The following is a 288,358-nucleotide window of genomic DNA, read 5'->3' as shown; positions in this document are numbered from 1 at the left end:
TTACATCTCTCCTGAGTGTGAATTTTTCACATCCCTGAGCAATGCAACTAGGTTGACTTAAATTTTACTTGTAGACAAGGCCAAAGTGTATGTCTACCCTCTGAAGACCCATAGTATCAGTCAACATAGATGGAAGGGGTTTTTCTGTTGGTGTAGGAACACTGCCTCCCCAAAGGACAACAATTACCTTGATGGAAGCATTCTTCCATCAGTTTAGCTGTGTCTACATTGGGGATTAGGTAGGCATAGTTACATTGGTCAAAGGTGTGGATTTTTCATGCCCCTGGGTAATGTAACTACATCTAGCTAACCTTTAAATGTAGCCCAGGCTTATGTAGAGTGGCCCTGAAGTTAAAACAATTGCAGTGCCTTCTCTCCATTCAGCCTGTCTCCTGAGCGCTTACTAAATCTACACTACTGTATGTGGATGATGGGTAGAGGACTTCCCTACCCATCTCTTTTAAGAGGGGACAGAATTCTCCAATAACATCACCTTCTCTGGTATGGGGAAGATGCTGTATGTCTCCAAAGAATATAATAATTTTTAAGACCAGCTGCACCTTGTAACTCTGCAAGGTGGTCAATGAAACTAAGGCTGCAGTAATTCATGTGCACTGTGCCTTGCCAGCAAAAGAAAGAAAATTAAAGATCTGACCAGGATAGGGAGCTGTGATTCACAAAGTAGGAATCAGAGTAGCAGCCGTGTTAGTTTGTATTCGCAAAAAGAAAAGGAGTACTAGTGGCACCTTAGAGACTAACCAATTTATTTGAGCATAAGCTTTCGTGAGCTACAGCTCACTTCATCGGATGCATTCAGTGGAAAATACAGTGAGGAGATTTATATACACACAGAACATGAAAAAATGGGTGTTATCATACACACTCTAAGGAGAGTGATCACTTAAGATGAGCTATTACCAGCAAGGGGGCGGGGGGGAATAAAACCTTTTGTAGTGATAATCAAGGTGGGTCATTTCCAGCAGTTAACAGGAATGTCTGAGGAACGGGGGAGGGGGGGAGTAAACATGGGGAAATAATTTTACTTTGTGTAATGACCCATCCACTCCCAGTCTCTATTCAGGCCTAAATTAATTGTATCCAGTTTGCAAATTAATTCCAATTCAGCAGTCTCTCGGAGTCTGTTTTTGAAGTCTTTTTGTTGTAATATTGCGACCTTTAGGTCTGTAATCGAGTGACCAGAGAGATTGCCATCTTAAGTGATCATCCCCTTACAGTGTGTATGATAACACCCATTTTTTCATGTTCTGTGTGTATATAAATCTCCTCACTGTATTTTCCACTGAATGCATCCGATGAAGTGAGCTGTAGCTCATGAAAGCTTATGTTCAAATAAATTGGTTAGTCTCTAAAGTGCCACTAGTACTCCTTTTCTTTTTACAAAGCAGGAAATTCATTTACAGAAGTTCCCAGCCTCCTTGAGCATCTTGAACTCTTTAGAATGGAGCTATTTTTCCCCCCTCAAGTTTTGAAAGCCTGAAAGGCCATGTATAATTTTGGCTGGATAGAGCTCTTAGATTTCCTCCTAAGTGCCAGGCATTGAAATAAATTCAGTAATTCTTATGGGTAGGTAGGGAATCCTTAGGTGACTTAGACTGTCAATGGCCACAGCATCAAAGGAAGGGAGCAGACGACAACTTTGGTTAATGAAGTTCACATATTCTTAGAATATGATTTAAAACTGGTTTAAAAATTTTTCAAGATAGTGTATAGAGCTGTGTATGCAACATAATTCATTTGATTTCTGCTATGAGTAATAGAAGACATTGCATTTTACAGGAGAAAATGACAACTTTTTAACTAAAGAGTATTGTCAAAGTTTAAAGTATTCTTCAGATTCAAGCCATCAAAAGTACGAACAAGTTAGACATTTCTGTGAGCCTAATTTCTCTCACACACAGGAATAATTCCATCATTGAAGTCAATGTATAAAACTGGAAAGAGATCAGAATCTGGTCCTACATATTTTTTCTGAGTTTTTATTTTATCTTTCTAAAACAAATGAAAAACATACCATAGCATAATGGAGGAACAATCAGCTATCAGCTGGGATGTGTTCTTGTTTCAGTTTGACAAGGTTAAATTATTTAAAACCAAAACATTTTTTAAACTATGTTGTCTTGTGAGCAGAGACTAAGGATAATATGGTTGAATTATCTGATCCCTCACAGGAACTTACTGTTTGTTTTACGTGGCTTATGTGATGGTTTCTGCTATGTAAGTTCTGCAGAAAATGCAGAAGTAAGCAGTTGGAACTGGTTTAGCTAAATAAACTTGTCCTGGACTGGATTTAGCTGTGGATCATGTGGCCATGTCTACATTTACAAGCTTACAGCAGCACCAATACAGCTGTGCCGCTCTAAGAGTGCTGGGGTAGTCGCGTTATGCTGATGGGAGAGAGCTCTCCCTTTGTGATGCTCTGGACCTCGGGGGAACACCCAGCACCCCCATGTTCATCTCTATAATACGATTATGTGGTATCTAATGCAAAGTTTGTCACGTTGGGTGTCTTCGGAAGGCTTGTGATGCACTGAGCATTGATTCATAGATTCATAGATATTTAGGCCAGAAGGGACCATTATGATCATCTAGTCTGACCTCCTGCACAATGCAGGCCACAGAATTTCACCCACCACTCCTAAAAAAGACCTCACACCTATATCTGTGCTATTGAAGTCCTCAAATTGTAGTTTGAAGACCTCAAGGAGCAGAGAATCCTCCAGCAAGTGACCCGTGCCCCATGCTACAGAGGAAGGCGAAAAACCTCCAGGGCCTTCCAATCTGCCCTGGAGGAAAATTCCTTCCCGACCCCAAATATGGCGATCAGCTAAACCCTGAGCATATGGGCAAGATTCATCAGCCAGATACTACAGAAAATTCTTTCCCGGGTAACTTGGATCTTACCCCATCTAAAAACCCATCACAGGCCATTGGGCCTATTTACCATGAATATTTAATTACCAAAACCATGTTATCCCATCATACCATCTCCTCCATAAACTTATCGAGTTTAATCTTAAAGCAAGATAGATCTTTTGCCCCCACTACTTCCCTCGGAAGGCTATTCCAAAACTTCACTCCTCTGATGGTTAGAAACCTTCGTCTAATTTCTAATCTAAATTTCCTAGTGGCCAGTTTATATCCATTTGTTCTTGTGTCCACATTGGTATTGAGTTTAAATAATTCCTCTCCCTCTCTGGTATTTATCCCTCTGATATATTTATAGAGAGCAATCATATCTCCCCTCAACCTTCTTTTAGTTAGGCTAAACAAGCCAAGCTCCCTGAGTCTCCTTTCATAAGACAAGTTTTCCATTCCTCGGATCATCCTAGTAGCCCTTCTCTGTACCTGTTCCAGTTTGAATTCATCCTTCTTAAACATGGGAGACCAGAACTGCACACAGTATTCCAGGTGAGGTCTCACCAGTGCCTTATATAACGGTACTAAAACCTCCTTATCCCTACTGGAAATACCTCTCCTGATGCATCCCAAGACGACATTAGCTTTTTTCACAGCCATATCAGCCATATCACATTGGCAGCTCATAGTCATCCTATGATCAACCAATACTCCAAGGTCCTTTTCCTCCTCCGTTGATGTTATAGTAATTGTTGTTATAGTAATGTTATAGGTTATAATTTCATGTACATAGTTATGAGGCTGAAAATGTATCCTCATGGCTTAAAATAAGACCAGGAAAAAACTCTCCTAGAGAAGAGAGGCAGTTCACACCTCATCATGGCATTGATGGGATAAACCCAGCCCAGACTCACAGGAACAAAGGACGCTGGCCTAGGCAGCAACAAAAGAACGTGTTAGACTCTTGAGTGAGTCATCTCCCTTCCTTTGGTCAGTTTGGGACTGCAATGAGGTAATGCTCACCTGACTCTGAAGGAGGGCGGCAAAGCCAAGAGGGAAGAAAGAACATGATAAAAGGGAGAGACATTTTGCCATGTTCTTTTTCTCTCCCACCTACATCTACAGACATCACCACCAAGCGACTGAAGTGCTGATCAAAGGGGAGAGCCTGGCTGAAGGGCAACCAGCCAGCCTGTGGTGAGAAGCATCTAAGTTTGTAAGGGCATTGAAAGTGTTACGATCAACTTAGAATGCATTTTGCTTTTATTTCATTTGACCAAATCTGACTTGTTATGCTTTGATTTATAATCACTTAAAATTTATCTTTGAAGTTAATAAATCTGTTTATTTATTCTACCTGAAACAGTGTATTGGTTTGAAGTGTGTCAGAGATTCCCCTTGGCATAACAAGCCTGGTACATATCAATTTCTTTGTTAAATTGATGAACTCATATAAGCTTGCAGCGTTCAGCGGGCATAATTGGGCACTTTACGACAGAGGTTCCTAGGATTGTGTCTGGGACCAGAGATATTGGCTAGTGTCATTCGATTGCACAATCCAAGGAGCAGCTTACATGCCAGAGGCTGTGCATGAACAGCCCCAAAGTGGGGGTTCTCACAGCAGAGCAGGGTAAGGCTGGCTCCCAGAGTCAAGGATTGGAGTGACCTAGCAGATCACTGGTCCAGATAACACCAGTCGGGAACACCACACTGGTCAACATAATAAAACCAGCTCAACGAGAGACAGTAGCAATGACAGCAGGAGAGCATGTCTTGCCGACGTTGCGCTGTGCACACTTGTGCTTATGCCGGCAAAACTTATGTCTCTCAGGGTGTGTGTTGTTTTTTTCACACCACTGAGTGACAAAGGTTTTGCCAGCATAAGTGTCCTAGTGTAGACATGGCCTATGCAAAAGAGTTCCTGTGGCTATAGTTAAAGTAGCGAGTGCCTCCTTGGAAGCCACCTGTGTTCCATCCTTGTTCCAACGGTAACCCCTAATGAAGTCCAGCACAGGAACAGCTCATACATATATACAGCCATCAGCTTAGCAGCACTTCATAGGCCTAAGTTTCTCTTCTCTCTTTCTTAAGTCAGGCCTGGTCTACACTACACAGTTAGATGTAAGCTGCCTTTCCTCGACCTAATTATGTCAGCCTATATGCTACATGCCCTACTACACCAACATACTAACTCCACCTCCATGAGAGGCGTTGGGCTTATGTTGGTGTAGTTATGGTGATACATCAGTTTTTAGCTGTCTTGTCAATTTCATGTCTTCAGTCGTGAAATTGACAAGAAAGCCTGGCTTCTGGCTCTCCAGCCAGACTGCTGCCCGGTCTCCGCTACAAGCCGGTCTGCCACCCAGGCTCCCAGCTTGGGATGCCGCCTGGGCTCCCCACTTCCTGCAGAGAGCCCTGTGGGTCCCCCTCCCCTGGCTCTCAGCTCCCTGGACAGCTTCTGGGAGCAGGGAGGCTAGAAGTCCAGAGAGCAGCTGGGCTCCTGACAGGGAATTGCACGGAGCTGAGAGCCCAAGCTCTCAGCCGCCCACACTGCCCCTCTTCAGTCAGTGGAAGTGCCCTGGTGAGGACATGCACCACCAACAGAAGGAGGGTAGTGTAGACATCAGCTACTGCAGTAATTACTAATCACTGTGGTGGCTGTAAGTCGACCTAACATAGGTTGATTTAAGATTGTAGTGTAGACATGCCCACGGATTCATAGATTTTATGGCTAGAAGGAATCATTGTGAGCATCCTGCATAACACATGCCATAGAATTTCAAACAATGATTCCTGCATCAAGCCAATTGTCACAGTATAGGGCAACTGCACCTCTAGTTCCCCTCATAGTTCATTAAAAGCATCCACATTTAGGTACCTCAGCCATCAGCTCTCTTGGTTAGAAACCCACGTCTCTCTCCTTCTTTACTGCAGGTTTTCCAGGCTACAGAGTTCCCTGCCTGTACTGCTTATACTAACCAGGCCACTGTTTACTTTCTCTCTGAAGGCTATGAACAGCTGGAATTTCCAGCAGTTGTAAGTGAACACACAATCCTTTCTAAGCAAACACATGTATTCTTAAGGTGAAAGCATTACAGGGAACGTATTAAAAATAATAAAAGTACCTATATGCATGTCACCAGTTTACCAGATATCACCCATCAGTCTTATGGGGCCCCACTAGATCAAGTCCTTCCAACCCGTCTGCAAAGATTGGCCTTTCCTTGGAATGAAGGTCCTGTCCATTTACTGGGTCAGAAAGAAAGCCCTGAGTCTGTTTAAACTCAGGCTATTCATTCAAAAGACCTTTCTTTGTCTGTTGGTCTCTGGAGAATCTAGTTTGAACTAGTTTGCGTGACCCTCCCCAGGAGGTGGTACTTCTTTGCTGGTGGGGTGGGAGGTTACAACCTTGCTGATTTGCCTTAATCACCACCCAGTGTTTTTAATTCTTGGAGTAGCTGTGGTGCCCTGCCACTGGAGTAGAACACAATCATACATAAACCATTCATTTTAAACAGTGGGCCCCAAAGGGATTGCGTGGGGTTGTGGTATTTGTCACATCTTTTTCATAAAGAAGTTACATACAATCCCATTTCACAATAATATATAAACATAATACCATAATGTTTTTCAAGAATATTGCAAGAAATTGCCATATCTGTCACACCCGTAACTTCTGTTTGAGCTATAGAATCCAGTTTGGATTTCAAACCAGAAACTAGAATTGGTTAGACATTCTTTTGCAATGATACTACCAGTTTCTAAAGTGCTTTGAAATTCTTTGGGTTGAAAGGTTTATTTATATATGAATGATTTATCTAGCTTGATTTTTCATAATATAAAAGCAGTGTGACATTAAATGATAGCATACAATAATCAAAATTTCCTGGTGACCAATAATATATTCCTATAGCAACTAAAATATCAATAATATAGTAAATACAGTTTCTTTTAATATTGGCACTTCCTGTAAAGTTTAGTTTTTCTGGACAACTACATTTTAGATGATGGAAAGTCCATTTCAAACTGTAGCTCAGTAGTCTGGGCTTTGTTTTACTTTGGTTTTAAATTCCATGATGAAGTGTGATGCAAGTGAAATCAAGGCAAAACTTGCAGTTGTGGTGAGAAGGCAAACGGAGTGTCACTAGCGCCATTCATATTTTACAGTTAAAAACCTAGATAGGAATTTGCTAAATTGACAGCTGGGGGATTTTTTTCAAGGGGGACAGTGGAGGTGGGGGTTGTAGCTTTGAATGTAGAAGGAACATAATAATTTAATTTGCACCAGAGTCCCTACTGATGAGCAAATCACTATTAGGAAATGGAATAAACTCCATCCTGTTTGCTCATTGTTTTCACTAAGCCTTCCAACACCGATCTCCATTCTGCCTGCCAGACTCTGCTCTGTTAAGCTACTACACTTTAAAAGTTTCTTCCACATGGAGTAAAATTACAGGTCTTGGAAAAGTGCTTGTAGCCTGGTTTTGATGGCCAATGAGCTAATCCCTGGTGCTGTTGTTTTTTTGTCTGTGAAATAAGAATTCATCACTGTAATGTAAGAGATAGTCTGTAACATCATGTGTGTGCACGTGAGCATGCACATGCATCTGCCCTCTAGTGGCTGGACCATGTAAAGAGGTTTGAGTGTGCTGCTATCTCCAAGTTAATAGATGTCCTTTAGCTCAAGCAACAGCGACTCATGCTTTTAAATGCAGTTCTGGGGTTCAGTTCCTGTTGATTCATAGATACTAAGGTCAGAAGGGACCATTATGATCATCTAGTCTGACCTCCTGCACAACGCAGGCCGCAGAATCTCACCCACCCACTCCTGCAATAAACCTCTCACCTATGTCTGAGCTATTGAAGTCCTCAAATCGTGGTTTAAAGACTTCAAGGAGCAGAGAATCCTCCAGCAAGTGACCTGTTCCCCATGCTACAGAGGAAGGCAAAAAACCTCCAGGGCCTCTTCCAATCTGCCCTGGAGGAAAATTCCTTCCCAACCTCAAATATGGCGATCATATCTAGCCATGGTCATTGTTGAATTGTTTCAGGGTAGAGTGGAGGAAATAGAGGTTTCCTGTCATATATGCCTAATGAAGAAGTTTAAAAACATTTGTTGGGTGTTAAAAGTTGCTACAGCTAGAGCAGGATGAATAACTGATTTTTCAGTTCAGTAGCCAAAAAAATTAGTTTTGGATTGATCAGAAAATTTTCAAAATTTCAAATTACTTGGCAGAATGAAAAAGTCACAATATTTTAGCTGAATGTACTGTAGAGAAATATATATAGTATATATCTTGGGGTGTGTCAGCCTCCATATATCTTTTAAAACAAGTTCATTCATTAATAATGAGGGTTGGCCCACTGTGCTTTCAGAGCAGAGCCTCATGTAATTGGGTTTGTCTGGATGTCTATCTAGCATAGTATTCCAGTCGTCTCCCAGTTTTATAGGAATGGGTTTTTTTTTTAATTAGAAAGAATATCTGTTACTGTAAGGGCTGAATGCATAAAGTATACCTCCCAAAAGAAGAGAGAGAGACTCAAGTTATAAGAGACTCTCTGGTCAAGGAAATAGATGGGTTGCAGAGAATGCACAAGACTGACCCAAATAATGAAAACTCCCTAGGTTCTCTAATCAACACCAAATATAAATATAATGAATGCTTATCCTGCCAAGTTGAATTTACACTTATCAGGGTCAAACAAAGATACTATGAATGGGGAGCTAAAGCAGGTAGACTACTTGCCAGCAGACTTAAGATAGAACTAGAAAACAATAGTTCTTCCTTATTACAAGAAGAAAGGAGTGCCATCCTTGAACCAATAGATATAAATAATCAATTTAAGAAATTCTATCAGCTTTCTGTAAATCAGACAACCCATTTGCCTCTAATAAATTTTATCATTTTGTTGAAAGCCTACCTTTTAATACCCTAACTTCAGAACAAGTGTTTGTTTATGGACAAAGCTTTCACAACACAAGTGATGAAACAGGCTATAAAAATATGAATTCTGGGTGGCCCCTGCAATGGATGGCTTTCCGGCAAATTTATAGAAAACATTTTTAAATGAGCTATCCTCTATTTTTTCAAAGGTCTTCACTGAAACATTCCAAAAAGAAACCATGACTCATGGCATGAAAACTGCTTTAATTACTTTAATATTAAAGAAGAACAAAGATGGTTGCAACTGTGGTGACTTCTTCCCCATAATCTCTATGTTATGTTTATAAGAAGCACATGGAATTTTTTTAAAAAGAGGATACGGCAATATTCTGTGTTTATTGAGAGTACAATTTAAGCATTAAAATTAGCATATGCTTTTATATTTTCATATATATGCTTTATATATAAAGGTTTTGCAGATAGATTTTATAGTTATTAGTTTTTAGTGTTGCTTGGTTATTTTCAGTGGCCAGCTGAAACTGCATATAAGGGAGGGGAGCTAGGCCTTTGTAGAACACTTCTGAGGCTTTGATGTTGATGCAGAATGAACCTAAAGTTTTATGGCAATTTTTTTTATAGTAATACATTGTTATATAAGTTTTTGGATTTTGTTGTGTTATATTGGAGCTGTTAATTACTAAGTAGTTAAGGTTGCTTTGATTAGCATTATTTGGGTTGTTATTGGGAGTTATTTGCAGCTGGTTTGTTTGTTTTTTTAAATTTTGTTTTTGGGGTGTATGTTTTTGCTTTAGGGTTGTTAATTTGCTATTTGGGAGATTAACAATAAAGTTGGTTCCTCTTGATTCCTCCACTCCCCTCTTGACCATTCGGCCCAGCTGTTTTTTCTCAGTTAATTACCATACATTCTTCACTTATATAGCAAACAGTAAATAAGGCAATAATTACAGCCATAACACTTCTGTTCTTCTAAGAACAATCATTAATACAATCAGCAAAGAATAAACTCAGAACAATTTCTTCTTACTAATTTAAAGCTAGCAAAATGGAGTATAAAGCAAAATAAGCAAAATGGAGTACAATTTACTTGAGACAATTTTTCCAGTTAGGCTTTTGGCCTACATTATCCCCCTTTTGACCCTTTAATATTAATATATTAATACACAGAATGTGACCCGTTTAATATAATTGCTTTAAGGCAATGTATTGCAAAGCAATTTGGGCGTGTGGTTTTAATTTGAGGTACATTTTTTTATTTAGCAGTACATAAAACACATTATGACAAACATTATTTTAATGAGTACAAAAAAAAACCAAATTCTGGGATGAATTATAATATTTAAAACTGATGTCCATGAGGGGGACCAGCCTTTAAAAATGTTATACCAGTGGTGCACTATTATTTGTTGAGCTTGTGTGGATACTTTTCGAATTTTAGTTTTTTGGTGCAAAATAGCTAGACTTTGTGTTAGTATTTTTGTTTGGGTAGTGCAGGTGTGTATGCATGCACCTCATGCGTGCAAAATTTGATTTTTTTAAATAGCTCTGTCCATCGGGGCTCTGCATGCACCCTGTGCCTCTTTGTGCTCCTCTACAAGGGCATAAAGGGCAGCTGCAACCCTCCCTCAATTCCCTTGTAATTGGAGGCCCATGGTAGCTGAGGACTCCTATGATTAGAGATGGAGGGTGGGTTGTAGGATTCACACTGACTACAACATCTAGAAGAACCATGGTTTTAAAACAAAACAAAACAAAACTCCCGCCTACTATTAAAACAAGACACTCCACTGCATGCACTTACCCTTTTGGGGAGATGATGAGAGAATAACTTGTCACTGCCTTGCTGATCTTTGAAATTAGTACATGTGTGAAGCAGGCAGAAGACTTCACTTGAGCTTTAGAGTGAGCCTTTATGTTCAGTGGGAGAGGTACATTAACCAACTGGTAACTCAGAGGGATGCATTGTGTGATTCATTTCACTCTACTTTTAGATAAGATAGCTTGGCCTTTTGAATACTTGGCTACAGCAAGAAATAGAAGGGTGACAGTCTGAATGGTTTAGTCCTGTCAATGTAATAGAGTCCTGGATATGTCTAGAGTGTGCAGTTTCTTTTCTCCCGGCACCAAATGCAGTTTTGGGAAGAAGGCTAGTGAGTTTGGGCCACTCATCCTTTGACTTGCAAGTCCTAGATGAGAATGATTTGCTCACAGTGTGGTGTTTAGGGAGCACTCAGTGCTTAAGGAACTTGCAAGAGACCATTTATTCTGTGTCCGGTTCCAATTCCCTGAACATAATACCAACAAAAGCTTCAGAGTGCCTGACCCAGACTCTCTATCTGGGATGCTCAGCCCTTAAAGGCACAGTCCCCCAATGACACACACACTGCACATTTATTTGGGATGTGATTGTCTGCCAAATAGAAAAGACATTGTCTATGCCAGGGGTTCTCAAACTTCATTGCACCACAACCCCCTTCTGACAACAAAAATTATTGCATGATCCCAGGAGAGAGGACTGAAGCCTGAGCCCAGCTGCCCCAGGTGGCAGAGCCAAAGCCTTAGCTCTACCGTCTCGGGTGTGGGGGCCAAAGCCCAAAGGCTTTAAGCCCCAGTCAAGGAGCCTATAACCTGAGCCCTGCCACCCAGGGCTGAAGCTCTTTGGCTTTGGCCCCAGGTGGGGGGGCTGGGGCTTGGGCTTTGGCTCCAGCCCAAGGCCCCAACAAGTCTGAGCCAGCCCCAGCGATCCCATTAAAATGGGGTCACAACCCACAGTTTGGGAACCGCTGGTCTATGCCCATCAACAAGAGGAATGAGGTTATCGCAGGTCGGACTTAAATCCAGAAGTTTAAATCCAGAAGCCTTGGAGTCTACCACAACAGTTGGCATGAAGCACCATGCCCCACTGTACAGGGGCGGTCTCCCCCAGATTTTTCTTCTTTACTTTTTTTGGAATTAAAAAACGAGGAAGTGAAGAAGGATTTCTTCCCAGAAACAAACTAATCTGGAATGCATTTAAAGCTCACGGAAGAGTAACAGGTCAGATACTTGCCAGATCAGGTGGTAAGAGGCAGCTGAAGGAGGGTTGCAGCTGCCATGCCCTTTTTAAGCCCTTGAATAGGAGCATGAGGAGGACAGGGTGCATGCGCGGCCCCTATGGACATTGTTGTTTTAAAGAATCCAAACTTGTCTGCACGAGACAGTAGGATCCACATTGACACATTGAAACACATTGGAGTTTCAGCTAGCAAGGGCTGTTAAGAGTAACAAGAAGGGTTTCTTCAGAAATGTTAGCAACAAGAAGAAAGTCAAGGAAATTGTGGGCCCCTTACTGAATGAGGGACGCAACCTAGTGACAGAGGATGTGGAAAAAACTAATGTACTCAGTGCTTTTTTTGACTCTGTCTTCATGAACAAGGTCAACTCCCAGACTACTGCACTGGGCAGCACAGTATGGGGAGGAGGTGACCAGCCCTGTCAGGGTTCCCTCCCCACTCTGAACTCTAGGGTACAGATGTGGGGACCCACATGAAAGACCCCCTAAGCTTATTTCTACTAGCTTAGGTTACAACTTCCCCAAGGCACAAATTCTTTGCCCTTGGACGGTACACTGCCACTACCAAGTGATTTAACAAAGAATCAGGAAAAGGACCACTTGGAGTTCCTATTCCCCAAAAATATCCCCCCAAGCTCTTACACCCTCTTTACTGGGGAGGCTTGAGAATAATATCCTAACCAATTGGTTACGAAGTGATCACAGACTCAAACCCTTGGGTCTTAGGACAATAGAGAAATCAGTCAGGTTCTTAAAAGAAGGATTTTATTTAAAAAAAAGGTAAAAATCACCTCTGTAAAATCAGGATGGAAAATAACTTTACAGGGTAACAAAAGATTCAGAAACACAACAGAACTTCCTCTAGGCTTAGTTTCAAAGTTACAAAAAACAGGAATAAACCTCCCTCCAGCAAAGGAAAAATTCACAAGCAAAACAAAAGATAATCTAACACACCTTGCCTGGCTTTTACTTACAATTTTTGTAATATCAGAGACTTTTAGGATGGTTTATAGGAGAAGAAGTTTTCTGACCTGATGCTTCTCTGCTTCCCAAGAGAACACACACAACAAAGCCTTCCCCCCAACCCCAAGATTTGAAAGTATCTTCTTTGGTATCCATTGGTCCTTTTGGTCAGGTGCCAACCAGGTTATTTGAGCTTCTTAACCCCTTACAGGTAAGGAGGAATTCTAGGCTAGCCTTAGCTGTATGGTTATGACAAGCCCTCTGTGGAGAAAGAAGTGGTTCAGGACTATTCAGAAAAGCTGGATAAGCACAAGTCCATGGGGCCGGATGCGCTGCCTCCGAAGGTGCTAAAGGAGTTGGCTGATGTGATTGCAGAGCCATTGGCCATTATCTTTGAAATCTCATGGTGCTCGGGGGAGGTCCCGGATGACTGGAAAAAGACTAATGTAGTACCCATCTTTAAAAAAGGGAAGAAGGAGAAATCCAGGGAACTACAGGCCAGTCAGCCTCACCTCAGTCCCTGGAAAAATCATGGAGCAGTCCTCAAGGAATCAATTCTGAAGCCCTTAGAGGAGAGGAAAGTGATGAGGAACAGTCAGCATGGATTCACCAAGGGCAAGTCATGCCTGAATAACCTAATTGCCTTCTATAAGGAGATACCTGACTCTGTGGATGAGGGGAAAGCAGTGGCTGTGTTATTCCTTGACTTTAGCAAAGCTTTTGATACGGTCTCAAACAGTATTCTTGCCAGCAAGTTAAAGAAGTATGGGCTGGATGAATGGACTATAAGGTGGATAGAAAGCTGGCTAGATCATCAGGCTCAATGGGTAGTGATCAGAGGCTCCATGTCTAATTGGCAGCCGGTATCACGCGGAGTGCCCCAAGGGTCGGTCCTGGGGCCGTTTTTGTTCAATATCTTCATTAACGATCTGGAGGATGGCATGGATTGCACCCTCAGCAAGTTTGCAAATGACATTAAACTGAGAGGAGTGGTAGATACACTGGAAGGTAGGGATAGGATACAGAGCGACCTAGACAAATTAGAGGATTAGGCCAAAAGAAATCTGATGAGGTTCAACAAGGACAAGTGCAGAGTCCTGCAGTTAGGACGGAAGAATCCCATGCACTGCTACAAACTAGGGACTGAATGGCTAGGCAGCAGTTCTGCAGAAAAGGACCTAGGGGTTACAGTGTGCCCTTGTTGCCAAGAAAGCTAACAGCAAGTTAGTAGGAGCATTGTTAGCAGATTGAGGGACGTGATCATTCCCCTCTATCAGGCATTGGTGAGGCCTCATCTGGAGTACTGTGTCCAGTTTTGGGCCCCACACTACAAGAAGGATGTGGAAAAATTGGAAAGAGTCCAGCAAAGGGCACCAAAAATGATTAGGGGACTGGAGCACATGACTTATGAGGAGAGGCTAAGGGAACTGGGGTTATTTAGTCTGCAGAAGAGAAGAATGAGGGGGGATTTGATAGCTGCTTTCAACTACCTGAAAGGGGGTTCCAAACAGGATGGATCTAGACTGTTCTCTGTGGTACTAGATGACAGAACGAGGAGTAATGGTCTGAAGTTGCAGTGGGGGAGGTTTAGGTTGGATATTAGGAAAAACTTTTTCACTAGGAGGGTGGTGAAGCACTGGAATGGGTTACCTAGGGAGGTGGTGGAATCTCCTTCCTTAGAGGTTTTTAAGGTCAGACTTGACAAAGTCCTGGCTGGGATGATTTAGTTGGGGATTGGTCCTGCTTTGAGCAAGGGGTTGGACTATATGACCTCCTGAGGTCCCTTCCAACCCTGATATTCTATGATTCTGTGACACATACTTAAGGAAGACGTATAATTTCATTAGTAGAGAGTTTTAACATTTCAGCATTAGATGTAAAACTGAAAAATTTTTGAACATTAAATAAGTTGCTGCAATAGATCTTCTAATAATCAGGAAAAAGAGAGCTAATTTAAAATTTCCTTTCCTAGTCTCTCAGTGCTTATAGTCTAAATTTAACCATGCTACACAGCTGATGACTATTTTATCAATGGTCTAACATAGTGTTATTTGCTACAGTGCAATTTGTTTTAGTAGAGCATGACAATTTGTCATGTGATAAGATTAAAACAAAGTCTCATTTAAAATAACTAAAAATCATTCAAGGCACAGTACAAATAGGATTGGGAGGAGCAGTTTGAATAGCACCATAAAAGTGGTCATTACTAGAGTTAAATCAGAATACTATACAGATTATAACTCCATTTAAAGTAAGAAAAATTGTGGACCACATTTTTCAGACAGTTATGCCTCCTGCAATCCCAGTGAAGTCAGGGGGCCTTATCAGGAGGTCTAATCACTCTAAATATTTGTTGTTAAAAAAAATGTGTATGATATTCCAAGGGAAGCAGTGGGGGCAAAAGACCTATCTGGCTTTAAGATTAAACTCAATAAGTTTGAAGGAGATGGTATGATGGGATAACATGATTTTGGCAATTAATTGATCTTTAAATATTCATGGTAAATAGGCCCAATGGCCTGCGATGGGATGTTAGATGGGGTGGGATCTGAGTTACTACAGAGAATTCTTTCCTGGGTATCTGGCTGTTGAATCTTGCCCATATGCTCAGGGTTTAGCTGATTGCCATATTTGGGGTCGGGAAGGAATTTTCCTCCAGGGCAGATTGGAAGAGGCCCTGGAGATTTTTCGCCTTCCTCTGTAGCATGGGGCATGGGTCACTTGCTGCAGGATTCTCTGCTTCTTGAAGTCTTTAAACCATGATTTGAGGACTTCAATAGCTCAGACATAGGTGAGAGGTTTATTGCAGGAGTGGGTAGGTGAGATTCTGTGGCCTGCATTGTGCAGGAGGTCAGACTAGATGATCATAATGGTCCCTTCAGACCTTAATATCTATGAATCTATGAAAATACTTGCATATCTATTATTTTATTTGAATAATTATAACTCCTGTGGATCTCAGTGCTAATTATGGCCCTGCTCCTGCTCCCACTAAAGACTCTCATTGACTTTAATACTGTGTGTCTCTTTGTGCTTGTGACAAGAGGAGAGGAGACATCATAGAAAGTTCTAATACAAGAGTTTTGGATTCGACTGGCTTATGGTCATTCATGTGGGAGTCTTCCGGGAAATGGGACACAATCAACTCACATTGCCTTTATTGACCTTTAAGACATGCTGGAAGGCCCATCTTTCCCCCAGTTGGCTGAAGAGGTTGGGGTCTAATGGTGATGGATGATTGTGGGGAATGGCGGTTTGGTGGGAAAGTCCCACCAACTGGTGATGTTGGGGGGTTGAGTTTTGCTGGAATTTTCCCTAGGGTCTTGCTGCTGTTGTGTTGTTGCTTTGAATAATATGAAAAGGCACCCAGCATAGAAAATGTGTGCTTTTATTTATTATGATTTATAACACATAAAGACATACTATTTTAAATATAGATTCTAAATCAGTGGTTCTCAAACTTTTGTACTGGTGCCCCCTTTTACATAGCAAGCCTCAGAGTGCGACCCCCCCTTATAAATTAAAAACAAATTTTTATATATTTAACACCATTATAAATGCTGGAGGAAAAGCGGGGTTTGGGGTGGAGGCTGACAGCTCACGACCTCCCATGTAATAACCTTGCGACACCTTGAGGGGTTCCGATTCCCAGTTTGAGCACCCCTGTTCTAAATGAATGTATATTGAGAATCCGTGTCCCATAAACAGTCTGTCTATAGGTTTAGTTTTGCTCTGAAATTTTAACTTCCAAGGTATATGCTTTGAAGATGCTTGTAAATGTTAGCCTGGGCTGCCCTGAGCTGCTTCCCTAGCAGGGCTACTCTGCCCTGAGCTGCTCCCCATGCAGGGGTTCCCAGGAGGCCTAGAGATGTCCCTGGGAAAGCTATGGTGGACAGAGCACTTCAGGCTGAAACAAACCCGGAACTCCTGTGAGTCTAAGGACTGTCACTCTTTTCCCCTCTCCCCACAAATCCTTTGTGTCTGCACTACCCCACTTTTAAATTGGCAGTGGTAATGCTAGTGAAAAAATTGTGTTAAACTCCCTTTTCCGAAGCTTGTAAGGTTCATATGACAGGGCATTTTGGTGGTATCTAGCCTATTTTAAAAATCCCAACAGCAAAGGAAGCTCTTTTAAAAAAAATGATTACAAGAATATTATAGTTTCAATTACAATTCCAAAGACAGGAAACATCAAAGTGAATGTGGTACATTCAAGCTTAACTCTTCCCCCTTGTGCGTATGCATTTGAAACATTCTTTAATTAAAATAATCCGTCTTTTTCCCCCCCTGCAGCCCCAGATTCCGATGTAGTAGCATTTAGTAGTAATGTGCATTCCAGACAAACATGGAAGTCATTTCCATGCACAATCCGCAGTGAATGAAGCAAGAAGTGGAACACTTGCCTCTTTCACCAGCATGTTACAAGAAGCACTTTTCGAAGTTGTCAGAAAAAAATAAAAACTAATTTCCCCCATGCTAATTTCCCCCTACTGTTACTCACACCTTCTTGTCAACTGTTTGAAATGGACCACCCTGATTACCAATACAAAAGTGATTTTTCCTCCTGTTGATAATAGCCCACTTCCACTTTAATTGAATTGTCTTGTTAGAACTGACCCCCCACTTGGTAAGTCAACTCCCATCTTTTCATGTACTATGTATTCTGCCTACTGTATTTTCCACTCTATGCATCTGATGAAGTGGGTTTTAGCCCACGAAAGTTTATGCCAAATAAATTTGTTCGTCTCTAAGGTGCCACATAGACTCCTCGTTGTTTTTGCTGATACAGACTAATACAGCTACCACTCTGAAACCTGTCAATAAAATTTGAATGGTTTTGCGACTTTATTCAACTACATATGGTTTGTTTAATTATATAATCTGATCTAATCCAGGTTTTTAAAACTATAATTTGAAAAATATGGATTTTGGCATGTTCAGACAGCCTTAGATTTTAGTGAAGAGAATGGGCCTGTTTCGAACTGCATAATTGCGCAGTGTTTGGTTGAATCTCTGTGTCAGATATAAGCTGTTTTCCAAGTTGGCATTATTAGATTTCTCTTAGTTGTCACAGAAATCATTGCTGAAAACCCAGACTCACAGAGCTATCTGGAAGCAGCACTTTCATCACAGAGTTATTCCTATTCTCCTTTAACAGAAATTCAGAATTCCTGGTTTGTTAGATTTGCAAACTTGGTCTTCAGCGTGAGATCACTTGACATTTCTGAGACTTCCTTGGAATGGAGTCAACTGTTACCAAGACTGGGTTTCAAATCCAATTAGTATCTGGAGCTTCATAGTCAATTCCAGGAAAATATTCATCAAAATGGGAATATAATTGTAACTGCGCCCAAGTGGGTCACAACTGAGAATACCAAATTCAGGACAAACTGCTTAGAAATAGGGCAGATACACCCCCAAACTGGAGGTTATTCTCCCATGAGATATACCAAACCAGCAACAAAAGTAAACTTCTGTTTCATCACACTGGCTAACAAGAAGTCAGAACAGCAGTTTCCTTAGGTATTCCAGTATTGTATCACCACCAAAAACACTAGACTTACAGATGAGTGGTTCTTTAAAACCAATTTCATCAAATAACAGGTTCTTCTGATTCCAAAGGACCAGCCACAAACCCAGGTTAATATACAACTCAGGTCTTACCCCAAAATCACGCTGTTGCCAATCCTTTGGTATCTAAAATCTAAAGGTTTATTTACAAAAAGAAAAAGAAAGAAAGAAAGAAAGAAAGAAAGATGAGAGTCAAAATTGGTTAAAGGAATTAAATACATAGAACAATGGCAAAGTTCTTGGTTCGGGCTTGTAGCAGTGATGGAACAAACTGCTGGCTTAAGTCAAATCTCTGTTTGCTTCCAAATTGTTGGAAGGACCTCAGTCCCTTGGTTAGAATGCTCCCATTAGTATAAATCCATACTCCAGAGGTTTGAGCATGAAAGAGGCTGGAGCAGGATAGAGGCAAAATGGAGGTGTTTCCAGGTCCTTTTATAGCTTCTGCCATGTGGCAGGAAATCCATTGTTTCAAACAAAGCCCTCAGCACAGCTAGTGCAAAATTACAGGTAAAAGATGGGAGTTTGGAGTCACATGAGCAAGTCACAGTCCCTGCATAATTTTGCTTAGTCATAGAGGGAAAGTCCATTATCTGTAGATAAGCATCTCCCATGGTCCATTGTGAGTTAAGTGTCCCTTGATGAACTACTTAATTTGAATAGTTCCTTCAAGATGTGCAGGCTGAATACCTTGTGGGTATTACCCCAGGAACAAACATTTGAAATCCAGGTATAGAAACAATACTCATAGCTTCAAATACAAAAATGATACATGCATACAAATAGCATAATCATATTCAGCAAATCATAACCTTTCCATAGACACCTTACTTGGCAACCTTTGTACAAGATTTGTTGCAAATATATAACAGTGGTTGCAACAATGATCTATATGGTCATATTTTAATCAGATAACATCACAACGATATAGACAAATGAGTTAATATTTGGTCTTTAATAGTGTTTTGATCATTTTTACTCTATTCTTTTTATAAGACTGAAAACATATTGGTCCTTTTCAATGTGTCATCTCCAAAGACAAAGCTTCTTCATGAATTCCTCTGATTTTCTTTTTCACATCTAGTATATGTATAGTCCTACCTTGAAGTGTTATGTTCAGTGCATTCAATTTGTCAATCACATCCACCAGGTAAGCTAACATAGTCAAGAAGTAAATGTGACAAATGTAATCTGCAAGGACTGTGTTCCCAATTCCTCAAGAGGAAAATTCTGATTTTTGTTATGCAATTTGAAGAAACGTTGTAACACTTTCCCATGTTACAAGCAGCTAACTTCACTGTGAAACAGAAGCTGTGTGTCGTCAGAGCCCATCTCTTCATACAGCATACTAAACGGAGTATGTTGACTGCCCAGGTTTTTATATCATTAACTCTTTTAATAACAATGTTGAGAGCCTTTTGTACTTCAGGTTGGAACTTCTTCCATGACAAAGTTTGGTGATGAGTCATGCCGTGTGTCCAAAGGGCTGCTGGTGCCACTTTACTCCTGCTGCAATCTCACTATTCTGCTCAGGCATGGCTGCTGTCAGTGCACAGCCCCACACACATTGTCCAGTTAAGACCTCAATCCACTATGAATTTGTCAAGGATATGGAATGTTTCCTGACCAGTTGTACGGGTTGGGATTTCTTTACAAAATAAAAGTTTTCAACTGTTTTATTTGCTTTGACAGATCTCACAGAACACAGAAATTGAGCCATGTTGGCGACATCTGTGGATTCATCAAGCTGCAGTGTATAATATGGACTCTTCTTAACTTGTTCTAACAACCGAACTGGCCCTGCATGTTTTCTGCAAGGTCATCAGTGCCTCTAGGGATGCTATTATTTGACATAGGAATGGTGTTTTCAGTACCCTGGCTGCTTGTTTCCAAGTCATAACTGTATACACATGGCTATCAGTGCTGGAAGTAGAAGGGTCTCACCAAAGGTGTGTGCTTATTTGCATTTTAACAACAAGGAGACTGGTGGCACCTTAAAGATGAACAAATTTATTTGGGCATAAGCTTTCGTGAGTAAAAACCACTTCTTCAGATGCATGGAGTGAAAATTACAGATGCAGACATGTGTCAGGATAATAATGCCTGCATCTGTAATTTTCACTCCATGCATCTGAAGAAGTGTTTTTTACCCACAAAAGCTTATGCCCAAATAAATCTGTTAGTCTTTAAGGTGCTACCGGACTCCTTGTTGTTTCTGTGGATATAGACTAACACGGCTACCCCCTGATATTTGCATTTTGCAATTCACATAGCCACAACATAAGATGCTTCGAAGGCTTTTTTAAGAACAGTTTGCTTCTTCAGACCCAACCCTTTTTTTTCCTGCTTTACATCTTCTTGTTTCTGAAGGGAATAATCACTGTTCTTGTTTATGGATTCTGGCTTTTGGTTTCTAAATGTCCCTGTAGCTTCCACAACCTTCTGCTTTCATTTACTAACACTTGAAACCAAGTGACACATTGTGGCTCTGGACTTTCTGCAGTAATATTGTGACCCAAAAATCCAAACATAATGTCATATCATATTGACTACTTTTCTTCATTTTCTGTTAAAATATCTTCTTTGCTACGTGTAGGCTTAGCACCTGGTAAAAATCATTTCATTACAGAAGTTAGACATGGCTGTCTCTCCCTCAGCCCCCTTCCTCTATCTGCTAGTGGGAGCCTCTCTTTGCCCTCCACTGCAGCAGGGGGTTTCCAGCTGAGAAACTTCCTGCTGAATGCCCCCCTGTAGGAGCAGAGAAAACAGAGGCTCCCGGCCCCAGGGGCAGCATAAGATGCAGACCCACAGATACTTGTTTGAGGAACCAGGCCCATGCTTCAGTCGTAAGTTTTTTGTACTAGAAAAATTAAAATGGACCCAAGTGACATGCATACTTTACGGTAAAGGAAACTTCGTTATGCCTCATATTGTGAAGGTATTATCCAAGAATTATGGCTTCTGTCCAGGGACAGATCACTGGTCAAAATCTCTGCAGCTGTGCTTCTCACCAGGAATTTTCCTCTTAGGCCCAGAGGTGCTGGAACAATTTTTGTAATGGGGGTGCTGAGCGCCATTGAACCAAACTGTAAACCCTGTGTATGATGAAAACCATTTCAAACCAGGGGGTGCAGCAGCACCCACAGCACCGCTAGTTCCAGCACCTATGTTTAGACTTCACTGGTGGGCCCCTTTCCCGTGCGTGCGCATATACACGCTCAGGGCCGCCGACAGCAATTCCGGGCCCTAGGGCAAAGCAGTCAATGGACCCCCATGCATGCACAAGCCGCGCCCGCGGTCCACCTGACATTTGGGCGGTGCTGCACTTGCGCTGGCTGGGGCCCAGCGAGCTGCCAGCTGCACACCTGGGCATGCTCTTCTGACACAGCCAGGGCTTCCACATGCCTGCCCGGTAGGGTTGCCAACTCTCTAATTGTGCAAACGCAAAGATCCCCCCCAGCCCAGCCTTCCCTGAGGCCACGCCCCTGTCCTGCCCATTCTCTGAGGCCCCACCCCCTGCTCACTCCATCCCCCCTCCATCTGTTGCTTGCTCTCCCCCACCCCCATTCACTTTCACCAGGCTGGGGCATGGGGTTGGGATGTGGGAGAGGGTCCGGGGTGCAGGCTCTGGGAGGGAGTTTGGGTACAGGAGGGGGTGCAGGGTCAGGCACTGGGAGGGAGTTTGGGTGTGGGAGGGGGTGCAGGCTCCATGAGGGAGTGCGGGGTCAGGCACTGGGAGGGAGTTTGGGTGCGGGAGAGGGTGAGGGTCAAGCTCTGGGAGGCAGTTTGGGTGCAGGTTCTAGGCTGGGGCAGGGTTTGGGGGGGCAGGATAGGGCCAGGGGGTCAGCACTGACCTCGGGCAGCTCCCAAAGCGACCAGCACACCCCTTTGGCAGCAGCTCCGAGGAGGGGGGACCAGAGGGTCTCCATGCACCAATGCCTGCAGGCACCACCCCCTGCAGCTCCCATTGGCCATAGTGCCTGACCAATGAGAGCTGTGGAGTCAGAGCTCAGGACAGGGGCAGCACCTGGAGACCCTCTGCCCCCCCCTCACCCTCCCCGCAGGATGTAGGGCCGTTCCAACCGCTTCTGGGAGTGGTGCAGAACAAAGGCAGGCAGGAAGCCTGCCTTAGCTCTACTGCACTGCTGGCAGCGGTGGCAGCTGGGGGCCCCTGGGCCCTTTTAAATCACCCAGGCCCCTAGGCAATTGCCCCCTTTCCCCCCCCCATCAGTGGGCCTGTGCACACCCTCATCTTTCATAACTACTTTTAGTTCTCTGGCTAGTGGGGGGTCTGTTGAATTTTTCAAGCCCTATGTTTAATGCTAAGATCCTGAATTTCTACAAGTAAGGAGCAAATATGAATTAACGTTCTGTCTGTTGGTGCCAAAGTGTTAATTGCTTGACCGTCTTTCAGTAGCTGTATTAACTGAAATATAGCCACTCTGAACAGGACATCTAAAGAGTTAAGGCTAAAATGTACAGTAGTTACCAAGCAACTTTCTTCCTGTAACATACAACACTGTGTTATCAATATGCTACTCAGCGATAGGAATGTATGACACTGAAGTGGACCAGAAGTGCAATCTGCTTTGTTTCCCCTACTAATGAGTGCTGTACTGATCTGTTTGTTTCAATGAATAGCTGCAAACCATCGGACACCCATATATAAAAGCATATTTTGAGTTTTAAAAATCCAATTGACTTGTAGACTTTGTTGACTAAATTATCTGTGGCTGTAGAATTCATGACAGGAAGGTTAGGAATTTCAGACTGTCCATAGATGCAAATCCTGTAGTTCCAAGGGAATGTGATTTGGCTACAGTAACCTCTCATAAAAATGACCTCTTGCCAATCCTGGATTCATACAGTAGTGGAAGCTTTTATAGTATATTACTTACTGCATTTTTTACATGAAATAAGAACAACATACACTTACAGTGACTTTCACCTGAAAGGAGCGCACAGTATTGTTGACTCCAGGCTACAGAGAAAACATGGTCCAGGGTCTAATGCACTGGCTTGGGAAGTGGAGAAACTTGAGTTCTATTACTATCTCTACTATGTGGCCCTGAGCAAGTCACGTCACTGCTGTGTGCCTCAGTTTCCCTTTCTGTAAAGTGGGGTTAAAGATACTTATCTTTCTTTGTAAAGTGCTTTGATATCTACAGCTGATCACTATATATGCATGAGGTAGATTGTACAGGAATGATTTCAGCCACCCTCTGGGGTGGCGGCATTATTGTAATTTAGATGGGTTATATGGACCCAAAGAGTCAAAGGTGTTAACGAGACTGTCACTGTTCAATATTAAACAGTGTGAAATAAGGTTTGGTATACAGAGAGCGCAACCTGCTTAGTACAATGGCAAACACACAGTTAAAAATCCTTTTAACCTTTTATTAACAATACAGGAAAGAAGGAAAAACCAGTTAAAGCATCTGAAATGTAAAGTATTCATAGAATATCAGGGTTGGAAGGGACCTCAGGAGGTCATCTAGCCCAACCCCCTGCTCAAAGCAGGACCAATCCCCAACTATTAAGTGAGGCCTTCCTTTTAACCACATCTCTTATTCCCTTTCCCTTTAGCTGGACAGAGTTTTAGAAGGAAAAAAACTAGGGCTATTGATTCATCACAGTTAACTCACACGATTAACTAAAAAAAAATTGCGATTAATCATACTGTTAAACAATATAATACCAATTGAAATTTATTACATATTTTGGATGTTTTTCTACATTTTCATATATATTGTGTTCTGTGTAATTGAAATCAAAGTGTATATTATTTTTGATGACAAATATTTGCACAGTAAAAGTGATAAACAAAATAAATAGTATTTTTCAATTCACCTGATACAAGTACTGTAGTGCACTCTCTTTATCATGAAAGTGCACTTTACAAATGTAGATTTTTTTTGTTACATAACTGCACTCAAAGACAAAACAGTGTAAAACTTTAGAATCTACAAGTCCACTCAGTCCTACTTCTTTTTCAGCCAATAGGTAAGACAAACAAGTGTGTTTACATTTACAGGAGAATGCTGCCCTCTTCTTATTTACAATGTCACCAGTAAGAACAGGCATTTGCAGGGCACTTTTGTAGTTGGAATTGCAAGGTATTTATGTGCCAGATATGCTAAACATTCATATGCCCCTTCATGCTTTGGCCACCATTCCAGGGGACATGCTTCCATGCTGACTATGCTTGATAAAAAAAATAATGTGTTAATTAAATTTGTGACTGAACTTCTGGGGGAAGAATTGTATGTCCCCTGCTCTGTTTTACCCACATTCTGCCATATATTTCATGTTATAGCAGTGTGAGAATATTTCTACTCTACAATGGCCACATTTTGAACTCCCACTGCTGTCATCACTGAAGAGAGATAGAAAGAATATAAATGAACAGAAAATACTATATGTTTAGCAATCAGCAGCCTTCTTGATCATTTCACTTGGTAAGTGACCAACAGAACAGGATGGCTCAGGGAAGTCGTAATGGAATATACACTCATCTCTAGCTCCCTGGTATGAATCTAGCCCAGGTCACTAGTGACTGAAAGTTCTGACCATCTGATGGCTGTTTGGAGCACTTTCTGAATGAGTGAGCAGTCTCAGTCTTCTCCTACTGTGCGTATGTTCACACAACAAAAACCACCACCAGAGTGAAAAGGGTAAGCACTGAAGGGGCATAGAAACTGAATTCCCTTTTCGCTCCTCAGTTAAATTGTCTCACTAGAACACAGTTGACGGCACTTTGGTTGGGGAAGTTTGTACCGTTGATCCTATGCTTTATCTGTTCTACTGAGAAATGGAGGACTTCAATGTCTAGCATTGTCAGTCTGACACTTCTCATCAATGCTAAACAAAACTTGAGAAAGAAATGCCAAACACAAAGAAGGAGCAAAAATACTTTCAATGCATTGTTATGAAATAACTATTCTAAATCATTGGGAAAATATCAGTTTTCTTGGCACTATGTCACATGAACAGGGTCATCAGAGATTCACACCCCAAAAAAAGATGTGGCAGAAATATGAAGTTAGCTTATATTTTTCCAATAGGTGTTGTGAAATCTATCAAAACAACTGCTGAGATGCTCACCGATGCTTTCAAAGCAATGCTAGCAAGTTAGATATCAGCATGTTTGATCTGAGAATTGCATTTCCATAAAAGACCAGAAATAAAGCACCTGTTGTATTTTGCTTTATTTTGAGGGGATCAGGGGGAAAAATACTCTCCAGTGGGGTAAAAATAGGATCCTTGTGCAGCCTTTACAGCTTGTATACTGATATCATACTGCTTATAATTCACTTCCTCCTGTTTTCATAACAAAGATTACTACTACAGTTATTGACACTACCCTGTTGCAGGCTTTAAAATAAATGTTTAAATCACTGACAGATAGTGGAAGCACATCCTGAATCAACTTCCAGCTGCCTGCCCTGTCATTCTAGCAAAGACTGACTTGACTTAGAAATACAAATTACCACTGACTTTCCTTGCTTTTGTGACAGACTTTAAACATGATTCTTGCTAACCTCAGAATAGACTTTTAGATGGAGCAAGTTCTCTCTTACTTGCCTAAGATGAATAGTTAGCGTTTAAACAAACCACGATCCCTATAATTTTGTATGAAACATAAATGCTCCCTTTTTTCTAAAAAACTGATATTTTATCAGTTTATCACATTTTCCCATATACAATATGAAAGTAATAAAACAAAAATTTAAATTTCTTTCTGCCTAAAAAGCCTGGACATAGAGGGGCACATTCTCTGGCCTGATCCACTGTCTTAGCACTGCTCAGAAATTGCAAAGGGAGCGGAAAACACCCTGAATTCCCTTGCTGTAGATACCCCTGCCATGAGGCAGTCCTTAGCAGATATACAGCCATCAGAGGGCACCTACACCTCCCTCCCTGCAGCTTCCTGGCAGAGGCGGGCAGGGAGGGGCATATTAGGGGCACTCCAGCCATTCCTACTTGATTGTGGCCTAGGTAGAGAAGCAGGAGGTTATAAAATGACAGCCTCCCCCCCTCCAATTCCCTCTGCCGCTCTGCTGCACTCAGCATCTCCTTAATGTAACCTGCCCCATAGCCTTTCAAGATTTACTATTCCAGTTTATTGAAGAATAGATTTGATACCCCTAAATCTGCTTGATTTTAAAAAATGGAAAAATTGGAGGCTGCACCATTTATTTGCCAAAATTTGTATTATCAAAACCAAAATGTTTTTAAAGTTCTGATCGATTCAGATAGTTTTATGCTGTATCAGTCTGATATGAAATGGTTTGAAGAGACAAAAAGTCTTTATGATGTAAAGGTAGTGTGCGTGATTCTCCTCTCACATGCATGAGACACATGGCTGTGTATTTGAAAGCCCAGGTTTTACATCTTTTACAGTTTAAATTTCCTTATATAACAAATGACAGAAATCCAGATAATCACTTAGTTATGTGACATGGGAATAGGAAGAAACAGGAATACTTTAGAGAAAGAGTAGAGCCTTTTTTCCCCCTATAAATTATCTAAACCAATTGACTTCTTACCAAAAATACACCAATTAGGGATGCTCTTTTACAGTGAGCATCAAAATAAATATATAAACTTATAATGAATGCAACTTGTGCTGTTATTGTCTTGGAAGTGCATTATGAATAGAGATGGGCAATTTTTTTTCCATTTTTTTTTTTGGCTGAAAACGCAGTTTTGGTTCAACCAAAACTGTTCACAAATTTAAACTGAATTCGGCAAATAGTTTTAAGCTGGAAAAAATGGGAAGAAGTCTAAACATTTCATTTTGACATTTTCAAAAAAATGTTTTGACTTTTCATTTCAAAATATTTCATTTCTAAATGTAGCTAGATGTAACTTTAAAACACACACACACACGCGTAAAAAACCATCCAAAATCAAAAATAAATATTTCATTTCAGATTAAATTATGTTTCATTTAACACCAAAAGGAATCTTTTTCATTTTGGTGAGAAAAAACAAGAGAGGGGTCATTTCAACTCAGCCCGAAACAAATTATTTCCAACATGGAAACAGAGGGTACACTCTTGCATCAACTTTAACTCAGTGAACGAATTTACTGTATGTGCACCTGAGCCAAAAAGTCTGGAGGGTCTTTTCATTGACTTCTACGAGCCCTCAAACTGGCCTTGGTTCAAGCCCCAAACTGCATTCTTTAAAAGAACGTGACGCTACTTTCAAAACTGATGGAAGATGCCTTCAAACGGTTTTGTTTTCTGCTTTTAAAATTTCTACCTTGACACTTTACACCAGTAGTAAGCTACTGGATGATTCTGAACACTAATAACTTCTATTTGCTGGAGACTAGAACACTATTGTAAATACAATCAATTCTATTTAGGAGCTACCATGTCCATCACCAAAGATGTGTGTGAGCTGCACTCTTACATACTTAGAATGCAAACAACAATTTTACCTAACATACGAATTTCTACATGCTTATCTTCGAACTCAGAATGGACTGGCTCCTGTTCCCCTCAGACTATTACAGGCTGCAGCAATATCCTGCTAGTCCCTCCTTTCATGAGCTGCTAACCCCATCTGAGACTTCCAAAGCAGAGCACTATAATAGCCTTAAACATAGTCTGTATACTGTTTATAGTTTGAGGCTAGTCATCTGCCTCTATAGGGACATTTTCTGCCACAACCACATGTCCTGGAATTTACCCTACTTACACTTATACTGGGTCACAGATGTTAGAGATAGAAAAGTCCCTTATCTCACCAAGACTATCCCTTAGCAAGAGCAGTCTCTAGTTTCCCCAGTACAGAATGTATTAGCTATCAAGTTCATGATCCCTCATGGAAATACTTATGAAGATGCCTTACATAGCAATGAGTGGGGAAGGGGCAGGTTTTATGATCAATCTGTGTTTAGCGCAAAATGGCACATATATATACATATATAGGAGCCAAAACAGGCTCTATTGGGTTTGCTGAACTTGACTCCTGCCTATTTTAAAAAAAGCCAACCCCTCTCCCAGGATGAGAGAACAAACAGAAAACCCCACAAGTATAAACTTGTCAGGTTTCCTGTGAAGTTTCCCCCTTCCTGCGGATTTGGAAGGTAATATTTGTCCTAAAATGTTGATTCTCTCAGTTCCTCTAAGGGAAGAGAATTCTCAACACTGACTACCAAGTGAGGAAAGAGTCCTCTTGGATACTTACCTAAATTCTGTCTGGTTTGCTTTTAATGTTCATGATCAGCCACATGTTCTTCCATTAGAATCATAGAATATCAAGGTTGGAAGGGACCTCAGGAGATCATCTAGTCCAACCCCCTGCTCAAAGCAGGGCCAATCCCCAGTTTTTGCCCTGATCCCTAAATGGCCCCCTCAAGAATTGAACTCACAACCCTGGGTTTAGCAAGCCAATGCTCAAACCACTGAGCTATCCCTCCCCATGCTAACTGTTCTTCTAGGTTCATCCCATAGTTCCAAACGACATGGTCATAACATGCTTCTGTTAGACTGATCTTTCCGTTGCTGTGCTAAACTTTATACATTTAAGGCATGATAAAATTCCATCATAATTTGGATGGGATGTAGACATGTTTTGGTATTATTGTGTTAACTCAGTAATAACAGTCATATAGATCAAGTCTGAAATCACTGAAAAAAGTTCTTATAGCACATAGTTGCGTTCCTTTCTTGTTGACCTTAGTTTCCCTCCTCTTCCAGCACAGCAGTGAGAGAGTATTTCTGCACTACAATGGCCACATTTTGAACTCACACTGCTGTCATCACTGAAGAGAGACAGAAAGCATGTAAGTGAACAGAAAATACTGTATGTTTAGCAATCAGCAGCCTTCTTGATCATTTCACTTACACTTTTCACAATGCTTTGTTTTCTGTCACTTAAGTACAGTACAGAATATTACTCTGTGCACTTGCCAGGTGCTCACAGACTGAAATTCTGACAAAGATGAACCAAGACCCCAGATCCACAACCACACATGTAATAAAGGTGTAATGCACAGGAGTGCTGTGAACTGTATTGCTTGGCCCCAGTCACCTGAGCTGGATGAGGAAAATAAAGGTCAATATGCCCATCACATGACAGGGATCAGTACTCCAGTATCCGCCATGACAGCCTGAATTTCAGCTCAGGCCCGTCTCTACATTCCTAGTGTTACCCTAGAGTTTAATGAGCTAGAATTTCATATACAACACCAAAGCTGAAAATTCTGTGGCAATGTCTCTTGATCTTACTTCTGTATGCAGCAAACTTTGTAAATATATTTTAAAGCATATTTTAGTTATAGTCACTATAACTTTAGTAGAGGTTCACTTTTATTAATTATGATGATGATGATGACAGGAAGGATGCTCTTGTGGTTAAGGTGTTAAGGCACTGGACTGGGACATAGGCTCAATTCCCAGCTCTACCACAGACTTCCTGTGTGACCTCAGGCAAGTCACTTGGTCTCTCTGTGTCTCAGTCCCCATCTGTAAAATGGGGATAACCATATTTTCTCTCTCTCTTTCTCTCACCCAGAGGTGAAAGTAAGCCGGTACAGGCCAGTACAACATACTGGTAAGAAAGTGGCCGAAGCTGCGCAAGTAAACCTGTACGCCATACCAGCAAGCTATTTGTAGCCGGTACAGAGTACCGAAAAGACACTGCTACCCCCAGCCCCTCCATGAACTGCCTCTCAGGAGAACAGGGGCTGGGAGTGGTACGGGACGGCAGCCGGAGGAGCTGCCAGCGTTCTGCTCCTTTCCCCACATGCTGCTGCCCCTCCCAGCACAGAAAGGAGCAGAACCCTCAGCCCTGTCCTCCTGTAGGGCTGCCGCTGTAGACAGCCAGAGGAGACGCAGCTCCGTGGAAGCGTAGGAGGTGGGGCTGGGGGTTCTGCTCCTTTCCCCACTGGGAGGGGCAGCAGGGAAAGGAGCAGAAAACACCGGCAGCTCCTCTGGCTGTTGTACCGACCTCAGCCCTCCCTCCCCCCAGGTGACATGGGATGAGGAGGCGAGGGGAAGAGCGTATGGGGCCCATGTGGGGCGGAGCCACATGGCCCTTCCCGTACAGGGAAGAAATTAATTTTACTTTCACCACTGCTCTCACCCTCTATCTGTCTTGTATACTTAGACTGTAAGCTCCTTGAGAATGAGACTTTTACTATGTGTTTGTATGCTGGCAAGTATAATGTGACCTTGATCTTGGTAGGAGCAGCTAAGCACTAATTTAACACTAACAAACCATATTGTCCTCCGCCAAGTGGTAGCAGCTGTTGGGGCCTTTCAGATCAGCTTCCCATTGGAGGAGAAATTCTTAGTATAACTTTTTTCTTAAAAAAAAAAACATCAGTCCTGGAACAGTGGTGGTCACAAACAGCCTAAAGGGAAGCCCCTTTTTGGGGATCTCAGCCCAAAAACCAGTTCCCTGGGAGTAGCTCTGCCTCAGGAATACACTCTAAGTTAGCAAGATTAACTCAGATTTCCTACTGCTTCCCATGGCTCTCCCGAAAGATCCTGCAACAACAAAATTAACAATACAGCTTTTCTTCAGACACTAAAAACTTGCCCACCCACTGGGAAAAAGAACTTGTAAGATGATGTATAATAGCAGTCTCTCTCAATTCCTTCGATAACCATATTAATTGTTAAGTAGGAGAAGGTGCTCATATAACCCTCCCTCCCCATCCTGCTGCCCAAAATTGGACATGGAAGAAACCTATACAATCTACAGCAAGACTGTTCACCAGACCACATGCTAATGGTATGCAATACCAGTTTTAAATTTTCCAGGTTATAGAACTTTCAACACTTCCTTAAACAAACTATTCAACAGTCTATTACAACTCCATGTCAGGAGGATTTATGCAACTACTTAGCCTAAATCAATGTATTTCATGTGACAATAATAATTTAACACAATACAATCTAGTGAAAAATATACTAAAATTCTTATTAGGACAATAGAACACAATACAGTGTGAAGGTCCTCCCAGATTTCTGACCAGGTCTTTGGAACAAATGAAGAGACCATGCTGAGAGAACATAGCCCAAGTTTTACAATGGGCCTACCACATGAAGGACAGGGCTGCATCAGTTTAGTGCTGTGAAGAAACTCTCTAAGCAAGAATATGTTGAAAAATGTTGAAAGTGCATTAGCCTGGTACCAAAAAGTGTCAGAGGCTGGGACTTTATATATATATATATACACACACATATATAACTGTTCTCTGATAATCCCAACTTTGTTTTTCCTCATTCTTCTCAAGGGATGCTTTTGATTTCTTCAGTTATGACTTTTTCTTTCTTTCTTTCTGCAGTCTCAAATATCTCACTTTCCAGGTTTCACTCCTAACCAACTGCTCTTTTTGGTGACTGGCATCACCAGACTTTTCCCTTAGGGTGTCTCCTTGTAGAGCTGGTCTTTGCAGAGCTAAAAAGCCCTTCCCATGTGATTCTCTCTAATATAAAAGATCATGAAATGCAAAAAGAGAATCTCAACTTTCAGTTTTATAAAGTAGATCTCTCTCTCTTTTCCTTATGAAGATAGCCTTGAATGGAGATTCCTCACTGGGGTTGAAAGTTTGCTGCTGTTCCTCACAGCCACCCCGGCCAGGCCTTTGGGGTTCAGAAAACTGTAGCCATAGGTCCCTTGAGTTTTTCAAAGATCCCAGGTTAGTTCATAGTTGTAGGGGGCAGCACTAGCTAGGCTACTGCTGTTGGAACTGGGGCTGTTGCAGGTTGCCTGGGGCAGAGCCAACTCTACTGCTGAGTTGATGCCATGACCTCTACTGCAGTTTACTAGCACAAGAGACCACATGGTGTAGGGAACTAAATCCGTGGTTTTCAACCTTTTCTCATTTGTGGACCCCGAAAAAATTTCGAATGGAGGTGCAGGTACCTTTGTAAATCTCAGCCATAATCTGCGGTTCACGGACCACAGGTTAAAAACCACTGAACTAAACAAAGAACTGTGAGCAAGGGATTAATGCCAGGTTTAGAACCAAATCCTTTTGTGACCTTTATTTAGTCACATGGTCTGACTATATATTTGGAAAGTGGCTGCCACATTGTGGGTGCCATCATATGTAAATATTTTGTCCATTTTTCCACTGAAAAAGGTGAGGGGGTTTAAAGGAGGGAGAAGATGGCAAGGGGAGTGTTCCTTTACACGTTTAATGGAAAAAATATTTAGGGGGAAAACAATTTGTCATTAAAATTTTCATTTTTCAGAAAAGGCTATTTTATGAAGAAAAATAATTGTTAAAAAACCCAATTATTGTACTTTTAATGAGCTATATACATGCTACGTCCTCTTCCCTTTCACTGCGGCAGTTCTGTTTCACAGGGATGACAGTCCATAGGGTGAAGCCAGTGGTGAGCTGGAGCCAGTTTGCACCGGTTCGCTACAACCGGTTCTTAAATATAGAAGCCCTTTTAGAACCGGTTGTTCCGCAAGGGACAACCGGTTCTAAAAGGGCTTCTAAATTTAACCAGCCAAAAGTGGCGCCTTAGGCACCAACTCCATGGGTGCTCCAGCCCTGGAGCGCCCAAGGGGAAAATTTGGTGGGTGCAGAGCACCCACCGGCAGCTCCCTGCCCCACCCCCGGCCCCAGCTCACCTCTGCTCTGCCTCCTCCCCTGAACGCGCCGCCCCGCTCTGCTTCTCGTCCCCCTAGGCTTCCTCCGAATCAGCTGTTCGCGCGGGAAGCTGGGGCAGGCTGAGAAGCAGGCCACGGCTTCCCGCTGAGGCCCAAGGAGGCGGAGGTGAGCTGGGGCGGGGAGGGGGAGGGAGGAGGGCTGCCCACGCCGCAGCAGGTAACCCGGGGCGGGCCGCGCAGGGGAACCGCTCCCTGCCCCACCTCACCTCCGCCACCCTCGGCCTGAATGCGAAGCTGCGGCCTGCATCTCAGCCCTCCCAGGCTTCCCGCCGAACAGCTGATTTGCAGGAAGCCGGGGCGGGGGGCACAGAGAAGCAGAGCGGGGTGGGGCCTTCAGGGGAGGAGGCAGAACGGAGGTGAGCTGGGGCCAGGGGCAGGGCGGGGAGCTGCCGGTGGGTGCTCTGCACCCACAAAATTTTCCCCGTGGGTGCTCCAGCCCTGGAGCACCCAGGGAGTCAGTGCCTAAGGCACCACTTTTGATACAATCAGTGGGGGAGCGGCCGCTCCCCCTGCTCCCACCCTAACTACGCCCCCCCCGCCCCTAGGAGCCAGAGGGACCTGCCGGATGCTTCCTGGGAGCTGCCCCAGGTAAGCACCTCCAGGACTCCCCATCTCGCCCCCCGGCAGGTACCTCTGGCTCTGGGTACTAAGACACAATGCAAGACTCCTCTCTGCAGAGACTGGTCCCAAATAATGGAGCTACCAAAGGACCTGGGAAAATTGTCCTGGAATATGATCACCAGGGTAACTCTGTGCAGGTTGACAGCTAATATAAAGGATGGGCTGAAGTGATTTAGTCCTACATTTACACAAATTCTGTGTCTATTATTGCAAGAGATGATGGTGATAGGCATTAGAAAAGATATAGGCTGAATTGCTACAACAGGCCATGTTACAGGTAATAAATCAGACAGCATACACTAAACCACTTATATTAAGATATTTTAAGCGGAAACAATACAGGTGCAAGTGTTTCTGCAAACACAAAAAATCCCAAAGTGTTTGCCAAGAGTCCAAATGCAAAAGATTATGCAGCACCGTGTGGCCTTAAGACCCATTTGTGAGTTAGTCTAAAAGATGTCACTCTCAGGATATTTTCCTTGAAAACCAATCAATTATTCTTTTCTTAATTTTATCCAGTTATTGTCCCAACACCTATCTTTATGCCACCATACATGGTTCCTCAATTCAGTTTAAGTACAGTCTGAATTCACTTTCTTTTCTGCTCATCTCTACAAAAATCATGATTACAATCAAAGACAAACACACTTTGGCAAGACCCTCAGCGGCTTGGTTACAGCAGTTTAGAAATATACTTAAAATAAAAATAGGATTTGAAATGTACATCTATTATATTAATTTCTGATGTCATCTTAGAATGGTATATTTCTGCTCTTATTAGATAATTGTAGCCATGTATGTACCAGATTAAGTTCTCAATTCTGCCAAAAATTTCAGGATCAAGGTTATCATCATCATTATTCTAATTAGTTTAATTAAAACTGATCTAACAATGCATATATTTCATAAGTATGTTTATTTTTTGCCCAAATTGCTGCTACATTCTTTGACTTGTTTGTATGGGTATTTGTGTGACATTTGTCATATAAGTTATTATAACATCAAATGTTTCAAAGTCATGGAATTACATATTCTGTGTATTTTATTAAATATTCATATCTCATTCCTCTGGTTCTGCCTACAGAATTAGGCCCTGACCTTGAAAAGACTTAAGCACATTTTACTCACATGTGTAAAATTATGCATGTGCTTTAAGTCTTTGAAAGATCAATGCCTTAGAAAAATATCTCCCACTTTAAATCAGCAATATGAAGTCAATGTGTATTTGAACTCTGTCACCATTATCGGTCTAACATTTGACTAAAAGAAAGACTGAAGCCACTTCTTTCTCCCAGTTCACATTCATCACTAGGCTTCTGTACCACTGAAGTCTGTGAATTTTGCCATTGACTTAATTGGTGCATGATCAGGCCCTAAAGACCCAATCCTGCAATCTGTCGTTTGTGGACAGACTTGTGCATCCATGTGGTGCCCCATGGACGCTAATGAGTCTGCATTTGAGTGTGGATTTGCCTATGTACAACAAGTTGTAGTTTAGTCACCAAGTTTTAAGATGGCTGTTTAACTTCGCTAAGGCAATCTTATCCATATGGCTGGATCCTTACCGCTAAGCAAAGTCCATTTGAAATCAGTGGTGTAGTGCATGGAGGGACCAGAACCCAGATTTTATACCACATTGTGGTATCTGAGTAACTCCATTGTATCGGCCTGCCGCACTGTGTGTTTTCCCCCCAACCCCACACATTTCCGAGTATCTCAGCACATAGTCAATATTTTGAAACATACCAAAATCTTGTAATGTGTTTGAATCTTCATCTGATCTTCTAGCTGAAGATGTCAGACAGCAAAGGGTTAATGCATTATCCAAGTGCAGAGAGCAAATGCTGTAGCTTAGATATTAATAGCTAAGCAGCAATTAAAAATAATTTAAAACAAAAAAATTAACTATGGTTGGTGCCTTGTGCTTTTAATTCACACCAATATTGAACCTTGGAGTTCAATAGTTAAAATAAATTAAATGATTATTTTGATCGTAATAACGCAGTTCAGTTTTCACTTCTCCCTACTGAGACCAAATATTTCGATCCATACACAGTGCGAGAATTGTAAAGAATACTGAATCTATAACCTACTGTAAAGAAATGAAACACTAGTGCTAAAATGAAACTCACTGAAAATACTTGCAATTATTTTAACTTTGTTTTTTCCTTGTCTAAAGTGATCATGCTGTACTTGCTTAAACGAGAACATTTAAAAACATTTAAATGTTAAAAGAACATTTAAAAATGCAGTTGTCATCCATTCTATTCCTCCTGTAGCTGGACACTTTGTTGTTTTATAATAAATGGTGACATTAGTTCATATCATGTGATTAAAAAGGATTCATCACACATTAGAGCCCATAATCGCAGCCTATAGTCTCATTTTCACGTTTCTCACTGGCATATCCTACTTGACCCTGCTTACTGAAGCACTTCTATTATACTGACTAAAAGGACAAGGGATTGAACAGAAACAAAAAATGCGGGAGTGAAAATTGCTTTCACACTCACAGCTGTGTGTTCAGTACTGTTATAGCTCTAGATGAATAGAAAAAATCTGGAGTCTGGCCAACACCACTTGATAGAAATCTCCATCTTCCAAAAAAACTTTCTGATGTGTATAAAATGAATTGAAACAACCGACCCAGGGAAAATATATACTTTTTCAGAGATAAAGGACATCTACTCAAGACAACCTGATTTAATATAATATCAACTACATATACCATTACTGCTTACTATGGTTAATTCTCTTTTTGCCATATAAGCAGTTTATGGTGCTGACTAGTATCAAAGGATTGATGTGTTGACAATATTAAAAACCTACAATATGGTGTTGACTTACAATTTGGGGAAGAAAGCAATCTACAAAAGAAAGCACTTTTACAGTTTGTGCATTTACTTTTTCCCAACAGCTGGAAAAGCAAGCTATCAGTTATAAGGACTGTTCAGTAATAGCCAATGGTGGATTCATTTAAATACAGACTGGTTCATTTGAAAACTAAATCTTCTCCAAAACTTGGGGGAAGGCTGTGTACAAATAAATCAGAACCTTCACAGTTCAGGTCCAACTAGCACAAACAGAAAACGATGCCCTAGGAAAAAAAGCTTTTGTGTTTCTGCAGAGTGGCACCTAAAACAAAAACAGACACACACACACACACCCCTTTTTTTTTTTTAATTAAAGAGAACCACATGACAAAATAGCGTATGAGAAAGTAATAGGGAGTGACCCAAATCTGGCATTACCATGAACAAATCAGAAGCAAGGGTTGCTTGAGCTCAGATCCTGATAGGTTCGTTTCTCTGGAGCTGTGATGTAAGCTGACAAGCCGAATCAGTTGCCCCATGGATCACTGACAAAACTTCAGTTCTATGGCATGGACAACTGTGAGCATAAAACTTTTAATAAGAGCCTACAACGATGACAAAAATAATTTTAAAAGTCCTATACTTAATAGAATCCTCAAATGTTAGTGATGGAAATCCATTTGAGCTTATCTAGAGTATCACTCTGCTAATGCAACAATGTCCCCCTACAGTATATTACAACTGAACCAGTGGATTTTGCTCAGATTTTCAAAGTAGCCCTTACCCGCTTTTTATCAATTAATTATTTTTACTGGATTTTTTTCCACATTTTTAATATTTTTCTTGTTGAAAATAGTTTTAAGACTAAATGAAAAAACAAAACTCAGGCCTTCCTCGCCCTCCACTCTTTTCAGTATTAGTGACTACTCTCTGCCCCTTGATATCATGTCCTCCCTTGGCTTTAATGCTACAGTTCTATCTCCTCCTACTTCTGTGCCTGCTGCTGCAGAGTTCTCCTCAGGATCCCCTGGCTAGATCCACTTTTGCTCTGTGAAGGGGTCTTGCAGGGCTCTTTCCCTGGCCCTTACTGCGTTTTCCTCCACACACTATCATTTTTATGCTGACAATTCACAAATCTGTTTGTGCACTCCTGACCTGTCTCTGTTAGTCCACTCCTGAATTTTGAGTGGTCTTTCTGACATTTCTTCCTGGATGTCAAGCTGTTTTGCAGCCAGAGCTGAGCACCATATTTTACTTTCTAAGCCCTTTCCACTTCCCCCTTTCCCTGTTACTATTACTCTTGACCACTGTTCCCTCTAAGCTGTGCGTGCATACACAGATCCTAAACCCCGCGCACACAGCGAAACACTGCACGCACAAAAATTTGCACAGAAGCACAACAATTTGCACAGAAGAAATTTTTTGCACACACGGCCTGTCAAAAATTACCCCAACTTCCCAGGTGCACAGGCTCATAACCTCTCTGCTCCTCTCCCCACATATACAGGCCATGTCCAATCTTGCTGTTTCTTCCTCTCCAACATTTCAGAGACCCAGTCTTTCCTCTCTGTCACCACTGCTACAACTCCTGTCCATGCTCCATTGTCTTCTATCTTGACTAATCAGCCTCTCCCTCCCTCCTGTCTGACTTCCCCGATACTACATTGCATCCCTGCAGTCCATTCAAAATACCACTACTGAGATTATTTTCCTATGCTTATATGACCATCCATCATCCATTCTTCTACTTCATCCCCCTTTCCTACCATATCAAGTTTGAACACCTTATCCTCACCTTCAAAGTCCCACATATCTCTGCTTCTGCCTACATATCTGACCTAGGCTCATACTGCACCACCTCTCACTCCCTTCTCCCTATCAATTATACCAGCCTCAGTGCCCTGTGTGTCTGCTATTCCCATGACTATCTCCAAGCATTTTTCCATACCAACCTCTAGGCATGACATAGCCTCCCAGTTCCAGTCCACCCAGCCGCTGTTCTCTCACTCCTACTTGTTTTTCAGTGCCCATGAGAAGCATCCCATATAATACATTTTAAAAAGGGGTGTGTGTGTGTGTGTGTGTCCACCATCACTTAAATAGAGGTAAGGCACACGTTAGTTCAGCTGAACATCAGATTAAAGCTCTTTGAATACATTAAGCACCTAACAGGCAAGGTAAGAGCAAATTAAGTTTGAAAATAGAATTGCTGTTTTCCCCACTCTTTCTTAAACAAATGGATTTTAAAGACTTGTTTGTTGACATCAACATCTAAGAACTCATGCATTACATTTTACTTTAATTTGAAACTCTCTGAAACCTGCTTTGCTTAATGTTCCTGAGTTTTCATGCAGTTCACAAAAATGTGGTTACATCAACCTTTCATTGTATGTGGTGTCAATTATGTGACTGTAGTCTTTGTTATATATTGACTGTAAGCTTGGTCACATGACTGTCTGAGACATGTAACAATGGAATAGAGAGACTCCCTTCTCGTCAGCATCACCAAATTTGTTGGAAAAAAAAAAGATTTTAAACAATTACCTTTCATTAGAGAAGACTATCTTAATAGAAACACCTCTGATAGTTCATTTATCTTTTTCATGCCCCTGAAAAAATGTTAATTTAGGTGCTTACAGCACTAGCTTCTGTTTAGAGAGTTGACTTTAATCATATGAGGTTTGCATTTAAAATGAATTCATTGCAGACAAACACTCCTATAATCCTGAAAATCTTCCCCTTTGTTGTTTGTAATACATTTTCAGCTATCTAAGAAATATGTAAAAAGTGCACTGTATTCTGTGTTAATGAATTCACAAGCTGTTTTCTCTGCTCAAAATAAAAATAAAACCCAGACACCCATCTGGTAAGAATTTTTTTAAACACTTGTGAGATTAAACAGTTTCAAATACTGTTGACCAATGCATACAAAGTATGCAGTAGTATTATGGGTATTCAACTGACATGTTTGTCTGTTTATAGTGAGACAGGTTTGTTTTTTCTGCATACGTGGTAGCTGAACTCTGTTTGAACCAGAACCTATGCGAGACAAATCCAGCAGAGACAATAGCAATAGATATAGAAAATGCCAATTGTGCTTGTGATGTACAGCAAAAAACTATCCAATTTAGGATCTTATTACAGTAGAGGAACATAATCACAACAATATGTGCATAGAGCCTGATCCAAAGCCCACTAAAGTCAAAGGGAGTCTTTCCACCAACTTCAATAGGCGTTGAAACAGGCTCATATCAACTGCATTAAGATCAGCTATTATAATATGCACTTTTAACATAAGTGAAATAGCATATATTACGTTTATATTATGCAGGTAATTTGTATATTAGAAAAAGGATGTAAATAATTAAAATATTTACTAGTTTTAAAGTGTGCTTTCTATTAAAAGGAATTAGTAATACATCACACACAAGGAATTATAGAAATGTAGTACTGGAAGGGACCTTGAGAGGTCGTCTAGTCCAGTTCCCTGCACGGAGGCACATGCACACCTCGAGTGGAATACACATAGGGACCATCACAAGGTAACTTACTGCAACTGGAAGTTCTTTGAGATGTGTGGTCCCTATCTGGATTCCAAATGTGGATGCACATGTGCGCTATGTACCCAGGCCAGAATGTTCATAGTACTGTCCGTTGACCTGCGTGTGCATCATTAGTTGTCCATAGATCAACGGCATAGATTGGAAGGCATAGCGTAGGCCAGGGGTCCAAGGAACGAGGAGGATGTCGCCCTGGGAGCTTAGGCCAAGGGCTTCTTTGGAGCAGTAGAGAAGTTTGTGATTGACCAGCATGTCGAAGAGGTCCCAAGTCGGTGTGCCCCACAAGGGGAAGAGGAACTGAAGAGTGGGGTCATGAAGTTCCTATTTGTGATTGTCATGGAAGGAGCAGCTAAACATATCTGCCAGGGAGTCGCTGGTGACGGGAAGATGAACTGCCTGTAGCATGATGTCGTGCCACAGGCACCAGTTCCATAAGAGGATGGTCTCTGTGCAAAGGGTGGGGTCTCAGGCTCCACCCTGCTGGTTGATGTAAACAACAGCAGTCATGTTATTCGATAACAGCTGCACGCGACAAGATCGAAGGAGAGATAGGAAGGCTTGGCAGGCAAGGCAGACGGCTAGCAGCTCTAAGATGTTGATGTGCATCTGCGCTTCCCTCTCAGCCACGCGGTCATCCAGATGAGGATCCCAGCCGACGAGTGAAGCATCCATTGTGTGGGAGGTGAGAAAGGAACACTGCTCAAAACTGTGGCAGGGTTGTGCCCCGAAGTGAGAGAGGCCAGAACTGAGGAGGGAATTTGTTCCTATTTGTTGAAATAATTGGACTGTGGATTGTAGATGGATTGGAGCCACAGCTGGAGGCAGCACATGTGGAGATGGACATATGGGACAACAGAGGTGCAGGCTGCCATATGGCCCAGAAGGGATGTGCTGGGAGAGGCAATGACTGAGGCGGGTATGCAGGCAGCCACAGAGCTGCATGATGAGGGCAGTGAGAGTGGTGAAGCAATCTGAAGGGAGGAAGGTGCGGGTCATGACAGAGTCCAAGAGAGTGCCAATAAAGGTGAGGGAACAGGTAGGGGTGAGGATAGACTTGTCTTTGTTGATGCAAACCCCTAGGGTATCAAAGAAGGCACACAGGGTTCAGGTAGTGGTGAGGAGATGAAACGGGATGACACCATGAGGAGCCAATTGTCCTGATATGGGAACAGAGAATGACCCAGGTGGCACATATGAGGTGCCAAGATGGCGAAGACCTTTATGAAGATGGGGTGGGGGTGGTAGTGATTCCAAAGGGCAGGACTGGGAACTGCTAATGGGAGTGTTCAACTGTGAAGTGGAAGAACTTGTGATAGGCAGAGTGAATGTCAATATGGAAATAAGTATCCTTCATATCGAGAACCGCAAACCAGGCTCCAAGGGGAAGGGAAGGGATAATGAGGGGAAGGGTGACCATCCAGAAACAGAACTTGTGAATAAACTTGTTCAGAAGGCAGAGGTCCAAGGTAGGGCGGAGGCCACCCCTTTTCTTCAGCCTGAGGAAATAGGGGGAATAGAAGCCCTAGCCATGGTAGTGCCATGGAATGAGTTCTATAGTGCCACTCCGGAGGAGGGTATTTGCTTCCTCACAGAGGAGATGAGAGTGTGATTACATGGCAGGGCACCTTGGGGTGGGCAGTGAGGTGGGAAGGAGAGAAATTCAATAAGGTACCCTTAGCGAACAATGTCCAGCACCCAGCAGTCAGTCGTAATCTTTCCCCAGTTGTGAGCGTAGAGAGCAAGGCAACCCCCGAAAACTAAGTGCAAAGTGGCGAGAGAGGGGTGGTAAGGTTCACGGATCTCAGAAGAGGAGTCAAAAGGGCTGTCTGGAGGAACGTTGAGAAGGATTAGAGGTGGATGAGGAAGCTGTGGCAGGGCAGTGAGGTCACTGGGTGCCCAGGCAGCACCAAAAAGAATCCTGTGAGCGCTGGGAGAAGGGCTGTTGGTAAGGTTGGTATGCGGCCCATTACCAGAGTTGGAAGGAGGGCCGTTGTTGGTGATGAGCAGGGTTTGGGGTATACAAGTCCCAGAGAATGGAGAGTGGCATGTGAGTCCTTGAGGGAATGTAAGGACCGTTGGTTTTGTCTCTGAATAACTTATGGTTGTCCAAGGGGAGGTCCTCAGGAGTGGTTTGAACCTCTTTAGGGAAGCCACTGGATTGAAGCCCGGAGTCCCAGCAAAGTATAAGCCCAGAAGCTAGTGAACAGGATGTAATTATGGCAGCTTTGACCGCAGTCTAGAGGGCAACCTTGGCCACCAGCTTGCCCTCATCCAGTTGACACTGGAAATCTAGTTGCTTGTTTGGGGGAAGGAAGGTCTGGAAGTCTGCTAGCCTGGAGTATGACAGGAAGTCATACTTGGCCAAGATGGCCTGGAAGCTGTGATGTGGAACTGAAGGCCAGCAGATAACTTTACAACCCAGGAGATCCAATTTTTTAGCTGCTCGATTGGAGTGCGGGGACCTCAGATGTTGCTGGCGAATGTGCCTGTTGGCAGTTTAAATTACCAAGGAGTTAAGTGGTGTGGGTGAGTGAAAAGAAAGTCTGTGCTTTTGAAGGGAATGAAGTAACGGCGTTCTGCCTGCTTTAGTGTCTGAGCACAGGAGGCTGGGGTGTGCCAGACATTTGGGCTAGTTGCAGAAGGGTGTAGTGGATAGGAAGGGCGGCATGGGAGGGTCCCAGAGATTGCAGGATATCCAAGAATTGAGCCTGCGGGTCTTAGACATCTTCAACAGGCAAAGTGAGGGCAGCGGCCATATGCCAAAGTAAGTTCTGGTACTGCACTAGGTCAACAGGAGTTGAGAGTATAGGGGGAATGATGGCATCATTCGGAGACAAGGAAGCGCCCGTAGGTACGGGGGTTGCTGAAGGCGCCGTTGGTACTGCCAGTGCTGCCAGAACGGGGTTGGCCTGAGGTCTTTGAAGACAGAAGGAGGGGCCATTTGCATCAGAGACGGCCAATGCTGCAAGTGAGGTGGTATGCTGTGCTCAGAGTGGGGCTTCCAAGTGGCCCAATATGGCCAGGCATAAGGGTCGCCAGGCGGCAGTGGTGCCAAGGTGTAGCGATACCACGGATCAGCCGATGGAGCATATACTGAAGGGTACGGATGGGGCCGAGAGTCCGGGCTGTAGGGCTGTATAAGCCACTGTTTCCACCCCACAGAGTTGGAGTCACCACTACTTTAAAGATGGGCAGAAAAACAGATTAAAATAATAATAATCACAAAACAACTATCCAGGCTGTTTCCTTCCTGGGAGGCAAGTAATCTCTCAATTTTTAGTTTGTCCATTTAGATAAACAAATGGTAAGGGAAGAAGGTTACCTATTTCAGCATGGTGCCCACATAGTCCTGGTTCTTCCCTGGTTTGCAGGGTCGAAAAAATGAGAGCACTTGTCCCCTTTCCAATACTGATCATCCCCTCTCTGTCTAGAATTTACACTCTTCCTTCCCAGGAACATGCTCTTCTCCTGCAAGCGTGTATGTGTGTGTGTGTGTGTGTCTCTCTGTCTGTGTGTGTGTGTGTGTGTGTGTCTCTGTCTGTCTGTCTCTCTTCTACCACATCATGAGGCATGGCCGTCAACTCCACCTTTCAAAAGCCTTAGTAGTGGACCACAGCTGTCATCTCCTTTCTCCAGGCCTGACACCTCAGGCAGTCTCTATAGTCTAAGTGCAGTGAATGGGGTTAGCCTCTTCCTGATTCAGCCAAGGATTGCATACATAATAGCCCATCACAAATAATTTAATTGGTCAAAGCTTACTGAAATTATTACTGCCAAGGAGCCAGTACTGTGTGAACAGTATCTTTTGTTACTGCGTTTCTGAGTTTTATCCTTTGGCTTTTGTAAGATAGGTGTGTGATCTTGATGCTCTAACAGATTTGTTTCTCAGTTTGTTTTGATGGCATATCTGATGCCATGTCTGTATCTGCAGGACAGCTGCACTGTTCTGTTAGTGAAAATAGCGATATACTGATTGAATATTAAATGTAACCAATTTATAAGCACATAAAAGCAACTATGCTTAAAATTATAAAATAGCATAGAATGTCAAAGTTGGAAGGGATCTGAGGAGGTCATCTAGGCCAACCCCCTGCTCAAAGCAGGACCAATCCCCAATTAAATCATCCCAGCCAGGGATTTGTCAAGCCTGACCTTAAAAACTTTGAAGGAAGGAGATTCCACCACCTGCCTAGGTAACCCATTCCAGTGCCTCACCACCCTCCTAGTGAAAAAGTTTTTCCTAATATCCAACCTAAACCTCCTCCACTGTAACTTGGGACCATCACTCCCTGTTCTGTCATCTGGTACTACTGAGAACAGTCTAGATCCATCCTGTTTGGAACCCCCTTTCAGGTAGTTGAAAGCAGCTATCAAATCCCCCCCCCCCTCATTCTTCTCTTCCGCAGACTAAACAATCCCAGTTCTTTCAGCCGCTCCTCGTAAGTCATGTGTTCCAGTCCCCTAATCATTTTTGTTGCCCTCCGCTGGATGCTTTCCAATTTTTTTACATGCTTCTTGTAGTGTGGGGCCCAAAACTGGACACAATACTCCAGATGAGGCCTCACCAATGTCGAATAGAGGGGAAGAATCACATCCCTTGATCTGCTGGCAATGCCCCTACTTATACAGCCCAAAATGCCATTAGCCTTTTTGGCAACAAGGGTACACTGTTGACTCATATCCAGCTTCTCATCCACTGTAACCCCTAGGTCCTTTTCTGCAGAACTGCTGCCTAGTCATTCGGTCCCTAGTCTGTAGCCGTGCATGGGATTCTTTCGTCCTAACTGCAGGACTCTGCACTTGTTCTTGTTGAACCTCAGATTTCTTTTGGCCCAATCCTCTAATTTGTCTAGGTCCCTCTGTATCCTACCCCTACCCTCCAGCATATCTACCTCTCCTTCCAGTTTAGTGCCATCTGCAAACTTGCTCAGGGTGCAGTCCACGCCATCCTCCAGATCATTAATGAAGATATTGAACAAAACCAGCCCCAGGACCGACCCTTGGGGCGCTCTGCTTGATACCGGCGGTCAACTAGACATGGAGCCATTGATCACTACCCATTGAGCCAGACGATCTAGCCAGCTTTCTATCCACCTTCTAGTCCATTCATCCAGCCCAGACTTCTTTATCTTACTGTCAAGAATACTGTGGGAGACCGTATCTAAAGCTTTGCTAAAGTCAAGGAATAACACACCACTGCTTTCCCCTCATCCACAGAGCCAGTTATCTCTGGATTAAGGAAATTAGAAGGAAATTAGATTAGTCAGCAATGACTTGTCCTTGGTGAATCCATGCTGACTGTTCCTCATCACTTTCCTCTCCTCTAAGGGCTTCAGAATTGATTCCTTGAGGACCTGCTCCATGATTTTTCCAGGGACTGAGGTGAGGCTGACTGGCCTATAGTTCCCCAGATGCTCCTCCTTCCATTTTTTAAGGATGGGCACTACATTAGCCTTTTTCCAGTCGTCCAGGACTTCCCCCAATTGCCATGAGTTTTCAAAGATAATGGCCAATGACTCTGCAATCACATCTGCCAACTCCTTTAGCACTCTCGGATGCAACGCATCCGGGCCCATGGACTTGTGCTCGTCCAGCTTTTCTAAATAGTCCCGAACCACTTCTTTCTCCACAGAGGGCTGGTCACCTCCTCCCCATGCTGTGCTGCCCTGTGCAGTAATCTGGGAGCTGCCCTTCTTCATGAAGACAGGAAAAAAAAGCATTGAGTACATTAGCTTTTTCCACATCCTCTGTCACTACGTTGTCTCCCTCATTCAGTAAGGGGCCCACATTTTCCTTGACTTTCCTCTTGTTGCTAACATACCTGAAGAAACCCTTCTTGTTACTCTTAACATCTCTTGCTAGCTGCAACTCCAATTGTGGTTTGGCCTTCCTGATTTCACTCCTGCATGCCTGAACAATATTTTTATACTCTTCCCTGGTCATTTGTCCAATCTTCCACTTCTTGTAAGCTTCTTTATTGTGTTTAAGATCAGCAAGGATTTCACTGTTAAGCCAAGCTGGTCGCCTGCCATATTTACTATTCTTTCTACACATCGGGATGGTTTGTTCCTGTAACCTCAGTAAGGATTCTTTAAAATACAGCCAGCTCTCCTGGACTCCTTTTCCCGTCATGTTATTCTCCCAGGGGATCCTGCCCATCAGTTCCCGGAGGGAGTCAAAGTCTGCTTTTCTGAAGTCCAGGGTCCGTATTCTGCTGCTCTCCTTTCTTCCTTGTGTCAGAATCCTAAACTGGACCATCTCATGGTCACTGCCTCCCAGGTTCCCTTCCATTTTTGCTTCCCCTAATAATTCTTCCTGGTTTGTGAGCAGCAGGGAAAGAAGAGCTCTGCCCCTATTTGGTTCCTCCACCACTTGCACCAGGAAATTGTCCCCTACCCTTTCCAAAAATTCCTGAATTGTCTGTGCACTGCTGTATTGCTCCCCAGCAGATATCAGGGTGATTGAAGTCTCCCATGAGAACCAGGGCCTGCGATCTAGTAACTTCCGTGAGTTGCTGGAAGAAAGCCTTGTCCACCTCATCCGCCTGGTCTGGTGGTCTATAGCAGACTCCCACCACGACATCACCCTTGTTGCTCACGCATCTGAACTTAATCCAGAGACTTTCAGGTTTTTCTGCAGTTTCATACCAGAGCTCTGAGCAGTCATACTGATCTCTTACATACAAAGCAACTCCCCTACCTTTTCTGCCCTGCCTGTCCTTCATGAAAATGTCCTTTCTTCTTGAAAATATCAGTCAAAAATGTTATTTTATTCTCCTATATTCATTTTTATTAAAACAAATGTGTCTAAAGCTGGAAGAAAAAATAAATATTTTATTCACCATCATCCCCCATCAGAATGTTCACCTGTGTTGCTGAAGAGTTGCTGCTTTCTGTTTTTGGATAAATTTTACTTCCTGTAAGTTTGGGCCCAGGCCTGTCAGACTATTGTGAGCAACATTATGATTTTAGTACATTCAAAATTATCCTGCATAAGTGTTTGTTCATAAAACAAAAGTATATTCCATTTTAATTAATATCTTTAGCGAGAGTATATTCTACAGGAAAACCACACATACAACACTTTACTATAAAGACTCCAGAACAGTTATTGATTCTAAACCAAAAAATTTTTTTGACAAACACAAAACACATAAGGACCTTTCAGTTTTAAAAACTAATAGTTTGTATTTCCCACCCATCACAGATTTTATAAACATTTACCATGTGGTGGGAGAGAATTAATGGGACTACAGGGAGCTGGAGAATTAATGAATGAATGGATTCAATTCCAAGGCCAGAAGGGAGTACTGTGATCTAACCACATCTAACACATGCCATGGGACTTCCCTGAACTGATTCCTGTTTGAATTACAGCATATTTTTTAGAAAAAAAAATCCCATCTGATCTGGGGGAGGTGGAAAAAATAATGGTGGGGAATGAAGGAAAATGGTGTGTGTGGGGGGGAGTTTGCTGGATTTGGGGGATCTGTGTAGGCAGGTGTGCCCCTTAGCATGCTGGGTCCCAACATCCTGCCTCCTGGCACCTCCCCACATTCCTTTATCCCCAAAGAATCACTACTTTCCCATTCTACCTACTTTATTGCATTCCCATGCTCTTCTCAGCCTCCTGTTCTGCCACCCCATATATTCCCCTTCCCTTAATCTCATTCCCATCTCCTCACTTTCTGCAATCTCAGGCACCTATGGTGAATAGCAGGTAGCCTTCGCACTGCAGAATATTTTGGCTTCAGTCCCTTTTGGAAATAATGGCAGATAGCAGGCAATTTTTCTAGATGCAGCCTCACCATCACCTACAAAGGATGAAGAAAAATGGCAGCCACTTTGGGTAAGGACAGCCTGGCTTCAGTCTCATTGAAAACAATGGAAGACAAACCATTTTGGTAAGGGCAAAAGATCACAAGGAAGTCTTCAGCTTTTCCTGGTAGCTTTAAGAGAACCTAAAATTGCAAAATTCGTGAGAATTGGCAACTCTAGTAAAGTACATTTATTGATCCTGCACAAATTAGATGTGAAATTTAAACTGTATGGATGTAAAATCTGGCAGGGAGTTCCCATTAATTTGTATTTGTATTTTTTGGAAGGAGAAGGCGTTAGGATAAATACCAAAAAGGCAGAAAGGGCATAAGTATTCAATAAATGTTTCTGCTCTGTATATGGGGGGAAAAAACAAATGTAGTTATATATAAGGAAACACTTTCTATTCCAATAGTAACTCAGGAGGATGTTTAACAGCAGCTGCTATAACATTTTTAAATCAGCAAGTTCAGATAACTTGCACCCAAGAGATTTAAAAGTCCTGGCCAAGAAGCTCACTCGATCATTAATGTCAATTTTCAATAACTCTTGAAAAAGTGGGGAAATTCCAGAAGACTGGAAGAAAACTAATGTTGTGCCCATACATAAACATAGTAAAGGGGATGAGCCAAGTATTTTTAGGCCTGTGATCCAAAATAATGGAGTGGCTCATACAGGACTCAGATAATAAAGAATTAAAGAAGTGTAATACAATTAAGGCCAATAATAATATATTAAAGAAGTGTAATATAATAAGTTAGATCCTGTCTAACTTTCTTTTTTTGATGAGACTACTGGTTTTATTGATAAAGGTAACAGAGCTGATTTAATATATTTAAGCTTCTGTAAGGCATTTGACTTGGTACCACACATTTTGATTAAAAAACTAGAAAGATATAAAATTAATATACCACATATTACATAGATTAAAAACTGGCTGATAGGTCTCAAAATGAGAACGTTACTCACCTTGCAGTAACTGAGGTTCTTCGAGACATGTTTCCCTGTGGGTGCTCCACTCCAGGTGATGGTGCGTCATGGCACCGTTGATCGGAGATCTTTGGTAGCAGTGTCTGGTCGGGACGCATGCGCTCAGCTGCTGTCTCGCGGTCTCGTTAGAGTATGCCTGAACGCGAGCATCCCACACCCCCCTCAGTTCCTTCTCTACTCTGGAGATGTCAGAATAGTACTCCAAATAGAGGGGCGGAGGGTGAGGAGTGGAGCACCCACAGGGACACACATCTCAAAGAACCTCAGTTACTGCAAGGTGAGTAACCTTCTCTTCTTCGAGTGCTGTCCCTGTAGGTGCTCCACTCCAGGTGAATGTGAAGCAGTACCCATTATGGCTGGTGGGACTCTGGAGTTGCGGAAGTGACGACTGTAGACAGTACTGTGTGGCCTACTATGGTGTCTGCTGTGGTATCCTGTGTGATAGCATAATGTTTGGCAAATGTGTGGTCAGATGTCCACGTGGCTGCCTTGCAAATATCAGTAATAGGTACATTATGGAGGAAGGCAACGGATGTTGACATCACCAGAGTAGTGAGTTCTGATGCCCTCGGGTGGTTGGGCATTCTGAGTTCCACTTGGAAAGTCATCTGAGAGCTGTCCTGTTGGTTCTCTGGCGAAGGCAGGGATGTTGCTGCCACTGATGGTACCAGTGCCTGTGGAGGGACAAAGGACGCCGACGCCATCAACGCCAATCGAGACATCGATCTCTGGCTCTGTCCCTGGCTCTGATGGTAAGCCTAGGGCATCCAAAAAGGCCACTGCATTGGGGGTTGCCATTGGGCTGGCCACGGCACCAGATAGGGCTGGCGGTCACACCAGGACCTGGACCTTCTGCTCCTTGTCCTATCAGGATGGTAGGATTCCGCCTCTGAGGTGGAAGACCATGGAGGAGAGGTGCTCCATGGTGCCGGCGAATGGTGCCAAGGAGTGGCGTGCTCCACCCGGGTGGACTGTGTCAAGGAGTGGCATGCCATCATTGCTGGCTTGTCCCTTGATGGGATCAGAGGTAGTACCGTCACCAGTGACTTCTCTCTTCTCTGCAGGGAGGACAGCACAGTGAAGCATATAAGGTCCTGGGCTGCCTCCAACGCCTCTGGCATGGAGGGGAACTGAAGCTCTCAGACGTGCTGGTCCAGAAAGCAGTGAGTGCCCAGACTTGACTGGACCCCCAACGGGGCAGGAGTCGACGAGACCTTGGGAGGCAGGGGGGCTGAGGTGGTGTGGCCTGGTTCGGGTTTCCCTGCTGCAGGTTGGGGGACGGGGGCACTGGGGATTGAGACCAGTGCCTCACAGAATGTTGTCTATGGCCAGAGCCGAGTTTCCTGCACTGATGAGATGCTGGGCATGGGCTTTGCTGGAGTGCAGCCTCCATGAGGAGGATCTTGAGCCTTTGCTCCCGGCCTTTTAAAGTCCTGGGCCTAAACCCCTTATACATCCTGCACCTTCTTTTGGTGACTCTCCCTGAGACACTTCAAGCACAAAGTGTGCGGGTTGCTCCTGGGCATAGATTTGTCACAGTCCTCACAGAGTTTAAACCCCAGGGACCGAGGCATGCCCTGGTCCCTCAGGAGTGTTGCGGGGGCAGAATGGAGAGACCCCCCCAAGGAAATTTATGAACTAACTATATACACCAAAAAACTGACACTGCCAAAAAAGTGCTTGCCGAGGCAAGAGCAACAGAGTGTCCCAGCTAGCCATCACTAGTGATAAGAAGGAACTGAGGGGGTGGTGGGTCGGCAGGGCCGTATATCAAGTGCCATGAAGGCACAACTCCAGGGGGGATACTCCAAGGGAAAAATCTTCCAGCTGTCACGCATGCAGCCTGTGCACACCTAATTGTAATGGACATGAGCAATCACTCGAAGAATATTTAACAAAATCATCATTGATCAAGTTTGCATATGACACAAAGTTTGGGGGAAGTGACAAATAATGAAGAGGACTGATTGCTGATTCAGAGCAATGCAGATAAGCTGCCACAAGTACTCCTGTTCTTTTTGAGGTTACAGATATTTACTCTCATTAGTATATGGTCATGCTGTTCTCTTAAGTCTTGCTCACTGTTTATACAGTGCATTCATATTTTGAATACTTGTCTTCACTATGACTATAGAGTTTACTACAACAAAAAAACAACCTGAAAATTTGGAAGGAATGCTCTAAGTACTGGTTTCCCCCTAAAGGAACTAAAATGTCCAGCTTGTATGTATGCTGTCCCAGGTCAGAGTGTCTTACACATCTTTGCTGTTGAGCATTACATCTTTAAGCTCATGAGGCGGCCATAGTTCAAGTGTATCCTATTATCAAACAAGAAAGCTGTTTGGTTTTGTTCTTTGTAGGCCTCTCAAATACAAACTCCGATCCTTGTGGTTTGCATTCGTGCTGGTGTGTTTTTAAATAAAAACTTTCCCCCTGCACCATATACATAACTAGCAGAGCATGAGCAGGGACATAAATTTTTGAAATGTTTGTCCTTATGAGAAAAATGTTACATTGCTATTTTCACATTTAACCTTGTGTCAAAATCCTTTCATTTTCATACTTTGGATAGGAAGAAAGAGATGACAGTGATGAGAGGTATGGAATAAATATTTAAGCTTGGGAATGAAGTCTGGGGAGGTTCTTGACACTGATATCATTGTGGAAGATGCAGTAGGGTTCTTGTTCCTATTTCATCTCCAAGCCCAGAAACACAAGGAGCAATGAGACTTGAAAAAGACAAAGCAACACCTCTCCAAGAAATTCATATGGTGCAAAAAATAGATTGTGTCACGCTCAGTTCTAAGTTTGACAATTTGGTGAATTAGAAATTCCTTTTGTATCTGTTTTTCATGTTCATAAAGTCAAGTTTCAGACCTGTCCCTGGTTGTGAAAGGTTGTCATTACTACAGAATAGCGGTTTTCAATCACTGCAATTAAACAGACAAATTTTGGTTCAGGAAGAAGTTGCAGACTCCCCGCTTTTCCCAGTGAGTTTATCCAAAACAAAGTCTGTTTCCCTGCAGACTATTGGCAGAGTCTGATACTAGCAGCGGTGAAGTATTGTAGGCACAAAACTATGCTGACAGCTCTCATGATAGGTCTGCCCACTGAAGACCCCAAAGAGCTCAAATCGTATCTTTTTAGGAGACCTTTTTCTCCCTTTCATTTTGAGAGCTGAGAACTAGGAAACTCAGTTGCAAATAGAAGTATACTTAATTAGACAAACTAGTTGAAATACTCTCCAGACTCATGGACAGTTAGAGATCTAACTGCATCCCAACCAGCTAGAACTGTGCATGTAGAAGCACACCATTGTTACTATGTCAGTGACTTTACTGAATGGAGATACATAACAAATCTGGAGTCCAAGAAACAAAAATATTCCCTTGACAGATGACTTTTTGCTATTCATTTGTTTGGAAGCACAGATACATTGATGTGAATCTTGAAAACTAAAATTTTTTAACTGGCCTGACAGTTCTTTTGAACAACTGACACTACTAATGGATATTTTAGCTAATTCCAATTCCAGTGATTGCATACGAGGTAAATGGTTAAAATTATTTTGCCTGTGACATACAGGAGGTCAGACTAAATGCTCTAAGGGTTCCTTCTGACTATAGAATTGGTTAATGAATTCTGCCGTCCTAAATTCTAGCTTTTCAAAATGTATAGAATCTTCTCTGACTGATCTCCTTTCGCATTTACCCCTCTGCCCATCAGTGTCACCAGCCTCAATACCTAGTTTGCATCCCTAAACCTGTTTGCCACACCAGCTAGCCTCATTCAAATCCCTCCTAAAAATTCTGCCATTTTATCCAATAGAACTAAAAGGAGGGAGGGAGTGTATATACAAAAGGTACAGCAAGATGTAATGATAGCTCACTGAGGGCTTGTCTTCACTACCGGGGAGATCGACACTGCTGTAATTGATGCAGTGGGTGTCAATTTAGTGGGTCTAGTGAAGACGAGCTAAATTGATGGCAGAGCACTCTCCGGTTGACCCCCGTACTCCACCTCTCCGAGAAAAGTAAGGTAAGTCAGCTGGAGAGCATCTTCTGTTGACACAGCACAGTGAAGACACCAGGGTAAGTCGACCTAAGCTACATGGACTCCAGTCTTGTTATTCACATGGCTGGAGTAGCGTAACTTAAGTTGACTTACCCCAGTAGCAAAGACTGGCCCTGAGTTAAGAAACAGATGAGATTATCACCCTGATCCTTCCTGTCGCCATCTGCCCCTTTTTGTCTGTTGATGAATCTCAGCTGTATCGTTACATTTTTACTTTTCTGGGCATGGACCACGAGCTAAAATCTTTGCTGTGGCCAGGAGCTGTTCAGCACAACGAAGAGGAAGGCACATCATGGAAATTGTTACAATGCCCAGATTTTCTGCCCAGCTGCTGAAGTAAGTTAGAGCAGCCTGAAGTTGTCTAATATTTTTATAACACTACATACAGTTCAGGACATGTTATTTTTCAAGCTCCAAACTTGTGTTCAGCACCTCACAAAAACAAAACTGAAGACAGAGCCTTCAAACTGCTCTAATCTATCCTCAACTGGCAAGGACCCCATGGACTCTTCACAAATAGAGGATACCTGGTGTACAGCATGCCCCAGCCATTGCCTTTTATACAGAATAGGGGGTGCTGTATACCCACTGGGGATACCCTGACCTGGAATCTCCAAGAGAGTTTCAATTCTCTTTCTGCCACCCAAGCAGTACAAAAAAGCAGAGCAAAGCTGAAAATCTAACCCCCACATTTCCACTTGATTTTGTGAGGTGCCTAACATACTTCTGGGTGCTCAGAAAGAATAAATATTAATCTCTGTCAAGCAGTTTGTAGTATTATGCACTGTTAGATACTTGCCACATTTCACCCCAAGATTGGGTGCATTGGAGCAGTGGATTAAGGGATTCTTGGTATAATCTGCATACCATGCAAGGTCTTTCAAGCAGAGGCCTTTCAGGCAAATTTGGCAAATTAAGAACTGCCAGACTGGATCAGACTTGAGGTCCATTTAGTCTCGTATGCTGTCTTCAACAGTGGCGAGTTCCAGAAGCTTCAACGGGACGTGCAAAAAAACCCCCTGCAGCATGGCAGATCTGAGATCCTCTACCTCGATGAAGGGCTCATCCTAAACCATAATAGTTAGATATTGTTTTAAAGTTTTAAGAATGACATTTAATATCCCTTCCAAAATTTTGTTAGTATTAGTTTTAACTCTGGATAGTCTTGTTTTCCATATAAATTTCCTATCCCTCTTTGAATCTTACTAATCTTCGCCTCCATGACAATTTAGATTTGGGAATTCACTGACATAATTATGTGTTGTGTGGAAAGAGTATTTTATCAGTTTTAAATTTGCTACTGTATAATTCATTGCTACTGTGTAATTCACTTATGTTACAAGTGGGAGAACAGCAGCTCCCAATCTACATTCTCTATAAGATTTGTTGTTTTGGAATAAAATTTATTAAAGAGGTCTGAAATTTTATTTTTGTCTATTTAATAGATATTAGGCCAAAATTAATAAAAAACAATAGGCAAAAGTAGTTAATAAGCTAAATTTTAAAATATATACAGAAAAAATGGAACTAAGATGTGTGTCAAGCATCATTTTGCTTGTATGTTATCTTTCTTCCTCGCCATACACGTTTTTGTCTGTGTCCTTTTTCTAGAATGCAAACTCTTTGGGGGCAGGAATCATGGTGTTTTTTTTTTTAATATATATTTATACAGCATACCTAGCATAATGGAGCCCCCAAGAATTACAGTAACACAAATAAATTATTGCATTCTAGATTTATGTTTTTCGTCTTTTAAAAATCTCTCTCAATTGATATGTTAAATATTGAGGTTATCTACGCAACTACTTTTTGCCCAATTAAAAGTTAACTCTCACAAATCTTCATTGTGCTTTCTATCATAAGCCAATAATCGCAAAAGCCTGGGTTTACTTATATAACATACATTTTCTTTCCATGCCCAGAATGCCACTGTATAGCAATCATCATTTTAATAGAAAAACAAATATTACTACCTACAATTTTCAAAAAGGAACTTTTCCTTTGTATAAAATTTTCACTATTAATTGTATTTGCATTGCATTGCATCTTGCCTAGTGTTGCCACTCTAATTCTCTCAAGGTCTTCAAGCTGCCATCTTTGTTTTAATAATTATTAAAAATACAGGTTTCTTGGGAGATTCGGTTCTCTAGATAAAACTTTTTCTTCATGCAGAAAAGGAGACATTTAGCACATGCTGACAGATTTTGGGAAGTGGCAGAAAAATTATGTATTTAAGCTAGCACATGCTACCAGTACCCCGGGGAGGGGGCGGGGAGGAGAAGGGGTGTCACAGAGACAACCGACTGTACAGCAGACTAGTTACCAAGTTATATTTCTAACTAGGGTGACCAGACAGTAAGTGTTAAAAATCGGGACGGGGTGAGGGGTGGGGGGTAATAGATGCCTATATAAGAAAAAGTCCCAAAAATAGGGATTGTCCCTGTAAAATTGGGATATCTGGTCACCCTATTTCTAACTAAGATGAGCGGTACCATAATTAACACCAATGGCCAAGAAAGCCAAGGTACCTCTTCTCACTTCCCTCTTTACTCTGCACAAGATGGAGGAGGGGAGGGGGGTTGTCGAGCAAATTTTTGATGCATGCCATTAACCTAGACACCCGGTATGAAACAAGACGGCTATACACTCCTACACATTAATTTATTTCTTCATGTTGTTCTTTGGAACCAAGGTAGTCAAGAACTGGACTAGCAACAGTCTTTAAAAAGAAAAAAGTATTAGCCCTCAACTCCTAATTATTACAAAATTACATTTATTAATTTTTTTAAAGCTAAGGCCGTTTATTGCATTTTGCATCACCATTAAAATTTAGAAATTATGTAATAACATGTATACATTGAGGCATGATGTGTACTTGACTACAGTATCTCAACAATTTACTTTTGTTCTAAACACACTAAACACTTGAATAAACATTATTGCTAATGATGGAATAGCTCCATCTTCTGGAATAAGTTATTTTCACGTCAACCATCTTTGTATTACCAACTTGGATCTATACGTAAAAACTTCTATTTTAAAGCCTGCCTAAATTATGGTTGTTTTTTTGTTGGGGAGTGGAACTGGGGTAGAGAATGGGAGAAATTTAGGGCAATAATTTGATTTTCAATAGACTTAAGTCATCACTTCCTTATGAAATAGAAAACAATGTAGGTTAGTCTCCAGTATGTCATATTAACAAGAGTCCCTATTTACTCAAAGGATATCCATAATCTAATTTTGAGGACACCAGGTTAGCTTCTGCTTCAGGCAAAACATACCAGCATATACTTAATTTAAACACAAAGTCAAACATTAAGTGCTTTCTTGAATCAGTGCTGAAGTATTGTCCTCAACAGGGATGGACATAAGCACATGCTTATGGACCTTCCTGAAACTGGGTCTCTTACTGGTTTTAGAAAAGCACATAAGCACATAACTAGTTAAACATTTATAGTTTAAATTTAAGTATCTCTCAAAGTTAAGCATATACTTAAGTGCTTTGCTGACCTGAGGTTTCAAACACATGCTTAACTTTAAGCAGGTTAGTAATATTGTAGTCTCACTGAACTCAATAGGACTATTCATTTGCTTACAGTTAAGTTTGTACTTAAGTACTTCACTAAATTGGAAACTCAGATCCCAAAACATAGAAATATTAAAACTGTGATTATAATGCTTGAAATTTATTTTACAATCAAGTTAACTTTTCTATCTCAAGAATATTTTTATACTGCTGTTGCTTGAAAAAACAGGCATTAAGTAATGTTTTAGTTACTGAAGTTGCGCCATGGCCTGGAAAATCAGGAAACATTTCACAGCAACAGTCAACAGATTACTGAGCATTATAGGTTAGATAATCTATTGACTATTGCTGTAAAACGTTGCCCGATTTTCCAGGCAATGGAACAACTGCAATTCTTTTGGGGGACCTGGTGCCAATTCAGCCAATCAAAATAAAGAAATTAAAAATGTATATATTCATCTGCTTTTCTATTAGTAGTATATCTAAAATTAATACACACTCATGGTCAGAAGAGAGTAGCAGAAATTTAAATAAATTTCTTTATCAAAACAAAGCACTAGCAGCAAGCATCCCTATATCCATTCTTCTATAATAAAGGAAAATGAAAAAGTTGTGCATCTTTGCAGGAAATGAATCTCATGGCGATCAGATCTATAAAAACCATTTTCTTTCTCTCATCTCAGCAATAATTGATTCTTATCACTAGATTCTTAAATCATTAGGAATACCATACCAATTACCTACTTTATAGTAGAATGCTGTACTATGATTTCTTGAGTACCACAGGAAATATCATTGCACAAACCACCATATTGCCTGCATTAGTCAAACAAGAGCAGGGAACAAACAAAACTTCAGAGGCTAAACATATACATCTGGAAATCAGATTCCTTATGCAGAATAAATATATTGAACAGACATAGAACAAAGGACAGCAGATGTTTTAAAAATTATCTTTTGACTTTCTGCCACTTCATGTGTCTTCTGTTTTTTTAATGGAGACATTAGTTAAAAGAACTCTGACAACCCAATCAAATGTTAGTTGTATTTAAGTACAGCATAGCAATGACAAATGAAAAAAGTTTAAAAATGTAGTACACTGTATTACTTTTTGTAATACTGCATTAAAGTCCCTTTTGCTAAGGCTATGAAGGACTGATGTACAGAAATACGGGGTACCAGCATTTATGTTTGGCAAAATAAAAATGGAAAAGAAAATTACAGCATTGCCATCAGACATTTTTACAAAATAAATGTCTAGATGATCACATGCCTTACGCTTATCTCATTTTTAATATATATTTTATTTGAAGGGGCAATTCAGAGAGTCACAAATAAGGAAAGGACACTAAGGTTTTTAATAAGGGCAACAAAAAAGTTGTTTTCACCAATATAGATTCACATTACAGTACACCAATATTGACAGCATTCTCTTTTGTCTATTTTTGGTACATAAGATGGAATCTCTCTACATAACCTTATAAGGCTTCAGTAACTAAAAAGTAAAAAACCTAATAGTTTACAATTTATTTAAAAATTCTGAAAGACACAGCAAGTTCTAAACTTTAGTAGTGCTACCCATACACAACCATCTGGTTGAAGAACCCAGTAAAAGAGCCTCCTTTCAAGGAAGCTTGCAACAGTAGAGCTGTGCAATATGGATGTTTCTTACTACAAGAAAAAAAATTACACATGGCACATTCTCATTCATATTTTGCAATGTAAAAAGTTACAAACATACCTAATCAAATAAATAATAATAAAAAAAAAAAGAATTTGAATGTGTTTGTTAAGTATCCTAAAACCACTACGTAGGATAATGGCAACTTTCACTCACGGATTATTTACATGGTAATACCCAGGTCAGGGTACACTGCTACAAAACTCATAAAACGAAGAGTAAACTTGAAATGGTTTCCATAATAAAGATCTAGCAGCATGACTATCTAATGCTGTTTTGTTTTTCCTGACAGCTTTTGGAAGTTTGTTTTAATCTATATCTTCATCCAGTTCATAATTGTCTTTATCATAAATATCTTTTACTAAAAGAACCCGTACGAGCATGTGTTCCAAAGTGTTGCGGTCCAGTGAAGTGGAAGTATACCAGACAGGGCTATCTGAGGAAACGGAGCATTCCGGTTGTAAATAGAACACATCCATTCTCTGATTAAGATTCTGTGGGCTAAAAGGAAAAAAAATGGTCAAAAGAGTCAGTTTCACATGACAAATCTATACAAGTTTTGATTTTTAACATCTTGTGTGTACAACTATAACTATGCATATACATATTAGGAGTTGAGGATTATGTGGAAAAATACTGCCTTCTGGTTTGAAAATGGGACCTTATGGTGGCATAAATGGCTTGAACCATTCTTGTCCAACTGAGGTTGCTTTTCGATCTAAGGTGCTGTAGTTCCCTATACACTAAAAACTATTATATATTTCCTTAAAATTAAGAAGGTTAATGCATTGTCAACCTGTGGAACTTTTTGCCAGAGGATGTTGCGAAGTCCAAGACTATAACAAAGTTCAAAAAAGAACTAGATAAATTCATGGAGGATAGGTTCATCAATGGCTATTAGCCAGGATGGGCAGGGATGATGCCCCTTGCGTATGTTTGCCAGAAGCTGGGAATGGGGGACCAGGAATGGATCACTTGATGATTACCTGTTCTGTTCATTCCCTCTGGGGCACCTGGCATTGGCCACTGTAAGACGACAGGATATTGGGCTAGATTGGACCTATGGTCTGATCCAGTATGGCCGGTCTTAGGAGAGAAAAAACTCAAAAACCCATTTCCTGCCTTTTCTCTCCAAGGTTTGGCTGTTTGGCATAGGCCTTACTATCTTGCTCCCTTTGCTCCTGGGTCCCTATTATATGGGTCCTCTTGTTTTTCCTATGAAGCTGCTTTGCAGTTTCCTAGTGAGCCATGCAAATCTGGTGAACTTGGTGCTGTTGTGGCTCAGATGCATCTCAGCATTCTTTAAGCCAGTGGAGAGGATTCTTAAGGAAATTCTCAACACAAAGCTGCCCAGAGAAAGTCAACAATTTTATTATTATATTTTTAAATTATTCTCCTCCCCCTTAAATACTACAGATTTTAAGAGCCCATAGTACTGGGACATGCTTTTTGGCTTGAAGTATTTAGCTGGCTTTTCCGGACTGGCACTTGCAGATTGCAGACATTGAGATCTCAGGGAAAATCTACACTACAGCCAAGATTGACGCGCTGAGATTGATCAACCGGCGGTCGATTTAGTGGGTCTAGAAAAGACCTGCCAAATCAACAGCAGATTGCTCTCCAGTCAACCCCTGTACTCTACCACTGATGAGAAGAGTAAGGTAAGTTGATGGGAGAGTTTCTCCCGTCGACCCCCCGCGGTGTAGACCCCGCTGTAACTCGACCTAAGGTACATAGCATAGGTCGACTTACTGCAGTAGCGTAGACATAGCCTCACTCAGCTGGAAAACCAGTTACTTTCCTACTTTGATAGAAACAGACATAATTGTTGGAAGTTGTTTGGATTTGAAATATTACATTTAAACATTTTAATCTCCTCAACTGATTCTCAACAATCAGATCTGTTTCTGTTGAAGCAGTCTACGAAATGATGCCAGCAGCTGAAAGTGAGAGGTGACACTTTAAAATTTCAGCTGCAGGTTGTCAGCTGATTCTCAGGTACCAATTTCAAAACCCACTTACTTGAAAATTGAGAGAACAGTTTTAATTAAATATTGTTTCAAAAGATATATTTACAAAATAATTTCAAGAGTGCAGGAAACCTCTCCTCCATTGGGTCAGGGTATTAACAAGGTGTGGCAGCAAACAAGACCAGGATAGAGAGCCTGCAATTGCAATAGGGAGAATAACCGAGACCCATTCTAAGATATTGTACTTTAAAATTGTGACATCATTAGGAACAGAAGAGCTATTTTGGAAGCTTCTAAAACTGTTTGCTTTTCTCTCTCCTTTCACTCTTTTCAAGTTAGTTTCTTGAAAGTGTTTTGTATACTCCATCTACTGGCTACATTGCAGTAGTTAACAAAAATCTACCTCTACAATATGCAATTACATACTATCCTCCCAAGGTGTGTGATTCTAGTGTCTAAGCAAACAAATTTTAGCAGGGCAAGGACTATTTAATGGGAACTGGTTTTCAAATTTTTAATAGACCACTGAAAACCACAGTGAGAAACTAAAGAGGTAAATTCTATACTTGGACTTTGTTTCTGCCATACATTTCAAATTGTATCTTCACTTTTTAAGGATAAAGTGCAGTATGCTAAAACATTTTGTCCTTTATATTATACTTTGTGAAATTTCTATGGAACTTCTTAGATTATTAAAAAGTTGTAAAATGTTTCCCATTTTAAGTCCTTCAGTTTTCTACCACATATACATTTCCAAAACATTCAACTTTTGAAATGAAATTTTCTAAGTTTTGTTGGCCTGAAGCTTTTTTTAAAAAAAAAAATTAGCTTTTTGAAAAACCATTCATCCATTTCTAAGTGATAAGCTAGTGAAAAAATTGCCCTTTCTCATTGTGAAAAAATTCTAAGCATGTATTCTGCCTGGGCTACAACAAAACCATCCGAACTTGAAATCTACCATATAAGCAGCAGTCTTCAAATGAGAATAAAATGGAGTAATTTTTTAAAAAAAATTACTCCATAATATTTACCTACATAATAGAACTTTTCATCAAATTGTAACTAATGTGCAATTTATTTTCAGTGGGATTTTTGCCTGACTGAGAATTACAGAATTGGGCCCTTAACACCAATTCATCAATTTACAAGCAATATAAAGAATGTAGGGGAAGTGGGAATGATCATGTTTGCTCAAACTAATATTTATTTCATTCTGAAGAAACCAAAAGAATACTAGTATGCAGCTGGCGTCTGTTAAGAGCAGAATTACAGCTGTTTGAGAGTCTTTCAATCAGTAACAGAAAAAAATTAAAATACTTGTCTTTATAAAAATAGAGAATATTTGCTTGGAATAACCACCTATTATCACCACAAATAAAAGGCACTACCTTGGGGTTGAGTATTTGAATCTCTCCAAGTTTAAATACCTTGTGGTTTTCTTTTATACCATTCACATTCTTATTTAACGTCTAAACAGAGGGAATCAAAGGATAATGGAGCTTTATAGGCCTAGGTTACCAAATCCAGAAATCAGTAGTAACTGAAAGTTGTTGCCATCCTGAAGGCCTATATAAAATAAGACGGTTTTGCAGTCCAATTAGTGAACATATATGCACACCACAAGACACATCATCAATATCTGAACCAGCTGGGTCTCCTGTTGGCAAGTCTGAGATTCTCATGATTTAATAGATATAGAAACCAAACCATACTCTGACCCCTAGAGTGTCTTTCTGCAGAACAGAAGGGGGAAGTTTGTGCTGCAAATTTCAGTGCTTTCAATCTGCCACTTTCTCCAAGCACTACATTCACTTTATTATTATTTCACATTGCACCATAATAGTCTCTCCTTCTGCAACTCCCTCACAACTCTAAAAAACATACCTATACTAGTCCATGAAACACTTACCTCTTAGATAGATAGCACTCAAACATTTTCACAGGACATCTAGCAGGATTTGATGTGTTTTCAATTTGTTCAAACACTGGCTCATCATCTTCATGTTTCCTTTTTCCAGTAGTAATTTTATCTTTAAAAAGGAAAAAACCCACCTAAGCTCAAACTTGAAAACATTAGGTAATTTCATCTGTATATTTAACATAATAGATTAGGGTGAACAAAAGTACAACCCAGAATACTGCAATGCAGTCACTTGCATCTCTAAACTAGAGATGTAGCCCATAGACAAGGTTCCAGCATTTGACACGGAGGCTACTTGGATCAAGATGCAATATTTAATGCAGGGATCTTGTAGTCTCTGCAGAGCACAAATTCATATTAAAGATCCAGTAGCTACAATCTGCTCAGTTTTATGCAAATGAGGCAGTGTCCCTTCAGGCTCCTGGCAAGGTGCCAGAGTCGCCCTCATTTGGGCAAAATTTGGATGCCCCTGCAATACTTATTTTGAAACAGTCAATAATACCTTCACTATCAGCTCCACAAAGGGAAGAAACTTGATATCGAAGACAAGCTTTGCTGTCCATTGTTCGAGGATTCTTTTTCCACTGTCTAAAAACAGTGCCAAAGGAAAGTCTTAAGTGCTGCTCCACTGTTTTCAGGCCAAAATATTTAGTGTTAAAGTAGAACAGTGTATTCAGAAGAGCAAATGGAGAGTGTGATCCTAGCTGTTTTATCCTCCAAAGATAATCTTCTTCAACTCGAGAGAATATTGACCCTTCCAGGAAAAAAAAAAATGTATTAGAGAAAATACAATGAAGCAAACAACCCACATTTAAAAGAATCAGTAACTTCTATCAACTGCAAAAATCAAACAAAATGTTCAATTCTCAATGGAAAACTCTGCCCACATCCCTAAGAGGAAAAACTGAAACTCACTGATTCAGGAAGAGAAAAAGGCAATTTCCACATAAGCAAGACACATACGCAACACTTTTTTGTTAAACTATTTCAACAGGATACTTAAATTGTCACTCTCATAATGATGTCACTTCATAAAAAAGTGAAGGTTAGAGAAAGTGACCAACCTCAGTCCTTTCATAAGAAAACACTCATGTTTTTGGGTTGGGTTTTTAAGTTTTTTGGCACATGTAAGGGCCCCTGACTGACCCTCTCAATTTTCTGATTGCAGATAAAAGCCTCATCCAGAAAGGACTCCTGTATCACTTTAGCTGGAGGAGTCAGCTAGGCCAGCAGTTGCTACCCAAAGAGGCTACAGCAGATCCAAGATAACTGGAGGAAAGGGAGAAAAGAAAGGTGCACCTCCCTCCTCCTCATGGGTTTACGGTAGAAAAATTCTAGGGTAACTTGACAGCCTACAATCCCAAGAGGGAAGAAACGAGAGGGGCTGAGAAATAGCACTTTTACCCCTTCCTCTATTCCCCAGAAACCTGCAGTAATTTGAGAGATAGGGAGAGAAACAACCCTATACTCCAGAAATGGGGGAGACATTGGAATTGGACCTCCCCCCAGAAATTGGGAAGGTCTGGGACAGAAAAATTGTGACTGCCCCATCCCACTGGAGCAGGAGCAACCCTGAAAATAAGACTGTAAACAGCCCCCTCCAAAGAGAGATGGGAAAGAGTGCTGTGGGAGTGTGGGGTACAGCAGGGAACACAAGAATTACAGAACCTGGTCTTGTGTGCTCAGCTCCCTGAGTGATGCTGTTAGCTGGACCACTAAGCTCATCTTTCCTGGCAGCATTCTGATCTACTGGGAGAGAGGGCAGAGGAGACTAGAAATTAGTTCCTCTCCTACCTCACAGACACACACCCCACTCCCCCCGCAACTCATCACAGGAGATCTGCCCACTCCAGCTGAGGCTGAGAGGTTATGCGGGTGGGTGCATGTGTGGGACTCACCAGGTACTTAAATGATTCCCTGTCACCTCAAAGTGCCTAACTTCCCAGCCCCACTGAGCACCCTACAATGCTCTTCACACATACTAAACTCTCTCCCATCTTTTTTTCAGAAGTGGGTTGTTTGTCCTCTTATTCTCAGGACTGCTCCAGCTTCAAAGAGGGAGTGATGGCCACAGCCCCCCAGAGTTACCTCTCCCATTCTTGGGGTGGTGAATGATGGGGTTTATTTCACCCCCCATATTCTGAAAAGGACCCAGATTCCTTTTGGAAGAGAGGAGGCAGCACAAGTGATGCCGCCCAGGCCTTCTGTTCTCTCCTCTGTTGGGTGTGCATGGCTAGTGTGGGTGTTCCTCCCCTAAACTGTACCAGATGTCTTACAGGAGTGAAGGGATACAGGTTCACCTTTCCCTGCCACTTCCTAAGTAGTCTTAGTGCTGACGCATCTTCTTTGAAGGGCTGCTGACCTCATCCCCTGCAATGATGGGGGGGGGGGGGGGAAGGGGGTGGGTCGTGGGGGGCAGGCAGGCAAGGTGAATGACACACAACAATTTTATTTATTTGTTTCGATGTTACCAATCACCATCACAAGGCACAAAATATTTGTGTATATGTGCATGCTTAAGAGTGCACAACTGTTAACAGAAGACTGTACATGACAAAAAAGAAAATTACCATCTGGAAGTATGCTTGGTTGCCAACTTTTAAGGATTTTATTTAATTCCTGCTCAAATGTCTGGTAGCTTGGATTAACAAATATATTGTCTTTTCGATTGCTTCCATACAAGTACTAAAAACAAGAAGAACAAAGAATATTTACTGTGTTGGGAGAATTAGTGACAAAACAATGTGTTATGAGCCAGCATTTCTTCTCAGAAAACAATGAAATTTTTTAATAGTATAGCAGTTGTAGGCTGGCTATAAAACGAAGTAGTGTAGCATTTAAGTCACATAACATCTAATATTGGGTACAACAAAATTAAAGATAAAAATATTGGAGAAAATATTAAAGATAAAAATATTGGTTTAATTAGAAGCGTAATTCACATCAATGAACAGGATTTTTTTAAAATCTCTAAAAACCAAAGTATTTAGATATGGCACCAACACTTATTTTTCATTTCCAGCTAAGTCTTCAGAGTAGATACATTTTTAGCAGGACGACATTTTAAATGTAAAATGTGATTACTGACAACAATACAAATGACAGAATTACAGTTACTTCTAACACAGAGCAAAGAAAAATATTTACTCATGGTAATGATATGCAGCATTACAAGAAAACTGGTAGACTGTGCAAGGCGCCTGAATATTCAGCAGTCTAATGTCTAATTATCTTAATCCTCTTGATCTTGCAGACAGAAGTGGTTGCTCTTTTGAACATTGACGAAGAATTAATTATGAGGGCTATACTAGTATTTGACATTATCCTCTCTGGAGACATTTCTAAGAAATGGAGTATTGGCTTCTTAAAACTTCCACTTCAGTATTATCGTAGTGAAAACAAGCCTGTTGCTAGTGAATACAATAAAAGTGATAGACTGAAAAACATGTTCTCACTTCTGGAAATGGCATCTTTTTCTGTACACATCCTTGAAATAACATTAAAACACAGCACGTATATGTATTAAGCAGAAGTTCAGCATATCTGGACTACCTTATCTTTGCAATTAGTCTTACAATAAGGAAAAATGAATCCGTACACTTTCTTTGAAGTCTTAAGTCTCTGAATACATAGTTCAGAGAATTGATCTGTAATGGATACATTTACAAAAATGCTTTCTTGAAAACTTAAAACCCTTACAAATATTTTCAATACTGCAGATATGCAATTTTGAATTTATCACAGTTCTAAATCAGATATCGCAACAAGTCTGTATAAGGAATCTCAAGAGGATCCCTCTACTTATTTTTTATCCTTATTTTAGTTAACACATTTACCTGGTCCTGAACATACTGATGCTTTTTTCCAAGTGTCCCATTTAAAAATATATTCTTATGTGCTTTCAAAATATATCAAAGTCAGAAAAACTAATACAAGTAAGGTTTCTACACAACCCCCATTATGCTCAAAGCCTATACCTAACAGAGAATAAGGCTCATCTGTGCTACACTATCTAGTCCCAAAACTATGGTAATTCTACTGGGGGGAAGAAATGTTCTCTGTCCTTTCCTCTGCGTTCCCCAACAACCTGTTGGACAGTATTAGTACAAGTTCCAATACTAAGTTACTAAAACATGCTGATTAGATTTAGAGCCATGGGAATTTCCACTGTATCTGAGTGAAGGCTTAATATTGTTCTCAATTCATTAGGGGTTTTTTTTTGCCTGCCTTGATAATTTCTCAGCTTTCTTCCTCAATATAAATGTTACTCCTTTGATCTGAAAAGAGCATACACTTTTCTTCTGGTAAAATTTGTTGCAATCATAATTTCCCCTAATGTACTGATCTCTCAATTTAGTTTTCCTCCATAGAGTAGTCATCTGGTTTATTTGAATATACAAGTCTGAGGGTTTTTTTTCATATTAATTTTGTTTTATTACTAGCAAAATCCTTTAACAACTAATATCTGACATAAGCCTTCCTAACTTACTAAAGCCCCTTCTGCTTAAGTCCTTTAACAGTTTTCCTGGAAGTTATACTTATTCTCCATTCCACGGATTTCAGTCTAGGGTTGTCAGCTAGGAGGAAGGGATGTAATGACCTAAGAATTGAGTTGTGTTTTATTCCACATAGGGACAATGGGATCAAATTTAGTACAATGTAAGTTAAAAATATTCTCATTGCTAGGCCCCAGGAGAAAGTCTGAACCTGCTTCTGCTTGCAGAGAAGGGAGAAAGGCACCTGAGGATACCTTCCTTAAAATGCACAAAATCTGGCATTAACAAGTGTACTTGCTGTCACCTTGACTGCTCGTGTGTGTATATCCTCTAATCCCCAATTCATTTTTGTCTTTGTGGACTGTAAGATCTTTAGTGCAGAGACCATTTCTTCCTATGTGTTTGAACAGCATCTAGCACAACTGAGCCCTAAACCCCATTGGGACCTATGGGCACTATCCCAATTAAAATATGAAACACAAATACAAACAACAGTTGCAATGGCATGATCAATAAAGAATGCTACTCCAGTGTCACAATATATTATTTTTGTATTAGGATTCCTGATATTCATGTCCATGCAAGACAAAGCACTTACTATAAACTTAAAATTAAATATATGCAACAGAAAAATAATATTTGCAACAGAAAAATAGGCAAGACAGAGGAGATAAAAGGGCAATTTGGAGAGAGTACAACTATTGGGAGAGCACTATTTTATAAGCAGATGGCTTATTTTTTCAGTACTGTATATCTGATTTTTTAAAAAATGTAATAAAAAGTTCTGATGTCAGAGTGATAGAAGATCATGCAAGGACAGTGGTGGAAAGCTACCTGAGATTAAACTACATTTTCTTAAACATGTTGTATATTTTGCCAAATAAAGAATGTTGTCTTTTCTTTGTGGTAGATATTTGGAAGTTATTGACTAGCTCCCACTAGAAACTAAATAGTTGGAGAAGAATTTCTTAAAATATTTTTGATTGTTTAAGGGATTCATTATTTGATTCCAGTCCCTTCCCTTAACAATAAGAAAGTTTAGCTACGGTGAGAGCTGGTTAAAGAAGAGCTGGTGCTCTATATGAAGACACATATATAAATGAGGTTTGGACTGATTGAAATTTTCAGCCTTACTGTTTTCAGCTTCGAATTTAGAATGTTTAATCTACAGACTGCTTTGTGCACCACAAAGAGAAAATAAAAGTGAGATGCCCCTCTACGTCAAAGATAGAAGTTACGGAACACATTCTTTATCTAAGAATCTAATGGTCTTTTACTGTGTTTATCTGCAATGGAATTATAGTGGCTCTTTTCTGATCTGAAGTATGACAGAATTTTAAATCACTTTGTGTAACTATTAAACCTTTTTACATTCCACAAAATAAGACAGGCTAACAATAGTGCTCAGTATTAGCAAAGGCAGCTCTGCCCAATAAGCATTCCACCACACAGCTGTCCCCTCCATCGACTAATGAAAAATTAGTCATCATTATCGTGATCAATGGTACTACCACAGTTTGTGAAAATTCTCATTTTCTGTGTAGATACAGTTAACTATTTCATTCTGCTTTATCATTAGATCATCTTAGGCAATCCACACAAATTTCAACACTTGAAAAATTGTTTTTGTCAGACACAAGTGAATGTAAGGCAACTCATTCCTTACCTTCATTTAGCACAAGGTTTAAAAGCATCATGTTGCACCACCTTTCTTTCAAATTTCCAGATGTGTTTGTAGTTCATCATCAAAACACACACCTTTCCATTATGTAATTTATATCATCTCTCTGCATTCCAAATTAACACAGCTCCTATGTTCATAATGTCTCCTAGCCATTATCAACGAATAAATCCACATTTTCTTATCCCCATTCTTTCATTAAAGCATAACACAGAGTCAAATCATCAGCTCCATAGTATACTGGATCTTCTTGATTACTAACCTCCTGAATCCCAAGACACAGATAATAGATGCTGTCAGGTGTATAGTTCTCTCCATTTGGTCTTCGAATTTCATTGACAAAACGTGCCAAGCCATAGTTTAGCTCAGCTACAGTATGCAATAGCAGATCTTCCTTTAATTTCACAGACTTTGCTGTAAAATAAAGATAAAACAAATATAACATTACACAACAACATTAACATTACTTGCTATGGGAGGGAAATGGTTTAGATTAGAGGGTCTCAACCTTTTTCTTTCTGAGGACCCCCAACATGCTATAAAAAACTCCAAGGCCCACCTGTGCCACAATAACTGGCATATAAAAGCCAGGGCTGACGTTAGCGGGTGGCAAGCAGGGCAACTGCCTGGTGCCCCAAGCCACAGGGGCCCCCACAAATTACATTGCTCAGGCTTCAGCCCTGGGTGGCAGGGCTCAGGGACCTGGGCTTCAGCCCTATACGGTGGGGCTTCAGCTTTTCGCCCTGGGCCCCAGTGAGTCTAATGCTGGCCCTGGTTGGAGGCCCCCCTGAAACCTGCTCGAGGCCCCCTAGGGGGCCCCAGACCTCTGGTTGAGAACTACTGGTTTAGATATTCTCTGCGCAGACTAATAAGTGAGTTCCAGTGTTGTACCTGGTATATTTGACCTAAATTCCGCAGCAAAGCCACCAGATTCAAGGCGATGTTAATTGACAACACTGCACTGTGCCATGATGGGAAGAATATCACCCATTATGGAGAATTTACTGTCATGCCAGGCTGAGGAAAAGGTGGAGTAAGACAATAGTCCAAGGTATTAATTCAAATACAGGGAGTGCGGGAGGGAGGTTTCAGAAAGAATGGCTGCATTTCTGGTGTGTATATGCCTGTGCTAAGGCACATGAGAGACTAGCAGAAGAGGAGAGTAGTGGCCCCAGGGACCAAGGTAAATGCGGATACCAGAAGAGCTTTGCAGGAAGGGCACCTGCATTCCATAGCTCCGAAGCCTGCTTGAGCAGAGCCCCACATTCAGGTAGGGGTTAGAAGCTGTACACTGCCAACTCCGTTCCCAGCTGAAGACCTCTTAAGGTGTGAACTCTGGGGCTGGCTAAACGATAAGGAGAATGAGTGGGCTGCTAGAAAACCAAGGGGCCACAATAAATGCTGACAGCTAGGGTGGTCCATCCTGTTTCACACCAGGAGCACAAGACCCAGGATTCAGAATCTAGTGCAGAAAGTATCTTTAGGAAAAAGCCATGTTTGTGGGAACTTGGAAAAAGAGTTAAGCAGCCATTTTCAGAAATAAATAATCCTGTTGTACACAGGATTTGATTAAAACTTGAAAACACTAGTTAATGTTTTATATTAAGAATTAGTTTACAAAAGGTGACGAGTTCATGAAAATATAAAAGTTCTTATAAAAAATAAAAATTAATTACAAATATGTGGGCAATACTTACTTGATTTCAGTTCCTCTAATACTGGCAGATCTTCATCTAGACTCCTAGTTTTTACCCAGTGTTTCCACGCATTTACACCATATGCATATTTGAAAGGAAAACTACACTCTGAATTCTCAGAGCTATCATCATGAGACTGGTATTCTGACACTGCTTTTCTCTTCACTCCCTGTCATTGAAATAAATCTGTAAATATTACTGCTTATTAAACTGTTCTAACTTTTAGTCAGTAATATTACCCTTATCTGAAAACAGAGAAACTAAGCAAACTATAACAAACTGCCAGCCAGATTTTGAATTATAAAACTGAAGTTGCAATATTTGTTTCATTCAGCTAGAGTCAGTAGGTGGGTCCTTATACTAAAGACACTTCCAAGAACAGTTCTACTTGTGCTGACTCAAGTACTTCTAAGACACCTAACAAAGTGGTATCTAAGATTAGATGAAGTTAGATGGGCTTTTTTTATGATAAAGAAGCTGTTGCATTAGAAATACTAAGAAACACACACACACCACAGTTCACAGAGTTAAGATTATAGGATTAATTTTCAAGTCCTCATTTTGTAAGTATGCAAATCAGGAAGGCAGAGGTGCAACTAAAAGCTGAGTCCATCGTTCATTTTGCAAACCACACCCAAAAACAGGGAGGCTGAACCTGACCCCTTCTGAAAATATACTCAATACCGAAAGAACAATTCCAGCTTGTGGAGGCCTCACATTTAAATTTAGTAAGCAAAATATAAAGAAGGCTTAAGAAACCCTAATATTAATAGAATTTTCTTCATCATTTAAAAAAAATGCTATGAAACAGTTTGCTAGACTACAGTTCTTGTAATCCAAACACTGCACATTTGTGCTGGTGCCCGTGTGCCACAATGGGAAACTGACTGGAAACAGACTATGAACAAAAGAATCTGGCCAATCTATTTTCAGTACCTAAACTGAGTGAAGTGCAAAAATGGATATGAAGAGCATAAACAACGAAAGCCAACACTTTAATGATCAGGATGTTACTAGTAGCATACATGTAAAGACATTTCTTTAGGAGTATTTATTAATATTATACACTCTGTTTCAGTTATTTTGCACACTAAGAGTAGGATTGTCAGATAAAGTAGTGCATCTTCACTAAAAACTTATGGCCTTAGAGAAAAGGATGCCAAATCTTACACAGTTAGAAGTCTGAGGATTTTCCTTCTACAGTCTGGCGATATTTGGTATATATGACATCTTTCCCAATAAAAGGAAGCTGGTGCTATTTCTTTAGTAATGTTTTTGCTATATTCTTCCAAATCTCTCCCTCCAAAAAGTGGATATAATGCTCATAATGCATTTCCCTATTTCCCCCCAAATGTCCCATTTTATAGCTTTTCGATATTGACAGGTATAGGCATGGGACAATTCTGAGGTACCATCCCAAAATCTCTAGGACAGGAGTTAAAACATGTGACAGTGCATCTATAGGGCAGGCTCAAAGAACAGCATCAACAACAGTGACTATTTGCCTGGCAAAGCGTCAAAGTGTGTGCCATATATAAGGCTGCTCAGAAAAGAGGAAGTCACTCACCTTGTGCAGGAACAATTGTTCTTCGAGATGCGTCCCCCTCTGGGTGCTCCATTGTAGGTGCACTTGAGTCCCTGTGCTGCCGATTGGAGAACTCTGATAATGTCCATTCGGCCGGCACATATGCTGTCCCTCGCCTCATGCTCTGCTACGAGGCTAACCAGCATGCATGAGCGAACCCCCCCTCTGTTCCTTCTCTATTGCTGAGTCCCTGACTAGAAGTCCGAAATACAGGGGAGGAGGGTGGGTAGTGGAGCACCCATAGGGACACCCCCTCGAAGAACCATCATTAGTTATTGCACAAGGGGAGTAACCTCCTCTTCTTCTCTGAGTAGTGTTCCTAGGAATGCTCCACTGTAGGTGACTCCCAAGGAGTATCTCCAATGGGAGGCTGGGGCTACGGAGTCGAGTCTGTTATGGATGACAATACTGCGGAGCTGAAGACAGCATCAGAAGCAAAGTCCCCAGTAATTGCACAGTGTTCTGCGAAGGTATGTGCAGATGCCCAGGTTGCTGCTCTACAGATTTCCAAGACATGTACGTTCTTGAGTAAGGCGACAGAAGAGAAAATGGATGTGGGGAGTGTGTGGGGATTCCGGATGGAGGTATTACATTGAGAACCTCATAGTAGTGTTTGATACAGTTTGAAGCCCATTTGGAGAATCTCTGGACCGATATTGCTGCACCTTTAGACCTTCGCAATGAAAAGGAAGAGCTTAAGAGACTTCCTAAAGGCCTTTATCCTGTCCAGGTAAAAGGTCAGGGATCTCCTAATGTTTAGCGTGTGCAGAATAGGCTCCCTGTTATCACGGTGAGGTTTAGGGGAAACAGTCAGGTAGTGAATCAGTTTATGTGAAAAGACAAGGTCACCTTGGGAATGAACCTGGGTCACGGTATTGCCAAGGTGACTGCCACCAGAAAGGCCGTCTTCATCTACGGATATGTGAGCAAACAAGTAGCTATGGGGGTCAAAGGGCGGTCTACTTAGGCTCTTTAGTACTAGGTGTAGGTCCCATGTTGGGGTAGGATGTTTGGGTTGGGGGAAAAGGTTTACTATACCCCAAGGAATCATTTTACGACTATGGCCGCTAGGTGAACTTTGAAATGAGAATTGTCCTGATTTCTTGGGAGTCAGTATATAATTTAAGACCACTGGAAGATTAGCAGATGTCTGGGAAATTTACCTGGAATCACACCAGACCTGAAACCTGGTCCACTTTTGCAGGTAAGTATGACGGGTAGTCCATTTTCTACTGTGTAACAGCACTTCCTAACCTCCTCAGAGCAGGATCTTTCTATGTGCTAGAACCATGACGGAGCAAGGCCTTGAGTCGGAATATCTGCAGATTGGGATGAAGTATGTGTCCTTTGTTCTGTGACAGGAACCATGGAGTGGGTTGGAGAGAGATCAGAGGGCATGTCGCCAGTTATGACAGGTAAGGGTATAAACATGTGTCTTGGCCAGATGGGAGCAATCAGTATGATGTTTGCTCTCTCTCTTTTTATTTTTCAACAGGACTTACAACAGTAAGGGGAATGGGGGAAAAGATGTAGAGAAGGTCCCTGTTCCACAGAAGGAGGAAAGCATCCCCCAAGGAGTGTCCTATTCCTGCCCTAGAGCAGTAGTGTGGACACTGTTCAGCTAAGTGGTGAACAGGTCTGTAGTCGGTCCCCCCCACCTCCTGAACAGTATGTGCAGTACTGCTGAGTTTATCTCCCATTTGTGGTCACGTGGGAACTTGCGACTGAGACGGTCTGCTATCGAGTTTTGTACTCCTGGAAGGTACGCCTCTGACAGTATGAGTATAAAGCTGTGGGAAATGGACCGGTTCCATAGCTTTAGTGCTTCCTTGCAAATGAAGGATGATCTGGCACCTCCATGTCGATTTATGTGGTACATACAAGTGGTGTTGTCTGTCAAGACTCGTGTGTGTGTGTACCCTTGATTAGTGGAAGGAAGTGGCTGCCGGCATTCCTGACCACTCTAAGTTCAAGGAGGTTGATGTGAAGAGACATTTCCATGGATGACCACTTGCCCTGTCTCGTAAGATCGTTGAGATGTGTGCCCCATCCTGTGAGGGATGCGTTGGTGGTAAGGAGTAACGAGGGGAGTTTGTGAGAAAGGGATCCCTGTGCAGACATTTGCTGGGTCCCTTCCACCAGTCCAGAGAGTGTTTGACTTTGGTGGGCAGTGATAAAGGTTCATCTAGTCTATCTTTGTTTGGCGTGTAGCAGAGCTGAACCACATCTGGAGGCACCTCATGTGAATTTTGACATGAGGTATCTTGGATGCGCCTGCCACCCTATATCCCAGAAGGTGGAGGCAGCGTCTGACTGATATTTGAGGGCTGATCTGCACTGTCTCTATGAGCGTGACCAGTGTGTGGAACCGGTGCTGTGGTAGGAGCGCCCTCGCCTGCAACGAGTCAAGATTCGCTCTTATGAACTCTGAGTGCTATACAGGGGATGAACACTGATTTTTGGACATTGTTCTGGAGACCAAGTTCTGTGAACAAGTCTACAGCAGTTTGGGTAACCTGGTGGGCCTTGTTGAAGGAGCAGGCTCTGAGGAGACAATCGTCCAGGTAGGGGTAGACCATAATCCGCTGAAAGCGTAGGTGAGCCACCACTATGGAGAAGACCTTGGAGAACACTCTCGAAGCCGATGAGGGGCTAAAGGAGAGTACTCTGTACTGATCTCCCGTGTACCTGCTCTATGCTCTCCTGGCCCACTGTAAGGCTCTGTCTACATTAGCACTTTTATTGTTACAACTTATGTCGCTCAGGGGTATGGTTTAATTATGTCGATGGGAGAGCATAGAGCAGGTACACGGGAGATCTTATAGTGGTGCAGCTACATGGGTACAGCTGTGCCACTGTAAGCTCTCTAGTATAGACATAGCCTAAACCTGAGAAATCATCTGTGGGAAGGTAGGATCGATATGTGGTAATAGGCATCCTGCAGGTTGAGAGCTGAAAACCAATCTCCCTGTTCCAAAGATGGAATAATCGCTGCTAGTGTGACCATCCTGAATTTTTGAGCTTTGACAAATTTATTCAGTGCTCTGAGGCCCAGTATGGGTCTTCCACCTCCCTTCTTCTTGGGTATCAGGGAATAACAAGAGTAGAAACCTTTTCCTTGTAGACCTAGAGGTACAGGTTCTATGGCTCCTAGATGGAGTAGGAGATCTATTTCTCATCGTAATAAACTCTTGCAAGAAGGGTCCCTGAAGAGGGACAGGGAAGGGTGCTGGGGGAAGGTGACATGGATAGAGTACCCATTGTGGAGGATTTACAGGATCCTCTGGTCAGATGTTATTCATTCCCAATTGTTGTGGAATGAAGCAAGGTGGTACCCAGATGCGTGCAACAGGTTGGTCAGTTGGTGTTGAGGGGAATGGTCTGTCAGTGCCCCAACCAAGATGTCAAAACTAATGTTTTGAGGTGGATGTTTGTGACAAGGAAGACTGGGACCCGATGGTTTACATTTGGAAAATCTGGATTTTTCATTTGAGGCTCATGATAGCGTTGAGTTGGAAAATGTGGAGTGCGAGATTTATGCCTGAGGCTGCAGATTAAATGACCGGAGGGTGGCCCTGGAGACTAAAGTGTATGGAGGAACATGTCAGTCTTCTCGGCAAACAATCTGGTGCCTTTGAAGGGAAGGTTTCAGAGTAACAGCCATGTTAGTCTGTATTCGCAAAAAGAAAAGGAGTACTTGTGGCACCTTAGAGACTAACCAATTTATTTGAGCATAAGCTTTCGTGAGCTACAGCTCACTTCATCGGATGCAAAGCTTATGCTCAAATAAATTGGTTAGTCTCTGAAGTGCCACAAGTACTTTTCTTTTTGAAGGGAAGGTCCTCTACAGTAATCTGCACTTCTTTAGGGAAGTCAGATAGGTGCAACCAGGGTGCTAGCTGCATAATCCCTGCTGTAGAGATGAACCAGGCTGCTGTGTTGGTTGCATCAAATGCTGATTGGAACATTGTCTTGGCCACCAGTTGTCCCTCACTAACAATGGCCCGAAAACTGTTCATGGTGCAACTCTGGGAGCTGATCAATAAAAGCGTTAAGCTTGGTATAATTGACATAGGCGTATTTTTGCTCTCAGAGGTTGATAGGTTGCAATTCTGAATTGCAGTGTGGTGGAGGAATAGGCCTTTCTCCCAAATAGGTTGAAGCGCTTCCAATCCCTATCACAGAAGGTCAACCTCACTTGGTGTTGGAGACCCCAGGAGTCTACTGCGTCCACAACAATAGAATTGGGGAAGGAGGGGGAATGGGAAAAAAGAAATTCCGTATCCCTAGCTGGGATGTAATATTTTTTTTTAACAGCTCATTTGCAGGTGCACATGATCAATGCTGGAATTTTCCACATAAGCTTGGCTGAGTCCAGAAGGGCCTCGCTGATGGGGAGGGTTATTCTGGAAGAAGAGCTTATAATAGGTGTCTTTTACCTCAAGAGGTATCTGCAGTGTGTCTGCCACCCTTTTAGCTAGATCTTGAAATACCTTAACTCGTCGGCTAGAGATGGTGGAAGGGCCATCACTGCCTCGTCTGGGGAGGAGGAAGAGATGTTGGTCTGTGGTGTGACTTCCTCCTCAAATCCACCCCCCTAACTGTTCCTCCATGATCTCGGAGGCTCTGGATGCCATGGCTCAGGGAAAGCGCCTAAAAGGCTCACAGTGGGTCATGCTGTATGCTTGGAAGGCATGTAGTCTGTACGCTAGCCAAGGATCCCAGTAGAGCCACTGGTGCAGAGAAAAAGGTCTTGGTGGTTATGGTATGGCTAGCCATGGGCACCATGGTTGAGGAGCAGGTGGAGGGTATGACTGAGGGGGCCCAGGTTGATAGTGAGCACTATAAGGGTGAGAGACAACCTCCTCCTACACACTATCTAATTCATCACAGGAGACTGGAGGTGCATGACACAGTGCTAGTGAAGATTCCGGTGCCCAAAGTAAACTTGGTATCAGAGCCCTGGTACCAAACAAGGGAGACTCTGGTATGTCAGATACCATGAATTCTCTAGAGTGTCTAAATTCCTGTGGTTCAGACCTAATCAGTGCCAACGGCAGTTGTCGGGGGGCCGGCGGCACAGAGTATTGGGGATCTTGGCCATACTGAGTGCTCCAAGGCTGGATGGCTCACTGTTGATGGTGCTGATGGTACTGCTCATACTGGCAGTGTCTTCTTAGTGGTGGCACAGTCTCTGTCCTTGCCCTTATCCATTGGTACCGTTGCTTCATCGCCTATGCCCATCAGGTCTTTAGGCACATCAGTGGTACCTGCCACTTCAGACCCTCGAGCGCTATGGGTACCGTCTGGACTATCTCTGTACTGATGATACCAAATGTGCCAGTGATCTTTTTCTCAGGGCTCACAGCTCTCTTTTTTAAAGCCTTAAGTGAGGGGGTTCATGGTTGTTTTCTTTGCCCCATAGTCCTTAGATGTTAAGAAAGAGAAACTAAAGAAAGCTCTAGAACTAAGAGAAAAGTATTAACTAACTACTGAAGTGCTAAGAGAGAGAATCTGAAAAATGGACTGTTAGCAGCTTCATCTCTAGCCGGGGGTGTTGAGAAGGAACTGTGAGGAGTTCGCCCGTGGGTGCTGCTTAGCCTCGTGGCAGAGCATGGGGAGTGGGGACAGTGCATGTGCGGGCCAAATGGACACTGCTACTAAAGTTCTCCGATCGGCAGTGCAGGGACACAAGCATACCTGAAGTGGAGCACCCATAGGGATACTACTCTAAGAAGGAGGCTAGGAAAAGAGCAACCCAAACACTGCACCTTCTTAAAAAGAGAGCAAACAAACAATCTCAATGGCCCCATATGATTTACAAGATACACAGGGACTTTTACTAAATTCTTCTCCCATGCACACATGGACAGAGCAGTCTTAGTTTTGCACTTTATGAGTTTAGCCAAAAAAAAAAAAAAAAATCTGCAAACCATACTGTGCATCTGCTAAGAACAATTTTTGACAAATCTTAACTGCTAATCAAAACCAATGTTCACCAGAACACTCAAAGGCACTTCTCAGTGAGTGTTTTTTCGATCCAAATTTCAGCTTTTCTGTACCCAATCATTGTCTTTAGAACTGTTAAATGCAGCAGCATTTTTTAAAAAACATATCTTACTTTCAAAAAATATGGAGGGAAAATATTTCCCCCCGACTCTCACTCAAAATTGTCACAACTGTTTTTGCTCAGATTTTCAACAACCAAAAATCAAACTTGGTCAGCCCTCAAACCTGGAAAATTTCAGAATGGAAACAAAGTCTGGGAAAATTTTGAGCGATTGAAAAATACTTATAATTGTTACTTATAGCGGCTGCTCTAGTAAGCTAATACATTTATATAATTGGCTGAGCAAAGTAAAGCTCTACGCTCAATGGAATTTCTTGGAGGGTCAATAAGTTTGGCCACCACTGATTTAGTATTTCCACTTTACAAATAGGGGAACTGAGGCAGCAGTAAACAAGGCTATGCAAATCAGTGGCAAAGATGGGATTAAACCCCAGAAATTAACTGGCAACCACTCTCTTACTCACTCTGCCCGATGACAAGTCTGGAGTAAGTATTACACTGAATTAATTTCATGGCACTGAATTAATTTTACTATTTGAACAAGTGCACTATTTCATTCCAAAGCAATTAAACATATTAATATTTTAATTAGCAATAACTTAAGTTTTCACAGTGATCTAAAATTTAGTCAACCTGCAGTGTACAAAGTTTTTTTGTATTTGAATCACATGATCTATTACCTTCTTTTTAGGTCGAGGTCTTGGCTGTTCCTCATATTCTTCCCCAAAGACAAGAGGCAGCAAAAATTCATTTTCTGTATCAAGCTCTTCAGCCGCTGCAAATATATTAGAAACTTAAGTTTCATAAAACTTCTGAGAGATTACTTGGTCCAAGATTATGAATTACATAAATCTGCACTAATACAAGGAGTCTATTAGAGTACACAGATTATAATGTTCTGCTAACATTTGTTGCAGGACCAAATGTGGAATTTCAGAAGAGGCAATTCATTCTGTTTTGGTATTTTATATGAAATACCAATTTCAAAAGCAATTTAATGATCAAGAAAAATTTTCAAGTGGTCTGTTACATGGTGAAAGCCCACCAACTGTGATATGTAACCTATCACATAAATCTATCTCTGTATCAGATGACTGGCGGATAGCTAATGTAACGCCAATTGTTTAAAACTGCTCCAGAGGTGATCCTGGCAATTACAAGCCAGTAAGTCTAACTTTAAAACAAGGCAAACTGATAGTAAAAAAAGATTTATCAGACCCACAGATGAACACACTACGTTGGGAAAGAGTCAACACTGCTTTTGTAAAGGGAAATCATGCCTCGCTAATCCGTTAGAACTCTTTGAGGGTATCAACAAACATGTGGACATGGCTGATCCGGTGGATATTGTGTACTTGGACTTTCAGAAAGCCTTTGACAATGTCCTTCACCAAAGGCTCTTACATACAGTAGGCAGTCATGGGATAAAAGGGAAATTCATGGATCAGTAACTAGTTAAAAGACAGGAAACCAAGGGCAGGAATAAAAGGTCAGTTTTCATAGAAGAAAGGTAAACAGCAAGGTTCCCCAAGAATCTGTACTGGAACAAGTACTGTTCCACAATTACTCTTTCAATAACACAAGAACCAGAGTTCACCTGCTGAAATTAATAGGCAACAGGTTTAAAACAAACACAAGGAAGTACTTCTTCACAAAACCCAATCAATCTGTGGAATTCATTGCTAGAGGATGTTGTGAAGGCCAAAAGTGTAACACAGTTCAGAAAAGAATTAGATATGTTCATGGAGGAAAATGCCATCAATAGCTGTTAGCCAAGACGGTCAGGGATGCAACCCTATGCTCTGGACACCCCTAAAATCTCAGATTGCCAGAAGCTGGGATTGGACGATGGGGTATGGATCACTTGATAAACTGCCGTTTCATTCATTACCTCTGAAGCAACTGGCACCGGCCCGTTGGAAGAGAGGATACTGGGGTAAGTGGACCATTGGTCTGACCCAGTATGGCCATTCTTATGTTTTATTAAGAGAGGCGCCTAACACATCACTTTGCAGTTTTTCTTTCACGTATGCAAACTTTGGATCAGACCTGTGATCCCACTGTGTGAATTAACAAATAATGGTATTTCTACACAGCAACTAGACACCTGCAGGTGGCCTGCGCCAGCCAACTCAGGTTCACAGGGCTCGAGCTGTGGAGTATCTAACGGCTGTGTAGACATACCCTTAGAGAATAAACAGTAGAAAAAAAAACAAATTAGGGTTACATTACAAAATGTACTTTGTTCACTTATTTTTGTTTATAACAAAATGTAAAGTTAACATTACTAAGTCTTCGATTGCCTTTTGGAGCAGGCACAGTCTTTTTGTTCTGTGTTTGTCAAGCACCTAACACAATGGGATCTGGTCTGTAACTAGGGCTTCTAGTAGCGATGGTAATACAAATTAGTCATTATAAGGTAAGGCCCCCCAATACTGCATCTCTGATTAACCCCTGAGAGGTGGAAAGAAGCCACCAATTTTTGATCAGGACACACAGCAAAACGAAGACAGACTGGATTTAAAGCTGCAGGCTGTAATTTTATTGACTTTTAATATTAAAGGGGAAGTCAGCCTTCCTTTAACTACTAAGCACTGACTGAGTTCAGAGTGGGGCTGAACGGCATTATGCCACACATCCAAGGAAAGGATTACTCAGCCGTTCAGTCACTAATATTCTTCAAGATGTGCAGTCCATATCATATTCCACAGCTTGCGATTGCAGGGGCCGTACCTGTGCCAGAAAACTTTCTAGTCTGAAGCATCTGTGTGGCAGTGCATGAACCCTTACACTCTAAAGCATTCCAGTGAGGGTATAAAGGCAGGAACCTCCTCATCACCCTCAGTTCCTTCACCACCTTCAGAGCTCAGGGCTTGGAGAATTCCCAAGTAGTAGTAACAGTGGGTGGGTTGTGGAATATATATACAGACTACACATCTCAAAGAAAATCAGTTACTGTACAGGTAAGTAACCTTTTTTATTCTGAGCGATAGTCCGTTATATTCCACAGCAGGTGACTTCCAAACAGTAGTCCTTACAGTCCTGTCAAACCTAGCCTCATCCCTGGTCACCTACACCAGTGTGTAATGCTTCATAAATGTGTGGCAGATGTCCCTGATGGAAAGGCACACCAAAGAAGCCACTGATAGAGACAGTATATGGAGGAATGCACTAACACTTTGTATGGAAGTAGCAACCCTGCAAGTCAAAATCATGGTGTGATGCTCCAGACAGATTGTCTCTGGGTGGGTACTGCTTGACCCATAATCCTTTCCCTATAAGCAAAAGAGGAGCCTAGGTGATTTCTGGAAGGGCTTGACCCTGTCCAATAATATAGCAGCGCCCTTTGCACATCCAGCGTGTGCAAACTCTGTTTCACTCAACCTTCAGGAAGAACACAGGTAGGTTGATGGTCTCACTGATGTGGAATTCCAATGCTACTTTTGGCAGGAATCTTGGACAGGGCTTCATTGTCCCCTCATCCTTGTATATAATGGTATCTGGAGAGTCCCACCATTAATGCCTGAGTCTCTCCATCCCTCCTGGCTGATGTGATTGCCAACTTTTATGGTGAGATTGAGCCATTGGCAACAGGCTCGTTGCCCTGAAGGGCTTCCACTAGCCCAGAGAGGACCAGATTAAGGTCCCATGCTGGGTCTGGGTCCTTAAGTGGTGGAAAGAGTCTAGAGATGCCTTTCAGGAACCTCTTTGCCATTGGCTGTAAGAATACAAAGGAATGGTCAATCAACAGATGGATGGCCAGCTGATATGGCCACTAGGTGCACTGCCAGGGGCCTTAGGAAACACTCACTTGCTTTAACTGACATAGGTACTCCAGTGTATCATCCTGGCTGCTTCCCTGAACAGGAGGAATATGGCACCCGTTGGCCCAGCCGGAGAATCTCATCCATTTCAAAATATAAGTTGTCCTTGTTAACTCCTACATGCTGTTTATCATACCTCCTGCACCTCCAGCGAGCAGGACCTCTCTGCTTGAGTCAACCAGAAAGCATCCACATGGTTAGACAGAGTGGAGGTTTGGTTGCAGCATCTCACCTCCATTCTAAGCCAGAAGTTCTGAGACTACTGGAAGCATGAATGGAGGTGCTATGGAGAGGTTGAGCAGGTCTGAGTACAAGGTGCGTCTTCTGGGTCATGCATCCGACGATATAGAGGATGTTTCATTTTCGTCTTCCACAATGTGAGCCAGGGTGTGTCCAGAGTCCCTGAGGCAACCTTAAGAATGCTTTCCCCAGTCCACTCTCAAGGCCAAATGGTACCTACCTCCTTTCGTCTAAGACCCGCTCCTTCCAGGAGCCATGCTATAGTGCTCTATTTGGAAAAGTTTCTTTCAAAGGATGAGGAACTCACTCATATACCCTCAGTCTGCCGAAGCTAAAAGAAGTGGTTTGGGACTATTTAGAAAAACTGGACGAGCACAAGTCCATGGGGCTGGATGGGATGCATCCAAGAATGCTAAAGGAGTTGGCGGATGTGATTGCAGAGCCATTGGCCATTATCTTTGAAAACTCATGGCGATCCGGGGAGGTCCCGGACGACTGGAAAAAGGCTAATGTAGTGTTTATATTTAAAAAAGGGAAGGAGGAGGATCCGGGGAACTACACGAGAATCAGCCTCACCTCAGTCCCTGGAAAAATCATGGAGCAGGACCTCAAGGAATCAATTCTGAAGCACTTAGAGGAGAGGAAAGTGATGAGGAACAGTCTGTATGGATTCACCAAGGGCAAGTCATGCCTGACTAATCTAATTGCCTTCTATGACGAGGTAACTCGCTCTGCGGATGAGGGGAAAACAGCGGACGTGTTATTCCTTGACTTTAGCAAAGCTTTTGACACGGTATCCCACAGTATTCTTGCCAGCAAGTTAAAAAGTCTGGGGTGGATGAATGGACTATAAGGTGGATAGAAAGCTGGCTAGATTGTCGGGCTCAATGGGTAGTGATCAATGGCTCCATGTCTAGTTGCCAGCCGGTATCAAGCGGAGTGCCCCATGGGGGATTGTTCAATATCTTCGTTAATGATCTGGAGGATGGCGTGGATTGCACCCTCAGCAAGTTTGCAGATGACACTAAACTGGGAGGAGAGGTAGATACTCTGGAGAGTAGGGATAGGATACAGACGGACCTACACAAATTAGAGGATTGGGCCAAAAGAAATCTGATGAAGTTCAACAAAGACAAGTGCAGAGTCCTGCACTTAGGACGGAAGAATCCCATGCACCACTACAGACTAGGGACTGAATGGGTAGGCAGCAGTTCTGCAGAAAAGGACCTAGGGGTTACGGTGGATGAGAAGCTGGATATGAGTCAACAGTGTGCCCTTGTTGCCAAGAAGGCCAATGGCATTTTGGGCTGTATAAGTAGGGGCATTGCCAGCAGATCGAGGGACGTGATCATTCCCCTCTATTCGACATTGGTGAGGCCTCATCTGGAGTACTGTGTCCAGTTTTGGGCCCCACACTACAAGAAGGATGTGGAAAAATTGGAAAGTGTCCAGCGGAGGGCAACAAAAATGATTAGGGGACTAGAATACATGTCTTATGAGGAGAGGCTGAGGGAACTGGGATTGTTTAGTCTGTGGAAGAGAAGAATGAGGGGGGATTTGATAGCTGCTTTCAACTACCTAAAAGGGGGTTTCCAAAGACGATGGATCTAGACTGTTCTCAGTGGTAGCAGATGACAGAACAAGGAGCAATGGTCTCAAGTTGCGGTGGGGGAGGTTTAGGTTAGATATTAGGAAAAACTTTTTCACTAGGAGGGTGGTGAAGCACGGGAATGCGTTACCTAGGTAGGTGGTGGAATCTCCTTCCTTAGAAGTTTTTAAGGTCAGGCTTGACAAAGCCCGGGCTGGGATGATTTAGTTGGGGATTGGTCCTGCTTTGAGCAGGTGGTTGGACTAGATGACCTCCTGAGGTCCCTTCCAACCCTGATATTCTATGAATCAACCACCCAAAGAAGGAAGACAGTAAAATGTAAAGGGATGACATACAAAATGATGGGGTCTAAATTAGCTATTATCACTCAAGAAAGAGAAGTTGGTATTTGTGGATAGTTCTCTGAAAACATCTGCTCAATGTGCAACGGCCGTCAAAAAAGTTAACAGAATGTTAAAAGCCATTAAGAAAGGGATAGATAATAAAACGGAGATCATCACCATGCCACTATATAAAGCCATTGTATGCCTGCATTTTGAATATCAAGTGTAGTTCTGGTCACCCCATCTCAAAAGATATTTTAGAACTGGAAAAGGTAGAACAAAGAAATGATTAGGGGAATGGAACAGCTTTCATACGAGGAGAGATTAAAAATCTGGAACTGTTCAGTTTAGAAAAGAGATGACTAAAGGGGGAAATGAGGTTACTTATCTGTAACTGGAGGTTCTTTGAGATGCATGGTTCCTATCTGTATTCCACTGAGGATTACGTGCATGCGTCATGGGCCCAGAGCCAGAGCTTTTCAAAAGAGTGGAATCCGTGGGTCCTCCACCAAAAAATTGACCAGATCCGCAGCAGAGGGGAAGGAGGGCGGGATTGGAATACAGCTAGGGACCACACATCTCAAAGAACCTCCAGTTACAGGTAAGTAACCTCCCCTTCTTCGAGTGATGGTCCCTACTGTATTCCACTGAGAGTGATTAACAAGCAGTACCTAGATAGGAGGAGGTTACGATGAGGAAGACAGAACAGTGGAACAGAGGACCGCCACACCAAACAAAGCCCCTGGCACAGAATGACTAGAGCATAATAAGAAAAGGTATGTACTAAACTCCACGTGGCCACCTTACCTATGTCCATAGGGGCCACTTCATGGAGCATGGCCACAGTTGATGACTTCACTCTCGTGGAATGGGCCCGTATCCCGCTTGGTTAGGACTGCCCTAACATCTGATAGAGTGTAATGCACCCTGAGACCCACTTTGAGATTCTCTGACTGGAGACTGCCTGCCCCTGAATTCTCTCTGCTATGGCAACAAATAGTCTATGAGATTTCTGGAATGACCTCGTCCTTTGTAGGTAAAAGGCCAGGGCCCCTACGTGCATCAAGAGAATGAAGCTGCCATTCCTCCTTTGAGGCGAGTGGTTTGGAAAAGAAGGTAGGCAGACGTATGGGCTGGTTGAGGAGGAAGCAGGAAACAACTTCTGGTTGCAATTTGGGGTGCAAGCACAGGGAGACTTTGTCCTTATGGAATGTGACAAAGGGGGATTTGCCATCTTGGCCTGTAGTTCACCAACCCTTCTTGCAGAGGTAATAGCAACAAGGAAAGCGAGAGAAAGTAAGCAGGAGGCCAGAGGTTCAACGGGTGAGTTCATCAATGCCGTCAGGACTAGACTGAGGTCCAACCGAGGAGAGACAGGCTGACTGGGAGAGTATTTGTGTACAAGGCCCTACCAGAATCTGGGAGTCACAGGCTAAGTGAAAACTGAATTCCCATCCACAGGAGGGTGGAAATCTCTGATAACCACTACATGCACTTTAATACAGCTGAGAGCGAACCCTGAGACCCAGAGAGGGAAATAGATTAAGAGCATTGGGATGCCCTTGGCCTCAGTGGAAAGACCCTTCTGGTGGGCCCTGGAAGTGAAATGTATCCATTTAACTTGGTAGGATCACCTCATGGAGTCCTTCCTGCTACTGGAGAGGACATCTTGCACTGCCAAAGAAAATTCCCACGCTAGCGGAGGTGTCCATCCAAAAACCGAGCTCTCACATAAAGCATCTGTGGATTGGGCTGCCTGAGCCTGCCGCTGTGTTGTGTGAGCAGTACTGGGAACCTCAGAAGCAAGAGTGGAGGAAACCAGAACTGGCAATCAGGATGGCTGTTGCCCTCTCACGTGGGAGTCTGTGAGGACACAGGGCAGGAGCAGTAGGGGAGGGAAGGTGTAATTGATTCGGTTTGACCAGTCGATGCCCAAGGTGTCACCCTATGAATGGGCACTGAACCCTCCCCTGGAACAGTACTGGATGTACTTGGTGTTGGCATGAAAGGTAGTCACCAACCAAAAAAGAAAAGGAGTACTTGTGGCACCGTAGAGACTAACAAATTTATTTGAGCATAAGCTTTCGTGAGCTCATGAAAGCTTATGATCAAATAAATTTGTTAGTCTCTACAGTGACACAAGTACTCCTTTTCTTTTTCCAGATACAGACTAACATGGCTGCTACTCTGAAACCAATCACCAACCATGTTGTGCAACTCCCATTTGCAGTTGGTCACAAAGTTCCTGCTGAGAGCATTGGCAATCACATTCTGAGTCCCCAACAGTAGGATAAAGTATGCAATGCACCACTTCCAGAGGTGTGTCGTTTCTGCACACAGCGTTGGGAACCTTGTGCCTCCTCACTTGTTTATGTAGCAAATCACAGTGTTGTCATCTGACATGACGAGAACATGACAAGATTAGATGGAAGGTAAAAATACGTGGCATGCCCTACGTACTGCCCGAAATTCCAGGACGTTGATATGCATCCTGGCTTCCCAAGTGTTCCAAGCTCCTTGCATCATGTGATAGCCCACGTGGGTGCCCCAGCAATCGAACGATGCATCCATCATCACCATACTCGGACAGGATGGAAGGAAGGCCATTCCACAGCAAACCTGGAGAGAATCTGTTCACCATCGAAGGGAGGAGATTACTTCTAGCGGACCAGTGAGAACGGTGTTAATGGGTTGGCTCACAGGGGAGCATACTCCCTGCAATCATAGTTATAGACAGCAGAAGCACAGGTGAGCAAAGGCCATGACATACATGCATGCTGTCATGTGAACGAGGAGGGAGAGAAGTTCTGGCTGAGACCGGGGGTTTGGATGTCACTGAAGCAATCAGGTCCAGTTGTGTCTGGAACCTGACCTTCGGCAAATAAGCACGTGCGGAGGTTGCATCAGTGTGTGCCAATGAACTCCAGGGACTGTATATAGGGTGCAAAGTTGATTTTTCACTCACCCCTAGGGAGAAGAGGAGTAGAAGGAGCTGGGACGTCAATTCTCGAGCTTCCCTTCCGGGCCATGCCACCAGCAGCCAGTCATCCAGGTTGGGGAAGACAAGGACTCCCTGTCATCTGAGATGAGCCGCTAACACGGAGAAAACCTTCGTGGAGCAGTGGTAAGTGCAAATGGGAGAACCCTGTATTGGAAGTGCTGAGGACCCATATGAACCTCCGGAACTGTCTGTGGGTTGTGTGGATGTCGACGTGGAAGTAAGCATCCTGCATATCAAGAGCTGTAAACGACATGCCTTTTTCTAGAGAGGAAATGATGGCCGCACGCATGACCATGCAGAACTTTGGCTTGCGAATAGAACGCTTGAGGCATTAGAGATACAGACTTGGTCTACATCCCCCCTTCTTTTGGGGCACCAGGAAATAACTGGAATAGAACTCTGTGCCCTGAAAGGTTGTGGGCACTGGCTCTCCTGCTCCTCTCTGCAAAAGGGAGTTCACCTTAGGGCAAGGATACTGTCGTGAGAGTGGTCCCTGAGACAGGACTGGGGCAGAGAATGTGGAGGAGGTAGCATCAAACTCAATCACATAGCCATGTCGAGTGACATCCAGGACCCACTTGTCCACTGTTATTGCGCTCCATGCTGGAAGAGAGTTTGAGACTGCCCCGAAAGGGGGTGGCTGGCAAGAGTGCTAGTGTGCAAAGTGGCCAACGGTTCTCTAAACGCACTCAAATATTGTTTAAAAGAAGATTGAGTATATTGTGCACAGGACTGTCCCCACGGATGGGATCTTTGTACCTTTGGGCGCTTCTGTGGAGTCTCAAAGACTCGCTGGTGGTAGAACTGGGGAGCTCTGTAGCGTTGTATAGATGGCAGGCAATAAAATTTGGGCACTGGTGTATAAATGCCTAGTGATCACAGGGTGGCTCTAGAGTCTTTGAATGAGTGTAAGCAATCATCCATCTTCTGATGGAAAAGGTGAGAGTCATCAAAAGGGAGGTCCTCAGTTGTGCTATGTACCTCCCTAAGGAAACCTGAGGAGTGTAACCAGCATTCCCTCCTCATGACAATTCCAGTTGCCATTGTACACGAGGACATGTCTGCGGAATCAATCACAGCCTGAAGTACAGTTCTAGTGACCAACTTGCGCTCCTCCAAAACAGCTTGAAAGCGGGCACAATCTTGCTGCAGTAGCTTGTTAACAAAGTCCACCATCTGGCCAAAGCTGCGTCCCAAAGTCCTTAATCATAAGAAATTACTACAAAATCAGTAAAATCCTATATACAAGAATAAAAACAGTTTTTCTGTAAAGTTTAGAAAGTACATCACGAAGGATGAGAGAATAGCAGAAGCTCCAACTCAAACCATGCAGCAGTGAGAAAGAACTGAAGTCATGGTTGGTCCACCCCACCCTTTATCGCCTCAGGCGAAATCATGAGACAATACAAGGGCACATGCGTGGACCAATGGATGCTATTACTTTAAAAACCTCTGGCCTCGTGTACCTGGTGCATAACTCTTAGTGGAATACAATAGGGACCATCACTCTAAGATGATGACAGAGGTCTATAAATTCATGAGTAGTGTGGAGGAAGTGAATAAGGAAGTATTATTTATCCTCTTCACATTACACAAGAACCCATGAAATTAATAGGCAGCACGTTTAAAACAAACAAGGAAGTACTTCTTCACACAACACACAATTAACCTGTGAACTCATTGTAGGGGATGTTGTGAAGGCCAAAAGTATAACACAATCAAAAGAGATTTAGATAAGTTTATGGAGGATAGTCCATCAACGGTTATTAGTCAAGATGGTCAGGGATTCAACCCCATGCTCCTGGTGTCCCTAAACTTCCCGCTGGCAGAAGCTGGGACTGAATGACAGGGGATGAATCACTTGAGATTATCCGGTTCTGTTCATTCCCTCTGAAATATCTGACACTGGCCACTGTCAGAGACAGGATACTGGGCCAGATGGACAATATGGGTGTTCTTATGTTATAAGAGTGTATATCACAACCAAAGAGACTACGAAGCCAGGCCATAAAGACTATTTCATTCTGAACATTTGTTGAAAAAATAGCAGAAATACCTCTTGGAAAATCAATTTCAATATCGAGGTCTGGTTCATACGGAATATCAGGCAAGCTTGTCTGCATCTTTGTATCAGAGTTTATCAAGTCTGTTTCAATTATTACACCTGTAATTAAATAAAATAAAATAAATTACCATTTAACAGTTAATTTTCATTTTGTGGCTCTGCCAAGACAGCGCAGATACTGAATTCCTCCTCATGTACTCACTGCCAGGTAGGATGACGGCAAATCACCAGCCCAGATTTTCCAATTCTGGAGCTCTCTATTCTGCTTCTTCAGTATGATTCCTTCCCAGCTAGAAAGATATCTGTTAGCCTACTCTGCCCTGCTTAATTATGGAGAATTTCTTGTTGAAGTCCAAGTTTGCAAAGCTCAGGACTGGGTAATCTAGGCTGTCTCAACCAGCCACAGAAAGCAAATTAGCATAAAGTGGGAATATAATTGGTCTTTCTGCGGCTTTGCCTGCAACAGTACAGATCCTGGACTTCTTTATAGCAGGCCTTATCGAAAACAAGAGGATAAACCAGAAAAGGGAGGGGAGATGAAAGAAAACAGGAATCTTTGACCTCTTTCCCAACTTCTGTCAGAGGTACACCTTATATGAGCACACACAAGCTCTCCACAGTCAAACGCAGAGCACACAAGCTCTCCACTATCAAAGGGCTCTGTCTGCAGACATTTGTATGTTCTGTCAACAGTATCTAGTGAAAGAGCAAAGGGAACTTGAGGTGGCAATCTTGCAAAGCTTGTCCAGTAACACCTTCAACTCTCCAGCTGAGGTGGTGGCCCTGGTTTTGTGAACGCTAAATTTTAATGGACATGGAAGTTCTGTAGCCTTGTAAGCCTCCTGTATCCCAGACATAAAACATTTGTCCATATCGTCTCTGGATAGTTTGAGGAAACAGCTGAAAAAGTCTAGGAAAAAAGCTTCTGGAGACCTCTCAAAAGCTTTTTAGGTTCCTGTTTGAAGGAGAGGTTTTTTCTGGTAAAATTTAGAAGCTACATAAACATATGATATGTGGGGAGAAAAAAAGTGTGCATGGCAGGAAAGTTTGCAGAAATTCTCTCCTAGTGAAAGTCTTGAAGCATCTCATCCTCAGAATCTGAGGATGCCTCAGTGAGAGTTTCTCTCCCCCTTCAGGTGAGATGGCAGGGGGTACGGGAAGAAGGTGGGAAAGCAGTTTCACTGTCACAGCCCCAGAAATTGCATCAACTGCTTCCTTGTTCTGCTTCAGGGAGAGACTCTGCTCTTGCAGGTTTTCATAGATTCTAAGACCAGAAGAGACCATTTTTGATCATCTAGCCTGACACCCTCTATAGCACAAGCCATAGAACTTCCTCCAAATAATTCCTAGAGAGTGTATGAAAAACATGCAATCTTGATTTAAAAATTTGGAATCCACCACAAACCTTAGTAAACCATTAAACTGTCACCGTTAAAAATGTACCCCTTATAACGAGTCTTTAGGCACCCTGAGAGGCTGATTTTGTTCGTCACAATTGCAAAAACTGTTTCAGCCATTGCCTTGCTCGACTGAGATGGTGGATTTTTCCCTCAGCTAATAAATAACTTAAGGTGTCTACAGGAAAGAGCTACTGCAAGAACAACAATTAATTTGTTCTTTCTTTAGCCTCCTTTGGTTGATAGATAAACGGTGGTTGGACCCAGCCGCAGAAGTCACTTTCCTGCGTTTGTGGTTTTTTTAAATGAAGCAGCCGTCAAACTAGAGATGTAAAGGAAGGAGCCCTACAGAGTGAGAAAATCCTGGGTGACAATTTGTCATCCTCCTGGCTCTAAGAGCAAATGAGGAGGAGGATTCCAGCATCTACGTGGCTGCCAGCAAAGCCACAGAACAGATTTCTAGAAGTTACCTGCATCTCAAATACGATGAAATATTCTAGAAATTTGTTTAAACAGGTAAAGTTTCCAATTAATTTTAAAATTCACAAATAGCAATTTTGTATTTAATTACTGTAATATAAGAACACTATAGATATATATACACACAGAAGTAAAAACACATGGATCCAAAGGCCACAGCAATAAAACATACTGTTCAAATCTGTAGACTCTGTTTTTCCATCATCTTCAGGCATCATCTCAGCTATAGTCAGTAGCTCAGCCTCCAGAGGATTTGAAGGAACTTTACCCCTCAGCTCTTCTATTGCTGCAAGGATCTTCTCATTGCTATCCAGAGTGGTGGGCAGAAAAACTGGAACTGGCACCTAAGCAGATAGGAATGAATAACTCTTTAAAAATTTCATTGTTAACAAATGATTACCAATTATGTAAGAGTTAAATGCAGAAGCTTTACATCTATCTTTTAAAAGAATTAATAGTCCAGGGCTTAGGAAGCGGCGCCCTCATTAGGGTCTAGCAGAAAAGCCAACAATTGATAAGACCATTGAAAAACCATGAATACAGATGACCAGAGTGAAGAAAAGAGGGACAGAAATGCTATGAGAAGTAATGTAGTACAATTTTGTGGTGAGAATAAAGAACAGTGCCAGGAGACTCCCAACTCCTAATCCCAGGTCTGACTCCATCTACCTACTCTTTGTGGCCCTGGACAAGTCATTACCCTCTTTTGGTGGCCTCAATTTCCCCATCTGTAAAATGTGGGAAATTCTTTTTACCTTCCTAGTCAAAGGAGTGTTGTAAGGATTATCATTTGAGTAAATCATGTAGAAGATGTAGAATGCTATGTAAATTGTAAGTATTAAAAAGCTTAATTTGCTAGAAATTTTGAAATCCAAATCTTATCTTGGCTTCCATTGCAACCCTGTCATTCCCTCTTTGCTTCTACTCCCTCCTGCTAGTCTCACCCTGCCATCCCCAATGCAATCTTTCTCTTCCCCATCTTCGACCATCCAGCAGAGATGCACCAGTCAAAACTGCTACTGGAGCCAAACAGCACTGTAAGAGCTTACGTGCGTGCCAGCGGGCAGGCTGCTTACTGAAGATTGGTGAGGGAACTGAAGTGTCACTGGGAAAAGTACTGTTCTACCTGGAAAAAAAAGGTGCTGCAGCATGGTCCTAATGACGAACATGCAAATTAATAAATAATACAAATTATTCTCTGAGCTAAAGTTGAATGAAGTTCAGCTTGAAAATAAGGCATGACTTACTGGGACAGGAACCATTGTTGGAACAGGAACATTTTGACTATACATGTGCATGGGCACCGGGACATAAACAGGTACAGGAACAGGCACCGGGACATATTCTTTCTTCCAATCATCTTCTATAAAAACAAGCCAAAATACTGATAGGCCCTTAAAAGTGTCTTACAATAATAGCGTGGAAAAGTTAAACTTTCTGTAGCATATTCCAAGCCAATAAAATTCAAACACATGAAATGAATGAACTGGTACTTCTACTAATATTCACTAGTTACCTGTCTGACAACATTTTGTCTGCATGTGAGGTTTACAGTATGTGGCTTTTGTCATTGTCAAAGGTTTGCAAAGAATTGCCTTGTTCTTCATCTCCTTGTTAACTGTGGGAGAAGGGGGTGGCGCTGAACCCTGGAGACAAGCAAACAATTGCATCATTATTGATTTGTTACAGATTTTGATTTCAGATGCCAGTCAATATTTGTGTTCTAAACATATATAAGTACTGGAAAAGAAAGCAAAACACAGCAGCATTGGTGACTGCTCTTCAGTTAAAAGTTGTTTTGTATTTCCAAATGAGCTCCTTCAGTCAGAAGCATAATACAACTGTAATTTTATTTGTTCTGGGCTAATACTTTCAGAATAACTGCCTATTCCAGAATTATTTTTTAAATTTTAGTTTAAACTACAACATTGACTTCACTGCTGTTACGTTATAAAAGCATAAAGAAATTGACTTGTTGGTTTACAACTTTCAAAAGCTCTAGCTTTAAACTACTTCATTAAAAACAACACAATTGAAAGGCTCGAGGCTCAAAATTTGACCCTCTTTAGAGGTGTAATAATCCATAATGAAAAGTCTTGAATTCTAATTTTTATTTTTAATTTCAGCATTCCACTGCTGGTTTTTTTATCCTAAAAATATGCGATCTGGGCTCTATAGCAGTAATCCAACTCTATTTCTAGAAAAGCACTAAAAGTGATGATAAATAAATCAAAGTGGTTTTGCATGACAGAACACTACATACATTTCAATTGCTGTTAAAAATAATCCCACTGATGAACAGAGTTCTCTTCAAAAGAGATTTTTCACCTATACATGGCAGTGTGAACTAAAATCAGTAGAGGAAATACTTAAGACTTACAAACGGATATTATAAAATAGTAAAATATTTTTAAAAAAATACTACAATAGATGACAATGTACTTCCTAAAAAGTAAAGGTTAAGTCATGAGGGCTTTTAAGATGCTTTTTATTTTAAAACTGTGGACCGAATCAGTGTGTCTAGAAGCAGTTTTCTATGTAGTCACTCAGAAATTTTAATCAAGATGGCTTATGGTTGACAACCCCAATTACTACAGAAATCCCAAAAAGTTTAACACATACACATTTAGACAAATTAAATATAAATTAAGATACTGTATTATATATGTCTAACTTTTAGCTCTATACAAGCTTAAATATATTTTTCTATAGCAGCAGGGAATCTGAAGGAGCCCATCTATTCTAGTCTGAAAATAAGCATCCCGAAGGTCTCAACAAAAGAGAGAAAAATAAATTAGTGTGAAATTAAAACAAGGTAACCTGGAGGAAGAGACCATTATTAAAACCCCTTTTTGTGACAATCTGATACAACCTAGTAAAATTAAAACTTGAGGTTACTCCATGCTCCACTCATGCTGTGCCTTGCTCTCCGCTACACAGTCCTGCAAAAAGTTACTCAATTATTCCCACATGCAGTCTCAATGTAGTCAATGGGACTCTGTACTGCAGTGACTGTACTTCTGACAGTAACTATTTGCATAATCAGAGGCCTTAATTTGGGACTTTCTGCCATTCCAAAATGGGTCATAACCTTAAAATGCTCATTAATCAGTGTTTTTTTTCCCTTGTACATGTATTATATACACCTACTCATTCGGAACACAAAACATACAAAACCTATATTTTCTTGTGAATTATCTTTAAAGGGATACGCTCACATAATTCAGCAATAAAATACACAGTAGTTTGTTTTAGTGCAAGTAGTTTAAAAAGACATATGAATACAATTTTTTAAAAAAATTTTATAACTTAAGCCAATTTAGTTTCACTGATCATGATGACAAAAAACAGCAAAAGCCCCAAAACTGAATTAATGTTTTCTATTTTAATAATTTAAAAATGTTACTTATTTTGTTGGTGTTTCTTTAAGAGTTCAAGATGTAATTTTAATATATCTAATTATATTTTATATACTTACTGTCATTTTTGTTCGGGAAATTTGACAACCCTGATCTAAAATATAAAGAGATTCAAAATTAACAGTGTTTATTTTATCAGTTTATATAAAAAGTGCATAAAATAAATTTTCAACAAAAAAAATTAAGACGGTTACTATGATCCTGGTAGCACCATAGCAGAACTGCTGATTGCTGCTTTATCACAATATTACCAGACAAGCACAGCCAACTGTCTATGACAGTTGTGTTCAGTCCTAGACACAGTCTACACACAGACATTACACCCTTTTAACTACATGAGTTTCCAAATCCACTGAGTTAAATCAGTGCATACCCATGTGAATATACTCTTGATCTGGTTTAAGACTGCCTTATATCAGCTTATCTTAAATTGAGCTTAATTAATAGTGACCACTCAGGTTTAAAAGTGTACACACAAAGATGATGCACCGATCTGAATGAATTGCTTTAAAAACTGATTTAACTAAACTGGTGTCATTTCTGTGTGCGGACAACCCCTAAGTATCACTATGATCTCCACATGCACATAAGCGTCCTGCTCTTTCAAAGGATCTAGCTGCCTCCTTGTATTAAAGCAAGAGGGCATTGTGCAATTCAAAAAGATGTTGCAAGTTAAGTTCCCAAGTGGGAAAAAAATGTTTTTAATGTTTTCACCTCTAATCCCTGGTATCCCCCTTCTCCCCATGATCTAAGGACACTTGGAAAGGAAAAGACCCCAAAGTACAAGCAAAGACAAACTGGGAGTGAGGGAGGAAGAGAGGGTTCCCTGCTCCCTATCCACCATATTAAATGCAAAATTACACTAGAGCTGAAGAGAACCTAATATGAGTAAGTGTGTTCTACTATCCCCTATCATCTTGAGATTACTTGGTTTCTTTAACCAGTGTTTGGACTCAGAGCTAAACTTCAAACTGTGACTCTTGTAGTACAAGTAAGTTTTCTATATGAACAAACAAACAGCAAAGGGCAATTATTTAGCATGATTCACTGGGAACTAGTCTCTTTTTTCTTTAAGATCAAACAAATTGTGTGTTTAATTCTACCCATGCAATGTACTGAATACATGTCCACAGAATCAGAATATTAATTGACAAGTTACAGAATTTTTCACTCTAAAAACTGGCAATAAAACAAAAAGCTAACATTAAAAATCCAATACAAATAGCACAAGCAAATTTCTAACAGCAAAACAAATGTTTGGACACTCTCTAGCACAATGGGGCTGGTGCCTCTAGGATTTATCGCAAGAAAAAAATATATAATTTCATCAATTTCTGATTTCTCCTTTAACAGAAGTTTCTCCTTTGTATATACAAGTTTATATTGCTTGTAGATGTCATCTGAGTGAAAAATATTGATCCACAATTGAAATTTGTAAATTAAAAAAAAATGTCTTTTCAGAATAATGAATGTATAGTTCCTCTCGCTATTTATGATCTATAAAACATCACATACCATAATGCAAATTTTCAGGTCCTTTTTGTGTTGCCATATTAGGTTCATTTTGTTGACAGTAGAAACGTAGTAAGCAGTGCTGATCACAGAAATGTTTCATTTCTCCACGCCACTGTACTTTTTCTTTGAGAGTTCCTTGAGACTTACAACAGTCACACCTGGCAGCCTTAACATAAAGGGAGATTTTGACATTTTTCAGAGAAAGAAACCTCAGAAAAAGAACTAAACATTTTACATTTTAAAAGGATACTTAATGATGAGGCTATTTATAATTGATTCTAGAGTACTTTTAAACAGTTAAGTTTCATTTTCAATTGAGACAGCTTCTTTGCCACTTCCAGAACATTTGTGTTACCTTCTGATCTGTGAATATAGACACATTAGTCATTTGGTTTTCAACTATATAAAACTGAAAGAGGGATCAACACGATTCATTTGTTTACATGTTTTTAAGTCCATAAAACTAGCTCATCTCTGCATATTCAGCAAGATATCTATATGTCATGGAACCATTTTTAACAGGGTCCACTAAAACATTCTGCAAAACAAGAGAGGAGGACAGAGATTGAGACCTCCATAAGGTTTCTTTCCAACGGACAATGAAATAGTAATTAAGCAACAATATTGTTGTCCAGTGTTTTGTATTTGAATTATATTGTGAGCTCCTTGGTGCAGGGACCTTGTGTCTTTATCTACTTTGTGCTGTAGCAGTAGTAAAATTGTTATAAATAAATAATATGATTAAGTTTTGCCAGTTTTAGAGCAATACAAATATATATTTTGCAAATCTAACAGGAAGCTCAAGTTGTCATTTCAATGTTTCTGGTCAGGAACCCAAGGATTAGCACATAACTAAAGCTCCTCAATGGAAAAGGTCTCCTCCACACTTGGCCTTGCATTATATTATGTCTACATCAGATAGCATGACAACTTTACTTGGGCATCTACGCCAACCAAAGATAGGTTTCCTTCCTAATAAATCAAGCTTCCATTGAAGTGAATCAGTCACACTAAGTTATAATATGAATGTTGATGGTGCCAGCTGCAGTCCCTCAGGAAGCAAGCAAATCCTCATAACCACAGTGCTCTTCACATCTGTTAACACCTACATGCCAAATGATACCAAAAACGGGAGGGGAGGGGAGTGAATACAAGGTTTAAGGGTACTTGGGAATACCAGATAGAACTGTTGAATGATACACCCTGGAAAACCCATTTAAAGCAGCACATGGTGCAACAGATATGATAATTTGTCAAAAGACATGTAGCACTGAAGTTACATATGAGGATCTGATTGCTGAGGAATTGACATTTGCACCATCAGTGTTCACAAGGTAACCAGAAAATGATACCAGGCTAATTAGTTCAAGCACAAAAGAGACTAAGTGGTGTGCTTTTATGTATATAGTGTGTATGTGTATCAGGCGAGGTATTTAGTCTCTTCTGCTTGAATTAGTGGCTTGGTGTCATTCTCTAGTGACCCTGTGAGAATTTCTGCAGAATATAAAATTTGAGCCAAGATTTTGAAATATTAAGGTGTCTATGTGTGGACTTAGGAATTGAATTTTCAGCACCTGTTTTTGAAAATACTTGCATTAAAAGTGTTTCTAACCCTTCTAGATGTGACTCAATTCAAGCACTCTCTTCCAGAGTCAACAGAAAGATTGAAACATTAGTTCTGAGAGTTGCAAACTGCTCCATTTCTCTTCAACAGGTGTTAATTCGTATGCCTCTTAATGCTAATATTACACTAACTTCTCAGCTGACCAGCTTAGTAGAAAGATCCATCTACTTTGGACTTGTAGATGGAGCTTGATGATAGCAGCATAACTCTTTCCCTAATCCGATTCCTCATGGAAAATATAAGGAACCAGATCTTGCAAAATACAGTGGAAGTGTTCTTTCTGCTGATAAGTTATTTCTCCCTCCTTGCTCTTCTCCCCCTCAGTGAAATCTTTGACATATGGACCATTCTACCCTTTAGGACTGCCCCATATTTACTTTATGCAGAGACATGTGTTTCTGCTTCTACCTATCTAACTGTGTGGTCTCTGGCAGTAGCTCCAGCTTTGTCCCAAGATGCCTTTCTCCATACTGTTCCTCAAAGTTCAATTTTTATCTCCATGATTTTCTACTCTTTAGAATGATATCCAAACCATTGCTTTTTTATCAATAGATGTAATTACACTGATATATTAGCATAAAGGGATGCAATAGTTTAGGGAGTTGGCCTCAGGATACAGAATCCTTCACTTTCAGATCACCTTTTTCGGATTAGATAGTATCCATATTGCAAGAGCTATCACTACATTTGGCACCGATAAGCTCGTAGGTCTCTCAGCAAAGAATGACAAGGGCTGAACTACTCTTACCCTTCGAACCTCCAGATCTGGGTTGACTCGTGATAGAGTTGGACAGGGTGGGGACCTTGACATACAGCTGCTTTTGCCATACTTGCTATCTGAAGAGAGGATTTCATCCTCCACAGTTGCTACTCTGAGGCCTCTCATGAGCATTAATTTCATGTAAAAATGAAGAGGCCCCCATACCTGCTAATTACAATACACATGAGAATTTTTTCCAGTTTAAAAAAGTAGACAACAAAGAAAATGGAAACAAACTCTTGTTTAATGAACATAACGCTGGTATTAAACATTATTAGGCCATTACTACTTATTTTACTAACTAAATATATTTAAATTTCTTGAAACTCCAGTATAACATTGGACATTCCATAAGTGAGACTAACAACTCAAGCGTAAGTAACTCCTTTTAACTTTTTTTAAAGACAAAACAGCAAATGAAGTACAAATCAGGGGCAGGGCGGGGGGGCAGCATCAACATCTGTCCACTCTTTCTTCCTACATTTTAAAATGATCTTTAGCTACCTGTACTTAGGAAAGGATAGTAACTAACACTTAAAACGTATATAATGTAACTGTAGAATGCAAAAAAAGCAAAAGAGATACATGCAGTGGCCTTTTTTTTTTAATTAAAAAAAGGCATTTGGCAAGTGTAGGCAGAGAGACTTTTAGCAAGATGCACAAATTTCCAAAAACCTGTGAATGTATGCATGTCTTCCCCACTGAAAAAAACCCAAACTTTATAACCATAACTGAATTAGGAAAAGGCACTAAGTAGCATCAAACAATGCAACTGCAACAATTAACAATTCAACAGTGTCACATAACACTAATTTTCACTCAGAAGTGTAAGATCCCAAAATATAAAAATATCTGTCAAAATTTAAGACCAACAATACTATCAAAAGCATCTTCAAGGTTGCTTAAATTACATTGCCTTTGCCACACCATGGTACCAAGGCAAAGCCACTGTAATGTAAATTTCAGTTCCTTGTACCACAGTAAGTACAGCAATTCTTTTAAGCAGACTTATTGGCCCATCTGAGGCATATCCTTATCACACAAACAGAAGTGCATTTGAAGTAATAGTTTAAGTAATTCCCAAACCCAAATCAGAATCCCATCTCCGTGGAAGTTTGGATATTTTAAGCCAGTCAGGTGAACGCCCAACCAAGAGACTGGTTCAAGTATAGCAGGGCTGCAATAGATTTTCATATCAGTAGGCACTTGTTATATAAGGGATAGATTTCAATTCCTTACTCTGAGTTTAAAAACTTATTCATCCAATTAAGATAATGTATGAAAGAATGTTTGTAGTAACTTTTTTTAAAACCTGAAGCCAGTTTTTAGCCTCAACCTTTTACATGAGAGAGCAAAGAAAAAACAACAACACTGTAGTCTGCAGTGGTATTCTTTTAGGGATTCCTAACTGGACCCTATATACACATTATGCTAAATAAAGACTGTACAACATTTTGCTGTAAAACCTCTGGAAACTGCCATTCAAAAATATCAAATATTTCTTCAGATTTGGTTCTTTTTGGAAGGCTTTATCATCTTGGATAACTGGACTGTACCTGGACCTCTAATATTTCATGCTTTTTATGGTCTTACTTCCAGGCTGTGTAGGCAGTTTTGGAAAGATGATGAATTTTGTAATCCTTCGGTTTTTGCAATTGCATCCACAAGTGTAGCTCTTGTTTTGGTATATCAAAGTAGTTTTCCAGGCTGTTCACACTAGAGATCAAATATTTTATCCAGATACCAATGGCAGGTTAAACCCAGTCCAATTTCACTTTAACTTCTTTCCCAAAAGCTCTTAAGGCGTAATCTTGGCTGGTTGTGAGTAACAAATTAGTTAAATGTCCAGAGAATTAAAAAAAAAGAAGTCACCACATTTGCTTTACACTTTTATAAGAAATCCATTTGGTCTCATTTTTCCACTTTGGCATCCTTTGCACTGGGCAATACTGAACAATTAAAGCCTATGAAGTTCACAAACAGGAGGAAAAGGGGACAGGCAAAAACAGGAACAAAGAGAAAGAACTCCGTTAACCTAATCTATTCTCATTCTATTTGAGGTACCAGCCAGCTACTATTAATGGGTTTTTCACCAACATTTTGAATACAAATTAAAATAATTTCTGATTGGCAAAAGTATTTCTATTAATTGAGGCTGAAGCAGCTTTTTTGGCAACTGCAATGTGGGCAGTTCTTTTATTAGTTTGTTTAGTAAACCACTTGGCAAGGGAAACTTGGGTTACAGACAAGTAGAAATGCTGCTCTAAGTTATGTGAAATCTGAAATGATGGAAAAAACATTTGGTTATTGTGTTGCAAATGCTGTGCTGAAGTAAGCCATATTTGCTAGACAGTCCTTGAACATATCCTCAAGTGCATTTTGTCTTTTTACACTGTGGAGCTCTTGTCAAAAATTCTAAGTTACTTGCCTTGAAGTACCAGTCTTGAAATTTTTTACAGCACTCTTCACTGCAGAAATCTCTTATTACACCATCTAGTTCCTTAGTAGCTCCCTTTTTACAGAGCTGTGAGCAGTAATTACAAGTAACACATCTCAGTCCTAACCGTCTTGCAAAATCTTGTTTATATAGCAGCTTGCATCCTGGAAAAAAGTTTTAAAAGTTAAAACAATGCTTAGGAACAGTCATTTTTATAGAATTTTTTTTTTTTTTTTAGGAATCAGTTGAAGTTACAAGACATATTCAAATTGAAACAGCAGTAATAGCAAAAAAGTTGGTGCTCCAGACAAATTCAGATTACACTGTAAGCTATTATCTAAACTATCAAACTTACCTGAATATATCCCCTGCACAACTTTAAGGTTATACATAATTCTTTGTATTTTTATCTCACAATATGTAGTACCGCGGCTGCTTAACAGCATTTAAAAACACAAATACCACAAGTAACCATGGAGTTGTATTTAGTTTTTGTCTTTTACATAAGCTCCCACAAAAATCCTTGGCTATGGGTATGTCTAGACCATGATAAAAGACTCACAAGAAGGCCCATGTCAGCTAGCTCAGGCTCATGGGATTTGGACTGTGGGGCTATAAAATTGCAGTATAGATGTTGAAGGCTCAGGTTGGAGCCCAGTGAGGGGACAGGATCTCAGAGTCCAAGTTCCAACCTAAGTCTGAATGTCTACATTGCAATTTTATGCTCTGCAGCGCAAGCCCCACAATCCAGAGTCAGCTGACCCAGGCTCTGAGACTCAGTGCTGCAGGTTTATCACCACAGTGTGGACATATCCTTACAGTTACTATTGTTCAGGTGCATTTCCTTAGAACACAAACAATAAAAACAAAGCACAGACTAAAACAATATTCACACCTTATACAATATAGTGATCTTCAAGCATCAGCTTGTTATCATCACTACACTCACCCACATTAACAGTCCAGTAATCTACATAACCCGTTCATTCTCAGTTTAACAATACTGTCACTCAACACACAGAACCGAGAACTGAAAATCACATTGCAATACATAATCTGAACTCAAATCTGGCAACTGGTTATTTTGTCATACAATTATCAGTATACACACGAAACTATGAATATATGAATTTTAACAAAAATTTTATATGGTTTTATTATGTTATAGTATAGATTTTTTTTTTTTAATAATATAGCCCCAGCTCCAAGTACTCTAACAGCATGCTGGACCTGGATTCTTCAATCACCTGCTGCAACAGACTAGAAAATTCTTTCTTCATTTCAATTAAAAGGAGGCTTTTAATGCTTTAAATATGAAAAATATTAAGACAACAGCCATTATGTTGTTTATTTTTATATTAAATTCTACCTTTTATGCTGTCCCCATATTTTCAGTTTTCAATATGCCACAGATTTCTGTCCTGACAAGGAATAAATGCATCATAAAAGTTGTCATGGGAAGCTGGAGGTTTTGACAGCTGAGTAGGGGACATTTGGGTTTTTGGCACCTGGGGAAGCAAAGGTGGCAGTTTGGGATTGCTGGATAAATGCATTAACTGCATGTAACTGCTAAAATGATCAACATTAAAATAGTTAATGTTAACAATGAAATGGTCATCTTCAGACTCCAAAGTTAACAATCCACTGAGATGACTGAAAAGTCACATCTATCACATTGTTCAGGTGATTTGCAGACTCAGGAAAAACAACATTGCATTGTTCTACAGCCAGTTCACATTTTTCAGGTTACTTTTCAATAGCATGAGGGCACTGCTCTGTGGCAAAAATTAACCAAGAGATGGAGTCAATGGCTGAGGAATACATTTGTTACCTAGTTTTTTTCATCAGTTGATCTCAAGCACTTTTACAAGGCCAGTATCATTAACCTCATTTTGCTTATAGTAAGTCAAGAAATTTTGAATATGTAATAAAATGTGTTTTCTCTCTGGTGCATAATGTGGAAATGCTATTATAACTTAATTATTAAACAGTATTACATTGGATGACTGAGTTAAGGTTGTCTCTCTTAGAGCCTTGATTTTGAAGTCATTAAGAGGTAAATAGGGGCCCCACAATTCCATTTTTATAGTCAGTTTACAAAGTACAACCACATTTTATGGCACTTCCACCAACTTTGATACATTACCATTTATCATTATCTTTTATTTAATGAGTCATTAAATGCATTTCTACACTGCAATAAAAGACTCATGGCTGGCCCAGGTCAGATGACTTGGGCTCAAGCTCTGGGGCTATTAAACTGCAGCGTAGACATTTGGGCTCAGGCTGGAGCCTGGAATCTGAGAACCCGCAACTAAGGACTGTGCTGGAGCCTGGGCTTCAGCCCAAGCCCAGATGTCTACTATGCAATTTTATAACCCTGAAGTCTGAGCCCTGTGAGCCCAAGTCAGCTGACCTGGGCCAGCTGCATCTGTGCTGTGGGTCTTTTATCCCACTTGCCTGTGTCCCTGTTCCCCCCCCTTAGCAAACATTACTCCAATTTCCCTTCCCTACACTTCATGTTTGACCCCAGTTTATAAAGTAATATTCTCAGCTATACCTTAACTAATCATTTTACTAGTTAATTTAACTAACCAATCCTAACATATTGTAACATAATTCTCTAACCAATTATATCCCACTACCCTAATTAACTTATACCTAGCAAAATTAATTATACAGCAGACAGAAACAATTAGAGAATCAGATAGATTAACAATTGAAAAGTGGGGGCCCTCAACAGAAATGAGGGTTTCACAACCACTGGTAAGTGATTTCTCACCAGACAGGATGCTATCAAATTAAGTTTTCTTTAACCATCTTAAGATCTCTTTCCTTGTCTGGTGTTGATGAGCACTATCAGGACAGGATCGTCTTCCTAACAGCCCAATACCACCTTATTTCAATGTAACTGGTTTGAAATCTGAGGATGTGACCATACACTTCCCAGCTTATGGCTGCCCCTGCTGCTTAGCCAAAGGCCTTAGTCTAAGAACAAGGCCTCAGACTATCCTAGTGAGAGAAGGCCCATACACAGGCAGACGTGTGATTTTGATTCTTAGCTAGTTATAGAGGTATAAAACAAAGTGATAAAAATACACCTAAGTTCTTAAAGTATAGGCCTTTATAGGCAGGCCTGAATATCTATATTCTAACATATCAAATGCTTCACTGAAAGGCAAATATGCTGTATAGACACTGAATGCCAAATACAGTACAGATACATAATCATTTTATTTATTCTAACTAAAACGCAATCAAGTTAATCTGAGATGGATTATAGAAAATCTTGGGAGTTTAAGGACACAGGCAAACAGCAATAAAAAGATTTAGTTTCTATTAGCACATGTAATATGCTGTTGGCATGATTTTTAGAAGTGCTGAGCACAAATAAATCTCACTGAAGTCAATGGAACTGCAGGTGTTCAGCACCTTGGGGAAAAAAATTAAATAATCACGGAATTCTAATACCCAGCAAAATATAAAACAGAGAGCTTGCTTAGGAAACAGTTATGCAATGAAGAATTTAGCATACTGCTTGCAAATAAATTAGACATCATCTTGAAGTGACGCTGTCGCCAAAAATACTATATACAGGGGGTATCACTAAAAGTATTGGAGGTAGTAACTGCCTTCTACGCAGATCCGTTAAAGCTATGTTTGTGTTAAAAGGATTAGAGAGCAGAACCTATAGACGAGATTATGGAAATATGACATGGATAATTTAGAGACAATGTAACAATAATTATAAATACTTGAGTTACTAAATAAACAATTCCTCTTCCTTAAAAATGGGACACGTCACTTTTAAGTAGTTTGGTTTAGAAAATAAACTCTTCAAAAGAAATAAATCCAATGTAATACCCCTGAAGATGTCAGTGTTTATATTCATAATTTACTAATCAACTGTTCGGTCGTGGAAAGCTTCTTACCTGATTATTTCTTTTTTGCTAGCAGTGTCTCCTACAAATCTGACATGTGGGGCTGTTCCCCTCCCGCCTGCAATTCCAGAGGTGGTTCAGCATTGCAGCATAGACTGTGGATCACAACATGCAGCACCTTTATTCTGAAGGAGGCCTCTGACAGAGCACCATGTTGCTGCCCTACAGACTTCCACAACTGAAACAGGTGGTTTTGTATTTTCCACACACACACACAGATTCAGCGATTTCAAATTCTGAAGGGACCATAGTGATCATCTAGTCTGACCTCCTGTATAAACACAGGCCACAGAAATTCCCCAGTTCCTAGAGCAAATCTTTTAGATAAGCATCCAACCTTGATTTTAAAATTGTAAGTGATGAAGAATCAATCCATCATGACCCTTGGCAAACTGTTCCAATGATTAAGCACCCTCACTGTTAAAAATTTACATTTTATTTCCAGCCTGAATTAATCTAGCTTCAGCTTCCAGCAACTGGGTCGTGCTATACCTTTCTCTGCTAGACTGAAGAACCCATTATTAAATATTTGTTTCTTCTGTAGATACTAACAGACTATAATCAAATCAGCCCCTAACCTCCTCTTTGTTAAGATCAATAGATTGAGCCCCTTCAGTCTATCACTGTGAGGCTTTCTAATCCTTTAATCATTCTCATGACTCTTCTCTGAACTCTCTCAATTTATTAGCATCCTTCACAAATTACGGACACAGGAATTGGACACAGTACTCCAGTATCAGTCATACCAGTGACAAATACGGAGGTAAAACAACCTCTCTCCTCCTACGCCCGCAGTTCACGCATCCAAGGATCACACACATTAATTAGCCTTTTTGGCCACAGCATTGCACTGGGAGATCATGTTCAGCTGATTATCCACCCATGTCCCCCAAGTCTTCCAGAGTCACTGCTTCCCAGGATAGAGTCCCCCATTATGCAAGTATGGCCTACATTCTTTATTCCCTATGGAATGTAAGGTTGTTTTGGAGTGTTTTAGAGTATGCGATCAAGTAATTTGCATTAAAAAGGTTAGACTCAAAGGGAAGATCCTAGATGGTATTCTGGACCTCTCAGGGGAATCCCAAAGATTGTGACCATGACATACGCCTCATGACTGTAGCTATAGCAATGGCTCTAGAGGCAATATCAGATGTGTCAACTGCCACTTGAAGTGATGTTCTGGCCACTTGCAGACCTTTTTCAATGAAAGCTTGGAACTTGGCCCAGTCTTCCTGCCCAAGTTTGTTTTTAAACTCCGTAAATTTGGTGTAATTAAAGAAATCATATTTTGCTAACAACGTCTGGTAGTTAGCAACTCTGAATTGGAGACTAGCCAATTAGAATACTTTCCTATCCAAAAGGCTGGGACGTTTAGCAACTTATCAGTTTGTGTAGTCATGGAGTATTGTACCCAGGATCTTTCTGTAGCCACTTGCACCACTAAGGAGTTGGGCGCCAGATGGTTCAATAAGAACTCAGCCCCTTTAGCTAGTATGAAATACCTTATGTCAGCTATTTTTCATGTAGGGACACAAGAGGCATGGGTTGCCACCGATCTGGTAGGTTCCAGGTTGGCTTGACTAACTAGAAAGGCCACCCTCAAAGGACAGAGAGCTGGAGGATGTCCAATAGCCCGTTATGTGTCTTTGACCTCTTTGAGAGGTATGTGCAGCCACCTCTGCAACAACAGGTACACTTTGTGGTCAACGGGTGAACAGGATTATGAAGGAGCAACTGCCTCATCTGGAGAGGACAACAATATGCCAGTCAGAACCGACTCAATCTCTTCCTTCTCTGCAAATTCTGATGGAACTGGCTAGTATTGACTAGGAGAGGAGTATCAATGCGATTCCCTCATGGATCCTAGGCTTCTACTGTATAGATTAGTGATTCTCAATCTATTTACCATTGTGGGCCAAATATGCAGCTCTCTCTGCATTATGTGGGCTGCAGCCACACAATATATGTACACTACCTGTATGGCCCTGAGGATGTCACATGGGCCACAGCTGTGTAACGACTGGGCCACCAGTTGAGAACCACTAGTATAGATCCTACATACCCCAGTAAAACCAGCAGGGATTGATTGAAAGAGGATGACCTCAGGACATTACCTATAAGCAATTCCCTGCATAACCATATTTGGAAATACCGTCTGCCATTATCTTATCCAGTTTCTCTACAAGTAGGAGAGAGATCCTGTGAACTAGGAAAAGCACAGGACATGTTTACAATGGGGTGTAGCCATATGTGGTGCACTTCGATGTTGAACTAGATGCCATAGCTCTGGCTGAGAATCTCCGTGTGTCCATTAAGGTGTCTATGGTAAAAGTTGTTGCTAAAGTTACTTTTAAGGGTTAACGTGAAGCTAGGATGGTGCCTGTCATTCAGAGCCTTTAGGTCATCCAGTCGGAACACTGTAGCTCTTGCAAAGCATGCAGTGGTCAAGGATGCTCTGACAGTGGCTGAGGAAGCCTCAAAATTGCTCCAAAGAGTGTTGTGCCTTTTGGCAAGAAATCCCTATTTGATCGTATCATCATATCCTTCACTAAGGATGCCACCGAAGAATATGCTGTTGGTATTTTGTGAGGGTATTTTTTTGGTTGTTGCATTTTGTACTTATTTAAATGCTTGTCCACTTAAATGCTTCCTCCCCATCAGAGGATTGCCATTCACATCAAAGAAAGAGTAAAGGGGAATTGCTGTCTCAAACTGGGATTTGGCTAGTGCATATTTGCCTTAAACTGGCAAAGGAATCAATCAGTATCAAAACAAACCATGACTACCTGCTGCATAGGGGCTACTCTGCAAAGCTAAACTGCCTCTATAACGGCAGAAAAGGGAACAGCGCCATGCACCACAGAATTGTGGAAGAAGCTAGGCTACAACGCAAAATGTCCAGAAGCTTAGAGCAACTTAGAAAGGAAAAGAGTTAAGAAAGAATTACAATAGGGTCTTTCATTATATAAACAAGACACAAACATGACATACTGTTTGGCAAACACCATACACACAGGAATGGCCTTTTATCTATCACTACATTTTATATTACATATATAGCTTGTGACATTTAACAAAGGATAAAAGAGCAAAAGAGAATTAAAGTTGCTATAGAAATTAAAATGCTAAACATCTTTATTTGTGTGATTAAAGCGTAACCTTAACATTGCAGGAGCAGTTTTCTGCATATCACCAAGGATTCTGCATGGCATTTATATTCTTTTAAAAAGGTACATTATTGGCATTAAAAACACCGACATAATCCCTTTTAAGGTGGCTATGGGACATACAAACAAGGAAAAATTAACTGAAACAAAAAGCAAAAAAAATTTGATTTGAACTTTTTCTAAAGTCTGACAATAATGAGATCTAGAAGACAAGGCAATAATGTATACAAGCCAGGCAGTTGTCTTCATTCCTATAATTTACAATTTTATAGTCAACGACGAGCAACAGCATGCACTCAAAACAAACAAAAAAAAGACAGCATACGAACTTTTCCTCAGTACAGTTCTCCATCTAGTGGTCAAACAAAAAACAAAACAAGGAAAAAAAATCCACAAGCAGAATCATTTGCTATATCATTTTATTTAAGCTGTGATATTTTTAACAAAGTTAATGACAAAAAATTATTCCAGCGTCAATAAGATAGCAAGCATTTTGTAATGAGACACTGAATTTTCCACAAAGTGTTGACACCCTCTCTTGTGAATAATTAAAATACAGAGATTTAAGGTCTTTCCAATATTTTCATTTTCATAGATTCATAGATATTTAGGTCAGAAGGGACCATTATGATCATCTAGTCTGACCTCCTGCACAATGCAGGCCACAGAATTTCACCCACCACTCCTAAAAAAGACCTCACACCTATATCTGTGCTATTGAAGTCCTCAAATTGTAGTTTGAAGACCTCAAGGAGCAGAGAATCCTCCAGCAAGTGACCCGTGCCCCATGCTACAGAGGAAGGCGAAAAACCTCCAGGGCCTTCCAATCTGCCCTGGAGGAAAATTCCTTCCCGACCCCAAATATGGCGATCAGCTAAACCCTGAGCATATGGGCAAGATTCATCAGCCAGATACTACAGAAAATTCTTTCCCGGGTAACTTGGATCTTACCCCATCTAAAAACCCATCACAGGCCATTGGGCCTATTTACCATGAATATTTAATTACCAAAACCATGTTATCCCATCATACCATCTCCTCCATAAACTTATCGAGTTTAATCTTAAAGCAAGATAGATCTTTTGCCCCCACTACTTCCCTCGGAAGGCTATTCCAAAACTTCACTCCTCTGATGGTTAGAAACCTTCGTCTAATTTCTAATCTAAATTTCCTAGTGGCCAGTTTATATCCATTTGTTCTTGTGTCCACATTGGTATTGAGTTTAAATAATTCCTCTCCCTCTCTGGTATTTATCCCTCTGATATATTTATAGAGAGCAATCATATCTCCCCTCAACCTTCTTTTAGTTAGGCTAAACAAGCCAAGCTCCCTGAGTCTCCTTTCATAAGACAAGTTTTCCATTCCTCGGATCATCCTAGTAGCCCTTCTCTGTACCTGTTCCAGTTTGAATTCATCCTTCTTAAACATGGGAGACCAGAACTGCACACAGTATTCCAGGTGAGGTCTCACCAGTGCCTTATATAACGGTACTAAAACCTCCTTATCCCTACTGGAAATACCTCTCCTGATGCATCCCAAGACGACATTAGCTTTTTTCACAGCCATATCACATTGGCAGCTCATAGTCAACCTATGATCAACCAATACTCCAAGGTCCTTTTCCTCCTCCGTTACTTCTAGTTGATGCGTCCCTAGCTTATAACTAAAATTCTTGTTATTAATCCCTAAATGCATGACCTTACACTTCTCACTATTAAATTTCATCCTATTCCTATTACTCCAGTTTACAAGGTCATCCAGATCCTCCTGTAGGGTATCCCTGTCCTTCTCTAAATTAGCAATACCTCCCAGCTTTGTATCATCTGCAAACTTTATTAGCACACTCCCACTTTTTGTGCCCAGGTCAGTAATAAAAAGATTAAATAAGATTGGTCCCAAAACTGATCCTTGAGGAACTCCACTGGTAACCTCCCTCCAACTTGACAGTTCACCTTTCAGTAGGACCCGTTGTAGTCTCCCCTTTAACCAATTCCCTATCCACCTTTCAATTTTCCTATTGATGCCCATCTTATCCAATTTAACTAATAATTCCCCATGTGGCACAGTATCAAACGCCTTACTAAAATCTAAATAAATTAGATCCACTGCGTTTCCTTTATCTAAAAAATCTGTTACTCTCTCAAAGAAGGAAATCAGGTTGGTTTGGCACGATCTACCTTTTGTAAAACCATGTTGTATTTTGTCCCATTTACCATTGACTTCAATGTCCTTAACTACCTTCTCCTTCAAAATTTTTTCCAAGACCTTGCATACTACAGATGTCAAACTAACAGGCCTATAATTACTTGGATCACTTTTTTTCCCTTTCTTAAAAATAGGAACTATGTTAGCAATTCTCCAATCATATGGTACAACCCCTGAATTTACAGATTCATTAAAAATTCTTGCTAATGGGCTTGCAATTTCTTGTGCCAATTCTTTTAATATTCTTGGATGAAGATTATCTGGGCCCCCCGATTTAGCCCCATTAAGCTGTTTGAGTTTCGCTTCTACCTCAGATATGGTGATGGCTACCTCCATATCCTCATTCCCATTTATCATGCTACCATTATCCCTAAGATCCTCTTTAGTCTTATTAAAGACTGAGGCAAAGTATTTGTTTAGATATTGGGCCATGCCTAGATTATCCTTGACCTCCACTCCATCCTCAGTTTTTAGCGGTCCCACTTCTTCTTTCTTTGTTTTCTTCCTATTTATATGACTATAGAACCTTTTACTATTGGTTTTAATTCCCTTTGCAAGGTCCAACTCTACTTGACTTCTAGCCTGTCTCACTTTATCCCTACATATTCTGACCTCAATAAGGTAGCTTTCCTTACTGATCCCTCCCTTCTTCCACTCCCTATATGCTTTCTGCTTTTTTATTTTTAATTTATATAATCTAAGATTTCTTATATAAAAGACAAAAGACTATACAGTCACAACTCAAAACATTTTTTAATGCATTGTACTAAAACTTCAGGGTCTAGATTATTAGAAAATATAATATCTGAATGATCTTACACTTAAATCTGATTTATGGTTAGAAACAAGTGTTAAAACTGCAGTATGTTACTCAATGAATGTGCAGCCAGTAGGCAATCAGTGTCAAAGCCACTTAGTTTTCTGAGAAAGTTTATATTATTGTTTGCCCTGAAAAACCAACACAATATTGTTACAGTAAACTGGATTCTGTTTGGCTGAAGGCACTTACAGAAACATCACATTAAGTGCCTATTTGCATAATTTTTATAACTTAGTGATTTTGGGGGAAGTAGCGGTGAAGCATTATTTCTTCAGCATTCTGATGCTTAGACCCCTAATATACAGGAATCTTAAAAGCGTGTATCCTCTTCTTCCTTAGCAACTTGAACTCAGGCATATGCTTTGACCCTACAAAGGCCTTAGAAAGAGAGAGGAAACATCCCTTGCTCAGAAACCTTACCCAGAGACAACAGCTACCAAAGCAGTACACACTCTAAACTTAACAGGATTATTAATTTGAAACAGCCTCCAAATTAAACTTCAGAGAATTAAACTATTTTAACCTCATCCAGCTTTTTCCTTTTAGGATGGGTCAGACATGAAGTTGCTTAAAAAGAAAATTCCCAGATAAGAATATAGCTTTCCTTCTTCTAGATGGTTAAGATATGGAACAGTGTGATGTTAATAGCAGTGAGTACCATATCCAAAAGAAAGAAACATTAACTATATACAGATTTTGGGCTTATCTACACAGTTAGTTAGCTTGCAGCAAGCCAGGCCTGCCACACAGTAATTGACTATGTGAATCCCGTTGCCACGCACTACGGAACTTCTGACACACAGCAAAACAGGACTGACGTAGTCAGTTACCCTCTGACAGTCTTGCACGCTGCACATTCACTGCCCAGCTTACTGTGCACTAACTAGCTATTTAGACACGGCCTGTGAGTCCATAAGGAAAGAAGCTACTGAGTCACAGCTTGTAGCAATCTGTTCACGACTGGATGTGTTCATAGAATCCTAGAATATCAGGGTTGGAAGGGACCTCAGGAGGTCATCCAATCCAACCCCCGCTCAAACCAGGACCAATCCCCAACTAAATCATCCCAGCCAGAGCTTTGTCAAGCCTGACCTTAAAAACTTCTAAGGAAGGAGATTCCACCACCTCCCTAGGTAATGCATTCCAGTATTTCACTACCCTCCTAGTGAAAAAGTTTTTCCTAATATCCAACCTAAACCTCCCCCACTGCAACTTGAAACCATTGCTCCTTGTTCTGTCATCTGCTACCACTGAGAACAGTCTAGATCCATCCTCTTTGGAACACCCTTTCAGGTAGTTGAAAGTAGCTATCAAATCCCCCCTCATTCTTCTCTTCTGCAGACTAAACAATCCCAGTTCGCTCAGCCTCTCCTCATAACTCATGTGTTCCAAGGCCCTAATCATTTTTGTTGCCCTCTGCTAGATGCTTTCCAATTTTTCCACATCGTTCTTGTAGTGTGGGGCCCAAAACTGGACACAGTATTCCAGATGAGGCCTCACCAATGTCGAATAGAGGGGAACGATCTCGTCCCTCGATCTGCTGGCAATGCTCCTACTTATACATCCCAAAATGCCACTGGCCTTCTTGGCAACAACGGCACACTGACTCATATCTAGCTTCTCGTCCACCGTAACCCCTAGGTCCTTTTCTGCAGAACTGCTGCCTAGCCATTCAGTCCCTAGTCTATAGCGGTGCATGGGATTCTTCCGTCCTAAGTGCAGGACTCTACACTTCTTTGTTGAACCTCATCAGATTTCTTTTGGCCCAATCCTCTAATTTGTCTAGGTCCTTCTATATCCTATCTTCCTCTCCTCCCAGTTTAGTGTCATCTGCAAACTTGCTGAGGGTGCAATCCACACCATCCTACAGATCATTTATGAAGATATTGAACAAAACCGGCCTGAGGACTGACCCTTGAGGCACTCCACTTGATACTGGCTCCTAACTAGACATGGAGCCATTGATCTCTACCCATTGAGCCCGACGATCTAGCCAATTTTCTATCCACCTTCTAGTCCATTCATCCAGCTCATACTTCTTTAACTTGCTGGCAAGAATACTGTGGGAGACCGTATCAAAAGCTTTGCTAAAGTCAAAGAACACCACGTCCACTGCTTTCCTCTCATCCACAGAGCCAGTTATCTCGTCATAGAATGCAATTAGGTTAGTCAGGCATGACTTGCCCTTGGTGAATCCATGCTGACTGTTCCTCATCACTTTCCTCTCCCATAAGTGCTTCAGAATTGATTCCTTGAGGACCTGCTCCATGATTTTTCCAGGGACTGAGGTGAGGCTGACTGGCCCATAAGTTCCCAGGATCCTCCTTCTTCCATTTTTTAAAGATGGGCACTACATTAGCCTTTTTCCAGTCGTCCGGGACTTCCCCCGATTGCCATGAGTTTTCAGAGATAATGACCAATGGCTCTGCAATCACATCCGCCAACTCCTTTAGCACTCTCGGATGCAACGCATCCGGGCCCATGGACTTGTGCTCATCCAGCTTTTCTAAATAGTCCCGAACCACTTCTTTCTCCACAGAGGGCTGGTCACCTCCTCTCCATGCTGTGCTGCTCAGTGCAGTAGTCTGGGAGCTAACCTTGTTAATGAAGACAGAGGCAAAAAAAGCATTGAGTACATTAGCTTTTTCCACATCCTCTGTCACTAGGTTGCCTCCCTCATTCAGTAAGGGGCCCACACTTTCCTTGACTTCCTTCTTGTTGCCAACATACCTGAAGAAACCCTTCTTGTTACTCTTAACATCTCTTGCTAGCTGCAACTCCAATTGTGGTTTGGCCTTCCTGATTTCACTCCTGCGTATCCGAGCAATATTTTTATACTCTTCCCTGGTCATTTGTCCAATCTTCCACTTCTTGTAAACTTCTTTTTTGTGTTTAAGATCAGCAAGGATTTCACTGTTCAGCCAAGCTGGTCGCCAGCCATATTTACTGTTCTTTCTACACATCGGGATGGTTTGTCCCTGTAACCTCAATAAGGATTCTTTTAAAATACAGCCAGCTCTCCTGGACTCCTTTCCCTGTCATGTTATTCTCCCAGGGGATCCTGCCCATCAGTTCCCTGAGGGAGTCAGAGTCTGCTTTTCTGAAGTCCAGGGTCCGTATTCTGCTGCTCTCCTTTCTTCCCTGTGTCAAGATCCTGAACTCGACCATCTCATGGTCACTGCTTCCCAGGTTCCCATCCACTTTTGCTTCCCCTACTAATTCTTCCCAGTTTGTGAGCAGCAGGTCAAGAAGAGCTCTGCCCCTAGTTGGTTCCTCCACCACTTGCACCAGGAAATTGTCCCCTACATTTTCCAAAAACTTCCTGGATTGTCTGTGCACCGCAGTATTGCTCTCCCAGCAGATATCACGGTGATTGAAGTCTCCCATGAGAACCAGGGTCTGCGATCTAGTAACTTCCGTGAGATGCTGGAAGAAAGCCTCATCCACCTCCTCTCCCTGGTCCGGTGGTCTATAGCAGACTCCCACCACGACATCACCCTTGTTGCTCACACTTCTAAACTTAATCCAGAGACTCTCAGGTTTTTCTGCAGTTTCATACTTGAGCTCTGAGCAGTCATACATACAATGCAACTCCCCCACCTTTTCTGCCCTGCCTGTCCTTTCTGAACAGTTTATATCCATCCACGATAGTACTCCATTCATGTAAGTTATCCCACTAAGTCTCTGTTATTCCAGTCACGTCATAATTCCTTGACTGTGCCAGGACTTCCAGTTCTCCCTGCCTGTTTCCCAGGCTTCTTGCCTCTCAGGGCACTTCAAAGAAAACGTACTGATGGCCAAGTTACCGTTCTGCAAATTTCCTCATTCTGTCTTCGATGTTGCCACCTATCTGACTGAGAGCACAGGAATATACATGACTGGGTCTGCTCCTCTTGCTTCAGCCTTTGCAATGCTCACCTTTTCACTGAGGTGTTTAAGCTTTTTTTTTCCTGGAATGCAAAGTGGCAATGCACTATGAGGTCACTTTAATTTCCACCAGTCATTGGTAGACTGATTTTCATGACTCCTCTACTGGTCAATTCATGCTGTTCAACTTCCCTGGAGTGCTTGGGATTTGGACAGAGGTCTGAGGACGACCTTATCCAGGTAGAAGGTTTGGGTATTCTCATTTCATGGATACTGCATATATTTCCAAATCTCTCCTAGTCGAAGAAGATTTGGAAGTAAAAGTACAGAGAGACTTATCCCAGCAGCATGAATGGGTATCTCAGTGCCTTAAAAAAATAACTAAGGCTCCAAAGAATATGAACAACAAAGATGCTGCCCTCAGGAATGTGGTATCATGTCAATAGCTAGCACAGCCAGTCAAGTTTTTTTGTTTGTTTGTTTCGTAGCTGATCAAGTGCATAATAGACAAAGTATGTTTCTTGACAGCACTTGCTTTGAAACCCACAGATTCGCAGCCTTGCAAAAATTCCAACGTGTGTTTAACTTCTGTTGACTTTGCTTAGAAGTCTTTCATAATACCAATATCTGAACTTTGTCCATATTTTCTCTTTCAATGAGTTTAATTTATTTCAGGAAGCTAGGAATGTGTCAATATCTTTGTGACTATCCAAGGGAGCATCAGTTCATCCCTCACAAACTCTCAGTTTATCGTAGCATGTTAGAATTTAGTGGATGATCCACCCACCCACTCCACATGTCAGAAGACTTGTATTGGACCAGATTACTGGAGGATGATGTGCATTGGGATTATGTCCAAGAACCATTGCCTCCACGCCCTTTGGGGCCAATCAGCATCATTACAACTTGTTCCACTGCAATCTTTTTATGGTCATTCCCAGGAAAGACGTACAGCTATACCAAAGGTGATGTTTAGAAGAGAAGAAGATCTACCACTGTCACGGGATCTCTCTACTTGTTAAGCAAAAAAAATTTGAGTCTGTTTGGAGTCCTGACTTGACCCGTTCACCTGACTTGACCCATTTACCTGTACAACAATGCTGGCTCCCAATCCCGCAATGACATCACCAATGAAGATAGTCCTATCCTTGGTATACAGGACTCAAACTGATTTTATGTGGCCTCTGCCCAGCTCAACAGTTTATTATCCTTATTATGCAGCATGGACAACTTTGATCATACGTACCATCACCTTAGTGTTGTCAACTATGACTAGCGTGTGTGCGCGGTACAGATATATCTATAATTTAAGCACAAATTGGATTGCCCCAAGTTACAACCAGTTAATGTTCCTTTTTTGATTCTTGGTCTGCCTGTGTAATTTGGTAGTTCAGATTATCTCTACGGGGAGGCATGCATCCATTGTTAGCATTGCTCTAATGGTACCACGGATGCGTGCCACCTCAGTAGAAATAATCTGAACTATCAGCAACAGTCTGACACTGACAAGTTAGGCTGATTTAATATTTTTTGGGTGGCTCCTCCTATTTATTGTGGGCCCATTAAGTTGGGGGCCCTCCACTTTGTACTTAAGGCTGGAATATGAGCGGCTCTGCAACTCTACAGCTTTCTCTTAGGGAAGCACACCAAGTGAAGAGATAATAGCATGCCCTGAGCCTGCCTTAGAAATCTTATTTGTACCAGCTGTGCAGCTGACAGTGTGTACGTCTATACTTCACACTCCTTACAGCAGCATGCTGAGTATATATGCTGCATGCCCCCCCTAGCAGGGGCATAGATAATACAAAAGACAGTAAAGCACTGCTTAGGCACATAAAGACGCACATGAATCCTTTGGGTACATACCCTAGATAGCTCTCTACATACCCAAGCAATTCCTCTCCTGTAGGCACTGCTATGTTTAAGAATGTAGTATCCTACTGCCTCCCCACTGCCTGAGTCTTTCGCCACCACAGGGAAAGAAGTTGGGAGTGACTTGGATTAGATTATGGATGCTTGACCTGCAACTCTGAGGGACAACAAATTTGTCTTTTAGTGTCTTATGTTCCACTGAGTGTCCTCCCTCAAAACTCTTGATTACCCATGTGTTTGAGTTAGCCTTTCCTCATGCATGAGCAAATTTCTGACACCACCTTCCGAAGAAATGTATCTGAGTTTTGTTGTTTGGTACAGGAGACTAGTCTGTTCCCCGCTTCCCCTTGTTCCAGCAGCCCCTGCTGGGAACACAGCTGCACCTGTGTACTCTAGATGAGCAATGGTCATAAAAGGACTGCTTCTCTGAAGAAGACTACTTAAATTCCTTCTGTGATGCCTTATGGAAGGCAGGCAACATCTTATACATATCCATCACCTCCATGACAGCTCTGACTTTTACTTCCCCGTGCAGTTTTTTGCTTGCATATTTAGAGGCAGTTTAATTATGCCTTCCAAAATCTAAGCCAACAATGTCTCCTCACCCAATATACTGGACACCACGGACGAGAGCAAGCAGCATGAGCCCCAGAATTCATCCGCTGTAAAGGAGGCATCCAAAGATATGTTTGGAAGAACTGACTTTAATTTCTACCTGTTGGTTGAACAGTCTTCCAGTTCATGAGTCAGGCCAGTATAGCTTGAGAACAGAATGAAGTTGTAGAGGCTTGTAGTAAAGATCCTTTAGAGTCAATCTCTCAAGGATGGCCTCCTATCCACAATCATCCTGTCCAGGGACTCCTTGAGTAAGAATTCCCTCTCTAAGGATTCAGTTGTGTCTTGGGGTATGTCTATAATGCACATTAAGCCCGGGCTCTGACTCAGGTTTGAGCCCAAGCCCTGCTTCCATCCACATACAAATCAGTCTGACTCTGTTCCACAAGCACTCAAGACCTGGGTTGCAGGAACCTGTGAGAGGGGTGAGTCAGAGTCCATGTCCCACTAGGACTTGGGTCTAGGCCCTGTCGTTTTGCAACGTGGATGCAGTTCAAGCCGCGGACCCAAGTCAGAAGATCTAAGTAGTGCAGTATTAGCATGGCTGTGAACCTGGGTCCAGCAATTGTATACCTAGGTTTAAAAAGCAGTGTGAGCGCTCAAGTGTGGGCTTGGAAACACTGAGAACCACAAGCCCAGGTCCCACAGAACCACGTTTATAGTGCAGAGTAGACATACCCTCAATTGAACAGCAATAGCTGCGTCTAACTTCACCAAAGGTACATTGACCTTTTTATTCTTTAGGAGCAAACAGGACTTCTGAAGTGATCTGATCGTTCTACTTGGGTATTCACACTGTCTTTATAATATACATGTTGGATGCTGGGATACTGGGACATTATCCAGGTACAATCTGGACTACTGAACAGCTGTGTCCCTTCAATTCTCCAATCTGGGGAACCTTTTACATTGCTTCACTGTGAGAGCAACCACCCCTGGCCTGTTCACACACAGCCTCTAGCATGTAAATTACTCCCAACTACACTGCATGAGTGCTTAGCTAGCCACTCATGAATTACATTGCAGAGTGACAAGCAAATCCCCAGTCCCAGACTTGTCCCCAGAAATGTGTGTCTTGTACTGTCCAGTTCTTTCCTTCTGGACAATACAAGCTCATAGGAAGTCCATATCATTTTCCCAAACACTTCAATCCAAATACACTGGTTTAGACAAAACAAGTTTATTAACTACAGAAAGACAGATTTTAAATGATTACAAGTAATGAGGCATAAAAGGAGAACTGGTTACAAAGAAATAAAAGATAAAATACAAACTAATACCTACTTTAACAAGTTAAGTGAACAAAGCAAAAGGTTCGGTCTCTCTCACCACATGTTCTCTTGTAGTCTTACGGGCTGGATCTTTCATGAATTCCTCCCCAGTCCAATGATGCTTCCTTTGTCTTTCGAGTGTTGTAGGTGCCATGAGTAGAGATGAAAGGAGAGATAATTTGTAGCTTGTGGCGGGTCTGCCATGAGTAATCACAGTTCACTGACTTTTCTGGATGATGTTATGGCGAGTAGGAACGTAACTTTCAGTGAAAGATGGGACACAGAACATCAGGCTAAAGGTTTGAAGGGAGGTCTGGTGAGAGAGCAAAGAACAAAAATGAGGTCCCACTGGGATGAGAGTTTCACCAACAGTGGGAAGGATCGAAAAAGCCCCTTCGAAAATCTAGCTGTTGCAGGATGAGAAAATATAGCGTAGTTGTCAACAGGAGAATGAACTCTGACTGCTACCAAATGAACCCAGAGGGAACCTAAAGAAAGACCAAAAGTTTTAAAGATAAGTAGATATGCCAGAATATAAGGGGTCCCAGCAGATTCTGGAGATACCAGTTATCGGTGACCCCAACAGGAAAAACGTTTCCATTTATCTGAACATCTGCTGGTAGAATCTTTCCTACTTTGATTGAGAATAGACTGCACCACTCTGGAACATGAACACACTACAACCGATGCCCATCCAAGCACCAAGCCCTGAGTTGCAACAGTTCCAGGTTAGGGTGCCTGAAGATGTCTTTGTGTTATGTCAGAAGGTCCAGAAATGTACAGATTCTTATGGGCGGACAAGATGAGAGTTTCGGTATATCCGTGAACCAGAACTATTTTGGCAAGTTGGATGCAATAAGGAAGACTCAATCTCTGTCATGACAAATTTTCCATAGAATCTATGGTAGTAATGGGATTGGAGGTAACATCTGAGGTGATCCCTCTATGGTAGCAGAAGGGCAACTCCCTTTGAGCCCTTGCCTAGAGCAACTCTGGAGCAGTACAGAGAGAGCTTCCTAGTCATCTGAGAGGTGAAAAGTTCCCACAATGGCATTCCGCACTGGTGAAGACCTCATCAGGAACCGAATCATGAATCTCCCATTTCTGGTCCACAGAAAAATGGCAAATATGCTTCTGAAAGGATTATTTGATGGCTGGTGGACCAAAGATTAAATGACTCCACACAAGGAGGGAGGGGGATCTCGTTCCCCTCTGATTGTTTGTGTAGAAGACAGTTGTCACATTGTCCAACATTATTTGGATATGCTGGGATCAGATGAATGGGAAAGAAGGAATTGCAGGCCCAACACACAGCTCTCAGTTCTAGTAAATTGACATGCATCTTGGACTACCTAGGGGTATGATCATCTATATGAACTCCCCAACCTGAGAGGGAGGCATCAGTAACAATGGTTGTCTTCGGTGTCCATGTGAGGAAAGGGATCCCCGCTCAAACTTTCTTCGACTTTATCCACTGGACAAAAGCGTCTGGAACCTTAAACAGAGTGGTCATTTTGGCATTAACGTTGCCTCGCTATGGTGAGTACACAGACAGAAACCAGGTTTTCAGACAACAAAGATGAAGACTGAAAAATGGTTTCACATGTGTGCATGAGGCCACAAGGCCAAGGAGGGACAGGCATGTTCTGACTTATGTCCAGGGCCTGAAGGTGACCTGGTTTATGAGAGCACCCAGGGAATGGAATCTCTCGATAGAAAGGCTCTTGTTGCCATTTCTATGGATGTTTGCGGTGCTAGTAGGGGTCAACGTGGACTTCTCATAGCTGACACGAACTTCTAGAGAAGGACATAGGTGGAACAGGAATCAGGCTGACAACCAGACTTCCTCATATGATCTGCTCATTAGGAGCCAGTCATACAGGTATGGGAAGATGGTGAACTCATTCCTTCTCATCCAAGCTGCCACCACTGAAAAAAAATTTGTAAAGACTCTGCACGCTGTAGCTAATACAAATGGAAGAACCCAGAATTGGTAATGGTCTTGACCAAAGGGGAACACGAGGAACCTGAGGAACCTTCAGTGGGATGGGCAAATGTCTATGTGAAAGTATGCCAAGATAAGGCGGGTTTTATTGGACTAACTTCTACTGGTGAAAGAGAACAGCCTTCAAGCTGCACAAAGTATGCATCTTTCATGTCAAAAGCCACCAACCGTGTGCCCTCTTCCAGGCAGTGAATTATTGATGCCAATGTGATCATGCAGAATTTTAATTTTTGGATGTATATATTTAGTCAGTGTAGGCTTAAAATAGGCCTGCATCTCCTATTCTTTCCGAGAACTAAGAAGTATGGGGAGTAGAATCCTTCACCCTGATGTTGAGGTGGAACTTCTTCTTTCTCCACTGGGGAGCCATAGGAGTCCACTTCTTGAAAGAGAATTTCCTCATAAGACTGATTCCTGAAAAGGAACTAGGAAGGGGGTTTGTGGGTAGGAGTTGACAGAAACACAATCAGATAGCCACAATGAATCATTTCCAGTACTCATCTATTGGTTGCTAGGATCCTCCACGTGCAGGCAAATTTGGTAAGGCAGCATCAAAAAACTGAGAGGGGAGGATGATGTGGCATCAATAAAGAGACACGGTCTCAGCAGTCTCGTCAAAATAAATTCTTTGTTTGAGGGTTAGAATGAGGTGCGGCAGTGGATGTCACAGGACTTGTGTGTCTGGGCCTGTGCATGCTCTGTCACTTATGTGGTGATTCCTGAGGGCGCTGGTAGTAAAAAAATTGAAGGGGTTGTCTCACTCTGTATCCTTGCAATGCTGTCTCATAGAGGCAAGGGTATAAATGCCCAGAGAGTGAAAAGTTTTTTCTTGAGTCCTTGAGGGAGTGGAGAGGTTCATCCGTCTTCTCTTGGAACAAATTAACTGCATCTAAAGGCCGATCCTGAATGGTGCTCTGTACCTCCCCTGGGAAATCTGAGGATTGTAACCAGGAAGGTCATAGCCATCCCTCTGACCACAACTTCTGCAGCAGATACTGCAGCTTGGAGGGAAGTCTTGACCACCAAATTTGCCCTCATCAATTAAGGAGTGGAAGTGGGCTCTAACTTCCTAAAGCAGCTTGTCTTTAAAATCTAAAAACTTCACATAATTGTTAAAAATCATATTTAGCTAGATGAGCCTTGAAATTCAAAATCCTGAACTGGAGAGAGATGGAGAAAGAGATCTTTCTTCCCAGGAGATTCAGCCATTTGGCACCCTTTTTTGAGGGAACCATTTTTGGGCGTTGCAGCCTGGATCTCTCAGTGGCTGCTTGTACCACCAAGGAGTTAGACAGTGGGTACAAGAACAGAAACTCTCTCCCCTTGGATGGAACAAAATAGTGCTTCTCGGCCCTCTTTAGGGTGGGAGCACAAGAAGCAGGAGCGTGCCACATCATTTTTGCTGGATCCACGATGACCTCATTGATCAGGCGGGCACTCGACTGGGGCCTAAGTACTGTAAAATGCCTCACAATCTATTCTGGAGCTCCTGAACTTCAAGTTGTATCTGCAGCTTGGACACCACCCTGTGCAGGAGGAGTTCCTGATATTGCCTGAATTCATCAGCCAGAGACCATGAAGATGGGGTAACTGCCTCATCAGGGGAGGATGATGAAATTGCTCCCAGAACCACTAGGTCCGGATCACCTTTGTCCTCCGAATACTCCAACTGGACTGCTTAGGGTTGGCCAGTAGATTGTAATTAAAGTTCATGTACCAATCTGGGATGCCCCACTAGTACCAGTATGAGGGATTAAATGGCACAAGAAACAGGAGGACGAAACAGCAAGATTTTTTTGGTTTGGTTTAAAGATTTTAGATTAAACGGGTTCTACTACAAAATGAAATCTGAATCCTACTGTTTGCTCTACTTGGAGGAAGAGAATTCTAGGCAGGGTTTGCAAGATTAGGGTTAAATCTGATCACTGGATCAAAGGACCAATATGCCTCTAAATCCCAATGATCTAGTCTATGTCTCACAACCATATAGAAGCGCTGTAGCATGACTCCTGACAGACATTTAGTTTAGTAAAAAGAAAAGGAGTACTTGTGGCACCTTAGAGACTAACCAATTTATTTGAGCATAAGCTTTCGTGAGTTACAACTCACTTCATCGGATGCATACTGTGGAAAGTGTAGAAGATCTTTTTATATACACACAAAGCATAAAAAGATCTTCTACACTTTCCACAGTATGCATCCGATGAAGTGAGCTGTAGCTCACGAAAGCTTATGCTCAAATAAATTGGTTAGTCTCTAAGGTGCCACAAGTACTCCTTTTCTTTTTGCGAATACAGACTAACACAGCTGTTACTCTAAAACCTGTCATTTAGTTTATAGTGTTTATTTTGATACCCTATTGTTCCATAGGTGGTGTGACATCATTCCAAATGCAGAGCTGCCCTTGGCTATCCAATGGGTAATCTCATCAATTTTGGCATTCTGTGACTCCCTAGGTAGCAAAACTTCTTCATAGACTTGAGAGGAGCACTGCAGATTTTAATTGGGTAGACATGTCCATTCCCCAGCATAGGCTGGTGCTATACTTCAGTTTTCTTTAGGCTGATTGTGAAACTAAAATGATTGATTGCACAAGTGAAGTGATCAGTTATAAACTGAACATCCTCAAGCAAGCAACCAGTGGACAGATTCTGGGTCGCCTCCCCGGGGCAATGCCATCCACCACTGAATGATAATGAATACCTATCAAGACAGCAAACTATAGCTTGAAAGGGACTTTCATAATCTATTTATGTGTAAAAATGATTTCCTGGTGACTTCTTTTTTCTTTGCAGGGCTGTTGTAACCCAGGTTGGTCCCAGGAGATGAGAGAGATAAGGTAGGTGAGTAATACCTTTTACTGGATTAACTTCTGTTCATGGAAGAGGTACGAGCTTTCGAGCTTCATAGGGAAGAAAAGGAAGAACACTCTGAAGTTCAATGGCTTATACCTTCTGCCAATAGAAGTTGGTCCAGTCAAAGATATTACCTCACCTACGTTCTTTCAGAAGGCTGAACAACAGAGTGGATTGCTTCTTTTTGCTAACCAGAAGGATACACTATATTCTATATACATTTAAACAATTATGCATCTTAACTTACATTTATTCAGTTCTTAATTTTTATATATTTCTTATGTTAGATAATGGTGAATTATGCATTTAGCATTCACTAACTGATTATTAATTTTTTACTTATGATTTGTGTCAAGCTTTATTTGGACGGAAATTCAAATTCAACTAAAAATGCACAAAAACAGCATTTAAATTTTTTTAAATGATTATTAAATAAAACTACAATACCTTAAATGTGTGAGATACATAAGAAAAAAAAGTTTATCAAAACACGTTTTGCAAAACAGGCTGCACTGCGGGGACAGGACGACGGTGAAGAAATTTGGCAGCATGTGACCTCCAGAAGAAGAAAGGGGAGCGTCCATGTACCAGCAACGCAGATACGGGTAAGTAACCATTTTCATGTTCTCTCCACAGGTACCAATGCGAAGAGTGGACTAGATGATACATTGAGGGAAGGGAACAAAAGGAGACTCCGCCGATTGGAAGGCATGAGATGCACTGTCCTAGGGTTGGTGGTTCCATGACAACCGCTCCCAAGAGAACGAAGTGGGTGATGGTGGTCGGGGACTCTCTCCTCAGGGGGACTGGGTCACGTATCTGCCGCCCCGACCGGGAAAACCGAGAAGTCTGCTGCTTGCCAGGAGCAAGGATTCACGATGTGACGGAGAGACTGCCGAGACTCATCAAGCCCTCAGATCGCTACCCCTTCCTGCTTCTCCACGTGGGCACCAATGATACTGTCAAGAATGACCTTGAGCAGATCATTGCAGACTACGTGGCTCTGGGAAGAAGGATAAAGGAGTTTGACGTGCAAGTGGTGTTCTCGTCCATCCTCCCCGTGGAAGGAAAAGGCCTGGGATGAGACCGTTGAACCGTGGAAGTCAATGAATGGCTACTCAGGTTTGGGCTTTGATCATGGGATGGTGTTCCAAGAAGGAGGAGTGCTAGGCAGAGACAGGCTCCACCTAATGAAGAGAGGGAAGAGCATCTTCGCAAGCAGGCTGGCTAACCTAGTGAGGAGGGATTTAAACTTAAGTTCAACGGGGGAAGGAGACCAAAGCCCTGAGGTAAGTGGGGAAGTGGGATACTGGGAGGAAGCACGAGCAGGAGCATATGAGGGGGAGGGCGCCTGCCTTAAACTGAGAAAGAGGGACGATCAGCGAGTTATCTCAAGTGCCTATACACAAATGCAAGAAGCCTGGGAAACAAGCAGGGAGAACTGGAAGTCCTGGCACAGTCAAGGAATTATGACGTGACTGGAATAACAGAGACTTAGTGGGATAACTTACATGAATGGAGTACTATCGTGGATGGATATAAACTGTTCAGAAAGGACAGGCAGGGCAGAAAAGGTGGGGGAGTTGCATTGTATGTATGACTGCTCAGAGCTCAAGTATGAAACTGCAGAAAAACCTGAGAGTCTCTGGATTAAGTTTAGAAGTGTGAGCAACAAGGGTGATGTCGTGGTGGGAGTCTGCTATAGACCACCGGACCAGGGAGAGGAGGTGGACGAGGCTTTCTTCCGGCATCTCACGGAAGTTACTAGATCGCAGGCCCTGGTTCTCATGGGAGACTTCAATCACCGTGATATCTGCTGGGAGAGCAATACTGCGGTGCACAGACAATCCAGGAAGTTTTTGGAAAATGTAGGGGACAATTTCCTGGTGCAAGTGGTGGAGGAACCAACTAGGGGCAGAGCTCTTCTTGACCTGCTGCTCACAAACTGGGAAGAATTAGTAGGGGAAGCAAAAGTGGATGGGAACCTGGGAAGCAGTGACCATGAGATGGTCGAGTTCAGGATCTTGACACAGGGAAGAAAGGAGAGCAGCAGAATACGGACCCTGGACTTCAGAAAAGCAGACTCTGACTCCCTCAGGGAACTGATGGGCAGGATCCCCTGGGAGAATAACATGACAGGGAAAGGAGTCCAGGAGAGCTGGCTGTATTTTAAAAGAATCCTTATTGAGGTTACAGGGACAAACCATCCCGATGTGTAGAATCAACAGTAAATATGGCTGGCGACCAGCTTGACTGAACAGTGAAATCCTTGCTGATCTTAAACACAAAAAAGAAGTTTACAAGAAGTGGAAGATTGGACAAATGACCAGGGAAGAGTATAAAAATATTGCTCGGATACGCAGGAGTGAAATCAGGAAGGCCAAACCACAATTGGAGTTGCAGCTAGCAAGAGATGTTAAGAGTAACAAGAAGGGTTTCTTCAGGTATGTTGGCAACAAGAAGGAAGTCAAGGAAAGTGTGGGCCCCTTACTGAATGAGGGAGGCAACCTAGTGACAGAGGATGTGGAAAAAGCTAATGTACTCAATGCTTTTTTTGCCTCTGTGTTCACGAACAAGGTCAGCTCCCAGACTACTGCACTGAGCAGCACAGCATGGAGAGGAGGTGACCAGCCCTCTGTGGAGAAAGAAGTGGTTCGGGACTATTTAGAAAAGCTGGATGAGCACAAGTCCATGGGCCCGGATGCGTTGCATCCGAGAGTGCTAAAGGAGTTGGCGGATGTGATTGCAGAGCCATTGGTCATTATCTCTGAAAACTCATGGCAATCGGGGGAAGTCCCGGACGACTGGAAAAAGGCTAATGTAGTGCCCATCTTTAAAAAATGGAAGGAGGAGGATCCTGGGAACTATGGGCCAGTCAGCCTCACCTCAGTCCCTGGAAAAATCATGGAGCAGGTCCTCAAGGAATCAATTCTGAAGCACTTATGGGAGAGGAAAGTGATGAGGAACAGTCAGCATGGATTCACCAAGGGCAAGTCATGCCTGACTAACCTAATTGCATTCTATGACGAGATAACTGGCTCTGTGGATGAGAGGAAAGCAGTGGACGTGTTGTTCCTTGACTTTAGCAAAACTTTTGATACGGTCTCCCACAGTATTCTTGCCAGCAAGTTAAAGAAGTATGAGCTGGATGAATGGACTAGAAGGTGGATAGAAAATTGGCTAGATCGTCGGGCTCAATGGGTAGTGATCAATGGCTCCATGTCTAGTTAGCAACCAGTATCAAGTGGAGTGCCCCAAGGGTCAGTCCTCGGGCCGGTTTTGTTCAATATCTTCATAAATGATCTGTAGGATAGTGTGGATTGCACCCTCAGCAAGTTTGCAGATGACACTAAACTGGGAGGAGAGGAAGATACGTTGGAGGGTAGGGATAGGATACAGAAGGACCTAGACAAATTAGAGGATTGGGCCAAAAGAAATCTGATGAGGTTCAACAAGGACAAGTGCAGAGTCCTGCACTTAGGACGGAAGAATCCCATGCACCGCTACAGACTAGGGACCAAATGGCTAGGCAGCAGTTCTGCAGAAAAGGAACTAGGGGTTACAGTGGACAAGAAGCTAGATATCAGTCAACAGTGTGCCCTTGTTGCCAAGAAAGCCAATGGCATTTTGGGATGTATAAGTACGGGCATTGCCAGCAGATCGAGGGACGAGATCATTCTCCTCTATTCGACATTGGTGAGGCCTCATCTGGAGTACTGTGTCCAGTTTTGGGCCCCACACTACAAGAAGGATGTGGAAAATCTGGAAAGCATCTAGCAGAGGGCAACAAAAATGATTAGGGCCTTGGAACACATGAGTTATGAGGAGAGGCTGAGCGAACTGGGATTGTTTAGTCTGCAGAAGAGAAGAATGAGGGGGGATTTGATAGCTACTTTCAACTACCTGAAAGGGGGTTCCAAAGAGGATGGATCTAGACTGTTCTCAGTGGTAGCTGATGACAGAACAAGGAGCAATGGTTTCAAGTTGCAGTGGGGGAGGTTTAGGTTGGATATTAGGAAAAACTTTTTCACTAGGAGGGTAGTGAAACACTGGAATGCGTTACCTAGGGAGGTGGTAGAATCTCCTTCCTTAGAAGTTTTTAAGGTCAGGCTTCACAAAGCCCTGGCTGGGATGATTTAGTTGGGGATTGGTCCTGCTTTGAGCAGGGGGTTGGACTAGATGATCTCCTGAGGTCCCTTCCAACCCTGATATTCTATGATTCTAAACCAAATGACTTATTAAATAAAGAAAGTATTCTCTATAGTTAGCAAACTGAACTGACTGTTTCTGGCCACCATGTCCATCAAGATTTTATAACGAGTAGATCTCATCCTCTCACAGCTATATTTTTTTCATAGACTGGAAGATGAAAACAAGATTTCCTGCTTTTTCAACACCCAATTGGTTTCTCAACTATGAATAAATGAGTCATCAAATTGAATTAGTTGAATAAACTGAAAGGAAGAAAATAGTCTTTGCATCTGCAAAAGAGAACACTGCTGTCAAAAGCAAGTTCAGCACTTCAACAAATTCTGGTTCCAGATGCATAGCCAGCGACTTCCATCAGTTCAGTGGTTTCACTTTCTTTAAAATTTAACAGCAAACATCTATTGCTTATATTTTTTTTGTACTTAATTAACACAATGTTAATGGATCACAATAATTTTAGGCCTGACATGGATTGTCAATTTCACATTTTGTTTTAAATAAATTTATTTTTTGAAAATAAACTTGTATTTAATTTAAATAAAAAAGACCGATTTATTTATTTTTAAATCATCAAATTTTATCCACCCTGCTAAACAGAAAGTTGGTTCAGCCCCTGTGTATGAGTGTAGGCACAGCCACCCAGGTCTCAAAAAGCAACCTTTCTTGATGGAGAAGGGTGCAGAGCACTGAAGGGCTTTTAGAAAAAGTGTCTTGGCCCAGTTTTCTTCAACCTGAAATGAGTATTGCAGAAACTCAACAGAATGGAATGCATGGGAGTGTCTGAGGGCTTCAAGAGACCCACTCACCAGGAGGGGGGGACGACACCCTGTTCCAGCTCAAATACTACTGAATAAGTTAGTATTTTATACATATTTTAATGTGAAAACTATCATCATAAAGCAAAGGTAAACAGACTACAGTAAAAATACAATAAATGAGATCAATACCATAAAAAAGAAAAAAAACATACCTTCACTACAGAATGGTCTTTTGATACCAGAGAAATTCACCATTTCGTGCAGAGTTTTCTCCTCTTGGCAGTATTCACAGTATGTAACTATGCAGTGCAGTTTCTTATAATCATCAGAACAAGTTCTGCTGCAGAACTGGAATACTTTGTTCTAAACACAAAATAAAGTACAAAAAAGTATTAAGATTGGTATAGATCAACTTTTAAACAAGAATCTGCTTTTAATACACAAATGCTTAAAAAATATGGCATGAGCAAAGGTGCAAGTATATACAAGGTAGTGTGACCTCTACCACTAAAGATAACAGCTTTTGATTAAACTGACACTCAATGCTACAGAAGTTATTTGTCATTAAGTATTTCACATGGAGAAAGTGACAACTGAGAAAGAATACACATTGGTGGATCTTAAAAAACAGTGCATTTCCTTTTGCTATTTTCCTCTTTTTCAATTTACAGACAAATTTCAAGATAGTCTAAGATCAGCTATAATCTCTAAAGCAGAGTAGTTGAATAGGAGATGAAGAGAACTGTGACCTACCTGTACTATAATTATTGTTCTTTGAGATGTGGATACAGACGTGAGGTCCACTCATATGTCTGCAGCCAGTGTGCCGAAGCAATTTGCTTAGAAGTACCCATCGGGGCCACACACATGCCCTCTGTCCCCCTCATAACCCACCCAAGGCTATTTAAGGTTGGCACCACTCTGACCCCACTCAGTTCCTTTGCACTGGAATCCAAGACTGGAGACTTCAGTATAGAGAGGACAATGGGTGGATCATGGAATACACGTCTGCACCCATATCTTAAAGAACAACAGTTACAGAACAGGTAGATAACCACTTTTTCTTTGAGTGGCTGCAGACATGTATTCCATCAAGATGATTCACAAGCAGTAATGGAAGGAGATGGAGCTCGGAATCTTCTTAATAGCAACTACAGAACTGCCCTTCCAAAGTTTGCATCTGATCAAGATTCAGTTTTAACAGTGTAGTCTTTGGTAAAAAGATGTATGGAAGACAAGCTAGCACCCCAACAAATATCCAATATGAAGTTACTGTAACTGGAGGTCTTCAAGATGTGTGGTCCCTATCTGTATCCCACACGTTGGTACACGTGTACACCATATGCCTGAGTCCAGAAGTTTTTCCAAGCAATCTCCCCTTGTGCTCCTGATGAAGGGTATAAGGGGCAGTGCGAATTGACGCCGCTCCAGTTCCTCCTTTTACTGCAATATAATCAAGTCTGAAGTAGAGGGGAAGGAGGGCAGGCAGTTGAATATAGAAAGGGGCCACATATTTCAATAAACCTCCAGTTACTGTTAAGTAACCACCTCTTCTTCTTTGAGTGCTGGTCCCTATGGGTATTCCACACATGGGTGACTTGCAAGCAGTGATCAGAGTGGAGGGGGGTGCGCAGATGCTGGTAAGAAGAAAAGGAGTACTTGTGGCATCTTAGAGACTAACAAATTTATTTGAGCATAAGCTTTCATGAGCTACAGCTCACTTCATCGGATGCATGTAGTGGAAAATACAGTGGGGAGATTTTATATACACAGAGAACATGAAACAATGGGTGTTACCATACAGACTGTAACAAGAGTGATCACTTAAGGTGAGCTATTACCAGCAGGAGAGCGTGGGGGAACACACCTTTTGTAGTGATAATCAAGGTGGGCCATTTCTAGCAGTTGACAAGAACATCTGAGGAACAGTGGGGGGGGGGGGAGAGAGAAATAAACATGGGGAAATAGTTTTACTTTGTGTAATGACCCATACACTCCCAGTCTCTATTCAAGCCTAAGTTAATTGTATCCAGTTTGCAAATTAATTCCAATTCAGCAGTCTGTCTCTCATTGGAGTCTGTTTTTGAAGTCTTTTTGTTGAAGAATTGCCACTTTTAGGTCTGTAATCGAGCGACCAAAGAGATTGATGCTTCTCCAACTGGTTTTTGAATGTTATAATTCTTGATGTCTGATTTGTGTCCATTTATTCTTTTACATAGAGACTGTCCAGTCTGACCAATGTACATGGCAGAGGGGCATTGCTGGCACATATCCCATTGGTAGATGTGCAGGTGAACGAGCCTCTGATAGTGTGCCTGATGTGATTAGGTCCTATGATGGTGTCCCCTGAATAAATATGTGGACACAGTTGGCAATGGGCTTTGTTGCAAGGATAGGGTCCTGGGTTAGTGTTTTTGTTGTGTGGTGTGTAGTTGCTGGTGAGTATTTGCTTCAGGTTGGGGGGCTGTCTGTAAGCAAGGACTGGGCTGTCTCCCAAGATCTGTGAGAGTGATGGTTCGTCCTTCAGGATAGGTTGTAGATCCTTGACGATGCATTGGAGAGGTTTTAGTTGGGGGCTGAAGGTGATGACTAGTGGCATTCTGTTATTTTCTTTGTTGGGCCTGTCCTGTAGACGGTAACTTCTGGGTAACTCTTCTGGCTCTGTCAATCCGTTTCTTCACTTCAGCAGGTGGGTATTGTAGTTGTAAGAACGCTTGATAGAGATCTTTTTGTGTTTATCTCTGTCTGAAGGGTGGCCCTGGGAGAATTGACAGGATGAGGTTGAAGTCCCACTGAAGCCTGGACTTGATGATGGGTGGGAAGTTTCTGATCAAGCCTTTCATAAAGAGTACCGTCATCAGATGCATGAAGATAGAGCACCTTCTTTCCCCTGGTGTAGGGATGCTAACTATTGTTAGGTGTACACAAAGTGAACGAAGGGACAAACCTCGTGCTTTTAGGGCGAGGAAATAGGCAAGGATAATCAGAATGTCTACCGTGGTGAGGGAATGGTGGTGGTGGCACACGCAAGAGAAAAAGGTGCATCATTTAGCTTGGTAGTATGTTCTTGAAGACTCTTTCCTGCTCTGGTTAAGGAGTACCTGGACTGAGGCAGAGTCTGAGCTTACTATGTCCAACACCCATCCAAGCACCAAGCCGTGAGGTGGAGTGAGCTTGGGATGGGAAACCTGAGCCTCCCATGGTCTTGTGTCAGGAGAACCTGAAATGGGCTGATCCTGATGGGCGCGTGTGTGGACAGAACTGTCTTGGCCAATAGGGCATTAGGAGGAGGATGGTGGCTGCATCTTGGCAAATCTTCCAGAGAACGTGTGGTCCGAGAGGAATGGGAGAAAAGACATATCAGAGTCTACCCATCCAGGGAAGCAGGAGAGCATCGCCCTATGAGTCACTGCCTATGGCCACACTGGAGCACTATTTGGGCATCTTTCTGTTCATCTGGGACGCAAACAGGTCCCATAGGGGAGTACCCCACTGCGCAAAGATGTTGGTCAGACCTGTGTAATGTATTTCCCATTCATGATCTATGTAGAGACTTCTGCTTAGTCTGTCTGCTAGGGAGTTCTGAGCAGCTGGGAGGTATCCGGGCTGTATGGTAACCTGATTCCTGACACACCAGTGGCACAGTATGACTACCTCAAAGCAGGAGGGGGACAAGATCTCGCTTCTCCCTGTTAGTTTATATATACCATCATGGTGATATTGTCCGATAGGACTTGTAAGCAGAGGAAACGTATGAGGGGAAAGAATGCCTTGCAGGCTAAGTGGACTGTTCCGAGTTCCAGCAAGTTTACATGCAGCCTAGTTTCCCATGGTGTCCACATCCCCTCGGCTGCATGGCACTTCAGGTGAGTACCCCATCCTGTAAGGGAGGCCCTTGGTATGGAAGAGCTGAAAGGGATCCCCACCATGACCTTGGCTGGGTTGGACCACCAACCAAGAAAGGCAAGAACTTCTGAGGGAACAGTGACTCAGGAGTCAATGTGGTCCCTGGTTGCCTGGTAGGTTGAGTGGACCCAGACTTGTAGGCACCACAAGTGGAGCCTGACAAAAAATGTCATATGTGCATGAGGCCATTGTACAACTAAGATTTCTAAACTACAGAATAACTATTTATAGCAAATATATACAGTAACTCTTCTAAAGATTACAAGAGCGAAGGGGAACAGGGTTCTGACTCAGGCCATGTGGCAATAAGCGGGAACTGGAGTGGTGTTGACCTGCACCACCCCTTATACCATCAGGTGAAAGCATAAGGGAAGATACTGTGCATGTGTGGGTCAACAGACACTGCTTGGAAAAACTTCCAGACTCAGGTGCATGGCGCATATATGTACCCATGTTTGGGATACATAGAGGGACTAGCACTTGAAGAAAACACATTATTGAGAAATTTGACCAAAGTCACTTGGGCCCTCATCAAATGAGCCACCAGTCTCCAAGGAGATGTGGTCTGAGCAACGCCATTTGCTGTCATAATGCAGAAAGTAATTTAACTATGTGGAAACCTTTTGACCCTTCATCAGATCTGCAGAAGAGACAAAAAGTTGAGGTGATGCCTTAAATGATCTAATACCAATGTTCATCTCATATCCAAGGAATGAGGATGGTGTTCATTCACATCTGAGTGAGGCTTGGTGCAACTGTGACACCACTTTTGGATACAGAGGTTCTACTATTAAGGCTTGCAGTTCACTAACTCTCCTCATAGAAATTATAGCTTTTTATTTTTATTGCTGTCTTTTGGCAAAGGGGAGACAGAGCAAGTTGCTAGTGGCTCAAAATGGAGGACCCATGAGGGAAGCCAGTATAGTACTGAAGTCCCACAAGGCAATCATTGAGGAGGAGGAGGACAACACCTTTTAGAAAGATAGCTATCACGGACTTGGAAAATCCCAACTTCCCTTGCATCAGAGGATAAAGTGCTGAGCTCAGGCTGATAGACAGATCTGAGGACCTAAGTTGTAACAGGTAATCCAAAACTTCTTGAATATGTGGTAGCATCAGTTGAATTCCCCAAGCCAATGACCAAATTAGGTAAACCTGGGAGAAGGATCTCTCCTACAAAGTAGGACTTGCTGCACTGCTTGAGAACACTGTTCTTCCTCCTCATCTAACCATGCAGTACCCACGCGATTAGGTGCAGACTGCTTGGTGCTTGATACCATATCTGACCATGGTGTTGTGTCAGTGGGTAAGGAATGAGGGGGAGAGATCTGGGAGGTTGAACCGACAGATTGTGAAGGTTAGAAAATCAGCACTGTCTCAGCCAAACTAGTGCAATGAGTATAACTCTCACATGATCCAACTTCAGTTTGAGAATAACATGAGGGACAAGTGGGATCTGGGGGAGTGCATACATCAGGGCCAATACACAATTCAAATGGAAGGCATTGGTTAATGAGCCAGACTGAGACACCCCCCCCGCCCCGGAGTGCAAAATTGACTGCATTTCTTGGTGTCTTTCATCGCAAACAGGGCAACTGTCTGAATGCCCTATTCTTTGAAACTGGATCTCAGCATATGGCCCTTCACAGACCACTGGTGACTTTGGGAGAAATTCCTGCAGAAATGATTGACCAACCGATTCGGTGAACCTGGTAAGTGTGCAACTGTGGGAATGATGTCTTCCTCGATGCAAAAATGTCAAAACATCATGGCTTCCTGACAGAGCTGGTTGGAATCGACTCCTCCCTGTCTGTTCACATAGTACATTGTAGTGGTATTGTCATTAAGTATGTGAATCGCTGCACACCCTTGATCTAGTCCCAAAAGGCCAGGCACACATTGTCAATCACTCAAAGCTCCAGGACACTGATATGAAGGGAAGCTTCCTGTTCAGTTAATACACCCCTGTACTTTCAGTGTCCCTAAATGCATCCTCCAACCTATTGTGGAGGCATCAGTAACTATAGTCCTGGTCACTGGAGGACAGGCGAAGGGAACACCTTTACATACATTGCTCTGATCTCACCACCACTGTAAAGACTTCAGAATCACCACTGGCACTCGGACGTGCCTGTCTAAATTTGGGCAACAGACCAAATTCAGCTATGATTGAAGAAGACAAAAGTCACAACACCACACACTGGATTACGTAAGTGCCTGCAGCCACATGACCTGAAGTTGAAAGGTGAGATTGCAGGTACAGACACAGGCAATGAATTGTTCAGTATCATTCATGCAGGAGAAAAGCCCTCCAACTCGTAGAGCCTATTGGGCCCCGCTTAACTTGATTTTTTTGTTGACATTAATTTTGACTTTCCTTTGTTCAAAATTAGCCCCAGCCAGACTAAGAGATCCAACATTAACTCAATGAGACAGAGGACTTGGTCTTTGGACTTGTCCCTCACTAGCCAATCATCCAGGTCCTGGAAGACGTGAATTCCCATCCTCCTGACAGGCCAAAGGGGATTACTGTGTTACTGATAATGTTGGCCTACCACTATGAATCTCAGAAACTTTCTATGGCTTAGGAAAATCTTCACGTGGAAGTAGGCATCCAGAAGATTGAGGGCAGCAAACCAGACATTCTGCTCTAACGTTGGGAGAACTGTAGCTAAGATTACTATACGGAATCTTATATTTTTGATGTACTTCTTGAGACCTCGGAGGTCCGGAATATGTCTCATCCCTTCATGGTGTTTTGGGGATCAGGAAATAATGGGAGCAGAATCCCTTTCCCCGACGTTGAATGGGATCTTCCTCTACTGCTCCCGAAGTGTAGAGTCTCGATTTGCAGTAGAAGCACTGACTGATGAGAGGGTTCCCTGAAAAGGGACAAAGTTGGGGTGTGTGACAGGGGGGACAGACAGGAATTGGATGGCATAATCCAGTCCTACCATGCTTAGAATCCATACATCTGTGGTTACTGTTTCCTGAACACTGTAGAAAAGGGACAAATCTGTCCCTAAATGGCAGGAAAGTGGAATGGAAGTTGACAACTGGTATGTTGACCTCCACAGGAAAGCCAATTTGACTGCTTGCCTAAAACTGATCGACTGCTTGTAAAAGGAACACTTCTCCTTAATATGCCCTTCTCCAAGGCACAATACGCACTAATAATGGGGACTGCTACTGCAGATAACTACTTCATAGGAGGAACAGTGCTTGTGAAGGCATTGCTCCAGGCAAAAATCAACTATTTAACAATCTAACTCTAGGGGTCTACTACTAACTGTAATTACATATTAAAGAAACCACAGAGAAAACTCTCAGACAACAATATATGAGGTAAATACCTCATGAAATGCTTAAACTCAAGCCGTGGGTGATGACAAGGAACTGAGGAGGGTTAGGGCAGCACCACCTTCAAAAAGCCCTAGGAGCTACAAGAGGCCAAAAGCAGCATGCACCACACAATTGATATTACTAAGCAAAGTTCTCCAGCACTGGTACACACACACACACCTGAGTGGAATACATATCTGCAACTACTCAAAGAAGAAGCAGGCTTCAACCTCTACAGCTGAGGTAAGAAAAGAGAATTACCTTTTACTTTAAATTCTAGATCCTTTTTGCTATCTATAATATGGTACTTGAGTGCATTCACATGTGCACGCACACACTCTCGCAAAACCTTTTGATTCTATCAGTAAAACACAAATTTAATTATAGGTTTAACATTATTAATATCCAATTTTTGCTAATTAAAACATTAAAAAAAAAGTTATGCAAACTTTAAGGACTACCCCACTATTAAGAGGTACACATTTAAACATATATAGGTTACTTATGAAGGGGTTTTTAAACCTATTTGGCAAGTACACGTAACCACTCCCTACTTCTGCTTCAGTATTATCAAGCAACTTACCTCCCACTCCAGTACTTCTGGCTTTGAACAAAAAGAACCTTTGCAATAATTGCATTTCAGTTGAATGTCACTTGGAGACACAAACTGACCATTGGTTGAAGACTGCACACTAAGAGTCTGAAAAATATAAAAACATACACACATCACTGTAGAAACTATGTTCTACAAATTTACATTTTTCTTAATTAAAATATATTTCATTAAAGTTACACTGTTAATGATAATATAGGTTTTTATATTATTGAATTTAGGAGCTTTCCTTGTAGAAGGCACAACGGATAACCCTTTCCACTTCTGATTGATTCTCTCCACCTCTCTCAATTGCTTACAGGTGTTTTCCCTCATCTTCACAATCTCCTACTCTTGCTCGTTATAATCCATTTATTTCACCTATGATGATCTTCAGTCTTGTTTCTCCTACATTCTCATCTACTGTACTCAATGTTAAGGACCTCTTTAGGCTTCTCCTTGTGTGTATGCATAAAACTGAAGAGCACCCCCGTGCCTCATCACTGATCAGCTGACAATCAGTCATGTAGCTTGAAATAAACATAGTTTGATAGTTCTAGATGGGAATCATCATTTATATCAGAGGTTTTGTATGAAAGGAACTAGACAAAGCAATATTTATAAAGAACCCCCCCCCAAAAAAACACACCAAGGCAGATTAACACTACCCTGCCCTCAGGCACAAGTCTGAGAATGGAGAAGCCATATATATCGTGTCTTAAATGGTCAAACTTAAATGGTCTCCATTCTAGCAGATCAGATGAGGAAACAAATGCCAGAGTAGAGGGCCATCTACTGAGAATACCCTGCACCCAGTTTCCAGAAAAATCTGGAAATACGTGCTGTGTCCCAACGGGCTCAACTGCCATGGCAAGAAGAGGCACTCACTCAGGTAACCAGATCTCACGCCATTTAGGGCTTTTAGATTCAAGGAGACATCGTGTATTGCATTTGGAAGTGTACAGAAAGCCAACATCACAGCTGAAGAACGGATGTAAAATATTCCCTGCAGTAAATACCACTTTGATGAAAAACTCCGTTCTATACCAGAAGCTTTCCATCGGTCTTATAGACCCATTATGGACATCAGTCTTTGCACATCACTAAATCAACCACCAACTAGATTGGCATATTCTCTGTGCTGTGATCATGCCAGAGTCTCAATCAAAGGTGATCACAGAAATCTGAGATACCACTAGCTTCCCCACACCCACCTTCTTAATAGCCTTTCCCAATAGGGATAGATTATAAACAGGACAAAAACAAGTTTGAAACTTTTTTTATTTTAGTTTTAAGTAGGGAACTAATCAAAGTTTGGGATAAGCTTTAACCTCAAACAATAATGGACTCATTACCACTGCTCAAGCTGATTTCAAAAGTCATGCTGGTCCAGGGTTTAACACACATTTCTCAGGACAGCTCTCCTTGAAACTTGGAGTTCACAGATGTGCTTCACTGGCATAAAAATGGCACATCAAGTAACATACCAACATACACTGGTCTGGTGCAAGACCCAACTTTACACAAGTGTATCATCAGGAGTTTGCATGAGTTTTCATACTGGTGCACTAATGTAGGTGAGGCCTCAGAGTAAAACTGGCCTAACCTCAAAAAGAAAAGATCATCTTTTGTTTCTTCAGACAACATCATTATAACTTGAACCCAGTGCAACGTCCACAAACAGTACTCCGTACAAGCATTTCAGGGCCTCTGAATCTTCACACCTGTCACATTATGTCCTGCACAGATCTCTGCAGTATTATGTAATAGGTTTATTTAAACTTGATCACATTTTGGCTTGTTCTGTTGCCTGCTTTAAATGGTTCTATTCTGTATTGGGAGCTGTGCAAGTGCTATGAAGAGTAGGATATACAACTTGCTACATCCTCATACTTGCAGATGTCAGGACAAAGTCATCAGCTCCCTCAGCACGTTACTGGACTGGTGACTACAATTTATTCTGATAAACAATCATGCCTTTATGTGTTGGTGTTCAAGGAGTAAAATAGTATGATTTTGTTTAAGTTGAGGTTTTCTTGTTCTGCTGATTTTTTCCTTGGTCTTATTACAGAAAATCCTCTCTTGCATGTTTCTCTCCAGAATCAAGGAAGGAGTAGTCTGAGTGTAGAGAGAAGATCTCTCTCTGGGTCCTTCAACTCCCGATTCTGTTCCTCTCCCCACTATCCACTCCTCCACTAAGTGCAGGGGAGGCCCTAAGGAGTTGCACTGGGTCGGAAATGAGCAGGTACTAAAGCAACATGCAGAGGGAGGTGGTTCCTTTTTATCAGAGCTTTGGAATATGGGAGATGTTGCTGAAACAGTTGACAGGCACTTGTGACAACCCCTAGGCAATAAAGTACATTAGAAATGGTATGTCCCCATAACCGCTGATTTTTTTTTAAAACAAAAATGACAATCGCTAAAAAGGGAGGGCAAAGGAATTTTTTTTTTAAGTGTTGAAGGTGATCGAAAAAACTGGTTATGTGGCTTTTTTGCTTCTTTTGATATATAAAAGTCCTGAAAGGATTTTATTTAATGTTCCCCTGCTCTTCTTCATGTATTAGAAATTCAAGTCCTGACTAGGCTGGAAGACTAATGACTGGACAAGTAGCAAAATGGTTACATGACAAAAGTGAAAATTAAAGAGCTGAGAACAGAGATTTTTAGGCAGAAAATTCAAAATTTGTTTTAATTAATATTTAAAGTTTAATTACTAATATTTTAGATAATAATGGAAATGGTTGTTTATGAGATTTAATATACACACATCTTCAATTAAAATACAGCTCACAACAAGCACCACAGAGGTCTACCAGAGATTGCCAGGGAAGACCAGAATTTACATTTCTAATATTTCTAAAATAAAGAACAAGCAAAGAAGAATTTTTTAAAATATCAAAATAATCCTTCTGGACATTTATAATACCTTATTTGAGCTCATCTATAAGACCTCTACCCCACTCACAATTTTTTTCTTCTTTAAGGTTAACTTCTGCCATGTGTTTACAATTGATCGAGTTTACAATTGATTGATTATTGTTTTTTCCCCTAACTCTGTCTATCCTTACATTGCAAGCTGCTCAAAGAGAACCTCCTTCTTGAATGTCTGGAAAGCGTCTAGCACATAGTGTATACTACACTTAGAATAAATAAAGCAGCAAAAAAAGGGCACAAGCCCATTTAAAAAAAATTTCCAGGCACCTTTATGTTATTTTTTATTAATATTTTTATTAGAGTTGTATTTTAAATTACACATTTGTTCCCTTCTTTGTTGAGCTGTCATCTGAGCCAACAATGGTCATGTTTCGTTGCAGCTGCTCGAGGGCTTTCCCTGAATACAGAGGACATAGGAAGTGCCAGGCACAGATGAGACCATCAGAGACCACAATCAGGCTTGCATCCAAGCAACTTAAACAGGTGACACAGCCAGTGCTCTGAGCTGTCAGACTGTCACTAAAGAGTGGAACAGGAACAGTCTTGGATTGCACTGGGAGAACTGAAGCACTAATACAATTGCTAAGCCCAGCACTTACATTCTACACTGGCACTGCAACTGGTGGAAGGTGACAAAGTGCTGAATAACATGGAAGTTAGAGTTGCTCTGAGCAAGGGCAGTTCAAACTGCAGTAGCAATTTTGCATATGGATGCATGTGTTACTGGGCTTCTAGGAGGTCCAAACAATAGATAGCACACCAAGTATTTCTGGTTTTGACAAAGCTAAAATGAACCACCCAGAAAGAATCAAATTGTTCCAATCAGTGAAATAATGTAAACGGAAAAAAAATCAGAGTACATAAAATGTGTCTGTTCCTTAGAAGAGCTAATTTATCAGTCACCCATCCACCCAGGATTGTTCCACAAACAAACCTCAACAACATTACAGCCAGTAGCGTAGCTGGGGAGGGGGGGAGGCGCTGGGTGGGGCAACGGCCGCTCCCCCACTAAGCAGAAGTGGCTCCTTTTTAAGTCCTTGGCGCCTTTTAAAATTTTTACTCACCCGGCAGCGCTCCGGGTCTTCGGCAGCGGTTCAGGGGGAGCAGACATAAAAAAAGGCACCACTCCCTGGTACTCACTCACTCGGGTCTTTGGCAGCATTGCGGTGGCGGGGGGGGGGGGGGGTGTCCTTCAGTCCCAAACACCGGATCGAGTGAAGGACCCGACGACGAAGTGCTGCTGAAGACCTGGAGCGCTGCCAGGTGAGTACAAGGGGGTGGCGCCTTTTTCTATCTCCACTCCGCCTGTTTTTTCCACCTGGCTACACCACTGGTTACAGCACTGGGAAAGAAAAAAACCTATGTCCATTACATCTTCAGTACAGGACCGTCAAATATTTTCTCCACTACTATCAGACTCATACCACGGATTTCCACCACCAGCATGCCACCCTCCCATCACACGCATTCCATGGCAGAGGATGAGAGAGAAGAGAGAGAACAGCATACTACCTGGCCACCAACAAAATGGGCAACAAGCTGCAGGATATTCTACTTAAAGAAGTCTGAAACCCACTAGATCCAGCACTCTCTAGGCACACTAGAAAACAGATGTCGAGACATGACGAAAGAGAAGACTATTTAAGAAAGGCACTTTACTCCCATTCAGGACTGAGGCTACTGGCAAGATGACCTTGCAAGCTCATACTGCAGCACCACATCTTCATAGAGAAGGAATTTCCAGTCTCAGTTTCCTCAAATCTCAAGTTCAGACAAAAAAAATCTTCAGTTGTCTCAGTGGACTTAATGGCAGCACAATGTTGGATGGAGACATTAATATGATTAGCATGTTTAGGATATATGGAAAGGCCTCAGACATTCTTGCATAGTGTTTCACCAGCAACCACCTACGGAACAGCCGCCTTAGGTAAACATGCTTGGTCTTCTCTCAGTCACAAGGACGAATGCTTACACTCAACTGCTCAAGGAAAGGAGAACAGTATTTATATATTAGCATAAATGCCATAGCATACACCTCAAGTGAACTGTTCAAATGCTTTTAATGTGTTACCAAGTAATTTTTATTTGGAAATGAAAGGATTATTCAAGAGAAGATACATTATCAGAGTGGGAAACATAGCAACCTACCTTAAGAGTAGAATGAAAGAATAAGATTGTGGATCAAAGGGATTTGATCAAAGTATCACTTTGCATTTTCTCTCTTAACGGTGCAGAACCACCCATGACCAGCAGAAATTAAAATCACTTGTGGAACCCTATATTCACTCCTTTCTGCAAAACTTTCAGCCCTTTACGATTAAAAGCAAACCATACAGAGTGGCTGGATGACAAATTGTTGGGTAACAGTTAATACTAATTCATGTCAAACTCATTTTAAATGAGTAAATCCCAGTTTGAGAGGATTCACTTAAAAAGGACTATTAAAGAAAAAACCAGGTACACTACTAGGCACATTATTACCTATTACTGTTGAGATGGGCAAAAGGTGAAGCTAAATTTACATTAGCCAACAGAAAATTCAGAGTATTGTATTAAGTCAATTATTTAATCCATCACATGATTTGTAGTACTGCTGCTCACATGGTTAATTAAACACGTAAATCCATCACCCATTGCTTGAAGCATTGCACATGCATTGGTGGTTGAGTGTCCCACACTTTTGTGAGGGAATCTCATATTTTGTGAATAAAATCAAGCAGATTCAGAATTAATTGCCTTTTTCCATAGATGAAAGGAAACATCTTGACTGAAGAGGGCAAAAAAAACTGGTTTCCTCTTCTTGAGTTCAGTGCCATGTAGTTCACTCTGGTATTAGAGATGCCAGGAATACTTCATGCCACAACCTGTGTTTCAGATCTCTGTCCTTCCTCTCTGAATATACCCCGAAGAGTGGAACATGGGTGAACTGTTGATAGATATTATCAACTCTTCCTTCAGAGGAGTTGGCTTCTATTAAGTACAGTAACTCCCCACTTAACATCCTCTCACTTAACGTTGTTTCAATCTTACGTCCCTGCTCAATTACAGAACATGCTCCATTTAAAGTTGTGTAATGCTTTGCTGTAACGTCATTTGGCTGCCTGCTTCGTCCACAGCTGGCAACCTCCCTATCAGCTCCCGTACACCCCGCCTCCCACTCCAATGCCTCCCGCCCGCCGGCAGACCCTGCATATCAGCGCCTTACCCCTCCACAACCCACCTACTGCCCGCGGCAATCAGCTGGCTTGCGGCATTCGGGGGGCAGGGGCAAGAGCGAGGACTTGGTGCGCAGACTCCCCCTCCCTCCCCGCCTCCTGAATGCCGCAAACCAGCTGATTGCCGCAAGCAAGAGGGGGAAGGCTGCGCTTCGAGTCCTCACTCCTCTCCCCTCCCTCCTTGGCCCTGAACACCGCAAGCCAGCTGATTGCCACAGGCAGGAGGGAGGGGGGAGAAGCGAGGACACAGTGTGCCTCCCCCTCCCTCCCCTGCCTCCTGCCTGCAGCAATCAGCTGGCTTGCAGTGTTCGAGAGGGAGGGGGAGCCTGCGAGCGGTATCCTCACTCCTCCCCCCTGAATGCCGCAAGCCAGCTGATTGCCGTGGGCAAGAGGCAGGAGCGAGGACGGGGCGTAAGGAGTAAAGGGGGAGAGGGGGAAGAAGAAGCGGGTGAAGGGTGGGGGTTTGGGGGAAAAGGGGTGGAGTGGGTGGGCCGAGGCTTAAGCCCCCTGCCCCTGGTGCTTGCAGAGTAGGGGAAGCTGCAGCTGCACAACATGCTTCTCCTAGCCTACAGCACCTTCAGCATCCTTGCCTGCCTCATTTGTCGCCAGTGCCAGTGGGCGGTGCCTGTGCGGGGTAAGGCGGGGACACCTCCCAACTATAGTACTGTACTATATGGCAAAAAAAATTTCCCTGGGACCTAACCCCCGCATTTACATTCATTCTTATGGGGAAACTGGATTAGCTTAACATCATTTCACTTAAAGTCGCATTTTTCAGGAACATAACTACAACGTTAAGTGAGGAGTTACTGTAAGTCATCACCTGAAGTGGACGATTTAGCCAACTACCACTAAATATCTGACCTTCCATCTCTGGTTAAAAGTATTTAAAAGATTGCACCAAGACAATTTGTGGATGCCTCAGATCATTTTAGTCCATGTTAACCTGGGCTGGGCACAGACCTAGTATAGCACAGACACTGTAAAGGTAGCACTGGCTGATCTCCTATGAAAGAGGAACAGCCAGTAGCCATGCCAACATTTGTAGATCTGTCAGCTGCTTTCAGTATCATGGATGAAACACTGTCTGGTCTGCAAGGCCAAGCAGGAGGAGACAGGATTGTCCTTTAGTAGCTTTCTCTCTCAAGAGATACCAAACTGCTTTTCAGCCTCAAGAACTCTCACATGTAGAATTCTACAGGATTCATCATAATGAACAAAGGGGGTAGGTGGGAATGACAAATATACACATGACTGCTGGGAAGGTTAGCAAGAGGCATGGGTTATAGTTTTTCAATATGCTGACAACACTAGGGTGACCAGATGTCCTGATGTTATAGGGATAGTCCCAATTTTGGAGGCTTTTTCTTATATAGGCACCTATTACCCCCCACCTCCCGTCCTGATTTTTCACACTTGCCCTCTGGTCACCCTACACAACACCCAGCTCTATTTTGTTATTTCATCCAATCTAGACTGTGCTGTTAGACGCCTTACCAGATGTTTGATAAAGACTGGGGCATAGATGAAGGCTATCTGGCTGAAGATCAATCTGGAGAAGATTGATGTGATGCTGGTAGATATGCGAGAAGCAACCAGAAAATGCAGGGGGGGATTACGTCTGCTCCCATAAATGTGCAAATTTTAACAACATATGGGAAGCCATTTGGGGGTATTGCTGGATCCCCAGTCACTGCTGGACAATCATATAGCAACAGTATTAAGAAGACTTTATTCCATTTTTGTTTAATCTGGAGATTGCAACAATTTCTTTCAGATGCAGACTAGGCTATTGTCATTCATACCTTTCTCACCTAAAGATTTAACTACTGCAGTGCAGTCTATATGGAGGCTACACCTTAAATCAAACCAGAAATTGAAGCTTGTGAGGAACATGACAGTCCATTTGGTAAGTAGCGTATCCCACCAGAAAAACAGGGTATCAGTGCTCTGGGATGTGCATTGGCAACCTATTTGTTCTCTGGGTACAGTTTAAGTGGCTCATTTTCATCTGCAAGTCCTCAATGGCACAGAATGTAACAGTTTCAGAGAAAGCCTCTGTCCCCATGACATATTGCCGTAGTTGCAGTCAGTGGAGCCCCATATGGTAGGTATTCAAACATGAAGGACTCTCAACTTTGGAATTCACTTCCTGGCCCACTTTGTCTGAAAGATCCAGAATTTGTTATCCTTCAGTGCACACTGCAGGGCTCATCTTTGTACACATGCTTTTTTGGGGGGGAAGGATGTGGTGAGGACTGATATTGGTGGGTGTGCCCACGTATTGCTGGGATATATTTTGTATTGGTTATTTTCAGATTTTTAGGTTCTGAGTTTTATTCTTTATGAAATTGTACTTTTCATTATGTCAAAGTTGCCTGTGGCCCAAGATAGGCTTTTTTTTTTTAGTTTTAGTGCAAAAATCAAAATAAGCTATGTAAAAGCCAGATATTTTAATATGCACATATTTAACACACGCATCAACAAATATATACATATATATTTTCAGGGAGGAAGAGATTTAACACAACAGCTAACCTGAAATTTAGCTACACAACTGGAACTGCAAAAGTTGTACAGTTTTCCATCAGGCATTGTGGCTTGATATTGAGGTAAAGTGTTTCGTTTACAAAAGTGGCAAATAATTCCCATACCTAAAAGAAAAACGTAGTTTACAAAGAAAATAAATACAAGTAGTAGTGTAGAAATTTACTGGGTTATAATTTACCACTTCCTCTCATTTTATTAATGTAAAATCTAAACTTCATAATTAAATTTTCCTACCAAAAAAACTACTAGGCTCTGAAAATCTCACACACACGAGACAGGAAAATATACATTTTAGTTCTTCCTGATCTTCTTTGTTAAACCTCAAAGTTAAAGTATTGTTGTGTTCCTATCAAAAACTTATTAGTATTTCCAATTTGGTGAACAAACTAATTCACTTTGTCTCCTTTTCCCACTCAGACATCTTGACAGATTTATACACCCCTTTCCCAGAATAAATGTCTTGGCTAAATGATGTATCTCGTGAAAGACACACAGTTGCAATGTCTCATGCATATGGACGGAATTTATTCAGTATTGGATGGTATCAAATATGAAAAAGTACCACGTACATGCATGAAGACTGTACTCTGTAGTACTCTGACTCTGTAGCATCACTAGTGTACACTATTTAATATGTCTCAATGTCCGTCCATCCCCTCCCCCAGTAACCTACAAGCCTCAATACACTGGAAAACTTTTTTTTTTTTTGGGCGGGGGGAGATTTGGGAATCAATATGCTAAAAGGAAGAGAGGGTTACAATATTCCAAATGGGAGATGACCAGAGCAGGGACTAAAATATTACAAGTCTAGAATATAAAAAGACAGTATGTTTTTCCTTTAAAATCTGCAAAACACTCAGATACAATAGTGATGAGTGTAATTTTAAAACCTACATGAATTTATATTCTAAAACAGAAAAAATAATCTTAGTACAAAGTGAGACTACTTTTGCAAATCTTATGTCTTTTCTTCTTCACAAGAGAAATAAACAGAAGTAAAACATGGAAATAAAAAAAAAGTGTTTTAATTCAAATCTACTCTTATCAGTGATGAAAAGCCACCATCCTTTTCACTTACTTTGTGATTTTGCATATTTTGCTTTGTGTGTGTTCATGCATGCAGTTGAGCAGTATGGCTCCATATATCCATTAGGTCCTATGCACTGAGTCATTTCAAAAAACCTGCACTGAGCTCTGCAACCAGTACAAGTTGTTAATTTGCCATATTTCTAAAACATAAAACAAAGCAAAACAATGCATTAGTCATGACCTTAAGTTACATTACACTAAGTACATAGGAAGATACATTTTCTGCTATTCTCACCTCATTAGAATCTTCCTGTATTACATAAAAGATCTAGAACATTTATTTTGGCAGGGAAGGATGGCTTGGCTAAAAATAAATATTTTTTTAAATTTAAAGCGTATTGAAAAAAATTTTGTGAACTGTGTTAGAGCCTAGGTAAGTCTGAGTGGTTACAATAGTTTGGAGGTAACAACATTTATCCCTTCCTGCTAGTGGATTAATGGTGTAATGAAAGAAGAGTCTTTTCATGGAGGGAGGTGGGGCGGAAAACTAAAGTTTAAAATAAGGGATACTCTAAGCTCCAAAAAGGACTTCACCCAAGCAGAAAGAAAGGGCACAAGCAATTAGGCACCAAAATAGAACTCAGTAGGATATATGGAAAGTGGGATTTTATGTTAAATGCTAAAAAAGAAAGATTAAAAATGCTTTCATGAAGTTGAAATAAAATACATGGAATCTCTCTGTTTATAGACATGCTTGCCAGAAGCTGTGAATAGGCAACAGGGGATGAATCACTTGATGATTATCTGTTCTGTTCATTCCCTCTGGGGCACCTGGCATTGGCCACTGTCAGAAGACAAGATATTAGGCTAGATGGATCTTTGGTGTGACCCAGTATGGTCATTCTTATGTAAGCAGTAAAACAGGTTTCATCTTAAACCGCTCCCAAGGTAATTTTAGATATAAAGTGGTCATGCTCTTGTGCACCAGTATCTTATAGAAATACCCTGTACTTGACCTTCCACGCTAAATGACTCTCATAAGACTATCAGTAGCAAAATAATTACTGGTGAAATACAACCAACTTTCAGTGGGATCAAACGCTCCACTGAGGTTGCCTGATGTTATGCTATACCATGGCTACGATGAATATTGCTGTAGCCAGCAGAGCTAACATTAATATTGTTAGAGCTAAAGCTTTCTGGCTCTGACAAATCCTGAAGAGTGGATTTCTCTTAACTTTACAATATCTTGGGGCTCCTGTCCTGATGCAGTTGAGCCACGTCTAGAAGAGTTTCTATGTACATCAACTGATGACCCAACTGCAAGTTGAGACTTTGGGTGAACTCTAGGTAATTACAACACCGTGATGGTGACCAGTTGATTTTAGACACTCCTCACCCCCATCAGTAGTATCATTCCACCCCACAAGAGCACTCTCAAACCGTGCAGGTAAGTCAAACTAAGCCAAGGTAATCACTTAGTGAACACAAGTAGTACAGATGCCAACACAAACGGAATACACAAAATGGATAGTGCTGATGTCTTATATGAATTTGATACACATCTCAGTTAAGTAAGGATCCAAATGTACACAGAAGCATCAACAAGATACAACACAAAGCCAGTGGCCTCTATCTAGTAGTAGTATACTTGCTCGTAGGTGACCATCTTGAATTTTTCCTTTGAGGGATTACTGATTCATATATCATTATGTTGGATGAAGCCCTTCTAACATTTTAGGTATCTGGAAGCACTTGGAATAAAATCTGTTCCCTAATTTTGTCCAGTAGCCCATGCTTGATGGTAGACTTTTTCAAGAGGAATTTTCTGCAGTATCTTTTCCTAGTAGTTTCCCAAAATCATTCAACATCCAGGGCCCTTCCACTTCTATCAGTCAAGGGGAGGATGTAAGGACATAATTATCCTGTTTGCTGAGGGAACCTTGTTTGGGTACTTTTGGCTCTCTTAGTCTTTAAGGATTTATCATTAGTGACTTAGTCAAATCCAGAAGTCTATGCAGTCACTGGAGAAACTTGTGGAAAGTCAGTTCTTACAGATCAGAGAGTCTATAATATTCTCTCGCCTCTGTAAAATGCACACACACACACACACACACCACCCACCCCAATTTGGTGAATTAATTTGCAACGGATAACAAAGCCTCATGGTACTCCAAAGAGTTTGGCTTCATGACCTGTGCAAGCCACTTTGAGGCATCCTGTGTTGTTGATCCGTTCTGCTTCAAGAGTGGCTGGGTCTGTGCTTATGTGGACAATCCTAGCACCAAGAAGGAGGGATTCAACTCTGGCTTCTATTTAGAGAATCAATCCTTTGAAGGATTCCAGACCAATTTCATGCCCAGCTTACTGGAGATTCTCAGGAGTGCTTCTTGGAGAGTTTGCTCGTTGCGGGTGACATTTCTAATCAGACATATGACACCCACATAATTCACTCAACTCCCAAGCAAATGCAAAAGACATGCTCACCTGTGAGGAATATCTTGTAGCAGCACTTCTTGAAACCATGTAAAGCAAAATTTAAAGAACTTAGCTATACGGAGAACAGTAAAGACCTCAAGGTAAAGTCTATGGAGGACTAGAATCCAGGAAGAAAGCCCTAAGAGCATTGAGTAATTACTCCAAAATCTATGCAGATAACCACTCAAAAGGCTCTAAGCAAAATCTGGAAGCACCGATGCAATTATGCTAAAAGGGAACTTTATAGATTGATTCTGCTCCTGGACACAGTCTGACAGCAGGAATGCAGTACGCAGGAGGTCAGACTAAATGATCTCGATGGTCCAATTTGGCTTTTACGTCTATGACAAATCACTGAAGCCTCCACAGGATTCTGGACTGGAAGAAGAGATCAAAATTAAACTGTCAGGCCTTGAAGGCTATCAGCACTCCACAGTATAGAAAAACAGAGATGCAAAAAAAATGAGATTTATTATACATTGACTGGAATGTTGGGGGAACACTCTGAAGGATATCCTATGTCTAACAAAGGAATGGTGGACAAAACAGAGTTGCAAAGGCAGCCAGAAAGGGTCACAGAGACCTTATTGCATGTCTGGAATAACGAAATGGCGTTTAGTATACAATCAGTAGCATAAGTAGCCAGGAGAGCTGGCTGTATTTTAAAGAATCCTTATTCAGGTTACAGGAACAAACCATTCCGATGTGTAGAAAGAATAGTAAATATGGCAGGCGACCAGCTTGGCTGAACAGTGAAATCCTTGCTGATCTTAAATACAAAAAAGAAGCTTACAAGAAGTGGAAGATTGGACAAATGACGAGGGATGAATATAAAAATATTGCTCGGGCATGCAGGAGTGAAATCAGGAAGGCCAAATCACACCTGCAGTTGCAGCTAGCAAGAGATGTTAAGAGTAACAAGAAGGGTTTCTACAGGTATGTTAGCAACAAGAAGAAAGTCAAGGAAAGGGCGGGCCCCTTACTGAATGAGGGAGGCAACCTAGTGACAGAGGATGTGGAAAAAGCTAATGTACTCAATGCTTTTTTTGCCTGTCTTCACAAACAAGGTCAGCTCCCAGACTACTGCACTGAGCAGCACAGCATAGGGAGGAGGTGACCAGCCCTCTGTGGAGAAAGAAGTGGTTCAGGACTATTTAGAAAAGCTGGACGTGCACAAGTCCATGGGGCCAGATGTGCTGCATCCGAGAGTGCTAAAGGAGTTGGCAGATGTGATTGCAAAGCCATTGGTCATTATCTTTGAAAACTCATGGCAATCGGGGGAAGTCCCGGACGACTGGAAAAAGGCTAATGTAGTGCCCATCTTTAAAAAAGGGAAAAAGGAGGATCCTGGGAACTACAGGCCAGTCAGCCTCACCTCAGTCCCTGGAAAAATCAAGGAGCAGGTCCTCAAGAAATCAATTCTGAAGCACTTAGAGGAGAGGAAAGTGATGAGGAACAGTCAGCATGGATTCACCAAGGGCAAGTCATGCCTGACTAACCTAATTGCATTCTATGACGAGATAACTGGCTCTGTGGATGAAGGGAAAGCAGTGGACATGGTGTTCCTTGATTTTGGCAAAGCCTTTGACACAGTCTCCCACAGTATTCTTGCCAGCAAGTTAAAGAAGTATGGGCTGGATGAATGGACTAGAAGGTGGATAGAAAGCTGGCTAGATTGTCGGGCTCAAAGGGTAGTGATCAATGACTCCATGTCTAGTTGACAGCCGGTATCAAGCAGAGTGCCCCAAGGGTCGGTCCTCGGGCCGGTTTTGTTCAATATCATTTAAAATCTGTAGGATGGTGTGGATTGCACCCTCAGCAAGTTTACAGATGACACTAAACTGGGAGGAGAGGTAGATACGCTGGAGGGTAGGGATAGGATACAGACGGACCTAGACAAATTGGAGGATTGGGCCAAAAGAAATCTGATGGAGGTTCAACAGGGACAAGTGCAAAGTCCTGCACTTAGGACGGAAGAATCCTATGCACCGCTACAGACTAGGGACCGAATGGCTAGGCAGCAGTTCTACAGAAAAGGACCGAGGGGTTACACTGGACAAGAAGCTGGATATGAGTCAACAGTGTGCCCATGTTGCCAAGAAGGCCAATGGCATTTTGGGATGTATAAGTAGGGGCACTGCCAGCAGATCGAGGGACATGATCGCTCCCCTCTATTTGATACTGGTGAGGCCTCATCTGGAGTACTGTGTCCAGTTTTGGGCCCCACACTACAAGAAGGATGTGGAAAAATTGGAAAGAGTCCAGCGGAGGGCAACAAAAATGATTAGGGGACTGGAACACATGACTTATGAGGAGAGGCTGAAGGAACTGGGGATGTTTAGTCTACGGAAGCGAAGAATGAGGGGGGATTTGATAGCTGCTTTCAACTACCTGAAAGGGGGTTCCAAACAAGATGGATCTAGACTGTTCCCAGTGGTAGCAGATGACAGAACAAGGAGCAATGGTCTCAAGTTGCAGTGGGGGAGATTTAGGTTGGATATTAGGAAAAACTTTTTCACTAGGAGGGTGGTGAAACACTGGAATGCGTTACCTAGGGAGGTGGTGGAATCTCCTTCCTTAGAAGTTTTTAAGGTCAGGCTTGACAAAGCCCTGGCTGGGATGATTTAATTGGGGATCGGTCCTGCTTTGAACAGGGGGTTGGACTAGATGACCTCCTGAGGTCCCTTCCAACCCTGATATTCTATGATTTTATGATTCTATGATAAGAAGGTGTCATGGCCCACTACCAGTGTTTCAGAGATTCAAACAGACTTGCAATTAAAGAAGTTCCTATTCTGCTTCATGCTGCAAGCTTGAAACATTACAGTGAGAAAAATCTGTGCTGATGGTATCTATACAGAATCTCCAAATCCAAACCTAGAGATCTTAATTTGCTTAATGTTTTTATTTTATATTAGAAAGCCAATGTCTTTATATTTTCATCCCATGAGTTTCTATATGGACATAAACTGTACCATAAGTAATACAATTTTCCCAGTGGTACATTAAGGTGTAATTCTATGGAAAGATTCTGGAGGTATCTAATCACAACAACAAAGCTCTCACTGTTTGTCACTGACCCCTACAAGGAGATTTTAACACTTTTGCAATATTGATAGTACAGTGTTTAACACAATATTTTGTATACAAAAATCTCCCTCTCCAATCCCGTTATCACTTCTTCCAACCTTAACTACTGTGCCATCTTTTCTGCTGAATCTTTTTTCCATATCTTGTTTCTACTCTTGTTGGCCCGCCACCAAACTAGTAAATTTGTACGTTAAAACCATCTGCAATCCCAAAAGCATATTAAGTGTATAAACTTTTCAGCTTTTACTTTATGTTAAGTACTAAACAGTATTAGAGACAGTACAGGTGTCTCAGATGGCTTTTGTATGAAATGGTTCTGAGAGACTACAAAAGATGGTTTCCATTTATTCTGCAGTTCTGCTGGTGAGGACCTGCTGTAAAATCTAACCTTTGCTGTAGAAATGAATGATGGAATCTAACTCTTCTTTAACACACAAACAAGTTTCTCTCTCATACAGTTGTGAAGGCAACTGTCAAAACTCAAAAATATAACCCCAAGTGGTGTTCTCGATTTCCAAGGTAACAGAAAATCTGCATCAATAGTTCTGAGAAATGTAATGCTCTCCCTTTAAACACAAAGGGTTATTGTTTTTATTTGTTAAGCATCAACAATATGCTCAGTCCAATAGACAAGATAAATAATAAGACAGTCCTGACCCTGGAAGCATTATAATCCTGAAAACAGAAGGAAAAAAGATAAACCAAGATACACTAAGAGAGTGAGAGGAAGAAGTTACCTTAGATAAATTTTTAAAGTCTTAAATATTGTGGGCCTTAAGGAAAAAATGGGTCTTCAGACAGGATGCAAATAAAGAAACTATAGAGATCCTCAACACTGGAATTGAAAAGGCTTTCCAAGCAGGGGCAGCTTGAAGACTGACCGAAGGAAAAGGAAATAAAGCAATCAAGAGGGCACTGAAGCTAGCATCGCTGACAGCCCAACACTGTAGCATTTAATTTCAGAAAGGGGAACTACACAAAAATAAAGAAGTTAGTGAAACAGAAATTAAAAGGTACAGAGCCAAAACTGAAATCCCTGCAACCTGCATGGAAACTTTTTAAAGACACCATAATAGAGGCTCAACTTAAATGTATACCCAAATTAAAAAACATAGTAAGAGAATCAAAAAAAGGGGCACTGTGGCTAAACAACAAAGTAAAAGAAGCAGTAAGAGGCAAAAAAGCATCCTTTAAAAGTGGAATTTAAATCACAGTGAGGAAAATAGAAAGGAGCATACACTCTGGCAAATGAAGTATAAAAAGATAATTAGAAAGACAAAAAAGAATTGGAAGAACAGCTAGCCAAAGACTCAAAGTAATAGCAAAAAAAATTTTAAGTACATCAGAAGCACGAAACCCACTAAACAACCAGTGGGGCCACTGGAAGATCGAGATGCTAATGGAGCACTCAAGGACGATAAGGCCATTGCGGAGAAACCTGAATTCTTTGCATTGGTCTTCATCGCTGAGGATGTGAAGGAGATTCCCAAACCTGAGCCATTCTTTTTAGGTGACAAATCTGATGAACCATCCCAGATTGAGGTGTCATTAGAGGTGGTTTTGGAAGAAACTGATATTACTGTTTAGTTTAAGTCACCAGGACCAGATGGTATTCACCCAAGAGTTCTGAAGGAACTCAAATGTGAAATTGCAGGACTACTAACTGTACTCTGTAACCTATCATTTAAATCAGTTTCTGTACCAAATGACTGGAGGGTAGCTAACGTGATGCCAATTTTTAAAAAGGGCTCCAGGGGTGATCCCGGCAATTAAAGGCCGGTAAGTCTGACTTCAGTACTGGGCAAACTGGTTGAAACTATAGTAAAGAACAAAATTGTCAGACACATAGATTAACAACAGGTTTAAAACAAACAAAAGGAAATATTTCTTCACACAACGCATAGTCAACTTCTGGAACTGTTTGCCAGAGGATGTTGTGAAAGCTAAGACTAATAGGGTTCAAAAAAGAACTAGATAAATTCATGGAGGATAGGTCCATCAATGGCTATTAGCCAGGATAGGCAGGGAAGGTGTCCCTAGCCTCTGTTTGTCAGAAGCTGGGAATGAGCATCAGGGAATGGATCACTTGATGATTACTGTTCATTCCCTCTGGGGCACTGGCATTGGCCACTGTCAGAAGACAGGATACTGGGCTAGATGGACTTTTGGTCTTACCCAGTATGGCTGTTCTTACGATAAAGGGGGTAGGAAGGAATACAAAGGAACTTCTTAACTTTTCAAACTGATGGTGACTTTAAACATTACTATTTCATTGTTCATTTTAGAAATACGTGGAAACTCAGAGAGCTAATATGATAGTTAGATGTGGTGGCAGAGATGGTAGCTGACGAAGACTGACAGATTTCAACCTTCCACCCCTATTTCCAGTTATCTTCAACTATGCCCATAAGGAAGTACAGAAAAGCAGATGGGTTCCCTCCACAAAAGCTATACAACAGGATATAAAAACTCTTTCTATGCCTTCCCAAAGGGTCATTTACCCAACTGCCAAGACTTCCAGTTTTCCACCATCCTCTACAGTACACTGGCATAGCCAGAATCAAAGGCAAGTTTTAAGAACACAAATTAAGGGAGAGCATAAATTAAAAATATGAAATAAAATAATTAAAATAAAATAAATTGTTTAGATAATAGCATAGAGAGTACACTTCTAAATTTGCAGAGAATACCAAGCAGGGAGGGATTACAACTGCTTTCGAGGATAGGATTAAAATTAAAAAAGCTCTGGACAAACTGGAGAAATGATCTGAAGTAAATAGGATGAAATTCAATTCGGACAAATGCAAAGTACTACATTTAGGAAGGAACAATCAACTGGACACATACAAAATGGGAAATGACTACATAGGAAGGTATACTTTGGAAAGGGATTTGAGGGGTATAGTGACTCACAAGCTAAATATGAGTCAATAGTGTAGCACTGTTGCAAAAAAAGCTTACATCATTCTGGAATGTATTAGCAGGAGTGTTGTAAGCAACACACAAGAAGTAATTCCTTCTGCTCTACTGTGCGCAGATTAGGCCTCAGGTGGAGTAATGTATCCAGTTCTGGGCATCACATTTCAGGAAGGATGTGGACAAAATTGGAGAAAGTCCAGAAGAGAGCAACAAAAATGATTAAAGGTCTAGAAAACATGACCTAGGTGGGAAGACTGAAAAAAAATGGGTTTGTTTAGTCGTCGTCCCCGCCCATCCCCACATCCCTTCAGTGGCAGGGCTCTGGGCTTTACCCTTGGAGTGGTGGGGCTCTGGACTTCAGCCCCACCCCACCCCACCCGGCTTCAGCAGGGCAAGTCTAACCGGGGTGGGTCCCTGAAGAGGGACAGGGAAGAGGGCTGGGAGAGAGAAATGGAGGGAACAAATTGAAGAGAATACACCAATTCTACTATGTGCAAGACCCATTGGTCTGAGCAGTGGCGTAGCCAGGTGGAAAAAACAGGGGGAGCGGAGATAAAAAAGGCGCCACCCTCTGGTACTCAAGGACCCCCCTCCGCCACCGCAATGCCGCCGAAGACCAGAGCGAGTGAAGGACCCAATGCCGAAGTGCTGCTGAAGACCCGGAGAGCCACCGGGTGAGTATCGGGGGTGGCGCCTTTTTTTTATCTCCACTCCCCGACCCGCCACTGAAGACCCGGAGCGCCAGCGGGTGAGTAAAAATGTAAAAGGCGCCGAAGATTTTAAAAGGCGCTACTTCTGCTCGGTAGGGGAGCAGCCGCTGCACCGCTCCTCCCTAGCTACGCTACTGGGTCCGAGGTGATCCAGGCCCAGGCATGGTAGAAATGAGATAGACTGTTCACAAAACGGTGAAAAGGATCTGGTCTGATGCATCACACCCAGGCACCCCTTCAAAGGGCAAGTCCTGAATTGTTTGCTGGACCTTTTGCGGAAGGCTCGAAGCCTGCAGCCACAAGCTCCTTCTCACGGCAATGGTGGTTGAGATAATGCGGGTTGCTGAGTCCATTGAGTCTAGAAAGGCTTGCAAGGAGGTTCTTGGTCTGGCCTGGATTCAGTTGGAAGCAACTCTTTAAACATGGTCAGAGTGTCCCAAGAATTAAAACTGTAGCAGCTGAGGACTGCTTGCTCGTTGGCAATACGAAGCTGGAGTCCTCAAGTAGAGCAGACCTTTCGGCTGAAGAGGTCCAGCTTCTTCGCCTCTTTATAGTTGGGCATTGGTCTCTGCTACCCTTACCTCTCCTTTTCATTTGCGGCCACCACAATTAATGTGCCCGGCTGAGGGTGAGTAAATAGGTACTCAACCCTTTTGAGGGTACAAAGGACTTTCTTTCCACTCCTTTGGCTGGGGGGGGCAAGAGAGGCAGGTGTCTGCCATAGAGTCTTGGTGGTGTTTTGGATGGTCTTAATCAGGGGTCAGGCCACCCCTGAAGGAATTTTGGGTGTCAGTATGTCCACCACAGGGTCAGTTTCCTTCGACACCTCTTCTGCCTGGAGGCCCAAGTTCTAAGCCACTCTCTTGAGTAGCTCCTGGTGTGCTCTGTTGTCCATAGCTAGTAATGTGGCAGACGAGCCAGTCATTGCCTCGTCAGGGGAGGATGAGGATGATGCCCTTGGTGGCACTGGGTCCTCTCGTCCCTGCAGGTTGTGGAGATCCCCCCTGCGCTGATATCTCTTGCATAGTGCCAGGGACGATACTGGCCCTGGTGCTGGCTTCGGAGCCTAGCAGTGGTTCTTCAGCAATAGATGATGTTGGGGTAACCCGCCTTTCTGAGGTGACCAACAGAGACCTCGAGCCTGGCCCTTGGGCTTAGTGGTACACCCACATAGTCCAGAAGGGCCACTGCTAGCCCCTGCTATTGTGGTGGCCAGGGCATCCTGAACTACTGCCCCTCCTCCTGTCTTGATTGGTGCTGAGAGCAGCGCTGGCTCTGTTCTGACATGTACAACTCCAACTGAGCCCAAAGATGACTCAATTCTTGGTGACCACAGTGGTGCCGAACAAGGCATTGCCAGAGAGAATTGCCGAGGGGAAGGCGACCAGTGCCACCTCATGGCAGGTTTACTGTTAGAAAGCATAGCACCTCTCTGTGGTGTCGGGGGCAGTGCCAGGGACAGTGAAGCTGTCACATCATAGCTATGAGGTTCCTGGCTGCCCAGAACATGTCCTGGGTAGACAGAAGATCCAGCTCCTCCACCTGGCTCTCCCGCACAGGGAATCCACCAGTACTGGAATCAATAGACCTGTCTGTGCGGTCGGAGTCAGGAGTGCCAGTTTAGCTAGAGCAGGGGCTCAGTGTCCTGCCATGAGACACATTCCACTAGCGCTTTCATGCTCCACTGCTCTAGTTGTAGACGAATGCCCTCTCTCAGATTTATTTTGCTTGTTGTGTGGCACCGGCGAATGAGAGCAGTGCTTGGTAGCCGCACTGGAATTGTTCGGTGCCAGGGAGCGGCAGTGCCGAGAGTCTCTAGACCCAAAGTCCTTTTATGACACTGCAGCCTCTCTCACTGAGGCTGGTGTCTTCTGTACTGAAGCACTGGGTTTCAGATCCGACACAGACTGGGGACGGAGAGCTGGCTCCATGAAGAGAAAGTTTAACCTAAAGTCCCTCCCCTTCTTGGTTCTTGGGTGGAAGCTTTCAACAGGTGCAAGATCTGCAGTCTGGTGTGCTTCTCCCAAGCACTTTAAACAAGAGTCTTGGGGATTGCCCCAGGAATAGGCTTCTGACAGGACCCACATAATTTAAACCCTTGAGAATGAGGCATGCCCACCTGTAGCCTATATGGTACCAAGTACAAAAGCTGACTATTTCAAAACTGTCAACTCAGTGGGAGACAGAGGTCTTTTTGGAGCAGATGCCTTAAGAGGTGAGGCAGTGTTCCTCTTCCTGAGACCTCTGGATCCTTCCCCTTTCTGGAGGAGTGTTGAGCCGAGGTAAAAGCGGCACTAGATCTGTCTGCAGACAGAGGTATGGGGGGGTTCTGCCACCTGGCCCTGAAGCAGCATGAAAGGGCGCTCCATCATAAGAAGCCTGAGCTTGATCTCTCAGTTCTTACTGTCTCTGGATTTAATGGCTAAACAAAAGTTATAGTCCCATGGGATGTGCAACCTTCCTAGACAGCAAATGCACTTGGAGGTGCCGTCAGTAACTGTGATGGCCTCCCAAGCAACCAAGGCAGTGTTTGAAGTCTGAAGAGTCATAAATGTCCTCCTGAGGAAGGCAAGCATCTCCAAATAGAGAAGAGAGGGGAAAAGGCACTCCTCTCACTAGCAAAACAAAAACAAACCTAAACTGACACTATGCAAAACGTTCTAATTTGACAAGACATGCTCAAGGCAGATACACTAAAGTTGGGTCTCAGGCTGAGACAACTGAGAAAAACTGATAGCAGTTCATCCACACAGCCCTGTATAGCCTCAGTGTGGGGCCAGAAGATGTGTAGGCTGCACACAAGGGCCAAATGGGTACAGCTAGTGAAAATCTCCAATCGACAGCAAATGGAGTGCATGTGTACCTTAACTGGAATGCCCATAGGGACACGACTCAAAGAAGAAGGGGATCAAGAGAGCAAGATGCTTTCCTGAGGGACTGAATGTGAAGTGCCTCAGAGAGCAAGGAAAGCAGAGAAACAAATACCGAGTGGGGACTGGTACTAGAATGGTAGTAGATTGTTTCTTGTATTAACAGAGTCTTCTGTGAATTTAGCTAGAAGTGGTGGTAAACCATTAGGAGACAAGGGCAACCTGCGCTTCTACATAGAAGAAATTGTAAATGGTATGGTACAGTATTACCCAATGCCTTTGGAAAGGAGATGGGGAATGTTTTGTAACGTTCTTCTATCCTCCAATTCCCCTAGCAAGTGAAAAATTTAGAGTAACTGACGACATTTTTAGATCTGATTGTGGACACGGGGATAGGACCTCTATTTTTCAAGTTATCGATGTGTGTATTTGACAGTCCATAGCTGGTCCACATCCCAAGAGGAATTTGAAAGTGCAGAAAGCATTTCTTATCTTTCTAGAGGAGAAAGCAACAAGATATATAGGCTGTATAGGAGAATGAAAAATCGGGGAAAGATTAATCTAAATTTGATGGCAACAAGCCCTGGTTTCTGAAACTCACTGACTAAACTGACCAAGTTTTGCAACAGCTCAAGGTAAATTAATGGAGTTCTTACTGAACATAAAAAAAGAACAGTACCATATCTTTAGCAACTGATGCTTTTTCAAATTTTATTCTGCCCCTAAATCTTCAATATGCTACTTATTTTTGTACTGACAGGCATAGTTGCTTACATAAATTATTTGGGGGAACTAAGATTTTGGTGGCTAGATAGGAGAAAATTTACACTTGCAGCAGTTCGATGGGATAAGCATATTAACTGTATAGTTCTGCTAAAATGAACAGAAAGTAACGTTGGTATTTATATTACCAACGTTACATTTCAAAGGTAACAGCTATTAGAAAGGAAGGGCAGTTCACACCTCACATCTTTGTTTAAAAAATTATCTAAATTCAGGATACACTGCATATTTTACTGTTTACTCTTGAAAAGTTCTCGGCAACATCATTAAGTCTTGAAACACTTTAAAAATGGAAGATTAAATCCTAGTAAACTCTGCAACAAGTGGTAGATTTTGCAGCTAAACTTAACACCAAGGAAAGCGCAATTCTCTTTCAACAGAATAGGAACAGAGAAAGCTTGTCTTGTTCATGATATTGAGGGTGGAGGTAGGAAAGACTACAGATTACATGAGACAACAAGGTGAAGAGGTGAGCCAAGAAACTCAGCATGTCCAGTGAAGTCCCCTGTGGTGATCAGTCAGAAAGCTGTCAGAGAAAGAAGGGGGCTAGCAGTAAACCAGAGTCTGAGCAGAGAGGAGTGTGATAAATGGAGAGAAGTTCAAAAGAGGAGACAAAGATTTGAGAAGAAAGGTGAGTTTGCCTTCTGCTTCTATGGCAGCCTCAGGGAAGAGGTGCTGCACAGATGCTCTATGCAGATGCTGAGTTCAGTGCAACAGGAAAGATACCAGAGTTTGAGCAATATGGAAGATCTGCCAGAGTTTGCAGCAAATGATTTCCCTGTTGGGCCAGTACAGGAAGGGCAATGTGTATCAAGGACATTGGGACCAAAGGGAGGAGGAGGAGAGACAAACCCACAAAGTATCTGGGCGTACTTTCTGCACAGGTTTCAACCTGAAGCACTAAAAAAGAATGGAGACAGGAGGCCCATTTCTTTCAGAACTAAAGATCAGGACAATCTTTAAGATTTTAAATGAGCCTCATGATACTTTATCCATATTCTGCTTTTTAAACACTTTGGGGTTTGACAATACATGTGAGAGTGGACTAGTAGAGCTTCTCCCCAGGCAGTTAAGATTTCAGCACAATTTGGAAAGCTTCAATAAAACATTTATAATCATACTTCAGACTGCCATGTATAACAGTTAAATTACTCAAACTTCCTGTATTAGACGCCAACAGCCACAGAAATTAGATCTGGAAGATTAGGTAATCCTATCTCTTCCCTTGCCAAAGCAATGTAGTGTCGGATTAATAGGGCTCATACCCACAGACTGAAACATTCTCCCAAAATGCAGCCACATTAGCATCTATGCAAAATAATAAATGATCAGCACTTTAATAGCAGAACTGACGTGCATGATGACACTGTACAGACAAGGTCCTTAATTCAAAGAGTTTACAGCCTAATTTGAAGGCTCACAGAGCATGGTATGATCGAGGACACCAAATAAACCAATTTGCAGTACTGTTCTGATAAAACAATATTTTAAGGTTAGTTCAACATGTTTGTTTTTTGGTGTTTTATGGGCATGATCATGTGGGAAAGGAGAAAATAGTGCCCGTGTGCAAGTTAGGAGAGCTGAATGTTCTAAGAGGGATTTCAAGGAGAACAGAGGTTCCTTGGTGAATAGATAAAGCAAAGACCCTTCCAGGCATAGGGACCAGAATTTTAAAAATTAAGGAGTTGTGAGAGAGAAAAAAATAAAACATTAAAGAAGAATAGATAAAGCAGAGAGCATGACAGAAAAACAAATTCCTTTCATGCTGTACTTGTCACAAATGAACCACTAGGAGGGGCGGAGGATGTATAGCTTTTAGTTTTGCAGCACGTTATGGTGATGGATCCTTGTTTAAACAAGGAATACAACCAGAAGCCCTGTCACTCCTTTACAGTTCTCACTCACATTTGAAAGGAAGGCTATGACTACATAAAGAACTGGTACTAAGTCCATTCTCTTACTTGAAAATCTCTAAATGGCTTGTGCTCAATTGGTTAGCTCTCACCACAACACGCAAGATGAACAGGTTTTAAAGTAAGCCTCCACAAGTCAAGTGGGGCTCTCCCCCTTTTTCCTGTCAGCATACCAAGACCTCGATTGCTTGGAAACAGCCTAGAGAGTTAGGTCCAAATGCACATTCTAACAAGAAGGCAGGGAAAGAAAGAGTACTCTGCATAAGAAAAAAGCCAAATTTAAGACACTAAAGGGGTGTTCTGACCTGGAAAAAGGATCAAATGTTAACTCGTGATGAAAGGGCTGAGAGAGAGACGGAATTGGTACTCAGGCCAGGAACCGAGAATAGGCCTGGTCTGCAGTACAAAGTTAGGCCAATGAAAGACAGCTTGAGTCAACCTAGTTGTATATGTGTCTACACTTAAATTAATCTCCCACCACTCTAAGGCCATGTCTACACTACCTGCCAGATTGGCAGGTAGTGATCCATCTACTGGGGATCGATTTATCACGTCTAGTGTAGACGTGATAAATCGATCCCCAATCGCTCTGCTGTCGACTCTGGAACTCCACCAGGGCGAGAGGCGGAAGCGGATTCGGCAGGGGAGCGGCGGCTGTCGATCCCACGCCACGAGGATGCAAAGTAAGTGATTCTAAGTCGATCTAAGATATGTCGACTTAAGCTACACTATTCTCATAGCTGAAGTTGCGTATCTTAGATCGATCCCCCCCACCACCAGTGTAGACCAGACCTAAGAGCCCCATTATGCCGACACAGTAACACCACCTCTCTGAGCAGCATAGAGCCAAGATCCATGTACAGTGCATGTCAGTCTCTAAGGTTCCATTAGTACTCCACAGTGCATGTAGACACTGCGTTACTTATGTTGACCCTAATTGTCCTCCAGCAGCTGTCCCACAATGTCCTATACTGATCATTCTGGTCATCATTGTGACCTCTACGGCTCACCAATTTTTGAAATTCCCCTTCCTAATTGCCTAGCTTGGCAACCACACCAAGCAGCTCTACATCATAGAGTGCAACAGGCCAGCTGACCACACTGGCTACACACTCCAAATGGGGTCCTGCCTGTACTAGACATGAGATATTGGATCTCTTAGGCCTGTGGAGAGAAGAGGCTATGCAGGCACAGATCCAAACCAGCTACAGAAACTGACAACTACAAGCAGATTGCTCATGGGATGCAGGAGGAAGAGTATAAATGGAGGACAGCAGCAGTTCCATATGAAACCAAGGAGCTGTGACAGGCATACCAGAAGGCTAGGGAGGCCAACAATTGATCCAGTGCCAAGCTGCAGACCTGCTGCTTTTATGAAGAGCTACAGGCCATATTCGTTGGAGACTCCACCACCAACCCCTCACAAACACACACACCCCAGCACAGTGGATACCTCCAAGGAGTCCAAGTCACAGGTCCCTGCCATGAACAGTGAGGCTGAGAAGGTGGTGAGGGATGAGGAAGAGAAGGCAGCGTATGGGGGTTGGGTGACCAGGGAAATCCAGTAAGCAGTGAGCCACAACCGGTTTTTGACTCCACTTCAGTCTAGCCATTCGAGCATGGGCTAGGCCAGTGCAAGGAAGGGACCTCAGATAAGTGTGTAGATAAACTTTCAATTACAGGGATGGCCCCACCCAAAGTAGAAGGATATAGCTTTTGACTTTCATTAATTTACTTGACTTGAAGACATACTGGTACAACCAAGAAAGCTGCTATGTGCTTTTCATTCCCCTCTAAAATTGGCAGGGGAGCCCATGAGGAGCAGTTTCTTTATGTACGTAGTGAGGGCCCTTGAATCCTCCTGAAAGATCTCAATGAAACTTTCGAGGTACTCTGCAATCCGCTGCCAAAGCTTTCTAAGGAGGGCTGCCTTATTTCTTCCTCTGTGTTAAGACACTTTCCAAAGCCACTCAGCAGTAACTTCAGCAGGCACCACTGCAGTGTGTGGGTGGCTTCAGGACACCAGCAGCAGCTGTGCTCTCTTCTCTGCCTTTGCTACCCTCCAGAGTGAGATATCAGCTAAAATCACCACTGCCTGTGGAAAATGGTGCCAGTATTCAGTGTCATTGTCCAAAACTACTAGATTCATGGAACTGAGCAATTCCCTCCTCATTTCTTCAATCCCCGGGGGGGGCCACACATACCATAGCCATTGCTGTGACTGGCACCAGGCACAAGCCATCTCAAGCAGAATTGAGAATGTAGTACCTAAAATTGTAGGGGAGCAAGAGTGAGTTCAGCATCTTAAGTTTCACTTTCTGTAGTGGATACACTGACAACGGTACCAGTGTGTTTTATCCACAGCTGCTGACACTGCAGCCTTCAGGATCTTCCCTTCCACACCCACAGAATGCCTCAGCCAGATAAGAAGAATAAGGAAGAGGAGTCAGGATGACATGTTCAGTAAGATCCTGCAAGCCAGTGCTGCGCTGGACTGTGAGCACAGGGCCTGGAGGATGAATTTTGTAGACAGCCTAGAGAAAAGAGTGGAGAGGAGAAAGGCCCAAGAGTCCCAGCAGGAAAAGCATAGAAAAATGCACCAGGACGCGATGGGGCTTCTCAGGCAGCACAGACAAATGCCACAGACTCTGGTGGACTTGCAGGTTCAGCAATACTGGGCTCACCTCCCTCTGCAACCCATTAAGAACTCAAAATCAGGACCTCCCTATACCCCCACAACATTCCACAGGGCATCAAGGGTCACTGCACTACCCCTACCCCTGCACCCCACGGGACACTGAAAACAATCACAGCTTCAAATACACGTGAAAGACATGGTTGGTGTACCTGCAGCTGAAATGGACATGAGCGTTTTTTCCCCTTCGGTAAGTTCTGCTCTGTTAACTTTTATTAAGTTTTGAATGGGGTTTTTTTTTTGTTGTTTTATTTTTTTAAATTGCACAGGGTTTTTTTTACACTAATTTTGTTAAAGAACAAAATTATATTATTTGAATACATACATAATACATCTTTTATCGTTCACAGCATTTGCTGCCGAGTGCTCAGCAGTTCTGAAAGTAACCAATTACCATCACACAACTCAGAGGATCAGTCACAAACAAAATTAATAGGTACACTGACAATGCTATCTTCCTACATGTACAATAATCACTACACAATTCCTACCAGGCCACAAAAGTGCAGGCCCAGATAGAGCACACTACAACAATACACATTACTCTGGCTCACTGTTAAAATGGTCTTTCAAAGCTTCCCTGAGCTGTATAGCTCCAGAACGAACTCTTCTAATAGCCCTTGTGTCTGGCCGTTCAAATTCAGCAGCCACTCCACCTCTGCCCTCTACCCAGTGGAAACTTCCCCACCTTTGCTTCACAGATATTACGCAGGATACAGCAGGCAGTTATAACCATTGGAATATTTTTCTCACTGAGGTCCAATCTTTTGAGTAAACACCAGTACCCCCTAAAACAACTAAAAGCACTTTCAATTGTCATTCTGCACCTGCTGAGCCAGTAGCTGAATCATTCCTTTGTCCTGCACTTGGGACGGAAGAACCCAATGCACAGCTACAGACTAGGGACCGAATGGCTAGGCAGCAGTTCTGCGGAAAAGGACCTAGGGGTGACAGTGGACGAGAAGCTGGATATGAGTCAGCAGTGTGCCCTTGTTGCCAAGAAGGCCAATGGCATTTTGGGATGTATAAGTAGGGGCATAGCGAGCAGATCGAGGGACGTGATCGTTCCCCTCTATTCGACATTGGTGAGGCCTCATCTGGAGTATTGTGTCCAGTTTTGGGCCCCACACTACAAAAAGGATGTGGATAAATTGGAGAGAGTCCAGCGAAGGGCAACAAAAATGATTAGGGGACTGGAACACATGAGTTATGAGGAGAGGCTGAGGGAGCTGGGATTGTTTAGCCTGCAGAAGAGAAGAATGAGGGGGGATTTGATAGCTGCTTTCAACTACCTGAAAGGGGGTTCCAAACAGGATGGCTCTAGACTGTTCTCAATGGTAGCAGATGACAGAACGAGGAGTAATGGTCTCAAGTTGCAGTGGGGGAGGTTTAGATTGGATATTAGGAAAAACTTTTTCACTAAGAGGGTGGTGAAACACTGGAATGCGTTACCTAGGGAGGTGGTAGAATCTCCTTCCTTAGAGGTTTTTAAGGTCAGGCTTGACAAAGCCCTGGCTGGGATGATTTAACTGGGAATTGGTCCTGCTTTGAGCAGGGGGTTGGACTAGATGACCTTCTGGGGTCCCTTCCAACCCTGATATTCTATGATTCTATTGTTGAGGTGGCCAATGTTCAGCTTCATGAGCCAAGGGAGCAAGAGGTAGACTGGGTCCCAGGATCACTATTGGTATTTCAATATTCCCCAATGGTAATCCACCGGATGGGGGAAAAGTCCCTGCTTGTAGTTTTAACAGCCCTGTGTTCTTAAAGAAGAAAGCATCAGACACCTTCCCAGACCAGCCCACACTGATGTCAATGAAGTGTCCCTGGAGATCCACCAATGCTTACATTACCATAGAAAAGTAGCCCTTTTAGTTGACGTACCCAGTGGCAAGGTGATCTGGTAGCAAAATAGTGATGTGTGTGCTGTCTATGGCTCCACTGCAGTTCGGGAACCCCACTGCTGCAAATACTTCCACTGTGTCCTGCACACTGCTCAGAGTCACAGTCCAGGAGGCAATCAATGACCCTGCATGCTTGCATGACAACAGCCTTCCAGGGTGGGTTTCCTGACTCCAGTAGCAATCGGGCCTTGCACGTTTCCACGCTGATCACCACTCAGCTTCTCCACTGTTAGTGCAGCTCTCATGTTGGTGTCCGTGAATTAGCTAGACTGATCTCCGTGCATAGATCCAAGAATGTGGCCTAGAGCAACCAGGAGTTCTGCGGCCACTGCTCGTCATCTTAAACCTGAATTACAATGCGATCCTAGCAGTCAGTGCTTGTTTCTCAGGGCCAGAAGCAGCACTCTACCATCTGCAGCTGCTATGTGAATGCCACCAAAAACCTTGAATTGGTTCTTGCTATGTCCCACAGCAACCTGTCCTCCAAGGAACAGTCATGGTCCCCACGCATTTGGTTCTTTTTGCGGCTCTGCAAGTACTCCAGGATCATGCATCCGGTGCTTACAATGCTCATGACAATAGTACAAAGCTGTGCAAGCTCCATGCTTCTGTCAGAGATAGCGGAAATGAGGAGGGTCATGCGGAACTGTAGGACTTTGAGAAAAAAGCACAAAAATTATGGGATACAGATAACAATGAGATGGAGGCAGCTGCAACTGGGAAATTGCTCCCAGTCACCCGAGGGACTCATTTCGGCCCCATCATGCACTTTCCAAAAGCCTATTACCATAGAAAGTCTCCAATCTCCACTTTGCCTTTCTAAATCTTTTGAATAAGCAAAAGTCACTCCACCCTGAGATGAATGCTGCAGAGCCTGAGCATACTCAGTAATAACTTAGGATTTCTAAAATGGTGCCTTGGCAAAGAGTAAGGTATATGTAAGTGTGGATTGGCAGAATCACAGCTCTGAGGTAAATGAAAACAGTGAACATGTGCAAGATTGCTAGCTATTGAGCATGTGCAATAAGGGATGAGAGAGAAGTGAGTTAACTGAGCCACTAGCTGGACACAGCCCACTCACACCGGTCACAACTTGTTTTGAAAGGTCAGAGCTGTCAATCGTAATTCTGAGGTAACAGTTTGTACTGAACATGTGCAAATGGGTAATTGCTTAAGGGTATATAAGGAAGTCCCAATAGCACAATATAAAAAGCCAGACACTTAGAGGAGAGCAGTCAGTTGATGGGGAGAGAAGAAGAAGATCTGGACCGTAGAAAGAAGGAGAGTTTTGATCAGAAAACGACAGAGAACTGGAAGCCAGCAGAGAGAGGGGAAAACAAGAGCAGAGCAAAGCTGACTGACCAGGAGCTGAACAGCAACAGTGTTTACAAATTTTAAAAAGCAGCAGCACTGATTTTAAAGTGATACCAACAGATTTATAAAGTAAGCTTGCCAGACTTTGATAAGTTTAGTATAGTATGTATTATGTGTATGCTCGGAATGTGTGTGTGTGTGTCTGTGTGTGTTTTAATTGTATTTTATTTATGTAAAACAACATAAAATTTAAGTTGGGCTGTCAGCAATTTGTTACAAACTGGCCACTTGTAACAAATGGCTTCGCTTAGAATCATTTGAACTATATGCAAGAGGTGGCCAAACTGCAGCTCTTTCACAGTTAAAGTGCTGTTTCTGGACCACGCTCGACACCCCTCCCCCCAGCATTCTCCACCTACCAGACCGGGGGGGGGGGGGGGGGGGGTGGAGAAGAAGAGAAAGAGTTCTGCCCTGCAGCAGGACAGTGGGTCTTGGGGCTTCATCTCTGTGGGGTGCATCTGCCAGGGCTCAGAGCTTCACCAGGAGTGGCACTGAAGCTCCGAGCCCCGGCAGATGCGCCCCGCAGGGCTGAAGTCCTGCGCCCACCTCTTGAACTTCTGAAGACTATCGTATGCAGCTCGGAGGGTCTGTAAGTCCGATCACCTCTGCTATATGCTATTATAGTTTGAATGCTCTTTAACTGGTAATAAGGGATTGGTGTCAGGGATTTTGTGCTTTGTTTAGGATTTTTAGATCATATTGTAGTAGGGCTTATTAGTTACTTTAATAAAAAGATATTTTGTTTTGTAAAGAACACTGCCTGTGTCAATTACTTTATTGGCAGGTTATATCTGTGTCCTTTAGTGTTTCCTTAACAACCCCAGAAACTTTTATCTTGGGAAGAACAGATTAAGGGGACAATAGGAAGGTTATTATAGTAGCATCCCAAAATTCATTTTTCAGGGTAACAAGCCAGCGCACCAGACAGTGGTGAGGTGCACTGCGGGATACCTGCCCATATTGCAACACATTCTGCATTGATACAAGCACTCCCGGTGATTATGTTCATCACTGACACAAGGAGCCAAGTATGCACATACACAGTGATGTACTAACTATGGCAGCTCTATACAGACTTAACTTCAGTTGGCATGACTGCCATGTAGGCAGGGTCATAGTGCTATAATAGCAGATGCAATCTAGTAAAAGCAGGCACACTGAATTCAGTCAAGCTTAGACTGACCAGGCTAAGATGAAAGGTATGGTAGATGATATGACCAAAATAACTGCACTGGTTTGTGAGGAGAGTGGAGGAATGCCAGGCCAGTGCCTGAAACCCACCAGCAAACCTAGGCACAACCAGACACTGCCACTCCCTTGAGAGGATCTTCTCTTGATTGGTTTGTGGAAACAAGGAAGACATATTGGTCACAGGTACAAATTAACAAAAACCAAAAGATGTCACTTCTCGTTAGAGATAGTTATACAAAGGACATATTAGGGGGTTGTTTCAACCTGTAGGTAAGGATAATACTAGAACTGGTAATATTCCCCATTATAACTATAGGGAGCACATACGCAAACCAGTAATAAAGGTAAAAATATTCAACTGCATGCACTGTATCTTAGTGTAATAACAATAGTTTTCCTTTCAGCTTCTGTGATCATTACTTTAACCATTTCACATCTGTCAAGGATGCTCCAACTTACTGTAACTGGTTCTTCGAGACGTTATGCAGGCAGATACATATTCCACTTAGGTATATATGAACCCAGCAAACTGGAGCTGGAGAAATTTTCCTAGCAGTACCCATAGAGGGGTAACGAGAGTGTCTTGTGGCCATGGCCCCTCTCCAGGCTACATGAGGCAGCACTACCCTGATCCACTCTTAGTTGCGTCACACCAAATGCTTGGAAATGAGTCTCTAATGCAGAGGGGACAGAGGATAGGTCATGGAATCATAGAATCATAGAATATCAGGGTTGGCAGGGACCTCAGGAGGTCATCTAGTCCAACCCCCTGCTCAAAGCAGGACCGATCCCCAATTAAATCATCCCAGCCAGGGATTTGTCAAGCCTGACCTTAAAAACTTCTAAGGAAGGAGATTCTACCACCTCCCTAGGTAACGCATTCCAGTGTTTCACCACCCCCCAGTAAAAAAGTTTTTCCTAATATCCAACCTAAATCTCCCCCACTGCAACTTGAGACCATTACTCCTTGTTCTGTCATCTGCTACCACTGAGAACAGATTAGAGCCATCCTGTTTGGAACCCCCTTTCAGGTAGTTGAAAGCAGCTATCAAATCCCCCCTCATTCTTCTCTTCCGTAGACTAAACACCCCCAGTTCCCTCAGCCTCTCCTCATAACTCATGTGTTCCAGTCCCCTAATCATTTTTGTTGCCCTCCGCTGGACTCCTTCCAATTTTTCCACATCCTTCTTGTAGTGTGGGGCCCAAAACTGGACACAGTACTCCAGATGAGGCCTCACCAATGTCGAATAGAGGGGAACGATCACGTCCCTTGATCTGCTGGCAATGCCCCTATTTATACATCCCAAAATGCCATTGGCCTTCTTGGCAACAAGGGTGCACCGTTGACTGATATCCAGCTTCTTGTCCACTGTAATCCCTCGGTCCTTTTCTGCAGAACTGCTGCCGAGCCATTCGGTCCCTAGTCTGTAGCAGTGCATTGGATTCTTCCATCCTAAGTGCAGGACTCTGCACTTGTCCTTGTTGAACCTCATCAGATTTCTTTTGGCCCAATCCTCCAATTTGTCTAGGTCCGTCTGTATCCTATCCCTACCCTCCAGCGTATCTACCTCTCCTCCCAGTTTAGTGTCATCTGCAAACTTGCTGAGGGTACAATCCACACCATCCTCCAGATCATTTATAAAGATATTGAACAAAACCTGGCCCAGGACCGACCCTTGGGGCACTCCACTTGATACAGTAATACACTTGATGTGTAATACACATCACATTGCGAAGAACCACAACTACAGTAAATAACCATTTCTTGTTCAAATAGATGCAGCCATGTATTCCACCTAGGTGACTAGCTAGCAGTAACCCCTCACACTCCCAGTAGGCAGGGCTTGAAGTCTAACTAAACAAGGACTGCAGGACTGCTCTACCAAAGATTGCGTCCACCTTGGAAGATGTGGTTATGACATAATGATTTACGAACCCATATATCAAGGATCCTGAAGCAGCCCTGCATACATCCAATAAGGAAACATCACTGAGGAACACTGTGGATGCTGCTTACACCCTCATAGAACGAGCTCTCATACTCTGAGGGGGCATAAGTGAAGCTACTTTATATTCCACCTTGATGGAAATCATAGAAATCATAGAATATCAGGGTTGGAAGGGACCCCAGAAGGTCATCTAGTCCAACCCCCTGCTCGAAGCAGGATCAATTCCCAGTTAAATCATCCCAGCCAGGGCTTTGTCAAGCCTGACCTTAAAAACCTCTAAGGAAGGAGATTCTACCACCTCCCTAGGTAACGCATTCCAGTGTTTCACCACCCTCTTAGTGAAAAAGTTTTTCCTAATATCCAATCTAAACCTCCCCCACTGCAACTTGAGACCATTACTCCTTGTTCTGTCATCTGCTACCATTGAGAACAGTCTAGAGCCATCCTGTTTGGAACCCCCTTTCAGGTAGTTGAAAGCAGCTATCAAATCCCCCCTCATTCTTCTCTTCTGCAGGCTAAACAATCCCAGCTCCCTCAGCCTCTCCTCATAAGTCAATGGAGGATGTTATCCATTCAGAGATTATCTGTGAAGAGACTGACTGACCCTTCACAGACTGTAGTGTAGACACAAACATGTGAAGCATGAAACTGTTTAGTCCTGTCCAGATAATAGGCTAACAATCACCTGACATCTAAGGTATTGAGACACTGCTCCTACGGATACGAAGGCACCTTAGGGGGGGAAAAAAAACCCACTGGTAAACATACCGCCTGGTTCAAATGAAACAGACCACTTTGGACAAAATTTTGGGGTGGGATCATAAAGTCACCTTTGAAGAACGGTTTATAAAGGAGGATCCATCAGAGCCACTAGGACCATGTTTAGGTCCCACAGGGGAACCATTTCTCAGATCAGAGGATGTAGATGAAGAAGCCCTTTTAAGAATCTTGTTACCATGGCATTAGAGAAGACTGATCTTCCCTGAACAGGAGGATGAAATGCCAGTATCACTGAACTATGCCCAAGCCCCAACAACTGAAGCTGTAGCAGGTACTCCAAGATGTCCCAGATAGAAGCCAGCATCGTCTGGAGTCTGCAGGCTAATGTCCACACCAAAAACCACTTCCACTTCATTGAATAGGCTATCATGGTAGATGACTTTCTGCTACTGAGCAGGACTTGCTGGACAGCCACTGAACACTGCTCTTCCTGCTCCTCATTCATGCAGCAGCCACACCATGAGATGCAGGGAGCTGTGCATGGGATGCAAGTTGGGGCTGTGATTCTGACTGAGGAGGTCAGGATGGAAAGGAAGTAGTATGGGAGGCTCAATAGACAGCGTGAGAAAGTCAGAGAACCAGCACTGTCTCAGCCATGCCAGGGACAATGAGAATGAGCTTAGTCCAGTCCACCTTGATCTTAGGGATGACCTGAGGGATGACTAGGAAGGAGGGAAAACACATACAGGAGAGCAGACTGCCAGCAGAGTTGGAAAAGCATTGGACAGGGAGCCTGGATTGAGGCCCCATCAAGAGCAAAACAGACATTTCCTGTTGTCAGTCGTTGGAATGAGCCAAGCTTTGAAGATGACCCGAAGGATACTTGTCTTCAGGGATCATACGTGATTTAGGGAAAAACCATCTGCTAAGATGGTCTGCGAGATGATTCTGAACCCTGGGCAAGTGAACACTGGAGTAATATTCTCCACAATGCAGAATTTCAACAGCCTGATTGCCTCTAAGCAAAGCAACCTGGAGTGTTCTTCACCTTGTTTGCTCAATAATACATCCCAGTGGTATTGTCAGTAAATATGTGAACCAGTGTCTCTGATACAGAGCCAAAAAGCATGGCCCAAAGCCCCAGCAAGCTGACATGAAGTGAAACCTCCTACTCTGACCACAGTCCCTGTACTTTCAGTGATGACAGGTGCGCCCCACAATCCATCAGGGAGGCACTGATAACATCTTACTTGCCTGGTGAGGGCTGGCCAAAGGGGACACCCTGGCAAATGTTCTCTGGACGCATCTACCACTGGAAGGAGTTCAGGACCAGTAGAGGAAGATGAATCAGTCTGTCTAGAGGATGAACAGCAGGACAGTAGACCATCCTGAGCCACATTTGAAAGGGGCAAAGACGCAACCTTACAAATTGGACCACCTGCATGCAACCAAATATGTGACCAAAGAGCCACGGAGACGTCTGATCTGTCTTGGAAGGCTAAGACTGCAGAATAAGGCAAAGGTAGCAAATTGTCTGAAAACAGTCGGTCAGCCAAAACATTCCTGATGTTGTGGAATCTAACAGGGCCCCAATGAATTAGACTTTTTGTGTGGGAGCCAAGGTTGACTTTCTGGTGTTCAGGATGAGACCAAGATGGTCGAGCAAGCTCAGTGTGGTCCTGATGTGAGCAAGAATTTGCTCTTTGGAGCTGCCCCTTAAGTAACCAGTTGTCCAGATACGGGAAGATGTGAATTCCCTTCTTTCTGAGATATGTCATAACAATGACCATGCATTTGGTAAAAACCTGGGTGGTACAGGAGAGGCTGAATGGTAGCACTGTGTACTGAAAGTGGCATTTAACCACAAAAAACTGAAGGAACCTTCTGTGGCTTGGCAAAATAGCTACATGGAAGTGACTGTCCTGAAAGTCCAGTCGTTGTGAGACAATTTAGGGAGGGGAGTCAATAGAGGGACCATTTGGAACCTCATGTACCTGATGGTTGGGGGAGGGATAGCTCAGTGATTTGAGCATTGGCCTGCTAAAATCCTTGAGGGGGCCATTTAGGGATCTGGGACAAAAATTGGGGATTGGCCTTTTTTGAGCAGGGGGTTGGACTAAATGACCTCCTGAGGTCCCTTCCAACCCTGATATTCTATGAATCTATGATATATATTTGTTGAGACTGCAAAGGTCGAGGGCAGGTCTTACCCCTCCTAAGAATTTGAGTACTAGGAAATACCAGGAGTAGAAGACATGACCCCTATGTTCTGGCAGAACTTCCTCCACCACTGCCAAAGCCATCAGAAAACAGACCTGCTCAAGGAGCAATATCTCGCAAGAGGGTTCCCTGAAGAGGGACAGGGAAGAAGGGCGGGGAGGACATGGGGAGAGGAACTGAATGGCATAACCTGATCTGACAGTGCTTAGGATCCAGCTGTACGGGTGGCTGAGCCCCAAGCATGGTGAAAGAGGCCACCCTGTCCCCAAAGGGGGGAGATGAGGAGGGAGAAGCAATGAGTAGAACAGTGCTCTGAACCAAGGAGTCAAGACAGGCGCTTGGAAGGCATTGGGGGAGGTTGTGTGAACTGGATGAATCCCAAGCCCGACTATTTTCTCCTGTGGGACCTATCACCCTCTTTCTGGGGTAGTCCCATTGCCTCAGGGGAGGGAAAGGCTGCCCAAATGCGCACTGTGGACGATACTGCTGCTGTTGAACGCCATAGTGGCACCTCTACACTGCCTGCATGTACACCCCCAAGGAGTGCAGTGTAGCCCTGGAGTCCTTGAAGGAGTGCAATGTCTTGTAAATTTTGTCCAAGAACAGTTTTTGACCATTGAAGGGCAAATTCTCAATGGCTTCCTGGACATCAAGGTAAATACCCATATTCTGCAGCCAGGCAGCCTCTCCTCATGGTGACCGTGGAGGTCATCACCCTAGCCGAGGTGTCCGCAACGTCTAGTGCAGACCGCAAGGACATCTTAGCCACCAAGCAGCTCTCAGTGACAAATGCCCAAAATTCCTCTGGTGAGGTCTCAGGAAGCTGGTCTGCAAACTTTGACATAGCTGTCCAGTTTAAAAAAATCATAGCTGGACAGCAAGGCTTGCTGGTTAGTAATTCACATCTGTAAAGAGGAGGTATGTATCTTCCTGCCCATCTGGTCCTATCGCTTAGAGTTCCTATCCTCAGGGGTGGAGTTAAACCTGCCCTGATGAGCTCTGTCATTCACTGCAGTTACATCTAAGGAATTTGGGGCTGGATGAGAGTAAAACCCCGCAAATCCCTGCACAGAAACAAACTAGTGCTTTTCCATGCACTTAGCTGCATGTTGTACCAAACCTGGCATGCTCCAGAGGGCCATAGCTGATTCAAGGAGTGTGTCACTGATAGGAAGGGTAACTCTCCCGGGGCAGACGGCTGTTAGACGTCCACCAATTTGTGGATATTCTCTTGAAAGAACTTTACCTGCATATTGAGGGAAGCAGCTTCACACCGCAAAAGGTCTTGGTATGGCTTAAAGTCCTCCGGTACCGAAGGGAAGGATGAGCCAGGCAGCACAGCACGGTCCACAGACAAAGGTGAGGCTCTTAACTGAGCCAAAGCCAGATCCTGTTCTGCAGCTGACAAACCTGGACAGGACAATTCTGGAGGCTCTGCAGGGAGAAGTACAGCTGGTGCCTGGGCCTGCAGCGGATTGACGGTCACCACCGCAGACCTAGCAAGCAATCTCACTTTGAGCAAGACAGAAAGCAGGACACCCACGACTGAGGAGCATCCCACAGATTCCAAAGAGGCCACTGACATGGATATGGCATTGGTGGCCAGCCCAGTACGCAGCGGGCCAGGGACCTCCATCCCAAGCATGAGATGCATGCTAATCCTGGTACCCATGATTGTCCATCAGCAGCCCTCAATGCTGGCTGTACAATGGAGAGTGGGAGGATAACAACCCTGACTCAGACGCAGAGGGGCCTCAGGACTGCAGAGATAAGGGCGGAGTCAGACCAGAGAGAGCGAGGAGGCAGTCTGACTCATCCGTCATTCAGAACAACCCAGGAAGCAGGGCTGTCGATGGAGGTGATACCATCGATTACCATCATCGGTGCTGGAAGCAGTGTCAGTCCCAAAGTCAACAACGGTACCAGAGCATCTGACAGTACCAATGTCGAAGGCAGTGAAAGCCACCATGGAAGCATTTGTGGTTGTGACTGCAGCAGCGCAAAGGAGGTTCCTAGTATGAAGGCCCTCCATGCCAATCCCAGTACCAGCCCTGCTTACACAACCTGTGAAAGGGAAACATTGGGTTGCAGTGCCGACAGACCCAAAGATTCACCGGCTCATTCAATCAAAGGGGCTATAGTTGGCACAACCTGGCAAAGTCCTGGACCAAAGGAGAAGTCAGGACCAAAAGGCAGAGGAGGTCTATAGCTGCCCGGTATGTCGCCAACGTGGAAACAGTCAGTGCTTGCATCTCCCTCATCAGTACCGGACTCAACAGACACCCAGAGTCAACGATACAGGGTTTCTACCCTCCCTATTCAGTACCGGGAAAGGGTTAAGATACCCACACCACCACACATGCCAGCACCAACTCTGCACTTGTCCACACTTTTACTGGGGGAGGTAGAAGAGTCACCCTGAGACCTAGAGGAACCTCAGTTGGTCTTACGCAATCTTTTCCTCAGCACAGTTGCACAGTTGACAGGGAATGGCTTCTCCATTTCTTCAGAGAGGAGCCTGCTCCAGAATGTGAAGCAGCAGTGCTCCTAAAGTTCAAGGGCAATCTCCGACTCAATGAGGGCCTTGATACCAATGCAGGCTGCATGGCCTGTTCAAGCAGGTGCTTCTTCAGGCAAAGGTCCCAAGCCACTTGAGTCGATTTCTTAAAGGATCTGCAGATCACACAACACTCCCTGATGTAGGCCTCACCAATACAGAGCAAGCACCAACTGTGGAGATGGCTGTTGGGGGGACACTGTTTAAACCCCACCACAGGCAATAAGAAGGAACTCAGGGAGGGTCAGGGCAGCACCACTTCATGTAGCCAGGAGAGGAGCTACAGCCACAAGGCGCAAGCACCCCCCGCCATTCGTAGGCAAATTTCTCTGGTTCCACTGCAATGGGCACCCACACACCTAAGTGGAATACATGGCTACATGTACTCAAACAATATCTTATTTTCTTCTGGTAATTCATTTACTTTTCTAGGGTCATTCTCTGAGTTGCTCCCTACCTCTCCCAGTACTGGAGAGTATGAACTTCAACAACAAGGACGACAGGAAAGGGTTCAGGGTCTACTTCGATTGGAAGTGTCTTCCATGTTTAACATACGTTTCAAGAAACTTTTCCTGACATTTAACCTAAGTTGTCCTTTGCTTAGTATCATTCCATTTCTTGATTATACCCACTTGTGCCACCATAAATAACTGGTCTCCCTCGTGGGTGTCAACACACTTCAAATAATCATACCTAAATAGTTTGGTCAAGCTATACCTATTTTAGTTTTTTTATTGTTCCTCATCTGTCCATTGTCTATTCATTTGTAACTTTTCCCCAGTTATCCTTTAGCCCTGGTCTACACTAGGACTTTAGGTCGAATTTAGCAGCGTTAAATTGATTTAAACCTGCACCCGTCCACACAGTGAAGCCCTTTATTTCGACTTAAAGGGCTCTTAAAATCGATTTCCTTACTCCACCCCTGACAAGTGGATTAGCGCTTAAATCGACGTTCCCAGCTCGAATTTGGGGTACTGTGGACACAATTCGATGGTATTGGCCTCCGGGAGCTAACCCAGAGTGCTCCATTCTGACCGCTCTGGACAGCACTCTCAACTCAGATGCACTGGCCAGGTAGACAGGAAAAGAAACGCAAACTTTTGAATCTCATTTCCTGTTTGGCCAGCGTGGCAAGCTGCAGGTGACCATGCAGAGCTCATCAGCACAGGTGACCATGATGGAGTCCCAGAATCGCAAAAGAGCTCCAGCATGGACCGAACGGGAGGTACGGGATCTGATCGCTGTTTGGGGAGAGGGATCTGTGCTATCAGAACTCCGTTCCAGTTTTCGAAATGCCAAAACCTTTGTCAAAATCTCCCAGGGCATGAAGGACAGAGGCCATAACAGGGACCCGAAGCAGTGCCGCGTGAAACTGAAGGAGCTGAGGCAAGCCTACCAGAAAACCAGAGAGGCGAACAGCCGCTCTGGGTCAGAGCCCCAAACATGCCGCTTCTATGATGAGCTGCATGCCATTTTAGGGGGTTCAGCCACCACTACCCCAGCCGTGTTGTTTGACTCCTTCAATGGAGATGGAGGCAATACGGAAGCAGGTTTTGGGGACGAAGAAGATGATGATGAGGAGGAGGAGGTTGTAGATAGCTCACAGCAAGCAAGCGGAGAAACCGGTTTTCCCAACAGCCAGGAACTGTTTCTCACCCTAGACCTGGAGCCAGTACCCCCCGAACCCACCCAAGGCTGCCTCCTGGACCCAGCAGGCGGAGAAGGGACCTCTGGTGAGTGTACCTTTTAAAATGCTATACATGGTTTAAAAGCAAGCATGTGAAAGGATTACTTTGCCCTGGCATTTGCGGTTCTCCTAGATGTAGTCCTAAAGCCTTTGCAAAAGGTTTCTGGGGAGGGCAGCCTTATTTCGTCCTTCATGGTAGGACACTTTACCACTCCAGGCCAGTAACACGTACTCGGGAATCACTGTAGAACAAAGCATTGCAGTGTATGTTTGCTGGCATTCAACCAAAATCCGTTCTTTATCTCTCTGTGTTATCCTCAGGAGAGTGAGATATAATTCATGGTCACCTGGTTGAAATAGAGTGCTTTTCTTCAGGGGACACTCAGAGGAGCCCATTCCTGCTGGGCTGTTTGCCTGTGGCTAAACAGAAATGTTCCCCGCTGTTAGCCACAGGGAGGGGGGAAGGTTGAGGGGCTAGTCACGCGGTGGGAGGAGGCAAAATGCGACCTTGTAACGAAAGCACATGTGCTATGTATGTAATGTTAACAGCAAGGTTTACCCTGAAAGAGTGTAGCAACTGTTTTATAAAATGTGTCTTTTTTAATACCGCTGTCCCTTTTTTTTTCTCCACCAGCTGCCTGTGTTTCAATGATCACAGGATCTTCTCCTTCCCAGAGGCTAGTGAAGCTTAGAAAGAAAAAAAAAACGCACTCGCGATGAAATGTTCTCCGAGCTCATGCTGTCCTCCCACACTGACAGAGCACAGACGAATGCGTGGAGGCAAATAATGTCAGAGTGCAGGAAAGCACAAAATGACCGGGAGGAGAGGTGGAGGGCTGAAGAGAGTAAGTGGCGGGCTGAAGACAGGGCTGAAGCTCAAATGTGGCAGCAGCGTGATGAGAGGAGGCAGGATTCAATGCTGAGGCTGCTGCAGGACCAAACCAGTATGCTCCAGTGTATGGTTGAGCTGCAGCAAAGGCAGCTGGAGCACAGACTGCCACTGCTGCCCCTCTGTAACCAAATAGCCTCCACACCCAGACGCCCAAGAACGCGGTGGGGGGGCCTCCGGCCAACCAGCCACTCCACCACAGAGGATTGCCCAAAAAAAAGAAGGCTGTCATTCAATAAATTTTAAAGTTGTAAACTTTTAAAGTGCTGTGCTTAAAGTGCTGTGTGGCATTTTCCTTCCCTCCTCCACCACCCCTCCTGGGATACCTTGGTAGTCATCTCCCTATTTGTGTGATGAATGAATAACGAATGCATGACTGTGAAGCAGCAATGACTTTATTGCCTCTGCAAGCGGTGATTAAAGGGAGGAGGGGAGGGTGGTTAGCTTACAGGAAGTAGAGTGAACCAAGGGGCGGGGGGTTTCATCAAGGAGAAACAAACAGAACTTTCACACCGTAGCCTGGCCAGTCATGAAACTGGTTTTCAAAGCTTCTCTGATGCGTACCGCGCCCTCCTGTGCTCTTCTAACCGCCCTGGTGTCTGGCTGCGCGTAACCAGCAGCTAGGCGATTTGCCTCAGCCTCCCACCCCGCCATAAACGTCTCCCCCTTACTCTCACAGATATTGTGGAGCACACAGCAAGCAGTAATAACAGTGGGAATACTGGTTTCGCTGAGGTCTAAGCGAGTCAGTAAACTGCGCCAGCGCGCCTTTAAATGTCCAAATGCACATTCTACCACCATTCTGCACTTGCTCAGCCTGTAGTTGAACAGCTCCTGACTACTGTCCAGGCTGCCTGTGTACGGCTTCATGAGCCATGGCATTAAGGGGTAGGCTGGGTCTCCAAGGATACATATAGGCATTTCAACATCCCCAACAGTTATTTTCTGGTCTGGGAATAAAGTCCCTTCCTGCAGCTTTTGAAACAGACCAGAGTTCCTGAAGATGCGAGCATCATGGACCTTTCCCGGCCATCCCACGTTGATGTTGGTGAAACGTCCCTTGTGATCCACCAGAGCTTGCAGCACTATCGAAAAGTACCCCTTGCGGTTTATGTACTCGGCGGCTTGGTACTCCGGTGCCAAGATAGGGATATGTGTTCCGTCTATAGCCCCACCACAGTTAGGGAATCCCATTGCAGCAAAGCCATCCACTATGACCTGCACATTTCCCAGGGTCACTACCCTTGATATCAGCAGATCTTTGATTGCGTGAGCTACTTGCATTACAGCAGCCCCCACAGTAGATTTGCCCACTCCAAATTGATTCCCAACTGACCGGTAGCTGTCTGGCGTTGCAAGCTTCCACAGGGCTATCGCCACTCACTTCTCAACTGTGAGGGCTGCTCTCATCCTGGTATTCATGCGCTTCAGGGCAGGGGAAAGCAAGTCACAAAGTTCCATGAAAGTGCCCTTACGCATGCGAAAGTTTCGCAGCCACTGGGAATCGTCCCAGACCTGCAACGCTATGCGGTCCCACCAGTCTGTGCTTGTTTCCCGAGCCCAGAATCGGCGTTCCACAGCATGAACCTGCCCCATTAGCACCATGATGCATGCATTGTCAGAGCCCATGCTTTCAGAGAAATCTGTGTCCATGTCCTGATCACTCACGGGACCGCGCTGACGTCGCCTCCTCGCCCGGTATCGCGTTGCCATGTTCTGGTGCTGCATATACTGCTGGATAATGCGTGTGGTGTTTAATGTGCTCCTAATTGCCAAAATGAGCTCAGCGGCCTCCATGCTTGCCTTGGTATGGCGTCCGCACAGAAAAAAGGCGCGGAACGATTGTCTGCCGTTGCTCTGACGGAGGGAGGGGCGACTGACGACACGGCTTACAGGGTTGGCTTCAGGGAGCTAAAATCAACAAAGGGTGTGCCTGTACATCAAGGAGTATTTCAGGCAGGACTGCACGGAGGGTTCCAATAAGAAATGGTGCACCTAAGTTATCGTTGTTATTGGAACAAGGAGGTTAGCCTGGCCTCTGATTGATACATGGCTAGATTTACCTCGCTGCACCTTCTCTGTGAGTGACTGCAGTGTGATCTAGACAGGGGAGGAGGCAAATGAGTACAAAACAAATCTGGTCTATTTCTTGTTCTGACCCACTCCATCTATCTTTTACATCTTTGGCTGGCAGCAGACGGTGCAGAAGGACTGCATGCCATCCATATCTCATGGCTGCTTGGCAGAAGATGGTACAGTACGACTGCTAGCCATCTTCATCTCTTGCCTGCCTGGCATAAGATGGTACAATACGACTGCTAGCAATCCTCATCTCTTGCCTGCCTGGCAGAAGATGGTACAGTACGACTGCTAGCAGTCCGTATCGCCTGCCCGCTCACCATAAGATGGTTCAATAGGACTGCAGGACTAAAGAGAATGACCTGGTCAAGTCACTCCAAATTTAGTCCCTGCGCCCATGTCTGCCCAGGCGCTCCCAGCCGACATGGCCAGGAGCACCTCGGACACGACGAGGACGACTACCAGTCGTATTGCACCGTCTGCTGCCAGAAGGCAATGGGTTGCTGCTACTGTGCAGCAAAGCCGTACTGCGTCTGCCAGCACCCAGGAGACATAGGGTGACGGTTACCTGAGCGGGCTCCATGCTTGCCGTGGTATGGCGTCTGCACAGGTAACTCAGGAAAAAAGGCGCGAAATGATTGTCTGCCCTTGCTTTCATGGGGGGAGGGAGGGAACGGGGGCCTGACGATATGTACCCAGAACCACCCGCGACAATGTTTTAGCCCCATCAGGCATTGGGATCTCAACCCAGAATTCCAATGGGCAGCGGAGACTGCGGGAACTGTGGGATAGCTACCCACAGTGCAACGCTCCGGAAGTCGACGCTTGCCTCGGTACTGTGGAAGCGCTCCGCCGAGTTAATGCACTTAGAGCATTTTCTGTGGGGACACACACTCGAATATATAAAACCGATTTCTAAAAAACCGACTTCTATAAATTCGACCTAATTTCGTAGTGTAGACATACCCTTAGTTTAATAGATCTCTTTCAAGCGCTGATGTATCTAGGTGTATACAGTACAGTTTCACTAGTGCCATATTAAAGAGGGGCCAGTTATGTCCTTAGTTATGAAGGACAACATTTTTAAAAGTACCTAGGCCCTAGAGTCCCATTTTCAAAAATGACATGTCCATTTAGGAGCTTATGTCAATGGGACTTCACCTCCTAAGTGTATTCATATTTTTGAAAATGAGACAAGAGCTTCTGTCTATTTTATCCAATGTCCCTCTAACTCAAAAACAGCATTGCCTCCTCTTTCCCTGTCTCCCCCACCACCACAACGTAAAATGAAGGATCAGCCACACCAAATCATGACCCATTTGTCCTGGTTCTCTACCACCAATCTCCCTGCCAAAAGGCATAACATTTTGGTCTGCACATAATTTCACTTCAATCCTAAGAAAAACTGTACATACGTTATGAAAACTAGTTCCAAACATTTTTAAGTAATATTTATTTCACACATAAGGATTAAGTAGGTAGGTACAAATATTGTGTCAATTCTAGTTTACGAGTACTACATATTTATAAAAGACCAGTTGGTATATGACAATTACAGTACATGATATACTAGTTTTATACAACTCATAGCAAAAAGACAGACCCCCACTTATTATACAATTGCTTGCACATAAGTGGAATATATTCACTAAAAATTTTAGTCATACCACACAGTATGATAACCTGCTAAACAAAATACTAATGTAGCCAAATGCTCCCCATCAACCCCTGTATTACTGTTTTGACAAAAGGAGGATTATTTCTATATTATTTTAGAAGTCTGTCCTTCCTTTCCTATGGTGCACGCCCTTGAAAGTAAAATGACAGAGAAAAATCCCCAGAAAGAGGTCTAGTACTACTGTGTGAAAGTAAATGTATTTTATCTATAATTACCTATTGCTAGCAATGATTGAGCTTTCATGGTCAAAATTCCTTTAAAAGATTAAATTGATAGACACATTCCATACAAAAACCCGTTATTGAACAAGACTATACATTTATACCTCTCACAAGAAGCACCCACTTAACAAAAGTTAATAATCATTTTCCAAAATTTCCTCAAATGATTTCAAATTCAAGTTAAAACATAAATGCAACATTGCTAGTCAGATTTGTCATTATAAAATTAATTATGGCCTGAGACATTTTGCCACCCACACCATACACCATCAGAACAATTATACTCTTTTGGAATGTACCTCATTTAAATAAGAATTTAAATCCACCATTCACTGTCTATAATATTTGAAAACCTACTATGAATTACATTTGGTCACAACAACCTGGGTGGATGCAAACTAGCACTAGAGATTAATCTTTTCACAGCTCATTACCATTCCATAAGCCATTCACCCCCCAACATCAGATACATAATAATCCTTTCACAACGTAAGAGATTTTGCTGGTACAAAGTCTGCCGATGGCAATGGATGCAGCAAAACTATCCAGGTCAAGGAGAGAGAGATTCACTTCCAGATCAGCATGCTATTGCATAATATCCACTACTAATGGTAAAGTTGCAATCCCCCAGCATACAATAGAGCACAACATCCTGTCAAATGCTATGCCACCTCATCCTCTCATTAGCATATGGGGATTTAATGTCTGAACACAACAGTACAAAAATATCTAAACAGACAAATGACAAAGTACACTTTGCAATGAATGTATAATAGATACAGAATTGTCGTTCCACCTCTCATAATTCCATGCTCACATGGCATTTCATCAATGCACGTTTTAGGTTGTGTGGGACAGTCCCAAGTTCAAAGTTAATCTTGTGGTCTTTTTGTTCCTTCATGAGTGCTTATTCAACGTTTCTCCAAGTCTTTCCATGGCTTCTGTCTATGCCTACATTTTTAGTATCTCGAAAACCTATTTTGCCCTTTTTTGGTTTTGCTGTGTGATAAAACAATAAGGCTTATGTTATGCTTTCAGTTGTGCTGTTTATACATGTATACATTCCCAGAAATACTGTCTGAGTTCTGTACAAGCTCAAAGAAGCAGTCCAAAAAGGGTAAAGGCAAGCAGCACTTGACATTCAAAAATGGAATAGCAATATAGAACAGAGATCAAACATTATGGAGCTTTTTATTCATCAAATATAATGGAGCTTTGTTAATTCAATACTGGGCTCCCTCTGACTGATTGTATTTCACCAGCTTCAAAAAGTGGAAAGAAATGAAGAAGAATCCTCAACACAGCTGGGTGCACAAACATCTCAAAGAAGCCTTGGTAAAGTAACACATCATCTCACATATATAAAGGTTTACTCCAAAACTACAGAAAATATAGGCATATGTTACAAGTGGAACATTCATTTCAGAAGTCCTAAAACAACAGTCCCTAGATGCTTAACACTGCAACACCATGACATCTCAGATAAAAGATGCACGCTATAGAAAAAACTAAATTTCTACACTGGACCAGCCCAAAAATTAATAAATAACAATGGTTCTGAATTATACTGCTAGGTCATAAATAGTTTGAACAGCACTCCAACCTTCCCACTAGTGTTAAATGATGGCTCACCACTGCCTCCTAAAGCAAACGCAGGGGGCAAATGTTGTCTGAAGACTGAAATGTAAAAAAAACAAGACTTGTTTCAAATGCTATAATAATTTCAGGAGCACACAGAAGCTAAGCAAAGGAGGATACAAAATCCTTCAAACCTTCACTCATGAAGGAATATAGGTAAAGCTTAGCTTTGGACTTGGGATTACACTGGAAAGGAACTCAAAGCATATCCAATGTACAGGTAAACAATGTGATTAAGGGAATCAACAGCCATGTCCAGACTGCATGGCCCATATACATTTTTAGCTTTACATAAATGTCTAAAAGTGCAAGTAAATGAGCTTTTATATCTAACCAAGCACTAGGTGGGCTGCACAATAGGTATGGAGTTGTCATGCTCACCATAAATAAATACATTAAGAATTAAAGCCTTCACTAAAAAGATAGAAGTTTTCTTCCTCAGACTGTTTTAAGTCACTAGTATTTTTGGTTAAGATACATGTCTCCTTTTACAATAATAATTTATTAGTAGAGTTCCACTCCCACAAATGCACATATAGATTCACATAGGTTAAACAGCTGAGTCTTTGAGGTTTGTCTAAATATAGAATACGAACAGTCTCAAGCAACTTAGTTAATCAAGAACAGAATGCATCTTAGCAGTACTAATGTTTGTTTTGTTTTTTAATTTATAGGCTAAATTTCATTTTTTTATAAATAGAAGAAGTTACCTGTTTATATTCACCAACGCAGTTTTGGCAGCAGAATCTTTTCTGCTGACCGTCAATCGTAAGGATATTGTTTCCAGCTCCTTTACTGGGCAAGTACTCCCCACAATGTTCACAGCAATTCATTATTAAACCATTCGCCATTCTGTATCTATTGAAGCAGTGGTCACTACACAGCTTATGAGTCATGTTCTTAAAGCTAACTTCATGGCGAATCTAAAAAAAAACAACCCAAGATTCTTCATCAGTGCGCTACACTTGACAATCACAACTTAAAGAACAATACTTGGTTCAACTAGAACCCTAGATAATATTGTGACATATGCATTTGAAATAACTACAACAAACAAAGCAAACTCTGCCTCCTTGCAATCTCTGGGCAAAAACCTAGCGCCAGCTGTTCTTGAGGCCTTGGAAGCCAATCCAAGGTCACAGGGTTGGATTCACACAAGGCTGCTCAAGAGAACGGGGAGCTAATTTACATACATTTTCCCCACCTGCACTTTATACACTTTGTTGGCAGTGAGCAGGATTTTTAATATATTTGGCTTTTAATTTACAAGGCTGTCTTGGGGCTAAAAGGATGAATATACATGGCTATGTAAGCTTGGCCCAGTATTTGCATCCAGAACGTAGTAATCCCAGCTCAGGAGAATTTAAATAAGGGTATATTCTACTATACAAACTATCTTTACGTTACTCAAGGGGGATTTACCAAAATATGCAATTAGAATAGAGAAAATCCTGAATTGTTTTGATGGCAACATTTGTATGTAGTCTACTGATTAGTATCAATTACTATTGGATTTATACTTTGAGGGCCCTCAAAATAGTTACTGAAAAATGAAATATGAGAGAAGCAGTAACTGTTTCTAGTTTCCTCCCTTTTAAGAATTCAAGAAACCAGGGGCCACCCAATGAAATTAATAAAACAAAACGAACAAAAGCACAATGCATAGTCAACCTGTGGAACTCATTGCCCTGTGATGTTGTGAAGGCTACAAATATAAATGGGCTCAAAAAAGATTTAGATAAGTTCATGGAGGATAGGGCTGTCAATGGCTGTTAGCCAAGATGGTCAAGGATGCAACTCCATGCTCTGGGTGTCCCTAAGCCTCTGACTGCCAGATGCTGGGACTAGACAACAGGAAGTGGATCACTCACTAACTGCTCTGTTCTGTTAATTCCCTCTGAAGCATCTGGCAGCGAGCACTGTCAGGAGACAGGATACTGGGCTAGATGGACCATTGCTCTGACACAGTATGGCTATTCTTATGCTCTTATGGAGATCAATAGTGAACAATTCAACAATTCAACATAAAATTTTTAAATGACTAGCTGTCTAAAGAAAAGCCTTGCCTGCAATAATCAGCAATGAAAATGAACTCCAAAATGTCAGCGGACTACAAAAATGTCAGTAATGCACAACTGTCTTCATAGATTTCTTAAATTTAAATATGCAATAAAGCAATTTATAAAAATTAATGTTATCTAACCATTATAAAGCATGACTGAAGATGGAAAGATATAAACTTGCTAAATATATTAAGCCTAATTACTGTAGAAATACAAAAAACCTAGACAACTTTAAAAAATAGACATTTTACCACTCTTTCCAATCAACTTCTTAATAATAAATGTTCTATTAGGAAGTAATTTAAGAGTTGAGACCAAAAACTGAACCAGACCTCAGTTAGTTTACCACAGATAGTGCATCTTGACTTATTCAAGATTCCTTTTGAGGGATTATGCTTGTCTTCATAAAAGGACAAACATGATGTACTGCAAAATTCCTGGAAAGACTCACTGGAATCAACTTGAGCAACAATGGTGCCTTTCATTGTTGTTATATCTCTGAAAGACAAAAGCAGTAGAACATAAAACTTTTTTTTTGAATAGTATTTCATAACAATATAATTGATTCTTTTTTCCCCCCACCATGCACTTTTAATTTCTCGGATTCTAAATAGCTTTTGGTTCAAAACTATTTTCAAGATGGTCCCACTGTATTGACATCCATCAATCACTCTATCTGTTGCATTTGTTTCTCTTGAGTTTAATACTATTTGCTAAAATATAAATAGTTCTGAGCAACTTTACATTCACACTGCAAATCGATCATTAAAACAAAGCAATTTCTGTTGTCTATCCAAAAGAATACCAGGTTGTATGTTTTTCCCTACATTACTTCCAATATTGAAGATACAGTATTTGTAAAACAGCATTTACCAATGAGCAGTTACCGGTTGAGCATATCTAGCTTGTTTTACTTAGTACACGCAAAAGATTAAATTTTAAACATAAAACCACAAATATTTTTTAAACAAAAGCTGCTTCCGAACAATAAAAAAAAGTATTTTTTTTAAACTTAGTCAATAAACATCTATTTCCTGATCCTCGAAAACCCACAACACTGCTACAACTAATATCAGCACTTTATTTTATTATTTTTGGAGATTCTTTTCTTCTGAAATATAACACTGAAGAGCTGTCTTTTTAGCTACAGCCAGCAATTTTTGTTAAGACCAAAACTCCACTCTGAATTTGCCTGGTAAGCTTGGATATTACAATGCATCATTTTAAATAAAAATAGGCACAATTTATAAAAGTAATCAAGCTGGCTAAAGAAGTTCTAAATCACCAACCTGAATATGGAGTACCTAGCTGTAACTGATTAAATATTCAACTGAGACAGCCGACTATTTTTGGATTAACCAAATGAACAGTAATAAAGTACTCTGAACTAGTCCTTCATACCTCTCCTCATTAAAAATCAATTGCACTATCGTGTTCTGTGACAAGTGCAAGATACACTTGGTCTTCAGCCTCATGCTACACTATGCACCTTAACATTTGCAATAATCTCAGTTGTATGCCTTGTTGCATGCTATTCCTTCTGCATTTATTGTTTGGCCCCATCTGCAAAAATAGCACGGCACAATATTATTATTATTCACCAATCTACCAATTTTTGGTTTAATCAAACATGTAAAGTTACTCAAAATGTTCTTAAAGTAAGCTTGGTTTAAAGTCACTCAGTTTTAACTGCAGGGTGTCTATAAATCCAATCATTTCAACATGTTAGATTACTTGGTTTTCAGATGGAAGCAGAGTTTTTAAGAGATACTTCTAGCTCCTAAAATGAAGAGCCCCCTCCAAATCAGATCGATCATACATTATAGATATTCATCAGAAAGTTGTGGTTAACAATAGACACAGAATAATAAGCAAACTCAACTGACAATGGATGAGTTTAAAGGCTTTGAACACACGTGATATTTGCTAGTGAATTTTGCTGTTACTTCACAAGAACCTCTTTCCCATAAAAGTGTGAGTCTCTACAGCTTAAACTAAAGAGCCAGATTTTGTAGCTGGGGCTGTAGTACATCCGTATCATCTGTGCATAAATATGGACCAGAGGGGTTCTTTTCTCCCTCCTCTCCCCCACATATCCCCCATGGAAGTTATGAGAGAGGAAAAATATCTCCCTTTTCCTTACAGGCACACAGCTTTTGTTTTTTATGATTACTGATGCAATGGAAATACCATTCAGCAGCATAAAGCAAGAACTGACTGGGCAGGTCATAGCCATGTTACATTCTCATGTTGGGGACGGACATGTCCCAAAAAAGTCTATCCCATGTTCAGTTCTAAATTTATAAACTGGGAGGAACTGAAAGCACTGAAGACATACAGCCTCTGGGGAAAGGGAATGCGGTAGGCTGCTCTTTAAAGATTGCTTCTGAAAAAGGCATGGACTGCCTGTACAGTGAGACACCATCAGATCTACCCTTATCCGAAAGGATGTCAGCATGAAGCTGGGACTTTGCAAGAGGACTACAAGATGACTTGCTTGTGTACTCCACAGAAACAGAAGGCCAGCACCCCTGCCCTGACAAGCTTACAAACTGTGGCACCAATTGGGCCAACATTTATAAACATCCTTAACTTTTAGCATGAGTAGTTTCACTGACTATGATCAGAGAGAAGAGCATCAAAAAAGGAAAAAATTCGCAATTTTTAATAAAAGTTTGAGGGGGAAAATAATGAACACATTAGCCAAAATTTTTAGAAAGTGACTAACAATTTTGAGCACCTTAAAATTTCTGAGTGCCCAACTTAAGACCTACTGAACAGCTGGATTTAAAAAAAAAACCTTAAAGGGTCTTATGGGGGACACCCAAAATTACATCACTTCTAGGAAATCTTTGCCAGCTTCTCTAAATTTCATCATCTTTTTAAAGTCAGTTGATATCACTCAATTTACAAACAGCCATTCTAAACCTAAATTAAAACCTATGTTAACAGTATGTTGTATTTTAAAAAAAAACACACTAAACTCACTGTGCAACATCATAGTTCCTACTTTTTTCATGTGCTCAGAACAGATGGTATTGCCATCTTAAAACTGGGGGGGAAACTGGCCAACTTTCCCATAGTTATGGCATTGAGACAGTGCAGCAAGATTCCTCCCTATCCAGTAAATCTGATACTGAGAGGGGACCCCCGGTGGAGGAGGGGAGTGCAAGAAATACAGGATCGCTAACTAAAAAATATAGGTAGCATAGATTTCTACTCTTGTTTAGACTTGAAGCTAAGGCAGTGTTAAACAAGGGCAACTTTATCCCTGGTTTCCATACACAGATTTACTGAGCAGTTGAAGACTAGGGGGAGAATTTAAAAGACTAGGGCTATGTCTACACTTAAACCACTACATAAGCACAGCTACAATGCTGCAGCTGTGCTGCTGTAGCGCTTCAGTGTAGACAACTCACTGTAGCAATGGGAGGAATTCTCCCATTGCTGTAGTTAATCCACCTTCCCAAGAGATAGTAGCTAGGTAGACAGAAGAATTCTTCTGTCGACCTAGCACTGTCTATACTGGGGGTGGTAGGTCGCCTTTGGTACATCACTCAGGGGTCTATTTAACTTTTTAGTGTAGACCTGGCCTAAGATATCCTCAAAAGAAAGACGTTCAAAGATGACCTCATAGGACTTCTCTACAAATCTGAGTCTTTAGCATTCAAAAAGACTTTGACAGACTGTCCAAAATAATGAATTAATCAATAATCTAAGAACTGGACACGTCAAAATTTTTCTCTATTTAAAAATGAAATGTTTTTAACGTGGCTGTTCTTTTTTGCAATCTGTATCATCCTACACTCTTAGAATCACCACAGAATTAGTTGCAGGAATGGGGAGATGAAAAAGAATTAGCCATGAGTTTTGAACATCTTAATCCTAAGAGAAAGAGAAAGATTAGATTCAAATCTTGTTTATAAATGGTATAACTAGCTGGACAATTTAGAGTTTAAGAAGCAGCTAGAATTTGTATTATTTAATTGCATATTCAGTCCGTCAGTTATCTTTACGCAAAAGACTCATCTACAGCGAGATATATTATTTTCTACTATGGTTGTCAAGCAATTAAAAAAGTTAATTGTGCAATTAATCACACTTAAAATAACAGACTACCATTTTTTATATTTTCTATATTTTCAAATATATGGATTTCAATTTCAACACAGAATACAAAGTGTACAGTGCTCACTTTATATTTATTTTCTATTATAAATATTTGCACTGTAAAAATAAAATAGTATTTTTCAATTCACCTAATACAAGTACTGTAGTGCAATCTCTTTATCGTGAAAGTTGAACTTACAAATGTAGAATTATGCACAAAAAATAACTGCATTCAAAAATACAACAAAATCCACTCAGTCCTACTTCTTGTTCAGCCAATCGCTCAGACAAACAAGTCTGTTTACATGTGCAGGAGATAATGCTGCTCGCTTCTTGTTTACAAATGTCACCTGAAAGTGAGAACAGGCCTTCTTATGGCACTGTTGTAGCTGGCATTGCAAAATAAATATTTACATGTCAGATGTGCTCAAGATTCATATGTCCCTTCATGCTTCAACCACTATTCCAGAGGACATGCATCCATGCTGATGATGGGTTCTGCTCAATAACTATCCAAAACAGTGCAGACTGACGCACATTCATTTTCATCATCAGAGTCAGATGCCACCAGCAGATCGTTTTTAGTGGTTCAGGTTCTGGTAGTTTCTGCATCAGAGTGTTGCTCTTTTAAGACTTCTGAAAATATGCTCCACATCTTGTCCTTCCAGATTTTGGAAGGCACTTCAGATTCTTAAACCTTGGGTCGAGTGTTGTAGCTATCTTTAGAAATCTCAAATTGGTACCTTCCTTGCCTTTTGTTAAATCTGCAATGAAAGTTTTCTTAAAACGAACAACATGCTGGGTCATCATCCGAGACTGCTATAACATGAAATTTATGGCAGAATACGGGTAAAACACAGAGCAGAAGACATACAGTTCTCCCCCAAGGAGTTCAGTCACAAATTTAATCAGCACGTAATTTTTTTTAACAAGCATCATCAGCATGGAAGCATGTCCTCTGGAATGGTGGCCATAGCATGAAGGGGCATATGAATATTTAGCATTTCTAGCATGTAAATACCTTGCAATGCCAGCTACAAAAGTGCCGTGTGAACGTCTCACTTCGTATTCTGTGCTGTAATTGAAATTAATATACTTGAAAACGTAGAAAACATCAAAAATATTTAAATAAATGGTATTCTATTAACATTGCAATTAATTGTTATTAATTTTTTTAATCGCTTGACAACCCTAAGTATAACTATTTTGCAAATCTAATGTTACTAGTGTACAATTCTTAAGCTCCCCAGTGGTTCTTTTAGGCATTCTGAGTAATGAATCAATAATAAATTTCAAGGTGAACTATGACCTTTATTTATGTCTAGTGTTCTGCATTTTCAGTTTTTATTTGTAAAAAAATTTGGAGATTTTTTGTTTATTTTCCAAACAGTAAAACTAGGATGAAATCGGGTTAAAATTTTTTTTAAAAAATATGGGGAAAACGACTTGTATAATATACACATTTTACTACAGTATAATTGAAGCTTTTTTCATGTACAAAAAGGTATTTTTTGTCTAAGAGAATAGTTTTTCCAGAAATCCTGGTTTACATATGCTCCCATAATTTTCTTCAAAGTATTCTCACTCATGTTGAGCCTCTTGCTGTCTTGGAGGTAGTCCAATTTTAAAAATAAGCGCTTTGCATCAGTAAGATCCAGAGGGTACAATCAAAGCTTGCCATGACACTCTGCTGAAGTCGAGAAGTTTGTTTTGATTACTGTCCCAAAAAGCCGGCACATCCAGTTTTATACTGTCAGGTTAGGCATGTTCGTGTAAACAGTAAATTCTCCTTTCAGATTTGAAATTCCATCTTTAGTGGCAAACAGCTGAAACACTCTGGCATAACTGTCACAGTCTGCTGCAAAATTCACTTTGACGAAAGGGTGCAACACCTGGATGACATTCCAAAAAGAATCTTTGGCACCAAACACTTCAGGGGTCAGATTATGCGCCATGATCGTCTCCCATTTCTAGCTGAGTGTTGTGTTGAAGGTTTAGAACACATTTGGAGTTCTCATCTCCTGGAGTCAGAAGGATTTCCAAAAACAGCTGGGTTCTCTCACTGTATGTTTCTTCTGCAGCTTTTGTACTCAGTTCAGCTGAGATTTTGGTTGACAGGATCTGGTAAACATCTGTATGGGCAAATGTGTTGGCAGTAGTCAGAGAAAGCTCCAGTGTTTTCTGTGTGTCACACAGTGATCACAAGTTTTCAACAATGAACGTTCCCTTATGCACAGAATCTGGTGGTCACATTCTGGTTATCTGCCAGTCTCTTCAGAGTTTCTGCTTTGGAACCAACAAACTCAGGATGACATAGGAGATGCATCAGCACAGTCCATGTGTTATTTACACGACAGGCAGCGACGTACACACTCATCCACCAATGTGGCACAACACAGGTAGGTAATTGGCAGTCAGCTCTGCACTCGTCTCGCACTGTGTAAAACAAAGTCTTCAAACTTGTTTGCATGCTTGAAAACAGCCCCAAACCCAATGATGCAAGATTTCACATCTTTCATTTCTTCTGTAGCAGTAGTTGTTGACAGTACAACGTTAATCAGATGAGCAGGATAGGCAATACATAGCAGCTCCAGTTTCTGACCGAGTTTAATCTCTCATGTAAACTTAGCCATGTAGGGTAAACACAATCTGTGTTTGTTGTGGCCACATTTTCCCAAATTAGCTGGTATATCTCAAATATGTCAGTTACTGCTGTGTTGACAAAACAGCTGACAGCAGAGGGGATGAAATGTCACATCAGCACAAAACAATGTGGGTTTATTCACTTTGAAATAAAAAAAACAAAAACAAAAGGCCAAGCATCGGACAGTCCAAAGCATCAGGAGACTCGTCAAATCAGATTAGACAACATTTTCATCAATTTGTTCCATTAGTTTAGATACTAAAGCATCGTCATTTTCTTTCAGGTACTTATGAGTGAGGTTGTCTGCATTAGGAAGGACTTTTGCTCCTGGACAGTACTGTCACACAAAGTCACCACCAGGCCCCTCTGCAATTAACAGTGACTGTCCAGCAAAACAAAGACTACGCACAAATTCATTGACACAATCATGCTGTGACCTCTCTTTCATTAAAGCCATGGTGAAAACTCCTGATATTGACTGTTTATCTCAAAGTTCACTTTCTTCTTTAAGCTTCTTATGTCACTTGCTTTCGACATGCTCCTTTATTCTGTCAGTGCAAGCACTGATCTCAATGCTGCAGTACTTGCAATGCAATGCGTCCTCTTCGTTCCCGTCTTTACTTTTCTTGAAAATTTCTAAGCACTCATTTTTTGTTGGTATTCAGGTACAGATTTGTGCTTTTGCCCCACGTTTACCTCTTTACCTTATCTATCTTTATCTGTGGAGGACTGATTGTTTAAATTTAGCGCCGCTCTAAACAGACGCAAAACAATAGGCAGGCAGCATGCCTTTGTGAGCCAATCATCCCGCATTATTAACATTGTTTGATTTTTCTGACCTCCACTGTGCGTGTGTTCTGAGTTTTACACTGAGTAACTGCTTCAGTCTCAGAGATACAGGACACAACCATCATGTAAAACATTAGTGTTTAACAAAAATAAGTACTCAAAAAAATATTGAGTAGATTGATGAGGGTATAAATCAATAAAAAAATAAAACTCTTAATTTAAAAAAATGGTAATTTATCGGTGAAAAGTGAAAATGCAGAACACTATGTCTAAATATATTTAATCACTTCCGTAATACTGCCCATATTACACTGCCTTGACCCCAAAATGGGATGAAGCCCCCATTCATGCCTTCACTATTTCAACTCTGCTTTCTGTAGCTTCCACAAGGCCCCGTTCTCCAGACTCTGGCAGGTGCCCACCCCTTCACACATACAGAGAAGTATGACCCATCTGGCTCCTGAGTGATTTCAGGAATGAGTTCATAATTCCTGGGCTTCTTTTTAAGACTTTCTATATTATATATATATATATATATATACACACACATACACACACATATACATACATACACACACATATATATATGCACAATAGGCACTCTCATAGGCTTGCCAGCTTATTGCTCGTCTCCCTTTCCCTTCCAGCCATTGACTAGGCCAGGGCTTTCCCCCATAACTCCCAGTAGATGGAACAGTCTTCCTATGTTTCTCAGCCATGTCTTTCCAAATCTCAATATTTTTTTCTCCTATGTATTTGCCCCTTGATGTCATCTTTTCCCTCTCACAATGGAAGCATTTATATAATAAAATGTTTTCACTATTTTTTCTTGTGAATTTATGCCATATTGTTTACTGTACTATATTTTGTAAACTCTTAGAAACTGTTTATATGAAAAAAATCACTAAACCAAAACTATTGATTTGTATCTTTAAAGAAAAGAAGCTCCCCTATGCTGCCTTATTTTGAATTAGAGAGTTGACAATCAAGGAGAGGTACTGTACTTTCCTTGATTATCTCCAGACATGCTATAACCATGAAGGATTACGTATAACGGTAACTTATAAAGGATTAGTCATTTTCAACCAAATTTAAGGTGGCCCTACACTTTCTAGGGAAAAATATTTTTGTAGTCAGATCTTACAAGCGTCATATACTTAGTTATTAGATTTCAGAGTGGTAGCCATGTTAGTCTGTATCAGCAAAAAGAACGAGGAGTACTTGTGGCACCTTAGAGACTAACAAATTTATTAGTTATTAGAAATGCTCCTTAACATTCATAAAGCAGATATTTTTGCATTCAAGTATTAAGGGAACAACGAATAAAACATCCCTTACTTTTTGCACATAACACAGAGTTTCTTTGGAGCAGGTTTATGCGAGAATGATGAGAGGCAGGCAGTGGAACAAAATAGGTGAGCTGATCCTTTGCGCTGATATGCAGTCTGTCCCTTCTGCAAGGGTTTTTTACAATTTGCACATGTGACTTTAACCTGTTTAGAAGGTTGTTGTTGTGCAGACGGCTGAAAAATCTGTTTAGGAAGGGAGGCCACTGGTGACAAGGAATCCACACCTGGTTGCTTCTGATTTCTAGGGAATGAAGCTGACTGGGATATCCAGGAATCTTAAAAATACAAAATACATGGAAAATTAAGTGAATAGACATCTTTCAATATACAAATAGATTTGATTATATGAGGATAATTTGCTAACAAAAGTGATTAAGAGGGGGAATTGGTTATCTTGGAGGTATATGTAAGCCAATTTAAAAGAACATGCTCAGTCAGTATGTTTAGATCAATGGCATTGTTCTCTGCCATCATAGGAAATTCCAAAACAGGGGAGCATCTAAAGTTGCCCGTTTCTTAGGTGTGGAAACACCAGTCAGAGTGATTAACACACGTGTAGTTTGTCCACAAACTGGCATTTGAACCTTACTCCTGAGGGCATTCTGTGCCAAAAAATTAAAAATTCTGCACACATCAATATTTTAAAATTCTGCAAGTTTTATCTGTTAACAAATAAATGCAGAGGCTCCAGCATGGCAGTGGGGAGCACAGTCCACTGGCTGTACAAAGGTGAGGATCACCCTGCAGCCTCCCCAGCCCCGGGACACGGACTCAGTGGTGAGGCTGCACCTGACCCTGACACAGCACAAGGCCTGGGCCTGCCCCAGAAACACCTGGGGCCTGTGGCAGGCGCACTAGGTGTGGGGCAGGCAGGCTCAACCAGACAGGATCCAAGTGTGGAGGGGCTCAGTGTGGGGAGATCCAGGTGTGGGGTGAGAGGATTCTGTGTGGGACAATCCGAGTGCAGGCAGCTCAGTGGGGGGTCTAGGTGTGGAGGGATCTGGATGCACAGAGACTCGTTGAGGGGATTCCAGGTGCATGGGCAATGGGACCGCAGGGGCTTCCAAGTGAAAGTGGTTGGGGCTCAGCGGAGGGGTCTGGTTGTGAGGGTCTCAGCAGGAGGGTCTGCCAGTGGAGTGGGGTTTTGGGGGGAGAAGGGGATCCGAGTTCAGATTGTTGGGGATCAGGGTGATGTACAGGGTGGGGCTCGAAGGGGTAGAGGTTTGAATGCAGGGAGCTCAGTGGGGGGTGGTCTGGGTGCAGGGGTGGGGGTCAGTATGGATGGCTGGGGGGGGTTCTGGGTGTATGGGGTGAGGCTTAGCAGGGGTTGGGCAGATGGTGGAGCAACTCCTCATACAGTGACCCCCACCCCTGCAACTGAGGAGCGATGGGGCAGGAAGAAAGGGGGGGGGGGGAGATGCTGAGCTTCCGCAGCTTGGGGAGGTTTCTGGGAGTGGGTCTGACACAGCCCCATCCACGTCTTGCAGGGGAAGAGGAAGTCCCATCCTCTCCTGCCTCCAGCCCAGCCAGGACTATTAACTGATCCCTCCTCTGGGTAGGAGCCACTGGCTAACGTGTCCCCATCCCGGAGGTGATTTTCCTCTCCACCCGCTGCTCCGGGTGCCTGAAACAATGTACCTGCACAGCTAGGGAATGGTGCATGACTGCTCTTGCAGCTTCACTATACTTCCCTGTCAAAAAGTCATTTTTGTGCAGGGAAGCAAAGAAATCTGCGGGGGACATGAATTCTGCGCACGCGCATTGGCGCAGAATTCCCCCAGGAGTAGAACCTAGACACAAATATAAAATTGTACCAATTGCATTTAAAAATTCAAAGCAGAGAAGGCAAAGCAGAATTTCCATTTTGAAGATTTCATCTATTAGAAATTTCCATTTTCTAAAAATATTACTGAAGAGGTTTATAAATTTGGACAGATCAAATGTCTATCAGACTTGGGTTGTTATCAAAGATACTTTTCATGTTTTTATTTTCAAAGCAAAACCCTAGATTTTCAGTAGATAGAAAGATAACGTATAAAGAGATTAGAATAAGGTTAAAAATCTTCTGATTTAAAACTTCTGGTATTACATACAAAAATAGTAGATTTGCAACTTCTGAAGTAGTTTCTCAGTCCAGATTCTCTGGCCCAAAGGTTTTTTGTATTACAATTAAAGACAGACAAAATATATTCACACCAATCACCACATGTATCTGTATCATGGTTCCTATGGGAAGCAATTTCTATTTTACTTTAAAATCCATTTCAAGGCAATAACTATCAATTAGAACAATGAAAATCTGCAGAATAGCAAAAACTGATTAATTCTCAAGATTTTGGTCTTCTCAGTAGGGAACAATTAACCTAGAAGTTGTTAGTCCAAGTCCTTGCAGTACCGAAATTCCTCCTCAGAACATCCCCTCCTCCCACCTAGCCCTGGACAACACAATCCCAGAGTACAGAGCCACTCTCAGACAATCAGTCATTTTATAGTTTAACATGTTGTAGGGCCGTTTGCATCACAATTTCATTTGTCCCACAGGAAAAAAACTAAAAAAATAGCATCCCTTTGTCTCAATTTTTAATATCTTACTTAGGTTCAGAAGACAAACTTCTGGCAAAACTATTCTCCTATAAAACCCTCTTTTGAGACATTTCTCCAGAATTTAAGCTTCCATTTTGATCAACTAAGTTTTTAGGCCCTGACAATGGAGAAAGTTCTATAGGATGCCAAAAGTAAGAAGTATTATTTTAAGTATGAAAAATTTCATTATAAGTGAATTTCCTTTACATTTGAATGATCAATTTATTTCACTTAAAATATCAACAACATGCCAACTATCACCAGTAACTTCAGAGCACCTAAAACTTATTTTTTGATCCTGCCATTCCATTCTTCTAAATGAATGTTTCATAGAAATAATCCTAGAGCCTGGCATGTATAAACAATCTTCTCTTAGATAACATGTATTTGCCATAGTCCCTAAATTAGAGTGAATGTGGCATTTACCCTAACCTATAAACTGAAAGCACTGACATCCGGCAAACTGCACTGCAGGACCTCGAAAGGTCTGTGGCATCTCGAAAGTTTGGTCCAGTATCAGCAAGTTAGTTTAAATGCATAAACGTTTTTAGTGACTCTCCTTGCACCTTAGAACAGCTGGTATCAAAATAGCCATACAGAAACAAAGAAAAAAAATGTGTGTAAATTCTGCAGATTTGGGATTAAAGATTTTAGGTGAAAATGACTACAGCTATTCTTGATGCTTTCTAAGGAATCCATCAATCAATCTAATGAAAGACTGCCATATTTTCCAATAAAGCACTGTATTTCTAAGAGACCATAAAGATCAAGCTTTACTAAGTCTGCTGCACAATTCTTGGATAAAAGTTTCAAGGACTAAAATTTATTCTTTAAATATCCAAGGAGTCTAATGTTCTTGTTTGGAAATCCAGGTTACTGTTTGGGACTGTGTGTTTGCCTGCCCTGTTGTCTGTCACGACAGCTGCCATGGATGTCCTATTTCCCAGGCATGCAAGACGCATTAAATGTAAGTTGGCTATTAGAAAGCTTCAATTAACATAAAGTGGAGGAGTTATGGGGAGGACAGGGGGAAGCAGCGCAAAAACTTTTTTGTTTTTTTTTGTTTTTGTTTTTTTTTAAAGAATGTGCCCCACACTGACAAATCTAGATATGTTACCACAGTACTTACAGTTTAAGGAGACTCACGCAAATGTAGACTCCATTTCTGGTCAACTACCTAAGACTGACAGATATATTTCTAGAAAATACCTAAATAAGCCAGAACAGTGAGACTCTCCCTTTTTCATGTGTGTTTGGAATGGGAGTCCAGACTGGTTCCTTTACATCCAGAACAAGGAAGCACATGCCCAGAAAGATTCCTGTACATGCGACTACACCACCAATATTTCTTAACTGATGCTTCATGGGCCCTATGGTTTGCAGATTTCATTTTTGGTTGAGACTCCAACTTGACACTCACACCTCCTAGTCCCTTCCACAAGGCTACAGTTGGCCTTGAGATTCCCCTCACATTTTAAGATTTCAAGTGGACTTCCCTCCTTTCTGCAAGGGAATTACCATAAAATGTAGAAACAGTAAGTGTCTAATCTTAAAATGGGACTTCTTGCTTTTTCCTCCTGTGTCTTTCATTTCTTTATTCCACTCTTTTCTCCCTCATATTTGCACTCCATTCACTTTATTATTCTCTTCCAACTCTCTTCACATCCTTGAGTCTCACCACTTTTTCCTCCTTCATCTTTCCTTGAATCCCACCACCCTCCTTCCTTTCTTCAAAACCACTCCTAAATCCTGATCTCAGCACAAAAAAGGTGTCTCCCCTTCCTTGGTTCATTCCCATGTTGCCCCCAAGTCTCCATTTCTTCAGGTTGCTCTCCTCCCCATCCCACCAGTGCTCTGTTAGGAAACATCCTTTTTTAGTGTCTGCCTTCTATAATGCCCTCCTGGAGTGACAAGCTTTATGGGTGCTCAGACTGATACTGCTAGAGCTTACGGCTCTGAGGCATTCATTGTTAAAGGCTGCTCCCCAGAAACAATGGACTTACTTCAAGTCTTAAGACCACTCTGCTTTAGAGTCACAATGGACTTAATACAACACTGGACTTCATACAACAATGGGCTGGACATAAGATTTGCAAAACTACTCCAGTAGTTGGAAACAGTATCCTTTGTGCCAAGTTTTCAGTTATGGTGAAAGGCAGGAGCAGCAATCATATGGGGAGATGGTAACATCTGAGAGCATGTAAGATTTTTCTATCCACTTCTTCCACCATATCCCTGCACCACAGGATGTTGGGGAAAACATCCTTGGTAGCTATACTTAAGATGGAAATGCTTCATGATATACAGATTTCTGATCGGGCAGGACTAGCTTGTCGGATAAAATGCTGACAAGTATTCACTGGAGGGTCATTCAAAAAAAAAAGGGGGGGGGGGTATGAAAAGGAGAGCAGAAACAAGTTACCCAGAAAATGTTTCCCCTACTTTTGTAAATAAAACCTAAGAGATCCACACCTACCGTGTTTCAGTTGTTTCTCCTGTAAAAGTAGTTTCCACTACAGTTCTCTTCTCTCTCCCCCTCTCCTTCCTCCTCTCGTTTCCTCTTCGTTTGCTCCTGCTCTCACTTGACTTTTTCCTTTTTTTGCTTGCTCTGTCTCTCCCCTTTTTTACCTGTGGTAGTCCTTTCTGCTCCCGCTTCTCCCTATTTCTTCTCCCCTTCACTGTGTTCTTTTCATGTGTGAGGACCACAAGCGTAGAAAAGACCTTTTTTATTCCCCCCAGAAGACAAGCAACATTTGGAAAGTGCAACAGATACAGACCTTTGCAACACTCTCTCAGCTCCCACCCCATTCTGAATCAACCTTCCTTCTTCCTTCCCATAGTTGGCCCTCTTCACTGAATCCCAAGGAAACCTTTCCTCCTCTCTTCCCCATTAATCCAGGGTGCCAGAACTCACTCTACTTCATGCTGCTAGTATACCAGTTTCCATATTTTGCAGATTTTTGGTATGCACCTGACCCATCAATCAAACTAGCAGCCATGCACAAAGCCTTCTGGGCCAGCAGTAAAAGGAGGAATTTTCTGGTGCCTTGGGCAAAAGCATGTGCTGGTTTTGAAAGGTATACAAAAGGCATTATTTTGCATTAACAAGTACTAGAAGTCCCCATGTCTTCCACTTGTAATGTCACAAAAAAACAATGCATTTTGAGGTCTTTAGTGTATCAAGTACCAGCAAATGTCACAAAAATGGGAATGCATTCTTCCAAAAAGAAGTTAAAAATTGATGTGAACGTCCAAGCTATCTGGAGACACTCGACACAAAACAAAAAAACTCTTCAAGTTTGAGTTTCGCTTTTTTGTTACAGTAGATATGACTGATTCATAAGAATGGACAGAGCCATCCACAAACTACAGAACTTGGGGGGGGGGGGGAAGGATAGCTCAGTGGTTTGAGCATTGGCCTGCTAAACCCAGGGTTGTGAGTTCAATCCTTGAGGGGACCATTTAGGGATCTGGGGCAAACACTGGGGACTGGTCCTGCTTTGAGCAGGGGGTTGGACTAGATGACCTCCTGAGGTCCCTTCCAACTCTGATATTCTATGATTCTATGAACTTGTCAAGTTGACATGAATTTTGCAAGTTAGTCAGGAAACACAGCATTATCCTTTGCTCTTATTTAGATAGAAGTATTTAGTTTTAAGTTAATACTTCTAAAATGCTCTATAAAATGTATTAATACACTCTGAAAAGTAAGTTTTGGTGATACAAGAACTAGAGAACTCTGCTATCAAGATACTTGTTGATCTAGATAGAAGCTACCAAGCTATCTGAGAATTATAAAATTAACATATTGGCAAATTGTGCTAAGTTCTAATACATCTGGATTCCAACTGAATATTTTAGATCACCTTTGAAATGATCCCAACTAATCTCCGAAGTTATTACCACTACCAGGGAAATAAGGGGAATTCATACATTTGCTACTGGCTTCATCTGAGATAGTTTTCTACGAGGCTAATTTAATAGGGCAGCAATGCACTGACTGACACAGAGAACTTAATCTTCATAATGTGAGATTAAAGCTTCATTATTTAGGTGGAAGCTTAAATTCTGCAGAATGTGAACTCTAGAAAACTGCAGTTGCAACTGTCCCATTTTGCTCCTAGTGGAACCTGTTGTTAGCTAAGTAAGGTTTACTGCTATTCCTGCTGTCCTAAACAAAAACAAATTACCCCTAACAGCATATAGCACATAAGTTTTAGCACAAGTAGTACTAAAAGGTAACATACATATAACTATTCATAGATTCATAGATATTTAGGTCAGAAGGGACCATTATGATCATCTAGTCTGACCTCCTGCACAATGCAGGCCACAGAATTTCACCCACCACTCCTAAAAAAGACCTCACACCTATATCTGTGCTATTGAAGTCCTCAAATTGTAGTTTGAAGACCTCAAGGAGCAGAGAATCCTCCAGCAAGTGACCCGTGCCCCATGCTACAGAGGAAGGCGAAAAACCTCCAGGGCCTTCCAATCTGCCCTGGAGGAAAATTCCTTCCCGACCCCAAATATGGCGATCAGCTAAACCCTGAGCATATGGGCAAGATTCATCAGCCAGATACTACAAAAAATTCTTTCCCGGGTAACTTGGATCTTACCCCATCTAAAAACCCATCACAGGCCATTGGGCCTATTTACCATGAATATTTAATTACCAAAACCATGTTATCCCATCATACCATCTCCTCCATAAACTTATCGAGTTTAATCTTAAAGCAAGATAGATCTTTTGCCCCCACTACTTCCCTCGGAAGGCTATTCCAAAACTTCACTCCTCTGATGGTTAGAAACCTTCGTCTAATTTCTAATCTAAATTTCCTAGTGGCCAGTTTATATCCATTTGTTCTTGTGTCCACATTGGTACTGAGTTTAAATAATTCCTCTCCCTCTCTGGTATTTATCCCTCTGATATATTTATAGAGAGCAATCATATCTCCCCTTAACCTTCTTTTAGTTAGGCTAAACAAGCCAAGCTCCCTGAGTCTCCTTTCATAAGACAAGTTTTCCATTCCTCGGATCATCCTAGTAGCCCTTCTCTGTACCTGTTCCAGTTTGAATTCATCCTTCTTAAACATGGGAGACCAGAACTGCACACAGTATTCCAGGTGAGGTCTCACCAGTGCCTTATATAACGGTACTAAAACCTCCTTATCCCTACTGGAAATACCTCTCCTGATGCATCCCAAGACGACATTAGCTTTTTTCACAGCCATATCACATTGGCAGCTCATAGTCATCCTATGATCAACCAATACTCCAAGGTCCTTTTCCTCCTCCGTTACTTCTAGTTGATGCGTCCCTAGCTTATAACTAAAATTCTTGTTATTAATCCCTAAATGCATGACCTTACACTTCTCACTATTAAATTTCATCCTATTCCTATTACTCCAGTTTACAAGGTCATCCAGATCCTCCTGTAGGGTATCCCTGTCCTTCTCTAAATTAGCAATACCTCCCAGCTTTGTATCATCTGCAAACTTTATTAGCACACTCCCACTTTTTGTGCCCAGATCAGTAATAAAAAGATTAAATAAGATTGGTCCCAAAACTGATCCTTGAGGAACTCCACTGGTAACCTCCCTCCAACTTGACAGTTCACCTTTCAGTAGGACCCGTTGTAGTCTCCCCTTTAACCAATTCCCTATCCACCTTTCAATTTTCCTATTGATGCCCATCTTATCCAATTTAACTAATAATTCCCCATGTGGCACAGTATCAAACGCCTTACTAAAATCTAAGTAAATTAGATCCACTGCGTTTCCTTTATCTAAAAAATCTGTTACTCTCTCAAAGAAGGAGATCAGGTTGGTTTGGCACGATCTACCTTTTGTAAAACCATGTTGTATTTTGTCCCATTTACCATTGACTTCCATGTCCTTAACTACCTTCTCCTTCAAAATTTTTTCCAAGACCTTGCATACTACAGATGTCAAACTAACAGGCCTATAATTACTTGGATCACTTTTTTTCCCTTTCTTAAAAATAGGAACTATGTTAGCAATTCTCCAATCATACGGTACAACCCCTGAGTTTACAGATTCATTAAAAATTCTTGCTAATGGGCTTGCAATTTCTTGTGCCAATTCTTTTAATATTCTTGGATGAAGATTATCTGGGCCCCCCGATTTAGTCCCATTAAGCTGTTTGAGTTTCGCTTCTACCTCAGATATGGTGATGGCTACCTCCATATCCTCATTCCCATTTATCATGCTACCATTATCCCTAAGATCCTCTTTAGTCTTATTAAAGACTGAGGCAAAGTATTTGTTTAGATATTGGGCCATGCCTAGATTATCCTTGACCTCCACTCCATCCTCAGTTTTTAGCGGTCCCACTTCTTCTTTCTTTGTTTTCTTCCTATTTATATGACTATAGAACCTTTTACTATTGGTTTTAATTCCCTTTGCAAGGTCCAACTCTACTTGACTTTTAGCCTGTCTCACTTTATCCCTACATATTCTGACCTCAATAAGGTAGCTTTCCTTACTGATCCCTCCCTTCTTCCACTCCCTATATGCTTTCTGCTTTTTCTTAATTACCTCTCTAAGATGCTTGCTCATCCAGCTTGGTCTTAACAGTTATATTATGGGAACACCTAGAAGCCACAAGCAGGTTAGACCTCAAACGTACCAGACATCACACAAACAAAAATTACATACCACACAGAGCTTAAATTTAAAATGCCAGCTGCTATTATGATGATTCAATTAATATTCTAGGGCAGGGGTTCTCAAACTGGGGGTCAGGGACCATCAGGGAGGGAGTTGTGAGGTTCTTACATGAGGGGCCGTGAGCTGTCAGCCACCACAAACCCTGCTTCACCTCCAGCATTTATCATGGTGTTAAATATATAAAAAAAGTGTTTTTAATTTATAAGGGGGGAGGGGTTGCATTCAGAGGCTTGCTATGTGAAAGGGGTCACCAGTACAAAAAAGTTTGAGAACCACTGTTCTAGTGTCTCACGCTTAATCCTTGTGCATATCAAATACTATTCAAAGAGCATGGACAACAAAACCTGTAAATTAAAGCTTCTCCACTTTGAGGGAAAATGGCTTTGATGCATAATACTAGCCACAGAACTTCAGAAACAGAAGCTTGGCTCAAATACTAAGTCCATGAACAAATGTGCACTATTTATCTAGGTGCACACATGCCACCCTGACTGCACACTGGGTTCCATGCATCCCAAGTCAATTACACATAAAAATATGCATTGTCTTTTTGAAAGATGAGGTAATTATACACAAAGTATTAACGGGGGGAGGGGGAGGGAGTATTCATTTTTCTAGCTAGTTATTAATCCAAGACAAGTTTACTGATGTATACACTTCATCTCATTGATTGAGCAGATTCTACTCATACACAAATAAAATGACAGATTAAAAAAAACCAAAGTTCCTTTTCTAAGAATGAAGTTAAGAGTGTATGTGTGCATGTGTGTATATCAGTAGCTCTGTACTTTATATATAAACAAATTAATATTTTGGACTGTTCAAATGTTATACATTTTATAAGCTTAGCAAAGTATTTAAACGTATGACTTACCAGGACTGTGATGAGTCACAGATTCTCCATTTTGAAACACATCTCCAGCCACATTCATTCTACCAGGATTGAAAGGTCCTACACCAGTCTTGGTCTGTGAAGTTAAAGATGGGGTGTATGTTTGTATATTAACACCAAAATTACTTGACTGCAGTCCGTTAGACACATCTCCCAAGTTGGTATTCTGCAGTGATGTTACATGTGTAATCATTAAGTTCATGTCACGCCCTTCAGTATTTTCTAAATGACCATCATTCACAGAGCTCATACCTGTTTCTAACGTGGTAACATTAGCAATCTGAATTTCAGAGTCTGGTTCTGTGGTTATACCACTATTACCTATTCCTGCATTTACCTTACTTCTTGAAAAACTGGAAGCTGAGAATTCCATATCGCTGGATCTATTTTTACACTCTGGAAGTCTTCGTTCATTAAAACTGGAAGCATTCTTCTCTTGTCCTGGATTTGTTTCAATATCTTCTTCATCATCAATAATAATTGTCTCACTTATACTTCCCTTTTGAGAACTTAAGTCTTTTGAAGGAGGAAGCATTTTGGAATCATTTCCTTGAAGCTCGTCGCTTTTTAATGAAATAAATGCAGTATTTCTCTGATCAGATATCAGTGATGTAGAAGTCTGTGGAGGTTGAATAGGTTCAATAAAAACAACATCATCATCATCTTCTATAGATGGGTTTTGGAATTTATTAGTTCTAGAAACTAGAGTATTAGGTGGACCTCCAAAAGAATTTCCTATATTTGCAAGACCGGTTGCCATGGCAGTAGTTCCTAGTAAACCAGAAGTATGTTCAGACAGTTCTAATCCTCCCAGAGAACTTCTGTCCATTCCAGATAAGCTGTTATGTAAGTAAAAGAGAAACAGTAATTTAAGTACAAGATTTAATTTCTTAAATAGCAAATATTCCATAAAATTTAAAAAGTCTAGTCTTTTAGTTATTTTCTCTTCTTAATTAGATCTTAATGACAGCTCAATATCTCTATCTTCTCTTTCATAAGAACTTTTACTCATTATGCTACCTAACACCACTCTCACATCATAACACACTAGTAAAAATGGAGGTCCATCACCAGTTTCACAGAAATTTTGCCAATAGAACAGCTATGTGCTGTTAAGTTTAGCAAGATAAATGTTGGAAACATCAATAGAATTTAGCACAATCATCACCTTTTTGTTGCCATTTAATACTTAGGCTTAATTTCCTATCCCCATGCCCCATACCTCTCTTGTATGCACAATGAGGTCAAATAGCATTGCCTCTGCTCAACTGCAAGGCAAGATCAAGAACACTGATATTTTAAGTTACCAGTTTTTATTCCTCTTAAAATGGTATGAAAACATCTCAACACCAAATGCACAAATTACGTGCCTAGTAAAGGACTTGCTTTGCATGGACTAACTAATGCTCTCAAGGTGTAGGCTAACCAAGACTACTTCACAGTCTGAATTAGAAAGCACAACCCTATCACACAGTTCCAGCCCAGCTGAAGAGTGGTGGGGGAAGGAAAAGAGGGTAAGAGTACTTAGAGTACTGTTGGAATAGCTGGCTAAAGGAAGAAAGAAAAATGTTGACTTTGCCACCCTTTAATTCCGACCACTGCAAGGGATAGGAGAAAGAGAGGCTCATTTGAGGTCCTGGCTCCTTCTCTAAAATTCTTTAACAAGTTGTAAGAGATTCACTTCCTATCTCCTCTCTTCTCAACATCAGATGCTACTGCAGGTTCCTTCATCCACTACTCATTTCGCACATGGCATTTTGTTTTCTGTGGTTTTGGGGAGGCTGCTGGGTTTATTCTTGTAGACACAGGCAAGAGTACAACTGTATTTTTAATAAGCCAAAAGAAACTTTAGCCCTGGATATTTTCTTTTATGTATTATATAAGGCTAAATATATAATCAGGGCCAATGGAAAGGACAGAATAGAAACAGAGTTCACAGCAGCTGTTGGTAAATGAACTGCATTGGTGCTGCTGCAGGCACTGGGAAGAATATAAAGGTAACTCCATGACAGTATACTCAAACACATACCTGAATTTGCATGTGTGATACCATCAAATCTTTGTGTACTTTATGACAGAAGATTATTATTATGACAGAAGGCTGGAAAAATGTTTGTGGATTTCTGCAAGTAACCTATTTTTTTTTTAAAAAGGGGGTGGGAAGTATCCCCCCCCCCCCCAATACTCACCCATCCAGAAATCCACTGCAGCCTGTTTACCTTAATAAGTTGCTCTCAAGTGCTCCAGTGTAGGGTCTATTCCTCTTATACCAATTAACTTGATGTGCTTGGTTGAAATGTCCTGAAATAGATCCAAAAATAAACTCTCATGATCCTAACATACATAATAACAGGTTCTTCCCCCACCCCCACTGCCCAAAGTCTTACCAACCAGGATAACAAGTCTGTTTCCTTCACACCAGCTCAGAGTGTTTAGAAAGACTTTTTAAAAGTGGTGTCATCCTTCTGCATAAGAGGTGCTGTCTAGCTCATAGTACTTAGAATTATTTGTGCTCTGGGTGAGTAAACCACTATTACGTAACAGTTCAATCATATAATGTTAACAAAATGCACTAATCAGTTTAGTTGTTCCTGGATGATAGATAAAACTGATTATGCTATTAGATTGTCCTAGCCAAGAGTCGGGAACTGAAGCGGTCATCTCTCCCAGAAGGTACCCATTCCAGATTTTACACATGGTACAGTTTGTAATTGGAGAGCTCTTTAGTTGATACTATATAGATACACGGACATGTTCATTAAAAGCAGGTGGAGAGGACTGCAATCATTTTAAGCAAAGGATACTAAAATTCAAGCAGCTCTCATAGCAAGTCTATATTTTAAAAAGCTGCAGCGGCTACTGAAGCACTGTAATGAAGATGCTACTACACCGACAGGTGAACTTCTCCCGTTGGCATAGTTAATCCACCTCCACAAGAAGCGGTAGCTATGTCAACTGGAGAAGCTCTCCCATCAACAAAGCGCTGTCTACACTGGGGTTAGGTCAGTATAACTGCGTTGCTCAGGGGTGTGGATTTTTCAATGGTAGGAAGAGGTTTATAAATTGTAGAGAGATCCTGCCAACTGTTATCCAGTCAATATTCTATTCCATCAATTTCAGTGCATAATCTTAAACAGACATTTATCAACATCTATAAATTAAAATTAAATCCTCCCAAGCCTACACATGCGTAGGTACATAAACTGCAAAAACTTCAGTGAAGTTGCATCCACTTACCCCAGGTCTGAATTTTGGCCTTTGACTACAAGGTTGTTACAGTGTGTTTGTCAAGGCAATTCACATACAGATTATACTTCACTTGGCCCATTTAGGTCGGTTAAGCTATTTGGCTATATTAGTCAGGCTTGAAACCAGGTGCTCCACTAATCACATAAACACTTTAATCCCCTTAATTCAGCTTCCTCTCATTTCTTTCTAACCAATGACATTCATTTCCTATGCATCTTCATTGTCTGACCCTTCTTGAGTTTGGCTCTCTCAAAGAGTTAGCCTATTGTAGAGCTTTACTGTATGAGGCTGTCAAGGAACACTTTCCAGTTTAATAGCATGATGAGTAACATTTCTTATTACTAACAACCTCAAAGAGCAGGAACTGAAGTGCACTTATGCCCCATTGATTGTAAAATGGCCGCCTGTATGTATAGAAAGGCTATGTTTGGATTTTCTTCTTATTTTAAAACACAAGAATATTGATGTTTTATTTTAGAAGAATTGCCAAACTTTGTAGAGAAGAAAACACTCATGTTTTGGACCTACCAATCTCTGTGAATCGAAGTTACTGATTGTGAAAAAGTTCTTTAAGGAAAGCATTGTGAAACAGCATTCAATGTCAAAGTCGACATTGTCCAAAGAATTAATTTTTAGGGTTTTTTTGTGGAAGAGGAGAAATGGATCAGCTCAGAAAGGTACTAATACCACGGGGAGTCCCATGCGCTTATACGCTTTATTCATAAAGTTGGGTGCAGTCTAAATCTGGCATTTAGGCTGAGGGTAAAAACTCAGTGTTATGAAGGTACTTGGGGTGGCTTCAAGCTACAGCGTGAATTGGACCTTTTGCCCTACCTGGGTGTTGAAAGCCATCAAGTAGTTACTGGAGCCACTGCTGATTGAGATTTAACAGTTTTTGTAAGTGGAAGGCACATGCTTGTAATTCTTAAAGCATTTATTGAGGCCCCTACTCGAGAAAATATCTTTTTCCAGAGATTATCACTAGTTGGTTTCTTAATTTCCCTTATCCTGTCCAATTGGGGTTTAAGCACAGGTATGGGCTAGAAACAGCTTTAGTGGCATTATTCAATGATTTCCTCCTTGCAGTGGATGAACCTAGAACATCTATGCCCACCAGATCAGTCAGCAGCTTTTGAAATCATTGACTATGAGGTTCCATTAACTTGCCTACTGACCGGGTAGGCATGAATTCTGTTTGGAGTGGTCCCATCTTTGAGAGATCAGAAAGTTACAGTTCCACACCAAAACCTTCTACTATGAGGCTTCTCTCCTATGAAGGAGATAGGTGTCTGTACTGTCAGCCCCTCCTGACCAACATGCAAACGAGGCCCTTGGAAGAGTCAGTGAGGAGATATGGGCTGTGATATGACCATTATGTTAAACATCACCCTGTAGTTGGAAGAAATTATACTGGGGCTCCTGGCACAGCATGCAACCAACATTTCAACTACAGGCAAGGACTTAGAGGACGTGGCCATGAGCACTGTTCACATTCTGCTTCCAAACGAACCTTGCCACAATTATCTATGCCTCTATCACCTGCAGTAATGCAGCTAACTTGAGCCTATTAAGAGACCACTTAAACTATACCTATTCAGAAAAAGAGAGTCCACTCATTAAATGGAGTATTACATAAATGCTTTAGGATCTACATTGACTGACAAAAGATTTCTGGGTGAAATTTAGGGCATTATTTTTAACCTATCTACAGAGTGGAACAATTTAAATCACCTTCATTTAATTTTTTTTAAAGCATTTATTTAAACTAGGCTTTGTAAAGCTAATTTGAAATATCAATTTTAATCTAAAGTTAAAATTGGTTGAATTGCTTTTTTTACAAAATTCCACTGTCAGAACCTGCCCCAGTCCCTCTCTTTGCATAGGCACCAGTCTTGTGAGTAAACAACTAATGGATCCCACATGTGTTTAAGTCATCTGAGCCTCCTCCACCCCCACAGACCAAGTCGTGACTAGTCACTTTTCCTAGGAGTATGGAACAGCTTTCATGTGAGGAGAAATTAATTAAGACAGGGATTTTTCAGCTTGGAAAAGAGATGACTAAAAAGGGATATGATAGAAGTCTATAAAATTGTGAATGGTGTGAAGAAAATCATAGTATCATAGGAATGGAAGGGACCTCGAGAGGTCATCTAGTCCAGTTCCTTGCACTCATGGCAGGACTAAGTGTTATCTAGACCATTCCTGAGAGGTGTCCATCTAAACTGCTCTTAAAAATCTCCAATGATGGAGATTCCACAACCGCCCTAGGCAACTTATTCCAGTGCTTAACTACCCTGACAGTTACGAAGTTTTTCCTAATATCCAACCTAAACCTCCCTTACTGCAATTTAAGCTCATTGTTTCTTGTCCTGTCCTCAGAGGTTAAGAACAAATCTTCTCCCTTCTACTTGTTACAACCTTTTATGTACTTGAGAAAACTGTTATGTCCCCTCTCAGCCTTGTCTTTTCCAGACTAAAAAAAGGATATTTTTTTCAATCTTCCTTCAAAGGTCATGTTTTCTAGATCTTTAGTCATTTTTTGTCGCTCCTCTCTGGACTCTCTCCAATTTGTCCACATCTTTCCTGACATGTGGTGCCCAGCACTGGACACAATATTTCGGTTGAGGCCTAATCAGTGCAGAGTAGAGCAGATGATTTACTTTTTGCATCTGGCTTACAACACTCCTGCTTCTACATCCCAGAATTGTTCACCTTTTTTGCAACAGTGTTATGCTGTTGACTCATATTTAGCTTGTGGTCCACGATGACCCCCAGATCCCTTTCCACAGTACTCCTTCCTAGGCAGTCATTTCCCATTTTGTATGTGTGCAACAACTGATTGTCCTTATTGAATTTCATCCTATTTACTTCAGCCCATTTCTCCAGTTTGTCCAGATCATTTTGAATTTTAATCCTATCTTCAAAACACTTGCAACTCCAGCTTGGTATCGTCTGCAAACTCTGGGAACAGTTTTCCAACCAGTTTTGCACCCACTTTATAGTAGCTCCATCTAGGTTGTATTTCCCTAGTTTGTTTATGAGGTCATGCAAGATAGTATCAAAAGCTTTACTAAAGTCAAGATATACCACATCTACTGCTTCTTCCCTATCCACAGGCTTGTTACCCTGTCAAAGAAAGCTATCAGGTTGGTTTAACGGGATGGGTTCTTGATAAATCCATGCTGTTACTTATCACCTTATTATCTTCTAACTATTTGCAAACTGATTGCTTAATTATTTGCTCCATTATCTTTCCGGGTACAGAAGTTAAGCTGACTGGTCTGTAATTCCCTGGATTGTCTTTATTTCCCTTTTCATAGATGGGCACAATATTTGCTCTCTTCCAGTCTTCTGGAATGTCTCCTGTCTTCCATGATTTTCTAAAGATAATCACTAATGGCTCAGATGACTCCTCAGTCAGTTCCTTGAGTATTCTAGGATGCATTTAATCAGGGCCTGGTGACTTGAAGATATCTAATTTGCCTAAGTAATTTTTAACTTGTTCTATTCCTATGAAAATGAATAAGGAAATGTTAGTTAGTCCTTCATGTAGCACAGGAACCGGGTGTCATCTAATGACATTAATAAGCAGCAAGTTTAAAACAAACAGAACAAGTATTTATTCACACAACACACAGTCTACCTGTGGAACTCCTTGCCAGAGGATGTTGTGAATGCCAAGACTAGAGGGGAGGGGATAGCTCAGTGGTTTGAGCATTGGCCTGCTAAACCCAGGGTTGAGAGTTCAATCCTTTAGGTGGCCATTTAGGGATCTGGGGCAAAAATCGGGGATTGGGCCTGCTTTGAGCAGCAGGAGATTGGACTAGATGACCTCCTGATCCTTTCCAACGCTGGAAGTCAATGTCCATCAGCCAACGCTGATATTCTATGATTCTAACAGGGTTCAAAAAAGTACTAAGTAAGTTCATGGAGAATAGGTTCATCAATGGCTAGTAACCAGGATGGTCAGGAATGCAACACTATGCTCTTTTGAGTGTCCCTAGCCCGTTTGCCAGAAGCTGGGAGTGTCGTCCACTCCCAGGGGATGGGATCACTCAATGACTGGCTGTTCCCTCTGAAGCACCTGGCATTGGCTACTGTCATAAGACAGGATACTGGGCTAGACGGACAATTGGTCTAATGCAGTATGGCCATTCTTACGTTCAAGCTGTGGTCTCTCAGGACAGTTCCCTGGTGCATACCTCTGACCTTAAAAGACCCCAGCACCCCTCTCTTGGGACTTTGGGCTTTGTAGCCCAGCTGCTTTACACACCAGAATCAGTGCCTCAACTCTTCTAAATGCTAATACATGTGTCACCAGCTGCTTCTAAACGGATCCCTCAGAGTGTCACCTCGCTGCAGGTGCTCTGATCTTCTCCATTAACCCCTTCAGGGACAACATGACAGACACTCAAAGAATACAGGCTTAGCAAAGGAATTTCTTAACCACGGGCATTTTACTCTTAACAGCACTACATGGTTACAGGTCTTTGAAAAAACAAAATCCCAAATGCAGCCCACCCCTTTTCTCTGATCTCACTCTTCCTGTAACTGCTGGATTTGGTCAACGTCCTTCGGCTAGACAGCCCTTCCTGCCACCTGGCCTGGTCTTCCACCAGATGTCTGTGAACGTTACCCCTTAAATATAATCTTTGATCCACTTTAGCTGTATGCCCAGTCTGAGGAACTCCAGCCCCTTCCCCCAGCCAAGCTTCTGTGTAGAATGTTCGTTGTTCTTGTATACGGGCCAGTAACTCAGAGACCGTATTGATAGACTGCTCTGTACCAGCTTCCCAAATAGTAATTCAACTAGGTGTTGAGCCTCTACTACAAAATGGATGCTCTAATCCAGGGGTTCTCAAACTTCATTGTAGCGCAACCTCCTTCTGAAAACAAAAATTACTACAGGACCCCAGGAGACGGGACCGAAGCCTGGGCCCCCCCAGGCCTCGCCATCCTGGGGGGCAGGGGTGGCAAAGCCAAAGCCCCACCTCCTCAGGTAGGGAGCCAAAGCCCAAAGGCTTCAGCCCCAGGAAGGAGGCCTATAACCTGAGCCCTGCCACCCAGGGCTGAAGCAAGTCAAAGCCAGCCCTGGCGACCCCATTAAAATGGGGTTGCAACCCACAGTTTGAGAACCACCGCTCTAATCCACAAGGAAAGTTAAAATATATCATGAAGGTCATGCTCCTAAATGAAGATTACGGCGCAAAGTGGAGCCTCTAAAAAGAAAAGGTGATCTCACAACAAAATGGAGTTCAGAATTTGACAAAGTCATTCCCAAATCTGTCAAACGTTATTAGTAGGATATTTGAAATTCACAAAACTGTTACAGGCAAAAAACACAAAATATTGAAACTTAAGAACATAAGAACTGTCATACTGGAAAAGACCAAAGGCCCATCTAGCCCAGTATCCTGTCTTCTGACCGTGGTCAATGCCAGGTGCTTCAGAGGGAATGAACGGAACCGGTAATCATCAAGTGATCCATCCTGTCACCTATTCCCAGCTTCTGGCAAACAGAGGGTAGGGACACCATTCCAGTCCATTCTTGCTAATAGCCACTGATGGGACTGTCCTCCATGAATTTATCTAGTTTTTTGAACCCTGTTATAATCTTGTCCTTCACAACATCCTCTGGTAAGGATTTCCACAAGTTGACTCTGCATCGTGTGAAAAAAATACTTCCTTTTGTTTTAAGCCTGCTGCCTATTAATTTCATTTGATGACCCTTAGTTCTTGTGTTAGAAGGAGTAAACAACACTTCCTTATTTACTTGCTCCACAGCAGTTATGATTTTATAGACCTCTATCACATCCCCGCCTTAGTCGTCTCTTTTCCAATTTGAAAAGTCCCCATCTTATTAATCTCTCCTCATACGGCAGCCGTTCCATACCACTAATTATTTTTGTTGCCCTTTTCTGAACCTTTTCCAATTCCAATATATCTTTTTTGAGATGGGGCGACTACATCTGCACACAGTATTCAAGATGTAGGCATATCACGGATTTATATAGAGGCAATATGATATTTTGTGTCTTATTAACTATCCCTATCTTAATGATGCCCAACATTCTGTTCGCTTTTTTGACTGCCGCTGCATATTGAGTGGATGTTTTCAGAGAGCTATCCACGACTCCAAGATCTTTCTTGCATAGTAACAGCTAATTTAGACCCCATCATTTTATATGTATAGTTAGGATTATGTTTTCCAATGTGCATTACTTTGCATTTATCAACACTGAATTTCATCTGCCATTTGGTTGCCCAGTCACCCAGTTTTGAAAGATCCTTTTGTAGCCCTTCACAATCTACCTGGGATTTAACTATCTCATCATCTGCAAATTTTGCCACCTCACTATTTGCCCCTTTTTCCAGATCATTTATGAATATATGTTGAATAGGATTGGGCCCAGTACAGACCTCTGGAGGACACCACTATTTACCTCTCCATTCTGAAAACTGACCATTTATTCCTACCCTTTCTTTCCTATCTTTTAACCAGTCACCAATCCATGAGAGGGCCTTCCCTCTTATCCCATAGCAGCTTACTTTGCTTAAGAGCCTTTGGTAAGGGACCTTGCCAAAGGCCTTCTGAAAATCCAAGTACAATATATCCGCTGGATCCCCCTTGTCCAATCGCTTGTTGACCCCCTGTCACGGTTCCTCCCCCACTCTGAACTCTAGGGTACAGATGTGGGGACCTGCATGAAAAACCTCCTAAGCTTATCTTTACCAGCTTCGGTCAAAACTTCCCCAAGGTACAAAATATTACATCCGTTATCCTTGGACTGGCCGCTACCACCACCAAACTAATACTGGTTACTGGGGAAGAGCTGTTTGGACGCGTCCTTCCCCCCAAAATACTTCCCAAAACCTTGCACCCCACTTCCTGGACAAGGTTTGGTAAAAAGCCTCACCAATTTGCCTAGGTGACTACAGACCCAGACCCTTGGATCTTAAGAACAATGAACAACCCTCCCAACACTTGCACCCCCCCTTTCCTGGGAAATGTTGGATAAAAAGCCTCACCAATTTGCATAGGTGACCACAGACCCAAACCCTTGGATCTGAGAACAATGAAAAAGCATTCAGTGTTTTACAAGAAGACTTTTAATAAAAAATAGAAGTAAATAGAAATAAAGAAATCCCCCCTGTAAAATCAGGATGGTAGACCTCTTACAGGGTAATTAGATTCAAAAACATAGAGAACCCCTCTAGGCAAAACCTTAAGTTACAAAAAAGATACACAGACAGAAATAGTTATTCTATTCAGCACAATTCTTTTCTCAGCCATTTAAAGAAATCATAATCTAACACATACCTAGCTAGATTACTTACTAAAAGTTCTAAGACTCCATTCCTGTTCTGACCCCGGCCAAGATGACTACAGACAGACCCAGACCCTTTGTTTCTCTCCCTCCTCCCAGCTTTTGAAAGTATCTTGTCTCCTCATTGGTCATTTTGGTCAGGTGCCAGCGAGGTTACCTTTAGCTTCTTAACCCTTTACAGGTGAGAGGAGCTTTCCCCTGGCCAGGAGGGATTTCAAAGGGGTTTACCCTTCCCTTTATATTTATGACACCCCCTCAAATAATTCTAGTAGAATGGTGAGGCACTGTTTCCCTTTACAAAACTGATGTTGACTCTTCCCTAACAAATTATGTGCATCTAGGTGTCTGACAATTTTGTTCTTTACTATAGTTTCAAATCAGTTTGCTTGGTACTGAAGTCAGGTTTACCAGCCTGTAATTGCTGGAATCACTTCTGGAGCCCTTTTTAAAAATTGGCGTCTCATTAGCTACCCTCCAGTCATTTGGTACAGAAGCACTACAGTTAGTAGTTCCATTTGAGTTCCTTCAGAACTCTTGGGTGAATACCATCTGGTCCTGGTGACTTATTACTGTTAAATCTATCAATTTGTTCCAAAACCTCCTCTAATGACACCTCAATTTGGGACTGTTCCTCAGATTTGTCACCTAAAAAGAATGGCTCAGGTTTAGCAATCTCCCCCACATTCTCAGCCGTGATGACCGATGCAATTAATTCATTTAGTTTCTCCGCAATGGCCTTATCGTCCTTGAGTCCTCCTTTAGCAACTATGTAACTTTAGCTACATGAATAGCCCTACTGATTTCAGTGGAACTACTCATATATTTCAAGTTAAGCATGTGTATAATAAGTGTTTGCACCACCAGGGATAAAGTTGTATTTTTATTCTAAAAAGTGTTAGTGGCATAAAATGTTTGACATTTCAAATCAAAATTGCTCTAGAATTAACAAGTGTTATTCATACTTTCCATACACAGAAGTTAACTTTTTAAACACACAGGCCAAAACTTTCAAAAAAAATAGAAGCCTAAGTTTAGGTGCTTAAGTATGGGTTTAGGAGCCTATAAGTATGGTTTTCAAAAGCAAGCTTCATTGACTTCAAACTGCAAACACTGATGAAAGCAAAGAATTTCAGCTTTCTTGACTTGTGGCAGTTCAATATACTGAAAGATGGTGCTGAATGCAAGCATAGCATGGACTTGTGTTGTTTTCACTGAAAGGATGTTAATGAAACACTGGATTTATCTTTTTCAACACGCACAGCATTTTAAGCATGAAACTTCTTAAGAAAAAGTTCTCTATGCAAAATCCTAAATTCTACTAACAGCTGGGAAACTAAACAAAAGTAGAAAACACTCATGTTAGCAATTAAATACTATAAAATAGGAAGACAGGAAAAAACTAGAACTATGCAAATAAAATATCTGAGTTTTAAAACCAGATTTAGAAAATTGCATCATTTTTAATCCATGCTGCCTATCTTTCCTCATGCAGTACAACCACTGGAGGTCCTGGTGATGTCGAGGAATTATGACGTGATTGGAATAACAGAGACTTGGTGGGACAACTCACATGACTGGAGTACTGTCATGGATGGTTATACACTGTTCAGGAAGGACAGGCAGGGCAGAAAAGGTGGGGGAATAGCACTGTATGTAAGGGAGCAGTATGACTGCTCAGAGCTCTGGTACGAAACTGCAGAAAAACCTGAGTGTCTCTGGATTAAGTTTAGAAGTGTGAGCAACAAGAGTGATGTAGTGGTGGGAGTCTGCTATAGACCACCGGACCAGGGGGATGAGGTGGATGAGGCTTTCTTCCGGCAGCTCGCGGAAGCTACTAGATCGCATGCCCTGGTTCTCATGGGTGACTTTAATTTTCCTGATATCTGCTGGGAGAGCAATACAGCGGTGCATAGACAATCCAGGAAGTTTCTGGAAAGCATAAGGGACAATTTCCTGGTGCAAGTGCTAGAGGAGCCAACTAGGGGGGGAGCTTTTCTTGACCTGCTGCTCACAAACCGGGAAGAATTAGTGGGGGAAGCAAAAGTGGACGGGAATCTGGGAGGCAGTGACCATGAGTTGGTTGAGTTCAGGATCCTGACACAGGGAAGAAAGGTAAGCAGCAGGATACAGACCCTGGACTTCAGGAAAGCAGACTTCGACTCCCTCAGGGAACGGATGGGTAGGATCCCCTGGGGGACTAACATGAAGGGGAAAGGAGTCCAGGAGAGCTGGCTGTATTTCAAGGAATCCCTGTTGAGGTTACAGGGACAAACCATCCCGATGTGTCGAAAGAATAGTAAATATGGCAGGCGACCAGCTTGGCTTAACGGTGAAATCCTAGCGGATCTTAAGCATAAAAAAGAAGCTTACAAGAAGTGGAAGGTTGGACATATGACCAGGGAAGAATATAAAAATATTGCTCGGGCATGTAGGAATGAAATTAGGAGGGCCAAATCGCACCTGGAGCTGCAGCTAGCGAGAGCTGTTAAGAGTAACAAGAAGGGTTTCTTCAGGTATGATGGCAACAAGAAGAAAGCCAAGGAAAGTGTGGGCCCCTTAATGAATGAGGGAGGCAACCTGGTGACAGAGGATGTGGAAAAAGCTAATGTACTCAATGCTTTTTTTGCCTCTGTCTTCACAAACAAGGTCAGCTCCCAGACTGCTGCGCTGGGCATCACAACATGGGGAATAGATGGCCAACCCTCTGTGGAGAAGGAGGTGGTTAGGGACTATTTAGAAAAGCTGGACGTGCACAAGTCCATGGGGCCGGACGAGTTGCATCCGAGAGTGCTAAAGGAACTGGCGGCTGTGATTGCAGAGCCATTGGCCATTATCTTTGAAAACTCGTGGCGAACGGGGGAAGTCCCGGATGACTGGAAAAAGGCTAACGTAGTGCCAATCTTTAAAAAAGGGAAGGAGGATGATCCTGGGAACTACAGGCCAGTCAGCCTCACTTCAGTCCCTGGAAAAATCATGGAGCAGGTCCTCAAAGAATCAATCCTGAAGCACTTACATGAGAGGAAAGTGATCAGGAACAGTCAGCATGGATTCACCAAGGGAAGGTCATGCCTGACTAATCTAATCGCCTTCTATGATGAGATTACTGGTTCTGTGGATGAAGGGAAAGCAGTGGATGTATTGTATCTTGACTTTTGCAAAGCTTTTGACACGGTCTCCCACAGTATTCTTGTCAGCAAGTTAAAGAAGTACGGGCTGGATGAATGCACTATAAGGTGGGTAGAAAGTAGGCTAGATTGTCGGGCTCAACGGGTAGTGATCAATGGCTCCATGTCTAGTTGGCAGCAGGTGTCAAGTGGAGTGCCCCAGGGGTCGGTTTTGTTCAATATCTTCATAAATGATCTGGAGGATGGTGTGGATTGCACTCTCAGCAAATTTGCGGTTGATACTAAACTGGGAGGAGTGGTAGATATGCTGCAGGGCAGGGATAGGATACGGAGGGACCTAGACAAATTGGAGGATTGGACCAAAAGAAATCTGATGAGGTTCAATAAGGATAAGTGCAGGGTCCTGCACTTAGGACGGAAGAACCCAATGCACAGCTACAGACTAGGGACCGAATGGCTAGGCAGCAGTTCTGCGGAAAAGGACCTAGGGGTGACAGTGGACGAGAAGCTGGACATGAATCAGCAGTGTGCCCTTGTTGCCAAGGCGGCCAATGGCATTTTGGGATGTATAAGTAGGGGCATAGCGAGCAGATCGAGGGACGTGATCGTCCCCCTCTATTCGACATTGGTGAGGCCTCATCTGGAGTACTGTGTCCAGTTTTGGGCCCCACACTACAAGAAGGATGTGGATAAATTGGAAAGAGTCCAGCGAAGGGCCACAAAAATGATTAGGGGTCTGGAACACATGACTTATGAGGAGAGGCTGAGGGAACTGGGATTGTTTAGTCTGCGGAAGAGAAGAATGAGGGGGGATTTGATAGGTGCTTTCAACTACCTGAGGTGGTGGTTCCAGAGAGGATGGTTCTAGACTATTCTCAGTGGTGGAAGAGGACAGGACAAGGAGTAATGGTCTCAAGTTGCAGTGGGGGAGGTTTAGGTTGGATATTAGGGAAAACTTTTTCACTAGGAGGGTGCTGAAACACTGGAATGCGTTGCCTAGGGAGGTGGTGGAATCTCCTTCCTTAGAAGTTTTTAAGGTCAGGCTTGACAAAACCCTGGCTGGGATGATTTAATTGGGGATGGGTCCTGCTTTTGAGCAGGGGGTTGGACTAGATGACCTCCTGAGGTACCTTCCAACCCTGATATTCTATGATTCTATGATTCACAGTTTAGTCTAATAGAGGTGCTTCAGCACCCTTCTTTATACACAAGATGGAAAGCCACTCTCTGCAAGACCACCTTGACTTTGGAATTTGCTCCCATACCTGAGAAGTTTGCACATGCTGCAAAGCTCATTTTTTCCTTAGGCTTTTAGGGAGGGAAATGGATTGAAAGAATGTATTAAATTAGAGACTTATTTTATGTTAATATAGACAATAAACATCCAGAGCATATGATGGACACACAGGTTGTCATATGTCAAAATAAATTTAATAAAAACGTAAATAGCAAAAATATAGAGAAGCTGCAGAACAGCAAAATAAATGGGTAGGCCTATGCAATGAAAATACCTCAAAGCAATTCTATCAACCAGGTTTCAATTTGATTCAAAAGATTAACTACTTAAAAAAAAGCAAAAAGTGATGCTCACTGGGAAGCTGAGAAATAAAGTGATCATGAAATTCACTGTATTTTGAATATCTTGATGCCTTTGCAGACTGCCTGTAGTATGCACAATGAAAGTTGTCTTTATTGCACTGCTAATGTCAAGTGCAATGTGCAGTAGTCCGGAGCTGTATCCAAACTGGGCTTTCAGGTATACTTGAACAACTGACACCCAACACAGCTTCATCCCTTGGTGCTCCCTCTCAGCCAGTGCTGAAATGGCTGTCTCCCTGTGTGGACAGGATCAACAGCACTCAACATCTGTTGCAGCAAAGCATGCCACACCCCTTAATTCTATCACAATGATTAACTTTTGACTCTGAGCCACACAAATAGCACAATCACTTTCAACATCAGTTGAAGGGAACAAGCAGTGTTTAGCAAGGTTGGCCAATGTAGATGAAAATTCTAGTATAGACACAAAATTAGTCCATGGTAGCCATGTTAATCACATTAAAGTGTGTATTTCCCCCACTCTCAATTCATTTGATGTAAATTTAGCCATGAAAAGATACTGGTCAGCTAGAACCTGAAGTCCTCTATCTGTAAGTAGCATATATGTAATGGGATAAAAACCAAAATTATTCTTGCCCCACTACTGCTATTCAAATATCAAGCAGAACATTTTGGTAACACCCTTTTAACGGCAGGAGTAAACAGAATGATGAAACTAGAAGATTCCACAGCAGTTAGAGAAGAGATTTCCGAGGAAAGAGCAGTGACAGAACCTGAACCCACTCTGGGTTGAAAGATAGAAAGAGGAGAGGTAGCAAAGAAGAACTAACAGATATGGTGGATGAGAACCACCATGTAGGGAAATGACAAGAGGAGAAAGCACAAAAAAGGCAACAGAATCTGAGAGAAACACACAGTGACTGAAACCCCTCTGTAAAGGTCAGTGAGTTGCTGGCTTCTCTCATGCTGAATCGAAGGCATAGAAAGAGGCTGAGCTGCTATTTGATCCATCTTAATTAAATATAGGCATTATAACTTAAAGGAAAATAAATGGTCTAAAACAGAAACAGACCTAGGAATGACAAAGAGGTATTTAAACATGAGCATTAGAAATGGGAATTATGGGTCATCCCTACCCAGATAAAGATGAGCAGTGCCACTACATTTTAACTTCTAGATATACTTCATAACTGCTCTGGAGAGATCACCTTCAAGAACCAGAGGATAGTCCAGTCTCCAAATTCCTTTCTTTCCGGATACTTGAGAGCATCAACTAAGATGGTGACATGGATTACAGTCTTCTAGGAAAGTGAACTGAAACTATTCATTTCACATGGCCAAACAGATGTTATATGCCAGTGATGGTCACTGACACAGCCCTAGACATTACTGAATAAGGAGGTGAAAGACTCCATATTCCATTTCCCCAATCATTTCGTCCTCTCTCATAAGTAGTACTGTTCATCAATTACCAATAAGCAATTAACAAAAAGAGGAATCACACTGTACTTTAGAATTGCAAAGCCATCCGTGTTTGTAGTCATTTCACATGTAAAAGTTAATCTTGCAACTGGATCACCTTATGCAACTCTTATTCTCCGAGCAGACTATCAAGACAGACAAATTTTAAATATATCTTTATAGGTAGCACCGGTAGCAGTCCCACAGCTTAGTTTTCACAACACCTTCCATTATAAATATTCTGTTAGTGGCATACAACTTTGCAAAACCAACTGTCCAGGGTGAAGTTTTCCATGCTGAGTGTCTGCCTCAGGCTGATCTTTAAGTTTGAACTAAAATGGTTCATACTTTTCTCAGGACAAGGCTAGGGAAAACAACAAATGCAGCAGAGATCCTACAATCTCATTCACTACACAACCCTGATTCGCTCCTAGAGCACAGAATACGGCAGGGAACCCATGGAAAAAAATAAAAGGTGATCGTGCAATTAAAGACTATCACAATGCACATGCATAAAGGGGCTGTATTAACATTGTACAGGAAACCATAATTCTGGCATTTCCACATTTAGGGAAGGAGGGAGCGTGTGTGTGTGCGCGAGCGTGCATGTGAGAGAGAGTCAGAAATAGATAAGAGACCATAAGATTAAAAAGTGAGACCACCAAACTATTTCACTTGTGACGAAATCAGAAATTTGAACTAAGATCATTTATAAGGCTGTCATAAATATAAAGGGAAGAGTAAACCCCTTTGAAATCCCTCCTGGCCAGGGGAAAGCTCCTCTCACCTGTAAAGGGTTAAGAAGCTAAAGGTAACCTCGCTGGCACCTGACCAAGATGACCAATGAGGAGACAAGATACTTTCAAAAGCTGGGAGGAGGGAGAGAAACAAAGGGTCTGGGTCTGTCTGTAGTCATCTTGGCCGGGGTCAGAACAGGAATGGAGTCTTAGAACTTTTAGTAAGTAATCTAGCTAGGTATGTGTTAGATTATGATTTCTTTAAATGGCTGAGAAAAGAATTGTGCTGAATAGAATAACTATTTCTGTCTGTGTATCTTTTTTGTAACTTAAGGTTTTGCCTAGAGGGGTTCTCTATGTTTTTGAATCTAATTACCCTGTAAGATATCTACCATCCTGATTTTACAGGGGGGATTTCTTTATTTCTATTTACTTCTATTTTTTATTAAAAGTCTTCTTGTAAAACAAAAAAAATCAAAATCCTAAAAAAAACCCTGCCACTTTTGTCTCCAGGCAAATGGGTAGAGCACACCCCCCCTATTTACTTTTAGGAAGAAAAGAAAAAAAAACCTCTGGGTTGGAAGACTGTGAATTTCCCTGCAGGAGTTAAGTACCCTGCCTCCAGGCAAAGAAAACCTGCAATTCACAAGATAATCCCCTTTTGTCTCTGCTTGGCCACAAAGCAGAGAGAAACCAAGCTGCTTCAGTTTCAAAGCTGCTTTCTGGACTTTCTTTCCAAAGAAAAAAAAATTTCCTTTTTAAAATCTGTATTTCTAGTTCAAAAAATCTCAACTGGATCTCAAATGATTTCAGGTTAATCCCACCACTGTGCCACCATGTCAAGGTTCCTCCCCCACTCTGAACTCTAGGGTACAGATGTGGGGACCTGCATGAAAAACCTCCTAAGCTTATCTTTACCAGCTTAGGTCAAAACTTCCCCAAGGTACAAAATATTACCCCCGTTATCCTTGGACTGGCCGCTACCACCACCAAACTAATACTGGTTACTGGGGAAGAGCTGTTTGGACGCGTCCTTCCCCCCAAAATACTTCCCAAAACCTTGCACCCCACTTCCTGGACAAGGTTTGGTAAAAAGCCTCACCAATTTGCCTAGGTGACTACAGACCCAGACCCTTGGATCTTAAGAACAATGAACAATCCTCCCAACACTTGCACTCCCCCTTTCCTGGGAAATGTTGGATAAAAAGCCTCACCAATTTGCATAGGTGACCACAGACCCAAACCCTTGGATCTGAGAACAATGAAAAAGCATTCAGTGTTTTACAAGAAGACTTTTAATAAAAAATAGAAGTAAATAGAAATAAAGAAATCCCCCCTGTAAAATCAGGATGGTAGATATCTTACAGGGTAATTAGATTCAAAAACATAGAGAACCCCTCTAGGCAAAACCTTAAGTTACAAAAAAGATATACAGACAGAAATAGTTATTCTATTCAGCACAATTCTTTTCTCAGCCATTTAAAGAAATCATAATCTAACACATACCTAGCTAGATTACTTACTAAAAGTTCTAAGGCTCCATTCCTGGTCTATCCCTGGCAGAAACCAGCATACAGACAGACCCAGACCCTTTGTTTCTCTCCCTCCTCCCAGCTTTTGAAAGTATCTTGTCTCCTCATTGGTCATCTTGGTCAGGTGCCAGCGAGGTTACCTTTAGCTTCTTAACCCTTTACAGGTGAGAGGAGCTTTCCCCTGGCCAGGAGGGATTTCAAAGGGGTTTACCCTTCCCTTTATATTTATGACAAAGGCTAAAGGAGGCTTGATCAATCCATGTTGCCTAAAGTCAGATAGCTATTTGAGAAAGTTTTGTTTTGTTTTAATGTATAAAATAAAGAAATCTGAAGGAGAACTAGGAAGGCTACACTGCCTAGGTTTAGTATTGATGCAAATCACTACTAGAACCTTGTGTCCAGTTCTGATGTTTACAATTCAAGAAAGATATTGATAAACTGGAGAGAGTTCAGAGAAGATCCACAATAATTATTAAAGCAGAGGTTGTGAAACTGGGAGTCCTGATTCCTCAGGGCAGGGGTGGCCAACCTGAGTCTGAGAAGGAGCCAGAATTTACCAATATACATTGCCAAAGAGTCACAGCAATACGTCAGCAGCCCCCCGCCCATCAGCTCCCCCGCCCCACTCCCCACACCTCCTGCCCACCAGCAGCCCCGCCAATCAGCACCTCCCCCTCCCTCTCCATCAGCTGTTTCATGGCATGCAGGAAACATGGCAGGGCCTGTCGCAGAGTCAGGGGTTGAGCAGTGAGCACACACACACACACCCCGACACACTAGAAAGTTGGCGCCTGTAGCTCCAGCCCTGGAGTCGGTGTCTATACAAGGAGCGCATATTAACTTCTGAAGCGCCACATGTGGCTCCGGAGCTACAGGTTGGCCACCCCTGCCTTAGGGGGGTTGCAAGGTGTCAACCTCCACCATTAAGCCCTGCTTCGCCTCCAGCATTTAGAATAGTGTTAAATATTTTTAAAATGTGTTTTTAATTTATAAGGGGGTTGCACTCGTAGGTTTGCTGTGTGAAAGGGGTCACCAGTACAAAAGTTTCAGAACCACTGGATTAAAGGATTGGAAAACATAAATTATAATGAAAGACTCAAGAGCGCAATCTATTCATCTTAAGAAAGAGATCACAATCTATAAGCATCTACACAGAGACCAGAAGTTTGATAATGCATTATTCAATATAGCAGACAGAGGTAAAACAAGCCCCAGTGGTGGAAAGTTGAAGCTAGAAACAGTCAGACCGTAAATAAGGCAGACAATTTTAATGGTGATGGTAATTAAACACTGGAACAATTTGCCAAGGGTTGTGGTAAGATTTCTATCGATGGCAACTTTTAAAACAAGATCAGATGTTTTTCTAGTTCAAAAAAGGAATTCTCTCTTTAGAGCATATTTCAGAGAAGCTCTGTGGCCTATGTTATACAGGAGGTCAGATTAGATAATACCAGTGTTCCCTCCTGTCTTTATCATCTGTGAATCTCAGAACACTCTTGGCCCACTCTGAAGCACAGATGTACTCTTCAGCCATGCATATTGCTTTCAGTGGTCACTATTATCCAGTCTCGTGATTCAAAGAGAGAATTTTTGAGGTTCTTTTCATTCAGCTACTAACAAAGAAGGTATCCTCATTGCACTCCGATGATATAAAACCATATATTATGAGGTAAGGACAAGTGGCCAGTGGATTAAAAAATAAAAAGATGCAATGGCTTTGTGTGAAACCCTCCTGGGTTCATTATCTAGATAATTGGGTTTTTTTCTCCACGTGTCAAGAAGATATTCTGAAGGATTGGCTCACATGCTTCAGTTAAATAACTTGTTAAGAAAGGGAACATCTTGAAAGAAGAGACAATAGTGCAGCTTTCATGCCCCTTTCAGTTCTCAGCGTCTGTTACAACTATCAATGAGATTATGAGTTATGACAGTAATTATATGGAAACCCATCTGCTGAAGACTGGTCTGAGACCACCTTTCTATATGGGATGTCTTGAAGCGTAAGGTGTTCTGAAGTTTTACACATTGCCTACACCCTTTCCCATTGGTTCAATGAACACAGAGAAGGAGAAGTTACTTTGACACAGAATTGGAGAAAGATACTATACTGCCTTTCATGACTGTGAACAAATCAGTTTCAAAGATCCTCATATGGACAAATCAAAACCCCCACTCCTAGCAATAGGCTAGGTATAATATGAATCAACAGGACTTAATTAAAAACCATGTCATTTGTATAGTGCCAACTGTGTGCCAGAAATATGAAAACCACCATCCCTACCTTCAAGAGTTTAAAAACTAGATAAACACAAACAGAAGAAAAAAGAAGCAACAAAAACAGTTAAGTATATCATGTGCCCACAACTGTTTGGGGTATTTTCTAGAATGGTAAAGATTCTACCGTCTAGTCTGGTAACACTGATCAGATAAGAGGACTAAGGAGGAAAGGACACTGGTAAGGAGTGAGTTTTAAATAAGAGATTTAAGAGTGTGTGTCACAGAATTACTGGCCCCTTTAAGGGAAGATAGGCCAGCCACACCCATGCCATAATTAATTAGCAGCTTCCCAGCCTGGAGGGGTGGGACTAAAAAGGGTCAGGTGGTAGTTTAATGAATATCTGCACCTTATAAAAAGGACTAAAGATCAATATGGGGAGCGGAAGCACACAGCAGATAGGATTATGGAAGGCTTTGAGCTAAGGTCTACAGAAGAGTAGTACGCCAAATGCTCGGGTACAGAGCACAGAAGGACTCAAAGAACAAAGCCCAGGAGGGGCGGAGAACAGTTCTCCAAGGGAACCAGATGACTGAGTGCTCTACCCAGAGGCAGAAAGACTTTTAAAAAGGTAGCCCAGAAAAGAGCTGGAAACAGGGCCCCAGAAGGGGGCCGCACAGAATCCCTCCCCAAAGGACAAAAGAACTTCTTTTTGGCTGGGGCTTTTTAATTTGGTCTTTTGATATTGAGGGATGTGGGGGGCTATGTTTGTTTGTGACTTGGCTGGAAGACTAAGACACCTCTCCAGCACAGACCAGATGTGCCCAAAAGACCCACCTGAGGGAAGGAAACTCAGGCAGGAAAAGCCAGTAATGCTGCCCTTGGCGAACAGGGGGCACTACATGGCAGGTATACCCCACATCAGGATGCTTGCACACCAAATTGGATAAGGGAGGGACTCCTTGATATAAGGGACCACATGGAAGAAGGCCTGGAGCCAACAGTGAGATGACAGCACAAAGGAAGCAGGTTAGTCAGGCAACAAAGGGGTGAGGGGAGGAAAAGAGATTACCAGCAGAAAGATAAAAGCATAGAAGTTGAGAGGCAGGCTGTTTGGTGTCACTGACCATGAGTGAAAGGATGATCAGAGGAATGGAAAACCTACCTTACGAGAGGAGAATCAAAGACCTTGACTTGTTTAGCCTAACCAAAAGAAGGCTGGAAAGAGAGAGGATTGCTCTCCATACATACATCAGAGGGATAAATCAGAGTGGGAGGAGTTAAGCTAAGCACCAACGTGGACACAAGAACCAATGAATATAAACTGGCGATCAAAAAGTATAGGCTTGAAATTAGAAAAAGGTTCCTAATCATCAGAGGAGTGAAATTCTGGAACAGCCTTCCAAGAGGAGGAGTGGGGGGTGAAAAACCTAACTGGCTTCAAGACTGATAAGTTTATGGAGGGAATGGTATGATAAGACTACCTAAAATGGCATGTAGCCGATCTGCAACTGCTAGCAGCAATATCTCCAACGGCCGGTGATGAGATGCTAGATTGGGAGGGCTTGGAGTTACTACAGAGAATTCCTCCCCAGATGTCTGGCTGATGGGTCTTGCCCACATGCTCAGGATCTAACTGATCATATTGGGGTCAGATTAGCAGAGACCCTGAGGGGCGGGGGGTTCTTAGCCTTCTTCTACGGTAAGAAGCATAGGTCACTTGCAGATTTAAACTAGTGTAAAGGGTGGATTCTCTGTAACTTGAAGTCTTTAAATCATGATTTGAGGATTTCAGTAACTCAGCCGGAGTTTATGGGTCTATTACAAGAGTGGAGTAGGTGAGGGTCTCTGGTCCGCAATGTGTATCAGGTCAGACTAAATGATCATGAGGGTCTCTTCTGGATTTAGCATCAGACAGACTCATAGACGTTAAGACCAACAGGAAACTAATGAAGAAATCTGAGGAGAAGATGGATGTGGTCAGAGTGTCAGGAAAGACAGGTTTTTGCAGCTGCATTCTTCAGTTGGCAAGGGCTTGGATTATGCAACTGACTCCCCAATTTATAAACTGAAAAATGAAGGACAAACAGGTAGGCTTCCAGAAGTACAAAGGAGGGTGTTATTTCAATTTTTTAAACACACAGCAGATATGTATATTTTTAGTTCTCTTAATGCTGGTCTCTAAGTACTCCATGAGGTACAGTAAACTTGATGGCATGTGTATTAGTCAGTATAATAAATGTTTAGACCAGAGAGACAACTGATCTCCTGCAGAACACTGGCCATAAACATTTCACCATTAATTCCTTCATCAAGCTCAAAGTTCTCTTAGAAAAACATTAAAATCTTGCATTAAAGATTTCAAGCGATGGAGACTCTACCACAACCCTTAGTAAATTGTTCCAATTGTTAATTACCCTTACAGATTAAAATAAAATTGTGTCTTTTATATAGTTTGTTTTTCTAACAAAATCAAGTCAATGGATTTTGTTATACCTCTGTGTGCTATATTAGAGCTCTGATATCAGATATCTTCTCAGGCAGGTACTTGTAGAACTCAAACCTTTCTTAAGATGTTCTGCAATAAACTAAATAGATTGATCTTAAGTCCTCCATTGTAAAGCATGCTTTCCAGTCCTCAAATCATTCATCTGGTTCTTTTCTGAAGTCTCTTTAATTGTTCAAAAATTGAATGGCATCAAAACTGGACGCAGTATTCCAATACTGCCCTCACTGCCGCAGAGGTAAAATCATCCCCCTGCTTCTGTTCAGTATTTGTTTATTCATTAAAGGAATGTGTTACCTCTTTGGCCTTAGCCACACATTGGGAACTTACATTCAGTTGATTATCCACTATGACCCCTTAAATAATTTTCATTCTCATAATTTCCAGGGTAATCCCCCCACATTTGGTAAATATGGCCTATATTCTTTGTTCCTAGTTACAGGACTTTTCTTTTAGGCAGTCATTTTCTCTCTTCTGTGGTTCTCAGCCGCCTTTTTTTTTTTTTTTAGGGAAGGTTGAAGGCAGAAATAACAGCAGATTCTGTCGATATCAAGTTATTGATTAAGTACATAGAATCATAGAATATCAAGGTTGGAAGGGACCTCAGGAGGTCATCTAGTCCAACCCCCTGCTCAAAGCAGGACCAATCCCCAATTTTTGCCCCAGATCCCTAAATGGCCCCCTCAAGGATTGAACTCACAACCCTGGGTTTAGCAGGACAATGCTCAAACCACTGAGCTATTCCTCCCCCACTTCGAGGGCAGATCCTGTTAATGCACTGGATGCTACACTGAACACTGTGTCAGAGGGCCCAGATTGTTGCTTATGTGGCAGCTACAGATATTATGGATGCTCCAGTGTCATATAGTAGATTTCATTAGAAAAACAAGAAGAGCTTTAGTTCAGCCTATTCCATTGTCTCTCAGGACTTGTTCAGGTTTCCTTCCTGAAAAATCCTTCCCAGGTTTAAAAAACAAAACAAAACCTCTTCTTGCAACTTATTTTCCTATACATCAGATGCACACATAGGCTTGGAAGGATTAGCTTTGTCAGTAAATACCCATTTCACCATACACACCCTGACAAAAAATATTTCTATCGATAATCAGTTTTTTGATAAGCAAAGTAAGAAAAATGCTCCTTGAGAACTTGAGTTTGATTTAATGATCTTTACTTTGCATAAACAGCTATCAAAATTATAAAAAAAAAATACAAATTGAATTCTGCCAAACTTAGATATAATAGATCTCTACCCCATTTATGTACTGCTTGGTTATTTTCATAAGACTGAATCTATGCGAAGAAACCTCATCCTTTGGGGTTTTCCAAAACTGAGTGAGAAGATAATACACAACTTATCAGTTCAACAAATTTCTGGTGACCAAAGAAAAGACAGTTACCTTTTCCGTAACTGGTGTTCTTTGAGAGGTGTTGCTCATGTCCATTCTATATTAGGTGTGCGCACTCACCACATGCACCGGTGCCGGACGTTTTTCCCTTAGCAGTATCCGTAGGGGACAGGCTCTGGCGCCCTCTGGAGTGGCGCCCACATGGTGCTGTGTAAGGGGCACTGCCGGCTCCCCCCACCCTCATACCTTGCCGGAAACTCTAACAGTGGGGAAGGAGGACGGGTTATGGAATGGACATGAGCAACGCATCTCAAAAAACACCAGTTATGGAAAAGGTAATTGTCTTTTCTTCTTCGAATGCTTGCTCACGTGCATTCTATATTATTAGGTGACTCCCAAGAAGTACCAGGTAGGACTTCACGGACATGTAGATCATAACACAGCACTGCCGAACCTCCTCTCTGGCCTGCTGAGTGATGGCATAATGCACCGTGAACGTATGGACAGAGGACAACTTTGCATCTCTAGAGATGTCCTGGATAAGGACGTGCACCAGGAAGGCTGCCGAGGATGCCTGAGCTCTAGTTGAGTGGACTCAGACAATCGACAGCAGCGGGACCCCCGCCAGATCGTAACAGATCCGTATGCAAGAGGTGACCCAGTTGGAAATCCTCTGTGAGGACACAGGAAGGCCCTTCATCCTATCCGCTGTGGTGATGAAGAGCTGAGTCGACTTACAGAAAAGCTTGGTACGTTTTAGGTAAAAAGCCAGGGCCCTTCGGATGTCCAGGGCATGCAGCTGCCTCTCCTGGTCAGGCTTAGGACAGAACACTGTAAAGATGATGTCCTGGTTCATATGAAAGGTAGACACCACCTTTGGCAGGAACACCGGCAGAAACTTCAGCTGGACCTTGTCTTTGTAGACTACCATGTACAGTGGTTCTGAGGTCAAGGCTTCAATCTCAGAGACTCGCCTCACCAATGTCACCGCCACCAGGAAAGCAACCTTCCATGACAGGTGGGAAAGGGAGCAGGAGCCTAGCGGCTCAAAGGCCGGGTCCATGAGCCTGGAGAGGACCAAGTTAAGATTCCACTGTGGGACAGGGGTCTGTACCTGCTGGAAAAGTCTCGAGGCCTCTCAAGAATCTGACCTTCATGTCATGAGAAAACACCATCTGGCCCTGGACTGGTGGGTGAAAAGTGGAGACAGCCGCGAGATTGAATTGGCCTTCAACATTGGTTCTCCACTTGTAAGGTAACTCCCTTCTCTTCATGTGCCAATACATATTTATGCCTGTATCTGTAATTTTCACTCCACGCATCTGAAGAAGTGGGTTTTTTACCCATTAAAGTTTATACCCAAATAAATCTGTTAGCCATTAAGGTGCCACCAGGCTCCTTGTTGTTTCTAATAGATGTGTGTGCCAGGCCCTGGTTCTTCAGATGAAGCAGGCAGTCTAAAACAGACTGTATGGAAGAGCATGAGGGCGAGACGCCACGCTCGGATGCCCAGCGGGAAAACCTCATCCATTTGGCCAGGTAAGTCAGTATGGTTGAGGGCTTCCTGTCAGGACTCTCACCACCTTGCCCAACAGGTAAGATAAGAAAACTCTGCATGCCAAGTGGACCACCCTGAGTTCTTGGACATTTATGTATAACGTCATCTCCTCTGGGAGCCACATATCCTGGATCTGTAGGTCGCTAAGGTGAGTGCCCCAGAGTCCGATAATAACTTGTCCAATGGAACCCCCACTAGGACCATTGTGCAATCATTCTACTATCACAGTGAGGAGAGTGAGAGAACGGTAATGACCTTGTCAAGGTGATCTCTGGACTCGGAATAGACTGTCGCCAGCCATTGCTGCAGGGGCTGCATCCATAGCCTGGCACGGCAGACAATGTATGTGCACACTGCCATATGACCCAGCAGGTGCAGACAGACCCTGGCCATAGTCAGGGGGAATGCGGAGACTTCCGCGACAAGGTCTGTCAATGTCTGGAACCTTTCTAGAGGCAGGAACGCTCTAACGCAGGTCAAGCTGAACACCACTCCGATAAAAACTCTATCCTTTACACCGGAACTCACGTAAACTTTTTGTCATTCACCAGTAGGCCCAGGGAGCAGCACCACAACATCCTCTTGGACCTGAGACCAGGAGTTTCCCTTGACTAGCCAGTCATCGAGGTATGGTGGATCTGGATACCCTGACACCTGAGGTAAGGAGCCACCACTGACGTGCACTTGGCAAACACTCTGGGTGCTGTCACCAGGCCGAACGGGAGGACCGCAAACTGGAAGTGGTGGGGGCCCACCGAAATCCGGAGAAAGCGATCTTTTAAGGTCGCAGATGCTATGTGGAAGCATGCATCCTTCAAGTCAAGGGTGGCATACCAGTCTCCAGGAACCAGGAAGTGAATGATAGAAGCCAGGGAGGCCATGTGGAAGTTTAGCTTCTTTAGATACTTGTTGAGATCCCTCAGGCCCAGGATGGGCCACAGACTGCCTTTGGGATTAAGAAGTACCATGAATAGAACCCCTTGTTCCTGTACTCGAGAGGAACTTCTTGCACCGCACCCAATTGCAGCAACCCTTTTATCTCTTGCATGAGGAGACTCTCGTGAGAAGGGTCCCTTAAGAGGGACAGGGGAAGATGGGTCGGGGGGGGGAAATAAAAACCGTAGGGTATAAAAAACATTCCGCCACAGTATTGAGGACCCAGCTGTCTGAAGTTATAGCAATCCATGCGTGGAGGGAAAAAAAAAAAAAGGAAAGGCAATTGAAGAACAGCGGGACAGACAGCTACTGGATATAATCTTCTAGGTTGCCCTCGGGCGCACCCTCAAAACACTTGCTTGCCCCCCTGCTTATTGCGGGTCGAGCCCGACTGGGCAGAGAGTAGAAGTGGGTGGCTCAGGCAGCATGTGTAGCCCCTACCCTTTTTATGGGAGGGGGCTCCTGGCCGGATTGACTCTCTTGAGCCTGAGAGTGCTGCAGTTTGAACCACTTACAGGCTGGACCAGTAACGTACAGCCCTGAGTTTTCAGGGTAATGCAGTAGTCCTTTAGGCCATGCAGTTTACTGTCCATCTGCTCTGCAAACAGGGCCCGGCCATCGAAGGGGAGGTCCTGCATCGATTGCTGAGCCTCCGTTGACAGACCCAAGGGAAGCAGCCAGGCTGCCCTTCGCATGCAGATGATCCAGGCCATCGTGCAAGCCACAGAGTCCGCTGCATCCGAGGCTGCTTGGAGGGCCACTCTCACTGCAGCTGTGCCCTCTTCGAGGATCGCCCGGTATTCCTTCCTGGACCCTTCGGGCAGCAAGACCTCGAATTTGGCCATAGACTGCCACATATTGTAGTCATAGTGGCCAAGGAGGGCTTGGTCGTTGGCCAGCCACTCTCAACTGAAGGCTGGAAGACTAAAATTTTTCGCCCAAACGGATCAAGTCTCTTTGAGTTTTTATTCTTGTGCACAGTCCCAGGTTGATCTTGTCTTTCCCTCTGGTTACCAGCCTCAACTACGAGGGAGTTTGGGTGAGTATAGAGATACTCCTGGCCTTTAGCTGGCACAAGATATTTGTGCTCAGCCCTTCTTGAGATGGGTGACAGGGAGGAGGAGGTGTGCCACAGGATTTTAATTATTTTCAATACCCTTGGAGTAGGGGTAAAGCCACTCTCGCGGGTGCCTTGGAGCAAAGTACATCGAACAGTGAGTCAGACGGCTCCTCAAGTTCCTCTGCCTGGAGTCCCAGGTTAGAGGTGACCCTCTTCAAAAGCTCCTGATGAGCCTTAGTGTCATCTTGTGGAACTGGTTGAGGTGGATCTGTAAATCGCTTTGTCTGGCAATGATTAGGACAAAGCCAGTGCCGAGGGATCCACCACATCCCCTGGTGGTCCAAATGGCTGCTCCCCTAGGTCCTCATGGTTCTGGAGGGTATTCCCTTGGGGGGCCTCCACCTCCGGAGGAGGGCAGGATGCTGGCCTGAGGCCCCTGCCAATGGCCTGAGGCCACTGATCGGGGATTGGTCCTGCTTTGAGCAGGGGGTTGGACTAGATGACCTCCTGAGGTCCCTTCCAACCCTGATATTTTATGATTCTCTGATCAGGCAGCCTGGAAGGCTGGGTGAACCCCCATGGATTCCAGGGGTACCAAGCTGCCAGCCATTGGTCCGGAGGCCACAGAGTCGGTTGCTGTGCCAATGAGGTCAACGGTACCACTGGTACCGAGACCTGTCCTGCTAACAGGCACTCTGGTCAGCACCAGAGTCATAAGTAGAGTGGATGCTGCGGAGTGACTATGACCAGCTGGCCTGGTGGCCCTCCTCCCCACGGTGCCGGCCGCTGTGCCTCGACACCGACTTGTCCGATTGGGATGCGTTCCTCCCGGGGGATCCCAGGAATCTTTAATGTTCGGTGGATCTACGTCAGTAGACTAGCAATCTATGCCTCATGCTGCTTGACCTGTACCGGGATATAGAGTGGGACGTCAGTAGAACCTCCCTGATCGAGGGGATTTGCATCTTGACAACGGGCACCAGCAGGGGGGTGACTGGTGACCCTGTTCCGCCGATCAGTCTCAGGACTGGTGCCAAGGCATTGGAGACACAATGGATCAGTCTCAACACTCATGCCGGGGGGCACGTGCCTCTGCAGGTCTGCGTCAGGTTTCTCGCGTGCCGCGCCTTGAATCCCGCTGTCGGTGCCCAAGTCCGGAGACCAAAGATGGCTTCTCTGAGCCTGCTTCCCAAAGTCCGAGGCATAACAGCTCAGGTGGGTTTACCCCTGGGCTTGGGTACCCCTGAAGCTGGTGTGGGCGGCATCGGCAGGATCTCCTGTGCTGCCTGCAGGGCCTCAGGCATCGATGGGACTTTGAGTTGACAGAGGCCCTCGTCACTGTCCGGTGTAGCAGGCATAGTACGGGAGGGGCTCGACCCCTCGACAGGCGCTGGGGCCCAACTTCCTGACGGAGGTGTTGAGCTGCCCAGTGCAGGTCTTGGCTCTCCTCCAGCCCTCTCCTTTCCCTTACGGGAAGTGGAAGATCATCCCCTTGCTGACCTTTTGGGCTTCTTGGCCGGGGATCAGTGCCGGCTCACAGATGGCACCAGCGGGGCACTCTGTACCGACGCTGCAGTGCTCAGGGCTGAGTCGGACCGCTGCTCCAGTGCCGGGGTCAGCGCCAACTCCATCAGGAGTGCCCTGAGACGGATGTCTCTCTCCTTTTTCGTTCTGGGTTTGAACTTACAGATGTGACACTTGTCGCTTATCTGTCCTCCTAGACACACCTTAAACAGCTAACGTGTGGGTCGCTGATGGGCATGGGCCGCTTACAACGATTGCATAGTTTAAAGCCTGGGGCATGACCGGCCCCTAGGCTGAGTCCTGTCCGGGACCAATTAACTAGAACTAAACACTAAGGGTAAAGACTAAACTATTTTACAAGAAACATTCATGAGACACATTGAACTAAGCAAAAGCTAGCCAAAGCAGCAGAAGTTCCAGCACCGTCACTGGCAGCAAGAAGGAACTGAGGGTGGGGGGAGCCAGCAGCACCACTCCAAAGGACGTCAGAGCCAGTCGCCTACGGATACTGCTAAGGGAAAAACTTCCGGCACCAATGCATGTGGCAAGCACACACACACACACACACACCCCTAATATGGAATGGACATGAACAAGCACTCAAAGAACCGCCCATTCTTTTAACCTAAATTAAAAAACAAAAACAAAAAAAACATTTATGGTGAGATCTACATAAAAGCCAATCCACCTGATATGAAATGGTGTATGTCACTACTAACTAGAGTATTAGTCTGAGCATAAAGTGGACACACATTAATATCCTACTTTTCAGTTAAAAGTTAAAATATTTAATCTGAGATCAAAGATTATACAGAATGTTTACGGAAAACTAGGCCTGTTCTGCAGCACCATCAAAAAACAGATCTGATAGTGGTTCTTTACCAATACATTACAGATTTTATCATATCATTATAGCCCCTTGAAGCCATAGTCATTGACTAGGATTCCACTGCATACAAACACAGAACCAAAAAAAAAGTCCCTTCCCCAGAAGCTTACAATCTAAGACAAGAGATGGGTACGAAACAGGAGACCACAAAGTAACGATGAGACAGTACTGGTCAGCATGACAGGCAACTGTTTCAGCCCAGCAGCCTCACTATTGTCAAGTTTTCTGTAGGCATCACGGCACAGGAGAATTTTAAAGGAAGTTAATGAGATAGCTTTACAGATGTCTGCAGGGAGCCTCTCCCAGAAGAAAGCAAGACAACATTTTTTTGAAAATTTAATAAGTGGGCAATGGAGATTCCTCAGACCATGATGGCAGAGGCAGGAGTGGACATTTTGATAGTGAATGAGAAGACAGGCAGGGTGGGGATTGGCCATGCAAATGAAGACAAACAATTTATGTCTGATTAGGTGGAGAAGGAGGAACCAGTGGAAGGAAAAAAACAGAGGGGTGACATGATCTAAGTGATGGGCTAAGAAAACAATACATACAGCTGCATTCCAAATGGCTATGAGCCAGGCAAGACTGCATTTGTCAAGGCCAGAGATAAAGATGTTGCAGTAATCAAGATGTAAGGTGATGAGAGCCTGCATAAGAGTTTTAGCTAGATGGATGAATAAGAAAGGCCATATCTTAGAGATATTATGCAGAAAACCTGAAAGATTTAGATATAGCCAGGATGTGAGAACCTAGCAAGAGGTCCAAGTCAAACATGTTACTGAGCTCATGGGCCTGAACTGCAGGAAGGATAGTGGTGTTGTCCAAAATAATCAAGAAAGGAGGTATTGGAGAGGGCTTGGGGAAAAAGATTAAGGGCTCTGCATTAGCCACACTGAGCTTGAGCTGACAACTAGATGTCAGAGACACAGATTTTAGTTGGGAAAAAAGGAGACGGGTCTGGAGCAAAGAAAGATCTACATATTATCAGTATAGAGATGGTAGTTGAATTTGTATTTTTAGATGAGATTACCTAGAGATAAGGTGTATAGGAAGAAGAGAAGAGGATCCAGGGCATATCCCAAAAGAACGCCGCTGCCGCCGCCCCCCCAAAGTTGGAAGTGGAGCTAGGGAGATGAGGAGGATCCTCAAAAGGACATGTTGAAGGAGTGATTTAAAAAGGCAGGAGGAGAACCAGGAAAGGACAGTCAAGGAAATCAAGGAAGACCAAAAAGTGCACAGACGACTGTGTTGAAGATGGCTGCTGATGGGAGTACTGATTCTCAGATTTGGCTAGTAGAAATCATTAGAGAGCAAGTTTCAGTTGCATGCAAGGGGCAGAAACCAGAATGGAGAGCATCAAGGGATCTCCAGACAGTGACTGTAAACAGTGCAGTCAATGAGCTTAGAGATGGAAGGGAGAAAGGGCAGTAGTTGAAGGCAAGTGGATCAAAGGAAGGTTCTTTTTAAGATGGAAGAGACAAAGCCATGCTTGCAATTGTGGGGAGGGGGGCATATGGAGCCAGAGGAAAGAGCGAGAATATTTTGTAATATTTTCAACAGAAGAGTTAATAAAAAACTGGCTCCACGTTGGCAGGGCACAGTGATTGTGAGCCCTAAAAAGGGTTCAATACAAAAAATTCTGAGTACCTGCCTCTTTTTCTATAGCCCCTTTAAGGTCTCTCAACCTGGGCACCCAAAAGTCAGGAGTCACTTGACCGCTAACATTGAAGTTTCTGTGGGAGTCCGGCATGAAGGTTCAGTGATTTCTTAAAGGTGGGGGGCCTGGTTCAGTGCTTGCTGAAATCCTTTAATGAGGAGGTGGTGCTGTGGAATTTCCACCCCCTTACATTTCTGTTTTTCTGTATAGTATCTAGGAAGAGAAATCAACAACGGCTACTGAGCCAGCATTAGAACTGACCCAAAGACGAGAGGCGATGAAGATGGACAGATGCAGAAGCTGCAGGATGTATTTCATCCTTGAGGGGTATCTGATGGAAGACTATTCTCAACTGATGCACTCTATGTTGAATACCTGGGATATTAACCTTCTGGGATCAAGGCTGGCATGACTGATAAAAAGAGCTTTAAAATTAGGAGGTATGGAGAGTAGGTTGGAGAGACTCGTGAAATCTCCATGCCTGGCTTCAAAACAGGAGGAAGGAAAAGAATCAGCTAAATGAAGATATAGTGATGTTCCGTTATCCTTTATAAGATTTTGGACAGCCAGGAAAAAGATATTGAAATATTGATTGCAGTAGTAGTCGTCAGGTAAGTGTTATACTTATTGAAAGGGCTATATCTAACTTGACTAGAAAACTGGATGGGTCCAAGGGAAACAACTGAAATGCTTGTATATGAATGCAACAAGTCTGGGCAATAAAATGGAGGAACTAGGACTACTGGTGCAGGAGATCAAGCCAGACATAGGGATTACAGAAACATGGTGGAATAGCACTCAGGACTGGAATACAGGTATCAAAGAACATGTGCTGTTTATGAGAGAGAAAAAGGTAAAAAGGTGGTAGGGTCTTGAGGGATGGATTGTAAAAGAGGTTCTATTTGAATAGCATTAGTGGTCTACTATGGAGCCCTAGGGTCAGATGTGCATATGGATAGTGATCTCTAATATTATTAGAGAGAGAAATACTTGTGGGAATTGTGCATAATGAGTGACTAACTTCTCAGATATAAATTGGGGAATAAATTATACTAATACTGGTAGGGCCCAGATATTCCTGGATGTGACAGATAACAAGTTTTCTTCATCAAACTGTCCCTTAACCAGCTAGAGGTGATGCAATTTTACACTTAGTTTTGGTAAGCAGTGAGGACAGCATAGAAGAGCTGGGTGTAAGATAACCTTGGATTGAGTGATCACAAGTGGATTCAGTTTAAAAAAATTGGAAGGATAATCAAAACCAGGTCATCAACTGATTTTTTTTTTATTTCAAAAGACCAGACTGAGAAATTAAGGGAATTACAGAAGTTAACTGGACTGAAGAGGTCAAGGACTTAAATGTGGAGTATGCGTGGAATTTCTTCCAATTAACCATACAAAAACTATAAATTTGCATACCAATCGAGGGGGGAAAGGGAGGAGTGCTTGTAAAGAACAGCTTCACCTCCAGACCCAGCTAGATGAATAACCAGCTCAAAAAGGCTATTCGGAGTAAACAGAGATCATATAGGGAATGGAAAAAGGTGTTGATTGGCAAAGGGAGGTTAGAAAATGTAGGAATAATATGAGAATAGCTAACAGTCAAGCTAAATTAGCTCTTGCCAAGAAAATTAACATGAGGGTTTTTAGTTAAATAAATAAAAAGAGGATAACGAAGGATGAGGTTTGGCCACAATGCAGCGTGTGTGGGAAGAAGATTAAAAATAATCTAGGTATGGCCCAAAAACTACATGAGTACTTTGCCTCGATTTTCAGTTAAGGATGATAATAGGGAGCACATGCATGAAGGCACTACAGCTAATAGAAATGAATGTCCAGATATGGAAATTATCACATCTGAGGTGGAAGAAAAGCTTTAGAAGCTTGATGCGCTCAAATTGGGAGGACCAGATAATTTCCATCCCAGAATGCTGAAAGAAAAGGCACATAAGATTGCTACTCCTGTATTAAGGATTTTTAATAAATACCTATTCAGGGGAAATACCATATGCTGGAGAATAGCAAACACCATACCTATGTTCAAAAAAGGGGAAAAAAAAGTGATTTGGGCAGTTTCAGACCAGTTAGTCTGACCTCCATAGTATGTGAGGCTTTAAAACTGTGAAGGAAAGAATAATTAAATTCATGGAGGTAAATGGATTTAATGAACATGAGTTTACCAAAGGCAGATCATGCCAGACTAATCAGATTTCCTTCTTTAAGAAAATAAATGATTTTTATAGATAAGAGAAGCACGTTAGATTTAATATACTTGGACTTCAGTAAAGCATTTCACATGCTACCACAGTGAAATTATTAGCTAAATTAGGGGAGATGGGGATCCATACAAAAACTGTAAGGTAGATAAGGAACTGACTCAAGGGGAGAAGGCAAAGGGTTGTGCTGAAAGATGAATTACTAGACTGGATGGAGGTTACTAGTGGAGTTCCTTAAGCATCGGTCTTGGAACTAATCTTATTCAATATTTTTATAAATGACCTTGGCACAAGAAGTAGGAACGTGCTAATGAAATTTGCTGATGACACAAAGTAGGGAGGCATCGTCAATATAAAGGAGGATCAGAATGCTATACAGGAAGATCTGAATGACTTTGAAGACTGAAGTGACAGAAATGGAATGAAATTCAATAGCACAAAGTCCAAGGTCATGCACTTAGAATGTAAGAAGAAGAATTTCTGCTACAAGCTGGGGGCTTATCATCTGGAAGTGACAGAGGACAAGAGAAACCAGGATCCGTAGGTTGACGAGAGGATGATTATGAGCCACCACTGTGAGGCAGCTGCAAAAGAGGCAAACATGATCCTAGGATGCATCAGATGATGCATTTCCAGTAGAGACAGAGTAATATTAATGCAATTGTACAACACATCATAAGACCTCACTTGAAATACTGTATACAATTATGGTCACCCATGTTCAAGAAAGATGAATTCAAACTGGAACAGGTGCAGAAAACTACTAGAATCATCAGGGGAATGGAGGGCCTATTTTATAGAGAATGGAACAGCTTGGCCTTTTTAAGTTTAGCAAAAAAGAAGGCAGACAGGCGATATGATTACTCTCTATAAATAAATCAGGGGATAAATACCAGGGAGGGTGAAGACCTATTTAAGCTACAGGACAGTACTGACACAAGAACAAATGGATATAACGGGCCATGAACAAATTCAGGCTGGAAGTTAGAAGAAAGTTTCTGGTCATCAGAGGGGTGAGATTCTGGAATAGGAGTTGTGGGGAGGAAACAATTTACTTTTAAGAGAACTGGACATATTTATATGAGTGATTTTATGATGGGGTTGCTTGTGATAAAAGGCATGACTCAGCAGTTCTGGGGCTCACTTCAGGTTTATGTCTTAAATTCCTAAAAGCTCATGCTTCAGGATTTCAGCAGGCCAGCTGCAGGTCAGGAAGGAACAGCCTGGAAAACACACACCCCAATGTATTCTGGGGTGGCTTTTTTGTCTCCTTCCTCTGAAGCATCAGGGATGACCATAGTTGGAGATGGCACATTGGGCAGGATGTGCCAGGGCTTGGAAGTGGCACGGAGCATTCTCTCTCAAGTACTTGGCTCTTGCTCACATGCTGATTGCCACATGTAAGGTTGGGAAGAAATATTCCCCCAGGTCAGACTGGCAGTGAACAGGAGGGGGTTCCGCCTTCCTCTGAAGTATGTGGATCGTGATCACTTGCCAGGATTATCTGGGTATATCTAACAATAATTTCCCTGCTGTTGCAGGGGCCTAAGGCACTGGAGTACCTTAGGCCCCCATATTCTCTGACTGTGACACATAAGTCTAGTCTTTGTGAGCTGTAACACTTTGATCTAATTTTGGTTGTTGGATTTAATAAGCAGTTGCTGGGTGGTGCTGTTGGCCTGTGATATACAGGTCAGACAAGATGATCTGTTGGTCCTTTCTGACCTTAAACTCTGTGAAAATTGATCCTGAACTGAGGTAAGAGATATGTGAAGTTAGCATAGTAATTTTTTTAATAGGCACGTATATAGCATTCATTACCATGGTGTCAACGTACACCCAAATGATACAAATCAAAGAAATCCTTCCCAGTGTGCAACTCCAGCTTGCACCTTTTTGTATTGGAAGGAGAAGGAGGGATAGGAGAGAGATGACAGGTGGTTCAATTTATGCCTCAGTATGCTGCTGCAACTGTAATTATAACTATCAACTTTCCTGCTCTGCCATAATTATGCCAACCTCAAATGCCAGTTTGACCTCTTCTGACAGCCATCTTCATGCTTTCCACTATGATGCCTCATGCAGATAGAATGCCCACCCTAAAACTGATGTAAGGCTACTACCCTCTTCCAATGACCTCCTTCTGGTCCAACCCATGACAACTAAGTCAGATAGGAAGGACAATACTTTTAAGTGATCTGGTGTTGTTAAAATGTGCACATAGCTAATTCACATAATAGCCAAGACTGGGGAAGGAAAAAAAAGGGAGTAACATTTGTTTTTCCACATTCCCATTAGCATGGCAAGTGACAAATGAAAGAGAAGTTCTTTGTGGCAGGACCATGTCTTTCTAGATATCTGTATTGCACCTGTCACACTATGGGGTGCCAGTCTGGATTAGCACCTTTGGTGAAATTGCAATAAAAATAAAATTCTTCCAGGTAACCCAACAATAAAGCTTTTTCCAGCATGGACAAAAATGAAGGAGTGCTACATTTATTTAAATTAACAAAAATAGTATTCTATGTATGTAGTTTCTTGCAATAAATCAGTCTGCAAAAATGTTTTAAGCATTCTAAAAAGCAGCAATACATTTAAATGCTGTATGTTCTAGAGATCTAAAACAGTGCACAACTGACATGCAATAACACAGCAAGATTCAAATTTAAGTTACTGAAAATCTTGAATGTAAATTTTAAGTGAGACCACCACCCAAAGCATGAGATCATCAAATAATCATTCAGTGTGTCTTAGTGCAGGATGGGGACAGAAGGGAGTTTAAACATTTTAAAAAAAAAAATACACACACACTTTGGAGTTATCACCCACACAAGATTCTACTTCAAATGGGTTTTAGTGTCAAGTCTATGCAGACTATGCATCAATCTGGAAATACTCATTTGAGTACAGAGCTGAATGACCTTGATTCATTTTGGATATGTTGAATTAGTAAGACTTTCACAGCCTAAATTATAAATGTTAACAGAAATAACTTTGTAAACATTTCCCAGTTAAAATAATTTGAACACACACCAATACAAGTTAGGCTGTCAACAAGAGCCCCAAATTAGACTCCCGGCAGAAAGCAGCCTGGTTGTTTCAAGACCACAGGAATTGCCATATCAGATAAGAACAGCAATCCACATAAACCATTATCCTGTCCATGACCAGTACCAAATGCTTCAGAGGAAGATGCAAGAAACCTTGTAGTGGACAATTATGAAATAACTGTCTATAAGAAGTCTCTTAAGACCAGCACTAACTGACAAGAGTTAAGTCCTCAAGCATTAAGTTTTTATCCCTTCTTTAAAAAAAATTTAATCCTATCATGTAACTGTGGATGTTCTCATACATATATATATAATCCTATAAAGCTCTTGGACTCAATGATATCTAGTGGCACTGAGTTTCACAGATTAATGAAGTTTTATTTTTTAACTGATCACTTCCAGAAACTGGAAGAGGTCTTAGACTGCAAAAAATCACTATTTAAGTACATGCAAGTTGAGTGTAATCAATGTATCAAGGTACCAAGTGAAAAGGGGCATAACAGTTAACTATACACCATAGGTGTCTTTATATTTCTAGTCCATTTCTTAACTTCTTTCAGGTGAAAGATTTCTCCTAATAGTATTAGGACTCAAGTGACGAGGAAATAAGCTTTGGTCCTGCACGAAGAGCATAAAGGACAAGAAACCAACAACACAGAAGGACATAGTAATTTCCACTTTCAGCAACACTTGTGACTAGCAGGCACCCTACAAGCAGTAAGGAACGAAGTTCAAAAAGAACTTACTAGCTTTCTTATGGATGGGAGACTAAGTCACAGGCTCCAGGAAGGCAACATAACTAAGGCCATGTCTACACTTACAAGCGTACAGAGGCACAGCGATATAGCTGTGCTGCTGTAAAAGCACTCATGTAGTCGCATTATGTAGTCGCATATAATAAAACCAGCTCAATGAGCAGCAGTAACTATGTCGGCAGGAGAGTATCTCCAAACGACAGAGCGCTGTGCACGTGAGCGTTTATGCCGGCAAAACTTATTGTAGCTTAGGGTGGTGTTTTTTCACACTCCTGAGCAACAAAAGTTTTGCTGTTACAAGTGCTAGTGTAGACATAACCTAAATCACTGAGGCAAAAATTTGGCTTTAATAATAAAACAAGTTGCAGTGAACTACTTTTGACAGGAAAAAAAACTGAACTCTACTAGCCAAGAAGACTCTAAACACACACAGTTATAAGGTCTACATTAAATAAGTTTTTATCCAGCTTCCTGGAGAAGACAAGTTCTCTCCCCAGCAGGTTTGATCCAACTAGGCTGCCTGTAACACAACCCTTCATCATGCCAGGGTACTTTAGACAGAATTCATTGCCATTTGAGGAAAACAGGCCTTTTGGAAGAAAATCTAACATAAAAGGCCTGCTCTTCACAAGCGTCGAAAATTTTGTAGCATTTTTCATTAGTAGCAGTACTGGCTCTAATGTCCTTGATCAAATTTCCCATTCCCCCTATTATCCAGTGTGTCTATTTGGTTGCCATCCACCATAAAAGATGTAAGCTAGATTTCAGTAGTTCTCTGTACAATACATAAAGTTTTTGGGATGAAGGATACCACAGCAATGTAAAAATAATAGTGCTGGACAAGGCACAACAAATAGCCAAGACCGAGTCAACAAAATCTACTAAAAGAGTTGGAAAATAAATCAACTGGAACCTTGATTCCACATGCATTCACGTATGTTTTGCACAAGCTCAATTCATAGAAGATACAGAATTTCAAATGCACTTTGTTTTTATATACTTGTCAAAACAATCCCTCCCAACATTTTATTCCAAAGAAAGAGCAACAGTAGAATGGAACAAAAAATTTAGGGTCAATGAAGAATTAAGATTAACTTAGTTTATTAATATGGTGAAATAGAGGCTTTGTAAAAAGGGATTTGCTCCACACATCTGCCTTTAGAACACCATGATGGTTCAAGATGTTTGGTTCTTATCTATACTTTTATACAGAAAGAGTGCTGTTTAAAGCTATTCTTGTCTTCTAGCAGGTGACCATGCAAGACTGTCATGAAAATGTACTCATCCAGGCACAATAATACACTTGCCTTCCCTTTGCCATTGTGATAGTGGTAGTGATGATTATAATGATAAATAAACCTAATTATATTTACTCACACATCCAAAAAAAAAAAAAAAAAAGTTACTTGCCCTGAGCAAGAAGGCTAGTAGAATTTTACAATGCTGACATAAGCTATGTTACTCAGAACTTAGCTATTACAGCAACATGTACTACAGACAAAGTCTACAATAGTTATTACACTGGAATATATAATGAATCAGAACGGAGGCTGGAAGGTAGCCTTATGCCAGAGGCAAAACAGAAACATAAAAATTAAAAATAAGGTACTGCACCAAAACAGATATTAGAACAAGCTCTTTAATAGTTAGAGGCTGTGTGAGTGCTAATGGTCAGTGTTACTGCTCATTTTAGAATTTCAGAATAAATACAAACATGAATGCCAGAGAATTAGAGCTGTGGATTTATGTAGGGAGTCACCTAGTCTCTGTATCTCTGTACATAATAAAAAGTACAAAGTAAAGTTACTGCCCAATGCTGCTGGAAAAGAACTTCCTTTTTTACTTTCTTTGACTATCCTATGTAATATTTATATATCAAACAAGATGATTAAATGTTTAGGAATATTTTCAGATTTGGAATCCTTCTACACAAAACCGAGTTTACTGCCCAAAGTATGTCCTGACTTCTTGTTTTGTTCTGCCTCCAGCACGTTTGTTAAGGAGATGTTTCAGTCAATCAATAGATCGTTGCAGCGGCCTCCAGTGGCGAAACCCTGCAGCACCGACAGCATCCAGTCCCGTGAGCTCTCAAAATACATTGTGTCTATAGATACTAATATTACTTTCGCCTTCACTGCGCTACTTTGTAATTTTGGGATTCGTGATTCCACAGAGCGCAGAAAAGAATATTACTAAAAAGGTGCAAACCTGCGACAAGTTACAGAACCTATGTGAATAGGGATCAATAGTCGGTCTCTCCTTAGGTGACCTAACACCTAACAGAAAACACAATCTGCTTCGAAAATCCCATACCGATGACACACTGAAACGGATCAGTGACAAGGTGTGGGTTTCTCAGGTGACCTCAGGGGTTTTGGGGAAAGAGTAAGGCAGATGGTTGCTTAACACAGGAACATTGCCGTGACACGTGAAACCCCAATGGCACCCGACAGAATCACCCAAGCAAACCCGCAGGCAGCAAGAACTGATCCAACTACACAAAGGCCAAACACTGGAATAGGCTCTGCGAATTACTGGATTATTTTAGATCTCTGCCTTCTCCCGTACTCCTACAGGCAGGTTACAGGAAAGATATAAAAATTAAAGATGGCTAAATGTGTCACGTTGTGTATTTTAATGTACAATCTAAAACTCTAGAGGGCAGCCGAAATATGCCCTCCCCCTCCCCAGCTGAGTAACATGAGCAGCAGCAGCAGGAGCCCGTCGTCTGCTTGCTGGAGTTGGTATTGCAGGAGCGATGCCTGCAGCAGCAGCGCCCACCCCGAGGAGGAGCCGCCTCACAGCCATTACAGGCGCTTCGCCCCAGGGCAGCAGCTGCTGCACCCAGGCATCTCCCCCACCCTATCCCAGACGCTCCTCTTCTTACCCCGATCCCCACACCACAACGGAGAAGGGGGTTGACCCCCCAAAGGCAGGGCTACTTGAGGCAGTAATAGATACATAAATAGCACTCACAATGGAGCTCCTCTCCTTTCTGGTCTCTGCCAAGGCTGCACCAAACTGGGCTGGAGCCTAGGGGAAAGGCATGGGGGTTAACATGAGGCCGGGGGGGGAGGGTCGGCAGAGTCCCCTTTGCCTGGGCAGGTATTACCTGCATTGCCCGCCACTTCCCTCCCCCCACTTCTACACATGGCCTTCCCAGTGGGTTATGGGGTATTACCCCAAAGAGACATCCTGCTCCCCGCTGAAGAAAGGATTGCACGGATCTGCCCCGGGGCCTTTCCTGGGAAGGTGCAAGTAAGAGGCAGCCCAGCAGCAGAGAAAGGGGGATTATTACCTGCTAACTTGCCCGAACAGCCCCTCAGCGGAGTCCCCGGCCGCGGGGGGCACAGAGCCCTCAGCAGCCACCCCTCTGGGCTGGAATAACGCCCTTGCGCCCCGCACGCTCCCTCAGCAGTTGCCCCGGGTCTCGGGTTTGCCCCCCTGCAGTCGGCCGGCAGCACTGCCGCCTCCTGTCCGCCATTAGAGACACCCAGCCAAACAATACGGGAGGGGAGCAGCGGCGGCGGCAGCAGGATCCGCGGAGCGCAGCGCCGGGCAAGGGAGGGAGACACCCGCGGGCGGGAGGGGGCGAAGAAGCGGGGCATAACAACAGCGGAGGACCCGGAGGAGGAGGGAGCGAGTTAAAATAGGAGGCGCTAAAACTGAAACACCCCTCCCCCCAAATGCCCCTGCGCCCCCGGTTCTGTCCCAGACCCCCTCCGATTTACCCCGTTCGCCCCCACCAGAGCGAGACAGTCAGTGGGGCTGCCCTGGTCCTACCCGCTCCTCTCCGTGGCGAGAGGCGGCAGCAGCAGCGACGCCACAGTGGGGCACTTAGCCCGGGTGGCTGTGAGGCACGGCAGCTCCCCTCCCATCCCCGCCCTAGGGGCAGCTCTGAGCCTCCAGCTGCCCCCCGTCCGCCCCTAGGGTGCGGCACTCCCCGTCCCCACCTTACCCAGCTCCCCACCGCTCACAGGCACGGGTCTCCCCCTCCCCCCGGTCACACGCACTCCGTGCTACTCCTCCGCCGCCTCAACTCTAACTCGGTCCAGTCCCGGGCTAAGCGCAGCTGCTAGCGAGGGGAAGGAGGAGCAGGGCCAACCGAGCTTGGGGAAGAACGGCCTTCCTAATCCGCGCATTGGCTCCCACAAAGGGAGAGCTTTAGCGGTAGGCAAGCCGATTGGAAGGACCGTCCGTCCATCAGAAAATCCTGCGGCAGGTTGGGTCTAAAAGCTGCCAATCTTTCTTCTAACCACGCCCACCGTTCTTCCCACTTTAATCCATCAGGTTAGAGAAACCCGAATTTCATTGCCCACCAGCAGCAGCAGTTCTAATACCCGAGTATTGGGGCTGGGAGGCGACGGGGGCTCCGCTCCGGTTCCCAGTGCTGCTGTTTGACAGTAACTTGCAGAAGTTTGGGTACAAGGCTGGCCACACTCATCCAGACAACTGCTGGGGTGGGGAGAGTATTACCTATCCCATCCTTGTGCTGAGTCCCCATGGGCAACTGCCCCAGTCGTGGGCACGGGGTAATTACCCCAGGGTCGCCGAGGGCAAGGCGGGCACAGCTCGTCCACAGCTTCTTATAGGTTGGGCCCCGCCCCCGGCAGGGCTGTAAACCTGGGCTGGAGCCATTTCCATGAAGGACAGAGTGTGGCTAATGGAAACCCTCCCCCACAGAAGAGCGAGAGAGCGCACAGTCCCCTCTCCCGGGGCAGAGACTTTCCACACCCATGTCTCGTCGCCTCCTCCACAAAGGACTCCCACCCACGCTGGGGGAGGGAGCCATGTCAGCAGCCGCCATGGCTCCTGGAGGAGCTGCTGCTGGTGGTGGTGGTGGTGGTAGTGGTGGTAACGTCCTCCATTTTGTCGGAAGCTGCTGCGGGGAACTTGGGACCAATTCAAACCAAGCTGAGGCTCAGAAAGGGGCCAGTTTGAAGCGCCTCTGCCTTGCAGTGACACACGCAGGGCGCCCCAGGCAATGCCCTGGGGGTGGTCCACGGGGCTCAGAGCGGCAAAGGCGGCAAGACTCCGAGAGCCAGGCTCTCCTCGCTCCCTCTGCCAAAATGGAGGCTGCGCACTTCCTTTGCGCGGCTGCTTCCCCCTCTCTAGCCATGGGACTCACGCCCGCTTCTTCGAGGACCTGGAGATCTCAGCCTCGCCCACTGCTAGTTAATCCAGCTCTTCCTCCTGAACGGCTCCCCCCTGCCCAGAAAGGAAGCAAATACCAGCCCTCTCCACCCTGCATCAATTCATGTCAACCACGCTGTGCAAAACGCCCCCGGAGAGAGCCTCATGCCTGTGTAAGGCGCACGGGTCAGTCGAGCTGCTTGCTCCACTTCCATCCCACCTCGGCAACCCTCTCACAGTGCAACCACAAATGCCAGGGGGTCGGGGCGGGTAATGTGCGGAGGAGCAGTGCCTCTGAGAAGGAGCTGAAGGGCTGGGCTCTTCTCCTGCGTGCCCTTGGTGTGTTAGGCTAATAATTTTCCTGCGGGGGATAGACTAGAAATATTAAAGCTTCTTTTGTCTCACTACAACTAATTCCTTCCTAACAGCCCCACCCTGAGACTCAGACTGAAGTCAACAGCCCAAGCCAAACACTTTTGTGACACCATTAATACATGGTGGTGGTAGGAAAGGATGATTAGTGCACTTCACCCTAGCTGTGGATGCCCTGGAAAGACGAGAACACCTGTTGCTATGGGGGAACATATATGTGTCCCATGGTAAACGGCACCTACGATACAATGTCATACTTGCCATTTTTGTGTCTGGCGCAAGAAAGAAATGAAGTGATAAAGGAAAAGGTCTAACTCAATGACTATGAAAGGATGACATTTTAAATTATGTTAATCACCATCCACAGTGAGGGATTCTTTTGAGTTAATTTTGTAAATAGTTTGAACCAAAACAGAAGAATGTTCAGCTAATTAAATACATAAAAACCAGAGAAATTTTTAAGATTAAACAAAAAATAAAATAAAATGATATAGTCTACCATTTCTACATTTGGTTTTTTTGTTTTGTTGTCTTTGTTTGTTTTATGGGATCTCTGTATCTGAGAATCAAACAAATTTAACTTATCCTCAATGGTCCACATATTTTGGCCACCCTTCTAGTTGCAGAGGAATAAACATGGCTCTGGTCTCTGTTCATTAAAACATCCTTACTCTGGAACTGTGCTTAAGTACATGCTTAATTTTAAGTATGTGTTTAAGTCCTGTTGAAGTCAATGGAACTTAAATGTGATTTTAAGTGCTTTTTTTGAATAGGGATGGACTTCAGCATGTGCTTGGGTGCTTTTCTGAATCAGGATTTGTAGATGGAATCCGTAATTCTATTTAATCAGTCAAAAGAGTAACCACTGAGCACTCTGCCACTACAAAGTCCCAGCAAGAGACCTGAACTAGCAATGGCATATAGGTCCCTCACACATTAGTACAGATCATTATCAGGACACCAGAATGTAAAGTTTATGTTTAAATTTGAACATTTGTACTTGCAATTTTAGAAATGTATGTATTTTCTACTGGAGTTTTGCTAATCGTAATTCCACTAAAGGATCACAAATCCTAGCTTTGAATTCACTGTTTCATTACTCAAACTTGGAAAAAAGTTATGGCATATACCAATTATCTTTTAATTATTTTTTCAACTGACAGCAGTGAAAAGTGAGGGTCTGGCATAGACACTTATACTTTCCACTTCAAGCATTGTTTTATTGAATTTTATCTGTCTTGTCATCCACAGATCCATGGTGAGGCTGACCTTATTTAAAAATACCATTAAAATTAATCAATTCCATCTTATGGTTTGAAAGCACTTGCTCTAGCTCAAAAATAAATAAATAAAGTATAATATATCTCTTCATAAACACCATAGGTGTGAAACTGATGTATTTATACTCTCCATGCTACAGCTCTCATGGACAGGTCTGATGTCAGCAGCATCACTACAAAAGTTCTAATTTACTGACGAAGTAGATAAATTCACCAAAGCTGAACCAATAGTATAAGTAATGACTTACGTGAAGAGTGATATCCTTCTATGTCTCATGAAGTAAAAGTGTGGCAACTAAGTCGATTGTATTTTCACTGAGAAGGCAAAATCAAATATTTGACATATTTTAAAAAGGATTTAGACTTTCACAGGAATCCTGACGTGTTTATCAAGCCAGCTTCAAATCAGGTGTAATAAATTGTGGGATTGGAATGTATGTACTTTAAATCTTCCTCCTACTCCCGCCAACATTCCCAAGTGTTCACACATTCGAACGAATGGTTAGACTCTTGTTCCAGAATTAGAAAGTGAATATTCCATTTATTCAAGGACTCCCTCTTCACTATCACTATCAGGATTTACAACACTGTAACTGAGGACAGAATCTGGCCCAGACCCTCTGGAATTATGACTGTTTTCAAGGAAGAAGAGGCAATATTTGGATAAAATAAGTGTTTACCACTATTTGGCATATGTGAACACTTGGAAAGTGGGAGGGAACAGGAAGCTTTAAACTACATAGACTTCAATCCTACAATTGATTTGAAGGCTGCCTTGGAAAAGTATCTGTCTGGAACCCTAATAAAGCATATACCTTTTAAAATGTAAGTGCAATTACTATGACCAGTGTGAGTGAAAATAGAATCTGGCCTCTTGTACAATTTGTAACAAAAATAATTAATTTCTGTGTGCTAATTCATTGTTTTTCCTCTTCTCCTGTCTATCTCCCTCACAGTCCCTCTGTTTTCAGTCTCACTATCCCTGCTTCCATTCTTCTCTCCTTCCTCTCCTTATTTCCTGTACTCATGTACCTTTCTCCTTCCTCAGTTTCTTTTTCCCTTCCTTATTTTATCCCACTTTCTTGCTCCAATTTACTCAACTCCTTTTGCCATTCCTCAGCCCAACCCCATCCTATACTAAGTACATTCATACATGCATACATAAAAACAAAGAAAGAAAGAAGAAACAGATGTTTATAAATTCCTTCGGACTGGAACAGTCTTTGTGTGTGTGTGTGTGTTCATACAGTGCCTAGCACAGTGGGGTACAGGTCTATGATTTGGGTCCCTAGGTGCCCTGGGTAATCATTCGAAGGGGCAGCAGCATCTACCGCTGAGCATATCCATGGTTGCTGATAGTGGAACGGCCTTTAGCTATGAAGGCTAGCTGCAATATAACCAGGGAGACATGTCAAATAGGAAATTGCAGACAATCCGACACAGTACTGACAATACCACAAAAGCCCAAAGACTGTACTGGACATGGCAAATGTAAGCTGCAATTAAATAAGCCTACAGCCAATCCTAATCATAGTGGCATGCAATTGCCTTACCAGAAGGGATTCTGGAAAGGCTAATGATCCCCAAGGGGTCAATGATATTTGTTCATAGAAGATATTTGTGAAACTATCTGCTAGTACCAACTGACATGGAAAGTTATACAGTATAATTAAACCTGCAAAGAAGCCTTGCAATCTGACTAGCTTCCTTGTTCCCAGGCAAGACAGTGTAAAATGGAGTACCGGGTGCACTGATGTGGTGACCAGGCATCCTGTATAAAATTGACTACTGGAAAATTGGAAAAATAATAGAGCTAAATAACCAGAACTATGGATGAGATGATGAGAAGGATGAATTTAAAAATAGCACCATTATTTGAGATCCTATTGGGATCCAGGACAATTACTTGAGATCCTAGATAGGAGAATAACATATTTTTGTGAACACATTGATCATCAATCACAGAGTGACTTGATTCCAGCACTCAGACTGTCAGGCAAGATCACAGGCAAATCAGGAAGAGGAAGAAAGCCAGCTACATTTGAAAAATCGCCAGATGGGCTGGTATCCAAAGAGGAGTGGAAGATTTACAATGCTGTGCCTGTCGTGACAGCAGAAGATGGAAGGGGGTGGTTGACAACCTCCATACTGGAGACATCATTCGAAGAAGAAGAAAAAGATGTTACTGCAATTAATGATAATAATAAATGATAAACTATAAACCGGGTGGCTGCAAACCGCAGCCACTGGGAGCTGCAGGCGGCCGTGCCTGTGGACTGTCAATGTAAACACTGTCTCGTGGCCCGCTACCAGATTACCCTGACGGGCCGTGTGCGGCCCATGGGCCGCAGGTTGCCCACCACTGCCTTATAATAATTTAAACTCTACCTTTTATAGTTAATAAACTTTTTTTATTATTATTAAACCCAGATTGTGCAATCCATATCTGGTGCGTGGGCATCAAACTGTGTATATCTCTCTTCACATTGAGGGAGAGGGCAAATTTACATGAGCTTGCGCTGTTCAGATCTTTCTATACAACGCAAGACAATATACCTTTGGGTTTGCACTCCAAGGAAGGTGAGTACCTGAGTGCTGGGGCAAGTCCCTTAAGCTGAGTCTTCCCAGAGCTGATCTCGGTGTTTGTGTCTTTCTGCAGCTGGGTGTGGCCCTGCCTGTGAGTGTGCTAGAGGAGGCTTAAGAGCCTGGCTCAACAAGACAGGACAAAGGGGGCCCAGGCTGGCGGAACAGGCGGGCTCATTGGTATCCTTGTAACATACATATAACTATTCATAGATTCATAGATATTTAGGTCAGAAGGGACCATTATGATCATCTAGTCTGACCTCCTGCACAATGCAGGCCACAGAATTTCACCCACCACTCCTAAAAAAGACCTCACACCTATATCTGTGCTATTGAAGTCCTCAAATTGTAGTCTGAAGACCTCAAGGAGCAGAGAATCCTCCAGCAAGTGACCCGTGCCCCATGCTACAGAGGAAGGCGAAAAACCTCCAGGGCCTTCCAATCTGCCCTGGAGGAAAATTCCTTCCCGACCCCAAATATGGCGATCAGCTAAACCCTGAGCATATGGGCAAGATTCATCAGCCAGATACTACAAAAAATTCTTTCCCGGGTAACTTGGATCTTACCCCATCTAAAAACCCATCACAGGCCATTGGGCCTATTTACCATGAATATTTAATTACCAAAACCATGTTATCCCATCATACCATCTCCTCCATAAACTTATCGAGTTTAATCTTAAAGCAAGATAGATCTTTTGCCCCCACTACTTCCCTCGGAAGGCTATTCCAAAACTTCACTCCTCTGATGGTTAGAAACCTTCGTCTAATTTCTAATCTACATCAAGTGGCATCTTCAAGTGGGCCAACCCATCATATACACAATTAACAATATGGGCCCATCACAGCTTAATCACTTTGTTTGTGTGCTGTAATCATTTCCTTTACCCTTCTCTGTTTTATTGAGCTGCATTGGGCATTTCGGCTGTTTTTGAGACTTGAGCTCTTCATGACAGGCATCTTATGTTTTGTATGTGTTTACACAGTACCTAAAGCAGTGGGCCCCCAATCCTGTTTGGGGTCTCTGGGCACTAACACAATCATGAAAAAAATTGAAATTTCTTTCAACAATACGTTACCTGTATTTTTCATTATGAGTTTTAAGTATTAGATTTGTATCAGTAAATGTTAATAAACATCAATTTCACCATACATACATAAACTGATGAAAAAATATTTCCATTGATAGTAACAGAAATTTACAGATAGACAAAGTAAGAAAAATGCTCCTTGGAACCATATTAGAGTTTGATTTAAGACTATTTACTTTGTATATTTTGACATTTGACATTGACAATTTGTGTTTTAATGGTTACAAGCCTTTAACTTTTTGAATCTCAGCTTCTACTGTCATTAAATAATTATTGTCTAACTCCCCACATTGTCTGACCCCACAATAACTTCCTGCAACTGTGAAAATTTAACTAAATACCAACTGGGGAAAATGCTTAAAAATTAACATCAATATTATCTGTCAAACATAGTAAAAAATGAATTATGCTAAGCCTAGTTTTAAGCTACATATATATTTCATGATATTTATAAACATATTAATATGTATCCAAATATATATTACGTTCAAGTGTTTTCATTGCATGTGTCTTATTTAACCAAAAATGATCTCTCAAAAGGTTGTATAATGTGACATTACACACTCTAAAGAAGGTTACTATACATTACATGGTATAATATGCATTTAAATAACCTTTGCACTACATCCCATATCTCAATTTTGGAAAAGTGTGTGTTAGAAACTGTAGTTCCAAACATATACACCTTTCTCAAAGAAGGCAACTATACATATTCTGATATTGTCTAGGCTAATATTGCAACACCTATCCAATATTCTTAAATCATTTCTTTTCAGTTATGCAATAGTCAAAATTACATTTACTTGTGAAATAGAATCAAAATGCAAACTTTACCATTTTTGTTTTGTTACATTTTCCTTTCTTCTTTTCTTTGTTGTTTGTTTGACAAGTCTTGTAGTCCTCACTGAAAATGGAAGAAATTACAAGCAGAAATAGCACTAATAAAGAGATACTACCATAAAGTGGTAATAATAAAATGCAAACTGGAGTATACTTTCTCTGTGTCTCAACGACTGAAATCCTGGTCAACTCTTACCTTGGCTATTGCAACCTCCTCTTCTCTGGTCTCCCTACTTCTGCCTTCTCTCTCACTGAGGCTAAAGTTATCTTCCTATCCTGTCACTCTAATCCTATTCCCTTTACCTTCCTTGTATCCCCCTATCTATGGTTTACTGTCCTATTCTCCTTCAGGTTCAAGCTCCTCTGCCTAAATTTCAATGCTCTGCATAGCTGCCTACATTTCATCTAATTCTCTCCTCTTTCCCCCTTTGTTCTGACCAATTCCCTTTCCTTAGGGCTCCCCAGGGTCAGTCTGAGTTTTATGCAGTAGTACACTGTACCAGCATTTTTCATTTGGCCTCATCAGTTGCTGCAGAAGTTATGCTTTAATTTTTAAAAAAATGAAGTTTCTGAACCTTATGATTGCAACAGATCAAAATATAAAACAAATGCAGGGGTAACTGATTGAGTTTTCAGACAGACAGAAAGAATGAGTCCGGGTCTCGTTACACAAATGTAAATCATAAGTAACTAAATTTAAGTCAGTGGAGTCATACCAATGTAAAATTGATGTAAATGAGAAAAGATTCAGGGTCAATAGAGCTAAAACAGGTGTGAAATGCTCTTATTCAGCTCAACAGCATGGTGACTCTGAAGTCTCTTAATAAAAAATTAATTGCTAACATTAACTATTTAATTGTTGGTTAGTTTAGCAGAAACTTCTAGGGCTGTGTGGAGATTCTGGCATTGAGAAAGGTGCTTGTATACAGTAACCACTTTTTTCCCCACTCCAACCGCCATGTACTCCGTTTGACTCCTTTTCCCACTATCTTCTTCATGTCTTTTTTCATGCAGTTCCCTAGCCTTGGAACAGCCTCCTTCTTCCTGTGTACGAAGTGAGCTTCTTGTTCTTTTTAAAATCCCACTTCTTCCTAAGTTTTCCTTGATGATTCTCTAAAATGCTATTTGCTTTCACTCTTGTTTCTTTCTATATTAGGTTGTAAGATTCAAAGAGTAAAGACTGTATCTTCTTATGTGTCTCTCAGTTCAGTGCTGCAAGGAAAGGGAGGCAGTGACAACAGTATGGTGATATTATTCAACATTTCTTTTCCTTAAACCTTGATTGCACTTTGTTTTGACTTTCACAGTGCCTGTTGTACACAATTACCAAGAGGCCTGAGTGATTTAAAAGGGCCCAAGGGCCCCCAGCCACCACCACTGCTGTCATGGGCCGCAGGGCTCCTAGGTGCGGGCAACCACTCTGGGCCCCATGCTTTGGGGGGGCTCTGCGGGCCGGTGCAATTGGCCAATGATGTCAGTCCCAGAAGTGACGGATTCATCACTTCTGCCCCCTGCCCCCCCAGGGACATCCCTGGCTCTGGCCCTGGGGCCTGGAACTGCTGTCAGCAGGCCTTGTAGGTGCTGACTCAGTGGGTGCTCCAGGGCTGGAGCAACCATGGAAAAAATTAGTGGAGGCTTAGTACCCACTGGCAGCTAGCTCCCCCGCTTCTCCCCAGCGCCTGCCACCCACTGGTGGCTCTGCCAATCAATTCCTTCCCCCTCCCTCCCAGGGCCTCCTGCCCGCCACAATCAGCTGTTCCGTGGCATGCAGGAGGTGCTGGGGGGAGGGGGAGCAGTGGACAGTGTGCACTCAGGGGAGGGGGTGGAACTGGGCAGGAAGAGGCAGGGGGGGCTTGGGAGAATGGGTGGGGGCAGGGGGTTGAGTATTCCCGGGACCTGGAGGAACCCGGCACCTGTGCCAGATAGCAAATGTGAAAAATCGGGACAGGAGTGGAGGGTAATAGTTGTCTATATAAGACAAAACCCTGAATACTGGAACATCTGGTCACCCTGTGTACACAGAGCTTGAATGAAAGCCAAGTTGGCTGAGGCTCAGTCTGGAGAAGACAAGGGCTGGATAATGGAGAAAACATTAGTAGGAGATGATAGAAGATAGTATCTTTAATTGAAGGGCTAATACTGCCTGCTTTTTATTAATCAGGTTCACAATAGAGCCTGTAGAGTTCTTAGAGAGTTCTTTTGGTTGGTCCTGGAATGCCAATTATCAACAATAGTTAAAGCTTGTTGGGGAGAAAAATCACACAAAAAATGAAAATTTGAAGTTGTTTTCATTTTGAAGGGCTTGAAACAGAACTGTTTTTCAAAATTCTTTGTGAGATTTTTAAATAGAAAGTTTTATCACCTTTTAATCAAAAATATGATAACTGTTATATATAGTTAACAATGTTTCCTTTATTGAAAACTAGGTTTTGTGTCCAGAAAGCTAGAATTTGTTCAGCTTTCTAATCACCCATCTTGATTATTGTAACCGCCTCCTCACTGGCCTCCCCAACACCTCACTTGCCCCACACATAACATATCTGATAAGATCAACTTCCGTGCTCATTGCTCTGACCATTCCTCTTTTGAATACTCCCCGGCACCCTCTTTATCACTAAATCAAGTTCAAGCTTCTTGTCTTTATCTTCAAGGCCTCTCAATAATTTGCCACTCCCTCTTTACCTGCTGATGTATTTTATTGCTCCATCTCTCCATAGCCTTTTCTATTCCACTAAAAATGACATCATCCACACCTCGCCCACAAACATTTTCACATTTTATTCCACACTACCCTTACTCATGGTATCTTCTTCCTGAACTGATCGGTCCAGTTATTACTGTCTCTTCCTCCTTCCGATCCCTTCTCAAAATCCACTTCTGCCATAATGCCTACAAGAAATCAGCTAATGTATAAAGGGGATGGGGCAAAGCTTCCCTCCTTCCCAGCCAGCATAGATAGGTGTTTGGGGTTTTTAGACCTAAACGCACCTGGTAAGAATTAAGACAGTGTTCAGGTGACTGGGTGGATGACTCAAAAGGAGCTCCAAGTCCAGTCAGGGAAAGCTGCTGAAGCCACCTCCTGGAGGAAAGAAGTTAACCAGCCCAAAAAGGAGGACTTAAATCCTGTGTAACCCCTAAACTTGAGGAGCAAGTTACGGGCCAGGAGGCCAGGATTTAAAGACATAGTCCCAAGAAGGAGGATTTAAATCGTTACCTTAAATTACCTTAAATCTGAGGGGTAAGCAGAAAGGGGACTGAATGCTGTTGAATAAACTAACCCCAGGACAGGGGAAATATTGTGTCAAAGACCTTAGCTGTGACTTGATTGCTCTGGGGGAACTCAAAAGGAAACTGAGGCAAGGTGCCTGTAGGGCCATTGCAAGCCACAAGGGGGATGACTTGGGACAGCATTTGTCTACAATGATGCTAATTAATTTTAAAAATCCCACTTAACCATTTCAAAAATTCAGCTGCGCACAACTGGCCTGAGTGTACATATAGGCCTTACTGCATACTTTGAAGGACATGAAACTTAGAGTCTGTTGGATCAGTGGAGGAAAATAAATTCCAGAGACAAGTTCCTCTACCATTAGACATAAAGGTATAAATGTAGAGGCTAAGTCTGTTAGCAAGAGCATTTAAGCCAACCTTTATTGCTAGGAAAGAGCACGAAGAGAGAAGCTGCCATTATGCTAGCCAGGTAGGCTTGAAATTCAACACCATGAATTGCATCTGGAAACCAGCTGAAAATAGTGTAGTCTACAAAGCATATGCATATTATTTTATTATCCTGCTGTACATAGAGACACCAAGCAGAGATATTTGCACAGGGCTAGGAACTATACAAACATAGTGCCCTAAAGTGCTTACAATCTAAAAAGATGAGCAATATATGATGAAGCACGGAGGATAATGCAACAATCATATGTACAACTATCATATATTTTAGGTGGTGTTAGTGACAAAAAAGTACAAAAATTCATACAGCTCTTTCATTAAGAAGTTCTAGCACTTCATGGTTTGGAGACAGGAGTTTACATTTGGCAGATAGCTTGTCCTAGTTTTTGGGATATGCCTCTTCCTGTCCCTGTGAAAATTCACTCACATTTGGCAAATGTATAAGTCTCTGAAAAATTTCAGTTTGCATATGTTCAGTAGAGACTAGTTAGAGTTTGAGCAGCTAAAATCTCCAAAGATTCAGTCTCTACTGAGCAGGCCAGGCTGCAATTGCTCCTCCAGGCAACTAGGGCTGCTACGATGCCAGGCACAGGACCTGAGAGCAGGGAGACAGTCTCTCTTGTGCTCTCAGTGCTACCCCTTCTGGTGTCCAGGCTGTAAGGAGGAAGAAGCCTGGCTGGAATGCAGAGGAGTGAAGAGACAGACCTTGGGGCAAAGGAGTGGCAATGGGGGAGACTGGTACAAGGTGTGGGTATGACATTCCATACCTTGGGGGAGCTCCCTGTAACCCACATGTTCCACATTTATATATAATTGTGATATTGAATATAAAGCAGGCCATGTGAGGTATCAGGGGAAAGGTTATGATCTGTTGAAAGTCATTTTTCTATCTATATATATATATATATATATATATATATATATATATATATATATATATATCATTAATGCATATGAGGTTATGAGAATGTGTTCTATAGTTGTCACTTAAAATATGCTGTTGGTTTGGGAAGCGCCCAGCTATTAGCTTTCCAGAAACAATGACAAGGGTGGAAACTAACACCCAGATGACTGCTGAACAGAAATCGCCAGCCATTGTCCAGCAAGGGAGCTACAATGCAATGACTCACCTGCATAAGGCTACAGCAGGGGAATTGCTCAACCTTGCCTGGGGACTTAGCAACGCCCACAAGACATGCCTGGACTTGTGTTCTCCAAGCACATGGACTAAGGGTATAAAACAGAACACAGTGGCCACATGCTTGGTCTTTCTCCTGCCCCCACCTATGCTGCAAGGAACAAAGACACTCAGAAGAAGACTGAAGACTCCAACAGTGGAGACTGGCCCAGGTTTAAGGGACAAACCTGTATATTAAGGAGTGTAATATCCAGTGGGGTGAGAAAAACTGCTTAATCTAGATGTTGTTCAGTCTAATAGGGTTGAGAGTTTAGACTGCATGCTTATATTTTCTTTTCTTTTGGTAACTAACTCTGACTTTTTTGCCTATCACTTATAATCACTTAAAATCGATCTTTTGTAGTCAATAAATTTGTTTAAATGTTTATCTTTACCAGTGAGTTTGCCTGAAGCTTTTGGTAACGGTGCTTGCTCAGGTTTGCAAAAGCTGTTGTATATCTGCTTTCCATTGACGAAGTGGTGAACCAATTAATAAATTTGCACTGCTAGCCTTGAGCAGTGCAAGATGGTATATTCCTAAAGTACAAGGCTGGGAGCTGGGGAGATTTGGCTGATGTCTTACTCTGTGTGATTCATGAGTGGCTCTGGGAGCCTTCATGCAATCTAGCGGGGTGTGGGGCTCAACATGCTGTTGTGCTGAGTGATCACAGCACCTGGAGGGGTTTGCTGCTTGTCACTCACAAAGTGTTGTGAGAGATGGCCCAGGCTGGAGAGTTAAGGGGGTACAGTGGTCCCACAGTCCCAGGCTGCACCCCGGGGATCCCATCACAGTGGGGGACTGGAACTGGGACAAGGAGTCAAGAGATAGGGGACTGGGATGTAGAGCCCAGGGTCTGCTAGTATGAGACTAGGCTATGGAGCTGAGGGAGGAAGGGGAAGGGGGAGACTCAGACTGGGACAAGGACAAGCTGGGGGGTGGGGGCAGAAGGGATTGGGCTGGACAGCACAGAAGAAGAAGGGTTTGTAATCACTAAAGCACACTCCTCTCAGAATCTGGAATAGGAATCAGGACTTCTGAGGTTGAGCAATCCTCTTCTAGCAGCAGATAGCTGTAAAATCCACTGGCAAAATGTATACCTCTAATGGCTAGTCCACACAGAGGATGACAACTTACTGTTGCTCATAGTTACTTTATTTTCAAGTGGCAGAGGTCTCTTCTGTGGATCTTAACATAACTCCTTACATATTATCCATACATACATGATGATCAGTGTGACACAAGCTTTCAATAGAGATCTTACATGACACCCTTTGACAAACTATTATGTAAAGACCAGACCTGGAACCCTATGTGCCTCTGTGCCCTCTGCCAGTCAGCACCAAGAAGTCACAGGGTCACTGGGTTTAGATGTACATCTGATAGAGAATCCATTGGTACAGTTATAGAGTATAATCAATGTCTCCTTGTTGTCTGCCTTTAAGTTAGATAATGAATAAAACTGATCAGTTAAACTATTGTTTATTATTCTGCATATCATTGGTAGAGGCCTGCTGATATGGTTTTAAATAACACCAAGAACTTAGGAAGACAGAGAGGAAAACCTTGTATGGCATTTCAATTATGTGTCTTTCATTCTCATTTTATGCCAACAAACCAAAGCAAAGGGCCTGATTCTCTTAACATTTACACGGGCGCAAATCTGGAGTGACTCCATTTAAGTAAGTAAAGTTACGTTGATGTAAAACTAAAGTATGTAAGAGGAGAATCAGATTCAAAGACTTTGTGTGAAATTATGGATGCCAGAGAGTCTCATACAAAATTTGCTATAGTCCTATATCCAGGTTTTCACTACTGGGAAAACCATCATCAAAATTATAATAAATACAATACAAGTACTCCTAAATTTAATATACACACATTTCATTATAAGGAGGAGCAGGGAGTCAAAGAGGAAATGGGCCTCCATAGCTTAAATTAAGAGACAAAAAGGGCATTTCCATACTTTTAGTTATGGAATTTTTTTGTTTTAACTGGAATAGTTCTTTGTATACAGAAAAATAACTTTAAAGTTTTTTTTTTTAATTTGTTAATTTCCTCGTGGGTTTTGTTTGTTTTTTAAGTATGAGCCAATGAAGAGTTCAGGAGCTCCACAGGGTTCCCAGGCCCAGCTCTCCCTATTCCCTGCAGTGTGGATCATAAGAGCTTTGCAGAATCTGCCTACAGTGTAAAGGAACTGAGGAATAATATCCCTTTAAATAGTTTGGGAAACCTCTACTGGGCCACCCAATCTTCCATTGTAGAAGCCACCCAGAACCCTGCCAGAGCAGCAGTTTACAGTTTTACTGTATGTTACCTTCACCATAATTACACTCAGGGGAGTGAGGATTTCCTCCTCTATATATTGTTAGAAGCACTGAGGTTTTCTGCAACATCACCTTCTTAAGTGTTCTCTGATAATTCTGGAGAGAAATTACCGAAACAGAAGATCCTGTGTCAAACTTCATTGTAAGTCATACTCCTTCTATTTGTAAAGGAAGTGAAATAACACTCCATTTACTGTCTTCTAAACTGTTGTAGAGATGCTACAACATTCTCAGAGGATTCCATATTATCTGCAATCTGATCAATTTGAAACTCTCTGGAATTGCCCTTGTGAGATGGTGTTTGTATTTTTTCCACTGACCTGCTCATCTTCTGTGTATACCCAATTTCTTGCAGTTTCTACATGGTTTGTCTTTACACCAACAACCTTTAGCATTGTGAGACTGTGTCCCACAATGAAAACACACAATCTTTGAATGTTCTCCATATTGTGTTTTCTGTTTGATGCACAGTTTATTTGTTGCATAGATTACATGCTGTTGTTGCAACTCTCTGCCAATTTTAGTAGTAATCTCCATTGAAAGAGCAATTTCTAATGCACATTTTAGGGTCAAATCAGATCCCGCCCCAAGAAGCAGCAATCTGAGAAGAAAAGAGCAGTATAGATAAGTCCTCCAAGCTTGCCTAGACAGGATGCTCTGGAGCAGCCATTTTGGAAGCTAGAGAGACCTGGTCCTCCATGGGCTGGAGGGGCTAGTAACAGCCAATCAGGGACCTTCTGACCCAGATAAAAGGAGCTGCTTGGACTTAGCAGTTTAGTTCTTGGTTGGGACCTGAGAAGAGAAGAAGGGTGTTTGTCTCTGGTATGGTACCAGAGAAGACCCTGAGGATTCTGGCCCTGAAGTAGGGCTGGAGACAAAAGGGGCCTAGTAAGAAGAGACCTAGGGAAATAGAAGTGATAGACTGGAGCAAGCAGTGTGTGGCTGCTGTGTATGGGGTCCCTGATTGGACCTTGGAGTAGTGGATAGGCTCAGTTTCCCCTACTGGCCACAGGCAAAGTGATGTAAACTCCAAGAAGGGGACAAGTCTTTTTAGGAGCCTGAACAAAATGTTGAATTTAAGGGCTTGGAGCTGGGGTTGAAGACCCTAAAGAAGGGGAATAAACTGCTTATTTGTTGGACTCTGATACCCCAGAAGGGGTTGATTTAGATTTTGTGACTCTGCCAGAGGGCCAAGCCACTGAAGCCCCACCAAGCTCTGTCTGCAGGGGGTGAGAAAAGGACTGCAATACTACACCCATCTGGTAGGATGTGGTTAAGAAGTGAGTGCCTACTTTACAGTAATGTTAAATAGATGTCAATATTGGAAAGTAGGGTGATGGTTTGTTTTGTCTTGTTTTTTCTAAGTGTCCTGTAACTCTAAACCACTTTGACCAATTTTTTTTTTCAATCACTTCAGAAAATTCTCCTTTTTCTTTCAGAGAACTTTTTAATTTTTAGGCCAAACTCAATTGCTAGCCAGAGTCATAAAGGGTCTAAATATAGGGCTTATTATGAAACCCAGCTAGAACCTTAACTATGACATGACTACAGTCCCTTCATAATAAGGATACAGGTTCCATAGTTAATATTGAGCTGAGTTACACACTTAACTAGAACAAGAATGATTTTGGGTTAGTGAAATGATTAGGAGCCAGGAAATCCATCATAGCTTAAAGTGAGGTGGCACTTAAGGGTTAATATTGCTCCCCTTTACTAAAATGAGGTAAGGGAATGAAATTCTGGACAGGCTCTGCTGTGCAACCCACAATTTTATCAATTATAACTGACAAATTGTAGGATTTGCCCTTTTATATCTAATACACCTTAAAGAGGAAAGAAATCCTCTTTGTGGAGGGACAGATTGTGGTCAGCCCCAGTAAAAGTGCACAAGTGGCTTTGAGCCTCCTGAAATGGAGATGAGCACAACTGCAGCCCTTGTTTGCACCTAAGCACAATTAGTGGCACAAGCCTGCTAAGAGTGGTAGAGAGAGGCAGGCCCATGGATGCCCTGCCTTTCCACAGTGGTCAGCAGAATTGCTAACTGTAGAAGGAATTGCATGCATTTTTCAGGGTGGGGCACCAGCTGCATTCCCACAGCTTGCATTTGGGAAGGGTCACTTTTGCACTAGGTCTTCCATTTTTGACACCATGAACCCTCTTAGTTTACTCCAGAAGATTTTGGCATACCAAGATGCATATTATTTCTTCATTGATTCTTCACTCATTTTGGGTCTCTCTCTCTCTCCAATGTTTCAGAGTAGCAGCCGCGTTAGTCTGTATTTGCAAAAAGAAAAGGAGCACTAGTGGCACCTTAGAGACTAACCATCCGATGAAGTGAGCTGTAGCTCACAAAAGCTTATGCTCAAATAAATTGGTTAGTCTCTAAGGTGCCACAAGTCCTCCTTTTCTCTCTGTAATGTGTAAGTTGCTACCCTCTCACTTTAACTACTCAAAGAATAAGTTTGCCTGTTCTGCCTCTTATCCACACTATTAAACAGAATGCCTTTGATTGCCTTATTGCTTTCCTTTGTATTATATGTGGCTTTTCTATGACTGCGATCAGCTGTCCTTTTTATAGCTAATCCTGTTTGCGCCGAGAAGCTCTCCTGGTTCCATGCTGTGGGAAGTAAGGGATGGATATTTGAATTCTAGATCTATCTTAGAGTGGCTTGTCATCCACAGATCCTGAACAACTCAGCAACTTTTGTCATATTCTTAATGTAGTGAGCATAAAACACACAAAGAAAGCTTTATAACAGGGGTTCTCAAACCAGGGGTTTGGACCCATTAGGGGGTCGCAAGGTAATTACATGGGGGGGGGTCATGAGCTGTCAGCCTCCACCCCAAACCCTGCTTTGCATCCAGCATTTATAATAAATATATAGTGTTAATTTATAAGTGTGGGGGGGGGTCACACTCAGAGGCTTGCTTTGTGAAAGGGGTCATCAGTACAAAAGTTTGAGAACTACTGCTTTATAACCATACACAGTGCTTCTCCCAGGCAGCTCTTCTCTGAGTTAAATAAGCACATTAGCTGGTTGTTCTGCAGTTTGTACTCACAAATTTGTGCTTTTTTTTTTTTCCAAATAAAGTATCACTCATTTTGCATAGCACAGTATTCTGAGTTCACGTTGCAAGATGGTCAGACTGCAGGCTTTACATATAGCAAGCAGGGTAAGTTTGAAATAAAAACTGGCATTTTTGAGCCTACTCCTGCCTCCTGTTCTCTTACTGAAATGAAGTAAAAGAGACAAGGTGGGTGAGGTAGTATCTTTTATTGGACCAACTTCTGTTGGTGAGAGAGAGAAGCTTTTACGCCACACACCGCTCTTCTGCAGCTCTGGGAAAGGAACTCCCAACGTCAAAGCAAAATGAAATGTGGAACAGTGTTAGCATAAGTAGCTAGCACATATGGTCAGGGACCATCACCTCTGAAGTCCTAGGAGAAAAAGAAGGGGTTAGGGGGTTACAGACTGCTGTAATAAGACATAAATCCGTGACTCTGCTCAGTCCATGACTTTGGTGTCTAGCAGAGTAATGAATTTAAGCTCCCAGATGCATCTCTTGAAAGTGTTGTGCCGGTTTCCTTTGAGGAGGATGATTGATAGGGTCAGGTATAGAGCAAAAAGAAATCTTTCCTGAACACCTACTTCTGGCCTTCAAACAACCCTTCCAAGCTCATCAGAAATAAGCTCCCCACAGACCAGGAAACACCAACTCAAAGCGGCACCAGACCCTGCCAGAACAACAGATACAAAACCTGCAGACATATCTTCACTGCTACAATGATCAACAACCCCCCCAACCCAGTTTTCAAAATCTGTGGATCCACTCCACCTGGAATGGTCCCTTACAATATGTGCTAACTACTTATGCTAAACAATCCCTTCCACCTTGCATTTTGCTAGGAGTTCCTTTCCCATACCTGAAGAAGAGCTGTGTGTGCCTCAGAAGTTTGTCTCTCTCACCAACAGAAGTTCATCCAATAAAAATTACCTTATGCACCTGTCTTTCTAATATCTTGAGACTGACATGGCTACATCTACATTGCATGAAACGCAGTAACACCATTTGTCTTCAGTAATATTGAAGCCCCGTGTAAGAGGGTGGAAACCAGTTTACAACATCTTATGTAGAAAGAATACAGACTAACAGAGCTGCTACTCTGAAACCTAACATCTTATGTGTTATTACTACTAGCAGAAAGGCCATGCTGTTCAGGTGTAATTAATAGTCACCTGTGCAAAAAAGCTGAAAATGGCTGAGAACTGGATAGTAATAGACAGCGAATCCCAGTGATGATTGAACCTGATGATATTCTAAACAAAAAGAGCTCTGTCACTGTTTCCATAACTTCACACTGACTCATCAGATCTTCTCGGCTTCAGACTGATGTTTGAGGTTAGTGTGTGTGCTGATTGTTTTGGGAGAGTAGTGTAGGTAGCCAATATGGGCTGTGTGTGGAATGAGGGGCTGTGTGTGTTTGGTGTTGTTGTGGATGATGGTTGTATTGATTTGTGGCTAGAGGATGTAACAAGGATAGTTGCCTCCTCAGCAGCTCCTCAGAGCAAGAGGTCACTTTACAGCACTCTCTGTTTCCCCCTCTTCAGGCCCCCTTAAGAACTGCACAGTCCCAGGTATTTCTAACAAAATTACCCCTTCTGGCTGGGGTCTAGTTTATGTAGTCTGGCACCCAGTCTCCAGTGGCTCTCTGGGCTCCAAACCCTTCCTTCTTTACTAAGGGAATCCCAGAACACTCCTTCTGAGGCTCATGTTCTTCTTCTCCCTGATCCCTGTGGTTCACCCTTCACCCGTTCCACTCAGGCTGGCAACAAAGCCTGTCATGAACAGAAGTCAATGGTGTCTCTCCCCTGGTAGTTCAAAACAAACACAGCCTTTCTTTACACTCATTTTAAACCCCTTCATCCCAAGGTATCTGTCATCCCTCCTCTGATTCAACTACCCCTCCCACGCTTTACCTGGCTGAAGCTCAGTCTTCTGGCTCTGGCTTCCAAAGTGCCCTGGCTTCCAGCTCTTCCTTGCAGGAGGCTTCCTCTTCCTATTTGTAAGTGAGGGAATGGTCCCGCTATTGTGGGGAACTTTCCTAGCTTATACGCTACCCCGGTGGAATTGGCTAGCGAAAGGATCTGAGTCCTTGATCCCACTCACTTTACCCAGAGGCCTGCCTGACCTTGAGGAGGACTCCTCTTCCATTCTTTTGTGTGGCAGAGTCCCTGTAACCCCAACAAGGTTGGGCCTAGGATTCCTGGGGAGCTCAACCCCCAATCTTGTCATGGTCACTTAAGACAGGGGCAAGGGCGTCTTCACTCCAGGGTGCTCCCTCCTCTCTGGATGGTTCCCTGTCCACTGATCTTTGCATATAGTTCAAGCAAATACAATTTATTAAATAGCAATCAATTTAAAAAATAAGGAAAAAATGTGAAAGGTTCAAGGAAAACAACCCCGCTCTGTGGCATGGGGATATCACAACCAGCCGTCTCTGGAATGTAAGGGAAGTTCACCTTCCGTTCCTCACCTGTGACAGGCCTCCTTCCCAGGCTCTGGCTGTGCTGTAGGGATGCCACAGGTCTGGTGGCTCTGGTGGTGGCCACACACCTTCAGGCTCTAGGTGGCAGGATCCTTCTGCCCAGCGTTGGCCCCCCTGTCAGGGTTATGATCCCCGCCCCCACGTCTGGCCTGCAGGCATTTCCATGTACTGGGCTCTCTGTCCAGGGTTCCCCTTTGCTCTCCCCAGCTGCTCAGCGCACCTGGCTCCAGACGGCTCCAGCCCCAGCCCCAGCCCCAGCCCCAGCACTGCTTTTGGTCTGCTTTCAGCACAGCTCTCGGGGCTGCTCCTTTGGCTTTGGCTACCATGGCTCTACTCCCAGCACAGATCTGCTCCCTGGGCTGCTCCTCTGTCCCCTCTGACTCTGGCTGGCACAGCTCTACTCCCCAGCTCAGCTCGGGCTCCAGCTCAGCCCTGCTCTGGCCCAGGCAACTCCAGTTCTCAAGGAGGATGGCCCGGCCTCCTGACTCCCTCATTAGCCTGTCTGCCCTTTAAATCACATTAAGAAAAGGAGGACTTGTGGCACCTTAGAGACTAACCAATTTATTTGAGCATGAGCTTTCGTGAGCTACAGCTCACTTCATCGGATGCATTCTGTGGAAAGTGTAGAAGAAGCATGCTTTGTATGTATAAAAAGATCTAAAAAAAAATCTATAAAAAGCTGTAGCTCACGAAAGCTCATGCTCAAATAAACTGGTTAGTCTCTAAGGTGCCACAAGTCCTCCTTTTCTTTTTGCGAATACAGACTAACACGGCTGTTACTCTGAAACCTTTAAATCACATTGACTTGGAGCGTTGGCCTCTTCCCATTGCTCCTGGGGACTGTCAGTCTCAGGGTCCTGATTTCCCATCAACCCTTCACCTTTCTTTTGGTACTGGGAGATGGCCAACCAAAAACCCCACTAAGCTTTAGTAAGGGGCCAACAGTCCTCTTACATATTTCATGTTCCCCTCTGGCTTGTCATAGGGAAACACTTGTCCTTTATCAGGCCCCATCAAGGCTGTAAACATGGCACTGGTAGGTTGGAGCAGTTCCCTCTGAAAAGGCCCAGTCCACCCTCTGTCAGGGGCGGGCGTTGTACAGGGAGAATTGCATGGATTTGTGTTGGTGGCAAATGAGGGTTTGTGCTGCAGTAAGGGGCTGTGTGTTTGTGGTTATTGTGTGTACTGGTCATGTTGTGTGGCTGTGTTGATTTGTTCTTGGCCGGTTGTGCTGGGAGATTTGTATTGATTTGTGTGTATGCCTGTTAGGACCAGTAATCCACCATCTGTGCTGTGTTCCTCATACAACCAATGAAACTGTTGCATATAAACTAGTTGTAGAATAAGGATGGTGATCGGCTCACTTACTTCTGATACCACAAGGATCTCAACTCTTGGCATGGTATAGATACATACAACTATAGTAAGGAATGTCACACAGATGTAAAGCCAAAATGGTTGAGAACTTAAAATTGGACAGTAATAGACTGTGAAAGGCCCCGGAAGATTCATACTAGTGATTTTCTGACCAAGAAGAGCCCTCAGCCATGCTTGTATCTGTTTCCATTTTAGGCTTCAGAGTGACAATCCTAGAATTTTATTATATAGATACGTTATTATTTATATGTCTCCCCAGAGCTTACATTTTAAACCAGTTTAACCTCAGAAGAACTTTATATATCACATAGGGTGGCCCAAAATTGGTTCCATGAGCTCATTCAATGTGTTATAAAATGTAAATTATACAAATACTGTATAACAGCCAATTGATATAGTCACATAAACTCTAAGTCTATTAGACTTTGCAGAGAGTTCAGAATATTTTCCTTAACCCAAAATGTTTAGTTCAACCACCCTAAATAAAATTATGTCCCAGTATTCGTTGATTAATTTAGGGTAAAATACATTGCAGATATAGCGTAATTATCCAAATACAAGCAAAATAAACTCAGGGAATTAAGGTAAATTTAAAAGAAATCCAATCTTGTTAAGTATGAAAATGTAGTCAGGGCACTTAAATGCTGCCTTTTAGCAGCACCATGAGGGTAAAAACAATTGAATGTGTCTTTAAAAATCAATTTCAGTTAATGGGGGACCACAAACACTAAAATGCTTTAATCATAATTATATAGTTATTACATGGTGTCACTACAGATTGTTTAGAAATCAGAAGAACGTACAATACATTATATATATTCTATCTGTTTGAGGTAAATTGCAGTTTCCTCCTAAGGTTTATCTTATCTAGCTAACCTGTGGCAAAACTACAGCTTGTTTATTGTATCTACACTAGAATTTTAACATGTTAATTCATGTGTTTAGCTCACATATTAAAAATGCACCTTTTTTCCTTGTGTAGACATGGTCAAAGAAGCATAGTTAATATTGCACATTCTACCTGAATGCTCTTCTAATATAGATTTTTGAGTGGAAAGTATATAAATTCTCAGTTTTCCTAGAGTTCAGTAATTTCACATGGTAAATTTTGTTGGGTTTTTCTCCATTTTTTCTGGGCCTGTATACTCCATAGTTCATTGTCCCCATCCTTCATACCACTGGACAGAGCCCCTGCTCCTTGGTTAACAGTTTTGATTTTGATCTAGAGAGCACCAACACCCCAACCTGGAATTCCCATAACCATGTAACTCAGTCTATAGATAACAAAATTTTATTAAGATGAGAAGGTGTCAGTGACTGGAATGTGGGCACTCATGCCTAATGGTTAGAGTAGACACTGGTAGCCAAGAACCGAAGCCTAAGTCAGAAGCCAAGTGCCGGACCCAAGGGTCAAAGCCAGTCAGGAGCCCAAACTGGAGCTTGGGGTTAGAGTCAGAGCCCAGATGCCAGAGCCAAACACAGAAGTAAGGAATTGGAGCCATGGATCAGAACCAGCTTATATGGGGCAAAGGAAGGGACAGGGCTAAGGCTGGAACAAGGTGGGAGCTATCACAGCCGTGGGCAAATTGTTTGGGCAGCCGCTGAACTGCTGCTGGGCTTAAGAAGTGGTTTGCTAACTCTTCCAGCCAGTCAGGCAGTATGGCCAATTAGGCAACTTCCTTCTGGCTGGCTGTGCTCATTAGATTGCCTGGAGACTGGCTCTGCTGCAGTTCTGCTTCCTGACAGTATCCCCCCATCCCCATTGAGGGTGCCTCTAGGGCAGAGGCTCTCACAACAAATTTGTTGGTGACCTCAGAGTGCAGCCACCAACTCTGGCTAGTGGCCGTGCTGACAATTTTTCCTAAAATATTTAATTAATTTTAGGAAAACAAATATATGCACATATATGTCCAAATCATTGTAATTTATTTATGTAGTTTTTTCAGACTCAGTAATAAAAATAATTTACAGTTGTCTCTATTCCTTACTGGATATAGACAGCATAGAAACACACATAAGGTGCTTTGCATGTTCTTGTCCTTTTTGTTGTTTCTTTGGGTTGCACTTTTTTTTTTCCCCTTAAGACTTGCTAGCTGGTAAGTCTTCTGCTGTGAAAAGTGATATTTGTATGTTTGTTAATATCACTTTTCACAGTAGACTTACTCAGGCCCTGCAAGCCCTGGGATAAATTAAGCCTTGGATGGGGAGGTAGGCATGGAAGTAGCAGGGCCCAGGGACAATGCAGGGGTGGGGGGAAGTGAAATAGGGGGTGGTGAGCCTGGGGCCAAAGCCTGAACCAGAGCCTGAAGCCCCATGGCGGAAGTCTGCCTCCCCTACCTGCGGGGAAAGTGGGGAATTCACCAGCTGCCTGCACCTCTAGTGTTTCTGTCTCTGGAGCAGAGCAGGGTCCAACCACTGCTAGCAGCCCTGGGAAAGGGGCGACTCTTTCCCTCCCTCCATCACTATCCAGGAGGCTTTGACTGTGAGAAAAGGCCCTAGTGGCCGCATGTAGCCACGTTTGAGAAACACTGCTCTAGGGGCCTTGGGGCCCAGTTTCTCAGGGTCCTTCTGATGGAACTCTTGAAATAGGTCCAGGGCATAGATGATCTTTACTTGTTCCCTAGATCACTTGTCCAAACTGCAGCCTTCACAGTCCACTAGGTACTTGAGCCTTCCCCTAGTCTTGATGAGAGTTGAGGATTCAGTGGACCAAGTACTCCCCCTGCCCACAGACTGTTCTGGATGATGGTGGCAGGTTGGAGCTGTTTGGGTGTGGGTAGGGCTTTAAATGTTAGGTGTGAAAGATGGGGTGCATCTTTAAGAACTCGGGAAGCTATAACCTGAAGGCAATTGGGTTTTCCTTCTCTGTAACCTTGAAGGGGCCTAGATAGTAGTAGTTTAATTTAGTGAATGTGTGACTCAATCGAAGGTTCTAGTAAGAGAACCCCACCTTGTCCCCTATGGCCAGCCTGGAAGCACCCTAATGGTATTGTGTTTATAGGCTTCTCGGAAGGACTACAAGTGTTCCTTGAGCTTCTGGTGCACCTGGTAGAGGTGGGAGGTGAAATTCACAACTGGTGGTAGTGGGGAACTCACAGGCAAGCTTGAGTGGAAGCAGGGGTGAAAGCTATATTTTGCAAAGAATGGGCTATGTTGGAGGGATGAAGGGGTGTATGGATTGCATTGTTATATGCAAATTCAATGTAACACTGCAAGGGAAGCCAGTCATCCTAGTGGTAGCTCAAAAAGCAGAAAGACTGCTCCATGATTTGATTGATCCTCTGTTTACCTATTAGTCTTCAGGTGAGAGGCAGATGAGATGAGGGATTTGATGCCAAGGAGTCTGAGAAATTCCCACTAGAACTGGTAAATGAACTGGGGACCCCAGTCGGACACAATGCCTGTTGGTAACCAGTGGTAGTTGAAGGCATTTTCCAGGAAGTGCTGAGCTGCTTCCTGTGTTGTAGGAACCGTATGACACAGGATGAAATGTGCTATCTTTGTTAGGAGGTCAATGACAACCAGGATTATTGCGTGTCCCTGGGAGCATGGCAATTGTATGATGAAGTCCATTGAGATAGACCAAGACTACAGAGGTGTGAGCAGGGCAGGAGGAGACCTGGGGGCATTGATGGTAGGTTCTTGGTACAAGCGTAAAGGTCACAGGATCTTATAATCTACCACCAGAAGCTCATTTAGACCAAATTCCAGGTCTTGAATTGACCAAAATGGCTGGCAAGCAGCAAATCATGGCATAGCTTCGATATCTAAAGCGTATGTTGTTCCTTCCGAACATAAAAAACAAGCTTTGTGATAGAGGATGCAATTCTGTAATTGGAACTTAGAATTGGGTCAAGTACCTGCCTCATTAAAGGTCTGGCAGATCTAGGTCACAAATGGGTTGTTGAGGGGCAGGGAGTGGATGGAGGACATCTGATTGCTGTCCACAGTCCTACTGATAAAGTTGGATGCTTTGAGCATGCCAGGTTTGAGATATTCATCTTTGCAGGATAGGTCATCTGCCTTCCCAGTTCTTTGTCCCTAGGCACCAGGTTACAACAAAATCAAAGAGAGCAAAGAAGAGAAACCAATGGACTGTCAGATCCACAGGTATTTCAGGCTCTTATGGTCCATCAGGACATGGATCAAGAATCATACTCTTTCTAGGAGATGGCGCCACTCCTTGAAAGCTACCTTGATGGCCAGTAGTTTCTTTTAGCAAGTATCATAATTTTTTGTGGCCGGGGTTAGCTTCCAAGAATAAAAAGCACAGAGATGGAGCTGGTTGTGGGGGGCCCACATCACAAAATACTGCACCTATGGCAAAGTTTGAGGCATTGGCTTCAAATGTAAATGGTTTAATGCGCTCTGGGTGAATCAGGATAGGTTCCAAAGTGAATGCCCTCTTCAGTTGATTAAAGACTGCCTGAGCCTCCACAGACTAGGTGAACCAGCCCCCTTTTTGTAGGAGCACCTTTATGGGTGCAACCAGTCCAGAGAATCCTTTAATAAATCAGCTTTAGAAATTGGCAAATCCCAGGCATCACTGCATCCTGCTTACCTCCTTGGATGCCACCTTACGCGGATCCATGGTGTCATAAATATAAAGGGAAGGGTAAACCCCTTTGAAATCCCTCCTGGCCAGGGGAAAGCTCCTCTCACCTGTAAAGGGTTAAGAAGCTAAAGGTAACCTCGCTGGCACCTGACCAAAATGACCAATGAGGAGACAAGATACTTTCAAAAGCTGGGAGGAGGGAGAGAAACAAAGGGTCTGGGTCTGTCTGTATGCTGGTTTCTGCCAGGGATAGACCAGGAATGGAGCCTTAGAACTTTTAGTAAGTAATCTAGCTAGGTATGTGTTAGATTATGATTTCTTTAAATGGCTGAGAAAAGAATTGTGCTGAATAGAATAACTATTTCTGTCTGTGTATCTTTTTTGTAACTTAAGGTTTTGCCTAGAGGGGTTCTCTAATCTAATTACCCTGTAAGATATCTACCATCCTGATTTTACAGGGGGGATTTCTTTATTTCTATTTACTTCTATTTTTTATTAAAAGTCTTCTTGTAAAACACTGAATGCTTTTTCATTGTTCTCAGATCCAAGGGTTTGGGTCTGTGGTCACCTATGCAGATTGGTGAGGCTTTTTATCCAACATTTCCCAGGAAAGGGGGGGGGTGCAAGTGTTGGGAGGATTGTTCATTGTTCTTAAGATCCAAGGGTCTGGGTCTGTAGTCACCTAGGCAAATTGGTGAGGCTTTTTACCAAACCTTGTCCAGGAAGTGGGGTGCAAGGTTTTGGGAAGTATTTTGGGGGGAAGGACGCGTCCAAACAGCTCTTCCCCAGTAACCAGTATTAGTTTGGTGGTGGTAGCGGCCAGTCCAAGGATAACGGGTGTAATATTTTGTACCTTGGGGAAGTTTTGACCTAAGCTGGTAAAGATAAGCTTAGGAGGTTTTTTATGCAGGTCCCCACATCTGTACCCTAGAGTTCAGAGTGGGGGAGGAACCTTGACACATGGTGAGTCGCTTGGTGAGACAATATATCCCAAGAATTCTATGGTGTTCTTATCAACTCATGTTTCTCAGGCTTTGCCTAGAAGTGATTTTGGTGGAGTCTTTCCAAGACAGTGTGCATGTGATGATTGTGGAGGTCCTGACTTTCCAAGAAAAGAATATTTGTCTTGGTAAATTATGACATTCTTCCAGCATGTCCCTAAAGATGACACTTATGTTGGAAGGTCGCCAGGATGTTGCACAGTCCAAACAGGATGACTAAATACTCAAAGAGGCCATATTTGGTATGAAGGCGGTCTTTCCATTTATCTCCTTCCTGGATCTTCACCAGGTTATAAGCTTCACGGAGGTCCAACTTTGTGAAGACCATGGCAAAGTGGAGTCTTTCAAACAGCTCATTAATAAGTGGTAAGGGTACAAGATTATAATAAGAAATCCTCCTTAAAGTATCTTGGGCAGTAGTCCTTTGCCTCAGTTTCCCACCTTGCAGTGTGCAAGTCCTACTGATAAATGTCCTTTTAACACTCTACTCATGGTTTGTTGAGTGAGGTCATCAAAGTCCCAGAGTCCAGGTGAACATTCTGGTGAATTCATCTCCCACCCTAGGGAAGGGGTGGGCACATGATATCTTTGCCTCTATTCACCGCTGCTGTCACTGCCTCTGCCCCTGCTCACAATCACTGCTGTCACTGTTACCTCTGCTGCTGCTCTGCCCTGTTGTGAGCTTCCTCCACCTAGCCCAGTTCTCAGCAATTTCAATGGGTAGTGGGGAACCTCCCTGCTGCTGCCGCCTCCTTGGGTGGTATTGTAGATCTCCATGCTGGCTCAGATGCTTCAATCCACCACCAGCCAGGCCCCAAGTGCTGGGTGTGAGTAACTAAAGCCTAGCAAATGTGGGTGGCTGTCCAGCCCTTTCTCTCAGGTGTTTACAATCCAGCTGCCTCCACAGCCTTTTCCTTAAAGGCCTCAAAGTCCATATTGAGGTATTTGATGCATAGGGAGTGCAAAGGCTCCCAGCCATTGGTGCCAGCTCCGTGGGTGATCCAGGGCTGGAGAACCCACAGGGAAAAATTAGCCCTCTTTTCTAATTCAATTAGACATTAAATCTTCATAAAACTGTTCTGCTGGCTGGTGTTGGCAGCAACAATGGCCAGGTTCCATATCCAGGGATTCCTCTTAAAATTACAAAACTGATTCATGCCCCCACCCAGAAATGTGGGAGAATCAAATACCTCTCTTAAGTGCCTCTAACACTTTAGTTCCCTATTCACAAGCACTAAGTTTGCCTGTCACAAAAAACTTTTATGAAGGGGAGAGGGAACATGGTATTAATTTGGAAAAACATAGCAACAGAGATTCAAAACATAACTAAAAACACCCACCCTACAGTATCTTGCCTCAGTTTTCCTCCTTGCAATGTGAAAGTCCAATGGACAAATGCCTCTTTAATACACCACTCCCCCTTTCCCCTCACCTCATTCATGGTTTGTTGTCAGTAAAGTCCCAGAGTCCAGTGATGCATTCAGGAGGGTTCACCTCCAGCCCCTTTGTGGGAGGGATGTTGCTGCTGCGTCTTTTGTGCAGTCCAGTTCCACTACACCATGACCACCTAGCCCAGCTATGAATAATCACAACTGTAGGATTTGCTGGGTAGGGGGCACTTGTGCTGCTACTGCATCTCTCACACTGCTTTCAGCTACAATGCCATGTCCTGAGGTTCCACTATCTAGCCCAGCTCTTAGTGATTTCAGGTCCCATTTCACTGGGTAGCAGAGAACCTCCTTACTCCTGGGGGAATTCTGCACCACTGCGCAATGCAGAATTTTGCAGAAATTAATGTAAGGCATGCAGAATTTCCTTTCCCCTACAGAAATGGGCTGCAGTATTGACAGGTACTTGCTGACAGGTATTTTGAAATAAATTACTAAAATAATTGAGACTGGTGTGATTATGTAGCATTATTTTGACAAAAAATTTGCAGAATTTTACAAATTTTTCATTTTGGTGCTGAATTCCCCCAGAGTACCTCACTGCCACCTCTGCATTGTCTTCCATCAAAACACTATCTCCATACTGGGTCTAAGGCTTATCAGTGATTTCAGCACAAGTGGGCAGTGAGAAAAAGACTCTCAATTAAGTCTGTTTAGCTCTTCTTTAAGACACTGGAGAGTCAAAACCCTTAAAACAGTCCTCACCACCAAATAGGAACATCTATTCCACCCCTTGTGACTTTCACTAAGGTGGAGTACCAAATCCAAGTTAATGAATGAGGATTAAGTGTACACCTGAAGAAAAAAAAAAAAAAAAAAAAAAAAAAAAGAGTTGCAGTAGCAAGTCTCAGTACCCAGATCAGCACTCTTGGGCTTGCACTATATAAAATGGTAGTGTAGGTGCATTCACTCAGGCTGGAGCTTGGGTTCTGAGACCCACCCTGCCCTCACAGGGTTTCAGAGCCCAAGGAGGAGCATCTACACCACTCTTTTTAGCACCATAGAGCCTGAGTTTGCAGACATGAGTTCTGAGACTCTGCCACTGGTTGTTTGGTTTTTTGCTTGCAGTGTAGCCATTGTGACCCCCTCATTTAGGGCATATTAAGTACAGTTCTGATGCCCTTCAGTCACACAACATTTAATTAGCTTTGCATCCCACACTTAGGTGAATTTTAATCCAAAATGGGCAAAATTGATCTTAGCAAAGTAGGTATGTCTATGCAAATGGGGTCTTTTACTCTAGTTCATCACTAGATGGCAAGAGAGCTCATTCAGACCACTGGTTTACATCCATAACACATGAAATATTTAACTTATCAGATGTGCAATGTATTTATTAAGATCTATTCAAAGTGATAACTATTGGAAATGGAAAAATGTTTGTTTGTTAATGTAACTTGAAAAAGTTACAATTTAAAATGCAAATATATATACTGGCAGGAACTTTAACTTGGCCACCTTATTGTTCTGACCTTAATGCACGTCTGGCTTTCCCCCCCCCCCCTTGGTTTTTGTTTTGAACTTCGCTTTGTAAAGAAGTGTGTTCTTCTCAGTTTATCATACATTTGCCTACTAAGGTGTTCTTATCCCTTCCTCAGAAGGATCTGGTATTGGACATTGCTGCAGACAGGCTAGTGGAGTAGATGGACCCTGGGTCTGATCCAAGGGGGGGCAAGTCCTAGGTGTTCTACTGTAAACAAATCTTTTAAATCTGCTTGTATTCTACTTACTTTACCCCATTCTTTGGAATCTCATTTTTTCCTTTTCTTCCTGGTTCTTAGAAGAAACCCTGTGGCATGCTAATAACAGTTTTATCAACACTAAACAAATTCACTGTTCAAAGAATTGATTGAACCCCTTTAAGTCTGAACAATTGACTGCTGCTGGAGTTGTTTATGATATCATCAGAAGGGGTGGAGCTGGTTCTTGCAAGAACCAAGAAAAAAAAAAAAGGGAGACAATTAGAAGGGGATGCCAAAAAGAGGTAACTTTTTTTAAATTGAGTGCTGTTGTCCTAGTTTTCTTTAAAGACTTACTTAGTCTGAATCACACGACATACACACAGTGTAAGAGTAGTAATGCTGGCTATGCTTACACTGTAAAATGCCCTGTTATGTTTACTTTTGCAGACTTAACATTGAATTTACAGTCAACATCAATGCAATTACATTTTTAAAGAAAGTACAAGAAAAGAAAGTGAATACTTAGACAAATCTGTACAGTTAAGCCACATTTTACACTAGTATGATTCTGTCTGAAAGATTTTTCATGTGAAATCTCATCTGTAGGAACAAACATTTATTTAAACTGCATTTACATGTATTGCTAAATTTTAAAGTAACAAATTATTTTCCAAAATATTTCATACAAAATTCTGTTCCAGCATAGAAAATACAGAAAAATTTGTAAGTGATTAAAAATAGTGTACTGTGGCAGATATGATTTTTTTAGTGAAAGATTTCCATGTGAAATTGTGTTTGCTCTTATGGACCATAATATTGTGCTGGTTTTGTAAGTGCAGGCATGACTCGTTTTGCTTGTTGAAGACCATTTAAGACCCAGAATTCTGGTTGATGCAATTGTCAGCTGATGGGGATATGTAGCCCAAAGGCCATATGATTGGTCATGTGATCAAAGCAAGGCCTGTTATTAGTTTTGGAGAGTCAAGGAAGATCATAGGGAGTTGTTCTACTAGAACATTCAACAGGGGACATTGGCTATTAGGTCTCACCTAGCAAGGGCCTGGGAAAAGAGCCCACATGGGCTTATAGTCAGATAGTGAGCGGCCCTGGAACTTCCTAAAATTTTTCAGGGGCTATGGAGGATCCTTGCAACCAAGAGGTTAAAGGACTGTAGTGAAGCCTTAGACATGGGAAGAGAGAACTACACAGACCCTAATGAAAGGACAGGGAAACCTGAAGTCAAGGTATGAACAAGAGGGGAGTTTCCTGTGCAAACAGGAAATTAAATCTGTATCTCAATAAGCCAGAGCTCAGAAGGGGATATTTGTAACAATAACTGTGTGGCATATGATTATCTCAGAAGCCCAGGAGGGGAAACTGAGGTAGTAGCACACCTATCAAAGGCTCCCCTTGGGTACAGTTCCAAAAGGGAATGAAAAAACTAACTATGTGCATACCCACCCATATGGAACCTAAAATCTTTCATGTTCAAATTCGCATCCCCGCCTTCCCAACTGTATAGAAGTCTGCTGTTTTACTTCCCTCCACTTGCTTTTCATATCTTTCTCCCATAAGCACTGCTCTGCTTTCTCACCTACACCTGGAAAGTCCTTCTAGATTCTGTATGACTCATTTTTCCTCTCCTCCTCTAAACTCTCCTCAAAATCCTCTTCATTGCGAAAATCTCTCCACCAATAACCCATACTTCCATGCTAACCCAATAATCCTATGTCATCACCAATTAAAATAAGGAATTTACATTCCATGTTAATTGGAAAAAGGTAAATATAATACCCATATTTTAAAAAGGGGCAAGGAGAGAACCTGGGGAACTACAGACCAGTCAGCCTCACTTCAGTCCCCAGCAAAGTCATGGAGCAGGTCCTCAAGGAATCAGTTCTGAAGCACTTAGAGGAGAGGAAAGTGATGAGGAACAGTCAGTATAGATTCACCAAGGGCAAGTCATGCCTGACCAACCTGATTGCCTTCTATGAAGACATAACTGGCTCTGTGGATATGGGGAAAGCAGTGTACGTGATATAGCTTGACTTTAGCAAAGCTTTAGATATGGTCTCCCACAGTATTCTTGCAAGCAAGTTAAAAACATATGGATTGGATGAATGGACTATAAGGTGGATAGAAAGGTGGCTAGATTGTCAGGCTCAACAGGTAGTGATCAACGGCTCAATGTTGAGTTGGCACTCGGTATCAAGCGGAGTGCCCCAGGGGTCGGTCCTGGGCTGGTTTTGTTCAACATCTTTTTTATGATCTGGATGATGGGATTAATTGCATCCTCAGCAAGTTTGCAGATGACACTAAGCTGGGGGAGCGGGGGGGAGAGATACAATGGAGGGTAGGGATAGGGTCCAGAGTGACCTGGACAAATTAGAGGATTGGGCCAAAAGAAATCTGATGAGGTTCAACAAGGATAAGTGCAGAGTTCTACATTTAAGGAAGAATCCCATGCACCGCTACAGGCTGGGGACTGACTTGTTAAGCAGCAGTTCTGCAGAAGAGGACCTGGGGATTTCAGTGGACAAGAAGCTGGATATGAGTCAGCAGTGTGCCATTGTTGCCAAGAAGGCCAATGGCATATTAGGCTGTATTAGTAGGAGCATTGCCAGCAGATTGAGGGAAGTGATTATTCCCCTCTATTCAGCACTGGGGAGGCCACACCTGGAGTACTGCGTCCAGTTTTGGTCCCCCCACTACAGAAGGGATGTGGACAAATTGGAGAGAGTCCAGCGGAGGGTAACAAAAATTATTAGGGGGCAGGGGCACATGACTTATCAGGAGAGGCTGAGGGAACTGGGGTTAATTAGTCTGTAGAAGAGAAGAGTGAGGCGGGATTTCATAGCAGCCTTCAATTACCTGAAGAGGGGTTCCAAAGAGGATGCAGCTAGGCTTTTTTCAGTGATGGCAGATGACTGAACAAGAAGCAGTGGTCTCAAGTTGCAGTGGGGGAGGTCTAGGTAGGATATTTGGAAACACGGAGTGTGGTGAAACACTGGAATGGGTTACATAGGGAGGTGGTGGAATCTCCATCCTTAGAAGTTTAAGGCCCAGCTTGACAAAGCCTTGGCTGGGATGATTTAGTTGGGGTTCATCCTGCTTTGATCAGGGGATTGGACTAGATGACTTCCTGAGGTCTCTTCCAACCCTAATATTCTATGAACCTTGCAAAAAACCCCACGAATATCATAACTTTGTTCAGCTTGTCTAAACTGGGAAACCATATTTTATAATACATCCTTGAAGAGTCGTAAATAATACAGTGTTAAACATGGAAGGCCAGATTCTCTGGTACACCATCATGCCACTTTAGTCAGTGGTTAAGGTTAACTTGACACACCATTAAACATGACAGTCGCTTTCTACACTGACCACCACATCATGTTTAACATTGCAACTACTCCTCAGGATTGTTGTGTTCTTGCACAATGTAATTTCCCCAAAGTAGAAAAATACATTCTAGTGTAAGCCTCCTTTCCAACCCTTGCCTGATGTAATATCTTTCTTGTTATGTCACAGCTAAAGACTTTTAATATTACCTCTATACAGTTATGTAGATCTTCTCACATGAATAAATAATTGCAGTTCTGCTTTTGCACAGAGGAAAATGTTATAAATACAGATGCCTATATTCTGTCCTCCAGAAGAACCTATGGGAAAGAAAAAGAAAGAAGAGAATTCAGTTTGGTAACCTACTTGGAGAATCCTTACAGTACTTGCCCCAGACACACTGATTTCAGTGCAATGGGTGTGACATTCTGAGTGTACCTGGTATGGATCATTAAGAATTACAAGGAAATTTTGGTTCTACCCTGGCATATCTGAAAGTAGCTGCATGGAGAGCCTTCTCATTCATATTGCTCCCCGACCATGGTTGCATGCTATCCCTGTCCTCAAGTTGTGAGTGGGGATGAGATGCTGTGAAGAGGTTACTACAATACTTAAAGGACAAATAATATCTGTGCAGATTTCTGCTGGAAAATCTGCTGGGTATTTTTGTTTTTGGGGAGTGCATGCATATGTGTGAGAGAGAGAGAGAATGTAGCGAAGCGACAACTCACCAGTGTGGCACCTCCTGCTGGTCATCTTGGGAATTAGCTCTTCCAGCCCAGGGCACCTTTTGCAGGCCAGTGTCTTGCCTGCCACTGGCCCTGTGTCCCTCCCAGATCCTGGTGCTTCCTCACCCTGGGGTGCTGCCCCCTGGCAGTGTCCCCACACTCTGGGTCTCCCCTCTCAGGGAGCCCCCAACTCTCTAAACCCACCTTGCCTCAGTGGCTACTGCCAGTCATCATCTAGTCCCCGCTCACTGGGGCTGACTGCAGGGTAATGGCCACTCATCATTGGCAATGAGGTTGGACTAGCTGCCTCTGCCTATCCTCAGTCTATACCTCTGTGGCCCCAGTACCTTTCCTGGCCTTTAGCAAGGCCTGCAGCCTGGAGGTTTTCCAGACTGGAGTCTCCTAGCTCTTCTTGCCTTCCCCCAGCACTCCTCTACTCAGGTACCCTGCTCAGCTCCCAAGCAGCCAATTCCTTCTCTCTCTACAGCTAGAGAGAGACTCTTTTGCTTCTAGCCCACAGCCCTCTTATAAGGGCCAGCTGGGCCCTGATTGAGCTGGCCACAGCTGTGGTCAGCTACACAGTCAGCTTCCCCCAGCTGTTCTTAATCCCTCTCCCTGAAGCAACCCTCTCCACGGCTGCTTTTAACCCTTCAGGGCTGGAGCGGGGTGACTACCCTGCTACAGTGAGAGAAACATAATCATAGAGTTTAAGGCCTGAATGGACCACCAGAGCATCTAGTATGACTTCCTGAATATTACAGGCCACTAAACACCATCCAGCCACTCTGCACCAAATCCAATAACCAGAATTGATCAAAGTATTACAGCCCTCAGGAGGCTAAGCTGTTGTGTGACATAGGCTGTGAACAGGAGGGACCCAGGTGTATCAAGGCCTGAGGTGCCTGCAATGTCAGGGAACTGATTTAGTGAGCATGCAGCATAGAACAGTAGCTCCTCTCTTTTGCCTGCCTCTGGCCAAACATCCCCCAATACTCATGGAGCCCAACCTCATAAACTTCACATAGAAAGGCTTCTGTGGGTTCATAGCAGTTGGAGAACACATTCCATAGACTTGCCCCCTGGCTCCAACCATCCTGGGTTATAACTCCATTTTACCACAAAGTCTACTCCTTATGCTGCCCTCTTTAGCACAAACTGTGGAGAGTATGTGAACCAGAGTTTCCTGTAGTGAGCTATTCTCCCACCTGCTTATTACACTACTTACTGATACTAACTGACTGGACTATGAGCTTTGCTGCTGCAGTTGAATTTTACAGGCATTAGAGCTGGCTGGGATTATTTTTTTTATAAAACATTTTTCTGCTGGAAAATGCCAATTTGTCAAAAATTAAACTTTTCACAGGAAAGGGTTGGTTTTTACAGCTGTCCTGTTTCCAAAACATTTTGGAAAAAAAAGTTTCAAAGTTATTGAAATATCCTGTTTCAACATTTTCTAAACAAAGTTCTGTTTTTCATTTCAAAATAACTTCTTGTATTGAAATTGAAATTAATTTATAATTTAAAACATCCAAAAAATTAAAATGTCAAAACTGAAACATTAAGAATGTATCAAAATGAAATGTTTTGATTGACCCAAATCTGAAAGTTTTTGCTTTTCAACAAAAATTTGGCTCTTCATCCCAATTTGGGACTGGAAAAATGGTCAACATGTCAAATTCTCACAGGATGACGGGAAAACCATTTCCCAGCAAGCTTTATCAGGCACCTCCCATTGACAGACATCAGTAAACCCAAAGATGTTTAAAACAAAGTATTAGTTAAACTTCTAAAAAAGGAGAGTTCAGCCTTTACTGACTCAAATACAAATGCCCTCCCTCACCAAGCAGAAAAACTCATTGAGCCTGGACTTGAAGAAGAGAAAGGAACAAATCATGTGAAGATGCATCATATGTTCCAGGACAGTAGTCCATTGTCTGTCTGTAAGCCTATTTGTCTTTTTTAATCAAACTCTTTAGACTTATTGGACATTTACAGCCTCAATAAAGTTTTGGAGTGTGAATCCATTCACAAAAAAAAAATTGTCCTGGTGCCTCATTTGTTTGGAAAATTATAGGAATAAGTTATTGTGCAAAGCCTGATCATGTAGGAAAAAGTAGGCAAGAAATGTTGTAGGCAGCTTGAAGTGAGATACAAAAGCATACTTTGTAATGCAAAGATCAAGATGCAAGAAGCGAACTCTCCTGTACATTGCAGAGGGGGCGGGGGGGATGTTGACCGAAACAGGAGAAAGAATTGACAATGGCCAGGAGTCCCGATCTCAGGTTTGCCTCCCTTTCTGTATCTATCACTGGGGGTTTGTGTTCCCAGATATGACTCAGACCGGATAAAGGTACAACAAGTTTTATTAATGGGGTGGCAAGGACTCCCCAAATAACAAAGTGAGACAAATAAAATAAGGCAGGCTGTATCAATAGGGATTTGTATACAGGAATTAAAATGACAATGACTCTACCATCTCTAGCAGCTTGTTCTGGTGATGTTTTCTCTTCTTCAAGATGGATGCAGCAGGGCAGGGCAGCCGGATCCCTCAGATGGGAATAGGACCTCAGGGCAGGAACAGATGAGCGTCTTCTCAGATAAAATGAGAGTATTCAGGAAATTGAATCCCTTCCCCTCCCTTCACCTGCGTCGTTGTGCATGGAGCAAGCAATCACTATAGGAGATGAAATACGTGCATGTAGGTGAGTATATCTCCTGCTAAGATGACCCTGGTGGGGTGAATGGCCTACCCTCAGTCACTTACTTTGTCTCAAACAGACAGCAACAAGACTCTGCCACTCAGGCGGGCAGCCCCGGTCTAATCTGAGCACCACCTTATATAGACATTGAGTTGCTAGGCAGATTAGCTGATTGACAATAACTAACTTTTTCCGCCTAAACATAAAAAGGCGCCAAACTCAGAGTGAGGAGGGGACAAGAAGCGTTTACAAAATGGATGCCCAGTTGTCCTTTAGAGGATCCAAGATGGCCTTAGGATTTTTACCTCTACAGTCCCCTCCTTGGCGATGATGGAATGTAACTATTTACATAATCAGAAGTCGCCATACTTACTAGGGCATATTGGAGTATCTGAACCTATGCTCAACCTTATTAAACCTGGCCTTGGTCCAGGCAAACAACAATATATACAAAATGAACAGAATTAACTGTGTGACCAATATTACAGAAAATGGATGTGCCAATAAACGCCATCCCTCAGACATACCAGTTGGGTCAGAGAAAAAGGAGCTCCACTAGTGGGTTACTCCTGCTGTTTTGAGTACCCTGTTTAAAACTGCACCAATTTGATTGGTGGAGTGATGGACAGCTAACATGGTGATCCTACCTTGTTCCAGCATGTTACTGATTTGTTGAGCCAAATCAGGGTGGTTAGCGAGATCTTTTAGCAGAGAAGCATTGATACCTAACCTTACAGGTTCTAAATGCTTATATAAATGGTACGCTGTCCTTATGGTACGAGATGTTAACTTTTCTGACTTAAACATAATATCACCCCTCAACTGTTAACACAAAACATAAACACAAATTAGGATGTACAGGATTTCACACAGTATAATAAGAGTTAACCACAAAACACTTACATGTACTTCTTATACACACACAGTGGTCATTGATAACTGCTACTTGTGAATGAGCCCTTGGTTGTGGATGTAACTCATAGTGGCACCTCCCTTCCTCAGGACTTAAACAGATGTGTGCATCTGGCATTACTTCAGCAGGGCAGTTGTACCCTATCGAGTGTCTCCATAGACAAGAACTCACATCTATAGCATGGTACTCCATATTTACAGGGGTTATCCATTTAGGAACATCAGTAGGTAACATAACTGAATCCTGAGCTATTATTTCTAAAGTAAACAAAGGGTACACCCACAGGACAGTGGCATTATTTATGGTTAGTACTCTGGCAGTTATTTGCTGGGTGCTGGGAAGGAAGTAAAAATTGATAAGTTCCCACCAAGCTGAATATTGCTTTTCAAAAGGGGAAACATCCTTAATCATTTTATTTTTAATTTCTACTGGGAGAATTCCTTGAAATCCAGACCTTAGTATGTTGCTTGTGATTGGCTGCAGCCATAACTGAGCTTGGACACACGAGAGTGACCAAGCATTAGAGTTTTCTAATACTTCAAATGCCTCTGCCACCTTATGCCAGCCCTCCAATTGTGTGGTATACCATGTTTTAATGATATCAGTGATGTTACATGATAGATCTCCCACCTTGTCAAGGGCAGATGTTAATGGCTGACTGAGAGATGCTACCTCGTGACCCAGAGCCCCAATTTTCGCTGATAGAGACCCTACGCCAAGGGCACTCACAACCCCTAAACCTGCACCGGCACCTCCCAGAATTTTAGCAGCGAGGTCTTTTCTTACCCTACTGTACCTGGGTTCAACACTTAAGAGCCAAGATTTCCAGCCCGAAATAGATGGTGCCACAAATGGGGTGCAGTTAGACATGATCCCGGAGATTAGGGCTTGCACATCCACAACCACTCTTTTAATAGAATATACAGGGTTGGATACAACCATTCTTTTGAGATTCTGGTTGATAACCAAAGGTCCAGCGTGACTGAGATGTGGAGATGGTATTATAGTTACCTCAAGGGTTTGAAGTAATCCAAAAGGACCCGCTGGGGACGAGCTTCCAGAATCTTTAAATGTCATATTTGCACTAAGGACACCAGTGCACTCAACCATAAATATTACTCCTGGCTCTTCACTTAGACAAAAATCATTTTTAACACTGGGAGATTTACAAACTTGAGAAGGACTGCTGGCGCAATCAGCAATCATTCCATAAGATTGCATAGCAGTGTGTAACCTAATGTACATTGAAGACTGATGAAACTGAATGGAGAATTTGAATGAGGAAGGCCCCTCTCTCATGAAAGATTCCATATTGGAGGACAAGCACATGCACCATTGGTAATAGCTGGTCCCCCAAAGCTTTGTTGTCCTGGTAATGTGATATTCCATGTACAGCTTTCTCTAGGTAACAAAACTTGTCCCAATGGACCAGTTTCACTACTCTCTATGTTACGAGAAGTATATTTGGTACCTATGACTTTGTCCACAATATTTTCAGTTTCCATGATCCAAATCAGGTCACATTGACACTCATCCTGAACAGTATAGACCGTCACAGGAGCTGTATTATTCACTCGCTTAATGCTGCGGGTAGCTTCCAAGGATGTTAAAAAATTTGGAGTAGCCCACCCAGTTGTTGCATCACGCGCCAGTTCAATGTTACAAAAATAATATTCATTAGGTTTCACATAAACTGTCGTATTGACATAACTACAAAGGCAACCATCCAGAGTATTTGATGAATGAGGTTTTCCTGCAGGTAAACAGAAAAAACATTTGTTAAGTATTCGAGACATCTGGCTCAGCTCCCTTCCATGGCTTTAATTGGCTAGAGTGCAACCATTTTACATGTCTTTTCTTTTTGTCAGGGATCTCTATTTGATATACATTGGAGCTGGCCTTCTTAACAATTGCAGGTAGACCTACCCACCTAGGACTCAAAGCATGACCCTTGTCGGAGTAATATTTGTAGAGGACCTTATCACCTACGTCCCACTCAACAACCTTTACATGCTCGAGTTTTCTATCCATTACTTTAATGTTTGATTTCAGTTGGACAGCCACTCGTTGTTGTATATCACTGATACTATGCAGTATTTGAGTCACATAGGTGTCTATCTTAAGCCTAGGTTGGTAGTTATCTGGGGCCTGTCCCCCTGCCCACCAATGTTCTGGGGTTCTCATAGGTCGTCCCATCATTGTTTCAAATGGGGTAAAGCTGTGAGACGCTATCATTGACCTGATGGCCATGAGTACGAGGGGAAGCCTTACATCCCAGTCTTTTCCCTGGAGAGAGATGACCTTCCTTAATGTGGATTTGAGAGTTCTGTTTGTTCTTTCGACTGAACCAGAGCTTTGAAAATGGCCTGGAATATGGAGGTGCTGTTTTATTCCTAAAGCCTGACATAGCACTTGAGTGATTTCGTTGGTGAAATGTGGACATTGGTCCGAGTCCATTTTGAGAGGCAATCTGAACCTGGAGAAAGTCTCTTCCAGGAGAACCTTAGTGGTTGTTTTTGCTGTGCAATTTTTAGTTGGGTAAGCTTCCACCCATTTAGTGAAAATATCAATGATCACTAGACAATATCTGTGGCCTCTGCCAGTGCAGGGGAGAGGGCCAATATAGTCAATTTGGATTCTACACCAAAGACCTTCTGTGAGATGGTGCTGCAGGGGTCCTTTTGCAATTCTTGGTGTTGCGTTGTTTTCCGCGCACTTTAAAAAGGATTGAATGTGCAAGGTAATGTCCTTCCACATTCCTGGCCACCAAGCCACAGGTGTTATGCGTGCCGTAGTCTTTTTGGGACAAAAATGGCCTTGCTGGTGGGCCAAATTGACTAACTCTTTTCTTAAACAACTGAGCATTACCAGCACTGGAAGCGCGTTATCATTTTTTCTGAGAGCTAGGATAAGCACATGCCTATCTAGTGTGACAAAGTTCCTCCTTTACCTTGGTGGGTCTTGTGCTTATTGGCGGATTTGCTCACCTTGGAGCTTCACAGCAGCCCTCAGCTTGGCCGTTTTTCTGAACCCACAGTCCAGGTCAACTCCTCCTGTGTCTGACCAGGAGTTGGGAGGTTTGGGGGGAACCTGGGCCCGCCCTCTACTCCGGGTTCCAGCCCAGGGCCCACCCTCTACTCCGGGTTCCAGCCCAGGGCCTTGTGGAATGCAGCTGTCTAGAGTACCTCCTGGAAGGAGCTGTGCGACAGCTACAACTCCCTGGGCTACTTCCCCATGGCCTTCTTTATTCTCACCATAGGACTTTCCTCCTGGTGTCTGATAATGCTTGTACTGCTCAGTCCTCCAACAGTCCACATTCTCACTCTCAGCTCTTAATGCCTCTTGCTCCCAGCTCCTCACACGTGCACCACAAACTGAAGTGAGCTCCTTTTTAAACCCAGGTGCCCTGATTAGCCTGCCTTAATTGATTCTAACAGCTTCTGGATTGGCTGCAGGTGTTCTAATCAGCCTGTCTTAATTGTCTCCAGAAGGTTCCTGATTGTTCTGGAACCTTCCCTGTTACCTTACTCAGGGGAAAGGGACCTATTTAACCTGGGGCTAATATATCTGCCTTCTATTACTCTCCTGTAGCCCTCTGGCCTGGAGGGAGAAGGAGGGAGAGGGCTGCTGCTCCCACTGCTGATACTGCTGCTGCTAGGCCCTGGGCTCTCCCTGCTGCTGCTCCTGCTGCTCCAGCCGCTCCCCTGGCTGGGCCAGACACCACCCCCCTTCTTTGCTACCTGGTTGCTGGCCGGCTGCTGGACCCTCCCCCCCACCCTCTGGTGCTGATACTGCTCCAACTGCAGCCCCTTGCCACTGCTGCTGT

At 42.5% G+C, this 288,358-nt stretch overlaps 1 protein-coding gene across 9 annotated transcripts; it reads right to left on the bottom strand.

The window, feature by feature from the left end:
- Positions 1–57,751: 57,751 nt before the first annotated feature.
- Positions 57,752–246,864, bottom strand: ZMYM2 (zinc finger MYM-type containing 2). Of its 9 annotated transcripts, XM_084649451.1 has the most exons (26): positions 246,717–246,864; positions 245,735–245,791; positions 206,271–206,352; positions 204,389–204,890; positions 204,034–204,127; positions 193,874–194,159; positions 185,325–185,490; positions 183,640–183,852; positions 145,414–145,564; positions 144,324–144,439; positions 135,628–135,744; positions 128,009–128,159; positions 100,203–100,375; positions 95,391–95,556; positions 93,935–93,969; positions 91,973–92,102; positions 91,704–91,819; positions 90,629–90,800; positions 88,571–88,678; positions 78,198–78,292; positions 69,863–70,031; positions 68,428–68,579; positions 64,559–64,673; positions 62,491–62,742; positions 61,977–62,097; positions 57,752–58,598 (listed from the first exon to the last, which is right to left on the bottom strand). In XM_084649451.1, the coding sequence occupies exons 4-26, from the start codon at positions 204,878–204,880 to the stop codon at positions 58,406–58,408; spliced, it is 3,783 nt and encodes a 1,260-aa protein (XP_084505577.1). In that variant the 5' UTR covers positions 204,881–204,890; positions 206,271–206,352; positions 245,735–245,791; positions 246,717–246,864; the 3' UTR covers positions 57,752–58,405. The 9 variants fall into 9 exon arrangements, with proteins under 9 accessions (XP_084505577.1, XP_084505572.1, XP_084505571.1 ...); XM_084649446.1 differs by having other exon boundaries at positions 204,034–204,890; positions 206,241–206,352; XM_084649445.1 differs by having other exon boundaries at positions 204,034–204,890.
- Positions 246,865–288,358: the final 41,494 nt, after the last annotated feature.

Source organism: Lepidochelys olivacea, assembly GCF_965140295.1.
Source record: "Lepidochelys olivacea isolate rLepOli2 genome assembly, chromosome: 1".
NCBI classification, from domain to species: domain Eukaryota; kingdom Metazoa; phylum Chordata; order Testudines; family Cheloniidae; genus Lepidochelys; species Lepidochelys olivacea.
This window is presented reverse-complemented; position numbering and strand designations above follow the sequence as displayed.

Excerpts from the sequence above, each read along its gene's own strand:
- ZMYM2 (XM_084649446.1), bottom strand. The coding sequence starts at position 204,880 with ATGGACAGAAGTTCTCTGGGAGGATTAGAACTGTCTGAACATACTTCT. Across the intron at positions 183,853-185,324 it reads TCTGTGGTAAACTAACTGAG|ATTCGCCATGAAGTTAGCTT; the intron begins GTCTGGTTCAGT and ends GTTTTTTTTTAG. Across the intron at positions 68,580-69,862 it reads ATTAGAGGAACTGAAATCAA|CAAAGTCTGTGAAATTAAAG; the intron begins GTAAGTATTGCC and ends TTTATTTTACAG.